The sequence below is a fragment of the Galleria mellonella genome, unplaced genomic scaffold (genome assembly GCF_026898425.1).
Source record: "Galleria mellonella isolate WM207_F2 unplaced genomic scaffold, CSIRO_AGI_GalMel_v1 utg33, whole genome shotgun sequence".
NCBI lineage: Eukaryota > Metazoa > Arthropoda > Insecta > Lepidoptera > Pyralidae > Galleria > Galleria mellonella.
In genome coordinates this window covers 12640737-12929094 of record NW_026442079.1, presented here as the reverse complement: position 1 = coordinate 12929094, position 288358 = coordinate 12640737, and the positions used below count along the sequence as shown (strand labels likewise).

Sequence of the window (288358 nt, the reverse complement as noted above, 5' to 3'; positions counted from 1 at the left end):
ACTAAACATTGGCCTGCTTTTTGACACTCAATGCTCTATCTACATGATCGAAGATTTATTGTTCTCCAGTCAGAGTGTCACTTCCACCTAGTTTATTCTTATATTCCATTTATTCTTGTGACTACGAATCACAAAATCTCCAATTAATCTCGTATTTTACAACAATTTATGACATTTTCTTTTTCAATAGCCCTTCCGTACAGGTTTCTGTATGTAATATCGCTCTATAAGGGCTATATTAGATGTAACATCAAATATATAATATATTCAAATCGAGCAATCAAAAAGATGTTTGCAGTTTTAAGTCAAATGTTTTATAGTGTGTTTATTTGAACTAATATAGATTAATTACCGGTCATTGGTAAACATTTAATAAAGGATGGATAGTTTAATTTTTCTATACTCTTAATAATCAGGCTAAAGTTTTTGGATAATTAGAATTTGTTTTGACATTTAGGTATGTACGTGTGTATTTACCTGTGGTATCAACCCCGTAATTTTTGACTCCAAAATATACATGATTGTATGATATTAGATCTTTTAACACCTACGAATAGCACAATTTGGCATTTGATTAGTAGAGATTATTTTCCGGTATAGAAGACAGGGCTTGGCTCTTTAAAAAGACGTCTTAACGTGTCTCTGCGCATTGCTGAAAGCTCTGATCGGTCTAGACAATTCTTCAAACCCCGTGCATGGTTCATCCAGCTTACCCACCTTTAATCCTCCTACCGTGTTGAGTAGGAGGATCTATCTATCGTTTTGCCTCCAATAGTTCCTTTAGAAGCCCATAATAACTTTATAAGCACACGATTATGAAATCGTGTCAATTGTAGACAAATTTAAATTCTCAATCAAAGTTCTCTTTTGAGAAACAATGCGGCTGTAGTTTATTTACTTTGTAAACTTAGTTTATATGTATTTGCAGTTAAATTAAATTATGTTCCAAGACTAAAAGAAAAATGTTAAGCACAGTATGTTACTTATATAGTGTGAAGTATCTGGCTAAAAATTTTATTGTTTTTATAATAAATTTGACATAATCGCATTAGCAAGTAATAATGCCGTTCTATAGGTATTTGCCCGGCTGTCATCATCACCCTAGTTCGGGCTCTGACACGTGACCACTTTCTGTCCCTTACTCGCGCTGACCTATCCCTCTCTGTGTCTTAAATATAAATCGTTCAAAAAAAGAACACACCACATTCGGTATTACACACACATTTGCAAATGTGTACAACAATATCCAACTTGTATGCATAAGGAATGAACGTAGATTCTCACGCTTGGTCTAAACTCCTCAAAATTTTATTGAATGATTAATTTTTAATTCTAATTCTCAGTATTTCAGTTCTACGTACCTGCACGTGTTCAGGTTGAGTTGATGAAATAAGAAAGATTGGTATATCATTAAATATATTACCTTTTGAGAACATGTATGTATACATAACAATACAATAATATTTCCATGAATTAATTAGTAACATTTAAGTTTGAACAAGTTACACTGAAACAACTATTATCAACTTTTATCTTTTTTGTTTTTATGTCTTTTTGTTTTTATGTGTTTTTATTTTCATGTGTTTTTATTTTTTGTGCTGTGATGGGTTTATGAGTTGTTATAACATCAATGATAATGAAATGAAATGTTTTATCCAAAAAGTAACATTCAATTACATGTTATTAATATTATTTTAAAGAAACATCTTTGTTTTTTCTTTATTTATTTAATATAAAAAACGTGTTTTAGTTTTAATAAAGAAATTTTGTTTTATATTCTACACATTTAGCATTGTAAACGGATATTTGGTTGGGAACTGAAGAAATTAAATATTTAAATTTTCTAATATATGGACACAGTTATGTATTGAAACATGTATTAAATCGTAAATATGCCATATAAATTATTATATACTTATCTAGTATTTAATTCGAACACTACGATCTTTTTTTTTTTAACTTTTTATTTTTAACCGGTATGAATAAATTTTGTAATGGGAATGGGAACATATAATTTCCATCTTAAGCATCGAAGGAGATTCTATAACACGGAAAACATTTGTAAACATTTTAGCATTAAAAATTTTTATGTTGGTGATTGATCATGAATCGTAAATCGTATTGTATCCATTTAACATTAGACGAACAATTGATTGAACATTTATTGTAATATCTGCTTATTTGTGTATTGACTAATTCATACTACGTATGATTAATAATACTGTTTAACAACAAAGAGATTTGACAGCTAGTAGAATGAACAGCTCTGTTCAATAATAACATTTAAGATCCCACAATTAGACCATATTAACTCTACGATGTTTAAAGATAGAATAAATATACGAGATATATTTTTGTAACGCCCCCCCCTCCCCTCCCATCCCTCCCCATCCCCAATAAGATTAATAGTACATATATACGTAAATGCATATGTACAAATTAATGACTTTCGACTGCGTGCCTCTAATGTAAATATATGTTTTTATGTATTCAGTGTTAGGTAAATATAGTCTGCCACGTATATATATATATATATATATATATATATATATATATATATATATATATATATATATATATATATATATATATATATTGCTATTATTAATATCTTAGTACTATTAATTCGTCTACTTTGATTGTTGTAAGCTTTGCTAAGGTACCGTGTGAAGGTACTGTTTGAAAGGCATCTACATTTGTTTACAATATGATAATAGAATTTTTGCTACATTTAATTGGATAAATTGATAATTTTGTTGCTGGTGTAGAATATACTTTGTTACAAGCGAATAGAAGCGATATTTTTTTGTTAACAGGACCGCAAGAGCAGTATATAAAAATATATATTGGATAATTCATTCCTCGGCAAATGAGACAGTGGATACTCTGGATCATTCCTTGGTGGATGGCGGTCCGGCGGTAGATGGATCGTGGAAGTGTGCGCGTACCTGCAATCACAGTTTATATATATATATATATATATATATATATATATATATATATATATATATATATATATATATATATATATATTCTTTATTGTACTTGTAAATTACATTGTTAATGTATTTATAAATATTTATTTGAATTTTAGTATGTTTGTTTAAAAACTACTGTACCAAATTGGATATGATTCAGAAAGGTCTGTTTTGTACTCAGCGGATCTACCATGAAATGAAATTCCGAAATTTCGGATTCGATTTCGTGTTTTTGTTTATACCAAAATCGGACCAATAAATGGAGTTTACATTTTTACATTTCGTTCGTCATATATCATATCATAAAAGTCTAAAGGAACAATATTTTAACATTTTTAATATTTCCAAACTGTGTAATATGTCATTTTAACATCAAATTTGTGTTTCGGTTGACTCCAAAATTTCGGAAATTTCATGGTAGGCCTTCTGATATATATCTTATAGGTCATGAAGATATGATTATCTACTTTTTAGCAACATCAGGAAGTAATGTAATAGGAATAAAATGCCCGACAAAAGCTGTTTCAATATATTTAAGTATATATAAGTAAATAACTCTACTCAAGATTTATTTGGGGGAAAGGGATTGTTAGTAATGGAGACAAAAAATCCCATTGCTAGTAATATACCCAACCAGGTCGACCTTCTCGTGGCTCCCCCTGGAAACTATCATGGTTAATTCCTGATGAATTCATCATGATGGGCTAACTGGCCTGTTTTCATTCTCATCGATCACCCTTCACTGGTGCTCCGCCAGCGTATCCCGTTAGCGCAGGCGGGGTTACCATTCCTTTTTCATCCAACAAAAAAGCTCAAAATTTATTTTTGTGTGTTTATAATTTGACTTGTTTTGTTGAGTCAGCAGTAATAGGCAGGGAAAAGGGATTTGGACTAGAATACAGATTTCTAAAGTGATAAATGAAAGATTTCTAAACAGTCACCAGAGTTCGGTGAAATTATTATATTTGACTGTATATTAATACTACAATTAAGGAGATTTATTATTTTGAAATAGCACAAAATATGTGTTGATAACAACTCTTCAAAAAGGAGGTAAAGAGGTTTCTTCAGGGTCGGCAACGCGCGCGTGATACCTCTGGTATTGCAGGTGTTCATAGGCTACGCTAACCGCTTACCATCAGATGGGCCGTATGCTTGTTTGCCACCTCAGTGGTAAAAAAAAAAATACTGTTATTGTATATTGTATAAAGAAAGTTAAAGTTGAGAACAAAGTATTTCACTTTTAAAATATTTTTTAATATAATTATAGTTTCTATGGTTGGTTGATAAAATAAAATTAAAGTTTGGGAGCCTATGAACTAGAGGTAGCGTAAAAGATGATGAAGTGTATTACCAGAGGGAAACTTTGTACAAAAGTTGATTGCTTGGGTACCTCTATTCCATTCGTGTTTCTACTGCGAAGCAGTTATTTGCATGGCTGTGTTTCGGTTTGAAGGGTGGGATATGGCGTGAATTTACTGGGTACAGAGGAATAACACCTGAGTCCTCAGGAATGGCAATGCATAGGCGACGGTTACCACTTTCCATCAGGTGGGTCGAAAAAAATTTAAATAACATGTATAAGTAAATTCGAGATCGTTAATAGAAAAAGAAAATTAGTATGGTACCAATATCATATTTAAATGCTATCGAAGAAATGAATGATAAAATCGATTCAGATTACGCAATCTAACTAACGCAATCTAAATCAGATAAAGCAAATTAACTACTTGGTCCATTTCTAACGGTTCCTGTTTTGAATTTGGGGGGTATTATGGGCGAAACCGTGTACTTTGTTATGTCCATGGCACTGCTCATGTCTATAGGCGACGGTTACCACTTTCCATCAGGTGGGCCATCAGCTTGTTTGCCATTCTAAGTTGTATAAAAAAAAAAATGTGTGGACTGCCCTACTTATAGACAGTTGAATATAATAAAAAGACAGACAACTAGAAGTGAATGGATAGGGAAAGAGGATGGTGGATGGCATTCAGGAAGATATCGAGCAGTAGCAACAGCTTTATGATGCTTAGATTGTAATGTTGTAATTTCCAAGATACACCCCATACGTTGCCATTTCTGAGAACTCTGACAACATTTCGGGCACCATTTACAATACCTAGAACGGGGACAACTTAAAAAAGTTCCTTCTTAAATCGACCCGACCGGGAATCGAACCCGGGATCTTATTTACGCAAACGTGCTTTCTATTGTACCATGGAAGTGAAGGAAGGTGAGGATTTACTTGTAAATGCGCTGCCAAGTCCATCACAATATGTACAAGAGCAGGATGCTCCAGAAGGTCATCGGGCAGCGGTGGAGCGGCACGTGTCAGATGCGTGCGCGCACGGAACGCTCGATGCATGCGCAGTGTCACCTCACAGAAGATGAATCTTAGGAGCAGCAGTCGAAGGAAGTCATCACCCATGAATGCGATGTACATTATATCTGTAATAGGATACAATGATAAAAAGCATTTGTTTAGAAAAAATCATATTTTAAATTCAACTGTAGTCTAAGAGTATTTAAGCTATTCTTAATATAATCCCACAGGTGAGAAGAGATTAGTATTTGCAAATAGCAAGCCTATTGCTAGCAATAGGGTATATTTTCATATTTACCACCATACGGTTTCCCCTGAAAACCATCGTGACTAATTAATAGTGAATACGTCACGTCGACCCAACTGACCTGATCTCTTCCTTACCTATCGTCTCCCAGTGATATTCCATTATAGTACTTAAAAAAAGTTATATTGAAGCTAGTTCTTTGGCTCTAACAGAGTAATGACTTAAATTTTCTCTTAAGGAGAGAACCCTTGTTCTTCTTTTGTTTCTCTAATTTTCGTCTAGTCTAAATTTCGTCATCATCATCATATCAGTTGTTAACTATCCACTGCTGAACGTAAGCCTCCCCCTAGGGGGTTTGCCAGTAGTAGCCACGCTTGGCAAGCGGTTTAGCAACCGTAGTTAGGCTTTGGAAATCTTTTAAGAGTGACATTGCTACCCATGCTTCGACTTTTATATTTCCCTAGTCGTCTCTTACGATTTCCACGGGTAAGGAAGGCGTGGCTCATTCTATTCCGGGACCACCCAAACTTATTAAGAGTCTTAAACTTACTAACAGACAAGTAAAAGTATTTTTAGTTAGTCAACCATATTTGTGTGAAGGTGTTTCTTTAGTTTTTTTTTTACAACACAGGGGGCAAACGAGCATGCGGCTCACCTGATGGTAAGTGACTACCGCCGCCCATGGTCACCCACAACACCTACGGCATTGCAGGTGTGCTGCCGGCCTTTTAGTTCCTTTAGTATTTGGCTTCTGGTTCTGTGCTACTTCTCTTGTTTTATGTCAATGTATGTATATATATGGTTTTTGTATTGAAAATTTTACCAGAGGGAGACTTTGTACAAAAGTCGTTTGCTTGGGTACCTCTGTCGCATTCATGTTTCTACCGTGAAATAGTTGTATTTACATGGCTGTGTTTCGGTTTAAAGGATGGGATATGGCGTGATTTTACAGGATACAGAGGAATAACACCTGAGTCCTCAGGAATGGCAACGCATGGGCGAAACAGTATACTCAGTTATGTCCATGGTACTGCTCATGTCTATAGGCGACGGTTACCACTTTCCATTAGGTGGGCCGTCAGCTTGTTTGCCATTCTAAGTTGTATAAAAAAATCTATTTTTACAGCTTTGGTAAGATACTTTTTTATTAGAACAGGATCTAATCATGATAATGCATATTGGTTTATGTTAATATAATTTAAAGGATCAGACCAGATCGATTGTACTTTGTACAAAAGCCGTTTGCTTCACCTCTGTCACACACGTGTTTCTACTGTGAAGCAGTTATGCTTGCATTGTCGTTTCGATATTCCAGTGAAATTACGTAGGCATAATAGTACGTTATAATTACAGTGTATTCTGTGATATCAATGGTTCTATTCACGTCTATAGGCGATTGTTGCATTCCATTAGGGCCCACCTAAGCTTGGTAAGGTCAGCTTGTTTGCTATTCTGTCTTAAGAAAGGCTTTTTGGATATAATTATTAGCCAACGTTCATTAATATATATAATTCAATAATTTTGTATTTAGGTTTATATATATAATGATTTATAATTTATGTAAATATTTATTTTATATTTTTTATATTTCTGTCTTGCACTACTACTGCCCACTCACTACTTCCTATGCCACTGTGTTAGGTTGACTGGAAGAAATCTCTTTTAGAGATAAGTTCGCCTTTGCTAACATTGTTATTAACTTATTGTTGTTACTGTTTGTTTTAGTGCAATAAAGAATATATATATAAGAATATATATATAGCATCAAATTAAGAAAAAATTCTAAATCAACTGTACGTAACTAAATATATGAGATAAAAAGTTAATACCTATTCGGCTCCTAGTTACTAGTTGCGATGCTTCAGCCATGAACGTGTCTATGTAGATCTGTGCACGATCCCAGTGCACCAGCGATAGGTTGTGGATGTCACAGCAGTAACTGAACGCTGTGAGTGGCGAGTGCAGGAACAGGGTGAACAAGCTGCCCTGTTGTCTGCGGTCTGTAATACATATTGAAATAAACCAAATAAAAAATATTAGCAAACATTTATCATATTACAGTTATTTGTGAGAAAGAGGTATTTGTGAGAATGGACCCATTGCTAACAATACACCCTATCAGGTCGACCTCCACGTGGTTCCCCCTGGAAAGCATCGTGAACAATTGTTGTTGAATTCGTCAAGATAGGCTAACAGACCTGCTTCATCCTCACCCTCACTGGTGCCCCGCCGGTGTATACCGATAGCGCGGGCGGGGTTACCATTCCGTTATCAACCATTAAAAAAAATGCATCGCCATTATAAAAAACGGTGAATTTTTTTTTTTTTTAAATAAAAACTAGCTGTATCCCGTAGCTCCGCTCGCGTGTATCAATATATAAAATATCCTATGTGCTCAATTAAAATATAACCTACTCATGTAACAATAATTTAAATACGTTAAATAGTTTATGCATGAGAGAGTAATAGACATCCATTTATCCATGTATCCATCTATCTTTTATGGGAATGGGCATTAAATATTATAATAAGATACCGAAGGATATTTAGGATATGCCTTTTAATAAGTTTAAAACTGTTATTAAAAAAGCACTTGTTGAACAAACTAAACGATTACTTGAATGACAAATGTGCATGGTGTTAGTCGATCATGCGCGGGCTTTTAACGACCATTTTATTTAAGACATAGTACATCTAAATAAATACACATAATGTTAACAGAGAGAAGTGTGGACTGAATGACGATGTAGTGACAAAAATCGAAAAAGGAATGTTGCGTTAGTTTAGTCATTTGGAGAGGATGGATGAAAGAAGAATTACGAAAGAGATTTATCGAGCAAGAATGAATGGAGATGTCGGTAGGGGCCGCCCTAGACGGACGTATGTTGACCAAATAGGCGACGTGCTGAAGAAGGGCCAATTTAAAAGTACCCGTAACCGGCGAGCGTGTATGAAAAGATCGATGAATGTGGAAGAAGCGAAAGAGGTTTGTTTGAATCGAAGCATCCCTCGCCCTCCCTTAGTCGGCTCTTACGACACCTATGAAAAAGGAAGGGGTGACCCATTCTATGCCGGGACCACACAACAAACGTGGGTAATAATAGTAAATAAATAGATTTATTTCATATATTGATATTATTTTTTTTCATCTCTTTAAACAACTAAGTTCTTTTTCTTTTAGACGAGAGGAGAATAAAAAGATAACGTCAGATCTCTATTAACACCCATCTCCTTCCTCTTACCTTTACCCATATACCTACACACTACAACTACTTTCGTAATGCAAAAACAAACAAAAAAAAAAAAACAAAAAATCCAGCTTTTATAGTTGCAGAAGAACATCACTACAGTATGCGAAAAAATTAAATTTCGAACCGGACCTCTCCCCCCATTCATAGTTACACGTAATTAACGGACGTCCACTGATATATTCCTTTTCAAGGCTAATACAATTTACTGGTACGCCGGCTCTGCCTTTGATAGCATTATCAACTTCCTATCAAGTCAGATTGAGGTCAAAGTCAATAAGTCACCTTCAGTCATAATAACACTTGTGCGATTTGGTCGTGACATTCAAATACGTGATGCCCTTTTGCAATTGCAGTCAAACTTCAGTAGCTAAAAGTTTTGTGAGAATGCGTCGTGGTGCACTACGGCACAAGGAGGGACGGCGGAGGCGGCTAGGGGAGAGAAACTAGTTGCGAGCGCCGCCAGTTACTAATAAGCTAGTTGATGTTTCCGCAACTTTATACCTTTGACTATAGCTCCTTTCATTTTCGGATTAAATATTTCTACGTTTATAGTTACAGTATTATGTTTGTTGAAGTAAATTTTAAACTATTACATTAATATGAAATTGTGTTATACTGGATTTTTTTGAGACAAAAATCGAAAAAGGAATGTTGCATTGGTTTGGTCATTTGGAAAGGATGGATGAAAGAAGAATTACGAAAGAGATTTATCGAGCAAGAATGAATGGATATGTCGGTAGGGGCCACCTTAAATGGACGTATGTTGACCAAATAGACGACGTGCTGAAGAAGGGCCAAATTAAAAGTACCCGTAACCGGCGTGCGTGTATGAAAAGATTGATAAATGTGGAAGAAGCGAAAGAGGTTTGTTTGAATCGAAGCATTTGGCGTTCCATTGTTTCTGCCTACCCTAATGGGAGACAGGCGTGACAGATATGTATGTATGTATGGATTTTTTTTTTACTGTCTTTAAAATTAAACTAATCTTTTATTGCTGTTTGGTCCCAGTATAGACGGGCTAGCCCTCGTTTCCCGTGGGTGTCGTAAGAGGCAACTAAAGGAATTTATTGTATTGTATTGTAAAATCTTTATTATACAGAATTTATATGGAATACATCAAAAGATTAAAACATACAATGGCGGACTTATCCCATAAAGGGATCTCTTACAGTCAACCTTTTAAGAAGCTGAAAGAAAACTGTAAAGTGTACAAGAGTAATAACCGTACAACTATTTTTTAATTTAATGTTCGAGAGATGAGTAGCAGTGCCCCTCTTAAAACGTCACCAAAGATTTATTGTAATTGCCAACCGTCTGCCAAGTGTGGCAACTACTGGCAAACCCTCGCTTATGGAGGAGACCTGTGTTCAGCAATATACAGTTAATGGTTTTTTTTTGATGGGTGAAAATGGTATGGTAGCCCCGCCTGCGCTAACGGTATACGCTGGCAGAGCACCAGTGAAGGGTGATAGATGAGAATGAAAACAGGCCAGTTAGCCCATCATGATGAATTCATCAGGAATTAACTATGATAGTTTCCAGGGAGAACCGCGTTGTGGTCGACCTGGTTGGGTATATTGCTAGCAATGGGATTCTCAGTCTCCATTACTAACAATCCCTTTCCCCCTACAGTTAATAGTTGGTATGACCATGAAGATGATTATTTCAGTGTTGTCTGGTCATAAAATGGACCGCCCTTTTTTTCTCATACCCAGCAACTAAGGGAATTTATTTGTCGAGGGATAAGCAGAAATACCCCTGTTAAAATATCACCAAAGCCTAAGCACGGTTGCCAACTTGCCTGCCAAGCGTGGCAACTACTGGCAAGACCCCTTTATGGGGGAAGCCTATGTTCAGCAGTGGATGACAGACAGACAGTTAATGACTGATGTGACAATGATGTAATTATCGCCGTGTAGTCTTGGCATAGAATGGACGGGCCCCTTTCATTCCTGTGGGTGTCGTAAGAGTCTTAAAGGAAGGCGAGGGATGGGCAGCAGCGTCCCTCTTAAAACATCTCTAAAGCCTAACTGCGGTTGTACACCCACCTGCAAAACGTGGCAACTACTAGCAAAACCGCCTAAGGGGAAGGCTTATGTTCAGCAGTGGACAGTTAAAGGCTGAGATGATGATGAAGATCTATCTATCTATGTTTAATCATCATAAGCTATCCAGAAGTATTGTATCGAAATCCTGTTGTCCTGTGCGAAAGCTTGCCTGCAAATTCCTTTTTAAAAAGAAAAGAGCATATTCCTTTTTTAAAAGGCCAGCAGTACACCTGTAATGCCGTTGGTGTGAGGGGAAAAGGATTGTTAGCAATGGAGTTTGACAGTCCCATTGCTAGCAATATCAGGTCGACCTCCAAGTGGTTCCCCTTGGAAACGATCGTGAACAATTCTTGTTGAATTCGTCACGATGGGCTAACTGACCTGCTTCACCTTCATCTATCATCCTTCACTGGTGCCTCGCCGGTGTATATCAATAGCGCGGGTGGGGTTACTATTTCCTTTATCACCATTATGGTGATCATGGGCGGCGGTAGTCACTTACCATCAGGTGAGACGCATGCTCGTTTGCCCCCTATGTTGTAAAAAAAATATTGGCCGTAACAAGAGGTCTGTTGAATGTGTGTAACTTGTAATATCGCTACAATCCGAGAAGCAGTCACCTGTCTACGTCGTAGACGTACATAAAGTAACTAAATATAAACAATTTTCCACAGCTTTGAATTCGAATTCAAGTAAGCCTATTGCCGGTATGGCGGCCGTCTCGACCGTACTATTTCAGTTCTTTTAATTTTTATTTCGTTACCTGTTAAGAAAAAAGTTGGTCAAGTGCGAGTCGGACTCGCGCAGCGATGGTTTCGTACATTTCCAAAGAACGAAAAAACGGAGCCCTTATAGGATCACTTCGTTGTCCGTTCGTCTGTCAAGACCCTATTTCTTAGGAACGCGTGAAGGTATCAGAATCAGGTAGTTGAAATTTATATCATATACTCAGGTTCGCAATCTCTTAAAACAGTGAAAAAATCAAGCTTCTAAATCGACACATTCAAAAGATACGGCACTTTTTGTTCCATTTATATAGCATATTTTGATATTCGCAAAGGGAATTAAAACCTATAGGGTACTTTCCGTTGATCTAGGATCAGGAAATTTGCAAGAAGCAATGTCATGTAGCACAAGTAAAGGGAAAAATCCGAAAACCGTAAATTCGTAGTTGTCACAAAAAAAGTATAAACTTGATTATTTTGCACGGAACCCTCTTTGTGCGAGTCCGACTCGACCGGATTTTTTTAAATGTTATTATTTAATTACATGCAGTCTAAGTGTTGTGGATAATTGGAATAAATTTTTATTCATTCATTCACTCATATCATCAGTGAGTCCATGAGATGGAACAAGAAATCAGACATCGCTATCTCATTCTATCACATGGATGTCCTAGCGATAACGAGTCTATCGCTAAATTCGTTTGCCATCCGTCTAGAGGGCTTCCGCAGGCGAGACACATTTCGTCCACCCCCCCCCCCGTGTTCCGTTGTGCTTACAACTTGAGTCCAACGTGAGATAATCCCTCATGAAAATTGTAATCCGGTCGTAGAAAACAAACCGCCAAAACTGCATGCAATAATGCACACGTGTTGCATTTACAGTACACGACTTAAATGGAGGGAAACTTCGGCGAACAGTTACGTCCAACTACAGATTATTGTTTGTGTTGGCACTTCTTAATGGAACATTAAATTACATTAATATTAAACACAATAATAGACATATATAAATGTCATTTATATTTTTACATAATTAATATTGAAGTATTTTAACAGAAGGAGACTTTGTACAAAAGTCGTTTGTTTGGAAATCTCTGTCCCATTCGTGTTTCTACCGTGAAGCAATTGTGTTTCGCTTTGAAGGGTGAGATATGGCAGTTAAATTTACAAGGTACAGAGGAATAACACGTGAGTCCTCAGGAATGGCAACGCATGGGGTATCATAGCTGAAACAATATACTCTGTTATGTCCATAGTACTGCTCATGTCTACAGGCGACGGTTACCACTTTCCATCAGGTGGGCCGTCAGCTTGTTTGCTGTTCTAAGTTGCATAAAAAAAAGAAATAAAACTATTATTTCCTGCTTTATATTTTATAATTTTGTATTGTAACAAAGGTAATGTTGTTTTTTCATTAACTTGTGATGGTTTTGTTTAATATGTGACTCTGTGCATTTATGGTTTATAGAAGTAAATAAATGTTTTTTTTTTTTTATGGAGGATTTAAAGGATGGTATACACTGGCGGGGCACCAGTGAGGGATAATAGATGAGGATGAAGCAGGTCAGTTAGCCCATCATGACAAGTTCACTAATGAATCAATCACGATGGTTTCCAGGGGAAACCGCGTGGAGGTCGACCTGATCAATGTAGGGTACATTGCTAGTAATAGGATTGCTAATCCCCATTACCAACAATCCCTTTTCCCCAGTAACTAAATGTTGTGTGCATGCGCATGTGCATACGTAATAAAAACGTCATAGTAAAGACACGGGAACAAAGTATAAATTCATTGTTTGTGCAGGGGTAAATGCACTTACTAAACTTAGACTATATAGATAGACTGTTTCCATACAATTACTTCCTTAAATACAGTTCAACTTTTTATTCCTGTTGCGTGTATAATGACTATAAGCATTATCATGTCAGCCTTTAACTGTCCACTGCTGAACCTACGCCTCCACCTCAGGAGGTTTTGCCAGTAGCTGCCACGCTTGCCAGGCGAATTGGCAACCGCAATTAGGCTTTAGAGATGTTTTAAGAGGGACGCTGCTGCCCATTCTTCGTCTTCTCTTAATCGGCTTTTACGACACCCCTAGGAAAGGAAGGAAGCACGGGGAAGGAAATGCTACCATAATGCACATTTACTACACAGTATATGGGCGAAATTATATTGTAAGGTTAAATAAAAAAAAAAAACAAATTTCGTAGAATACGGCCATCGTTTAAATTAATGGATGTATATTAATTTCCAACCAATACTAAGACGTGTATTTATATAAAAACAGAAGAAATAGTTACCAATTCAAACAAAGAAAAAACTTGGTCTGGGACATTTTTATTCTAATTACTTGCAACACCGAAAAAATGGCACGATTTGTTTTGATTAAAAAAAATAATGTCAAACCGAGTCAGCTAAATGTCAATTAAGTTGACACGTTTTTGACACTCGATGTTCTGTGTGAAAAGGAATGTTGCGTTGGTTTGGCCATTTGGAGAGGATGGATGAAAGAAGAATTACGAATGAGATTTATCGAGCAAGACTGAATGGAGATGTTGGTAGGGGCTGCCCTAGATGGACGTATGTCGACCAAATAGGCGACGTGCTGAAGAAGGGCCAAATTTAAAGTACCCGTAACCGGCGAGCGTGTATGAAAAGATTGATGAATGTGGAAGAAGCGAAAGAGGTTTGTTTCAATCGAAGCATTTGGCGTTCCATTGTTTCTGCCTATCCTAATGGGAGACAGACCTGACCGATATGTATGCATGTTCTGTGTTACCTAAGGTACTACATATGTGGTAAACAAGTGTATTATCCACCAGTCAATAACGCAATGCAAAGACGACTCCTGTGATGAATAGCTATACTCATATATGAACGACGCCCACTAACTGACGAGTTCAAGTGATGACGCAAACGAATATGTAAATACGAATCTAAATAACACTAATCGTTTTCCAACTAGGCCACTCACTTCACTAACTCACACTACACTTATCTTATGTAAATACGGAAATAGGGCAAGTATTCCCAGCAGAATATATATCGTCATATACACTGTAATTTCTAAATAATTCTGTTGTCCTAGTAGCCCTTCGTCGGGGGAAAGGGATTGTTAGTAATGGGGAGATTAGATCCCATTGCTGTCAATATACCCTATCAGGTCATCCTCCACACAGTTACCAGAGGGAGACTTTGTACAAAAGTCGATTGCTTGGGTACCTCTGTCCCATTCGTGTTTCAACCGTGAAGCAGTTGTGTTTGCATGGCTGTGTTTCGGTTTGAAGGGTGGGATATGGCGTGAATTTACTGGGTACAGAGGAATAACACCTGAGTCCTCAGGAATGGCAACGCATGGGGGTATCATGGGCGAAACAGTATACTCTGTTATGTCCATGGTACTGCTCATGTCTATAGGCGACGGTTACCACTTTCCATCAGGTGGGCCGTCAGCTTGTTTGCCATTCTAAGTTCTATAAAAAAAAAAAAAAAAAAAAAAAAAAAAAAAAAGTTTCCCTTGGAAACCATCGTGATTAATTTATTGTTGAATTCGTCACGATGGGCTAACTGACTTACTTTTTTATCTGCTGTGTTTCAGTTTGAAGGGTGCGATATGGCGTGAATTTACAGGGTACAGAGGACTAACACCTAAGTCCCCAGGAAAGGCAACACATGGGGGGTATCATGGGAGAAACAAACTCTGTTATGCTCATGGTACTGCTCATGTCTATAGATGACGGTTACCACTTCCCATCAGGTGGGCCGTCAGCTTGTTTGCCATTCTAAGTTGTATAAAAAAAAATCCTCACCTATCATCCCTCACTGGTGCCCCGTCAGTGTATACCGATAGCGTAGGCGGGGTTATCATTCCATTATCATTCATTAAAAAAAGTAGCCCTTCGTCACGCCCTCAGTGTTGCCAGATCGAATATTTTGTTCATAAAAATTTGTGTATAGTAGAATTTTCAACAGACTTCAAAACGTAGGAATTCTAAATTCGATTGTATTTTTTTGTGTTTACCTCATGACTACGTCCGTTATGAGCAGATTTGGAAACCCTTTTTCTTTATCTAAAACGATATTAGTCCCATAAACATTTTGTCAAAATTAAATAAGTAGTTTTGTTATTAAATTAAAATAACTGGTTTTACTAGAATTGAAGTCGATTTTTAATGAAACACAAACTTAAATTATATTGAATTATAATATAGTTTTAGTGGAGAATTAAAAAAATATATTGGCAACACTATTGGTATCAAAAAGCGGGGAGGGGACACCGAGTCACATCAGCGTATTAAACTCCAAAAAGAGAACACTCAGTCGTGAAATGTAGTTTATAATTTATAATTGTTTATGAAGATATCCGACGTTAATTAAACTTGACTGCCTTGGAAGGTGGGCAATATCCCTGCGGTATCGAGAGTCAATCCTTGAGTTCTCGTGTTAGCGACTTCAGGGTCCACAATTTTATTGCAAATGTGAAAACTATAGAAATATTTGTATTATATTATAAAGGATCCGAAATTGGGTGACGAAATTTCAGATTGAGGAGAAATAAATAAATAATATAAATAAATAAATTCTCTGTACAGAGCTCATGATGCGCAAATCAGGCTTGCCCTTAACGATTTACCAGAAGATCGTTATGTAGTTACGATCGAGCGAGGAAATAAAAAAAAATCCCAAGGGCGAGTAGTTAGAAGGGAATGGACGGCAAGGGACAATATTTTAAACAATAATACTATCACTTATTTAGTTGTAATCGATATATTGCCAGATATAATGATTGATTTTAATATTTGCAAGATTTTTGCCCTTCAAAGAATATAGTCGTGAATATATTTATTATGTACTGCGCGGAGCAAAACCATGCTTTTTTACAACCATGTTTTTTTGTGATATCCACACGTAAACATATTATTCTGCATTCTAAATATCAATATAATATGTCTTTGATATAGTGTAACATAATATATGTATAATTATTATATATATTAGAAATATATATAATTTCTTCATGTAGGTACATATGACCGACATAACACCTGAAGGCGTTTCAACCATGGGGCAAACAGAGATGGTTGGTGGCGGCACTTTCAAATTAAAGGTATTCTATATAAAACGTAAGAACTAATATAAAATGTATTTAACTAATTTATTAATATTTATAAATTAATAAATACAGATAAATTGATATAATTAGAAATAACTTTACATGAATATGTACAGCATTGTTTTTATACTTAAATACATAAAGTAGATGATGAAGAAGTTGTCAATAGTACAAGCAGTAGAAGAAAGAAGAGTACTAATGGAGAATAAGTAGAGAATTAGATTCAGCAAGAGTTGAGATAAAGGGTACGTAGGTTTTGTTATAAAGCTAATTTATTTGTGACAGTTTTAATATCATTGGGCAGAGCATATCTATCTATTGTGCATGGATAGATCGAGCCTCAGGCTCAGTTGTAAAGTCACTAAGTCACTTGAGGGTTAGGTAGAGAGAAGACACCAAAATCGAATGTCCTTACATACATATCTAGCTTCATCCATTTTAATAATCAGTCTTATAAACTCCAGTTCCAAAAATCTTGGACTCTTTCCTTACATACTAAGACGAATATTTCTTTAAAAAAATTACCAAAAGAACTTACCATGGAAGGGTGACGGCAACTCCAATGGAGACATCAGAATGACGAGGGGCTGCCCAAAATGCCTCGGGATGTGTTGGAAGACGTAAGAGTTGTCAGAATCGATGATGATGAAAAGCGGTCTCCTGGTGAAGGGGTACAGATCGCCTGGGTGGAGGCATTGAAGCTCCTTGTACTTCGACGACGGTGGGGTCTTCGAATCTTTGTTGCATTCTCTGTAGATGTCGTGTTTGGATGTGGTGATCAAACCACCAATATCGTAGCCGACTGTGGAATATAAATTATTGTTAAAATGCATCCTTTTTAACTTAACATATGAGGGTACAAATACCTGTAGATACAAGATTAAGTGTACAATCCTTGAACAAGATCAACCCATATTCTCTTCATCAACATTTCAGCCATTATCTGTCCACTGCCAGACATAGGACTCCCCCATAGACTGCCATAAGGAATGGTCTTGAGCCACCTGCATCCACCAACTCCCTGCAATGCATTTGAGGTCGTCACTCTATCTAGTGGGGGATCGTTCTACAATGCTCGTATGAGTTCGTCACTCAAGAACCTTTCTTCCCCATCGGTTGTTGGTTCTTCGAATTATGCGACCATAGCCACTTCATCTTGCTTATCCTTATATAAACCATATTATAGATAAAGCTAATTCATCGCTTGACCTCGGCTATCCCTTTAGCGTCTCTTATGAAGATTGCAAAATTTTAGTTTGGAGTAAAGTTATAGATTCTTTCATATTTCAATAATACGACATAAGTTAGGAGAGAAAGAGATTGTTAGTAATGGAGACTGAGAATTTCATTGCTAGCAATATACCCAACCAGGTCAACCTCCTCGCGGTTCCCCCTGGAAACTATCATGGTTAATTCCTGATGAATTCATCATGATGGACTAACTGGCCTCTTTTCATTCTCATCTGTCATCCTTCACTGGTGCTCCGCCAGCGTATCCTGTTAGTGCAGGCGGGGTTACCATACCATTTTCACCCATCAAAAAAAAAATACGGCATAAGTAGGAGTTGCTGTACTTACGTATGTAGTTAAATATCATCTTTTTTTATGCAATTTAGAATTTGAGCCTTCGCCTATAGACATGAACAGTACCATAGGCATAACAGAGTATACTGTGTCGTCCATGATGCGTTGCCATTACTGTAAATTAAAGTGTTATGCCTCTGTACCCGATAATTCACGTCATATCCCTTCAAACCGAAACACAGGCATGCAAACACAACTGCTTCACGGTAGAAACACGAATAGGACAGAGGTGGCCAAGCAAACGACTTTTGTACAGTCTCGTTCTGGTCTTAATATATCTATTTAAGTCGACCTCCTACAAATACATTCGAATGCAATGTATAAATTTATATTACATAAAATAATTGAGGACACAAAAAAAAACCGACTTCAAAATCAATTATTTTGATTTAAAAACTAAACCAATGAACCGACTTTGACAAAATTTTTACTGGACCAAACTGTAAGTATATCCTTTCAAATGATTTCAACTAATTTTTAGAAGAAACTGAAAATCGACAGAGTTATGTGATAACAAACATAAAAAAAAATAAAAAAGAAATAATACACTCCTCGCAAAAATTAAGGGAACATAAAAATTTTTGAAATTTTTGGGTGATTTTCAACAGGCTGTATTTCAGTGAAAAATAATCGTACAGGAAATTTAAAAAAAAGGGTTTTGAAGCTTGAAAACTCTAGTTTTCAGATTTTTTGGTGAAAAAATTTTTTGAGCTCCGGTTTCCATGCAATTCTTAAACAAAGCTGAAAATATTTTTTTTCAAAATTTTCTAGGTTTCGTTTTTCACTCTATGGGCATGGAAAAATTTTTTCGAGCTACTCCATTATATAGGTCTCTTAGCGTGTTTATTCAGCTTCAAAAATCGCTTTGGATGGCTCAATTACGACCATTTGTCTCCGAGATATCGAACTTTGAATGCAAAAGCATCCTTTTCCATTCAACTGCTAATATCTCTGGAACTACTGGTCGCACAGCAAGCGGGCGCCGAGTTTCTTTATCTGCATAAAATTTCCAATTAAGCACAGTCAAGAGTTAGTGAAGAAAAAATTTTTTTCCACCTCTAACATTGAATTGAAAAAAGTGGAAAAAAGTGGCTTTTCTCCTTTTTTGGTTACTTGGCTGTATCTTCGCTAATATGGGCGGGAAAGCTAAGGTTTGAGGAAAATTTTACAGTCTATTGTTCCTTAAAGAACCCCCTAAATCCCTGGAGCGATCGGTTCAACGGTTTTTCCCGGACCAATTGATTGAAATTTTGGAAAAAATAAGGGAACAAGGTTTTTGTCCCTTAAACTCACCCTAATCCATTAAAAAATCAATAATTTCATTTGTTTTTCACTTTTTACTCATTTTTTTGTTTTTTAAAAATTCATTATCAAAAAAAAATCGAAAAAAATCAAGAAAATTTTTAAGAAAAATTTTTTTTTGAAAAGTCGAAAAAAGTTTACAAAAAAATTTTTTTTTTCGTTTTTAAGAAAATCAATGTTTTTGACAAAAACTTTGATTGATGATCGATTTACCGCCGGCATTAGCGTTACCCAAAGCATACCACGTGGAGAAACACACACACACACACACTTTAGAAAATGAGTTTGGAGTCATTAAATACTGCGGAGCTGACGAACCACGGGGTCTCATTTCTTCTAAAAATTACTTACACAACACTAACACACACACTCTTCAGAAAATGAGTTTGGAGTCACGAAATACTGCGGAGCTGACGAACCACAGGGTCTCATTTTTTCTGAAGAATCCCATATCATAAACACGTGCGTAAGCACAAAAGAAGCGTAAATCCGACCGTGCAACCTCCACGTGGTATGCTTTGGGTAACGCTAATGCCGGCGGTAAATCGATCATCAATCAAAGTTTTTGTCAAAAACTTTGATTTCCTTAAAAACGAAAAAAAAATTTTTTGTAAACTTTTTTCGACTTTTGAAAAAAAAAATTTTCTTAAAAATTTTCTTGATTTTTTTCGATTTTTTTTTTGATAATGAATTTTTAAAAAACAAAAAATTGAGTAAAAAGTGAAAAACAAATGAAATTATTTATTTTTGAATGGATTAGGTTGAGTTTAAGGGACAAAAACCTTGTTCCCTTATTTTTTCCAAAATTTCAATCAATTGGTCCGGGAAAAACCGTTGAACCAATCGCTCCAGGGATTTAGGGGGTTCTTTAAGGAACAATAGACTGTAAAATTCTCCTCAAACCTTAGCTTTCCCGCCCATATTAGCGAAGATACAGCCAAGTAACCAAAAAAGGAGAAAAAGTCACTTTTTTCCACTTTTTTCAATTCAATGTTAGAGGTGGAAAAAAATTTTTTCTTCACTAACTCTTGACTGTGCTTAATTGGAAATTTTATGCAGATAAAGAAACTCGGCGCCCGCTTGCTGTGCGACCAGTAGTTCCAGAGATATTAGCAGTTGAATGGAAAAGGATGCTTTTGCATTCAAAGTTCGATATCTCGGAGACAAATGGTCGTAATTGAGCCATCCAAAGCGATTTTTGAAGCTGAATAAACACGCTAAGAGACCTATACAATGGAGTAGCTCGAAAAAATTTTTCCATGCCCATAGAGTGAAAAACGAAACCTAGAAAATTTAGAAAAAAATTATTTTCAGCTTTGTTTAAGAATTGCATGGAAACCGGAGCTCAAAAAATTTTTTCACCAAAAAATCTGAAAACTAGAGTTTTCAAGCTTCAAAACTCTTTTTTTAAATTTCCTGTACGATCATTTTTCACTGAAATGCAGCCTGTTGAAAATCACCCAAAAATTTCAAAAATTTTTATGTTCCCTTAATTTTTGCGAGGAGTGTAGAATGGAGAATCTGTTCCTTTTTGAAATCGGTTAAAATACATCGAATTTACAAATTTTTTAGTTGAAATATTAGCAATATTGAAAAATGGTCGTGTGCTCCTAGCACAGAGTAGGCCAGCCCTTCCTTTTCCGTGGATGTCGTAAGAGGTGACTAAGGAAAGGTGGGAGACGGGTAGCAGCGTCCCTCTTAAAACATCTCTAAAGCCTATCTGCGGCTGCCAATCCGCTTGCTAAGCGTGGCAACTACTGGCAAAATCACCCAAAGGAGAGGCTCATGTTTGACAGTGGACAGTTAAGGGTTGATATTTAAATGATTAATTTATATAATAATAAATTTATGTCTTGAGATACGAGTATGTAATGTAATATAATTCTCTAACATAGATATTACTATGTTATTTTTTTATTACTAATCTATATATTTATAATCTATGGTAAGTAATGTTGCCCTTTAGACTGTTACGTTGTATGCAGTATTCAAAATGTAATACAAAATACGTGACAAAATGTAAGCAAGTCGACGTATCACATAAACCAAGTACTTACAGCTGCGAGCTTCTTAGGTACATTTTTATGTTTTATATAGATTCTCAGATGCTTAAGTAATATTAGTTTTTAGTAGAGAGATAGCTAATAGATAGTATCTCTTCTCAAGCAATATCCATAATTACAAATTCAGTTTTATTTAAATAGGTTTATACAAAAGTTGTTTAAACTTTTTTGTATATTTGTATTATTTCTTGTGTCTATTACGTGATACCCTCACTAATTATTAATTAGTTTTTATGTTTTTTTTTATCGTTTTTATTTATAGGCTTTTATCCTAAAATATGGCAACGCCATCATAACCTAACTTTAATTAGTAATTAGTAATACTAGAGGGACGCATCGATACAAAAATACAGCAATTAAAGATTCAGCGAGTATATTTAAAAAATTTTTTTATATAAATTCTGTATAAATACTCCTTTTACATATATCTCTTATATCATACTCTTTTATGTGTAATGAAGAATTTATTAGTTTTTTTTTATAACAAAAATCACATCTCTTTTCTTTAGGAGCGGAGACGGCAAACCTCTGTCAGGAGCTTAGTCGGTCGGGGTTTACAGTCCGAGGAAATAACTGGCGTATTATACAGGCAGTATCCGAAAGTGTCGTTTCCTGCATCTTTCCTGGGAGTGAACAACCTTGGAATCTCAATGGCCTGTTGTTCCAGTGGCAATGAGGTATTGTTCCAGTCTGGTTGAGATAACACCATTCACTGACAAAACGGTTGAGATTACTTCGGTTGATGTAACCCCTCACATTTCAGTCACGTCGATCGAGATATTTACTCTTCTTCTCGGATTCTGCTTTCACAAGGACATCTCCATATTCCATTAACCCAACACTACGATATCAGGTTTGTCCGCAGGAACTGTCCTGTGCGTGATGATAGATCGATCTCAGTAGAGCTTGACGCTGTCACTTTCGAGGATTGGTTGTGGCTCGTACTTATAGTACAGCAACCTCTCATTCACGACCTCCACGTGATTCCCCCTGGAAACTATCGTGGCCAATTCTAGTTGGATTCGTCAGGATGGGCTAACTGACCTGCTTTCATCCTCATTAGTCATCTATGACTGGTGCCCCGCCAGTGTATACCGATAGCGCAGACTATACTATTATAGTCATTGTATTTGGTGTCTTAATAGTTGTTCGTTTGATAGTTTTTGCACTTCAGCTGCCCGCTAATAACATGCTTTCCAATTGTATTGGGTTGACTGGAAGAGATCTTTGTCAGATATAAGTCCATCCTTACTCAAAATATTTATAAATGTATTAACAACTTAAATATATATATTGGAGTGATACTGATGTTACGCGTACTAAGTACGAGATTGTTCTTCTGTCGTCATGTAATCATCACCGACCGCGTCTAATACTTACCTAATATGATCTAACATTATCTAATATAATATAGGTACATGCTTGACATTGCACTCGAAGGATCCTTGACGATATAACTGTTAATTCAGCATCTCCGTTTATTTAATACTCGATTTACATCAAGCGGAACGAGTGGCAGCAAATCCGTGTATACCGAAGTGAATTTTACAGTGCAGTAAAGAAAATATATTGGCTGTGTGCTCCCAGTATTGAATAGGCCACCCGTTCCTTTCCAGGAGGTGTGGTAAGAGGCGAACAAGGGAGAGCTAGAAATGGGCAGCAGCGTCTCTCTTAAAAGATCTCTAAACTCCAACTGCGGTTGCCAATCCGCCTGCCAAACGTGGCAACTACTGGCAAAACCCCCTAAAGGGATATGTTCAGCAGTGAATAGTTAAATGCTGGTATGATGATGATGATGATGAAAGAATATAGCACACACTGCATTTTAAAGATCATAATTTAAAAATTAGTATTCTTACTCCTGTCGCCAAATGAATAAATTTGGAAAAATGAATATTGCAACACAAAATTATAAAATTTTAAAAATAAAAGTTCGTTTCAAAACTATATTTTGGGTATTTCATGTTAGTCGTAAACTTCGAAATTATAAAAACTTATTTCTGTATGTATGTATAAATTGGGCTCGGCGAAAATTCAGGTGTTTTGCCAAAAACAATGTGCCAAAAGATATATCTTAAAGTAAATGCAGAATATGTAAAAATATAAGATTGTAAATAATCATAAGTGTCGAGTCATTTCTGATTCATTTGTAACATTTTATTATCTGTATGGTTATTATATTAAATAACAAAGCCTAACTGCGGTTGCCAACGTGCCTGCCAAGCGTGGCAACTACTGGCTGTTCTTTTGAGGGCAAAGCAATAAACTGAATTGTGACTATTTTATGTTACTATGGTCCACGTATGAAAGGAAAAATTGTTCGCTCTTCTATATAATAATATACTTTATTACTCAGACTACAATTTGGTCCATTTTGTTGGTAACAATTTTCTTACAAACTATATTAGTAAAAAAGAAAAGCAAATTAATTAAAGCAGTTCACTCAGATGTGACCCAGCCGACTAGATCAGCATCTGAATGAAATGCCCAATTATAGGCGAGTTATATTTATCGCCTATTACTTTTAGAATGCTGTTGGTGCTTGTCCTAACCCTGTGTAGCAATGATGCAGTCCTCTTTCTCCTTATAGCGTAGTAGTCATCTACGCGAGATTGAGCAAACATGCTGGAGGCGCTACAAAAGCGAGGTAGCCCCAACAGCACTCTAAAACTATTATTGTACTGGATTCGTAGGGCACTGAGTGAGGCCTGTGTGCAGTTGACCTACAGGCTGCTCGTGTAGGATGTTCTATGCATTTTGTTTTTTTTTTTGTATACGTATTCTTTTATTTCTTTTTATTGTGCATGTCTATGTGACTGTTGTTATTTGTGTACTGTAAGTGATGCAAATAAATTATCTATCTATTTATTGTACTTGTCAAAAAAAGATACAGCAATTAGTTTAACAAATTGTTAACAAGGATGGGCTTATCTTTCAAAGACATCGCTTCCAGCCAACTCAATGCAGTAGAAATAAAATTATTAATTGAGTATGAAAAGCTAGTTATATAATTTAATATTTATATTATTAGAGGTATCACATCTCCATATTTAAAACTAACAGAATTTTTTATCGTGCCTCACACCAATTTGTTTATAATTACTCCTCTCCATCCAAAGGTTGCCTGGAAGAGATCACTTTTAGCGATATTGTTTTCTCATTGTGATTATTTCTTGTAATTGTTTATATTTATAATAAGTTTACTATTGTAATCTTTTGGAGAGAACAATAAAGAGTATCTATCTATCTATCTAGTTACATTTTGTACATACGCAGGAGTCTTCAACAGTTTCTTATAAACAGCGTTCTTAATAATCTTAACACTAGATCAAATACAAACTTGCTGTTCCGAAGTACCGTTTAGAAAATGTTAATAAGTCTTTTATGGGAATGTACATTAAATGACATAGTAAGATACCAAAGGATGTTTCGGATGTACCTTTTAATGAGTTTAAAACTGTTATTAAAAACACTTATTGAACAAATCCCATTACAAACAAAAAGATTACTAAATAAATAAATAAATAACTGTTGTACGGGATTTAGAATTTTTTTTTATTCAATGTAGTTGAATTCAGAATTGAATTCATTCAATTAGTTATTCAATATTGAATTAACTTACCGTCCTCAGGATGTTTCGACGGCTGCACAATCTGGCCATCGGCCGAGATGTAGAGTAGCAGAGCACCGTTGGGTGGCAGGTCGTTGCATCCGCTCGCCAGGTACACAAGCACTTGGCTGGGAGATGGTTTGAACAGAAGGTACTTATGTGGGTTGTCACGCCTGGGCCCATTTTCTATGTTATATCCTATAACAACGATACAATTTTCAAATAGTAATTTATTTGAATCATGGAAGGAAGGATTATTGCTATTAAGAGAGCTTTTATACTGTAAAAGTAGGAACGAAATCGCTTCAGTTGGCTTATGGTGATTAAGCATTGTGATTTTCAATAGGGTGGGGGGTGGAGGTGGGGGGTAAAGGGCCTTATTAGAAACATTTAAAACCCGCTAGTTTGCTCTGAAAATCCCTAAGGAACGATAATGTTATGCTGACCCGGAGGTATAACACAGAAATGCAACGCTTGAGGGATATCATGGGAATTATAGAGTATTCTATAAAAGTTCATGATGCTGTTCATGTTTATAGGCTGTTATCACTTTCCACCAGGTGGGTTGTTGGCTTATTTACTATCAGCCGTCCTACGGGGGTTTGTCCACATGATTCAATGTATGAAGTATCCTGTTTGCTAAGTTGGGATATAACCTATAAACATACAAACATATAAATATCTAAACATCCAAACACCTTTATTAGCAGGATTATAAGTTTTATAAAAATATGGCATTAAAAGCACCCACTGGCAAAAAGCAGGTCAATTTGTAATTACTTGATCAACACGTGGTGAATTTAAAGATGTTTGTTTTAAGATCCATCAAACAATAAATTGGTATTGTACCGATCCTAGTAATGAGGTTACCAACAATCTCTCTCTCTCTCTTAATTTCATAAGAGTTCTGGTAATATTTATTTCGGCGAAAATTTATATCTTTCCACTTGCACCACTGCTGGGCATGGTCTCTACAAGAGGTTGATATTAACTTACAATAACCACATTGGCCAGGTCCTGGTACACGGTTTCGTTTACAGTTTTCCTTTTCTTACGTTTTGTACTATCGTGTTATCGTTTCTTGTAATTTCCAGTAATTGTTTTACTACACGCTGGAAGCTTTACCACATCAATATGTATATAATGTACTTTATTTATTTATAAAGTTCTAAAGGTACACAATACACGTAACTTTGTATTATGTTTCTTACAAAATATTATGTTAGAAAATATAAACTTTATTTAATAATAGATACGTTAAAAATTGCTTCTAGGACCAACAGCACTGTTACTAAGTTTACATATATTGAACAAAATGTGATTGGTCTCTTTTCATCAGACAAGCTTAATAATGATTGAAACAGTTGCAATATGTCTAGCTTTATTAAACAATTGAAATTTGCTTTAATTTAGACTATGTAATAGATAGTTTATATTGTTAACTAGCAATATCCCGCAGCTTCACCCGTGGCCATATCGTGATGTTGAATAGCCTATGAACCTTTCTCAAGAAGTGATCTTTCAAAAAAAGGATTTTTCAAATCCGTTCCAGAGACAAACCGACGAACAAACAGATTTTTCCAATATTATTATTAAGGATTATTTTTTCACAAAAATAAATACTGGATAAATCAATTCTCATACCATGTTACTATTCAATAATATAACTGTGATCACCACTTCATCAGTAACTTGCATTTATAAACTCATTATCGAAAAGTGCAGAAACATAAAATAACAAACTTTGTACAATTTGCATAGATGTTGCATATTCCATTCGACGTGAGAGTAACATTGAAATAAAAATCATACACTTTGCACACTATAATTTACTTTAATAAACTATATATTCGCTTTAGCTTATAATTTGTCGCAGTGCCAAATCAAATCGCTTTGCTCCAGTCACTGGAATACTGAGAAGCATTTCAAGTATTAATATTACAATGAGGAATTCAAGGGCACTATTTTATACATTATATACTCGAAGAACTCTTAAGATTTGCATTTGTGTAAAATCAACAAATTTTTTTTGGCAAGTTTTTCTTGGCAAGGGTGAATAAAATCTTTACCTTTACTGGTGGGTGCGCTAGGAGTTGATATAAACCTCTGACGGGGTGAATCGTCGTACATGTGCTGTATCTCGCCAGAAGGCTCCCTCTCCAGTGTTTGCAGCATCCGGAACATGTCCATTGTCAGTTCAGAGAATTTGACCTGCTGTGAGCTGCTTCCAATGATTAGTACCTCTTGAAGAGACAATGTCATTTGCGGTGATCGTTCCACAGGCGGTGTTGTTATTGAGCTAAGTCTGTAAAAAAAATAATAAAGAGTTGTTGCTATTAGTATGGGTCTCTCATTTTGTGTCATTGTAAGTGCTAACTTATAGTATATGAGAGATGAAGGGACAAGCAAGTTTGTTTGCGTAAACAAACTTTATAAACAACAAGGTGGTAGACACAATAACTGGATTATTTCAAGGTTTTGTAATAAATGAAAAGGGAATTACTAATAGTTGAAGTGATAAACTTGAGTATTAGGGTAAGATTTCTAATAATGATGAAACATCCATGTGAGGGCGAAACTGAACAAAATTTCATATAGGAACAAAAAGTTAGTGTGTACCTATAATAAAAGAATGTGTAATGAATAATTGCTATAGAAAAATACCTGTGCGATAGAATAACGGGATAATTATCAGGATGGATGACAGTAACGACAGGCTCCGCATGTATGAAAGCTTTAACCTCATCCACCACAACGGTCCATTCAATTTGATCATCCGGATCGTACGTATTCCCATACTCGATTATTTGTCTATCTAGCTCCTTGATCAATTCTCGCACTAGCTTAATCTTTTTCAGAAGCAGGCACACTACAATGAACCTGGCGTAATATCTTAGTTTCTTCACCATCAATTCACATTTGTCTTCCTTACAGGCCTTCGTGTAGTAGCACCTCCCTCTAATAGCGTAGTAAAACGAGAAAGCCTCATTGAGGTAAGCCGTTTCACTTGTTCTGAGACTGTAAAAAGAGAACTGTGATAATATCTGTTTTGGAAAAAAAATATTACCAGAGGGAGACTTTGTTCCAGTCTGCATTCCCACTTCTGTCATGACTGTGCTTGCTCAGGTGTTGAAGAGTGGAATATAACAGTACAATTTTAAAGTACGGAACATGCATTGTTACCGAAAGCATGTTTACCATTGTAAGTAATAAAAAAAATATTCAAATTATAATAATGCTTTATAATGGAGGAGAGCAAGCAAGTTGATAACCCATTTCTAGGCATCGTGAATATTATATTGTATATATTTTTTTATACTACTGAGGAGGCAAACAAGTATATGTCCCAACTATATAGTCCCTATGGTGGTAGAGGGTTACCATAACCTACGAACTTCTGCAATACCAGAAACATTAAGCGCGCATAGCCGACCCAAAGGAAACAATCGCTGGATTGGCTATAATACCGACCATATCTCGATCGGATCAAAGGCTTTCAGTCCACAAACGCTAGATATAAAGGTAGATTGTACTTTTTGGTCTTCTGTATAAAGTGCTGTTGGGTATGTATGCGGTCTATAATACTGAAGCCCTTTCGGAAATTAGCTTGTACAAGCAGCTTGAAGTCTGGAAGGCAGTTTAGAAGAAATATCGGTCTATAGTTCTTCAATAGAATTCTTGAAAAATAAGACTATTGCACTTCTGCTCCAAACTTCAGGCATAATACTATTATACATGACCAAATTAAATAGCATCTGAAAGACTACAACTATTAGATTTTCACCCGCTTTCAGAAGCTTTACTGTAATTTGCTATTCCCTTGATGTCTTGCCGTTTTTAAGCTGTTTAAGAGCCATTTTAATCTCGTGCAATCTGACGTCCGGGACATCATCTGCACAGTGTCAGGTGATTTTAGCTCTTTGGTCGTTAATCGTCTTGGTATGCGGTGTTAACGACGATGTTTACAGTTGACCATAGAATTTCTCAATCTCACTCAAAATCTCAGATGTGGCAGAAATTATTCGTATATCACGAGTGTTGGTAAAATCTAATTTTTTTATTACATTATTCTTACAATATCTGTTTACAACTGACTTCAAAAAGAAAGAGGCTTTTAATGCGGTTGTATTTTTTCATAACTTTGTCATTTATAAAACGATTTAGAAAATTCTCTAAATATTTTTTTGTCTACAACTTTAGGATTGGTTCCATAGAAATTTCATCAAAATCGGTTTAGTAGTTTGGTTTTCTAAATCTAAAATAATTTAATAAAGGTTTTGGCACGACTGCAATTGGTGTTTTATTTTTTGTAGGAAAAATTTACTTAGCATTTTAAAAGTCTTCACTTATTTTCTGAGCAAAGTAGCTACTCGACTTCGGATTGCTAGTCACTTCTATGAGGAGTAAAGTGATGTTTTTAAGAAATATTTAGTACTAACGTCAGCTAAAAACATCGATCTAAATAGTCTTAACACTAGATACAAATTAAAATTTGCTGTTCTGGAGTATCATTTAGAAAAAATTAATAGATCTTTAATGGATCTAATGGATATTTTGGATCTATCTTTTAATGAGTTTAAAATTGTTATTTAGACACCAATAAGAGGTTAAACTAGAGGGTTTTTTTTTAATTTACTGCTGTTAGTTCGATAATAGCCCAAATAAATAATTTTGTGATGCCAAATCTTATAAGATTATACTAAATCTTAAAGGTTTCATATGTATATAGTTTCCTTTTTAAAAGTAGTTCACAAAAGAGCTCGTAAATCTCAAGTTCAAGTTGTTATTCTAAAAGTTTGTTCGGGTTAATATAGAAAACATAATTATCTTGTAAATTAGTATCTCCGGAGGGAGACTTTGTAAAAAAGTTGCCTGCTCGAGTATCTTTGCCTCATTCGTGTTTTAGCCGGGAAATAGTTGTATTTGCATGGCTGTGTTTCGGTGGAATATGGCAATAAAATTACAGGGTATACAAGCATGACACCTTTGTCCTCAGGAATAGGATAATACATGAAATGGTATCATGGGCGATACAATATACTCTGTTATGTCCATAGTAGTGTTCACGTCTATTGACGACTTTCTATCAGGTGCAGCGTCAGCTAGTTTGTCATTCTAATATGCATAAAATAGTGTATTTATTTTAGGTATATTATGTACGTAAAACTTATTTAAAAAGAAATACTTACTAGAAATGATAATACAGTTGACCAATTTTAGATGCAATCTCGCCAATCTGCCATCTCTTTAGACCGTATTTGCTGTCAAGTATAGCTCGATGTTGCTGTTGGAATTTCCACAATTTTGTGTACACATCGAACGTCCGACCGAAGTATGAATGCCATTGCTTATGACCGTACTGCGGCAGCTCCCTACGAATTAAGAATTCTATCGAAATAAAATAATAGCATGTTTCAAGCTTCTAAAGAGGCAATGCTTGGAATGCCATTCGTCATTGTTATTTCATAAACCTGTATAATGAATATATCAGGGACAATTTTCCACCGCTGAACATAGTCTTTCTCTATTGGGAGGTTTTGCCAGTAGTTGCCGTACTTAGCAAGCGGGTTGGCAACAGTATACAGTATACAGTCATACTTTAATAATGGTCATGGGAAGAGTACCAGCCTCTAAATATCATCTCTAAATATCGTACTTTGCAATAATATTCACTTTTTTTTTTCAATAAAAAATTTATATCGAGTTGTAACAAAATACTCAATGAAGTTTCTTGAGTTATCGCTTTGGAGAAGAGATTGGTCAATTCTTAACAGGTTGTGAACTTGATGCGACAGTTGTTGCCAATTCTATAGATATAGGTGTGACTGCCTAATTTAGTGGCCTGAGAATATAGTGTTTTAACTCAAGATGTGTAGGCCACATTCGCAGTGGCCCCGGCATAGAATAGGCCACCCCTTCCCTTCCCGTGAGTGTCGTAAGAATCGACTAAGGGAGGGCGAGGTATGGGCAGCAGCGTCCCTCTTAAAACATCTCTAAAGATTAACTGCAATTGCCAACCCGCTAGGGGGAGACTTATGTTCACAGGTAGACGGCTAAAAGCTGATATGATGTTTAGTGATGATAGGCCACATTATGCAAGGCTGCTCATTATATAAGTACAAGAATAATCTAGCAGACTTGTTCACCCTGGAGATTGACGCAATCCCTTAAATGAAGAAAATAATAACATTGCGAATTGTATAATAACATTAAGAAGGACTGATATACCGTACAATTAAATAAATAAATAAGAAAATCAAGATACGTCTTCATTAATTCAGGACTAAAATTGTAATTTAAAATTTTGTATGGCACATAATGTTTGGGATAGGAGTAACAATTAATTATGTTCATTAAAAGACATTTACGAGGACTAGGACATTTTAAAAAATCCGATTATTCATAATCGTAATATTGTAAGATGGTGGTATATTATTATTGTTATACACATCTCTTCTCCTTTAAATTTGAAAGACAAGATGATACCATAGGACTGCATCTACTCCTCTTAACAGCCTTAACTATAATAAACGGATATTTGATATGGTAATATCATGTTATTAATTATATTGTTATACTTATTTTACATACGAACCTCAAACCGTTGAATAGTTGTTTAGACTTCTCCAGCAAATGGCAGAACTCGATGATGACTTTTCTTTCGTGGTCCTCCAAGGGATTCATTCTCCCCATAGGTTGGTGGCTGCAATTGTTCTTGCCCTTCTTCTGTCCACGTTTTTCCTCGTAATCTTTAACAATTTGTCTTGAAAATGATTGATTTTTATTCGAAGGATAAGTTCCGCTTGTTGAAGCCTGCTCTCTGTTCAAGCCATAAAGGTTTCTATCGGAAGGATAAGATTTTAAATCAAATGAAGGATCAGGTTCAAAGAGGTCATCAAAATCTGTTGCCTCCGGTTTATAACTTAGGTATAAGCTATCACAAGAAGATGAGCGTTTGTTATCACCATGTTTTGCTTTTACGCGATATGCTGAATCTGTAGGGGAGCGGCGTCCAGAGAATGCTTTCACTAACGGTCTTCCAAAACAGCCTTCCCAAACTTCGCTGTCCAAATACGAATCTCGAAATGCTACAGTTATGTAATCTTCGTATAGACCAGAATCTATGGGTATAGATGACGCCAGGGCATGTCTATGGGGCGACTGGCGTACAGCAGGTATCCCACGTGGTGTACTATTAGAACGTTCTCGTTTGATGGAAGGACTTGGTTTAAACGCAGCTACGCTCTTAAGCGATTCAAGAGAAAGTGAACGGTGTAGTCTATGTACTCCAGGATTATCAGAAATCCGTACCTTTTTAGCAGGTGAATAAAATTCCGGTGTTAATAGCCCACTGGTTGATATATGATCCAACGACTGCTCACTTATTGTATGGTATTGCACGTGCCAAGCACTAGTTGTCTTGAAGTTAGGGTCATCTCGGGTCGACGGCTGATCTGTTTTTCTATCGACCAATCTCCTTGGATCTTTTGGTTTTGAAGGTTTGATTTCCTCTTCAGAACGTGGAGTAGGTCGAGAGTTTACAGACGAAGATCGCCTCCGATTTGAGGAATCTATAGAGTCTACAGATGTTTGTGTAGATTGTGTAGGTATAGACGAGATTCCTACTCGTTGGTTATTTAATAACTGTTTTATTTCAGCAGAATGTCTTGTTACTGGAACTTCTGCCGATTCTGGTATTCGACGGTGTCGAAATGGCGTTGCCACTGTGAAAATTTTAAAAATATTGTAGATTAAACTGAGTGATTTTTGAGAGACACGATTTTATATAAAACAATAATAATTTTATTATCTAAAGCATATAAATACAATATAGGCGATATCAACACGTATTGAAATTGCTTATATTATAGTATACATAGAAATATATTTCTAAAAATATGTCACATTCAGATAGTTGCGGCATAATTGCTCTATATCTATATTATTTTAATGGATGAAAACGAAATAGTGACTGCGATACCGATAGCCCTGCGCTATCGGTATACAATGGCGAGGCATCAGTGAGAGATAATAGGTGAGGATGGATGTAGGTCAATTAGCTTATAGTGACGATTCCAACAGGATTAATCACGATGGTTTCCAGGGATAAAGACTTAGAATTCAGCCTGATAGATTATATTGCTAAAAATAAGGTTGTTATACCGCATTACTAACAATCATATTCTCCCTTCTATACCATGTATGTTAATTATTTAATATCGTTCCATTTACTCTATTGGATTGGATATACTAACTAGATTGGATATATTATAATATGTCCAGGAATACCTATCAATTTATTTATATAGTGATTTTTTATGTGGGTGATTTTCAGCAAGTACAATTTTTGTCTAATTTCGGTGAATATTTTTAGTTTCGGGTCATTAGAAAAGTTGATATCCCGAGGAATTATTTTATAAAATGATCCTCACTACACGTATATGTCGTCGACATTAGCTTTTCTGGGGACTCGAAGTTTAAAGCACGGTTGAAAATCCCACTGACGTTGGATAGGGATTGGACTTGCTGGAAATCACCTATGCGGTGAAAATGGAATTATGACCCCGTCTAATATACACTGACGGGGTATTAGTCAATGAGAATAAAGTCAGGTCAATTGGTAATCATCATAACGAATACACTAGTTTACAGGGAGGATCGCTAGCAACAGGGCCACTATTTTCCGGTACCAAGAATCTTGCTGCCCATAACATCGCCAGTTCACTAAGATAAAATTGTGGGCATAAGACTAAATATTAGAATAATACAATAAATACGACGAGACTTTGTACAAAAGTAGATTGCTTGAGTACCTCTGTCACATTCGTGTTTCAACCGTGAAGCAGTTGTGTTTGCATGGCTGTGTTTCGATTTGAAGGGTGGAATATGGTGTAAGTTTACTGGGTACAGAAGAATAACATCTGAGTCCTCAGGAATGACAACGCATGGTGAAATCATGGGCGAAACAGTATACTCTGTTATATCCATGCTACTACTCATGTCCATAGGCGACAGATATCACTTTCCATCAGGTGGGCCATCAGCTTGTTTGCCATTCTAAGTTGTACAAAAAAAAGAGTATTCGTGGAAGGAACGCGGGAATGGAAGACAAAGAATGGTGTAAGTAAATTCACACGGGAACGAGGACAATCTGTAAATTCACTCAAATATATTGTTTCCTAATTAAAGGACATGTACTCATTTATTCATTCTCACCCCACATTTCTAATTTCATATATTAACTTGTATTCTCTTACCTATACAAATCAAGATAAAATAGATGTCCTTGAGTTTGGAAGCCTGGTGATCTGTAAGACAGGTTATCCTAGAACCGACACCAGTCTCTCACAAAGATTGTTTTAAATTGTAACTTATATAACTGTAACTTATATAGCTGTAAATTTTATTACGTTGTGAGAGAAATAAATATTTATTTACATTTATATTTACCCCGAAGTTATATTAATTATTATTAATTAATTAATATAACTTCTACTTAATTATACTTCTATCAAGAAGTATAATTAATTAGAAGTATATATTCGAAGTTGCAAATATAAATGTAACAGTAATAGGTAGAAGTTATATTTTATTATGTCAACATGATACAGGAATGAATTTTTACTACACATATAAGCTGCCGTGTGGTCCCGGTATAAAATGGGCAACTCCTTTTATTCCCTTGGGTGACGTAAAAGGTGACTAAGTCAGGGCGAGGGATTTGCAGCAGCGTCCCTCTTAAAACATCGCTAAAGCCTAACTGGGGTTGCCAATCTGCTTGCTAAACGTGACAATTAGTGGCAAAACTTCCCAAGGGGAGGCTTATTTTCAGCAGTTCAGTTCAGTGGCTCCGGTATAGAATAGGTCACCCCTTCCTTTCTCGTGGGTGTCGTAAAAGGCGACTACGGAAAATCAACGATGGATGGACAGCACCGTCCCTTTTAAAACTTCAACAAAGTCTAATTGCAATTACCAACCCGCCTGGCAAGCATGGCAACTACTAGCAAAACTCCTCCTTATGGGAAAGGCTGTTATGATAATGATGGTATAAATTAATCAAATGCCACAAAAGTGATGTAGGTTAAGTGACACACTGTTGTTAACAGAGGGCGTTATTCCTATACGTGGAAAGAAAGAATTACATTTCATTCTTAGATTAATGATAATTCGAGTCAAAGGCTAGTAAATGATGTTTAATAAAATATATTTTAGAGTTCTATGTAATTGTTTAATTTTGTTTATTCAAACCACGTATTCAAAAACAATAAAAATTTTAAGACTACGAAGAAAATATGTGATTCAGTAAACTGCAAGAATTCATAATTTAATATTGCTCTCCTTAAAAAAAAAAAAAGCTATTTTTGTAACTGTGACAAGGCCGTTTGTGTGATAAAGTGACAAAATTTAAACTGGATCAACAAGGGAATTGCAAAGAGAATTTCATATAAATATAAATTATGTATTACCTAACACACACATGTAACGAGTACTTATACATGTATGTTAGCCGATAGTGTTGCCAATTTTGAATTAATTTCTCTGCAAAATAAGAAGCGACTTCACTTGTGAACGAAAACGAATTGAATAGAACACAAAAAAGAAAGAACTGTTTCCGAGATATCTTACATTGTAAAAATTGTGTGTTTACATACAGATTTAATTAAATAAAAAAAAATATATATCAACAAGAAATTTGTAAATCACAAAGAAAAATCTACATAATCGTATAATAAATTTGTTGTATTGTGAATTAAAACTACCAATAATTAACAAGTTTGTGATTTGGTCTTACAAAAACCAATCTTTGTGCAGTAGAAACTGTCGCATGACGTCAAACGTATTAAATTCCTGGCGATGGGATTCTATCAATTTGTATTGCACGTTCGTGGTACTTGGTGGACAACCCAATCTTCAAAGGCGAAGGTCAAGGCTCTGGTAAAGAAGCAGGAAGATGTATCACGCGCTCCGCCGCTCTCCCACGGGAGTATCCAACGATCCGACTTTATGAAAGTGCTGATTGAATTTTTCGGTTACACAATATCTTTTGTGTGATAGTTTACATAAAATCGGGTCACCGATATGTGATCAACGACCGAGTTGACACACAGGTAACTTCAATGGTTAAATAATTGAATCCGTATTGGTCCCATACGGAAGTGAACCCTGTCGACTGCAAATAAAACCGCTCAGGTGTGAGTTGAGCTCACACACATAGAGTTCCATACGTAAATATAAGACAAAATAACCATCATAGTATTTCTTATATGAAACAGGGACCAAATACATAGTTATTGTTATTGATACTGCAATTCTTCATACTTTATTTTGTTTTTACATAAAAACTGGAGCGCATAAGCAAGTTTGTTTTTGGAATGATTTTGTTAATTCATACAAGTTAGAAACTGCTTCTGTTTTTAGAAGTTTATTAAAGATATCAGTGTACCGGAGTTTTCTGCTTGCCACTTTTACAGCAGAGCTCTTTTAGTTCAATATTTGTTTCATCGTAATGTCGTGACATTAAAATTTTCAGACAAGATTTGTTGGAGAGTTCTAGTCAGAAGAATTTAAGGCCTCAACCTTTGAATTTAGATTTTGTTCATATTTTCCTGCACAATTGCTGATTCATCCTCATCATTCCAGCTGTCAACTGTCCACTATTCAACACAATGGCAAACAAGCTGACGGCCCACCTGATGGAAAGTGGTAACCGTCGCCTATAGACATGAGCAGTACCATGGACATAACAGAGTATATTGATTCGCCCATGATACCTCCCATGCGTTGCCATTCCTGAGGACTCAGGTGTTATTCCTCTGTACCCTGTAAATTCACGCCATATCCCACCCTTCAAACCGAAACACAGCCATGCAAACACAACTGCTTCATGGTTGAAACACGAATGGGACGGAGGTACCCAAGCAAACGACTTTTGTACAAAGTCTCCGTCTGGTAAATCGTAATCAAAAATAGTAATAAAGTATTCAAGCGAAATTGGAAAGATAGTATGATTTTAATCTTTTCTTGAAGGAATTGATTAGACCAACTATTCTGAACATCCATTGGAAATTTATTAAACGCCTAGGTCTAGAAGGAGGAGTCAACTATTAGAACTGGGAACGAAGATGAGTAGGAGAATTGGGATTATTAAGAGCATTGTAAAGGACAGCCAGGATATGTGTCTCATGAAGATGTCGGATTGGGAGCCACTTTAAACGAGCGCGGTATTCCGAGATATGATCATCTCTTCGTAAGCTGAAAATAAACTTTATTTCTAAATTTTGTAACAATTATTAAAATGTTCAGTCAATATTTTTTTGGGAAAGGGTAATCATAACCTTATTTAAGTTGGGGGGAAAGGGATTGTTAGTAATGGAGTCTGAGAAACCCATTGCTAGCAATATACCCAACCAGGTCGACCTCCTCGCGGTTCCCCCTGGAAACTATCATGGTTAATTCCTGATGAATTCATCATGATGGGCTAACTGGCCTGTTTTCATTCTCATCTATGACCCTTCACTGGTACTCCGCCAGCGGGATACGTTAGCGCAGGCGGGGTTACTATACCATTTTAACCCATCAAAAAAAACCTTATTTAAGTAATTTAGGAAAATATTTGTGCTTTTTGTTAACAATATTATAATAAAACAATGAAAACATGCATGCAGGGAGTCAGTGGAGTCATAGATTGGATCGCCCCTTCCATTCCCGTGGGTGTCGTAAAAGGCGACTATGGGAACTTAATGCTCGACCATCATCAAAAGCATAACTCCGGTTGCCAATCCACATGCTAAGCGTGGCAACTACTAACAAACCTCCCTCTTATAGAGAAGGTTAGCAGTGGACTGCTACCGCTGTTGATGAATATGATGGTTGAATCAAAGGAATGAGAGAGATAAAGATTGAGCTATTACTGTTACAATGTAACTAAATAGTTTTGTAGGACTTTCCCGTATTTTAAATAATAAACCGGAACATTTTCCATCAGATCTGATGGGATTCGAACCTATATGCCTCTGCTATACAAGTCTAATCTGTTATCAATTATATCGTGGAATAAATAATGAGTTAACGGAGCCTAATAATAATAAAAAAATGATTATGAAATTTAATGACAACAGATACAACTGTCGTACTCCCGTGTTGTAACTGAAAACACATTTTAAACCCTTGTAATCTATGGTAAATTTTTACATAGATACATACATATCTGTCACGCCTGTCTCCCATTAGGGTAGGCAGAAACAATGGAACGCCAAACGCTTCGATTCAAACAAACCTCTTTCGCTTCGTCCACATTCATCAATCTTTTCATACACGCTCGCCGGTTATATATATATATATATATATATATATATATATATATATATATATATATATATATATATATATATATATATATATATATATATATATATATATATATATATATATATATATATATATATATATATATATATATATAATGGCAAAAAGTCATACGGCCCACTTGATAGGAAGTAGTAACCGCCGCCTATATAAAACAGATTATACAATAAGGAAATAAGGAAAATATTTGAAACTATTTCCTATATACCTTGATATAACGTTAATAAATATATAAATATATTATTATTATATTATAAATATATAAATATATAATTATTATATTATATTATTTATTATATTATAAATATATAACGTTTTAAGATTTACAAAAATGAAAGAGATGAGGTTGAAATAAGGTTACTCAATAAGAGAGCACAAGTGTTGTTGCGAAAATGTTATGGTTTGTATATTCGAAAGATGGAGGATAACATAGCATCTAACCCTAAACAATTTTGGTCATTTGTACATTCAAAGCGAAGCAATGCATCGTCTTTGCCTTCTGAAATGAGATTAGATGACATATGTATGTCTTCGGGTAATGATATTTGTGATCTCTTTGCGTCATATTTTTCATCTGTTTTCTCATCATATGATTCTTCCACTCATATAAATAATTCCTTTAATCCAACAAACAATTCAGAATCACTATGTACGTTTCCTCAGAGCATCCTAAGCACTCTTACATTCACAGAAAGAGATGTTATGAATGTTATTAGAAAAATTAATAGCAACAAGGGCTGTGGTCCGGATGGTATTCCTCCACTTTTCATTAAAAAATGTGCCTTGAATCTGGTGAAGCCTCTTGCTGTTATATTTAATATCTCAATTAAAACAGGTAGGTATCCAAAACAGTGGAAGGTTGCAAACGTAATTCCAATCCTTAAAAAAGGCAATCCCTCTGATATAAAAAATTATCGTCCAATCTCAATTCTGTCTGCATTTTCTAAAGTTTTTGAATCTTTAATTTATCCTGCTTTAACACGTCATCTACAAGTAATAATTTCGTTTAATCAGCATGGTTTTTGTAATAAAAAATCAACAATAAGCAATTTAGTAACCTATATGAATGATATATGCAAAGAAATAGATTCTAAAAAGCAAGTAGATGCACTATATACCGATTTTAGTAAGGCATTTGATATGGTTAATCATGTTATTTTGGTACGTAAACTATCAATGTGTGGTGTGCATGGATTTTTACTTCGTTGGTTTGAGTCCTACTTAGACAGTAGAGAGTTGAGAGTCGTAGTCAAAGGTTTTACATCTCTTCCTTACAAATCCGTATCAGGAGTACCCCAAGGATCACATTTGGGTCCGATTTTGTTCCTGGTATTTGTAAATGACATCGTCGAGGTTATAAAATATAGTAAATTCTCCCTTTTCGCCGATGATCTTAAATTATATAAGTCCATATCAGTGTCAGAGGACTCTGATCTTTTACAACAAGACCTTCAATCGGTACAAGAGTGGTGTGATGCTAATAGGATGGTTCTAAATTTTTCTAAATGTTACCATATAAAATTTACTCGAAATGTTAATATAATACCCACAAAATATAAATTATTGAATGAGTGCATTGAGGAGGTGGCTAATGTAAGAGACTTGGGAGTGATACTGGATTCAAAACTATCACTTAATGGACATATTGATAATATAGTTAAGAAAGCCAATAAAATGCTCGGATTTCTTAAACGAACTTGTAAAGAATTTAGAGGTGTTAGGCCATTAAAAATACTCTATAACGCATACGTCCGAAGTACACTTGAATATGCTTCTCTGATATGGAATCCCCAATATCAATGTCATATCGATCGTATTGAGAGAGTGCATAGAAGTTTCACACGTTACTTGGCTTACAAAGATAAATTATGTCCAATAACTGCATCTTATACTGATCGTCTGGAATTCTTCGGGATGAAATCACTGAGTCAGCGTAGAAAGATTATAGATCTTATAATGTTGTTCAAGATTTTAAATGGCCTTATTTTGATACCTGACGTTGTTAAGGATATACGCTTGATAGTACCACGTAATTTCAATATTAGAACTGCTAAAATAGTTAACACATTTTCAACATACGCTTGTCGTACTAACTTAGGATCCAATTCTCCCCTCAACAGAATGTTATCATCGTATAATAAAGCCGTAAACGTTGACCATGATATCGACATCTTTGGTAATTCTTTAGTGCAGTATACTAGGCTTATTAATAATATGGATTGGTAGTTAGGTCTTTTCTAATTGTATAATTGTTAGTTAGTATACATTGACGCTTATCTGTGAGAGCTGTATACGCCTTTAATTGATATGTTCATATAGCCTTAAGCTTGGTAGTGAGGAGTAAGATTTTTTTTGTTCAAACTTAGATTTAAGCATTTTGTAATAGTAGTTTTTCTCTTTTAATTACTAATAATATTGTATATTATCTACTTAATTATTGTGAGCATATTGTTGGTGTGTCTTTTATAAATAAATAAATAAATAAATAAATAAATAAATATATACTCTTATATGGATATTAATATTATATTTTTGCATGTTTATTTATACTCTGAAATAAGGTACAATAAAGTCGAATTTACTAAGCGCAAATTTCGATTATAAGTTCTTAATTGAGTCAGTGGCTAAATAGGTTTGCAGCGTTGACAAAAACAATATCACATATGGAATTATTACAAGGTCGAATGCCGGAAGTGTTTTGATGTTAACAAATATAACTTTTAAACAGTTTAACAGTTTTAATGTAACTTGGGACACACTGATCTTGACCGTTTACACGTAAACAAAATTAACCAAGCTTGAAAACTATGTATAAACACACAAACAACACAGTAATGGTTACATTAATGTTCGCGAAATACGAACATATATGTCAAAACATATCGAATATTAAACAACAAATTGTAAACAGTAATATAGTTTTGTAATAAGATTAACACGTAACTGTGTTTTGGGAAAATAAATTATTATTATTAATATTATTAAGTTGAATTTTGAAATACGAATTTATTTTATTATAAACGAAAAAGGTTAAGAGGCCGTGTGGTCCCGGCATAGAATAAGCCACCACTGCCTTTCCTGTGTGTGTCTTTAGAGGCGACTAAGAGAAGGCGAGGGGGTGGGCAGCAGCGTCTCTCTTAAAACATCTGTAAAAGCCTAACTATGGTTGCCAGTGGGGAAACGGTTTGTTAGCAATGGAGTTTGATAGCCCCATTGCTAGCAATATGCCTTATTAGGTCGACCTTCACGTGGTTCCCTCTGGAAACCGTCGTGAACAATTCTCGTTGAATTCGTCACGATGGGCTAACTGGCCTACTTCACCCTCACCTATCATCCTTTACTGGTGCCCCGCCGGTGTATACCGATAGCGCGGGTGGGGTTACCATTCCATTATCATCCATTAAAAAAAAAAACTACGGTTGCCAAACCTCTGGCCAAGCGTGGCAACTATTGGCAAAACTCCCCAAGGGGAGGACTTATGTTTAGCAAGAGACTGTTAAAGGCTAATGACGATGATGATCCGTTATTTTTAAAAATTTCAACTTAACGTCATTACGCGCGGATCCGTGCAAAAACTAGCGAACATTATATTTTCGAACGAATAACTCTTTAATCGGCCAGTTACACAGCCCTCGGCAAAAAGTTTGTCCGGTAACCGGTAACAACGTTTAAACTATTATGTGAAACGTTGCGAGCTTAACAAACACCTGAAACTGACCACCTTTTATTTAAACAGAATATTGCACGTCACATCTAGGCGGGTAACAATTCAGAACTAAATCGCAATACTTGCATTCACTATATTTCAACATTGCATTCGAAAATTGTCGCGGTCACCGTTAGTTAATTAGCCATTTACAAAGTTGTGAGCGAACGTTTTAAAACAATAAAACAATACGGGCTCTACGTTGAATCGCGCGCGAAACATTCTTGGGGTTTTTATTGTTTGATTCTAACAATGTTCTGTTGCCGATTCGTGTGTACTTTTTTTTTTGAGACTACGTTAATCGACTTTGCATCGCCAATTTTCTCTGCTATCAATCGAGTTTACACTAATATTACGTTTGGATTAATTTTGTGGTGATTGAAAGTGGTCTTTTTCTTTGATGACCAAAAAACTGATTGTTGGGTGTCCAAATTAATATACAGGCTATATAGATTTTATTCTTATTAGATTAATTTCGAACTCAGTGGTGCCTGCGTTCGAAATTTAAAAAATATCTATGTGTGATATAAGGTTATTTCTTCGTTAATATTTTGTTATGATTAATTACGATGTTTATTTTTTTTAACACTATTACAAAAATAAGGCACAGATAATGAAATTATATATATTTTTTTAATATTCTGTGCTCTCTATAGTTGTACAATATAAAATCTCATTTTGTATTCTGATATAAGCTAATGTAAGAAATGAACTCTTATAAATTGAATTTGATTTGTGCCCCGTTGTCTGTTTCCAATAATACAACGTTCATCTTAGTTGCGAGGACCTTTGCAGTTATTGTACAGTACTCAACTGTGGTTTTAGATATTTAACTAGTACAGTTATACGAATTTTAAATTTAAACTCCTTCAGTTCTGCAAAAGGAAATAAACAAAATAATTCTAATCAACTAACTAATAAAAGGAATGATTAAAATCAGTTTAGAATCGGTGAAAATATTGCGTAATGAATAAATAAATCAATAATATACATAATAAATAAATTTTGGGTCCGTTTTGCTAATAGCTTACAAATCTGGGGGTGCCTTCTCTATAGGAGAGGCTTACAATTTCTTGTTGTTTTTAAACCCTTGTTTCTTCGGTAAAAATGTTCAATTTCTCCGGTGGAATACTTCTTTAAAATAATGATTAACGATTTTTATTTTATTTTATTTTATTTTAACACGCAAAATAAATAAATTACCAGAGGGAGACTTTGTACAAAAGTCGATTGCTTGGGTACCTCTGTCCCATTTGTGTTTCTACCGTGAAGCAGTTGTCTTTATATGGCTGTGTTTCGGTTTGAAGGGTGGGATATGGCGTGAATTTACTGGGTACAGAGGAATAACACCTGAGTCTTCAGGAATGGCAACGCATAGGGAGTATCATGGGCGAAACAGTACACTCTGTTATGTCCATGGTACTGCTCATGTCTATAGGCGACGGTTACCACTTTCCATCAGGTGGACCGTCAGCTTGTTTGCCATTCTAAGTTGTATAAAAAAAAATTAATTCCATTGTTTTAATTTACTTTTATTTGTACATTAATCTTTGCCAGAGACTTGTCTGTTAGCCGGATGTAGGTGAAACTATGTCCATCTCTTTTTTTTTTAATAAATTAAATTTTAATAATAAGTATGTTTATAGCCATTTTCACAAATACGGTTAAATACTCATTACAAAGTTTTTTTTTTTATGGGTGAAAATGGTATGGTAACCCCGCCTGCGCTAACGGGATACGCTGGCGGAGCACCAGTGAAGGGTGATCAGTGAGAATGAAAGCAGGCCAGTTAGCCCATCATGATGAATTCATCAGGAATTAACCATGATAATTTCCATGGGGAACCGCGAAGAGGACGACCTGGTTGGGTATATTGCTAGCAATGGGTTTCTCAGTGTCCATTACTAACAATCCCTTTCCCCCCCTCATTACAAGGATAGTGGAGCATGATACGTAAGGCTGTCTTTTAAGTTGTGTCGTTTGCCAACCTCCCGTGATTATTTAAAAACATTTTCATATTTTTGAATTTAGAATTCGAAAACAAAAGAATGTTTTCAGATTGGTCGAATTATTAAATACATTATGAAGTACCTATGCCTAGTAATAATAAGGGTAGGTAATATACAGAAATATCTATATTATTGTAGTTACAATATCTACACACCAGAGGGAGACTTTATACAAAAGTCGTTTGGTTCGGCACCTCTGTCCCATTCGTGTTCCCACCGTGAAGAAGTTGTATTTGCATGGCTGTGTTTTGGTTTGAAGGGTGAGATTAGGCAGTGAATTTACTGGGTACAGTGTAATAACACCTGAGTCCTCTGGAATGGCAACGCATGGGGGGGGGGGTATCATGGGCGATACAGTATACTCTGTTATGTCCATGGTACTGCTCATGTCTGTAGGGGACGGTTACCACTTTCCATCAGGCGGGCCGTCAGTTTGTTTGCCAATCTAAATTATTGTTTAGACATCTATTACTTACTGAAACCCTTCATATTAATTTTTCTTCAATATCCTCTATGTTTAGACACAGTCTAGTTGTTCAATCAATTTTATTACATTAATAGGAATTAGCGATGCGTGTATTTGCTAATACGAATACTAATTATTTTAATGTATCAGAAAATCATTTCATTACTATAATTGCATTAATTCACTATACTGCTTTTACTAATTGCTAAAATCATTTATTAGTATTCATGTACGAGTACGGTACGAACGTAGCCGAGTCGAGCCGATCGCTTGAATTAACCTATTTTTTGATAATGGTTAATAAGTGTGGTCAATTAAGTATATTTAGTAAAAATTAGCAAGAAAAAAAAAAGTAAGTAAATGATTTTAATTAAATACATATAAATTTACATTGTAAAGTACATTAATTACTATTTATATTTTTCAAAGATGTTTTAGTAATCATTCCTAAACAGTTGAATGAATAAATGAATGAAAACACTTTATTATTCCCTGGTTCAGATCGTTTCTTTTTACGGGGTAAGGACATAGTAGTTTTTCATTATTAATCGTCTACATTAAATTGCTAATTAGTAAAAATACTCGAATACAAATATTAATATATTACTAATTTAATAGCCGAATGGTCAAATTAGTAATTACTAATTATTCGAATAACGAAGTTATTCGATTTGGCGCACCATTAGAAATGATTATGGTACGGTGTCCCATCCGCGTCCCCGATGCAATCAATACGGTTGATAAAGCTGTCGTTTAATAGTCGAATGATCAAATTAGTAATTACTAATTATTCGAATAACGAAATCGTTCAGATTCACGCACCTCTAATTAGAATTATGATACGGTGTCCCATCCACGTTCACGATGCAATCAATACGATGGATAAAGCTGTCATTTAATAGTCGAATTATAAAATTAGTAGTTACTAATTATTAATCGAATAACGAAATCATTCGGATTCGCACACCTCTAGTAAGTATTATGAAACGGTGTCCCGTCCACGTCTACGATACAATCAATACGGTTGTGGCTTATAAATTTTTAGTTAAACGCATATCGTGGACGAAAGGCAGTAGTGGTGACTTGCGTGGTATCGACATGCCTTATTACGAGTATTATCATGTTAATAGCCCCTGTAACATGTTACATGTCATGACATGTTTCACTCGACGACTACGACGGTATAATAACCGTTCACCATCAACTGATGGCACCGTCTGGAGGAATGTTCATAAATATTGCTGTATGCGTCCCATGAATGACCACTAGTGCTCATTACTGCATTATAATTGTATGCATTTTTCTTGTGAAACTTTGAGGCAGTTTTTTTCTTAATGATGATAATTGCAGTTAGAAAAAAACCACTTTAAACTTGAAAATTATTTTTTTCTCTCTAATTTAGACCAATTTGTACGTATAATCTTGTATATAAAAAATCCAAAGCGGTTTACAACTAACGGAGTTATGAGGTAACCATACATAAAAAATACAATTATTTTTAGGGTTCCGTACCAAAAAGGTACAAAGGAAGGGTTCCTTCTATATGTATTCCTCTATATGTCTATAGTATGCTGCGACTTTGTTTGTTCGTTCGACCGTCTGTCACAGCGTTATATCTTAGCAAGTACTAACGGTATCAATTTGAAATTTGGAGTAGTTATATATATATACATATATTTATATAATAGTAAACTTGCACATATTGCAATGGAAACAAAGAAAATATCTTTTTTAGTGGTTCAAAAGGGATAGTCAAGATTTTAAAATGGAGGTAATAGTACAATTGGAATATTATATATAGAAGTAGTAAAGTTAATTTATTTTCTATGTACGGAACCGCCAGCGTGAGAGTTCAGCTGGCACCTGACCGAATTTTTTTAAGTCGGTTGAAAATAGAACGACGTCAGCTCCGGCTACACTGCCGGTTTTCACTAACGGTACACCAGTAAAGAACGATAGGCGATGATGAACTTAATTATCGGACTCGAGTTTCCATCACCTATGATGATGAATTCAAGTGGAATTTATTATATAACGGCTTTATACTATTACGACCTGGACATCGATGCTGAATGTCATAACAATTGTTGACGCATTCATGTAATCTCTTTTTACGTATGCACATATGCACATTTTTAATATTTGTAAAACAATTTTCGTAGAGAAATATATATATATATATATATATATATATATATATATATATATATATATATATATATATATATATGTGAGTGATTTCCAATATTAGTATATTGGAAATAGCCGCTCTTGGCGTATTCATTGGTTTCAAATGTCATAAAATAACGTTTTGTTTTATTATTTTTGTGTCAGTTTAATTAATATCTAATGCAATGTGTGTTTTATTTTATTTATTTATTTTTTAATCGAACAACTGTACACCTATATGTAATATATAGGTATACCTAAATATCAATGTAACATACTTGTAAATACAATCACATTACAATACACAAAGTAATATTAATTGTACTCACTTCTTTTTCTACGCTCTTCTCTTTTCTTCAATATTTTCTCAACACTAGATCAAAAAAAAAACAGTGTCAAAATGGCGGGAAACGTATTTGTTTAAATGAAAATGAGATGATAAAAAAAAAGAGAAAAGGGGGCAATAAAAAAAAGAAAAAGCACAAGCATATTCGATGCAATAAAAGCGGACACTAGACAGATGCAGAAGATGACAATTTTTTTTTTCCAAAAAACTGTCTGCTATTAAATAATGGTATGATTAAATTCATAATTCAAACAAATTATGGTAACATTAATCAGAATTTGTTAATACTATGAATTTTCACAATTAGATGGAAATAATATAACAATAGAATTACATAAAACTGACAATAATATAGAGTGTGAAAATTATTAAAAAATATATAATTTTGTTATTTTTTTTAATACATTTTTGATTAATTGATTGACACGCATTCTGTCTAACTTTGTTTATATGCTTATTAATTAATGGTATGATAGAATTCATAATACTAACAAATTATGGTAACATTCATCACAATTTGTAAATATTATGAATTTGCTGAATTAGATGGAAAGAATATAACAATAAATTTATATAAAACTGACATACTCGTATTAATATAATTTTGTATCGTATTAATATAAAAATATATAATTTTGTTATATTTTTGTTTAACCATCTTTCTGATTGAATTAATTGATTGACACGCATTCCATCTAACTTTAACTGTTTGTCTGCTATTAATTAATAGTATGATTAAATTCATAATACTAACAAATTCAGGTAACGTTCATCACAATTTGTAAATATTATGAAATTGCTTAATTAGATGGATAGAATATAACAACAGAGTTACATAAAATTTACATAGTAATAATAAGTAATAGATAAGGAAAATTAATATAAATAATTTATATATATAATTTTGTTTTATTTTTTTAAAAAATTCTGATTGAATTAATTGATTGACACGCATTCCATCTAACTTTAACTGTTTGTCTGCTATTAAATAATGGTATGAATATATTATTAATGTTATACAAACTCTGATAACGTTAATCAAAATTTGTTAATATTATAAAGTTGCTCGATTAGATGGAAAGAATATAACAATACCTAGCGTTAAATAAAGATGACATATGAATTAAAATAGAAAAATATTTAAAAATACCTATATATTTTAGTTATCTTTTTTTTTAATATCTTTTTGATTGAATTAATTGATTGACGCGCATTCCATCTAACTATGTATATAAATCCGAGCAGAAAAAGTTTTACGAGCATCGAAGATTGCTTACTTTTGCCGCTCGGATTACATGCAATGCTTTGAATGGGTTAACTTGAAGATATGACCAACCATTTAAGCATGATTGAATAATGAAAAATAAAATAAGCAGCAGGCAGGCAGTTTAAGCGCTATAAGGTTGGCATTACGTATACAAACATATTTATTAGTTTATATTTATAATATTAACAGGACTTTGTGAAAATATAAGGAAGCTGGATTTTTCCGAGACACTTCCATTTTGTTTTTCTAAACAAAGCACTAAAATTCTCTATTGATACGCGCGCTATTAAAAATTTAACTCAAATGTCGTGGCAATTAATTTTCAATAAATTTATATTTATATATATAAATTAAAAAAAATACATTCATCTTTGTATAATTTTTTTTTTCAGATAAATTTCACTCAATTACACTCGTAACACACATTCAAAAGTTTTTAATAATCTTACATTTTTAATATTAGTTAAATACAATTATTGTTACTTCATTATTAATATAATTATTACGTTTGAATAAAATTTATCTGTTTTTTTTTTATAATTAAAAAATAATTTATTTAATTAAAAGCAATAATATATATGAACAATAAAGTCAGTTTATAATTTAGGTTAATTAAATTAGATATTTTTATAAATGTAAATATATATGCATATATTTAATTACTGCTGTTAAAATGTTAAATAAGTATAAGTAACTTATTTATTAAATACAATGTTGTATAATGTAATAAAAACTATCAAATTTATACAGTATAAAGTTTACTTAATAAACTAAAAGCGTTGTGTTTTCGGAGAACTTGTAACTCGAAAACTTTTAAATAATAATACACAATTTTAGTAATAATAAAAATCAATATTATTTATTTATAATGCATTTAACTTTTAATTTAAAATACATAACAGAAATTAAAATACATAACAGAAATTAAAATACATAACAGAAATTAAAATACATAACAGAAATTAAAATACATAACAGAAATTAAAATACTTTACACAAAACTTGAAAGTTTTTATGGCTAACAAAGCGAAAAAGAGAGTTTTGAAACAAATTTTCCTAGGGACCGTAAAAATCTCTAATAAAAAGTAACACTACATTTTTAAAAGACACGTATACTTACTAGTTTTTTAACTGCATCGATTTCTTTTTATTTTTTAACAAAGTCTATAAACAAGGTGAACGGATTTTCCGGAAAATCAAGTAATTTTCTCGGAAATCCGTTTAGCGTGAACGCAACACGCGTAGCTCCGCGCAACTTTTCTATCGGCACTTAAACGGCGTGAGATTTTTTTTTAGAGTTTTGTTTAGAAACACTAGTGACTCATGGAAAAATACATACTTCCACTGTTTACGCAAAACTTGGTCTCAATTTTAACTTCATTCTGTAAATTAACAATTATTATAAACTAATAATAATTTTTAATAAGCAATTATAATTGAAAACTTTCAGCAACCGAAAAAACTTGATCGCACAAAGTGAACTAAACTTTATATTCACAATATTGTAATAGGTATAGAAGTAATGTCAGTTGATAAACTTTTCAATTAAATAACAATAAAATTTAAACTACAATGTGTGATGTGAAAACTGAAAACAAACGATTATATATGACACCGAATAAATAATTGAAACAATATTTACAGGCATTTGATACAATTAGGACAGGGGGGGTCGTTCTTTCTGGATTTAGGCTTCATTGCGAACTTCGGGTTCGCAATTGACGCTGGCCACAGTGTCTCCTTTGAGACGGGCACTTCTCACTGTAAGTGGGTGCCTCGATCTGTGCCGCGTGCTCGACTGTTTCGCAAGTTGGCGACAGGTAGCCGTGGCGAACGTTATCAGGACTCGGAGGTGTCGACCACTCATAGGGATGCGCAGCAGGCAAATGAGACCTTGAACGGTGCGCATCCAACAAACTGTTGCACCCACTCCTCCCCATAGTGCCTACTCGGCCGCTTCGCGTATACACTGTATACGAATATATTATATACCTTATCACGCCGAAGTATAGTATATTTTTACGTGACGACACTGAACTCGCAAATTACACGACGTACTAGTACAGCGGTTACACGCCGTCTTATCTTCCAATGGTAAGGAGTATCAATTTTTGTACAATACATACGTTTTCATTCATAGTTGTGTTTGTTATTGGTTTAGGCGGTTTCTTTATATGAGATAAAGAAAGATGTATTTACGAAAAACAAGTATTAGTTGTATTTTACTTATCTACATAATCCTACTTAATTTGGAAATATTAAGATGCCCAGGGATATTTATTTATTTAAATTATTATTAAAAGATTAAATGCACTTACAATTTTTATTGTTAATAATTTAAAATACCATTTGACAGTTTTCGTTTAAATTTCTCAATTTAATTATTATTCTAAATTTAAAATTATATCAAAGCTTAGATTATACATATAGAGTGTCTCCATACAAATGCTTCGAGAAAAACGGGGTCAACTTTTTTATAAAATTTTATAAAATTTGAAAAATAGTTATGAGTGATTCCTTTATAACGTCTATATTTGTTTTGTCTTATAAATTCAGCACCTTTTTTAATGCACAATAATCTTATTTTATTTATTAAATAATAAAATATAAATACGTTAAAATGAACTACGTGTGTAGTAAGTATATAAAAAAGTAATAAAAAAAACGAGTCAGCTAATTTGACAATTAGCTGATAAAAAGTTGACCCGTTTTTAAAGTTCGATGCTCTATCTATATAATCTAAGTATAAGAGTTATTTATATTAAATAAAAAAGTTCTGTTTGTTTCATGAAGACATCCAGAGTTTATTTATAGGAACGATATCGTCAATATGTATGAGGTATTTAGGCATACGCCTATATATGCAATGTACTTTCATTAAGAAGTCAAACGATCCCTTGAAAATTAATAATTAATAAGCCAATGACGCCGCGGTGACACGAACGCATGGCACGAAATACTATGAGTGTTGACGACTCTCGTGGTGCAGTGGTGGGCACGTTGCTTTACGTAAATAAGGTTCCAGGTTCAAATCCCGGTTGTAATAATTTTGTAAACATATTTTGCAGAATTGGGTCGGATGTTTTTATTTAAATTTAAATGTGTAATTTAATATTATAAAGATTAAAAATTATATATATATATATATATATATATATATATATATATATATGATGTAAAAAATCAGAGAACTTCTGTTAGCTTACTCGTGCGAAGCCGAGGCAGATGGCTAGGCCACCCCTTGAGGCAATTAAGGGAGGGCGAGGGATGGGCAACCGCGTCCCTCTTAAAACATCTCCAAAGTCTAACTGCGGTTGCCAATTCACTAGCCAAGCGTGGCAACTACTGGCAAAACCCCCAAGAGAGAGGCTTATATTTAGCAGTGGACAGTTAAATGCTGAATGATGATGATAGCTCTCTTACGATTATTCGTTACGATAAAATCGTACAATCTCGTGTCGTGTTAAGGAAAATATAAATACAATATAATAGTAATACAAGAATCCGAACACTCATGAGAAATTTGTAACTTTAGCTCACTGTATCGACTATATGATATGGAGTTAACAAAACTTCCACGAAAGTTTGTTTGTTTAACAGACTGTCTTAAGATGCGTCAATTCTTAGTGCTCATACCGAAGCTTACCGAAGTGTGGTACACACACACATCACAATTATCTGTCAGTTTTCAAGAGACAATAATTTTCTACATCTCCATGGGCGTACTCAGCTTCTGACTCATGAGGGGCAAGTCAGATTTATGGCAATTAAAGCGCTTGCTTACTGCGCTTTTTTTTTTTAAAGTTAACGCATAATAGTAAGGCACAGAATTTTTTAAGCAGCTGCTTTACCTTTCTCCTCCTGGGTACATCCATGAGCATTGACGGTTATATACAAAAGTGCTGTAAAAGCAAACTTAAATGTTAATCAAAGAATAAGCTACACAAAAATAACACCTCCATCTTTATGTAATTTTTGTTATGAATTTTCATGTTTTCGTTTACTATGTTTATACGCTATATATTAAGTTGCAATGTTTTAGTAAATACTAGGAACAAACTTAGCACGTTACAGCTTCCAAGCTCACAGGCGGTATTGAACCTTTAATTCTAAGACGAGATTTTGCCTCCCTTTGTGTGTTCTACCGCTTGTATAACAGTTTGTGTTCTGAGGCATTATTTAAAATAATGCCCACAGCTACCTTTTGTCATTACACCAATGGCCAACAACAAGAAATCCTTTCACAGCACGCTAGAACTAAAATGGTTGCGTACAGTGCGTTTTCAAAGAAGTTTTCCCCCGTAAAAGCTCAGGCTGTGGTATGAGCTCCCTGACGCGGATTTCTTTGGAGATTACAGTATGAGATTCTCAGAAAGGCGATTTTTTTTTTATATAACTTAAAATGGCAAACAAGCTGACGGCTCACCTGATGGATAGTGGTAACCGTCGCCTATAGACATGAGCGGTGCCATGGACATAACAGAGTGTTTCGCCCATGATATCCCCTATTCGTTGCCATTCCTGATGACTCAGATGTTATTCCTCTGTACCCTGTAAATTCACGCCATATCTCACCCTTTATACCGAAACACAGCCATGCAAACACAACTGCTTCACGGTAGAAACACGAATGGGACAGAGGTACACAAGCAATCGACTTTTGTACAAAGTCTCCCTCTGGTAAATGGATGTTTAGTTTTTGCGTGATGCCGAATCAAACATACACACAGACAGACAAACAAAACTTCTATAATATATTGTTTTGACGTCTACTGATCTTATTAGGACCCTTCATATTATTTTTTCGTATATATCTCCCTTGTAGTAGTTCTTAAATATCTCCTTGTAATCGCCGTGTGGTCCCGGCATAGAATGGGGCCACCCCTTCCTTTTCCGTGAATTTCGTAAACAACGACTAAGGGAGGGCGAGAGATGGGCAACAACGTTTGCCGACCCGTTTGGCAAACGTGGTAACTACTGACAAAACTCTCCTTATGGGGAAGATTTAAGATCAGCAGTGGACATTTGATTGGAATAAAAATGTATGTATCCATAATAAATAAATCGAATTGCATTAAATTTAATAATAAATAGTTGCCAAGTTGATTTCCGGACTCGTCCTTAATTGGGCTCACGAAATGCAGTCACGGCTGATTTTGGGCTTATGAATCGAATAACCACTCGTTTTATAAAATAAGATATCGCAGCGTCTCCGTGGTGAAAGGGAATGATACTGTGAGAACATTTTTCATTAATAAGTACATTTTACTCGGCAAAAACTTGTAATAGCTGTTCAATCGTGCTAAAATATACCTGTGAACGGCGAGCTGTCTTAGATGCATTATATCAAAAAGTACCTGCCCAAGCTTTGCACGGGAGCGCTAAACGCGGGGGAACAAATCTCTCCTTTACGGTACGATCATGCTTACAGTCTGTCAATTCAATATATTTTTTTTATTCAATAACTAATAAAGATATAATAACTAATGAAGAAAATGAAACAAGTTTTTCTTTTTTAAGTTACTTTTTTCACTTTTCCGAAAAAAAATTTCCTTACGTTTTCTTTCACACAAACCTTGTCTTCATAATTACAATAAAATTGAAACGAATCAGTTAAACAGTTGCAGTCGTTCTGATGTGATATGTTTGCTTACATACATTTGCAAACTGATTTTTATTGGGGGAGAGAATTGATGGGGGAGAAAGGGGTTGTTAGTAATCAGGACAACTAGTCCCATTACTAACAATATACCCTGACAAGTTGACCTCCACGTGCCCCCACCCCTCTGGAAACCATCATGCTGAATTCCAGCTCTATTCATCACGGTGGACTAATTGACTTGCCTTTTCATCATCGCCTATCATACTTCACTGGTGTCCCGCCAGCGTATACCGTTAACGCAGGCGGGGTTACCATTCCGTTATCATCTATTATATATATATATATATATATATATATATATATATATATATATATATATATATATATATATATATAGATTGTTAATTTACAATTAGAACGCAAAATTGATTAATGACAAGTGAAAGGTCGTTCTTTGTTACTAAATAACCTTTTCGGTTTATTTTTTCTGTTCATTTTTCATTTCTATCCGTATAGTTCAAGCGTTCAGCTCTATCACACAGTAGATAGCAGTGCAAAATGCATTTTTTTATCCTCCGTTTAGCCCTACTATTTGCAGTACGATTTTGAACAGAACTAAGTGAACAAAAAAGTTCAATTTTCAATATCTAGTTCTATTTTACTAGCAGAACAATGCGGATATAATACATTTTTGCTGCATTGAATATAAATGTTTAATGCTTTGTAAAGTAAATATGGTGTTTTCAGTTGTTATTACATTAATAAGGAACTATTGTTAGAGTGAAAGGTTTCAAAAGTTATCGAATTTGTACAGTGTTATATTATAATTAATAATAGAAGAATATGGTTTGAGAAAATGCAGTCGAATCGAGATTCTAATCGTTTCGGAAGTAATGATAAGAATAAACATTATTATTATTCCTTAGTCCTCAGGAATGATAACGCACGGGAGGGTATCATGGGCGTAACAGTATACTCTGTTATGTCCATGGTACTGCTCATGTCTATAGGCGACGGTTACCAGTTCCCATCAGAAGGGCCGTCAGCTTGTTTGCCATTCTAAGTTGCATAAAAAAAGTAACTTAAAACAACTGTCATTAAACAGTTATTTATTCGTCTATGATATACTCTTACCTTGTTAAGACTTTTATTATAGAAGATTAATATCCCATCACAGCTTCGGACAGTTTTTTTTTAAATATATCCTATTTCAGTATAGCCTATTTCACTTTCTAATATCTTTCCAAATATAAATGAAATTATTTTTAAAATCAGTTAAGTGTTTATTTTTTTTTTACTTTATCTATTACAAACAGAAAATCAAATGTTAGTGTAAATATTTAAACAGAAATATAAGAATAATTACTTATTAAGTAGACACTGTTCAATCAATCAACCAATCAATCAAAACATCTTTATTCATATACATCTGTTACAGACTCTTATGATACGTCATTTTATATTTAATTATAATAATTACTGTATAAAATAATATTAATTTAAAAATAAATTACAATAATTATAATTACAATACATTTCACATTAATACTATATTCATTTATTTTATTTATTTAAAAACAAATATTTTATTTGCTTACAAATTAATTTATTTCGATTATTAATCACAAACACTACTCGTTTTAATTAAAATCCAGCATCTAGACTCCAATTCAGATATGCAATATGTTTAAAGAAACAGGAAGCAAGACGTGGTATTGTAACCTTCACAAAAGATCCACTCACTTGTAAAGTTACACGAAAATTGAACTTATATATAAAGTTCTCGTAAGTTGCAGCATTTCATATTATTAAATGTAATATTAAGGAGTACTAAACGCACGTTTTATAAAGATTTTGCAATCTTTGCATCTTCTTCAATTGTACTTTTATATATATATATATATATATATATATATATATATATATATATATATATATATATATATATATATATATATATATATATATATATATACTATTAATTATTAGCATTAAACTATGTAAATAAATACAATCTATTTTACATATATTTTTATATATATAAATTAGATTGAATATATGTAAATACATTAATAAATAATAATAGACAAATATTCAAATAATTAAATATTTGTATGCGTTTAAACAAATAACATTTTTCATTTAAAATTATATATATATATATGTATATAAAGTGTTCAAAGTAAATAAATTTTAATGGATGATAATGGAATGGTAACCCCGTGCTATCGGTATACACCGGCGGGGCACCAGTGAAGGATGATAGGTGAGGATGAAGCAGATCAGTTAGCCCATCGTGACGAATTCAACAAGAACCACGTGGAGGCCGACCTAATAGAGCATATTGGGGAGAAAGGGATTGTTAGCAATGGAGTTTGACAGCCCTATTGCTAGCAATATCAAGTCGACCTCCACGTGGTTTCCCCTGGAAACCATCGTGAACAATTCTTGTTAAATTCGTCACGACGGGCTAACTGATCTACTTCATCCTCATCTATCATCTTTCACTGGTGCCCCGCCGGTGTATACCGATAGCGCGGGTAGGGTTATCATTCCATTATCACCCATAAAAAAGAAATATACAATCAATTAGAAGTAAGAAAATAGACTTCAATCTTTTAATTTTGGTAAAAACAAAGATGTTGATATAATCCAAGTAAAAATTACAAGTTGAAATACCTAATGCTCTTCATTAAATTTTATCAGGTGTCCGCCATTTTGAAAAATATGCACGACATGAGCGTAATTATGCATTCTAAATTTAAAAATGTTTATTACGGCCATGGCTTGATATGAATGCGTTGATAAAAAATTCTCGCACCGTTATATTTTGTACTCAATTTCCAAATTTGTAAATAATTAAAAATTTTAATTTATTGTGCTATCATAATCGTTTATATCCAAATGACGCAACCTATAATTTCCTGGATTCTCTATGTATATATATCTGTTATATATATAAAGCAAAACTCGTTAAAATGTATATTATTATATTGCTAGCAATGGAGTTACTGAGACCCCATTACTAACAATCCCTTCCCCTCATATTCGCACGGTTAAATAGATAGAAGATATAACATTATTTGTTTAAATAAAATACTGCCCATGTTATTACTGATAATATAGATTCCTGGGAGAGGGTAGAGGGGGAAAAGAGATTGTTAACAACAATACACCCTACCAGGTTAACCTCCACGCAGTTTCCATTGAAAACCGTTATGGTTAATTCTAGTGGAATTCGTCACGATGGGCTAACTGACCTGCTTTCATCATCACCTGTCATACCTTATCGATGCCCCGTCAGCGTATACCGATAGCATAAGCGGGGTTACTATTCCATTATCACCCATTAAAAAATATAGGTTCCAATAGGTATGTAAAAGGGATAATTTTTTTTTATTATATCTATTACTATAAAAAAAAAAAAACTTTATCTCTCTTGTTTATATTATTGTAGGTTGGAAATACAGTTATAAAATCTTCCCATTTAAAAAACAATAGGCTATTTGTAAAAAAAATCATTATTAAAATACATAATACATAGCTCGAACAATTCGTAGGAAAATCTATTGTAGTACCTCAATTGTTTTATTCGGTACCATGTCGGAATGAAAAGGTATTTACGTCCTATTTTACATATTAAAAACACTAATGTTGAAATGAGATAGAATTACAATCTGTCCTATCCTAGCTAGAGAGGGGCCGAATTAGGCACAGTACTTGAGTACACAGTATTCAGAACTCGAATATACGGTATTTGAGTACAGATATCGAATAGGTAATCGAATAATACTAATGTGTTTATCATAAGCTTTTTTATTAAAGTAAAATTAATAATCTGATAATAACGATCTAAAATAACAATATGACGATATTATTGGACATTTGTTATTTTCATAAAAGTAAACTCAGAAATTTATTGAAAAAATTATCGAGTCTGATGAAGTATTCGAAGACCTGTACAAGTACTCGAATATCAAGGAAGAGGGTGGTTCTAATGGAATCTAAAAGCCCCATTGCTAGCAATATATCCCTATCAAGTTACTACGTAGTTCAGCCTGGAAAACATCGTGATTATTTCTTGTTAAATTCGTCATAATGGGCCAACTGACCTGCTTTCATCCTAGCTTATCATCTCACTGGTGCCTCGCCGAGGGTGAAAGAAATGTTAATAATGATGACTAGTGTTCTTTCCTGGAAACCATCGAGGATAATGTCGATAGCGCAGGCGGGGTCACTAATTCATATTCATCCACTGGTGCTTCGCCAACGCGCAATCGAGTTACAATTCCGTTTTCATTCATAAAAAAAAAATCCGTATTCTATTCGTGTTTTAACCGTAAAGCAGTTGTGTTTGCATGGCTGTGTTTCGGTTTGAAAAAATAAAAGCGGAAATAAAAATTATTTTAAAATTTACAGATTTCATACAATTGTATTTTTTTTATTGGGTCATATAAATTTTTTATCGAAATAATAAAATAATTGTCTATATAATTTATAATTATGCCTTATAGTTTTATTCCATGTTACAGAAGTTAAATTATATTTAATTTTTAGAAATATAGGAAATACTCGTTTTTTTTAGCAAATAAGCTAATATACAATTAGGGCGGGAAAGGGGTTGTTAGCAATGGAGTTTGACAGCCCTATTGCTAGCAATATGCCCTATCAGGTCGACCTCCACGTCTATAGGCGGCGGTTACCACTTTCCATCAGGTGCACCGTCAGCTTGTTTGCCATTCTAAGTTGTATAAAAAAAAAGAATACTCGAAGACATGTCCGAGTATTCGGATTTGTAGGATTCAACTTTTTTTAACGACTATTAAAATAGTCGAATACGAGAAAGAGCCGACATGGCACATCACTAATCTTAGCGAGGCTTTATTATGTTTTCACAATATTTGATGATTTAAAAATAATACAATACTTACATAGGAGTACTTATAACATATAACTATATTAAATTTATAGGATTACCGCATGGGACAATAAACCTCAATGGTTGTTTACGAAACATTAACAAATATGTGTATTTATATTTGTTATTTCTACAAATAGGTAAGACCTGTTTGTTTTCATAAGAGCTTTAAATTAAAATAAATACGATATTGCCATTATGAAAAATATTAAATTTTCGTATATTGTTTAAAACCGTTTTGTGAATAGACCAAGGGCGTTTCACTGAAACGGAACATATCATTTGAATAGATACATTGTTACTTTAATGAAATCTGAAGGGTAAAATAGGCACCTGTACGTAGAATTATAGAATAAGGTTCTTCCCTTCATCATCATCATATCACAGGGAGATTTTGTACAAGAGGCGTTTACTTGGGCACCTCTGTCCTATTCGTGTTTCAAATGTTAAGCAGTTGTGTTTGCATAGCTGTGTTTCGGTTTGAAGGGTGGGATATGGCAGTGAATTTACAGGGTACAGAGGTATAACACCCGAGTCTTCAGGAATGGCAACACATGGGGGGGGGGAAGGTATCATGGGCGAAACAGTATACTCTGTTATGTCCATAGTACTGCTCATGTCTATAGGAGACGGTTACCACTTTCCATCAGGTGGGCCGTCAGCTTGTTTGCCATTCTAAGATGTATAAAAAATCAGCCTTTAACTGTCTACTGCTGAACATAAGCCTCCCCTTGGGAGCTTTACCATTAGTTGCCACGCTTAGCAAGCGGATTGGCAACCGCAGTGAGACTTTAGACATGTTTTAAGAGGGACGCTGCTGTCCATCCCTCTCCCTCCCTTAGTCGCCTCTTACGACACCCACGGAAATGGGGTGACTATGCCTTGACCACACGGCCTTATGGATTCTTATATCAATTACCTTACTAGTTTCCCGCGTTAAATTTTATATATATTAAGTTAGGATAACACCTACCTGTGGGGGGAAAGGGATTATTAGTAATCGAGACTGAGAATCCCATTGCTAGCAATATACCCAACCAGGTCCACCTCCTCGCGGTTCCCCCTGGAAACTATCATGGTTAATTCCTGATGAATTCATCATGATGGGCTAACTGGCCTGTTTTCATTCTCATCTATCACCCTTCACTGGTGCACCGCCAGTGTATCCCGTTGGCGCAGGCGGGGTTAACCAATCCATTTTCATTCAACAAAAAAAAAAACACCTACCTGTACACAATATATACTAGTAAACCTATGAAGTCGTTTGAGCATTAGTGAATAACAAACATCCAAACACATCTTTACAAATTTTCACATTTAATAATAGAATAGTCAGATTATAATGTTAATAAGTTTATAAGTTTTCATTCACGTAACTCAAAGATAACAAACTTCTGCTAACTCTGACATCTGCGGACTGGACGGAGTTTGTTTGCGTTTTTTAAATGGTAATAAAAATATTTTTAAAGTATTATTAAAGTTGATTACAAAAGTTTCACAGTCTGTACGCCGACAGTCAACACTAGGCAACGAGAAGTGTTCTTTTAATTGCCTTAAGATGTCCCCTTTACGAGTAAAACACGTATCGCTATAAGTGCGTTGACATAATAACGGTCGGTTATTGACGACTAATAAAGAAGGTCGTAGAATTTTAAAATAATAATAATAGCAGTCGATCTTTAATTGTTGCCAGTCGCACGCATATTAATGGTAGCAGAAAGGGGGGTAAGGATTGTTAGTAATGGGGAGGTTAGACCCCATCGCTATCATCGACCTTAACAGGTCTACCTCCACGCGATTTCACCTGGAAACCATCGTGACTAATTTATCGTTGAATTCGTCACAATGGGCTAACTGACCTGCCTTTTCATCCTCACCAATCATCCCTCACTGGTGCCCCGTGTGTACCAATAGCGCAGACGGGGTTACCATTCCATTATCATCCATAAAAAAAATGGTAGCAGAAATAACTTCTGCAAAATAACACCTAATTCAGTAAAACATTTTCCTTTGATGTTTTGATGGTGTCTTAAGAGGCGATTAAGGGAACTTAATGGCGGAGAAGTAGACAGCAGCGGCCCTTTTAAAATATCAACAAAGTCTAATTGCGGTTACCAACCCACTTGCCAAGCGTGGCAATTACTGGAAAAATCCCCCAATGAGGGGAGCCCTATCTTTAGCAGTGGCCAATTAATGACTGTTATGGTACATGAATAGTTAAATTACAAGGTACTAAGGTATGACACCACAGTCTTCAAAAGTTTAACACAAGAAGGGTACGAAGAGTTTCATGGTAATATCCATGGTGCTGTTTATGTCTATAGATGACTATTATCACTTTATATCATCGACATCCACAGTATATTTGTATATTTCAAGAATGTGCTATTCGAGTAACTTCTATGGGAAGACGTGAATCGTTAAGAGAGAAATTTAAAAGAAGCACTTATTCTCACCATAGCTTTACAATACATTTACGTAAATATTTCGTATATACGTAACAATCTTCAACTGTTTCCTAAGAACAGCGATCTCAATAATCATAACACTAGATACAGTACTAAGTATAATAAGTAGTTCAGTAGTACTAATGAATAAATAAATAAATAAATAATCAATCGCAAAGAAAAGATTTGTCATATCTCGTCTTAAAAGATAAATATGTATGCAATGTCACTAGAGACAGCTAATAAGACATTAGCCTTCATTATCCTTTTAAAATAACATCCTATTAACCTGCAGGTTAAAAGACACGAACAAAGAGAAGGAAATTAGAGCTCCACTGCCGTTGGCTAGTCTATTTATTATATTTATTGATACCGAACGGCTGTATCAGGAGCTTTCATGTTTTAACTTACTCAATTGTGGCAATTTCGTATTTATGTGTAAATTTTTTAAAAACAATTCAACTACTTGCAATGTTTTCGATTCAATATTTAAAAATTGTTTAGACAGTTCAAATTGTTTTACCGGAGGGAACTTTGTACAAATCGTTTGCTTGGTTACCTCTGTCCCATTCGTGTTTCAACCGTAAAACAGTTGTGTTTGCATGGCTGTGTTTCGGTTTGAAGGGTGGGATATGGCGTGAATTTACTGGGTACAGAGGAATAACACCTGAGTCCTCAAGAATGGCAACGCATGGGGTGTATCATGGGCGAAACAGTATATTCTGTTATGCCCATGGTACTGCTTATGTCTATAGGCGACGGTTACCACTTTCCATCAGGTGGGCCGTCAGCTTGTTTATCATTCTAAGTTGTATAAAAAAAACAGCTAAGTTATATATTGTGACATAATTAACATTCATATTAAAAATAATTATATAATTATTTTATTTTATATACTTTAGTGTTATGCAAATTGCATTAATCAATTTTAATTATGACATTATGTTAAATAACCTCCAAAAGGGGGGTAAAGAGATTTTTTCAAGGCGGCAACGCGCGCGTAATACCTCTGGTATTGCAAGTTTTCATAGGCTACGGTAACCACTTATCATCAGGTGAGCCGTGTGCTTATTTGCCACCTCAGTGGTATAAAAAAATTAACTTATTTTATTAGTAAAATTATTAATTGAAAGATGGTATACGCATTGCATTATTTGTCTCCAGGCCGTGGATTGCCTATTCAACCATGGGTCTTCACATTATGTGATCTTTGACCTTGCGGGAATATTAAGTGATACTCAAATTAATTATATAATACATGCCCATACAGTGTTATTATGAACACGGCCATGTCAAAAGAAAATCGAATAACAAAATAAGATGTATATACAGATCCTTTCATCAGGTTGGTCATGAAAAAAAAATTTAAAATAATAAAATAGGAAGCAACACTGGCAAATTACTTTTAATAGATGCCATAAAATAATCAAAGATTTTAGAAAATAACATAGCGTTCATTTGACCAAAAGATTTTGTAATTCCTTGTTCTTAGCATTCGACACAAAGCAGTGACATTCAATGACAATTAAGTAATTTTAAACATATTTTTCGTTCTATTGATCGAAGAAATAACATAATTATAAAAACCATATAACCATAATTAAAGCTTGTATACTTATCAAGTAAAATTTATTCGTTTTAGCAATATGTTTTATCTACCATCTAACAGTCGTCTAATCGGACTCACAATAATCAGAAGATTCTGCGATTACAGAAGGTGAGTGGATGGAGATTAGAAATATTTTGTAAGCTACTTCTTACTTTTCATATGGGAAAGGAAGGGGTAGCCCGTTCTATGCCGTGACCTTATCTAATTTATAATTTAATCTGTTTCAGTTCCCCCATGCAAATATACGGTAATATGATGAAAGTTCCATTACTCGCTTCAAAAACAGTGGCTGGTGAAATATTAAGACATAAGCATCAAGTCACATATAAGCCATACGTGAAACCTTACTACCGGGACCACGACTCGAAGAATATGACTCTAAAGAGGCCAATGTCTCCACATCTCACCATATACGCTCCCACAGTGCCAGCGATGACATCCATAACACAACGTATTACAGGTAAATATTATTTATTACTAATATAATAAAATTACGATTTATTTATACCACGAAGATGGCAAACAAGCATACAGCTCGCCTTATGGTAAACGGTTACATTAGCCTATAGACGCCTGTTACACTAGGGGTGTCACGTGCGCTTTGCCTACCCTAAAGAAACCTTAGTATACCTTTTTTGAAAAACCAAATTCTGTAGTTTTCAGGGAAAACTTTGGCAGATAGCTTATTCCACAGCCTGAGTGTACGCAGGAGAAATTTGTTTAGAAACCGCAGAGATCGTGACCATTTAAGTTCAAGCGTGTAAGGATGAATTCCCTGTCGATAGCGAGCGATACAATGATAAAAAGTGACTATAGGCATCATTTCAAACAGTTCCTCAGAATACAATCCCTTATACAAGCGGTAGAACACGCAGAGGGTGGTAAAGTCTCATCTTAGACTTACGATCTATACTACGTGTGAGCTTGGCATGGTTGACTTTTCTGATAACTCGTCTTTAAATGGAGCTAAGAGGACTAAGATAGTATCCAGGAGCTCCGGCCTACAGATGAGAGCAGTACCCCATAAGGGCCAGACTCGTGACTAGTACAATAGTAGTCTTTGTCTTGGAATGAAGTACGGTTTTGCTTTATTGAGCACCCCGAAATTTTTGGACCCTGTCTTCAAGATGACCCTGGAATCTATAGTGCTGGAGATGTCGACATCGATGATCCCTATACTTTTGAAGATGGTAATGGATGTGTTCTGAAATTGTGGAGTCACAGTAAATAGTTTTTTTTTTTTTTTTCTGGTAGATACTCCACCGTTTCCCATTCTAAGTATCGTAAATTTGGGTTTGGCATTCTCATTATTATTGCACATCATCTGCTCGCCATCGACAGGGCATCCACCTTGACACCTTAAAACCGAAATGGTTACGCACTGCACGATTTCAGAGGAGTTTCCTCTCGCGAACACTCAGGTTATGGAATGATTTTCCAACCGAGGTTTACCCTAGAGACTACAGTATGGGCTTCTTAAAAAATTAAGGCATATTAAGATTTTTTTATGGTCAGCAACGCGCGCCTACCATCCTTAATGCTACAGGCAGGGAGGAAAGGGATTGTTAGCAATGGAATTTGACAACCACATTGCTAGCAATATGCCCTATTAGGTCGACCTCCACGTGGTTCCCCCCGGAAACCATCGTGAACAATTTTTGTTGAATTCGTTACGATGGGCTAACTGACCTGCTTCATACTCACCTATCACTATCATCCTTCACTGGTGCCCCGCCGGTGTATACCGATAACACGGGCGGGGTTACCATTCCATTATCACCCATTAAAAAAATGTTACAGGCATCTACTTATAGACTACGGTAATCCCATTTACCATCAGTAGCACTGTATGCTTGTTTATCACTTAAATTGTATATAAAAAAATTTGGAATGGAGAAAAGAATAACTTACTTCACGCGTATTAATTAAAACTAACTGTAATATTAAACTATACGTATGATATTAAATTAGAAAACTATTATAGTTTAGAAACGTTATTATAATTCATAACAGAATTATAAGGAAACAACGCGGAAGCCGTAACCACTTCTAAATAATATTAGAATCACCATACTCAAATCACAATTGGTAAAGACATTGCGTAAAAAGCAAAACAGTGAATTTGAAAACCTCTATTTTTTTAAATTGGATAAAAAATGTATTACAATATTTTTTTATTATTATATTAAACTAAACAATTATGTTTCCCTTGACAGTTATGTTGTAATATACTCTTACTTGCTTGCCATTAATTGCTATGTTACAAAGATATGTTTGAAATCCATTAAGAAGGTTAAATATGTCAAAATGAGAGCTTCCAGTAGGGATTGCTCTGTTCAAAAATACAAAAAAAAACTACATTCCATTTTAAATGTACTTTTTTTTTCTCTTGGCAGCGGTAACAGCATTCTGAGGGCATTATGTAATAAATACGATAGCCCGATCCTCTCATTGTGGGTCAAAATTATTATAGGGGCCATAAAATGAATTTTGTATATTTTTTTTTCTACTAACATAGTTTAAGTCAATTGTTACTAACAAAAATGGATCTTTGTAATCTATAAAGTAAAGAAATATTAATATTATTATTAATATCATACAAGAGAAATTGGTGATAGACTTCTTACAGATTCTAATATTTGTTCTAAAGCAACGGTTGTATTTTTTGGCCGTTCTCAGCTAAAATTGCATTTCCAACTGGGCGGTTGATTAATAAAAAAATGTCGATTTAAAAATACTTATAATTAAGATAACTTGAATAAAAAATATTTTCATTTATTTAAATCGCTCTCAAAATAATTATATTATGAATATATATTACAGTATTTTTTTATTTAAAGTTTAATGTACAATAAAATTGTATGTACATTTGGCGGACTTGACATCGGACGGTGTTCTCTACCAGTCAACCATTGGGCAAACAAATATGTAAGTAGGCGGTTCATTATTGGATTGAGGAAATATAAAAAGTAATTCTTAATATGTTCATATAATATAAACTTATAATTAGACTAATATAAACATACAGATAGTATGTTAAATAAATAAATATATACATAAACATATCGCCTTTGCTAACATTGTTATTAACTTATTGTTGTTACTGTATGTTTTAGTGCAATAAAGAATATATATATATAATTTTAACAGACGGAAGTAACATTTTATACATCTTGATAAAAGTTAAAGTTAACCACAATTTTTCTGGTTAAATTAACTTGAGTACGATTTCCTTATTACGATTTCACTGTACTTTTGGGAGATTTAAAAATCATTTTTATGTAATCACGTTGCGCGTTCTGAATCAATTTAAACTTTTTGTTTTGCAATTGACGGATTTGCTCTCTATTTTGATATCATTTTAATTTTGCGTGATTGAAGTAGCCGTTTGTCTTAGCAGAGCAAATAGCAGCCTGTTTCGAAGTAAAATCTACATATAAATTAGGGTTGCCAACTTTTTTCACTAGAAATAAAGTATATTTAGGTCTGCGAAAAACATTAAATAATATTTTAGAAGAAGGAACTACTGTTCGTTCTTATATGTTTATTTAAATACATATTTTTTTAAACTTATTGCACAACTTATTAATTTAGTCTTTTTTTTAAACTTCGTATGTCTCAACACAATTATAATTAAAAATAAATGCTCATATTTTATTGAATTAATCTGCACTGAGCGCCCTCTGACTGAATAAAAAAAAATATTGTGTGAGCCTGTAACACTTATAGTAAGTATAGTGTAAAGCATTTTGATCCTTGATACAGTATTTTGAATACTTTATTTTTGTTCAACAGTAAAAAGTGTAATGTAGTGAAAAATAGTATAATACTATGTTTAACAGTACAGTTGGCAACCCTAATGTAAATGCATGATTCTAAGTTCTTAATTCAAATATTTACAATGTAGGTCATTTATGAAACTTAGTCTTGCATATAACACGAGGCTATCTAAATACTGCCTTATCTACGTAATATTGTGTTTATGATTAAAGTTTTTTTTTTACAAAGAAATATTTGTTTATTTATTGGTACATCTACAGCGTTACATATTTTCAATTTCATTTGATTATATCACTTAATACAAACATGTTAAGTTTTTATATAGGTTTTTTTAATGGGTGATAACGGAATGGTAACCCCGCCCGCGCTATCGGTATACACTGGCGGGGCACCAGTGAGGAATGATAGAATAATTGATGAGAGAAATCCAGTAGCTGCCACGCTTGACAGTCGAGTTGGCAACCTCAATCAGGCTTTGGTTATATTTTAAGACGGACGCTGCTTCCCATCCCTCAACCAAGTAAGTTCTTAAGTTCCCTCAGTCGCTTCTAACGATTTCCACGGAAAATAAAGGGGTGGTCCATTCTATGCCGGAACCGCACGGCAATAATAATCATAATCATGTGGAAATATAAATTCTCGTCTATTTCTAGGTACGATAACAACAGTCTACGCTCTTCTACTAGCTGGCGGGACTCTCTTCCTGTCGAACGGCATCGAATCATACGTGTCCGCCATTCAAAGCTTAGACCTGTCGAGACCTTCAATATTCGTCATTAAATTCATACTGGGCGCACCGTTTGCCTACCACTACTTCTGTGGCATCCGATACTGCGCTTGGAACGCTGGAAAATGGCTAGCCATGAAGGACGTGTACGCAACAGCGTATAAATCTGTCGTGTTGGCCGCCATTGTAGCATTATTTTTTGCTATCTTATAATAGTCAAAGAAATCATCTAATCTCGCCCAGTCATCATTCTAGAAAATCATCAATGGATTTAAATATTTTTTTTTTAATTCATTTAATTAAAATTATAATTTGTAATGCTTTATTCTTGTTTGGATTATGTGTAAGCAAATTTTACGTTTCTATTTTATCCTTTTTTAGTACTTTAAATCATATGTCTACATCTAGATAGAACGAGTGTCACAAAATGCCTTTAAATAGATTAAGCAATATTTTAAATACACTATCGAGACTTAAGGTGACGTGACTGCAAGTAAATAGTAACTACATACCTCATTTTGATTGTCGACGTGTATTAGCGTGGATTAAAATAAATCTTGCAATAAAATTCAGGTATGTAAGTACTATGTACACGAAATCGCGTCGCTTTAGTCCCGATAGTGTATATAAAATATGTGTCAACAACGCGAAAGTTCAAAATTAACTATATATATATATATATATATATATATATATATATATATATATATATATATATATATATATATATATATATATATATATATATATATATATATATATATATTCTTAATTTCTAATCATAAATAAATTATTTGTTCATTAAATATTTATTGTATATAAACAAAATAATAATTTATGTTTTAAACATTTTAAATATGGCTGTTTTTCTTAGAGCGGTTGGGACTAACTAGATGTTATTAATCTATATTTAGTACTTAAATTACTAGGATATAACATTATCTATAAAATCAGTCCCAGGGAAGAAAATGCCCTGGATATTACGTTTATAGTAGTACAAGGCCGTTTGTTATTACAAAAGATATTTCCAATTATTATAATAACGAGAATCTTAGCTGTCAATTACAAGCGCTGTCTTGGATGCATCGGACTACGTAATATCCCTGTGGAAGAATTTACCTGAAGCATTAGATAATTCATTAAATTTCCATTATTTATGTCGTGACTTCTTGATTGGTTCATTTGACAGAGCAGAATGGTTTTAAAATGCTCAAACGACTCAGCGGTTACGAAAAACTTTGAGGTTTTAGATTTTTTTTTTTTTATACCACTGAGATAGCAAACAAGCATACAGCCCACCTGATGGTAAGCGGTTACCGTAGCTTATGAACACCTGCAATACCAGAGGTATTACGCGCGCGTTGCCGACCCTGAAAGAACCTCTTTTGATAAACCCCATGCTGGAGTCTCTTGGGAAAACCTCGGCAGGGAGCTCATTCCATAACCTGAGTGTTCGTGGGAGGAAACATCTACAAAACACATTAATAATTTGTTAACCCTGTAACTAATATGCGATTTTTCGAAATTTATACACTTTATTACTTATTTAGTTGTTATGACAAATGTTTTTATTATATAAACATTTTTTTTTTTTATAACACGTACTTTTATTTCGTCAATACGGAAATGTCCAGCACACCGCTTCTTTTACAAATAGTGCGAAGATTTACGTAGCTACTGCAAATGACAATGTGTAAGGGAAACAAAAATGACAATTAAAGAGGTGAGACGAAAAACCAATTATAACTGTAAATGTACACATATTATTTTCTCTTTTATGTAACTTGACAAACAAGCTGACGGCCCACCTGATAGAAAGTGGTAACCGTCGCCTATAGACATGAACAGTACAATGGAATTAATTGAGTTTACCGTGTCGCCCCACATTGCCGTGGACTAAGATGTTTTGTCTCCGTGCCCTGTAATTTCACAGCCAAACAACTGCTTCACAGCAGGAACGCGAATGGAAAGTATCCAAGTAAAATTTTGTCCCCTCTGGTATATTAAGGTACGTCACTAATCAATTTTTTTTCAAACTTTTTATTGATTATTTTATAATCAAAGATAATTTGTAACTAAATTTTTAAATCGGCGGGAGATTTCATTTATTTTTTATCGATACAGTAATAATTTATCATAATTTTTGACTTTATTCTCATGCATTGTACAACTTTGTAACAGACCATATTACTAGCAAGAAACTATGCAATTGTGTAAGTTATAATTCACACAGGTGAAGATCGCGTATTATGTGTCACTCCACATTTATACATAATAATAAAGATCATTCCTTAATTTAGAAATTCTGCATCAAATTATCTTTACTTACAAAGTAATCAACAAAAACGACAAATCTCGATTCCAGCGCTGTCCTTGCCATTCCATGTTTAATTTTGTTTCGTGACCTTAATATTTAGTTGTTACATTGTCTGCCACATCACCTACATGCGTAGTGTGATATACTCAAGTATAGACTGGAGATGACAATGACAAAGGTGAGAGAGAAAAAAAAAAACAATTATAGTTAATAATGTGCTTTTTATGTAAATAGTTGCATGTGACAGCTTTGAGTTTTGCAAATAATTGTATAGTGCAATAAAAATAGATTCCAATAAGGAAATCTCTGTATCCCTGAGACTTGACACACATATTTATTAGGTTAAGGAGACTACATAAAAAAGACCACCTCCGAAAATTGGGTTGAGATGATATTTTTATGGGTTCCATACGACATATTCAAAACTACTCGACAAATATGAAGCGTTTAAGGAAAATGATACAGCTGAAGCCATTGTGTATATATTTTTCTGTTTTTCCGCATATTAGATGGAAAATTGACCAAGATAATTTCAAGAGTTTTGTGGACTTCGATTTACGCGTGAAATGACATTATTCGAAATCTCTAAAAAAGGGCACTAAAAGGGAAAGATTTATAACGATGTTGTAGAATATTTTGCAACATTGTTTATTTATTATAAAATTCACAGCTGTTAATCTATGACGCCATTGTGTTATTTTTAGTACTTATAAACAATTACGGATTTAGGATTTTTAATTTATTACTTATTTAGCAATCAAGTATTCACAATGTTCAATTTATGTGTGTGAGTGAGTGCGTGCGAGTGCACGAGCGCGCACTCGTTTATGTGTGTATGTGTGTGCTTTTGTGTGTGAGCGTTCTAAAGAGAAGGCTTGACGTAAAACTAGTTCTATATATATATATTTTTTAAACAACTTAGAATGGCAAACAAGCTGACGGCCCACCTGATGGAAAGTGGTAACCGTCGCCTATAGACATGAGCAGTACCATGGACACAACAGAGTATACAGTTTCGCCCATGATACCCTTCATGCGTTGCCATTCCTGAGGACTCGGGTGTTATTCCTCTGTACCCAGTAAATTCACGCTTTTTGACATTCGTGTAATACAGATATAAATATGTTAATTATATAACCAACATTATCATCATGTCAGCTTTTAATATGGGTTAACAGTAGTTGCCAGTCTTGGCAAGCAGATTGGCAATCGCAGTTAGGCTTTAGAAATGTTTTAAGAGGGACGTTGCTCTTACGACACTCACGGTAAAGGAAGGAGTGGCCATATAATTTTCCACTACGCATCGGCCATTTTGAAAGCCCCGTACATACACACACGTAATGTCTTACAGTTGTCTTTAACAGAAGCTGCCGGTAATGAAAACGCTGTCGGAGTTTTTCTCCCCCCCCCCCCCCTACCATTACATTTCAAACACAAGTCCTGACCTTCTGATACAGATTCGTATTGTACTTATCGGATTTGTTGTTGACATGTCAAGTTACACTATCGGACGAAGTACTATTTCAAGTAGGGATTTTTAGTGATGGGGTCAAATAGCCCCATTACTAGCAATATACCCTGTCAGGTCGACCTTCACGTGGTTTTAGTTCTCATTATTGTTAGCAATATGCCCTATCGGATTGATCTTCACGCGGTCGTCCCTGGAGACCATTACCATTGATTTCTATTGAATTTGGTGCGATGATATTGTATGGCATTAGCATAGACGGGTGCCCCATTCAATATGAATTTATAAAAAAAATGTATGAGTAATAAATATTCCCTTTCCAAAAATCTACATAATCACAGCTGCTGGATGGAATATGACCTTGAAGATACGGAAACGAAACTCAAAATTCACAAGTTCGTACAATTTGCATTGGTCAAGTTTTTTTTTATTTATTTAAGAACTTTTATACATTTTAAGCGTACAATAACCGGTGAAAATAAATGTATTTTTAAAGTTAAAAAAAATATCTTTTTTTTTCTCTTATTGTTACCTTGACATTGAACAATTGTTTAAGAGTTCTTTTAACAATTGTATTTTATAAGTTATTTTTTTTATCTTCTTTTATTTTATTTTCATTTTTTTCTTATTGTCGTGCACTTGTACTTTTCGTATTACCTTGACATTATATAACTTTTATAAGAATTCCTTAAATAGTTGTATTTTTTAAGTTAAAAAATATTTTTTTTTTTTATTATTCTAACCTTAACCACAGATAATATTTATAAATACTATCACCATATCAGCCTTTAATCGTTCACTGGTAAACACAAACCTCCCCCTTGGGGGGTTCTACCAGTAGTTGCCACGCTTAGCAAGCGGATTACCACACGCAGTCAGGCTTAAGAGATATTTAAGAGGGACGCTGCTGCCCATTCCTCGCCCTGCCTTAGTCGGTTCTTGCGACACCCATGGAAATGGAAGAGGTGACCTATTCTATGCCGGGACTACACGGTACTAACCACTAACTAGCGGGGGAAAGGGATTGTTAGTAATGGAGACTGAGAATCCCATTGCTAGCAATAATATCCAACCAGGTCGACCTCCTCGCGGTTCCCCCTGGAAACTATCATGGTTAATTCCTGATGAATTCATCATGATGGGCTAACTGGCCTGTTTTCATTCCCATCGATCACCCTTCACTGGTGCTCTGCCAGCGTATCCCGTTAGCGTAGGCCGGATTACCATACCATTTTCACCCATAAAAAAAAAACCACTAACTAGCAATAACTAGCCTTAATAAATAATGCTGTTATAAGAATTCTATATCGTTTCTATCCAGCTATTGCTATAATTTGCGGAGTGAATTATCATAAAATATACCTTTTTTTTTTTAAATCGAGTATACAGTACAACTTTTCACCAAATTTTATTCAAATATGTTCAGCCGTTAAAGGGTGATTGAGTGATGGGAGTGATAAACACTCAATCATCGAAATCTGTATTAATAATATTTTTTTTATGCAACTTAGAATAGCAAACAAGCTGATAACCCACCTAATGGAAAATGGTAACCGACAGAGTATACTGTTTCGCTCATAATACCCCCCATACTTTGCCATTCGTGAGGACTCAGGTGTTATTCCTCTGTACCCAGTAAATTCACGCCATATCCCACCCTTCAAACCAAAACGCAGCCATGCAAACACAACTATATCACGGTACAAACACGAATAGGACAGAGGTGCTCAAGCAAACGACTTTTGTACAAAATCTCCCTCCCTGATCAATATTTATGTATTTATTAAACTTTAATACACAGAGAAAGCGTAAAAGGCGGAGTTAACACCATATCGTCATAGTCGTAGAATACTGACGGATCTGACAAATATTACATATAAAGATCCGTCAGTATTCTACGACTATGACGATATGGCGTTATCTGTCAGTCTACCGTGGACAGGAATAACAGGAATTGAAGGTGAATAATTGAAGGTGCAACATAGTAAACAATATGCAATATACAATATATAATATCTATATATAGTAAATTCAATATCTATAATAATAATTAAACCGGCGTCCTCAATACATGTCGCATAATTAGAAAATTGAATCCTCAGGAATGGCAACGCACGGGCGGTATCATGAGCGAAATAGTATACTCTGTTATGTCCTTGGTACTGCTCATGTCTATAGGCGACGGTTACCACTTTCCATCAGGTGGGCCGTCAGCTTGTTTGCCATTCTAAGTTGTGTAAAAAAAAATTTTTTTTTGGTGATAAACATCATGAAATGAATGTCATCGTCCTCATATGTAATTTAGAGTTAACCATGCCTGGCTGGGGGGAAGGTATTGTTAATAATGCGGACTACCAGTCTAGTTTTAGTCTTACCAGGTAGACCTCCACGTGGTTCCATTTGGAAACCATTGTGGATAAAGCTTGAATTCATCACAATGCGTTAACTTATCTGCTTTCGTCTTCAGCTTAACGGGAATCAAAACCGAGAGCTCATTTATGCAAAACTCTTCTTTCTTTGTCTTTTATATGTATTATAATAGAATAGTAACCTCGCCCGCGTCAACGGTATGCGCTGGCGGAACACCAGTGAGGGATCATAGGTAAGAAAAAAAAGGTAGGTCAATTAGCTCATATGATGAATATATCTGGAAAATAGCACGATAGGCTCCAGACTGGATCACGGGGCGGTCTTTTTTTTAATGGATGATAATGGAATGGCAACCCCAGCCGCGCTATCGATATACACCAGCGGGGCACCAGTGAAGGATGATAGGTGAGGATGAAGTAGGTCAGTTAGCCCATCGTGACGAATTCAACAAGAATTGTTCACAATGGTTTCCAGGGGGAACCACGTGAACGTCGACCTAATAAGGCATATTGCTAGCAATGGGGCTGTCAAACTCCGTTGCTAACAGTTCCTTTCCCCTCTCACGGGGAGGTCAACCTGATGGAGGTATATTTTTTGCAATAGGACTGGCAGTCCGCATTACTAACAATCCCTTCCCCTCGATTCGATTATAATGTACGACAATCGAATCCGCGACCCTCGATAAGTGAGACGTCGTAATAAACCGCTACATCACCAAGGTCGTCGTGACATCAAAGCAAGTAATTTAGTAGTGACACGTGTAAGCTAAAGTTAGGTTTCATGTAAGTTAAAATACTATATCTAACTCTATGTTTGTGAAAGGAGTGCTAACTAGTGTTGTCTGTTCATCGTAGAGTATCGACTATTTAATCGATTCTATATTCCGATTAAACTCCCAAGTAATCAAACTAACTCGATTACCACGTCAAAATCGATTATTAATAAATAATCATATTTAATAATTTACCAAAGGAAGACTTTGTACAAAAGTCATTTGCTTGGCTACCTTTGTCTGATTGTATTGTAAAATCCTTATTGTACATAATTCATACTGAATACATTAAAATATTTAATATACAATGGCGGACTTATCCCATAAAGGGATCTTTTACAGTCAACCTTTGAGAAGCTGAAAGAAAATTGTAGTGTACAAGGGTAATAACCGTGCAGCTAAATATAATCTAAATAATAAAACTCATTTATGTTTTTTCCGTGAAGCAGTTGTGTTCACATGGCTGTGTTTCACCTTAAAGGGTAAGATATGGCAGTGAAAGTATAGGGTACAGAGGAATAACACCTGAGTTGTTAGGAATGGCAACACATGTGGGGTATCATGGACGACACAAAACACTCTGTTATATTCACGGTGCTGTTACGACGGTGGACCGTCTGTTCGTTTGCTATTCTAAGTTGCATAAAAAAGAAATAATTGATTGAAATACTATCAGTTAATCGATTTATTCAATAGTATCAATCAGAAATTTTAACAAGCAATTCCGATCGCGTGACCGGAATATGTTGACATGTCAAGATAAAATGTGGACTTTGTCCTATTCTGTCCTAAATACCATGACGATTGATTGAGACATCGTGCCAAAGATTTATATAATAGTATTCACAAAACTAACTGTCAATTCAATTAATATTATTTAATTTTATGTTAGAATTTTTAAAAATAATATGTAGCCTATTTTTATTGTTCATAATATAGCCTACTATAAGTAAAAGAATTTCTTAAAATCGGTTGAAGTGTTTCTGGTGAACAAAGAAACAAATCCTTTTATAATATTTTTATCCAGCTTAGAATAGTAAACAAGCTGATGGCCTTTCATTCTGATGACAATGATGATTCTGATTTCAAGCTGATGACTTTCCATCAATAGGATGGAAAGTGATAACCGTCGTCTATAGACATGAGCAGTACGATGGACATAACAGAGAATACTGTTTCGCCCATTATACCACTTACCGTTGCCATTCCTGAGAACTCAAGTGTTATTCGTCTGTACCCTGTAAATTCACAGCCATTTCTCACCCTTCAAACCAAAACACAGCCATATACAACTGGTTCACCATAGAAACACAAATAGGACAGAGGTGCTCAAGCAAACGACTTTTGTACAAAGTCTCCCTCTCATGCAATTTGAATCTAGCTGAGCTAATCTGAATATCTGTGCAATGGATAGACCTATCAATATTTAGATTAATTCGATTGAACACAATCGATTAAATTATCAATCGATTATTGGCAACACTAGTGAATTCATATTCTGAAATGTTTACTATTGCAGTTCTAGAATACTGCGACATAGGACGTATTAACATAGCCAATTAACGTTAACGAGATAACTTGCAGGAATAGTATTCACAGGATGCATTATTGATGTGAGGCTTCATAGTTCTTGTGCGTGAACGTATTGTACGACAAGTCTATTGTGAAATACGAGTAATTAGCGAGAAATCTTAATAGGATTACTAAAAAGGTTTAATTCGCGACTCACAGGATTATTAATTATGCCTTGTGGTCCCGGCATAGAATTGGCCACCGCTTCCTTTCCCGTGGGTGTCGTAAGAGGTGATTGAGGGAACTAAATGGTCGAGCGTCCAGTTCCCCTCTTAAAATATCACGAAAGCATAACTATGGCTGTCAATCCATTTGCAAAGTGTGGCGACTACGGGAAAAACCACCTAATACGAGGAGGGCTATGTTCAGCAGTGGATCTGGCATAGAATAGGCCACCCCTTCTTTTCTCGTGGGTGTCGTAAGAGCCGATTTAGAGTGGGCGAGGGATTGGCAGCAGAGTTCCTTTTAAAACATCTTCAAAGCCTAACTGCAGTTGCTAGCTACACATATCATCATCATAGGCCTTTCCCATGAACTGTCATAGGGAATGGTCCTGAGCCACCTGTATTCACTGACATCTCTGTAATGCATTTGAGGATATCACTCCAACTAGTGGAGGTAGTAGTACCCATATAAGTTATGGTGCCCCGCCAGTGTATACCGATAGTGCAGGCGGGGGTTATCATACCATTACCATCCATTAAAAAAAAAGAACTACACTGTGATGTAAATAACATCAAAAATGTATGTTAGAAATATTTTAAAAGTGAGTTTTCATTAACTACCTACCTGCTTGCATAATGTACACAGTAATAACTTCTTCTCATCGCATACTTTGCGCTATTTCGAAATAATATTTGAACTTAACTGTGGTATTATTTAAAAGCCAAAAATAAATTGCCATAAAAAAAATCCGCACACTTTTCTACGGAACCCCTAGATTACGCGGAATCCACTTTTGGAGTCTCTGCTCTATTGTATCTATATGCACATTTTATGAAGAGGAAAGTTTTGATTGTTTGATTAATTGTTTGTTTATTTGTTTGTTGGTATTAGATAAATTCCAAAACTACTTAACATATTTTAAAAATTCTTTTACATAAAGTAAGCTATCATCTTCACTCTTTTAGCCTTTAACAATCAACTGCTGAACATAAACCTCCCCCTTGGGGGAGTTTTGCAAGTAGTTTCCACATTTGGCAGGTGAATTGGCAACTGCAATCAGGCTTCTAGAGATGTTTAAGAGGGACGCTGCTGCCCATTCCTCGCCCTCCCTTAGTCGCCTCTTACGACAACTATGGGAAAAAAAGTGATGGCACATTCTATGCCGTGGCGCACACAACGACACACGTCTTTGTAAATATATATTTATTTCTCAGCTATGAATGTGATCAAGGAGAGCAACCAACGGGTAAACATACCAATCTTAACCTAAAAAGTTTTTAGTTAAAACTGAATTATAGTCACAACTAACAGGACCATTTTGGGGGGGAAAGGGATTGTTAGTAATGGAGACTGAGAATTTTATTGCTAACAATATATCCAACCAGGTCGACCTCCTCGCGGTTCTCCCTGGAAACTATCATGGTTAATTCCTGATGAATTCATCATGATGGGCTAACTGGCCTGTTTTCATTCTCATCTATCACCCTTCACTGGTGCTCCGCCAGCGTATCCCATTAGCGCAGGCGGGGTACCATACCATTTTCACCCATCAAAAAAAAAAACAGGATCATTTTTGTGCAGAGTTCAGAATTATAATGACTATCTGAGCGGGTATCGTCTTTGTAAATATGTATTGAATGTATTATTGAATACTAACCTAAAAACTGTACTAACCATGACTTAGACGCACAATGACCCAAATTAGAGGCTTAGCACAGAAAATAGAATCCAATTTACATTACATTACTTTACAACTTTAAAACTGAATCTTTGTAGACAAAGAATTATAGTCACGACTATCTAAATTATTTCACTGCAGAGTTCAGAATCGTAACGACAATTTGAACGTATGTTTTTTATATAGGTAAATATGTATTTAATTATCGAGACCAATATATGTAAAAATAATGTCAATAGGTACTTCAGTAACATATTTTTAATACTTTTAGACAAATTATATAATAATATAATTTCTCTAAATGTATTAAAAACTTGATTCCTACCGCAACAACTAGCTGAATGTGTGTACTCTGTATAATTATTTCATTTTAGACAACCTATAAAAGTAATAGTAAATAATTTATTTAATTATTTTATATGGAATTACTTTTTTTTTATTTATACGTACGTACATATATAAATAAAATAAAGTAAATGTATCTTACATCCATTTTTTCGCCCATAAACTGTATTATACCTTTTGGTAAACTATAAACGGGAATTAATGCATATATGCATTAAACTATGTAAATATATACAATCTATTTTACATATATTTTTATATATATAAATTAGATTAAATATATGTAAATAGATTAATAAATAATAATAGACAAATATTTAAAAAATGGAATATTTGTATGCGTTTAAACAAATAACGTTTCCAAGGGAAACATCATTTTTCATTTAAAATTTATGGAGAACTTTGTGCTCTACAGTTCCCTGTAATTATGCTGCCATTATATCACAACGTGTTTGTTATATCGCTTTATTGTCTAGCTTGTCTGATTTACAATCAGTTCTACATACTACATTCTGTTATTAATAACCTAAAAATTGTGTTCACAATTCGCCACAAGCCAAATGTTAGTCCGCAGACATTGGCGAGTATCGATTCGGTGTAATTTTTTACGTACGATCAATAAAAATGTAATGGCATACCTCGCGGCGTCTGGCAGTGTCCAGCGGCAGTGGTGGCACTTTATCTTATAATTCTTATCACTGATTAAGGCACTTTCTTGGCTTGGTTCTACGGTCACAAGAGAATTGTTAGGACGGCAGCGGCGCGCGGTCTTAAGGCGCCCGTGTTTGAGGTAGTGAGGGCTAATTGATTCACTGATTCACACATGAACTATAGAAAAAAAAAATCTACTAATCCCTGCACGGTATACAGTGGTTTGAGGTTTGCGCTTCATATATTCTGTATCGCGGATTGCGTTAACCAATGCACCAGTTGTTTGTTGACTTACTACGTAACTGTACAATGTGTTGGTAGCGATATAAAAAATTCTGTACTGTTATATATTTAGGATTGCCATTGTTAACTACATGTTTTGTTGCTGCTTAAACCAGTGAACTACAAAAGTATACCGCTTTTCATATTGATATTCGTGCACGGCGCATGCGCGAAGCGTGCGGACCTCGCCCCGGCTCGTAATATTCAATGAGTGACGTCACGTACACGCATTGGGGCGAAGGAATCCCCTTTAGCAGACATGCCCTGTCGGTAACCTACATGCACACTTTTACATACATTCAATTGGATTTACCGATTTGATATTGTTCACCTTTTGTAATACGGTCTCTGATCGCCCTGCACGTTGTTTACGCACACAATTTTGAGTTTTTCATACGTACGAACCCTTGTAATTTGGTGTGAAAGTAATATAGCGGCCCGGCCGGCATTACGCGCCGCTGCGCACTGGACCTCTGGTGGCAATGACTTGTAACTGTATGTAGCGAATTGAAGACTGTATTTTTCATACATTTTATATTTAGTAACATATTTTCCGCATCCTCAGGAGCTGTAATAGAGATTAACGTTTGCTATTTTTTGTGACAACATTTAATAGCATTAAGTATAATACTAGATATAGTATTGTTTAATGGATGATAATGGAATGGTAACCCCACCCGCGCTATCGGTATACACTGGCGGGGCACCAGTGAAGGATGATAGGTGAGGAGATGAAGCAGGTCAGTTAGCCCATCGTGACGAATTTAACAGGAATTGTTCACGATGGTTTCCAGTGGGAACCACGTGGAGGTCGACCTAATAAGGCATATTGCTAGCAATGTGGCTGTCGAACTCCATTACTAACAATCCCTTTCCCTCCAAAAGATATAGTATTAGACATATTAGGTACTAGATCTCCCTGCGACTTCGTTTGTACTGTAATAAATTTCTATAACAATTTTGGTTTCCTACTTTTTTTACACTGTCTATTGTCAAGTAAAACTAATGAGAATTACAATTTATTTTCATTGTTTTTCAATAAATTTAAATTTAAGTTTTTATTTTTTTATTTTATGATTATCCCACCCGTACGGAAAGCAATATCTCCTCAGAAGAACTGGCAAGAAACTCAGTTGTTCCTTTTTGTTATAACAAAAAGCTTTTTTTTTATATAATATCGTCTATAGACATGAGCAGTACCATGGGCATAATACAATATACTGTTTCGTCCATGATACCCTCCATCAGTTGCTATTCCTGAAAATTCAGGTGTTATTCCTTTGTAACCTGTAAATTCACTGCTATATCTCACCCTTGAAACCGAAATACAGCCATGCAAACACAACTGCTTCATGGTAGAAACACGAATAGGACAGAGGTGCCCAAGCAATCGACTTTTGCACAAAGTCTCCATCTGGTGAGTTAGTTCGGCTCTTTTTAATGCGATAACATGCGATTTTTAACATAAATACACATGATGACTTAATACAAAAGTCATATGCAGGAATACCTCTCAAATGTTTTACGATGTATTATTTGTGTTTATGCTGTAAAGCAGTTGTACTTGCACGGATGCATTTCGGTTTAAAGGTTGGGTTTTGGCAGTAAAACTGTAGAGTTAGAGTACAGAGATATAACATCTTAGTCCACAGGAATGCAGCGCATTTTATGTTTAATATATATATATATATATTATAATACATGGATGTACTTACGAAAACTTACCTGTGTAATATTTAATTTAGTACTAAATAGCAATTAGGGGTGAATTTTGAATTTTGACAACAACTTACCTCCTTACAATTATTAAATAATTCATATTCATAATAAAAAAAAAAAAGTTTGACAATCTCAAACAATTAACAGTGCTTAATATTTGAAAAATATTTTCATGATTTTATTATATAATATAATATATGTTTTAATCGGTGATTTTTCAACAAATCAACATATAATTGTGTTATTAAATATTATTTAGTATGACATTTGCTGCAAGAGTGAGTACTTGTTGATGTACGTCTTTTTTTTTAGGTCATTCATGTTTATTTATTTATCTATTTATTTATTTTTACAATCCTTAATCATTTTGGTACTCGATTGTCCTCGCCTGTATTTAGTACCCCTCCATATTCAATCACAAAACACAGACCTGAACCACCGTCATCTACTGATTCTTTCTTAATCATTTAACATATTGCCTACTATATATCTCTTGCATTGAAACTGCTCAATGATATTTTGAGCCAGTATCCGCAATCGGATGTATTTGCCTCCAACTTGCTGGAGTTTCGTCGAGTGACCACAGAGTGTTTGTGTTCACACGTTTTTTGTTTGTGTTAAATCTTTTTATATTATTTTTGTTATTAATATGTAATATTCCTTTTTTATATGTTATTGTACTCAAGCTTTCCTGGGTGAGCGTATTGGAAGACTGTAAGGCCCACCCAGTGGATGTAATAAATAAATAAATAAATATCAATCAATGCATATAATAAAATCATAACTGGTCGCTGTCTGTACATGGAAGATATATTAGAAAAACTACGAGTATTATAGGAACCCAAAACAATCATTTTTAGAATTTTTGTTTGTCAGTATGTTTATGCACGCTAATCTCAGAAACGGCTTAGCCGATTTGAATGCGTTTGCTTCACTTAACATTTAATGTTTATTTCAATTGGTTCATAAATAAGAAAGTTATCTCTCTCTTCGTCCTCTTCATTACTGAAGGTCGTGTCCTTGAAAGGTGTCTGTTGCCTCTCTTATGATGTTATTCCATTTTACACTGTCTTCAGCTTCTCGCAGGGCAGCTGCAATCGACAGTCCCGTAACGGCGGTTACTTAGTCCGACCATCGATTTGGCGATCGTCCGCGTGGTCTTTTTCCCTCTATCTTGCCTACAACCATTAGTTTGTCCAGATTGTCGGACGGTCGTCGAGCAATATGACCGAAGTATCCAAGAATCCTCCGGTAGAAAGTTATATCAATTAAAAAAATGCCCACCCATGCGAAGCCGGGGCGGATGGCTAGTATGATGATATAAATCTGTAAAATATTGTGCAATAATTTTATTACCTACTGCCTGTTCCCTACGGCTCCTTCAGCGTGCATTATATTCACGCGATATATAAAATATCCTATGAGTTAAAGTGAAATATAACTTAATCCTGTGCCGAATTCCATTCAAATCCGTTTAGCCATATAAACGTGATCGAGTGACAAATATTCAAACACATAATTCAAACAAATATACCAACATTTCGAATACATTTTGTCAAAAAAACCGCGCAGCAATAAATTCATTGACGATTTTACAGAAGAATTCACTGTTGAGTAAGTTTTATCATATTTTTCCTTATACATACTAATGCTAGTATTATAAACTAGCGATCCGACCCGGCTTCGCACGAATTGAAAGCATTTTCAAAACTCAATACATAAAAAAAAATGTTTCAGCCAATTCGACAGATCGGTTATTTTATAGCATTTCATATGTGATCCTTTAGATTTATATAACTTTTTTATTTATGAACCGATTGAAATAAAACAAACGTTAAATGTTACGTGGAGCAAGGCACAATGTATAAGTGGAAACCGCATTCAAATCGGTTAAGCACTTTCTGAGATTAGCATGCACAAACGTACAGACAGATAAAAGCCCTCCCTATAATAGTTTTTCTTATATATCTTCGATGTATAGGTAGCGACCAGTTTTTTTTTATACAACTTAGAATGGCAAACAAGCTGACGGCTCACCTGCTGGAAAGTAGTAACCGTCGCCTATAGACATAAGCAGTACCATGGACATAACAGAGTATACTGTTTCGCCCATGATACCCCCCATGCGTTGCCATTCCTGAGGACTCAGGTGTTATACCCTCTGTACCCTGTAAATTCACTGCCACATCCCACCCTACAAACCGAAACACAGTGAAGTTACACAGCATCTTATCATCTGAAAAAAAAACTTTATAAGGTACAAATACACACAAAAATCATTAGTTTTCGATATAACTTGGAATAACATAAAAGCTAATGACCTAACAACGATAACAATCGCCTATAGGCATTAATAGCACCACGGGCTTCACTGGATATACTGTGACGCCCGTTTGAGCACCGCTCGTGCATTGCGGCTTCTGAGAAATGTATTGTTGTATATGTTGCAGTCAAACCTCTTAACCAGTCAAAAGTATTATTGACTAGCAAAATCAGTCAAAAGAGCTTTTAACTGAACAGGTTGGTCAAAACTGGTTTTGACTGAAAATTATTGATTATTATTATTATTACTTTTAACTGACGCTCTTAATCAAAAGTACTGTTAACTACAATCTAAGGTATTTTTTTTGATGGGTGAAAATGGTATGGTAACTCCGCCTGCTAACGGGATACGCTGGCGGAGCACCAGTGAAGGGTGATTGATGAGAATGAAAACAGACCAGTTAGCCCATCGTGATGAATTCACCTAGAATTATATATATATATAGAATATATATATATATATATATATATATATATATATATATATATATATACTCTAATATGCTATTATGATTAATTTCAGAGATTTCTTAATGTTTCCGCGAGAATTTTTCAAGACAAAGTACGTAAAGCATGTAAGTAAACTCTTGACCGTGTGGTTCCGGCATAGAATGGGCCACCCCTTCCTTTTCGATGTGTATCGTAAGAGGCGACTAAGAGAATTCAAAGACCGAGAGATAGGTAGCAGAGTCCCTCTTAAAACAACTCCAAGGCCTAACTGCGGTTTCTTACCCGTCTGCTAAGCGTGACAACTGGCAATCTTCCCCCTCCCCCTACCCTCCCACCAATAGAGGAGGTTTATATCCAGCAGTGGACAATTAACAACTGACATGGTATGTAAGTGGATGTGTGGTCCCGGCATAGAACGGACCACCCCTTCCTATCCCGTGGGTGATTGATTGAGTGATCCCGATCCTTTTAGATACAAAAAGAATATTCCAAGTAAGAAACACAATAAAAATACAACTGAATTGAGAAACTCCTTCTTTTTGAAGTCGGCTAATATATATATATATTCTTTATATATAATTTTTCTTTATATATATAAATTCTATACAAAAACAATTATCGATAACTTTAATCCGGAGGGTTGTATCAATTGAAGAGAATGGAACTGTTGTGAATTAAGTATATAAAATTGTTAATTGTATTGTACTTACATACCATCATCATTATCATCAGCCTTATGCCCAGCAGTGGACAGTTAAATGCTGTATAACGATAACGAGGGGTGCCATGGATGTCACAGTGTATTCTGTACCGTCTATGGCGCGCTTTCCATCAGGTGGGACCCGTCAACCTGTTTGCCATTCTAAATAGACATCGCGAAAAACCTTCAGATACTCACCGTTGGAAGTCGTACGTGATAAATCACCACTGCCACGACGTGCTGATCATCGGGGCTGGTGGTGGGGGGCTCCGGGTGGCTGTTGGCTTGGCTGAGCAGCAGTTCTCCGTTGCCCTGGTCTCCAAAATCTTCCCCACCCGGTCCCATACCATCGCGGCGCAGGGTGGCTTAAATGCTGCTATAGGTACGTACTGAAAGGTCAGGCGCGAGTCGAACTCGCACGCCAAGGATTCCGTACATAAATATTTAAATGTGACGTACAAATGACCTTTATTGCATTTCCCATATGAAATGGACGTTTAATCATCATCATTATTGATTGATTCGTAAATTCTTATGGTGGACCATAATTGTGTTTAAAAATAGGATTGCAAAAACTACGTTTGCGAGATTTTGGAGGTATTTTGATAATTTCTCAAAAAATAGCACCTTTTTTGAAGCACTATTTTAGCACCTTGTTAGAAACGTTCTTTTATTGTTTCTGTAATATCACGTATTAAGTGCAAATAAGAATATATATATATATATATATATATATATATAAATATAAAATTCTCGTGTCACGGTGTTTGTTACCAAACTCCTCCGAAACGGCTTTACCGATTTTTATGAAATTTTGTGTGCATATTGGGTAGGTCTGAGAATCGGCCAACATCTATTTTTCATACCCATCAATGATAAGGGTGACCCTCCCCAAAATATTTTTTTTTTTTACAAACAAATTTTTCCATTTTTATTTTATTATGATTTAGCATTGAAAAATACATACAACTTTAAATTTTCATCGTTTTACGATCAACCCCTGTATTTTAATTGCGATTTTTATATTTCGCAATAAGTGGTAAAACAACGTTTACGGGGTCAGCTAGTTATATTATAAACTGTAATTATTTCATAATTTTCACTTGAGTATCTTTGGTATCTCCAAGTACAGAATGTTTTTTCTTTTAATTTTTTCAACCATAACTAAAAATTACACAACATAAAAATAAATAAAAATCTCTTCTGAAATGTTCAAATGAAGGCCTTTCTTAAAGAAAGGCCTTCATTTCTGAAGCATTATGTCATCGTGATTGTGGACCTAGTCTAGGCTCAGCAGAGAAGAGAGATTGTTAGTAATGGGGACGTTAATCCCCATTGCTGGCAATATACTTTATTAAGTCGACTGCCACGCTGTTCTCCCTGGAAACCATCGTGATTAATTCTTGTTGACTCCGTCATAATGGGCTAATTGTGGGGTTACTCTTGAAATAAGAGGGAAAATTTATACAAAAGTCGTTTGCTTAGCTACCTCTGTCCCATTCGTGTTTCTACCGTGAAGCAGTTGTGTGTACATGGCTGTGTTTCTGATTGAATGGTGAGATATGGCAGTGAATTTACAGGGTACAGAGGAATAACACCCGAGTCCTCGGGAATGGCAACGCATAGGAAGTATCATGGGCGAAACAGTATACTCTGTTATGTCCACGGTACTGCTCGTGTTTATAGGCGACGGTTACCACTTTCCATCAAGTGGGATGTCAGCTTGTTTGCCATTCCATGTTAAAATTGAGACATTGTGTACTCTCGAATTGCAATACTAGCGACATAATGGTTCCATATTGTTCTGATAGATGCATACTAATGTAACTTGTCAATGCAAACTATTGTAAACCGATCCTAATTATAATCTAATTACAAACTGTAGTTCCATTAATGCAGTATAGAATTGTCATTAGCAATTGATTGGATTGATAATAATTGACTGAATTCAAGAGTATACCTGTTGATCTGGTTTCGTCCTCGCCTATCACCACTCACTTGTGCCCCAAACGTATACTTTTTATTGGGTTTTTTTAATGGGTGATAATGGAATGGTAATCCCACCCGGGCCATCGGTATACACCGGCGGGGCACCAGTGAAGGATGGTAGGTGAGGTTTTTTTTTTGATGGGTGCAAATGGTATGGTAACCCCGCCTGCGCTAACGGGATACACTGGCGGAGCACCAGTGAAGGGTGGTCGCTGAGAATGAAAACAGGCCAGTTAGCTCATCACGATGAATTCATCAAGAATTAACTATGATAGTTTCCTAGGGGCTCCGCGAGAAGGTCGACCTGGCTGGGTATATTGCTAGCAATGGGATTCAGTCTCCATTACTAATAATCCTTTTCCCCCCTGGTAGGTGAAGTTGAAGCAGGTCAGTTAGCCCACCGTGACGAATTCATATAAATATTAAACATAGAATAAATAATTAAATAAAATAAAAGACGGATTATGATGGGCATTAATACACCATATATGATGCTTTTGATACAGCATTCATATAAAAAAAAAAACAATATACGCTCACGACTGCATTTCCATAATTGTATCCAATTTGTACAATATAACAAGTCCTTTGTTATTATGCAAGTAACAATAGTGAGATTAGAGTTTGCATAGAATTTAATTGGAACTATAGAGGACATCGGATGTAATAGACAACTATTTAACCACGAGATTCCATAAAGTTGTTTAGTTTTGTGTAATTAGCGTAAAATTAATTTAAGTTCACCTTCGCCATTGATTATGTTATCTATCGAGAATGTTGAATTAATTTATTGAAGGTAAAACAATAGAAATATGGTATACAAATTCTGAATGTATTTCAAATGCAAATGAAACTAAAAAGTTAAGTAGTTAATTCTATAAGTAAGAAAGATTATTTAGAAAAAGTTAATAGATCTTTTTTTTTTTTATACAACTTAGAATGGGAAACAAGCTGACGGTTCACCTGATAGAAAGTGGTAACCGTCGCCTATAGACATGAGCAGTACCATAGACATAACAGAGTATACTGTTTCGCCCATGATACCTTCCATGCGTTGCCATTCCTGAGAACTCAGGTGTTATTTCTCTGTACCCTGTAAATTCACACCATATCAAAGCCAAAATTTTAATTTGTATGTATTTTTCAATGCAAAATTAAAGTAAAATAAAAATAAAAAAAAATGTCAGAAAAATAAATTTTGGGGGTGGGTCACCCCTATTCATTGAGGGGTATGAAAAATAGATGTTGGCCGATTCTCGGTCCTATCCAATATGTACACACAATTTCATGAAAATCGGTAAAGCCGTTTCGGAAGAGTTTAGTGACAAACACCGCGACACGAGAATTTTATATATTAGATATATTTATATTATATGCTACATAGAAATAAAACAATACAACTTAGAAAAAATGTATACAATCTTTTTGTAAATGTCTAAAAGTATTAGTTAAACCTACAACGTCGTTATAAATTTTAAATAGACTTTGCACTGGGTTTCAAAAATCGATGGTGGTGTGCAAAGAACGGGGTCGCTCCCCATTAGAATTTGCGCCCCATAAAAAAATAAAAAAATACTTGAGAAATTATTGACGACCGGGGTGAAATGAAACTCGTTGCGACCCCTAGGATCCTGCCCTCCGGTGTTATTCAACCCTCGCGAACGGGCCTGTTCCACGCACCCCTTGCATCTCTTTTAGACGGACCTGTTTGTAAATTAAAAAGTATTTATGTTGCCACACGTCTGATGAAGAAAGGCAGCATGTTTAGAGTCTCATATTTTCTCATGGAATAAACATATGCATTTAGATAAAAAATAATTTGATACTTTATCAAGAGTACCCAATATTTAAAAACTTTAAATAAACACTCCAGAGGGATACTTTGTACAAAAGTCGTTTGATTGGGTACCTCTGTCTACCTTGTGTTTCGGTTTGAAGGGTGTGAATTTACAGGGTACAGAGGAATAACATCTGAGTCCTCAGGAATGGCAAAGCATGGGGGGTGTCATGGGCAAAACAGTATACTCTATTATGTCCATGGTACTGCTCATGTCTATAGGCGACGGTTACCACTTTCCATCAGGTGGTCCGTCAGCTTGTTTGACATTCTAAGTTGTATAAAAAAAAAACACGACTCTAAAATGCCCAGACCCCAAGATATATTAGAAAAGTTCATGTTTTATCAGATCACATCTGCTCTTACTGGTAACTTATCGAGGTAGATCTCAAATAATAGTGTAGTCAAGTACCTATTGCTATTTCATTTTTATCTATTAAAGAAATCCATATTTTTCGAATTATCCTAATGAATAGAAGGTATTCATAAAAACCAAAACGTTCTACGAGAACATACTATAAAGTATTTTATCACTATAAAATTAAAAAGTACCAGTTATAATAACTAACTAGTACTAGTTATAGTAACTAGTTATAAAAATAAGAACAAAAATAAATCTTTAACATTGATCAACAGGTAGCATGCATGAAGACAAATGGCAGTGGCACTTTTACGACACCGTGAAAGGTTCAGACTGGCTCGGAGATCAGGTAAGGTGTGGATTTGACAACGCAAAAAACACCGATAGCGAACTCAACAGTATTGATAAGGGACCAACAGGGAAGCGACATCTATCAAATGCAAAAGAAATACTAATATGAACACACATAAATGATACCGGGACAATCGTACACTTTTTCGGTTTTTTTTTTTTGTTGGCACTTTCTTCCACGCACAACCACTCTTTGGAATCAATTTCCAGCAGCAGTATTTCCGAACCGATACGACAACATGACCTTCAAGAAAAGAGTATATTCCTTTTTAAAAGGCCGACAGCACACCTGTAATGCCGCTGGTGTTGTGGGTGATCGTGGGTGGCGGTAGTCACTTACCATCAGGTGAGCCGCATGCTCGTTTGCCCCATGCGTTGTAAAAAAAAAATTCAATTTGGTTTACCTAAGAAAAAAGAATTACATAGAAGCAATATAAACAGTAAATCATATGGTTGCCTCTTTTCTTCTCATGCTAATATTATAGTTTTCGTCAAAACATAGTGTGAGTCAAGAGGAAGGTTTATACATATAGTTTAATATTATTTTGTGTTTATTTCTTGAAATAATGACATTGAAATAATTAACATGTCGTAAGTAATGAAGTCGACTGAGAGCATTCATCGAAGACGATGTCTATTCTGTTTGAGATATAACAAAACAATGTACGGTGAGATTGTTTATCTTTTATAGGTCTATAAAAAGTTTGCGATGGTATGTATATGCCTATCTTTCAAAGATAGCTTACTATATTCATTTAATCTATACTTGATGTAACAAACTGATGGGAAAAAATTATGCATATATAGATAGATAGATAGATAATTTATTTACATCACTTACAATAAAAAGAGATAAAAGAATACGTGTACAAAAAAAAAAAACAAAATGCACAAAAGAAGTAACAATTTTTCCCCTTCATGTGTGTGCCACAGTAACACAAAATGGTCACAACTCAGCTTACTGCTTTGCCTTCAAAAGAGCAAAACACTGATATTCTGTTGTGACTAAAAGCCAGCTGCGAAATTCCTTAATAAATATGGGGAAAATAAAAAGAAATATTGATAAAAAACATTGTCTATGTCCATTACGTTCACTATTATTTAGTATTTTATTCTAAATAAATAACTAATACCATTATAATAAGAAGGGTATATGCTCTTCTACTTATCGAAGCCTGAGCGAGTCGCCAGTTAATAATATTCCTATTTTAAATTAAATTAAAAAAAAAAAAATAGTTGAACGAGAGCAATTCCCTGGACACGTTAGATTAATAAAAAAAAAATTATTCATAACGCAGAATCGAGTATCTGCAACCTATTTTTTTTTTTTTTTTTTTTTTTATTTTTGTTCTGCAATAAACACGGTTTTGCTCTGCAAATAAAAAAATAGAGCTTCACTTGTCACAAAGGAAAAACGGAAGTAATAATCTACGGCAAATAGATCTATTAAAGTGTTTTCCAGTCGGCCATGATATCGCGGAAGATGAAAAGGAAATATATATATTTGGAAAACAGATACAGGTATTTGCAGTGAGATAAAAACCATAAAAACTTACCAGAGGGAGACTTTGTACAAAAGTCGATTGTTTGGGTACCTCTGTCCTATCCTAGTGTTTCAACCGTGAAGCAGTTGTGTTTGCATGGCTGTGTTTCGGTTTGAAGGGTGGGATATGGCGTGAATTTACTGGGTATAGAGGAAAAACACCTAAGTCCTCAGGAATGGCAACGCATGGGGGGGGGGGTATCATGGGCGAAACATTATACTTACTCTTTTATGTCCATGGTACTGCTCATGTTTATAGTTGACGGTTATCACTTTCCATCAAGTGGACCGTCAGCTTGTGTGCCATTCTAAATTGCATAAAAAAAAGATTAAATTTATTTTACAAAAATTCAATTAAAATATATTTTTGTTTATTTCATACAATAACCGTTTATTGCATACTAGCAAATAGCCTGCTACTGAAGTAGAAAAAGTACTACTTCTAGATGGCGCCTTAAGATGAAACATACACCAGATATTAAGTTACATCTTCAGGAATACAACTGTGAAAACCGCATCCATTTTGGTGCAGTAGTTTTGGCGTAATGCCGAAACAAACATACAGACGGAATGAAAATTTTTAAAAATTGTTTTGACAACTATTGGGCTTATTAAAACCCTTATTCATCATCATCATATCACTGTTCACTGCTGAACATAAGTCTCCCCTTTTGGGAGAAGGGGGGTTGCCAGCAATTGTCACGTTTGGCAGGCGGATTGGCAACCGCAGTTAGGTTTTGGAGAAGTTTTAAGAGGGACGCTGCTGCCCATCTCTCGCCCTCCTTTAGGCGCTTCTAACGACACCCACGTGAAAAAACGGGGTGGTCTATTCTATGCCGGGGGACCACATGGCCAGCAAATATTGTTTAGTTAGTGTATTATTTATTCTAGTGGGACGCCTAAACATCTACTGAACCCTTGTCTATTGCAAGTTTAACTTTATTGTAGTAAAATAAACTATAAAGCCACAACGATTACAATAACGTTATAACGTTTAAATTAACACGTTAAAAACTAGTTATGATTAACAGTGAAACGACAGTGTTACATTATCACAGCGCTTTATGTCCGTGACCTACATAAATAGTGCTGCGACCGTGACACCACTTTAATGGGAAATGATGCTGGATACAGGTGGTTTATATATAGCTATATTTATATATTTTAATTACAATATATATTAGCCCAATAATAAATATATAAAATATCAGTTATTCCATATTTAATGTCGAAATAAATCGCGATCGAAATTAATCTAGTTATTTGATCGGTATCCGTACGGTGATATCGAAATGGTTGATTACCTTTTTTCCATCATCGATGTTTAAAAAAACCCAATATATAGATATTGGACAGTTAAAGTCTGATATGATGAAACGATATTTAATCACTTAGGCAGATTTTTGTTAAACACTGTTTAGACAGAGTCTTAAATATTTTTTTTTTATGTAAAATCGATAGATTCCAAATTTGTGAGTTCTAATAAGACTACGTAGCAAATACGTTCCGACTGTCTGTCCGATGATGATAAACACCGTTAACAACGCTACGCTACGCTACCGCATAAAGTATTTCAGTCGTGGGCGTAGGTATATAGTTTTTATTTAAATACTTAATCAGATCACTTGGGTTGTCAATACGCACCATGATATTTCTTTTATTTCAAGTGTTAAAGCCAGGGTGTTCGCTTACCACCAGGCGAGCCGTATGCTTGACCGTCACCATATTTATAAAATAAACAAATATTCCTTCCCACAGGACTCGATACACTATTTGACTCGGGAAGCTCCGTCCGTAGCGTTTGAACTGGAGAACATGGGTATGCCGTTCTCGAGGACCCAAGATGGTAAGATCTACCAGCGATCGTTCGGCGGCGCGACCACTCACAACGGCACGAAATCGGCGGCTAAAAGGACTTGCTGTGTAGCTGACCGGTAAACTCGCCATTTATACTAATATTTATATATATAATAAAAACTGTATAAGTTACATAAAAAAAGAGGCTAAAACCGAGTCAAGAGGATGTTAGAAGTGAAATAGAACATATCTAGATTTTTTCCCCAAATTATTTGTTTCTCTGTCTGTTTGTTGACGGGCTAATCTACGAAACTGTTTGACCGATTGAAATGAAATTTTGCACGGTAGTACCTTACATCCCCGGTCAACATTTGTATACCCTTTCCCATAAAAAAATGCACTAATAAAAAAAAATTAGTTAACTGTATTTTAATCAGTGATGTAAATAAACGTAAATTTTATATGATAATGCATTTGCAATGCTAGCGCCATCTATTGAAATCAATGTAACTAATAAGGCTTAGACGAAGCGAGCTCGAAAATGCTTGCTTATGACACAGTTATTTTTTGTTGAAAGCAACGTAGTGCTGCCATCTCTCGGGTGGTGTGTATATAAATATAAGCGATAAAATGCCGCTTTTATTTTTAAAAGCATAACTCTTACTATACGTCGCCCCATCTCTCGGATCTCGTAAATTCCTTTTCACATTTTTGATTTTGTATTAATCGGGAATAAAGCACACAAAATAAAAAATAGACATTCTGGCATTTATTACTTAACAATGCAGATGTGATGTTTGTGTTTTCTATAAAAATAAAAATTAATGTATAAAAACACTATGCGGTCAATATTTAAGCGAATCGTTATTTTTGTTATACAAATGAATAGCGCCATCTACCATGTGGTTGTGGAAACACAACGTAAAACATTTCGCATCATCTATGCTATCTTATAATTTCGTTTTATAGCGGGAAAAATGTTTATGTCAAATATGACGGGGAAACGCGGGATTATTATTTTTTTCTTAATATTTTTTTTTTATATTGTTGTTGCTGTTATAATAATACAGTTATTGTAATGAAATGGACTAAACGTTAAAGCCATTTTGTTGGTCTACAAAAAATGGGAAAGCCTTATTATTTTATATTATAACTAGTTAACGCCCGCGACTTTGTCCGCAGGGTATATGTTATTCCTGTTTAGTATACCTACCTAAATATTGTCTGAGAATTTTAGACCAAAAATTAAATGCCATGACAACTCACTCTTTGAAAAAATCTGGATGAGTTCATTTATTTTCTACGTACAAACATTTGACCTCTACAGTTTTATTATATGTATAGAGGATTAAATATGCCTGAATATAAAATTTCGAAATCGGTCGCGTGTATAATTAATAAAAACGTTTTCATAATGGCATTAGAACAAATAACGAATGTTTTGAATAATATTATATATCTGATTGATACAATGAAGTACCCTTGAAAAGTCACAGCACTATCTGTTAATTGGAAACTGAGGGCCTACCATGAAATATTATCCGAAACTTCGGGACCGAACGAAACAAAAATGTTAAAATTATATAATAAAAACCGTTTTAAAATATTTAAAAAAGTTAAGAGTTATAGATCCATTTGCTGTGCCGATTTCGGTATGAACGTAAACACGAAAATTCTAAATTTGATTACATGGTAGACCCCTTGATTGTTTACAGTACGGGTCACTCGCTCCTGCATACTCTATACGGATATAGCACTAAGTACAAACAAGTGGAACACTTCATAGAATTCTTCGTGTTGGATCTTCTGGTGCAGGACGGCGAGGTGGTTGGTGCTGTTGCTATTGACATGGACGACAGCAGTCTGCACAGGTTTGTTTTAGCAATAAAAAGAAATAAAGTAGATAATAATAATACATTTATTTTCTGTGATTTTGAGTATAAAACATTAGATTTTATAAATTAAAAGTTTACCAGAAGAAGACTTTATACAGAAGTCGATTGGTTGGGTACCTTTGTCCCATTCGTGTTTCTACCGTGAAGCAGTTGTGTTTGCATGGCTGTGTTTCGATTTGAAGGGTGGGATATGGCGTGAATTTACTGGGTACAGAGGAATAACACCTGAGTCCTCAGGAATGGCAACGCATGGGGGGTATTATGGGCGAAACAGTATACTCTGTTATGTCCATGGTACTGCTCATGTCTATAGGCGACGGTTACCACTTTCCATCAGGTGGGCCGTCAGCTTGTTTGGCATTGTAAATTATATAAAAAAAAACCTTACAATATCTACTTTAAATCAAGTGTGCAAATATTGATAAAATAAAGGTGATATTAATTTTAATTTTAAATTTTTAAAAGCATTATAAAATATTTTTTTAAGAATAAACATTACGTACAATTCAGGGCTGTAGCTAGACCCAAGTTTAAGGTAGGGCAAAATAGCTTTTTGGTAATAATAATAATAATAATAATAATAATCTTTATTTCAAACAGTAGATTACATAATTGATTAACAACGGTCCCCATATGGGTCGAGCCTGTATCTGGGGAACCTATTAACTAATATGGATAAATATAATTTTAATATAAATATATATAATAATTTGTAATAGTTTGTGTGTGTAGTTGTGTGTGTCTGTGTGCGTGTGTGTGCGTGCGTGCGTGCGTGTGTGTGTGTGTGTGTGTGTGTGTGTGTGTGTGTGTGTGTGTGTGTGTGTGTGTGTGTGTGCGTGCGTGCGTGCGTGTGTGTGTGTGTGTTCGTGCGTGCGTGCGTGCGTGCGTGCGTGTGTGTGTGTGCTCGTGCGTGCTTGCGTGCGCGTGTGCGTGTACGTGTGCGTGTGTGTTGTGCGCTTGCATTTCAATAAATATTTTAGAAAACAGGTCTGGTCTGGTAACACAGAAACCATAATTAAATGACTTCGAAAGAGCGAATCATCTATCTAATTTTCTTAGGCCTTTCGTTTTAAGATAGGGCATTATCCCTAAAACATTGATTAAATTATGAAGGAATGAAAATCAATTATTTTATTTATTGTTAAATAATAACTAAATAACGAATTGTAGTGTCAATAGTAATATCTATTTCGTATGAGAAATACAGTAAATGTCGTATATATATATATATATATATATATATATATATATATATATATATATATATATTGGTTTCATTAATAAGTATGCCATGCTCCGCTCCCTAAGTTTTTTTTCTTTTTTATTTATACAGATTCCAGGCAAAGAACACAGTGATAGCCACAGGCGGTTATTCGAGAATGTATTTCTCTTGCACTGCAGCGCACACATCGACAGGCGACGGATGCGCAATGGCCACCCGGGCGGGCATCGCGCTGCAAGACATGGAGTTCATACAATTCCATCCAACTGGTTACTTATTACTACTTTATTATTATTTTTTAAATTTTTACAAAATTCACATCTCCCCTCTTAAGGAAAGGAGATGACAACTAACCCCCGGCAGAAGCACAGTCGGCCGGGGTTTAGGGCCCCAGGGAGAGAAACCGGCGTACAATGCGGGCAGAATCTAAGAGCACCGCTTTCTGCATCTTTCCCGGGAGTGAGCCGCCTCGGAATCGGACCGGTTGGGATAAGACCTTTCACCGACAAAACGATTGGAATAATTTCGGTGGACGCCACCCCCCACATTTCGTTCACCTCGTGAGCCAGGTCGAGATATTTTCTCTTTTTCTCGGTTTCAGCTTTTACGAGGTTCTCGTCATGCGGTATGGTGACTTCCACCAAAAACACACTCGAGAGTGCCCGATTCATCACCACGATACCAGATTTGTTCGCGAGAACTGTCTTGTCCGTAATGATGGATCGGTCCCAGTAGAGCCTGACGCTGTTACTTTCGAGGACCGGCATGGGCTCGTACTTATATTATTGTAGGGCAACCTCTCATTCGCGAAGCCATACTTCAGAGCTAGTTCTTGATGGAGTATTTTGGCTACCTGGTTGCGTCTGTGCAAGTACTCAGTGTTGACAAGAGCTGCCGTTAGCTGGCCACTGCTGAATATAAGCCTTCCCCATAAGGGGAGTTTTACCAGTAGTTGCCACGCTTGGCAGGCCAACCCAACTGCAGTTAGGCTTTCAGCGATGTTTTAAGAGAGACGCTGCTACACATCCCACGCCCTTCCTTAGTCGCCTCTTATGACATCCACGGGAAAGGAAGTGGTGGTCCATTCTGTGCCGGTCACACACGGTGATTTATTAAAAAAAATTCATTTATAAGCACATAATTTATAAGCGAAGCAAAAAATTTGTAAGTGGTTTTATATGCCTCTACGGTGAAAAGGCAACGAACTCAGCATTAAGCTACGGAGTAACCGTAGCGCTGACATCTTGCTGGTACCTTGTAAAAAGAATGAAAATTTACTTCGAAATTAATAATTTTCCCGTTGAAATGTTATATATAGTTCCTAACCTCTTATTTTTTTATGCAACTTACTGGTATTCTACGAGTCAAACAAGCTGACGGTCCATCTGTAAGTCGTAACCGTCGCCTGTAGACATGAGCAGTGCCATGGATATAACAGAGTATATTGTTTCGCCCATAATACCCTTCATACGTTGCCATTCTTGAGGACTTGGGTGTTATTCCTCTGTACCCTTATGTAATTTTGTGTAAAATTAAGTGTGAAGTATAGTTAGATACGAGTATATATTATAAATAACAGTATAGCCCTAAAGAACGTTGGTTAATTTTTTTACGTTAATTCCTTCACATTTATCTATTAAGGTCAATGTTCTTAACGTTTAGGTACCAATACGCATGCGTGGGCACTAAATCGTCGTTATAATAATTAAGCTATTAAATAAATATTAATATACAATTAAAATATTATCATCGGCTTCAGTTCGTATACTCAGCCACTAAGCTAATCACTGTTCTATTACATCATATTGATGAATAATCCACGAAATAACCCTTAATTTTTAGTATTTTATTTATCATCATATCAGTCTTTAACTGTCCACTGCGGAATGTAAGCCTCCCCATTGGGAGGTTCTGCCAGTCGTAGCCACGCTTGACAGGAGGATTGGCAACCGCAACCAGGCTTTAGAGATGATTCAAGAGAAGTTAGAAGAGAAACGCTGCTGCCCATCGCTTGTCCTCCCCTAGTGACCTCTTACGACACCCACGGGAAAAGAAGGGATGGCCTATTCTATACCGGGACCACCAGATATCGTAAGTCGAGGGATGGGCAGCAGCGTCCTTCTTAAAACATCACCAAAGACTAATTGCAATTGATGACCTTTCTGCTAAGCGTAGTCAATATTGGCACCCCCCCCCCCCGATGGGGGCGGCCTATTTTCAGCAGTGGACAGTTAATAGCTGATATGTGATGGTAATGATGATATTTTTTCTTCAATTATGATCACTTTTAAAAAATTACAAGTAAAAAAAAAACAAATTGTAAATGTTAACATTCTGCATGTGACTACTTGGAAATCTGTCTACAGGTATGTACGGATCTGGGTGCTTGATGTCAGAAGGCTGTCGAGGGGAAGGAGGATACTTGATTAACAGCGAAGGCGTTCGGTTCATGGAGAAATATGCACCGAAAGCCAAAGATCTGGCTAGTCGAGACGTCGTTTCCAGGTCTATAGCTACGGAAATTCGCCAAGGTGTGTAGGGAGCTTCTCGCGTGATGATGCAGTAGGACGTATTGAAATCCTCAAAGGTTTGGGAAAAGATATTGTAGGAAACAAATAACAATATAGAGTAGAAAGAGTTGACATAAATCCTTATATTAAGACCAGCGTGGTAATAGGAAGTTAAAGAGATTTTCTTTTGAAGATAGTGCTATGCCAAGATGTAAGGTATACTTTATAAGTTAAGGTAAGTTTATAAGTTGAAAGAGTAAGCAAGGGTGTCAAATAATGGACGGCGATCCCCTACAAACAAATATATGGTGAACCCATGACAATGATCATATCGAAAATTATGCTGGCAATAGATGGGTGCATGCTCCTCAGGACCGTTATTTGCTGCAGTTCGTAGAAAATCTATATGCAACATTGAATAATGGAATAATTAGAGTTAAAATGATGATGACTTTGACGTTCCTTTATTTACTGATGACAATTGTCAATAAATTGTACAGTACAGATTCGAGTGTTTTACGTCAGTTTGTTTGTCATATAATCATTAGTTGAAAATGTAAATTATTCTCATTCACAAGGATTCGAGTTCTTTTTGTAATAGACGAGAATGCACTTTTAACCCTGTCTGCGCTATCGTTATGCGCTGGTGGAGCACCTGTGAGTGATGACAGATAAGGATGAATGCAGGTCAGTTGGGCCATCGTGACAAATTCCACAAGAAATAACCAAGATGGTTTCAGAAGGGAACCACATGGACGTCAATCTGCTAGAGTATATTGCTAGCAATGGGGCAATTAGACTCCATTATTAACAATCTATTTGCTCCTAGGTCGAGGAGTTGGTCCGAAAAAAGACCATATGTATCTACAACTGCATCATTTGAAACCTGAAATCATCAGAGATAGATTACCTGGCATTGCGGAGACTGCGCACACGTTCACTGGCGTCGATGTGTTCACTCAGCCTGTGCCAATCATACCCACCGTTCACTACACTATGGGAGGGATACCTATCAATTACAAAGGCGAGGTACAGTGTTTTAATTCAGATTTTGTTTCAATTAAAACAAAAAGTTCCCGTGTCGTCCCATCATAGAATAGGCCACCTCTTCCTTTCCCATGGGTGTCATAAGCAGGGACTAAGGGAGGGCAAAGGATGGACTCTCTCTTAAAACATTTTTTTTTTCAAACAACTTAGAATGGCAGACCAGCTGATGGCCCACCTGATAGAAAGCGATAACCGTCGCCTATAGACATGAGCAGTATCATGGACATAACAGAATATATTATACGAACTCGGGTGTTATTACTGTACCTTGTAAATTCACGCCATATCCCACCCTTCAAGCCGAAATACAGCCATGCAAACACAACTGCTTTACGGTTGAAACACGAATGAGACAGAGGTACCCAAGCAAACGACTTTTGTACAAAGTCTCCCTCTGGTAAAATATCCACAGTTGAAGCTTACCATGAGGTGAGCCACATCTCCATGTGACTCACCTGATGGTAAGTAATTACCGCCGCCCATGATCACCCACAACACCAAAGGCATTGCAGGTTTGCTACCGACCTTTTAAAAAGGAATATGCTCGTTTCTTGAAGGTTATGAAGTTCTTGCGCAAAAGAGTAACAAATATCCACCCATTTGACAAACTTTCGCATAATTTTTCAATCGCCATGCTTTATTCTCATGTTTGACCTATATTCGTTTAATCAAGATGGTCTCTTTTTTACGAAATACAATCTTAAATTATGCAAGAGTCTTCCCTCTTTTGTATCGTCTTGATTAATTTTGTCGTTATCAGAATTGGTTTATTGTTGAAAGAAATTATATATTAAAGTTCTAAAAATATTTTTTGCAAACATGATCGCTCACCGGACGCTTGTTGTCCTATTCGCTACCATTGTTCATGGAGAGACTTTGATACGACTTGAAATGCCAAACAAATATCTGATGGAAAGTTATACGATACGCAGACTATTTGGGAACTTTGAAATGTCCAGGTGTTAGTCCACCAGAATGGCCGTGACTGCACGGTCAAGGGTCTGCACGCTGTCGGAGAGGCGGTGAGCAACTGTCACGGTGCCAATCGGCTCGGTGCCAACTCCATTCTGGATATTGTTGTTTTTGGCAGGGCTATAGCGAACAATATCAGCAAGTTGTTCAAGCCAGGGGAGAAACAGCCGATTTTGAAGGACGTGAGTTTATTGTTATTGTAACTACTTTACATACAAACGTAGTGCCTATCTCTATAGGTTCTGCCCGGCATTGTGGTAAGCAGAAATAGTAGAATACTAAAAGCTCCAATTCAAAAATACTTGTACCTTCTTCATCTCCTTCACAGTGATCAATCTATTGAGACATCCGCAAATTAAGAAATGACTTGACCCTTTTGTAAAATCTACAGTTTCTTTTTTTTAAATATCATTACAGCTATCCTATTAATATTTAGGGCATTTGATACTAAATCAAGCACAATTTTTATATTATACATTAATATTTAACGCCAGGTTGCACACAGTTTAAATTTTTCTCTAACTCTTAATCACATATCTTGCAAAAAGTCGAGGCAGTCTGTATAAAAAGAAATAATTCTTCCTATATCGGATCTCTGATGTAAGATGTGAGGAGCTTCATAGATTAATATATAATTCTCACTTCTTCAGGATATATGCGATGCATCATTAGATAATTTAGAAAAAATCCGCAATAGTAATGGATGCGCGCCAACTGCTGAGTTAAGAGAAGCGATGCGAAACACCATGCAAACTAAGTGCGGTGTCTTCAGAGAAGCCAAACTTTTAGAGGAAGGTTAGCTTAGTACTTATGTTATTTTAGAAAGCAATGTTATTATTCAAATATTGCTTCTATATGCTGCTCTCGTCTGTCACCAGGCGAAAAAGAAATCCAGCAATGGTTCAAAACCTTCGATCAGATTCGAGTCACAGATCGGCGTCTAAACTGGAACAGCGATCTTATTGAAACTCTAGAGTTGCAAAACATGCTGCAAATGGCAGTTCAGGTCGTCGCTGCAGCAAAGAATAGAACTGAGAGTAGAGGAGCGCATTTTAGAGACGACTTTCCTAAAAGAGAAGATGAAATGGACTATAGCAAACCCACAAAAGATCAGGTAACAATGATTTATTAACCAACTATGGTAATATTAGACTAGAATCCTTCTCATATTGGAAAGCATCCATAATCATCAATGGAATATAAGTTTTTAAGAAACCGAATACAAATAGCCAAGACTTCATCCTCACCTATCGTCTTTAACTGATGCCCCACTAGTGTTTAACATCAGCGCAGGTGGGGTTACCATTTCATTATCATCCATTAAAAAAATGGGTATAATACTGTCTGTTGCTGGCAACATTTCCAGCTAGCCTTTTTTTATATTATTGTTTTTTTTGGCCATTGCTTCTTTACATAGTCTACTATTACCTAGTTTCATTTTTATGAAGTTATAGTAAAATATAATATCGGCTATGTGGCCCCAGCATATAATAAGCCAGCACTTCCTTTCCCGTGGGTGTCGTAAGAGATGACTAAATGAAAGCGGAGGATGTGCAGCAGCGTCCCAATTAAAACATCTCCAAAGCCCAACTGCGGATGCCAATCCGCCTGGCAAGCGTAGCAACTACAAGCAAAACTCCCCAAAGGAGAGCTTATATTCAGCAGTGGACAGTAAAGGCTGATAATGATGATGAAAGTATAATATTATATTTATAAACGGCCGCTAGATCTGACAGGTTGTTTAAATTTCCTATACTGTTTTCAGACCAAAAAACCCTTAAATAAACACTGGAGGAAGCACTCTCTGACCACAGTGGATCTTTGTACCGGACAAGTTATAATCAATTACCGTCCGGTCATCGATGCAACTCTTGATGACGAGGTTCAGTCAATTCCACCAGCGCCCAGGGTCTATTGAATTCGTTTATTGCCACTGCACCACATTACCTACAGCTCTAGTTGCTTCTAATTGTATAAAATAAATTTTACTATACAAATTATGTTTATCTTTTCAAATTTGTTCTAATTTATTTAAAATATTCAATTCTTTTACAAAAATATTATTTTTAATAGTAATTGCTGTGAGCTCCTGTATTCTATAAATAGGCCACCCCTTCCGTTTCCATAGATGTTGTAAGTCGCGACTAAGGGAACATAATGGGAGGGATGGGCAGCAGCGCTCTTATTAGAAAGATCACCAAAACTGAACTGTGGTTACCAATTCGCCTGCCAAGCGTGGCAACTACTGGCAGAATTCCTCCTTTGGGGGAGATCTGTGTCCTGAAGTGGACTGTAGACAGCAAATGTAATTATGATATGATGATTCATTTTTTTGAAGATGATTGGATACATACTAGTATTTTTTTATACATACTAGATCTTTATTATTAATGATAGATGAATAATACTCAATGAAAAGGTTACCAAATTTTGTTGAAAATATCAAAAAAACACTCTCTAAATTAAAATAATAACAAATTTAATGGATATTCAATGAATTAATCGATTTTTTACTTGTACTACTATCAAACGACAGCAGACTGTTTTAGAGGCCCACCTTTAAAACAATATTTGGTAGTTAGCAGTAACGTAGTAAAATAGTTCAATAACAGTATTAGTAGCAAAGTCTTTATTCATTTGTTTACAACTTTCATTAATTTTCAATGAAATAGACTAATAGTTTTTGCCTCTCTGCCTACCTTGAACTTTTTTACGCTATATCATAACCTAGCGTAAAAATAATTTAAGAAACTTTATAAAACCTGAAGAGTAAATACTATTCAACATCCAAAACAATTGTGACCGTTTTTAATATAAGTAATAATATCATTATCATGGGGCGTATCATGGGCGAAACAGTATACTCTGTTATGTTCATGGTACTGCTCATGTCTATAGGCGATGGATACCACTTTCCATCAGATGGGCCGACAGCCTGTTTGCCATTCTAAGTTGTATAAAAAAAAATATTTTCAGACTATAATTCTGTCAGTTTTGTTAGTAGCAATTTCCTTACAAACTATGCTAGTAAAAAAACAAAGAACATTCAACTAAAGCAATTCACTCGGATGTGACCCAGTTGACTAAATCAGTATCAGAATAAAATGCCTAATTATAGACGAGCTGTATTTCTCGCCTATTACTTTCAGAATGCTGTTGATGCTTGTCCTAACCCTGTGCAGCAATGATGCAGATCTCTTTCTCCTTATAGCGTAGTAATCATATTGGCGAGATTGAGCAAACATGCTAGAGGCATAGCAAAAGCGAGGTAGCTCCAAGAGCACTTTAAAACTGTTATTATACTGGATTCGAAAGGCATTGGCCCACAGGCTGCTCGGGTTGTTTGGCAGTATGCTTTGAAGAGTGTGATTTTACTTCTTCACTACAACGAGCAAACCTGCGAGCCAACATGTTACATCTAACAGACAAAACCCTACGCACGTTTTCGACATCAGTTTGATCTGTAAGGTCATCAGTAACATAGTGCCCCAGATATTTAAATTTATGCACTCTTTTTATGTTTGCTCCGTATAACTGGATAACAGGCACATGCGTAGGATATTTGGCCTTGAATATTAAATACTCTGTCTTGTTTACATTATATTTTAGCCCATGAACTCGCTGAGTACATCACACACATATGCATAAAAAAATTAATATAAACTCATATTTGTACTATACCTATTAGCGTTCTATATTTTTATTGCCACGGAACCTTACATTAGATCTACCCTAACTAAAACATCCCTAATAACTTGTAAACTTATTTGGCTTACCACCCCAGGGAATATGTTTGATGGTTTTGACAGTAGACCACTTTACTTGACCCCATATGTGACTGTAGCGTTATGCAGTTGGAGATCTTTACTAAATGGTTTGTAGTCACGCGTGCTCGACCACACCTTAACAAGCCAGGTGTTTTGATGTATCAAATCAATGTATCGACTGCCTATTAATCTCGCTTCCCCAAAGTACTTACGGCCATGAAGATATATTCCCTAGAGGAGACTTAAAACAGAACGGCAATCAAGCTGTCAGCCTACATAATGGAAAGTAGTAACTAAAGCTTCAATGCCTATGATTCCTCTCCTTTACCATTCCTAAAGAATAAGATGTTAAACATCCATCAAAGCCTAACTGCTAGTAGCAAAGACCCTCTTATAGGGACTATGTTCAGCTGTAAATAGTTTATGTAAACAGTTAAAGTAAACTTGGATAGTTATCCAAGCTAAGCAAGCATGGATAGATAGATAGTCTTTACTGTTTCTTCCAAAAGATTACAATAGTAAACTTATTATAAGGAGTATCTAAAGGAGTATCTATCTAGATTCTTTTTATTATTTCCTCCAAAAGATTTGTAAACTTATTATAAATACAAACAATTACAAGAAAAGATTACACTGAGAAAACAATGGGCGACTTTATCGCTAAAAGCGATCTCTTCCGCACAACCTTTGAATAGAGAAGAGTAATTATAAACAGTTTGACCGGAGGCAAGAAGCTCTGTTAATTTTTTTTTAATAATATTATAGATAGATAGATACTCTTTACTGTTTCCTTCAAAAGATTACAATAGCAAACTTATTATAGATATGAACAATTACAAGAAATAATCACAATGAGAAAAAAATGGGCGACCTTATCGCTAAGAGCGATCTCTTCCAGGCAACCTTTGGATGGAGAGGAGTATTCTACACTTTTATTGCCGTATTCTACTCTTCCAGTCAAACCGAAACAACCATGATAGTAAAGGGAGACATTAATATTCATGTAAATTATTTTTGTACAAATTCTCTCTTTCTCCCGGTTCGTTTCGTGAGGGACTTTCCTTGTGATTTTTCCATTTTTCCTTTTAGTTTATTTTAACGGGTGATAATAGATAAGTAACCTCGATTCTGGGGGGAAAGGGATTGTTAATAATGGAGACTGAGAATCCCATTGCTAGCAATATACCCAACCAGGTCGACCTCCTCGCGGTTCTTCCTGGAAACTATCATGGTTAATTCCTAATGAATTCATCATGATGGGCTAACTTGCCTGTTTTTATTCTCATCTATCACCCTTCGCTGGTGCTCCGCCAGCATATCCCGTTAGCGCAGGTGGGGTTACCATACCATTTACACCCATAAAAAAACCCCGCTTCTGTGGTGAGAGCGATTTTTAGTAACACGGACCACCAGTCCCATTGCTAACAATATGTCCAATTTTCTTTTATACTGGATGATAATGGAATGGTAACTCCGCCTGCGCCAACGGTATACGCTGGCGGGGCATCAGTGAAAGGTGATAGGTGAGAATGAAAAGGCAGATCAGTTAGCCCATCGTGATGAATACGCCTGGAATTCAGCACGATGGTTTCCAGAGAGTATCACGTGGAGATCGACCTGAAAGGGTATATTGCTAGCAATGGGACTGGTAGTCCACATTACTAACAGTCTCTTCCACCCAATATATCCTATCAGGTCGACCTCCCCGTGGTCCTTCTGGCAACCATCGTGCTGAATTCTAGGTGTATTCATCACGATTAGCTAACTGACCTGCTCTTTCATTCTCACCTACAATCCCTCACTGGCCCCGCCAGCGTATACCGATAGCGCAGGCGGGTTTACTATTCCATTGTCATCTATTAAAAAAAAACCAGTAATTGTTTGTATGTATAACTTCGAATTCAGAATTTTCCACTTTTTTTTTTAATTATTAAAGGTATACACAACAGGTTACAATCAATAACATGACAGACATTACATAAAGATAATAGATTGAACTAGATTGAGACCCAGACAGGTGTACACGCAGCATGGTTAAAGCAGTTGGCAAACAATGTTAAATTATAAAGTTATATAAAGAAAGCGTATGAATTTTGTAAATAACAGTGAAGTACATGCAAATAATAAAAATACATAAATAAATATGGACATGTCAAAGAGACTTGATGGCTGATTGTAAAATGCTTTTGAAGGTGTTAAGACGTGAGTTGAATATATCAATTTGAGGACATTTAGCTGAAAATTCATTAAAAGTACGACACATACGGATAACACTTCGTTATTTCAAATGTGCAATTTATCCAATTATAATTGGGTGTAGTCGCAATCCCTTCCTCTCACAAACAATTATTTCGTAAATATAAATTTCTGAAAAATAAATTCTTAAATAGCAATCGTAGTACGACTGTGATTTGATTATTTATGCTAAAAAAATAAAAATAAGTGAAAAAAAACGATGAAATTACGGGGGTGGGATAAGGGGGTATGTAGATTAGGAAAGTGAAGGCATTGCGATAGGCGAATGAAACAGTGGGTAGGTAATTAGCAATGCTCAATGAATACAAGAGGGCGGGGCAAGCGATAAGCGACACGAGTTGGAAGTTCTTTTTTTTTTTTAGGGACAATAATGGTATGGTAACCCCGCCCGCGCTATCGGTTTACGTTGGCGGGGTACCAGTGAAAGATGATAGCTGATAAAAGCGATCGATCCATCGTGACGAATTTAAAACTAAATAGGATTGGTCGCCAAGATGAACCGCGTGGAGGCCGAACTGATGGTATATGGGATATGGGATTGCTGGTTACTGAGCTGGAAGTTATTGTGGATTAAAATACTTGCTTAAGATTATTTTAATATACTGGTTATCATATCAACCTTTAACTATCCACTGCTAAAAATAGATCTCCCACTTGGGGGGGGGGGGGTTGCTAGTAATTACCACGCTTGGCAGGTGGTTTTAGCAACCGCAGTTAAGCTTTAAAGATATTTTAAGAGAGACCTTGCTTCCCATCCCTCGCTTAGTCGCCTCTTACAACAGCCACGGGAAAGGAAGGGGTGGCCTATTTTGTACCGGTAATAAGCAGTAAGAGCTGATTGACATTTTTTTTTTATGTAACACAGTGAGCTACTTGTGATTAAAATGTATGATTATTATAGAAAATTACCGTGTGGTCCTAGTATAGAATGGGCCACCCCTTTCTTTCCCGTGAGTGTCGTGAGGTGAAGGGAAGGCGGGAGATGAGCAGCAGAGTCCCTCTTAAAACATCTCCAGAGCCTAACTGCGGTTGCATACATACCTATAGTCGTGATGAAATCTATATTGATGTTATAAAGAGAAAATCAAACAAATCTTGATTGTTTGTTTATGAAAAGTAAACTCAAAAATTACTCTTTTTTTTTATATAACTTAGAATGGCAAACAAAAGACAGCCCACCTGATGGAAAGTGGTAACCGTCGCCTATAGACGTGAGCAGTACCATGGACATAAAAGAGTATACTGTTTGCCCATGATACTCCTCATGCGTTGCCATTCCTGAGGACTCAGATGTTATTCCTCTGTACCCTGTAAATTCACGCCATATCCCACCCTTCAAACTGAAACATAGCCATGCAAACACAACTCAAACGATTTTAAAAAGTCTTGCGCCTATAGAGCATTACAATTTTTTTTTTATTTGGTGATCATGGAATGGTGACCCCGCTTGCGCTATCGGGTACGCTGGCGGGGCACCAGTGAGGGATGACAGGTGAGGATGAAAAGGCAGCTCAGTTAGTCCATCTAGACAAATTCCACTAGAATTGTCCACGACATATATTAATTAACCACGACAGTTTCCAGAAGGAAAGGTGCAGAGGTCGATCTGATAGAGTATATTGGTAGCAATGGGTCTATTGGACCCCATTACTAATAACTTTTTTCCCCCCAGAGCACTACATTATCAGCGGATAATATAGGGTAAAAATTATTTTCGAAAATTAAATCTACCCGTAGGAAGCCGGGCCATGTCACTAGTATTTAACATATTGGAAGTAATTGTGAATTGTGAGTTTGTTTGTTACCTTATAACTCTTTAACGGCTTGACCAGTCACTATGAAATTTAGTACACAAGTACTTCATGGGATGGAGGAGCGTACAGACTACTTTTTATTGCGGTCAATAACCATACATATTCCGGTAACGCAGACGAAGTCGCGGGTAAAAGCTAGTGCGTACAGGATAACTTAGAGATCATTGATATTGATTTTCAAAGAGTATTTTACGAGTAAATATAGGTCTTAACCAAAAAAAAATGCGTTCCCTTCGCATGCCAACTCGGTGCCACCACGCCGTGCTAGTATAGGATGATGATTTTTTAATCATTTTTCGACTCGTGTTTCTATGAACAAATATCCAGATTCACGGCTAAAATAATCACATAAAAGTTATGCCAACGATTACGACTTCACCCTGTCTGAAAACTAATTAAGCCATTATCACACAGAGACACCGCAAGTGCTCGCGACTCGGGTAAATGCTCTAAATATTGTCGCCACAGAAAAGAGAGAAAAAAAAAACAGCAACCACTATTTCCAGCGAATGTGGACAAAATCCGAGCCATCTGAGCCCTGATAATCCCGCGCAGGCGATCGCAAGCGCCGCCCCTGGGCGTGGCGGTTTCCGGAATCCACCCCCGCGGTGCTCTCGCCCTCTGTCTCGTACCGGACGAAGCACCTCGCTATTATACCGGTTTCCTGTCCGCGAACGCTCGCCTTGCTCCAATATATTGATATCGATTTGTTTATTTTTTTCCCGCGCAAACAAGACAAATAGGTCGGACGTGGCCCTTCCGAGTGTCGTGCCGTGCCGCAGAATGGACTGTGCCTTTACTTTTCGTGTCACCATGATGGGGATCGACTGAAGGTAAGCTTTTTAAGGTGCGCTCTTTTGTCCGAAGCGGAGTGTTATGGTGGGATGCGTTTTAACCCCATTACGGATGTATCCTCATAATTCCAAATAATATTTCTCTGTCGGCGTCATCAGTGAATTTTTCTAGTTTTACTGCTTGATTTGCTTGTTAATGTGGTTTTAATTAGACTATACTTTATTATGTGTACAACTTGAAGGGGCAAGTGAATGGCATGGCATCAGCCCAGGTGCCATCTTATTACCTATTTTGTGAAGCCGTAAAGAATATTTAGTTCTGTTTCATTCGGAACAATGATGAACTAGTTCATACAGTTTCACAGTTTGCATAATTTGTTGTCAATTCTAATGATTTACAATTTAATTGTCAGCAATGATGATGCATGGGAGTTACTATTATTGTAATATAGGTACAAAACAGTATGTTTAATTTAAAATTAAGTTTTGTTCTTACCTTTATTTGTACAATTTTTAACCTCGAACATTTTATAGTTTAACTTCTCAAAGGTTGACTGTAAGAGATCCCTCTACGGGATAAGTCCGACATTGTTTATTAAATCTTTTTAATATATCCAATTTTAAAGTGTATGCAATAAATATTTTACATTACAATACTGTGCTACTAATTCTAGATTACAAAACGTACCTAAGTTTTTGTGGTTGCATTGCCCGTCTGTCTATACGTAGTACATTAACTATTATACTACTAAACCAGTGATTCTCAACCACTGTGCCGCGGCACTTTTGTGTGCCGCCAAATTTTAAAAGTGTGCCGCCAAATTTTGCAAATATTTAAAATTTTTGTCATAAACTATTTATGCCGTGTGTTGTAGTAGGTAAATAATTTTTATCTTTTTCTTTGTGTGCCGCCAAATTTTGAAATAGTAAAATATGTACCGCAACAAAAAAAAGATTGAGAATCACTGTACTAAACTATGTTTATGGCACTGCTCATGAGTTGAACAACATAATTCCTTATTGCATTCTGCTATAGATTAAGAATAATACCTATTGCGTTCTATAATACATTTGTCGCTTCCTGACAAGTAGTTTGTCAATTTATCTGTGACTTTTAGAAGCACCATAAAATACGAGTTGTTATTTCAACCCATAACTTCTCATCCTATTTACATATGTGATTGTTTTTTCGCGAGAAATCCTGTTTGTAATCATTTATTATTTTCATCACCATTATTCATCGACTGTTCACAACTGAACAAAAACATCCTCGTTAAGGTGTTTTGCTGCTGGATGCCACGTTTTGTAGGCGGATTCGCAACCATAGTGCGGTTTTGGTGATGTTTCAAGAGAGACGCTGCTGCCCATTCCTCGCCTTCTTTAGTCGCATCTTACGAAACCCAAGAGAAAGGGAGTAGTGGCCTATTCTGTGCCAGGACCACCAGGCAAGATTATTATCTTAATGAATTAATAAAATAGTGAAATTTAAACGCTGAATTATGACTGATAGTATATGCCCAGAATCATTTGCTTGTACACTTAATCATCAATGTAAATAATAATGAACATAACTTAAAAAAATTCAGTCTCGACATATTAACATCGTTACTGTAACATTACAGTGAATATTTAAAATTGTACACAAAAGAAAGAAACGGCAATGAACTACAATTATGTGTGAAAACTAAAACTGGACCGAATTCTAGCAACTTTATTGTTCCGGTTTGCGTAGAGCACTTGGAGCGCCTACACAAATGACCCGCTTATTTACAACGCCCGACGGTGACAGTTAGATGTTCAGTTAGCCGATTCGGATACCGGTTTATGAAGCCGGACAAGTGTTTAGGATTATCAATACCTATTTTTTTTAATATATATATTCAATCCTATGGTAAGGATGCGTCGTTATTATAACGACTTACTGCTCGACCACAAATCCATCGACATATTCGGTACCAAATATTTACTCTAAAGGAAGAGCTTGTTTTCTATTTTGTAAAATATGATTGTAAATATGTTTTTTTTTAAATATAATTTTAGCTTTTATATATTTATATAACATTTTATGTATTTTCTTTATTTTATTTGTTTGCTTTATATGAATTACTCGAGCTGTGCACATACAAATTACATATTTGATTATAACCTAGCCGAATCACAAATGTAACTATTATTAAAGTTTTTACGATTGTGATCTGTTTTATGTGCCAATAAAATAAAAAAAAAGCTAACCTTAGATTTGCAATTAGTTACCCGATTTGAATACTGGTTTACGATCCCGGACAATTGTTAAAGATTGTCTCAGTGACCGTATTTTTTTTTTTAATGTCAAGTACGCAATTGTGAATTTCAAAATATACAGCTATCCGTGTTAATATCATCAGATGGCATATTTCTCAACGTTATTTGAACTTATATCTTCTTATCCTATTTATATAATATTTTTAATTCGTCAGAGATCCTGTTTGTAACCATGATTTTTATCATCGTCGTATCAGCCGTTAACTGTCCACTGCTGAACTCAAGTCTCCACCATTCGCTAGTAGTTGCCATGCTTTGCAGGCGGGTTAGCAACTGTAGTTTTTTTTTTGATGGGTATGGTAACCCCGCCTGCACTAACGGGATACCCTGGTGGAGCACCAGTGAAGGGTGACAGATGAGAATGAAAACAGGCCAGTTAGCCCGTCATGATGAATTCATCAGGAATTAACCGTGATAGTTTCCAGGGAGAACCGCGAGGAGGTCGACCTGGTTGAGTATATTGCTAGCAATGGGATTCTCAGTCTCCATTACTAACAATCCCTTTCCCACCTGGCAACCGTAGTTAGGCGTTGGTGATTTTTAAAGAGAGACGCTACCCATCTCTCGATCACTATATTCCTTTAGTCGCCTCTTACGACACCCGCTGGAAAGAAATGTCTAATGGGCTATCAAAGAAAAAAAATTAAGAAGCTACTATCCATTAGTGAGATTTTGTTGTACAAATGTCCAGTCATAAATTTGTATTCACGTTATTAAAATACAAACATCTTTAACTGTTTAGTTCATAACACCATAATACTGACTGCATTTGGCAACCGTCCTGTGTAGACACTAAGTGCTTGCAATCGCATGCGATCATAAAACCACGTACAGTAACATTTTTATTAATATTTTCCGTTTCCACGATAGTTACCAAACCGTGCTTTTGCCTGATAATGTGGTTACATCATACTAACGGTTAAAACCGTTTATAATGTTTAACTCTTACTCTCTCTTTTCATTTGAGAGTTTCCTCTTGTCGGTGCAACTAATGCATGCATCTTCTTCCAGCCAGCTCTATCCCAGGCCATATCCTTGATCTCCCTATACGACATGACACCTAGTGCTTCTTTTATCTGTGCCATGTAGTTATTCCTAAGTAATTATAAATGTAAAGTAAATAGTTAATATACATCACAAATATACACCAGATTTTAAGATTTACCAGAGGGAGACTTTGTACAAAAGTCGATTGCTTGGGTACCTCTGTTCCATTCGTGTTTCAACCGTGAAGCAGCTGTGTTTGCATGGCGGTGTTTCGGTTTGAAGGGTGAGATATAGCGTGAATTTACTAGGTATAGAGGAATAACACCTGAGTCCTCAGGAATGGCAACGTATGGGGGGTATCATGGGCGAAACAGTATACTCTGTTGTATCCATGGTACTGCTCATGTCTATAGACGACGGTTACCACTTTCCATCAGGTGGACTGTCAGCTTGTTTGCCATTGTAAGTTGTATATAAAAAAAAAGTTAGACCTAGTTAGGGAGTCTTTGTATATATATATATATATATATATATATATATATATATATATATATATATATATATATATATATATATATATATATATATATATATATATATATATATATTAGTAAGTATTGGCAAATTATATACCAATTTTAATGATTCTTTTTTAATGTAATTGTAGTGATAAAAGGTTTTCGATTCGCCTATATGTATTTTGTTATTTCTCCTTACAATTGATACGGTTTTCTCCTGTTGATCCCATATTGACTTTGTCACCGATGAAGTTCCTTTTATTATGAAGAAAAAGTCTTTCTTTATATAGCAATCTGTAGTTAACGTTGTTGGTAGTACTATTAATCACATTTAAATGTAATCTTATTATAATTATGAATGAATGAATGAGTATACTTTATTTGCATTATACAATATAGGGAATAAGCAAGGCAATTTACAAACACAACGATACAATTGTATAAGTACAGTAAGGCGGCCTTATTGCTGAGAGCAATCTTTTCAAGACAACCTTAAGGTAATGGACTAATGATTATATATTGTATTACTATTTGATAACTTTAATAAAATAAAAGATAAAAAAAGTTGCTTATAAAATTACCACCTTATAGGTCCCGTTATCTGCTCGTGCTCCTGAATGACATCATTTGTTTAATCAAATGACTATATCTTACTACATTACCATCATCGTCGTATCAGCCTTTAACTGTCCAATGCTGAACATAACCCGGGGGTTTTGCCAATAGTTGCCACGCTTGACAAACGGATTGGTGACTGTAGTTAAGCTTTAGAGATGTTTTAACCCTTCTTTGCATACTGGAAATTTCCATCATAACATTGAATGCCTAAAACTTATAAAAAAGACCAAGTTCACTTTAATTTGATCGTGTATGGATAACTTTTTAATGCCCATTGCCGAAAAAAAAAAACATAGCTGTCAAATTTATTGATTTAACTCTTTTTTCCTTTAATTTTACCATGAATTATATCACTTTGATTATATGACTTTGATTTCAACAATAAAAAAATCATGCAAAGAATTAAAGGTTAAGAAGGACCCTGCTGCCTGCATTGAGCTCCTTTAGTCGCCTCCTACGACACCCACGGGAAAGAACGGGTGGCGTATTCTATGCCGGGACCACACATTTATTCATTTACTAGCGGCCTGTCCCGGCGTCGCACGGTTGGACATTTTTAACACTTCCCTTCACTGCTCTGCTCCTATTGATCGTAGCGTGATGAAAAGTATACTGTAACCTGTCCAGGAGTATGAAGAATAATTGTACCAAGTTTCGTTAAAATCTGTCGAGTAGTTTTTGTTTCTATAACGAACATACAGACAGACAGACAGATAAAAATTTTACTGATTGCATTTTTAGCATCAGTATCGATCACTAATCACCCCCTGACAGTTATTTTGTAAATATATTTCATGTACAGAATTGACCTCTCTACAGATTTATTATAAGTATAGATTTAAAAATAAATTGTAAGTGAAATCAATTTCTTTTTGAAATCATTGTTTACCGAAAAATTTATGTCATAAAATTCTAAATTACCACATACTTTTATCGGAAGGAATCACCTTTCTCAATACATTTGCTGTAAAATATTATAAAGTACAGTACTCCACATAAAAAGATAACGCCGGCAGTTTTACTTAGAAACGCAAATGTATTCCAGGTAGCTTCAACATTACCATAGAGGCATAAATTCAGTCCAATGTACTTGTAGTCAGCGCTGTATGTTCTAAGTGCTTGAATAATATTCACATAAATCAGTTGTGAATTAATTATTGCATGCGAGTGTACTTACGTTGCATACGTGTGTATGTGTATGGTTTAGTAGGCTATGTTGTCAGTGTGTCAGGTGCTATGTCAGTTTGCATGGTAACTAACATGCAAGTTGAATAATGCCGATGTAACCACTGTCTGGCCGTTAGACAATTGGACAAAACATAACAGCCACCCGACTACACCGGGGGGAAAGGGATTGTTAGTAATGAAGACTGAGAATTCCATTGCTAGCAATATACCCGACCAGGTCGACCTCCTCGCGGTGCCCCCTGGAAACTATCATGGTTAATTCCTGATGAATTCATCATGATGGGCTAACTGGTCTGTTTTCATTCTCATCTATCCCGTTCCCCGTATCCCGTTAGCGCAGGCGGGGTTACCATACCATTTTCACCCATTAAAAAAAACTCGACTACACCGGTCCTCAAACCAGGATCTTCTTCTTTCTCCTGTCTGTTATCCCATTTTATTTGGAGCCTGTCCTAGTAATCGTTCTATACCGTACTGTTATGGATTGTCATTGATGGTCGACCACGGCGCCTTGGGGGGAAAGGGATTGTTGGCAATGGAGTTTGACAGCTCCATTGCTGGCAATATGCTCTATTAGGTCGACCTCCACGTGGTTCCCCATGGAAACCATCGTGAACAATTCTTGTTGAATTCGTCACGATGGGCTAACTGACCTGCTTCATTCTCACCTATCATCTTCACTAGTGCTCTGCCGGTGTATACAGATAGCGCGGGTGGAGTTACCATTCCATTATCACCCGTTAAAAAAATGACCATGGCGCCTTTTTCCTTTTTCTTCCATCTTCACCCTTTTGGTTTGAATATAAAAAAGTTTGTACAAATCGACGTTTGTCGTTCTTTCACACAAAAACTACTAAATGGATTTAAACAAAATTTGGTATACAGATAGATTATAATAATAAATAAATATATATCTATATATATATATATATATATATATATATATATATATATATATATATATCACGAAATATCTTAGACCCAATCGTTACTTAAAATCAGGTGAGATTGTAATCAAACGCGTTTAAATTTAAAATATCATATAAAATGCGTACAACCTGGAGTCATTGAAGTTGTCAGTTGGCTGCCGCGACTTCAACAACACGAAGGTCACACAGCACTTCACCTGGCATCCGAGACGGGCTCGGATTGTCCAGCGGATGATGCTTTGTGGCGTATATTAAGCTAATGCCGGCTTCCTGGCTGCGACCGACGACGCACGCCCACGCGTATCTCTGTACGTTTATTTTGCTTTACAACGCACGTGTTGATAATTTATAATATTGCTATTGTTATATATTTATTTTATCATATCTTCATATCAGTGTTTAACTATCCACTGCCTCTCTCTCTTGGGGGGTTTTGCCAGTAGTTGCCACGCTTGGAAGGTGGATTGGCAACCGCAGTCAGACTTTAGAGATGTTTTAAGAGGGACGCTGCTGCCCATCTCTCGGCCTCACTTAGTCGCCTCTTATGACACCCACGGGATAGGAAGAGGTGCCTTATTCTACACCGGGATCTCACAATTTTAAGAATAAATTGCTCTTTTTTATGTAATTACGTCACCTGTAGACATGAACAGCACCATAGACCGCATTGACATTTTATCACATTTTATGATCACCATGATGCTATTATTTTTTATAGGCGATAGCTATTTTTCTATTAACTCGTATGCGTGGATTACAGATGTAGCAAAATTAAAAATATTGACCAATTCTAGATTAGATGGCGTATCAAAATAAAACAGACCAAAGGTCCTTTGTACTGTAATTGTCTACATGAGTATGAATTGCCTACGATAACATGGCATGCCAGGCCGAAGGGATTGTAAGTAAAGCGGACAACCAGCCCTATTTCTAGTAATATACTTTGTCAGGTCGACCCCTGGAAACCATCGTGTAGAATTCCTGGTGTATTCATTACGATGGGCTAACTGCCCTGCCTGGGGGGCAGAAAGGATTCTTAGTAATGAGGATTAATAGCCCTATTGCTAGCAATATACGCTGTCATGTCGACCTCCTCGTGGTTCCCCGTGGAAATCATCGTGATTGATATATTGCTAGACTCGTCACGGTGGGCTAACTGACCTGCTTCATCCTCACCTATCATCCCTCACTGGTGCCTTGCTAGTGTAAACCGATAGTACAGGCGAGGTTACAATTCCATTATCATCCATTGAAAAAAAAAGAACTGTCGTGCCTTTTCATTCTCACCTCATCATCCTTCACTGGTGCCCCGCCAACGTATACCGTTAACGAAGGCGAGGTTACAATTCTATGGTCATCCATTATAAAAAAAAAAAAATAGTACAAATGAGATATATGTACATATATTATCGGGCAGTTTATTTGTTTTGTATTGCTGTTTATTCGAGATTAGACAAATTTCGTAACGTTGTTTATCTGTATGTAAATTATTTAATCACACTTCACTGATAATGTTCAGTATACATTTGATCCTTACACAAACATACAGTCACAAGATTTGGACAGTTATTTTTATTTATTATTACAGTGTTTTAACTACTAAATAAAACGCCTCTATACTACCTATATATCTTCTACAGAATGTGTAAGTATTGGATATATTTTAATTGTTTTTTAATGAATCATCATCATCGTCATCATATCAGCCTTTAACTGTCCACTCCTGAACATTAACCCCCTTGGGGGGTTTTGCCAGTAGTTGCCACATTTTATTTTTAATGGGTGAAAATGGAATGATAACCCCGCCCGCGCTATCGGTATACACCGACGAGGCACCAATGTAAGATAATAGGTGAGAATGAATGCAGGTCAGTTGGCCCACCATGATGAATTCGACAAGAATTAAACATGATGGTTTCCAGGTGGAACCGCGTGGAGGTCAACCTGATCAGGTGTAATGCTAGCAATGGGGCTGTTTAACCTCATTACTAACAATCCCTTTCCCCCTAGTTGCCACATTTGGTAGGCGAATTGGATATTTCAAGACGCTGTTGTTAATACCTTGCCCTCCCTTAGCCGCCTTACGACACCCATGGGATAGAAAGGGATGGCCGATTCTATGCTAGAACCATACGGAAATATATATTCAAATAAGATTAAACATTTAAATTGAACCAACAATGTGAATAATAACATAAAGGGATAGAGGAAAGAAAAACTTAAAAAAAAAAACCTGTCAATAACGTTTTTGTTATAAGCGAAACTCAATTTCCATGCTGTCAATGCAAACGAAAGTGCATTTGTGTGGAGTATACATCCACTCGCTCCCACCACTTGTCTAGTATTTGAAAACCGGTTGAAAACTAACATTATGTCAATAAACTGACATTTATTAATTATTAGGTTTTTTTTATAAATTTGGATCCTCCCACCATCCCTTTTTTTTAATGGGTGACGATGGAATGGTAACCCCGCCTGCGCTATCGGTATACGCTGGCAGAGTACCAGTGAGGGATGATAGGTGAGGATAAAGGCAGGTCAATCGGCAAATCGTGAAGAATTCGACAAGAATTGTTCACGATGCTTTCCAGGGGGAACCACGTGGAGGTCGACCTAGTAGGACATATCGCTAGCAATGGGTCTTTCAAACTCCATTGCCAACAATCCCTTTCCCCTAAGGCACCGTGGTCGACAATCAATGACAATTCATAACAGTATGTTATAGAACGACTACGAGGACAGGCTCCAAATAAAATGGGATAACAGACAGGAGAATGAAGAAGATCCTAGTTAAATAAACTCCCTTGCTAACAATCCCTTCCCCCCCCTACCGTCCCGTTGTGAAATTTACTCAGGTTATGGAATAAGCTCCCTGCCGATGTTTTCTAAGTGACTGCCGCATGAGGTTCTTCAAAAGGGGGGCAAAGAGGGGCACTGCAGGCGTTCATAGGCTACGGTAACCGCTTACCATCAGGTTGATCGTATACTTGTTTGCAACCTCAGTGGTATAAAAAAAAAAGAAACGGATTTAACTACGTGGTGGGACTCCACACGTCTGTCACCACACGGGAGAGTTAGATGTGTAATACAGTTTATTTGTTTTATACAAATAGCTACCTCATTTATACCCATTGACTGAGAAGATTGTAAGATTGTAAGTGACGGTAATTGACGGTCGAATTCCACACGACTGTCCAAAGAAACCATCGTGGTTAATTCTTGATAAATCCATAACAATAGGCCAACTGACCCCTATTATCTCTTACTGGTACCATAAACATTAGTTGCTGAATCCCTCTCTATATACATATAAAAGAGATTTTATGTTGTTTGTCTTTATATTATCATCATCATATCAGCTGTTAACTGGCCACTGCTGAACATAAACCTGCCCCATAAAGGGAGATTTGCTCAGTAGTTGTCACGCTTAGCAAACGGGTTGGCAACCGCAGTTAGGCTTTGGTGATGAGGGACAAGGAGTTTAAGACGAACACTGCTGCCCATATCCCTACTATTAAGTTCCCTTAGTCTTTTTTATGACACCCACAGGAAAGGAAGGGGTGGCCAATTTTATGTCGGAACAACACGGTGAAATTTTATTATATATTAAGGAGAAATTCTCTAGAAGGAAGGATCCCTCCTTCTAGAGAATTTTTTCTCATCTAATCATCATGCGTTGGGTGGAAAGAGATTGTCTGTAATAGTTAATAATGGCCTCATTGCTAGCTATATACCCTACCAGAGGGAGACTGTACAAAAGTCGATTGCTTGGGTACCTCTGTCCTATTCGTGTTTCTACCGTGAAGCAGTTGTGTTTGCATGGCTGTGTTTCGGTTTGAAGGATCGGATATGGCGTGAATTTACAGGGTACAGAGGAATAACACCTGAGTCCTCAGGAATGGCAACGCATGGGGGGTATCATGGGCGAAACAGTGTACTCTGTTATGTCCATGGTACTGCTCATGTCTATAAGCGACGGTTACCACTTTCCATCAGGTGGGCCATCAGCTTATTTGCCATTTTAAGTCGTATAAAAAAAACCAGATCGACCTCTGTCTGCTCTTATTTATCAGTTGCTCTTGGAAACCTGATTGTGACGAATTCAACAAAAAATAAACACGATGTTTAATTCTTGCTGAATTCGTCACAGTGAGCTAACTGAGCTAACTACATCCTCACTTATCATCACTCTCGTTCCCCACCAGTTTACGCCAATAGCGCAAACGGGGTGATCATTTCATTTTAATCCTTGAATTTGAATTTTGAAAATCAACGTACGCCGTATAATAATTTCGTCAACTATAGACACAATTAAAACTAAAACATCAGTTAAAAGACTACGTCCGTGGTCATATCGAGCAGTACAATAAATTGGTTATGCGGCATATTTCCCTTATACCGGATGTAGTCAATTTGAACGGTGCTCGCGACGCAGGCGTGCCGTCCGCAGTCGTTGGAAGGCCACAGTAAAATGATCACCGCGGATCCGTCAACGGAAACGAACAGCCATTACTGTGACTGTGCCATAAGAAAACATCGAACAATCGAATAATATTTATACCAATTGTGACGAACTAACGAACTAGATGTGGCCAAGTGACAATGTAGTGTTAATAGTGTAAGTGTGAGTCCATTTTCATAGTGTTAGTGGTATCACTGCAATGTGATACCACCAAAAACAGCCACCACGGAAACTGTTAAGAAAGATACAAAGCGACCGAGAAGGAGACGCATCTCCGATATGAGGTGAGAATATGTCAAGTATGAAAACAGATAGAGAATGTACCAAAGTCCATTAGTATTTCAACAGCTATGTCGTTGTATTAGCACGGCAAATTTTTTTTGATGGATGAAAATAGTATGGCAACCCCGCCTGCGCTAACGGGAGACACTGGCGGAGCACCAGTGAAGGGTGATAGATGAAAATGAAAACAGGTCAGTTAGCCCATCATGATGAATTCATCAGGAATTAACCATGATAGTTTCCAGGGAGAACCGCGAGGAGGTCGACCTGGTTGGGTATATTGCTAGCAATGGGATTCTCAGTCTCCATTACTAACATCCCTTTCCCCTCTTGCACGGCTATTTTGATTCGAAAGGTGGGATATGATAATGAAATTACGTGGTACGAAGATGAAAAATTTTAAATCTTCAGGAATATTAACGGTTAAGAGATTCGTGGGCATCATGGTGAATTCTTTGATATCCATGGTGCTCATATGTTTAGACGCCGTTGAATTTCCACTATTACTCATTTCTATGAGGTTAGTTTTCAGCTTTTTTGCCATTCTGAGTTTCAAAGGAAATACTTAGTTTCGAAGTTCCACAGCCAAATTTCATGCTTATGAACAATGCCAATATACATTCATATACCTAAGAAATTGGGTCCGTAGACAGAGAGTGATTCTTTACACCTCATAAACTCTAATATAGTATCCGATCAATCTAAATTATAAAATTTTGACAATATTTCTTTAAACATTTTTAATTCGTTTTGTTCCGTTTGGTTTCGGAGAACTGATCATGACAAGCATCGATATCACCCTAATTTAAAAACTACACTCTGGTCGATGGAGCTCTTGCCACTCAGTGCGATTTTCAAAGAATCACTTTTTTCTTACACACTTACTACTTACACTTTTTTTTTCTGCCTGATATAAGTAGAGTGAAAAAACAAATTTATAATAAGTATTCCATAATGTACCCAGTTTTATCCAAAGAAACTGCTTTCCGAACGGGCTTCAGTACCATAAACATACGCTACTGCAGATTATGCAAAAGATGGAAGAGTATAATGTGCCACTATGTTTAGCATCTGTGGATTATAAGAAACCCTTTGATTCAATCAAGATAAGAGCAGTATTACTGTCCCTCCAGCGATACCAGATTGACTATAGGTACATCGAAGTCTGAAGTGCAGGTAACAATATGGCTACGATGCCTATCTGAGTACAGAACCCGCGTAAAAAACCTATCCCAGAGCAGAAAGGTGTAAAACAGGTTGACACACAGCCACAGCTGTATTGAAATATGTTTTCAAACTCCTGACCTGGAAAATAAATGTATCAGCATTAATGGTGAATAAATCACTCACTTTTGATTTGCCCATGGTATAGTAATCATGGCGGACTTGAATACTCAAAGATCTTAACAGTGCTTCTCAACAGGTAGGTATTAAGATCATCATGGACAATACTAAAATTATGTCTAAAGTTCATGTCAAATCTGCGAGAAAGATGGTCCTGCACGGTTGGCCATATTCTTCAATTTCCTCAGCGAGCTATGCAGTTGCTCTGAGTTTCTATCCGAAATAAGAATATTGGCAGAAGAACTACAATGACTGCCGTAGCCCGAAGGATAAGCAAGCTGAAATGGCATATAGTCCCATAGCTCGAATAACTGATAACCAATGGGGAAAAAAGGTTCCTGAGTGACGACCCCGTAGGGGCAAACGCAGTGTAGGATGACCTCTCACTAGATGGACCGTTCCTTATGGCAGTCTATGGGGGAGGCCTATGACCAGTAGTGGACGGATAATGGCTGAAATGATGATGATGGCTCCGAGAACCGACAACCGATGGGGGGGACAGATTGTTAGTCAATTAAAATGATCAAGTAAATAACTTATATAAGTTTTTATGCTAACTTGAATTAATTTTATTAACAGTGAACCACCCCAGCTTCACACGGGGGGGGGGGGGATTAAGAATCCCATTGCTAGCAATATACCCAACCAGGTCGATCTCTACGCGGTCAATCCTGGAAACTATCGTGGTTAATTTTTGATGAATTCATCATGATGGGCTAACTGGCCTGTTTTCATTCTCATCGATCACCCTCCACTGGTGCCCCGCCAGCGTATCTCGTCAGCGCAGGCACGGTTACTAATCCATTTTCTACCAATGAAAAAAATACGATACAACCATCAAATTAGTATATATTTATAAAGTATGGCCATGTGGTCCTAGCATAGAATGGGCCGCCACATCCTTTCCCGTGGGTGTCGTAAGAAGCGACTAAGTGGTTAGGCTTTGATATCTTAAAACATAACCAAAGCCTAATTGCTGTTACTAACCTACCTGCCAAACGTGGTAACTGCTGGCAAAAACCTCCCGATAAGGGAGGCCTATATAGTTCAGCAGTGGACAGTTAATGATTATGATGATGATGACGATTATACCAAATGTTAAATCGTTGTTTATTAACCGCGAAAAAAGTTTAAATTATAACCGACTTCAAAAAAAGGAGACTATTCTCAAATCGCTAGTATTTCTTTTATAGCTGTCACCTTATAACTTAATTTTTGTATCAATCGATTTGTAAATCTCTTTAACTGAAAAGATACACTTTTAGACTTGTTTAATAAAAATTTAATGAAAATTAGTACAGTAATTTGGTTTTTACATTAACTGGTTTTACCATCATTGAAATCGGCGTTTTTTTTTATATGCAACATAATCTATTGTATTCCTTTTTATAAAAGAATATAATAATTAATTAAATTGTGTCCCATAAAAGAAAACTGACTTCGTTTATGGCAAAACCCGTTATTTAAAAACTAAATCACTGAATCGATTATGATATAGTTTCTATGGGTTCAATATGTAAGTAGACATTTTGAGATAAAAAAAAACAATAAAGAATTTTCCAAATCGGTTCACAACTAACGGAGTTATGAGGCATCATTTTAATTCACGCGAAAAGGGTTACTGGAGGAAATCTCTCATTAGAGATAAACTCGCCTTTGTACATTACATTTAAAATTAATTGTTCCAATCATTATGTTTGTGTACAATAAAGTATAAAGAATAACAAACATTAAGCATATGCAGATAATACAGATATTTCCTCGTTGAATATAAATTAAAAAAAATTTAAATTGTACATTATGCAACTGTATCTTTCTTGAATAAAAATATTATTAAAAAGAAAATATACAATCGACTTTTTTTAAATCGTTTGAAAAGAATACTTCGTTATCTAAATATCCCCTTATGGTTCTGGTTGGTTTTAATAGATAATAAATATTTTAAAATTCGAATCGAAAAACTTATTTTTTTAATTCGATTGAAAAGACTACTTAATTGTCTATATATCCTTTTATAGTTCTAAGTGGTTTTAATAAACAATAAATATTTTGAAATTCGAATTGAAAACCTCCTTCTTTTTTTAATTCGATTGAATTTTTTTTTAATTTTCTCCCGTCAACACTCGGGTTATGGAATGAGCTCCCTGCTTAAGTATTCCCAAAGGGTAAAGAGGTTACTTCAGGGTCGGCAACGCGCGCCACGTAATACCCCTGGTATTGTAGACATTCATAGGCTACGGTAACCGCTTATTATCAGATGGGCCGTATGCTTGTTTGCCACCTTATTGCTATAAGAAAAAAGAGTACTTAATTATTTAAGTATCCTTTTATAATTCTGACTGATTTTAATAGACAATAAATATTTTGAAATTCGAATTGAAAACCTTCTTTTTTTTTAAATTCGATTGAAAAAAATACTTAATTATCTATATATCCCTGGTAGTTCTGGGTGGTGTTAATAGACAATAAATATATTCTGTGTTCCTAGTGAGTGAACTAGTATATACCGGAAACTGTACTACGGTATAGGTATCTGTCTCAGTTGTACTGTATATAGGGCGGCGATAACGCGCGTGTATTGTGTCACACAGAACCAGAGTGCGGCGGCGGGCCTATAAAAATGAAGCAATAACAAATGTTATTGACAATAATTTATTTTGGTACACAGTGTTGAATCGATTAGTGATAGCGTCGGGACTCAGTTAACAAAATTATATAAGTGAGACTGGACATTTTTTTTTTTAATGTAACGCGAATCGAACTAGCAGAAAAAATCTAACGGCCCGCCTGGTAGAAAGTGGTCACTGTCACCTACAGACATAAGCAGTAACGTGGTTATGGCAAAATACCAAGTGACACCAATCGATTACGTTCCCATAGAACTGAGATGGTAATTAGCACGTGCACATTCTATAATGACCACGGTGCTGACTATAGGCGACGGTCACCACTCACCGTCAGCTTGTTCACCATAATGATTATCGTAAAACAATATACCAATGAAATGAAAATGACCCACCTTCGTTTTTCTGCAGGGTTGACTTCCGCGGACTGAAGTGTGCATCAGCACTCCGTAAAGTTGCGATGTATGAAAGTAGTTGTTCCTACGCCGGCGCTCTTGAATTGAAGCGAAGTGCCCTCAAGGAGGAACCGTGGCCTACGGCGGAATGGCCCCCCTACCGGTTACACCAATCCACCTTCGAGCAGCTCAAACAGAGTGTAGAAAAAGCAAAAGCAGCATTACAAGACAGATCGGGGCTTCTCGGGACAGCGACCGCCTTCGGTGACTTCTACGGTGGACAGTTGGGACAGGATGGTACAGGGACGGCGTTGGGATTTGGAAGGACGAGGACAGACGAGTCGATGCTAGGAACTATTGATAAGAATAAAACATTAGGTGAGTGATTCATAATTTTTATTTTATTTTTAAGTGCATTTAAAATATTTGGTCCTTAAATCGACACTAATATTAGAAAGAGGAAAGATTTGTATTTTTGTGTGTATGTGTATGTTTGTAATGAATACACTCAAAAACCACTGCCGATTGCAAAAATTCTTTCACCATTAGAAAGCTACATTTACCCTGAGTAACATAGCCTATATTTATTGCTAGAAAAGATTAGAAATCCTTACTAAAACTTTAGTAACGTAACTCAAGGTGTAAAAAATGCTATAAAATATCTTTCGTCGCGCGCGCTGCGGAAACTATTGGCAATAGAACAAAAGTATGTTCTACAATATTGAAGAAAATATCAATAACTACAAAAAACTTCGCGATACTATATACGACATATGTCCAACTAATATTGTTATGTCACAATATATATATATATATATATATATATATATATATATATATATATATATATATATATATATATATATTCAATTTGTCATAGCTTACATTTCCATCAAATATGATATACTAAATATTATCACATTTGTGCTCAATAATTTTTTTCACCGAGTAGAAACACTCTTGTAAGAGCCACTCTAACGAGGTTTCTTTTTTGATGGGTGAAAATGGTATGGTAACCCCGCCTGCGATAACGGGATACGGGGAACGGGATAGATGAGAATGAAAACAGACCAGTTAGCCCATCGTGATGAATTCATCAGGAATTAACCATGATAGTTACCAGGGAGAACCGCGAGGAGGTCGACCTGGTTGGATATATTGCTAACAATGGGATTCTCAATCTCCATTACTAACAATCCCTTTCCCCCCCTCCAACGAGGTTTGTTTATATTGATTAAAACCTAAATTCTTTAGGGATTGCATTATAATACAATTGAAAAGAAGAAGAACCAACAAAAGAAGGTATGAAGGTACTGGAGTCGTTTGTACTGATACCTCTGTCTACTAATCTAAAATAAAAACCACTATTTCGATTATTAAGCAAATTTAAACATTATGCTTATTAAATAAAGTGTCTTATTGATAAAATACGGTGCAGTCCAATTGTCAGGGGGAGAGGGATTGTTAGCAATGGAGTTTGACAGCCCCATTGCTAGCAATATGCCCTATTAGGTCGACCTCCACGTGGTTCCTCTGGAAACCATCGTGAACAATTCTTGTTGAATTCGTCACGATGGGCTAACTGACCTGCTTCATACTCACCTATCATTCTTCACTGGTGCCCCGCCGGTGTATACCGATAGCGCGGGTGGGGTTACCATTCCATTATCACCCGTTAAAAAAAAAATAATAATAATAGCATTGTACGCCGGTTTCTCTCGCTGGGGCCCTGAACCCCGGCCGACTGTGCTTCTGCCGGGGGTTAGTTGCCATCTCCTCTCCTTAAGAGGGGAGATGAGAATTATAGTAAAATTTAAAAAATAATAATAATAAAAAGTCCAATTGTCAATTCATTTTAATTTATTATATAAATAAAAAAGTTTAATATTAACACGATAAATATAAATATTGATAAGCAATTGATTAGACAGCAAGTTATAAGAAAGTTGTTGAATAAGTGCTTCCCTGTGGAAAGTCACTTAAATAACTGACTTGGCTTTACATAAGAACACGCACCGTTTTAATAGTGGAAAAACTGCGTAACGAGACTTGGCATTCTTTTACATTGAATTACAATTTTTAATCAGATAGGCTGTCAATTTGTTTGCCAGTGCCGTGAAAAAAAAATATTAAAAAATAAAATTGAGATTGGCAACATTATAACCTTCAAAAAAAGAACATTCCTTTTTAAAAGGATGGAAGCACACCTGCAATGCCGTTGGTGTTGTGGGTGATCATGAGCGGCGGTAGTCACTTACCATCAGATGAGCCGTACGCTCGTTGCCTGCTCGTAGTAAAAAATTTTTTTTTAATTACCATGTAATTAAATACATTTGCTTGTTACGTTACATTAAAATATTAATTTTAGGCCACACGTGGGCTAATATATAATAAATACATCTTCAAAATTAATAGACGCATATCAGCTTTCTATTACAGTATCTTCAAAATATGGAATATCAGGGGAATCCATTTGTAGCGTCGTAACATAAAATGATAGAGCGAGGCATCTTAAATTTTTACAGCAACTCGTTTTATACGCCACATTATAGAAGGTTCACTGTAACTTCAATGGCAGATATCTTCTCACATACACAGCCATTCAGAAAGAATAATATCGATTCTTCACTGTGAGAAAATGCCAAGGGAAAACAACCCTTAAAACGTACAACCAAAGTGTATATCTGCACAACGGGCCACTGAAGTTAAACCCTTTAAGATTAAGCTTTCTGGTGTAGGTATAAAGAGACGGAAAGCAAGGTGGGGAGCCAGCATCTTCATAGATAACAATCGGCATCAGGGAGCGTGACGGGGGCGTGCGGGATTTTCCCCCATTGTTGCTATGGCAACGCGCCCGCCCATAACCCGCCCCCGAGATGAGCGGATAGCCACCAAATACTATTCAGTTACGAAAACAAAATGATAATGTATGGGCAAGACACCTTCCAGGGTTAGCTTGAAAATTAGATATTACAGCAACATTAGCAAGCTCTTAGTAACTTCTAATATTCAAATTAGAATATGTCATTTTTTTTTATAGGAGTTAAAATGAAAACAAGCAAACGACCAACCTGATGTATAAGCGAACTTTACTATTTTCCATTAAGTTTTTTTTATACAACTTAGAATGGCAAACAACCTGACGGCCCACCTGATGGAAAGTGGTAACCGTCGCCTATAGACATGAGCAGTACCATGGACATAACAGAGTATACTGTTTCGCCCATGATACCCCCGATGCGTTGCCATTCCTGAGGACTCAGGTGTTATTCCTCTGTACCCTGTAAATTCACACCATATCCCATCCTTCAAACCGAAACACAGCCATGCAAACACTTGAACTTGCTTTACGGTTGAAATACGAATGGGACAGAGGTGCCCAAGCAAACGACTTTTGTACAAAGTTTCCTCTGGTTAAGTAAAACTTGAACATAGTATAATATATATATATATATATATATATAATACATTGTGAAAATATAAATACTTCTCATGTGTTACCAAATCCAAAGGTTTATATCTCCGTTACCATAAAAACTTGACACTTTTCCTATTATTAAAAAGTCTATAATTTCATTTATTCAACCACTTTAACTGTACGGTTTTTATCCTCGAACATTCTATAGTTTTCCTTCAGCTTCTCAATGGTTGACTGTAAAAAGATCTCTTATCTCTTTGTGGGATAAGTCCGCCATTGTACATTAAATGTGTCCTATTTAAATTATATACAATATTTTTTTACAATAACAACAATATATAATAAAAAAAACATATATGAGTAATATACATATAGGCATCAATTTCTATTCAAAAATATAACAAAAGAAGCATTAAAAATACTATCTGTATTATATATATATTTGAAAGCTGCTAAGGACATTTGTTACTCGATCACGTTTAAATTGCTGATCTTGTTTTAATGTAATTTTGTAAACAAAAATTAATAATTGTCGATTAATATCAAAGATCGCCGTGTGTGTCCCAGCAAAGAATAGGCCACCCCTTCCTTTCCCGTGGGTGTCTTAAGAGGTGACTATGGTAGGGCGAGTGATGGGCAGCAGCGTCCCTCTTAAAACATCTCTAAAAGCCTAACTGCGGTTGCCAACCCGCCTGTCAAGCGTGGCAATTACTGGCAAAACTCGTCTTATGGGGAAGACAATATATTATTATATATTAATTATTTCTATTATAAACTACGCAAGCAAAGCCGCAGTAACAATATTTATTATAGCAGATGTATTGTTCAATTTAAAAACCTATCTTCTCGGCCTCAACCTATTTCCCTTTAAACCTTTGTAGTTATTTCCAATCGAATTTATCATTACGGACCAACTGAGGTACGTTCATTCTCACCTATCATCTCACCAGGGCCGTAGTTGGACCCAAGTTTAAAGTAAGGCAAAAAAAATTTTTAATAGGGCAAAAGCCATAATTAAATAACTTTGAAAAAACGAATGTAATTGACTTATGACCTTTCATTTTAAGATAGGACATTGGGCCTTTCAAGGTAAGGCATTGCCCTCCAGCTACAGCCATGTCTCTTACTGGTACTCTGCCAGCATATACATGCAGAATAAACAGAATAACCATTCCATTTTCACCCATTAAAAGGAAACCTTCCAAACAAACCTTATAAAATTTCAGAGTCTCGAAATGAGGAGCTTTTGTGTACAAAGCGCACGAGAACTCAGATTACGTCGACAAAAGAGCGTCTCACGAGAAAGACAATAACATTTTTCACCATTAAAAAACGTCGACAATTCATAAAAAATGTAAATTGCGAGGCACGACCGCCATTGTGCCCGCTGGGGGCGCGGTGACTCGTCTCAGACCTTCCGCATTCAACTTTAATGAAATAGGCATATCTACTTCATTCGATAGTCCGTCGAGTTTCATTTCAGCTTTCAATAGGCAGTTTTAAAGGTCTTTTTTAGATCTGTATTTATCGGAAACTTTTATACAGGCGCAGTTTTATCTCTCAACAGTCATTTGAGTATATTTAACGATACTCCATTAGAACGTCAATTTGAAAGCAATAACTACCATTAAAAAGATGTTAAAATGCTCTTAATCCTATTTTATCTATTTGTTTTATGATAAATGAGCAATTAGTAGTTTTCCTTGCGCATAATGTTCTACAGTTACATTATTGTAACTATCATTATATATTTATTTTTAAATGGTTTTTATTTCAGTATATTTTAAATTGTATATGGCATTAAATATTTCAGTAGGTACAAATATAACTTTTTTAGCCATCATCCATCATATCAACCTTTAACTGTCCACTGCTGGACATAGCCGGGGAGGCGTATGTCCAGCAGATTGGGGGGGGGTCTTGCCAGTAGTTGCCACTCTTGGCAGGTGGCTTGACAATCGCAGTTAAGCTTTGGAGATGTTTTAAGAGAGACGCTGCTGCCCATCCCTCGCCTTCCCTTAGTCGCCTCTTACGACACCCACAGGAAAGGAAGGGGTCGCCTATTCTATCCCGGTACCAGACGGAATACCTTTTGCTACGGTAAAATTAATCTAACTACTTGGAGCTAATTCCACTAACTTAGGCGTTACGACGTAATAACAAATATTCAGAGATATTTTTGTATAAATTATATAAAATTAAAGCCGGAATCTTGTGTTTACATTATAACATTGTTAATTCTTACTTAAGAGCAAAATACTCGTAACAAAATTATTATAGGCGTGCATTTCTTTACGGAATCTCAGCGCCATCTACAATCCGAGACATTATTTGATAAATAGCCCGCCCGAGCCAAGAATACTAAACAGAAAACGGGCAAACAGGAGCGTATTTGCATAATATTCAAATAAGTGCAAAAATCCACGCGCCCACTGTCACGGGAGCCGAGTAATCTTAGTCATTAGAGAGAACATATTAAAATTTATAAGCGCCAGGGGACTGTAAAGAGTTGTTAACACGAAAATGATTATAGTACGCCCCTCGACGGCGGTTTGGACCGTTTACCCTGGCTATCGGTCTAAAATATCTACACAGTACAATTGTCGTCAATTACGACTCCATACTTTAGATGGTATCGTGATAAAATATATATCAATAAATCATGCTACAACTGGCCTGATACGCGTATATTGATTTTTTTAATGTTTATTGCATAAGCGAAAGGGTGGGGCGTTTGTTGTTTTACAATTTATATTCATTAGCGGCGAGCGAGCGCCGGGAGAGACTTCGGCTAGTTACGGATTTCGTGTCGGCGACCAGAATCGAACTCGATTCTCAAATATTATTGCAGGGGATTGATTTTTAAGCGCTTTAGGAAAGTTGAAAATTTTGTATTGAGCATTTTTTATTATGTATCATTACGCGTTATTTACTCAAATATAAACTGTTTATAATAACTTTTTTATAGTGTGTGTCCTATTGGATTTTTTTTTTTTTTTTTTTTTGTTGTTTTTTTATGGAATAAAATCTTAAAATTATTATTAAATAACTACGTTCAAATAAATGTATTTAGGTTCCGAATGCACTAGGCCTAAATGGCAAGGTAAATTAATTTAAAACCAAATATATGTACTTAAATATTTCTAGCGACCCGCCCCGGCTTCGCACGGGTGCACATTACATCACATCACATTAGAAACCTCTAAAATTATCAGTGTTTCTCTACTATATTATTACATGCATAATATGCATATTATACATATAAACCTTCCTCTTGAATCACTCTATCTATTAAAGAAACCCGCTTCAAAATTCGTTGCGTAGTTTTAAAGATTTAAGCATACATAGGGACAGACAGACAGCGACAGTGACTTTGTTTTATACTATGTAGTGAAATACATTTGTGATTTTATTTTTTACAATAAAATAATTACGAATACAATACATAAGTTTACAATAGTTCCATGTTACTTACATACTAATTAATTCCATTTAAAGTCTATTTTTACTTGTATATAATCTAATGCCTTGAACGAATTAACACAAGTATATTCAGCCCTGGGGGATACCTTAAAGTGTTGTCGATGAGTGATGACGCGATGGTATTAGTCGATGACATTAGTTCTCCCCGGGAAACGTGACTCATCACAACATCAACGGACACCCCGCTGGTAGTGTAGTGTTAGTTATTCGATGCATTATCTATTTACTGAATGATTTGTCCATTTATTGCTAGGTATGGTTTGAATAAAAAAATATATAACAACATTACAGACTCATTCCGAATTTGCATGCTTGCAAATTATACATACAAGCCTTCCGTATAAAATATCCAAATTACAGTGAAACCCGTATTAGAATTCGTTGTGTGGTTTATAAGAAGTGAGCCAAGAAACAGACAGACGCATACAGTAACATTTTTATACTATTTAAAAAAGATATATTCGTATCAAACCAAATATACTAAGTTATCTCTAAATTACAATATATAATTTATAGCAAACCAGACTTTGTTCTGTCGAATTTACAATTTATATATTTGTAGCAGAATCAATAGGCTTTGTTATATCGAATTTATAATTAATATAATCCTAGTAGACTCAATAGACTTTGTTCTATCGAAATTACAATTTATTTATTGGTAGCAGAATCAATAGGCTTTGTTCTATCGAATTTACAATTTATATATTTGTAGCAGAACCAGTAGATTTTATTCTATCGAATTCATAATTTATAAAATCCTAGTAGACTCAATAGAGTTTGTTCTGTCGAATTTACAATTTATATATTGGTAGCAGAATCAAAAGGCTTTGTTCTATCGAAATTAGTGTTATATGAATATATAAAATTAAACCCAATAAACTTTACATGATATTACAATTTATATACTACGAATAGTAACAGATCCAATAGACTTTCTACTGTCGAAATTATATTTGTATATTAACAGTTGACTCGACAAATTTTATCCTGTGTTGATTTCATTTCATAGAATAACAAAGTATTCTTATACCAATATATGTAAATAGAGATACTCATAAATCCAAAAATGTATTGTGCGGGGATCGAATCCGCAATCAGTGGAAAGTAATGCGGTAGAAGGTAAAAAGAGCAAAACCTAAATTAACATGTTACGATTATTTTATTAAACACTTTGTAAACTGCTCCCCTTTAAAATCAAACAAACAGACTTATTATCAACACTAGTAAGCCAATAAGCCAAACCAAGTACTCGACAATTCTCACAGGATCATCCCCATTCAACAGACCCTTCGCAAACAAACAATTATTGCACAATCAATGGCCACTCACGGGTAGATAAGTATAAATCAGCGTTCATAATGCAGCGAACGTCGAGTGACAACTTAGTTTCGTTGTCTGACAATAGATGGCGTTTTGCCACGCGAGCGCCAGTGATGCGCGCGCGCACCCCGTAAACATTGCGCGTTTGTTATGGCGCGCATTTCATGGGAACCGTGATCTAAACAATGTATGCTTAATTGTGTATGAGCACCAGTAATGATGATACTCCCCTCTCGCGCTGAGATTTATGCGTTTACCATGACCGTCCCAAAAGTGGCCCGACATATTTATTTTCTACGAATAAATTGCTACAAACATATTGCGCGGAGTGATACGCAATGATAAATTACATTTTTTAGCGTGGGAGAAACGTTTTTTTTTTTTATTTTATAGAATCTGTTTTCGGTCGATTTCAAAAAGAGACGATTTTAATTTGTTTGTATTTTTCCTGTGACCGATTTTAGTACATCTTTTTTTTCTATTTGAAATTGTAATTTTTATTTATAACCAAAATTGAAATAAAAAATATGGAGAACACAATACTTGATATATCTAACATTATCTTATTAAAATAAATATATATTTGTCCACCAGGCTCAGAGAAATTATCAGGAGGTCTCGGCAAGGGTTACTCCACGCCGACTCTGTCGGACACACTGCGCGCTACAAAATGTACAGGTAAGTGCATGGGAATGTATTGAAAATAAATAAAAAGATCATGCGACTTTACTTAAGATACGGAGCGCATTTTGAGAATTTAAAAAAATGTATTTAATTACAATATTATAAAAAATATTATTGCTAAACTAACTTAATAATGATAAAATTTATTTATTTATTTTTAACTATAACATTTAAGTCGATTGGTATACACGTATGCCTGTAATTACTAATAAACTGTCAATTTATCTCATATTGGGTTTGCTGGAGGAAATCTCTTTTAGAGATAAACTCGGTTTTTAATCGTTTTTCCTTTTTGTATACAATAAAATATTATAAAGAGGAATGATTTGTGTTTTTGTGTGTATGTTTGTAATGAATAAACTCAAAAACCACTTTGCAGATTCCAAAAATTCTTTCACCATTAGAAAGCTACATTTACCCTGAGTAACATAGGCTATATTTATTGCTAGAAAAGATTAGGGATCCTTACTAAAACTTTAGTAACGTAACTCAAGGTGTAAAAAATGCTATAAAATATCTTTCATCGCGTGCGTTGCGGTAACTTTTGGTGATAGAACAAAAGTATGTTCTACAATATTAAAGAAAATATCAATAACTATAAAAAACTTCGCGATACTATATGTCCAACTATTATCGTTAAGTCACAATAACCACTTTTTAAAATGTTGTAAAAATGTTTACCCGTGTGAAGCCGGGACGGGCCGCTAGTATACAATAAAGAAAGAAAGAAAATCACAAGTGGCATCATATTCATACGATCGGCTTTCAAATGCAGCGTTGCATTATGGATGCCCTTGTTAGCAGTTTACCAGGCGTTACGCCATGCTAACTTTTGACATAACCAAATTTTTCATTGTACGAAATCACAAAATAACTACCATGCCTAGAAACAGACACTCATTCGTCAAATTTAATACTGTCTGCAAATCTATTTTGTTTATTACAAACTATTTTTATATTTACAAATTTACAAAAGGAAAAGACATAATAATTGCGTGCTGCGCGGTTTTAGAGATGTTTCCTCCCACGAACACTCAGGTTGTGGAATGAGCTCCCTGCCGAGGTTTTCGACAATCGTAATTTTTTTAAATCTACTGCAGGATTCGGAAAGTTGTTGTCTGTTGATCGATTCTATAGTTTATAGACAATTGATTCTATCATATCGATATATCGGCATCATAACAGTTATTCGATTCTATTTTTAGAATTAATTAATTTTAGACACAACCAAGTTACTATTGAAACTGAAAAAAAAAAAAGATTGATACGTACATTTTTAGAAACCGCATTATTTCTAAACGGACAAAATAAACTTTTTGTCCGTTTAGTTCTAATAAAATCATACTGCAAATAGTAGAATTACATAGTAAAAAAAAGTCCGTTTTTTTTCTGTCTGTAGTGTGATAGAACTAAATCCTAGAACTTAACGGATATAATCACATCTTTTAATCAATTGTACATGATAATTTTATGCACTTATACATATGCATATATATTTATCTATTTACTTATTTACATATTTATTTATTTATTCATTTATTTATTTATTTACATATTTATTGACAATAGTGTTTAATGTATTTACATTATTTTCACTGGTACCTTTTCTGCACTGGATTACCCAAATTAAATTATTTTCTCTCTAACTACACTGGGTTCGCTGGAAGAGATCTCTTTCAGAGATAGGTCCTTCCTTGCTAACAAGTTGTTAAACTAATTGTCGAATATATTGTGTCGAATATACTGTTTAAGTGCAATAAAGAATATATATATATATATATATATATATATATATATATATATATATATATATATATATATATATATATATATATATATATATATAATCTGAGTTTATCGAGTCTTAAGTCTTAAAACACAAAAGTTAGTTATCAATATTAATACTTCTGTACTCTACCCTTATTTGGTATATCAACTTAAACATGTAATCGTCAAACAAACAGTCATTAGACCAAATAAATATATCAAAATGACTATTCGTGTCAAAATGGTAACAAAACAAACACATAACGCACTGATGTATATAATTAAAAGTAATAACACGATACGATCAGAGAATAGTGAAAAAAAAATCGTGGTAAACAAAACCGAGCACGCAGCCACGAGAAATTTGCCTATTAGTAACACTAAAAATGACAATCTGATATCATTATCATTCAGAGAGCGTGACTAATGTGGCACGGTGTACAATACAAGTACTATTCAAACGCGCCACCGACCGAGATGAGTTCAGCGAGGCCCTCTGAGAGAACGGCAACTTTTAATTGTCCCCATCCTTTGAGGTCCTTTGAGTTCACGCTTCGGCAACTCCACTTAGTCTTTGACATCGACAAGTTAAATGTAGTGAACTATTTTTTTGTTCATCAGCCCACAAAGACAGTAATGGTTTGGAAACTGTACAAACTCGTGAAAGGGAATTTTGACCCTTGATTACTTGTATTAATCGATATATATATAAATATATATATATAGTCGTATAAAATGGGCCACCAAAAGGAGGCCTTTTCCATCAATGTTTATAAGAGGTCACTAAATTTCATACCAGCAGTGTTCTTCTTAAAACATCACCAAAGGTTAACCGCGGTTGCCAATCGTGGCAACTACTGGCAAACCACCAAAGAGAGCATCTACATTCAGCAATAGATAGTTAACGTTTAATATAATAATATCTCTCGCTAGCATCAAAACCCTTGTGAAGTCTTACTATCTCTCTTTTTGATTATTTTCTCGTGTTTTCTCTTCATCTTCCACTTTCACGATTCATGATTGATGATGAATCATTTCTTACCAATCCAATGGTACTTGTAGTCAAATATTCTTTTTTCAAAATATATAATATTGTTTGCATATTATGATTTTTATTTACCTTAGGTTTTTTTTTTTTTTATACAACAAGGCAAACAAGCTGACGGCCAACCTGATGGAAAGTGGTAACCGCTGCCTATGGACATAAAAGAGTATACTGTTTCGCCCATAACCCGTGCGTTACAACTTTGTCCTGATTTCGACCTAAAAATACCATGCTTATTAGTTTCGCGTCCTGATTTATCGATTCTAAAGATGGCAACCCTATCCGTAACTAAAACCCTGCACGCGTCGCCATGTTACTGAAATAATTAAGAGCCCTCCAGATACCATTGTGACCGCTTTTGTCTGATACGAGCCCTATTCGAATATATTTATTACCAGCGATGTGATCCGACTGTCGCACGAGTAGACAGATTTTCGAAAATCAAAACGGATAATAAAAAATGTTTCAGCCAGTTCAAGTGATCGGTTATATTGTAGCATTTTATATGTGATTCGGCAACACGCGAAAATTACTGCACCAAATTGAATGCGGTTCTCACAGCTGTATTCGTGAAAGTGAAAATTAAAAAAAACCTGATGTATGTTTTGCTTTGATACACCATCTGGCAGTAATTATATATATAAATAATAACTACACAAATAAATTGAAACCATAAATTTTAAACTGAAAATCTTTTTTTTTTTATATTTTATTTTATAGACTATTGTACACACTAATTATTATAGTATTATATATAAAAATATGAAAGAGGTAATCAAGTGTACAAAGGCGAGCTTAACTCTAAAAGAGTTCTCTTCCAGCAACACCCAAAGTGGAAAGGAGCATCAATGTCAGCCGGTAGAGAGGTATACAATACTGTGATAATTTACAAACAAAAATATAATACATATTTTAAATTCGTATTTCTATTAATTACAAAATATAGCACTATTTTTTTTTTATGAGACGACAATGGAATTGTAACCCCGTCTGCGCTATCGGTATACACTGACGGGGCAACAATGAGGGATGGTGGATGAAGATGAAGCAGGCCAGTTGGCCAATCGTGACAAATTTATAAGAATTGATCGCGGCGGTTTCCAAGGGGTACCTCCAAGGGTTCCCTCTAGAAACCATCGTGAAGAATCGGTCAGGTCAGGTCAGGTCATCGTGACGAAAGCAGGTCAGGTGCTAACTGACCTGCGGGTCTACCATGAAATGTAATCCCGAAATTTCGGACTCAATTTCGTGTTTTTGTTTATACCAAAATCGGACCAATAAATAGAGTTTAACATTTCGTTCGTCATACTCGTACATCCTATCATAAAAGTCCAAAGGAACAATATTTTAACATTTTTAATATTTCCAAACGGCATGTATTATGTAATTTTAACATCAAATTTGTTTTTCGTTTGGCTCCGAATTTTCGGTTAACATTTCATGTTAGGCCCTCTGCTTTCATCGTCACCTATCATCTCTCACTGGTGCCCTGCCAGCGTACACTGATAGCACAGATGGGGTTACCATTCCATTATCGCCCATGAAAAAAAAACTCTGTGTCCTCGTTGCGAATTCACGATTTTTTTTTATTACATAAAATTTGCATTTTCCGATTGCAAATTTCGTATACATCGATATGGGTAATCTCTCATTACCCACGGCCCGTTGTTCCGGTCCCCCGGCAGTCTATTAGACAGTCAATCATCCTGCCATTCGGTTCCGGCCGCGTCCGTGTCGGTACGCGAACTAAACGGCTGGGTGGCCGGCCCGGAGCGTTGCTTAATTCGTCGCGAATTAGCGCCACCTAACGAGAGATACGCGTGAGAAAAAATATCGCTTCAATTAATGTTTTTTTTTTTTTAATATTAATTTTCAAAATAAAAAAAAAATAATTAGAAAGGAATGTTAAGTTCGCAGTTACTCAATTTTGTATAATTTTCTATTTTTCTAAATCCTAGACGCAAGATAATTTTGTCACTAATCACAATATGAATAAAGAGGGGGGGGGGGCGATTGTTAGTAATTCGGATTACTAGTCCCATTACTAGCAATATACCCTGTCAGGTCGGCCTCCACGTGGCCTGGAAACCATCGTGCTGAATTTGAAATATATTTATGACGATGGGCTAACTGACCTGCTCTTTCATTTTTATTTATCATCCCTCACTGATGCCCGTATACCGAGTGTATACCGATAGCGCAGGCAGGGTTACCATTCCATTATCATCCATTACCAGATTTACCAGAGGGAGACTTTGTACAAAAGTCGATTGCTTGGGTACCTCTGTCCCATTCGTGTTTCAACCGTGAAGCAGTTGTGATTGCATGGCTGTGTTTCAGTTTGAAGGGTGGGATATGGCGTGAATTTACAGGGTACAGAGGAATAACACCTGAGTCCTCAGGAATAGCAACGCATGGGGGGTATCATGGGCGAAACAGTATACTCTGTTATGTCCATGGTACTGCTCATGTCTATAGGCGACGGTTACCACTTTCCATTAGGTGGGCCGTCAGCTTGTTTGCCATTGTAAGTTGAATAAAAAAAAAATAAAAAAAAAAATTGTATAAAAAAACCAGAATTTATGTTTCTGCAAACCCCCGGGAACTATGTACTTACATAATACTTGTGGCTTGTAAAACTGTTAGATACTCCATGTTTTTATGTCCTGAATACATAAAACGATCAGGTTTTATGAAAGTTTACCATAAAAAGCTATTGGCACAACTGAAATATAATTTGTGTATTTTATTTTATCATATATATATATATATATATATACACACACACACTAGTTTTCCATCAGAAAAAAAAAATAATAAAAATCGGTTCAGTTGGTTACATAATAGCGTAACGAAGAATGGGAGAAAAGTAAAATAAATATAATGAAATAAAATGAGTTTATATGCGATAAACAACCTTAAAATTATTAATAAAAGTCACATAATACTATTATGGCATATATTTACTTGCTTTAAGCGATTAAACCACTTTCTTATTGATAGGAAATTTTATTTTTTGCAATCAAATGGAAATCAATTTTATTTATGTTCTGAAAATGGTAAGCGTCGTTCATATCATCCATGGTATTCCACATTTGATGCCTCTACTAAGGATTAAGGTCTACCCCCCTCGCCCTCCACCAAAATATATGTCGTAAATATTTGCCGTGTGCTCCCGGCATAGAATAGACCACCCCGTCCTGTCCCGTGGATGCTGTAAGAGATAACTAAGGGAGAGCGAGGGATGGATAGTAGCGTCCCTTTTAAAACATCGCCAAAGCCTAACTGTGATTGCCAATCCGGCTACCAAGCGTGTGAATGTCTGGCAAAACCTCCCAAGGGGAAAGCTTATGTTCAGCAGTGAACATTTAATGGCTGATCCTTCCTTAGTCGCATCTTACGACACCCACGGGAAAGGAAGGGGTGGCCTATTCCATTACCATTCCATTATCGTACATAAAAAATAGCCTTAAGCCGCAAGGAATGGATTATTAATATTACGGACTACCAGTCCCATTGCTAGCAATATACCCTGTCAAGTCGACCTCTACGTGCCCCCCCCTGGAAACCGTCGTATTGAATTCAAGGTGTATTCATCACGATGGCCTAACTGACCTGCCTTTTCATTCTCATCTATCATTCCTGACTGGTGCCCCACCAGCGTATACCGTTAGCGCAGGCGGGGTTTCCACTCCATTATTATTCATTAAAAAAATAGCCTTAAGGCGGCCCTGGATAACATGTTGTGTTTGCGACACATGTTTTTGTGAATACTACTGTCGCGACATCTATACAAGCAAAAGTCACGTTTTTACACACGGAGAAGAAATAAAATAGCCTCACTTGTTCGTTAACTTGCATTCTTTCAATTTCGAGCACAGATAACGTTCTAAACAGGGAGTCTACCATAAAATGAAATTCGAAATTTTCGGACTCAATTTCGTATTTTTGTTTATACCGAAATTGTCCAATAAATGGAATTTAACATTTCGTTCATCATAAATCCTACTATAAAAGTCCAAAGGAACGATATTTTAACATATTTTTTATATTTTTAAACGGTATGTATTATTTAATTTCAGCATCAAAGTTGCATTTCGTTAGATCCCGAAATTTCGGAAAACATTTCATGGTAGGCCCTCATAGATTTCGAACGATCCCCGAACAACATGCCCTCTCTCATTTTTAAACGGCTTGAAATGAAAGAAGATTCTCAATTGACCGTATTTTTTGTGTAAGACATTTTAAAACTACTCTACTATTTTTTGATGATTCTTTTTGCAATCGGCAGTCTTGACTCTCATGTTGATCTTACTTATAATAATATTATTTAGATAGATTTTAATTTTTTCATTTGAAACAAAATCTTTAATTATAAGCGTCTTCAAACCAACTCGCAGTTACACTATCGTTATACAAATTTTTACTATCAATATTTATATAAAGCATTTAATGCACTGCTATTACCATTACGAAGTAATCACTGACTCACTGATTACTAATGCTAATAAATTATAAGCGGTATCAATACAAACATTAAGATTACAAACTATTCGTGTGCCGTGATCCCTCTAATGCCACCCTTGGCAAACTTTATTGACCGAGACAGAGTTAACAAAATAAATGGCTCAAATTTCTACACCCGTAATGAATACATAGGAGGGTAGATGAATAAATCATTGTTGCATTTTGGACTGTACCAGCAAGGGTGGGGTTTGAGGTATAGGCGGCAGCGGTTAAAATACACAATATGGTGTTTATTAGTGTGTTACCTTTTAGGCTTTCTCGGTTCATGTTGTTTATTACAGTACTTCTTTAACAAATAAAAAAAAACTGATAACGTTTTTGTTCAATTCTATTGAAACATATTATAAGCTTTTTGTTTTCAATTGACTTCACGAAGAAGGAATATTTTGTTATGTATGTAGGTATGTTAGCTCATAACTCCTTTAATTCTAAACCTATTTAAAAATTAAGATAGATACCTATAGTAATTTTATCAAAATCGGTTCAGCAGTTTAGGTTTTCTCAAAATAACTGATTTAGTCAAAATTGTAGTCGATTTTTTTGATCTGTTAATTCCTGTCTTTGATAAAACTTAAAATACACCATTTAAACATTGTCCTGTTATAAAAATTAACGCTTTAGTTCTGATTTCTTTAGTAATTTAATCGATTAACGAGTAGTTTAGTAAAAAAATACACTACTCAACCGATACAGAATAAAGTTTTCATGTTCATATGAATTTTGACCGTTTACATTTATCATGTATTTAATTTTAATACAATACCACAAATATATGATTATTTAAGAACTCATTAATGTTATTATTTACAAACTATTTATATTACAAATAATAACATTTTATGATACAATTATAGCTACCAATGCCTATAAAATTATTTATCGCCCTCATTATTGAGTTTAAATAAACAAATAACAATTGTTATGGATTTGTTATCTTTCTATAAATAAAATGATATTCCTTTCAAATAAATATTTATATTTATATATCACTTAAATGTATAAGAAATAATAATGGTTCTCTAGATTGAGTGGAAGAAATCCCTCCAATAGAGAAATCCTTTTATGTACTTTGTCATACTTTCCCATTCGTAACCTATTTTTATTTTTTTCTAATATAATTGCGCAAAGGAAATACTTGATGTTATGTCGTATAAGGAGATCTTAGATATGAGCTGGCTGGAAGAAATTACCTAAAGTAGTTGCCTTGAAAAGAGAAAACTCTTAAATAAAAAAAAACTGTGCAATAAAGTTTACACATATGAACAAATTTTTAATACTATATGATGGTGAGTCCTCGCTGTTTTCGGTCACAGCGATCGCTTTGATTCCGCTATTAATAATTAATTGTCCGCATAGGGAACTATTAGATTATTTGTTGGTGGCGTTAATGTGCTTAAAAAAGCCAATCCTTTTAACTAAAGTTTTTGTAAATAGCAAGCATGAAAACACACCGTCGCTTTTGTAATTGTAATATTTTGCTGCTGGTGGTTAAGCTTTTATTTCGTCTCTATTTGCGTCAAGTTGAGAAAGACGTGAAATTTCAAAATTATTATTTTTTTATTTTTGTTAGAGCAGTGGTTCTAACAATTATCGTATATTGGACATCCGAAATAAACGAACGTTTAAACACGCTTATCATTGAGCGAGGGCGATAAGTGGACTTATCGCCCTCGCTCACTCTCGTAACTTGTACCATACGAAAGAAAAGCGGCACGCGTCGCTACACCGGATGTCGATGACGAGCGCGTGCGCCGACGATTCCAACGCTCAATGGATCATACGGAGGCGCACTTAAAACATTTTTATTGTAACCCGCCGGCTACCATTGTCAGCTCCCTTCTTTCAAGACACCCCCTCGTTATGCGAGATTTTGATGCATAATTAGAAATTTTGTATCTAATTTATGAATCGAAATTTCATAATCTGATATCAAAATATCAGTATGACTGGGCGTTTATATGTTTAGTATGTATGATCAATATTTAAAACATTTTTTATAATTCTTAAAACAGTAAATAAGTAGCCGACTACTTTTTTTTTTTTTTTTTTATGCCACTTAGAATGGCAAACAAGCTGACGGCCCACCTGATGGAAAGTGGTAACCGTTGCCTATAGACATGAGCAGTACTATGGACATAACAGAGTATACTGTTTCGCCCATGATACTCCCCATGCGTTGCCACTCCTGAGGACTCAGGTGTTACTCCTCTGTACCCAGTAAATTCACGCCATATCCCACCCTTCAAACCGAAACACAGTCATTACCTGGTACTTATTTACCTGGTGGAAAACGGTAACCATCGCCTATAGACATTACCATCATTATGGATATACAAAATGCACTGTACTGTCCATGCCATGATAATCCTCGTATGTTGGTATTCAGATATAAACTGTATTCTATATGCTGCCTTATTCTAAAATACAATTTTGATTTCTTAAAATAATTTGCATGTTTTAGTTATATAATATCAACTTTTTATTTTTATAAAAAAAAAATAATGACATTTAATAAGTCTAGTCCTTATTCTTTGGCAGACATCACTTATGTCATCTTTTTTAAAGATTTATTTTATTTTGTTAAAATTATTAAATTTATAATATTAATGCAAATAAATACACAAATATGGCTAACAAAGAATATTACGAACGCTGGTTAAAAATCAAAGAGCAAATGAAGACAACTCTATCTGAAGACGAGAGACTTAATGAGTTAGCGACATTGTTTGTCGGCATCAAACCGCAGGCAACTGCTGTCGAAATAGTTGCCAGAGTGTACAGTAAGTATTGTGAACTCTACAACAAACTCTGCGATTGTTACGACCAAATGGAGCAAGTTCAAAGACGACAATATATAAAGAAGATTATTGATGCTGTAACTTGCAGGCTGCTTGAGCTGAAACGCACTTTGGAAGAAGTCGAAGTTTTCGAATTCACTTATCCAGATAATGCCTTGCAACAATTGCTAATGGTGCCACAGGACATAAAAATCCTTTGCCCATTTTTCTATCCATTTGAAATACGGCAACAGGAAATGCAGTACATTATAGATCAAATATTTGCTGGTAATCGAATTGGTGATCCCACTCCAACCCCTTCTGAAATTAAATGTAAGGAAGAAGAGCGCTTGGAAGAAGAAAGAAGGAAACAAGAAGAGAAAGATGCTGAAATAAAAAGAATGATTGCCATGGGAGAAGACATATCACTCTCTGACACATCTGTTGTTCTTTCTCCCCAAGAATTAGAAGAAATAAGATTGAGAGAAGAATATGAAAAGCATATTAATAATATACAAAGGATGGAAAGATCAAGATTGGTGACAAGAAATAATGTACATAAACGTAACAAAGACATAAATTTATACTTAGAACTGGCTGGAATAAAAGCTCCACAAGTAAGGGAAGAATTAAGAATTAGAGCAGCTATGTTTATTCAAAAAGCATATAGACGTTTTATGGAAATTAAAAGAGAGAAAAACAAAGATATTCAACTCAGACAAAAACTTGGTATGATAATGCCTTCTTGGTCTCCACCATCTGCATATATTCAATTAGAAAAAGTTAAAGAACAACGAAGAAATTACAGGCGTAAGTATTATGAGAAATGGATGGAAGAGAATATTAAGGAAAATGCACGCGTTTTGAGATTACGTGAAGGTGATATAATGGAGGATATATCATCAGAAATTAGACAATGGTTTCAGGAATGGTATCATGAAGTAAGACTCTTTGACGAGTTTCCTTGGCCCGAAGAAGGGGGATCCATTTTAGTCGTAAAAGGTGAAACATTTACTATAGAAGAATACATTGATTGGCGAACAGCAGAAGAAAAAAGGTTGAAAGCTGAAGCTGAAGCGCCGAAGACTAAAGAACAAATAAAAGCAGAAAAAGTTGCTGCACGAGAAGAAAAAAAGCGACTAGCATTTGAGGAAAAGGAAAGAGAAAAAAAACGGTTACTAGACTACAAAAAAACAAGACTCAATCCCGATAACGATCCTGGTATATACATAAGTATTGGTAAAACTTTGGAACACCTACAAAGTGCGTGGTTGGACTATCAAAATCAATGGCAAAGTATTGACAATGCGGATCCTTCCAAGGATGCTGTAAAGGGTTATATTATGCAACTCGTAACAGAAAATGCTTATAAAGACGTACAACTACAACTTCGTCCTATAGTGGATGAAATGATGAAGTTAGAGTTGAATTTGTTGCGGAATTCTCTTAAAGCTGACTATCTAGCTGCAGGTATTGCCAAACCACCACAAAGTAAAAAAAGAAAGAAGCCCAAGAAAGTGAAACCACCGAGGCCAGACAAAATTAGCCCGGCATCAATGTTCCAACAACTAGTAGATGAAGGCATTGTAAAAAAATACCCTCGTACTACGCTTGATGATTATTGGGGAGATCGAAATTACGCTGCAGCTGATATGAGAGCTGTGCTCTGGACTCCCTCCTTCCCACTACCTTGTATTGGAGATGTGAGAGAACAAGTAAGAAACAGATGTCTCTTGACTCTCGGTTCCTCGTGTCCTAATGCGATAAGAACTCAACTGCTCGTAGGCCCTCAAGCTGCAGGTAAACGAACTCTAATACATGCTATAGCAACTGAAACAAATTCTATTCTTATAGATCTTTCACCGATGAATGTGTATAATAAATTCCCTGGACCGAAAAACTTAAAAACCATGTTTACATTTGTGAACAGAATAAGCAAACTAATGCAGCCCACTGTGATCATGGTGGACAATGCTGACAAATTATTCTATAAGAAAGTTCCAAAGGAGGAAAAAATATTCGATCCGACCAGATTACAAAAAGACTTTTATAAGGAAGTGATAAAACCTATTCAATCAAACGATAAAATATTAGTACTTGGAACAGCTACAGAGCCCTGGTTTGCCAAGAATCCCCTTATGTATAAATCGTTTCCTTCCCTTATTCTCATTCCGAGAACTGATTACGGAAGTCTATCACTGGTACTGACGAAGATTCTTATGAAATACCATGGAGTTGATCGTGATTTTAACGTTCATTCAGTGGCGCAAGCTCTGCGAGGTTACGATATAAATACAATAAGGAAAGCAATAGATAATTTGATGGATGGAAACCGAGTGGCACAGCTATATAATAAGCCATTAGATCCAATGGAAGTAGTTAACGCGGTCTTAGACTTTAAAGGTGCAAAGTTCACTGACGCGGAAGACTTTGAAATGTTCCAGCAGTGGTACAACGGTTATTCACCATGGGGCCAGAAATATATGGATTACTTGTTGATGTTAGAGTCGCAGTACTTATACAAGTTGAAGAATGACAAGAAGAAAAAATAATGATGTTATGATCATTACCACAGCGTTCTTGTTGGCCGTTTTATTTGGGTTATCTTTTACAGTACACTTACTGTAATGTTAAAATAAAAATATTGCAGTTTTTTTTCTTTGATTATTTATATTATATACCACTATATATATGTAAAATCCTCGTGTCAAAGTGTTCGTTGCCATACTTCTCCACTAAAGCTTAACCGATTCTGATGAAATTTTATTTGTATAGTCGATAGGTCTGAGACGAAGTTGTTTTCTATTTTTTCCTAGAAATGGCAAAACAATGTTTGTGAGGTCAGCTAGTATTATATATAAGCCGTGTGGTCCTGGCATAAAATAGGTCACGCTTTCTTTCCCATGGATGTCGTAAGAGGTGATTAAGGGAACGCGGGGGATGGGTAACAGCATCCCTCTTAAAACATCTCCAAAGTTTAACTGCGGTTGTCAATCCGTCTGCCAAGCTTGGCAACTACCGGTAAAACCCCTTTGGCCTATGTTTAGCAGTGGACAGTTAAAGACTGATATGATTTATATATTGCAATAATAAGTTTCAAGTAAACCAAATACTAGTATTAGAATTAAATTAATCAATCTCAAACGTACCAGTCTCTTAGAACACTCCTTGGATTAATGATTAGAATGATACCCTTTCACTCAATACATCATTAAAATGCTAAAAAAAAATTATCCGTTTGTATGTTCAAACTGTAGTCGAAACCAATATTGTATTCCTTTATTCAAAAAAAGAAGACAATTCTCAATTTAACTTTATCAAAAATTTTTTGATAAAGTTAAATTTATTTCACAAAAAATTAATTGCATTGTACGAAATATTTTTGGAAGCACAATACCAATTTTTATAATTCTTTTGTCAATCAATCGTATTTACTACCATGATACTCTTTTTCAGGTGATTTTCAGCAAATGAGATGTCTAATTTCTGTAAACTTTTTTGATTTTGTGTCTTCAGAAAATTTATAGTTACCAAAAGGCATTTTTATTAAAAAAAAATCTTCTATATTTCATCGAAGACGTCGGTTTCTCTGAGGGCTCTAAGTTGAAACCATAGTTGAAAGATCCAATAAAATTAGATAGGCGTCGCAATTGCTGAAAATGGACCTTTTAATTTAGTATGCTTGAAGTCGTTGTCGTAACATACAATATAAAAAAATAATCATATCAAAAACATTTAATTCCTTGCCAGTTAAAAAATTACTTAACACAAAAAGTAACAAAAATTATATAATAAACTAAAATATGCAATATTTTTTATTAAATTTTCTTGAAATAGCAGCACCGTCGTGATGCTTATAGAATATTCCTTAAAGGGGCTTGCTCGGAGGTGTGCTAAATTATAACTGCTACTACATTATGCCACCCTCGATTTTGACAATTCTATGAATTAGTGATAGAGGGCGCTAACAACGAAGCGTACTTTTGTTCAATCTACATTTTATAGATAGAGGGCGTTATTTGTAATTTATAAAATATTCCCTTGTTTAAGCATTGATTTAGTTTATCAGAATACAATATATATTTAACAATTTTGTTAAATATATTACTCAGATATGTATGCTTTGAACCTGTAACTAACTTTTCTCATGGTTTCACGCGTAAAAATTTGTTTTAATTTTTTTGGGAATTTAGATTATTTAGCAGTTGTACTACAGATATTTTTTTTAATGGGTGATAATGGAATGGTAACCCCACCCGCGCTATCGGTATACACCGGCGGGGCACCAGTGAAGGATGATAGGTGAGGATGAACCAGGTCAGTTGGCCCATTGTGACAAATTCAACAAGAATTGTTTAAGATGGTTTCCAGGGGGAACGACGTGGAGGTTGACCTAATAGGGCATATTGCTAGCAATGGGGCTATCAAACTCCATTGCTAACAATCCCTTTACCCCAATGTTAGATATTGTTATACTCTACCAGAAACATCAGTATAAATGTTTAGGAGGAGTGTCTCCTTCTGAGGTTCCTGGTAGATACTTGACAGTGGTCAAGCACTGTTGAAGTACCATAAATCTATAATTTTAAATAACTTCATAGTTGAAAAATACGTGAATAACTTTTCAAGAAATAATATACTGCTAACAGTCTAGCGTTGGGAAAAAAGGGATTGTTAGTAATGTAGACTAAGAGTCCCATTGCTAGCAATATACCTAACCAGGTCGACCTCCTCGCGGTTCCTCCTGGAAACTATCATGATTAATTCCAGATGAATTCATCATGATGGACTAACTGGCCTGTTTTCATCCTCATCGATCATCCTTCACTAGTGCTTCGCCAGCGTATCCCGTTAGCGCAGGTTACCATACCATTTTCTCCCATCAAAAAAAAAAAACCCGATTAAATTACTAAAGAAATCAAAACTAAAGCGTTAATTTTTATAACAGTATAATGTTTAAATGGTGTATTTTAAGTTTTATCAAAGACGGGAATTAACAGATCAAAAAAATCGACTACAACTTTGACTAAACCAGTTATTTTGAGAAAATCGAAAAAAATAAAAAAGGAGATTTCCAAATAGGTTTAGAATTAAAGAAGTTATGAGGTAACATACCATTCCATTTTCATCCAATAAAAAAAAATAGTCTAGCGTTACCATATATGGTATACCAACAGGCGCACTACGAGGTTTGTCCGGAAAGTACGTATAAAAGTTTTTTAAAAATTTTATTTTACAATTATTCAGGTAAATCAATTTTATCCCCTTCAAAGTACTCCCCCTGTGACATAATGCACTTGTGCCAACGCCGTTTCCACTGTGAGAAGGCTCCTTGAAAGTCCTCTGGTTGTAGGTTTCTCAGCTGCCCCGTCGTAGCTTTTTTTATCTCATTTATGTCCCCCAAATGCCGCCCCCGAAGTACCAATTTGGTTTTTGGGAACAAGAAGAAGTCACACGGGGCCAAATCCGGCGAATAGGGGGGGTGTTCGGTCACCGTAATGGAATTTTTACTCAAAAACTCACGGAACGATCTTGGCGCAAATTTTTTTCATTTGAAGTTCGTTTCTTAGAATTTCGTGGACCACGGTTTTGCCCAAATTAAGCTCTTCAGCCACCTGTCTGACCGTTAAACGACGGTCCCCATTAACACAAGTTCGAATTCTTTCCACGTTTTCGTCGGAATGTGAAGTGGAAGGACGTCCTGAACGTGGGTCATCTTGAACGCTTTCTCGGCCCTCTCTGAATCTTTTTAGCCACTTGTGGACGGTTGGTTCCTTCACAGCATCATCCCCATAAACTGTTCTGAGATCGGCAAAAATTTCACGGCCATTCTTGCCGAGTTTCGAGAGAAACTTGATTACGACGCGCTGCTCTTCAACGGAAGCGGGCTCCATGCCGACGGGGTTTCGTTAAGAGGTAACTTCACAGATGGCGTGACAAGCCAGTTCGCACCGCACAGCGGTCAGACCAGAACTGAAGCATTGTTAGGGACATAAGGAAGGGGTCCTGCGCTTACCTGGCCTCCCCACTCCTCTTTCTCGCATTCCAGAACACTTTTATACGAACTTTCCGGACAGACCTCGTACATGAAAGTATTTCATTACATAAAATATACATAATAATTAGTATATATCATTATGAGGTCGTGTGGTCTCGTCATAGAATGGACCACCCATTCCTTTCCAGTAGGTTTTTCTTTACAACACAGGGGGCAAACGAGCATAAGGCTCACCTGGTGGTAAGCGACTACCGCCGCCCATGGTCACCCACAACACTAAAGGCATTGCAGGTGTACTGCCGGCCTTTCAAAAAGGAATATGCTCTTTTCTTGAAGGTTATGTTGTCGTATCGATTCGGAGATACTGCTACTGGAAGTTGATTCCAAAGAGTGGTTGTGCGTGGGAGAAAGTGCCTTGAAAAACGCACGGTGTCACTTACCATCAGGTGAGCCGCATGCTCGTTTGCCCCCTGTGTTGTAAAAAAAAAACTACTCGACGGATTTTAACGAACCTTGGTACAATTATTCTTCATACTCCTGGGCAGGTTATAGTATACTTTTCATCACGCTACGATCAATAGGAGCAGAGCAGTGAAGGGAAATGTTGGGAAAACGGGAGAAGGTACTCTATTTTTAAACTTCCGTCGCGTGTGCAGCGTTAATGGCCACTTTTTAAAATGTAAAAATGTCCACGCGTGCGAAGCCGGGACGGGCCGCTAGTATGTTTAATAACAGAAGTAAGAGAAGTTTCAGCCAAATCGTATGATGACAAGTAACTGAAAAATTAATGATAAATTTTGAACACATACTGAGTCTCCCTAAGTAAGCGAATCCAGGTATCGTGTTAGTATGTTTATATGTACCTCTTTTACATTTTTAAATCACGTTTTTTTTTGTAATAAAATATGTAATAATACTGGCCTTATAGCGGCTGAATCTCCTTAAGTAAGCGAATCCAGGTATCGTGTTAGTACGTTACTGAGTCTCCCTAAGTAAGCGAATTCAGGTATCGTGTTATGTTTATATGTATCTTCTTAATTGATTTTCAAATCACGTTTTTTTTTGAAAAAAATATGTAATAATACTGGCCTTATAGCGGAGGCCTATGTTCAGTAGTGAACACTTAATGATGAGATACGATGATGATGATGATGATCACTTCTATTTCATTTTAAAGATCATTTCAGATCACTTTGTTGTTAAATTTCATTTCCCTGTAATAAATAAAAAACCTATAATAATTTCAATAGATGACTCTGCTAGTCCTTCTTAGAAATATCATCGGACAATGTTGAAAAACATATAAAAACTTTGTCGTTTTTATCGGAAATATAAATAACAAATAAGACTTCTACCTAATTTGATTTAAAAAAAAAAACTCTTTTTTTATATAAATTTGTGTGGCTGTTGTCGTATGTCCTAACATTGGCAAACTTGAAACTATTATATGAGAACATAGATATAACTTAGTCTAAGTGCCTATTTTTCCATTTAAAGTTATATAAAATTGTAAAAAAAAAGATATTTTCAATTAAACTTTACATTTATAACTGTAACAGAGATATAACCGTGAACCATCTTAGATATTGAACAGCAAACAGCACTGAGGAAGCCCCGCAATCCGTCACAACATCGTGCAATAACGCAAACCCGAAAGTAGATCGGCCATAGGTGGCCTGAACAATGGTCGGGTTCCTCCCGAAGCCACCGTTACCGGCTTCACCTCCGGACCCTGTCTCCGTTACTCGCCGCCATTTCCGTCGAGTGCCCGCCCGCGGGTGGAGGGGGCAGTTCCGACGTCTAACTACAATAGGCCCTTTATATCTTCCTACCGCGGTGGCGCTAATCTACTAACTGATAATATGATTAGTTCGCCGTTCCGCTTTTCATATGTAAAACGTTTTGAAATGCACACTGGCAAGGGTGAGAGGGGATTGTTAAAAATTAGCACTTGAATTATTTCACATGTGAAATTTCATATGAAATGTGAAATCATACGTTTATCTAGATGCGTCACTTCAAATTATAGCTGTTAATGAATTTGCAGATATTTTATTTATTTATTTAATTTATTTAACACAGTTTTTTGCACCAATATTAAAGGACTTGTTGAAGAATTTTCAATAAGTGTAGTGTAGTACAAAAGGCGGTTTTATTGCTGAGCAATCTCTTCCAGATAACCTTTGGGTAGACGGAATTAAAGAATAAAAAGGTAGGTGGCGCATTAAAAAAATCTAAACGTGTGTAAATAAGCACATTTATATAAATATGTTTATATATATATATATATATATATATATACAACATTAACACACATAATTTGGTAGGAAATAAGGAGGAATAAATATTATAATAATGAATAATTCTAAACTGATAACAATCGAATGGTAATCCAGCATACGGTATACCTATATATATGTCCTACCGGTATACACTGGCTCATCTATCACCACTCACTGGTGCCCACCAGTGAGTGGTGATAGATGAGGATGAAACCAGATCGTCAGTCCGACGGATTCAACAAGAATTAATCACGATAATTTTTAACGGAATCCGTGTAGAAGCGATCTGACATTTTGCTAGCATTTGATATTAATGTTACTAACAATTCCTTTCCCCCCAAAATGAGCAGATAGTAGCTGTGTTCAGATTTATTTGTGATCCATCAACTGCGTCTGGTCAGTAGTGAAATGAAATCGCAGCAGACAGCCGATTGAGCTCGAAAGACTTCACGTCACTATGTTTATGTCGATTCGTTAGCTTTTATCATAAAAATCATAATTCATATTTCACATTCAACATTTATTATTTAAAGAATGGAATAGAAAATATTTATTGTCAGAAAAACACATAATTATAACAGAAAATACAGAAATATTACATATACAAGAAGTGTCTCATATTAGGCCAAAGGATGATGCTGTGAGTGTCTCAGCGCAATGTGTACAGCTGCACAGCGCTGCTTCTCAGCTGCTTCTCAGCTCTCTTTTAACAAAATATAACAAAATACAAACGGGTACAACTGCCATTGACTGTTACAAGAATGTGTAACAGTCAATGGCATCTATGGTAATGGCATAATGGTCCCTTTATGTTATAGGTATTATTTATTTTTTTATTATAATTTCTTCATATTTATAACGCTATTAAATAGCTGCCAAAAATAAGTTCACATGATTATGATATTAGAGTCCAATCGTTGTGTAAACGTAAATAATTTCATTTCATTTATCAAATAGCAGCGATTGCGTCATTACATGGTTGCGTTAGAAAATCACACTTGTTATTTATCACATGTGATAAAGCTGTAATAACATACTATGATTGTACTAAATGATAATAAATTAAATGTAGCTATAATATCAAAGTCTATTAAAAAACTATTAAGATTTGAGGTAACTCTAATTTGGTACGGAGGCAGTTTTTGGTCTATATTATCTAGTCTAGTTATTAACTTCACAGGATTTACGACGTGTGTTCTTTTAAACCTGTTCAGTTTATCATACCATCATATCAGCCATTAATTAACCGTTGAACAAAGGCCTTTCCCATAAGGAGGGTTTTGCCAGTAATTGCCACGTTTGACAGGCGGATTGGCGACAACAGTTGGGTTTTGGTGATGTTTTTAGAGGGACGCTACTACCGATGACTCGACCATTAATTTCTCTTAGTCTCCTCTTACGAGAAAGAAATGAATTATATACATACATATCTGTTTACCAAAGTAACCGATATAGCCCGAAGGATCAAGCTAAAGTGACAATGGGTTGGTCACATAGCTCGAAGAACAGACAACTGATGGGGAGAAAGGTTCTTGAGTGGCAATCCTGTACGGGCAAACGCAGTGTAGTACGACCCTCCACTAGATGGGGAGATATACTGAAATGCATTGCAGGGAGTCAGTGGATGCAGGTGGTTCAGGATCGTTCCTTATGGCAGTCTATGGGAGAGGTCTGTGTCTAGTAGTGGATGGATAATAGCTAAAATGCTGATGGTATTTACCTAATAGTAATTACTCCAAGTTGGTAATAAGTTTTCAGAAATCAAATGTATATAGCTCTCTAGAGAAGTGCATTTGAACCGAAGTATTATTTGCACTGAGCCACTAGGAGTACGAGGTTTGTCCGGAAAGTACGTATAAAAGTTTTTTAAAAATTTTATTTTACAATTATTCAGGTAAATCAATTTTATCCCCTTCAAAGTACTCCCCCTGTGACATAATGCACTTGTGCCAACGCCGTTTCCACTGTGAGAAGGCTCCTTGAAAGTCCTCTGGTTGTAGGTTTCTCAGCTGCCCCGTCGTAGCTTTTTTTATCTCATTTATGTCCCCCAAATGCCGCCCCCGAAGTACCAATTTGGTTTTTGGGAACAAGAAGAAGTCACACGGGGCCAAATCCGGCGAATAGGGGGGGTGTTCGGTCACCGTAATGGAACTCTTCGTGATTTTTGATCCGGGGACAAAAGCTTGGGAACGATCTTGGCGCAAATTTTTTTCATTTGAAGTTCGTTTCTTAGAATTTCGTGGACCACGGTTTTGCCCAAATTAAGCTCTTCAGCCACCTGTCTGACCGTTAAACGACGGTCCCCATTAACACAAGTTCGAATTCTTTCCACGTTTTCGTCGGAATGTGAAGTGGAAGGACGTCCTGAACGTGGGTCATCTTGAACGCTTTCTCGGCCCTCTCTGAATCTTTTTAGCCACTTGTGGACGGTTGGTTCCTTCACAGCATCATCCCCATAAACTGTTCTGAGATCGGCAAAAATTTCACGGCCATTCTTGCCGAGTTTCGAGAGAAACTTGATTACGACGCGCTGCTCTTCAACGGAAGCGGGCTCCATGCCGACGGGGTTTCGTTAAGAGGTAACTTCACAGATGGCGTGACAAGCCAGTTCGCACCGCACGGCGGTCAGACCAGAACTGAAGCATTGTTAGGGACATAAGGAAGGGGTCCTGCGCTTACCTGGCCTCCCCACTCCTCTTTCTCGCATTCCAGAACACTTTTATACGAACTTTCCGGACAGACCTCGTATGTTCTCTATAGGACTTAAGTTCCGACCCCAGTAACTTATTATTAATTTGATTATTATTATTTATTTGGTTATTTATTATTTATTTGATTATGTATTACTTATTTGATTACTTGTTATGTATTTGATTATTTGTTATGTATTTGATTATTTGTTATTTATTTGATTATTTGTTATTTATTTGATTATTTTATTAATTTGCTCTTTGCCCTCTACTTTGTACAGGTGAATTTCATAAGTAGGAAAACCAATAAAATAGTTCACTTCTGTATGACATGAGAATGGTGGTCCCGGCATAGAATAGGCCACCCCTTCCTTTCCCGTAGGTATCATAAGAGGCGAGTAAGAGAGGGCGAGGGATGAGCAGTCTCCCTTTTAAAATATCTCCAAAGCCTAACTGCGGTTTCCTATCTGCCTGTCAATCGTGGCAACTACTAGCAAAACCCCCGAAAGGAAAGGCTTATGTACAGCAGTGGACAGTTAAAGGATTTTTGCCAGTAATTGCCACACTTGGCCGAGCGGATTGGCAACCGCAGTTACGCTTTCAAGATATTTTAAGAGAGACGCTTAACCCTCGCCCTCCCTTAGTCGACTCTTACGACACCCATGGAAAAGGAAGGGGTGGCCTATTCTTATAAATAATAAAAATAAATCTATCAGAATTATATGGGCCCCAAGCGGTATCCACTTTTAATAACAAGTCTCGAAATTCCATCCAAGTTTGTTTGTGTGAAAATATGTAAATACACGCATCTATATTATGCTTAGATCCTAAATTATTGTATTTCGATTTTGAGACGGTTATATTTTTTTTATTTGACGAATTTTAATATTTTTAAGACTTTAATATATATTTTCCAAACGGCTTTTATGTAAGACTCAAATAAAAATATTAAAATTTATTCTAAATTGATGATAATATGTCACAATTTACACACAAATAAAAATACAATAACTTCTTCTCTTCTCGTGGATGTTGTAAGAGATAACTGAAGAAATGGTCAAGTGATGGGCAGCAGCATCCTTCTTCAAGCATCATTAAAGCATAACCGTGATTGCCAATACGCCTGCCAAGCGTGACAACTAATGGCAAAGTCCCCCAATGGGCTCGGAACCATTTCATTGGCAATCTATGAGGCGGCCCATGATGTAATAGATTTAATATGAGAATAGTAGATTTAAGCCTTCTTTGCATAATTTTTTATTGGTGAAATAATTCATGTTCAAAATTAAAGCAAAAATGGTTAAACAAACAAATTTGACAGCTATGTTTTTTTTTTCTGCAATGATCATTAAAAAGGTATCCAGATACGATCAACATAAAGTGAATAGGTTATATTATAAAATTTTTGGGCATTCAATGTTATGGTGAAAATTTCCACCATTATGCAAAGAAGGGTTGATAGACTAATATAATGGAATTAACAGACGAATTACTGTTTTGAAGCGTTTAAAAATATGAACCAAAACGTCAATAAGCGGTAATTCAGCGATCACAAGCCGCGGCGCCGCTCACAATATTGTCCTGTGTTTTTTCCCGGTGCTTCGTCGCTATGTAAGACTTGCCTTTATATCATGAGCTGCAGCCTTCATATTTCCTGTTCTTTTGTAGAAAATTTTAAACTACTCCAGGTTCTATAGCAGTCATATCTAGTATAAAAATAGACGGAACCCTTTGTGCAAAAGTCGATTGCTTGGGTACCTCTATCCTATTCGTGTTTCTACCGTGAAGCAGTTGTGTTTGCATGGCTGAGAGCTGCAAGAGAGAAAGAGACTATACTCTAATTCGTCTCCTGGACAACCTCTGAACCAATCATCCTGCTAATACTAAACACCTTGATTATAAGTACAAAAACTCCTATGTACTCTTATCTGCACAAAACCGTAGCAAATTAGTAACTTACGCCTGCTACGCACGTAGCGTGTAGCGGCTACGCATAAAGCCTTCGCTACGCGTATAGTGGACTGTAACTGGTGATAATTTTTATCCAGTTGGTGATAAACTTGCACCATCAACTTGTAACGGTTTCGATTCTATCTTAGGATTGTTTATTTAGTTAAACTTTTTGTTGACTAAACAATATTGGTATATCTTTAATAAAATATATCATTATCGACCTTTGACCGTTCACTGCTGAACATAAGTCTCCCCCTTGGTGGGTCTTGTCAGTAGATGCCACGCTTGACAGTTAGGCTTTGGAGATGTTTTAAGAGGGATACTGCAGGCCATCCCTCGCCCTCCTTTAGTCACCTCTCACGACACCTACGGGAAAGGAAGGGGTGGCCTATTCTATACCGGGACAACACGGCCTATATATATCATATATAAAATGTTGTTGGATTAAAAAAATATATTTATTACTATCCAGAGGGAGACTTTGTACAAAAATCGATTGCTTAGGTACCTCAGTCCCATTCATGTTTCTACCGTGAAACAGTTGTGTTTGCATGGCTGTGTTTTGATTTGAAGGGTGGGATATAGCGTGAATTTACAGGATACAGAGGAATAACACCTCAAGAATGGCAATGCATGAGGGGTATCATGGGCGAAAAAGAATACTCTGTTATATCCATGATACTGCTCATGTCTATAGGCGACGGTTACCACTTTCCATCAGGTGGGTCGTCAGCTTGTTTGCCATTCTAAGTAGCATAAATAAAAAATAAAAAAAAGTTTTTGTGACTTATTTTCTAATAACCAATTTTTAAAAACAACATCAAGTTACGTACTTGTATCATCAACCCGATACTTAGTTGTGTCATCAACCCATTACGTCCTTGTGTCATCAACTCATACGTCCTTGTGTCATCAACTCATACGTCCTTGTGTCATCAACTCATACGTACTTGTATCATCAACCCTTTACGTACTTGTATTATCAACTTATCATAATTATGAGAATGTTAAAATTAGTGAAGTACCTACTAATTTTGTTACAATTACATAATAATTCAATAAAAAATAAATATAATCATTATATAAATAAATCACTGAAATTTCTATCTTTATATGAGAGTGATTTTATCTATTTCTTACGTCTTGGCGCTTTAACGGACAAACCAAATATTACGTATGACAAAAAAAATTGTAATTTAAACAAAAAACGTCATAAAGCTTAATTTCATCCCATTCAAATAACATGTCCCGGTTTTGCGACAAAACGACAGGCAAACACTAGTCTTTGTATGTAACAAAAATTGCCCTTACATACATAATAAGGGTTTAAAAAAATCACAATTTTTCCTGCTAACAAATAAACCGCCCACCATCCAAACTGTGTGTAGACAACACTCAGACGCCGGAGAGGCATTCGAGTTGCAATAACCGTCGTTATCGAATTATATCGTCGATTCCTGCTAATTCGGAGGTCGTCCCCCCCCTGCCCGCCACCCGGCCGTCACCCCACTCTCCCGTGCCCCTCCCCGCGACCCCGCCCCGCCCCCCAACTCTAAGCTCATTTCCTGTGTGCCGCCTGCTTGTATTAATTTTAAATTAACTATGGATAACCGTAGAGCTGTCGAATCCAGCGTAAAACAAACATACACCGTATATTAAACGATATATTAATATTTATTATATATATATACATATATATAATGTTTAGAATAATTCTATTGTAGGTACATATGACTTGTATTTTATAGCTATATCGTATAAGGAGAAATATATGAAAAAAACTTTTAGTATATTTTGTTTTATCAATGGCTGGTCTAAATATGATTGTAACTAGGCAAACATATAAGCATATAATTTGATTTTAACATAAACAAACATAAATATTAAATTACTCGTATATTTCATTTCACTTTAGTAATTTTTATTTATTTTTTTATTTATTACTGCAAATGAATATTTTTTTCCGTTTTTAATCATAACCAAAAATATAATTAAAAGGTTCATTCGTCTGGAAACACAGACAAAACAGATATTACTATTAGATACCACTTTTTCGTTACATTTATTTATACTTTTTTTTATGCAACTTAGAATGGCATACAAGCTGACGGCCCACCTGATGGAAAGTGGTAACCGTCGCCTATAGACATGAGCCGTACCATGGACATAACAGAGTATACTGTTTCGCCTATGATACCGCCCATGCGTTGCCATTCCTGAGGACACAGACGTTATTCCTCTGTACCCTGTAAATTCACACCATATCCCACCCTTCCAACCGAAACACAGCCATGCAAACACAACTGCTTTTAGGTTGAAACACGAATGGGACAGAGGTACCCAAGCAATCGACTTTTGTACAAAGTCTTCCTCTGGTAAAGTCCCTCGCCTGCGCTATTGTTATATACTGGCGGGGCACCAGTGAAGGTGAGATAGGTGAGGATGAAGCAGGTCAGTAAGCCCATCATGACAAACTCAACGATAAATTAGTCACGATAGTTTCCAGGGAAACCGCGTGGAGGACCACCTGATAGGTTATATTGTTACCATGGGGAGTTTAGTCCCCATTGATAACAATTCACTCCTTTTCCCCTCCAAAGAAACAATTAGTTTATTAGTTCCTTGAAAATTGATATAAATTTATTAAATTTTATTTAAATTTTTTTATGAATGGTTTTACTGATTACCACATTCATTTTGATATACATATTTTAGATATAATCGCGTATCTTGAAACAAGCCATGGCCTACTATACCATATCAGCCGTTAACTGTCCACTGCTGGACATAGACGTCCCTTATAAAGAGGATTTTTCCTGTGGTTTTTGCTTTTGGGCAACAACCGCAATTAGGCTTTGGTGATGTTTTAAAAAGGGACGCTGTTATCCATTCCTCGACCATACAATTCCCTTAATCGCCTCTTACGACACCCACGGGAAAGGAAGGAGTGGCCTATCTATGCCGGGACCACACGGTTAACAATAACGATGAAACAAATCATGCATAATATAATATCCAGACTTATTGCGGCGTGGTTGACTGGAATATGGTTGAACGCAACGATGTCTAACTCGTTCGTCATACTCGTGAACGAGTGCTTCTAGTAAGAACTAATCTGTTCAGGAATATTTTAATTGATAGTAACTTAATTTAATCGTGATATTCATTGTATCATGTATATCATATGTTTCTTAAATTTATTTCTGCCTCTTTCTATACGTTGAAAGCATAAAAAACTGTTATTCTACTAGTATTGTTTGACTGGTGATTTGTTAAATATTTCTCCTTTGGTCCGCATCTCCAAGTTTCATACGCGAATTTTGCCTTTAATACTCAGAACTTGATAGAGCGGTTGCCAGCCAAGAAATGCCCGTACCGGCAAAACGTGTTCATTACGAGTTAACAATGCATAACGGAAGGGAAATATTAATTTTTGCCCGGGAAGGCAATTATTTTTTGCTCATGACGGCAATAAATTTTTGCCCACTGCGGAAAAATAGTTTTAACATCCTTCCTGTAATACTATAGTAATTTTAACCATTTATTCCCCAATAACGTTTATAGAAGGTCATCGCTTTGCCATATTTTTCATGTTTTTAATTGCCCAGGAGAATAGATTATACTGTGTCATCTATTAGGATTTGCTTTTTTTTATACCACTGAGGTGGCAAACAAGCATACGGTCCACCTGATGGTAAGCGGTTACCGTAACCTATGAGCGCCTGCAATACCAGAGGTGTTACGCGCGCGTTGCCGGCCCTGAAGAAATCTCTTTACCCACTTTTAGAAGAACCCCATGCTGTAGTCTCTTGGGAAAACCTCGGCGGAAAATATCTATTAGTTTTCTAATTATTCGTAAAAAGGAAAAGTCTGCTTAGTTTAGAACTAAATAACATTATATTAAAATGTCCAGGTCATTCATACAAACTGAAATTATGGACAATTTGATAGGTCGGTTTACAGAAGAGAAACCAACGACATCGAAACATCCTAAGTGGTCAATAGAACTTCAATAGCTTGCATATTTAAACAACGTACTTGTTACCAGCCTTTTCCTGCGGCGTTGCTCGCTTCTAACTATGTAGTTCCCGTATATCATTCCCATTGGAACTCTTCATGAATCCGGTCTTATATTGTATTATATACTTAAATGACAATTACGTACCTAATACCTTCATAAAGTGTCAGCCAATTAAATATGTAATTCTTTAGATTGATATATCTTTTTTAGCCATTTCTGAGATTAACGTGCACAAACGTACAGACAAACAGACAAAAATTCTTAAAATGATTGTTTTGGGTTCTATTGCTATATATATATAAACCCCCCTTTTTCTTATATATCTTCCATGTACAGACAGCGACCAGTTACGATTTTATTATATGTATTGATTATGTAAATTATAGGCTTCAGTGACGCGCTCATCAAAATCATTCCCATTCGATGTTATAAAATGGAATAGAACACTTTCATCACCTTTCATCCCCAAGTTAGATTATCCGATTCCATAGAAATGAAACTAGTAAAAATAAAGGCTTTAATCCGAACTGGGTGGAGCGGCAACGTCGCGCCACCGGAAGTGTCGGAGCGGCAACGTCGCGCCCGCATCGATCATGGCTTCGCTGTGGCACGCACACACGCAGCCGCCCCGCTGGCGTAACACACACATTTAAACCCCTAGCGCCTAAGGTGTTACAGATTATTTAAATTAAGAACTCGTTTAAGGCGCCTTCTGAAGTTTAAGAACTTGTATGAGTTCAAAGGTTCATATGTATGAGTTTTTAATTAACTACGTCAGGAGTAAGCTACGAACTAACGCTACGAGCCTACGACATTCGTAGCATCCCGTAGCGGTTAATTATAGAGTTATTTCTTTGTTTGCATTTGGACCACGCTCGATCCCAAAAGTGTATTTTGAGATAATTGTATGTAAGAGGATCGTTAAAGATATCGTATTTAATTCTATTATTATTAAGGATAATATTAGTTAGTACTGTAAGAAGTTGGGATAGGTTTTTATTAATTAGTGTGTTGTGACTTAATTAGTTAATGTGTTTCTGTTTCTATTAATTATCTTTAATTAATTTATTTGTTTATTATTAATTTATTTTCCATGAATATATATTATGAATATAAATAAATTATTTTTATTAATTAATTAATTTATTGCCATTCAGTTAAACTCGACAAGTTTACAAGTAAATACTTAATATAGGTCTTATGAATTCGAATAGTTGGAACTATTAATAAAAAATGGCAATATACGGGTGAGGCCTATGTCCAGCAGTGGACAAATTATCGCTGAAATGATGATGATGATGATTAATAAAAATATAGATAGACATCATTATACCAGCTTTTAACTGTCCACTGCTGAACATAAGCCTAACCCTTAGGGGATTTTACCAGTAGTTGCCACACTTGGCAGGCAGATAAGTTACCGCAGTTAAGCTTTGGAGATGTTTTAAGAGGGACACTGCTGCTCATCCGTCGCCCACCTTTAGTCGCCTCTAACGATATCCATGGGGAAGGAAGGAGTGACCTATTCTATGCCGGGATCACACATCAATTTTTTTTATACAACTTAGAATGGCAAACAAGTTGACGGCCCACCTGATGGAAGTGGTAACCGTCGCCTATAGACATGAGCAATACCATGAACATATCAGAGTATACTGTTTCGTCCACGATACCCCCCATGCGTTGCCATTACTGAGGACTTAGGTGTTATTCCTCTGTACCCTGTAAATTCACAGCATATCCCACCCTTCAAACTAAAACACAGCCATGCAAACATAACTGCTTTACGGTTGAAACACGAATGGGATAGAGGTACCCAAGCAAATGACTTTTGTACAAAGTCTCCAATATATAGATATATAGATACATTTATTTGAAAATATATTGTTTTTATTGTGAAGTACAAATGTTTGCCTTATAGTCTAAATTATTACCAGAGGGAGACTTTGTACAAAAGTCGATTGCTTGGATACCTCTGTCCCATTCGTGTTTCAACCGTGAAGTAGTTGTGTTTGCATGGCTGTGTTTCGGTTTGAAGGATGGGATATGGCGTGAATTTACTGGGTACAGAGGAATAACACCTAAGTCCTCAGGGATGGCAACGCATGGGGGGTATCATGGGCGAAACAGTATACTCTGTTATGTCCACGGTACTGCTCATGTCTATAGGCGACGGTTACCACTTTCCATCAGGTGGGCCGTCAGCTTGTTTGCTATTCTAAATTGTATAAAAAAAAAAATCATTGTTGATAATAAAAATCCTACCAATTAGTAAACAGTTTTACGCCAGCAAAAGAAGCTATAGTGAAGCCTTTATCGATACATTTGACTATGCCGAGGTTTTCCCAAGAGACTACAGCATTAGGTTCTTCAATAGGGGAGTAAAGAGGTTTCTTCAGGGTCGGCAACGCGCACGTAATACCTCTGGTATTGCAGGCGTTCATAGGCTACGGTAACCGCTTACCATCAGGTGGGCCGTATGCTTGTTTGCTACCTCAGTGCTAGAAAAAAAATTAACATTTTTAAATAAATAAAAAAAAAATTTAAGTTAATATTATAGTATTTAATGAGGGTTGAGCGCCGTTGTCTGAGATACAGGTTTTATAACCTAGTTCAGACACAGATGTTTAAACTGTTCCAAATGTACAAATGAATTCGTACCTAATTTTACTGTAATTTCCAGTGCTGAGTTTGTTACAATCATGTTTATGCAATAAAGTTATTATTTTTTTTTTATTTATGTACATATGTATATATATAAAATTCTCGTGTCCCAATGTTAGTTGTCATACTTCTCCGAAACGTCTTAACCGATTTTGATAAAATGTTATATGTATACTCGATAGGTTTGAGAATAGGTTGTTATCTATTTTTTTATAATCCTAAGTAATAAGGGTGATTCACCAAAAAAAAAATTCTTTAGAAATATTTTATATGACAAAACTTAGCTAGTATTTAAACAATAGTTTACAATACACTTTACTTCTTAGAAATGGCAACACGTGAAGCGTACTGTGGGTATCACAGTATATACTGTGATCTCCGGTCTAGAAGCAACGCTTATTACTCTCTATCAAGTGCGCTGTGAACTTGTTGCCAATTCCATATTCCATTAAAAAAACATCCATTTTATTATTATATTTTGTGCCTATCTATTTATTTTATATCATATACAACAGTATATTCTTCCTCTCCTTTTATGTTTTGGGGTGAAAAAAAAACAGCATTTCCGCAGCATCTTCACACGATCCCATAGCCTCCCGCTGTTCTACAGACAATGGGGTCCACTATCCGCGGTACCCACTTGATAAACGATGCCCATAATGGTGTCAGCAGAACTTAGAATGTATAGATAGACTATCCCCATACAAATACGTCAAAATATGGTATTTTTTTTATCTATGTATATGTGAAGTGAGTTACCATAATTGAAAATTTACTACTCAGTATATGGGAGAAATTATATTTATTTATTTATTCTTTATAACACCATAATACTTTGTGCATGGGGCGAGCTTAATGCCATCAGGTAAAAACCGAAAGCGTTTGAACATAGTGATATGTGATATATCGATGTGATATAATTGAAGCGATGGAGTTTGACAGCCCCATTGCTAGCAATATGCCCTATTAGGTCGACCTCCACGTGCCCCCCCCCCCCCCCCCTGGAAACCATCGTGAATAATTCTTGTTGAATTCGTTACGATGGGCTAACTGACCTGCTTCATCCTCACCTATCATCCAACACTGGTGGCCCGCCGGTGTATACCGATAGCGCGGGTGGGGTTACAATTCCATTATCATCCATTAAAAAAATATATTTAGGGACTATCATGCTGAATTCCAGGCGTATTCATCATCAATTCATCACACACATTCACAATTTGCTCGTGTTTAAACTAAAAAATTTTAACAAAATCGATCCAGTAATTTCGCCATTATTGAAGTCGCTTTATTTATTACAAATATAAATTATTTTCTTAAATACATACAAACAATACATAAAAAAAGACTCAGACCAATAACTACAGACATACTTATGAACACAAACGATTTGATTGCACGGGTATCGAACCTGCGACCATTGAACGATTAGACCATCATTTTATAGGTATTAAAAAATAATTATTAGGTAGCCGCCCGTGACACCGCAACCGCGGGCGCCCTACATAAATCAGTCTAATCGGCGACCCGCCAAACGCCATACATAAAGGGCACGCAAAGGTCATTATCTTATTTCAAAATGTCATTATAATTGGTAATGTCATTATGTCACTAAAAATCCCAATTTTCTTCTTGCCATTGTAATACTCTGTGCATCTTCTACCGAATTTATCATGGGGAGTGCTCTGAAGAATTGTTCGGATTGATACCCGCTGCTGATTTTCACCATCGTAAACTAAAATTTCATCCCAACCATCTGGACGAGCGGCGGTCTTCCACCGTGCGTTTTTCAAGGCATTTTCTCCTACGCACAGCCACTCTTTGGAATCAACTTCCAGCAGCAGTACTTCCGAACCGATACGACAACATAAACTTCAAGAAAAGAGCATATTCCTTTTTAAAAGGTCGGCAGCACACCTGCAATGCCGTAGGTGTTGTGGGTGACCATGGGCGGCGGTAGTCACTTACCATCAGGTGAGAAGCATGCTCGTTTGCCCCCTGTGTTGTAAAAAAAAATACTCAATACCACTTTCAATCAGGTGGACCGTCGGCTTGTTTGTCATATTAAGTTGAAACAAAATTTAAAATGTTTATTTATTCATTTTACACTCTATCGCACTTTATTGTAAAAAAATTATAAATACAGTACATTTTAATGAGAAGTGATACAAAAGAGCGGTCTTATCGCTAAGCAATCTCTTCCAGACAACCTTCGGGTAGTGGACATCGAGAAAAAGACAAAGGGCAGGTGGTGGGCTGTTAAAATAAATAAAAAGTGGAACTGCGGAATACAACTAGTCGTATAATACAGATGTTAGGTTATTTATTTATTTAATAAGGTTCACATACAACTTTTACATTTTGCATGCCACTTAATCGATAACACAAAAAATAATTTTGCCTAATGTAAAAGTCTTTTACAGGCGAACACCACACGCACTATTATAATATTTAATAATTATTAACAATGACAATAACAATATCTGAATAATAAGTAGATCAAGAACTTATGTCTAAGATTTTCCTCAATAAGTTATGTCTGCTGTTGATGGGTCCAAAATTGATGTCAATTTGATCGCTGTGAGCATTCAGAATCCTACATAATCTGGGTACAGGCGAGTTGGCTCCTAACACTGTTCTTCTTAACGAAAAGGTTATGTAATTTTTTTATCAAAATTTAAAAACAAGATTCGATATGAAAATAACTGACATTTTCATAAACGACGCCACTTATGCAATTAGCTACACCTTTCCTATTTTTTTTTTTAATGAAATAGTAACCTCGCCTGCGCTAACTGTATACGCTGGCGGGATACGAGTGAGGGATGATAGGTGAGATGAAGGAGCAGGTCAGTTAGCCCATGGATGTGCTAATATACCGGCGCATCCCCCGAGTGGTAGGGTGAGCACGCCATCCACCCTATCTTGAGAGAGGAGACCTGCTCTTACCATCAGGGGGCGGGTCGCTGCCGTCGGAGATGTGGTGAGTGCGAAAGTACCCATGTGTCCGACATATGGCACCTCGAGGGTATATCGTCTGGTTTTTGGTGGGTACACCCCCACCTTACGGGGGGATTCCCACAGTACCCATTCACCTCCCACAAGGTGTATGGGTCTGCATAAAGCATTTTCCAGACGTTAAAAAAAAAAGGTCAGTTAGCCCATCGTGATGAATACACTTGGCATTTAACACGATGGTTTCCAGGAGAGACCACGGGGAGGTCGACCTGTTAAGGTATATTGTTAGCAATGAGAGGGCATGTCAGTTAACCCATCGTGAATAATACGTCAGGAATTCAGCACGATGGTTTCCAGGATGGACCACGTGGAGGTCGACCTGACTACTACCTGCTAACAATATACCCTATATTGCTGATAGTAATATAATATATAATAGTGTTATTTATAAATAGTAGCCTATGTCTTTCTCTATCTCATATAGTACGTATATACCAAATTTCACAGTAATTGGTTAAACCATTAACGCGCTATAACTTAACAAACGAACAAACAAGATAACTTTTATATTTATAATATTAAGACGGATATGAAGGATATATGTATATCACATCAATTATCTATGCTAAAAAGTTAAATTTAAAAAAATTTAAGTCATATGTTCAAACTAAAATTGTATACTAAGTTATAAAGAATCCTAGTAAATGACTCTATAGCTAAGAAATACCTTTACCAGAGGGAGACTTTGTACAAAAGTCGATTGCTTGTGATTGCTTGTCCCATTCGTGTTTCAACCGTGAAGCAGTTGTGTTTGCATGGCTGTGTTTCGGTTTGAAGGGTGGGATATGACGTGAATTTACTGGGTACAGAGGAATAACACCTGAGTCCTCAGGAATGGCAACGCATGGGGGGTATCATTGGCGAAACAGTATGTGTGTGTACTGTTATGTCCATGGTACTGCTCATGTCTATAGGCGACGGTTACCACTTTCCATCAGGTGGGCCGTCAGCTTATTTGCCGTTCTGAGTACTATAAAATAAAAATAGTACGGAATTTCCTATTTGCAGTGTAACTGTAATATCTAGTCTTTATATTTCAAAAGATGAAATGTATCCAAACACAGAGAAATCGTCCCAAAATTTATTTCGTTTCGTTGAATTTAACATACAGTTACGGTATACTGTACAATGTATGGACGGCATTATCAGAACCGTTTCCGCATTTACAAAATTGCCAGCAAACATTGTGTTCGTATTCAAAAGGCAATATGCCTAAATTCAGCCAATTATATGGACAATTATCAAGATAGGAAAAAAGCGACACAGCGGTGCAATTTATAAAAAAAAAAAAAATGGAAGCGGACACAATGGCAACGGCCGTCGACATTGTTCCCGTGCCTGAGGCGAATTAAAAAAAAATGAAAACAATACGGGCTAGCGGACGAGCGACGAGCGGCAAGCGGCCCGCGGGCGGCGCACCGTGCTCGCTTAATGAAAGCGCTTTCGACGTAAACCCGTACAAGACATTGGCGCAATATCGAAAAATCGAAGCTGACAATCGCCAAACCGTCGCACGACTAACAGTCTGTCGCGGCCCACAAAGCCCTCTGATTACGGCCGCCGAAGCACCGCGTCATTATCTATCTACCGCCCGCCCTGTTTATTTTTCTCAGATAAAGATTAGCTGGAGTGTTGCGCGATTGGCGGGGTGGCGTTTGGGGGTGAGCGGGGCGTCGTCGGGGCGTGTCGAGGGCGACTCCGCCCCCGGGGCGCCGTCGGCCTCGAAGTGTGTAGCGGGCGCCTGGGCCGCACGTACGAGCCATGTCGTGGACGAAGCCGTGACGCCATGCTAGATATCAAAAGCTCAGCCGACTACCTCAGTCGGTCGGGCACTTTTACCAATTTCTCTATGCTGTTTGCCGGTGAATATCTTTGTTTTTCGTGTGACGTGCCTTGTGAAGTGTTGTGCTCGGTGTATTGGCCGACGGCCCACTTATAGACGCCTGGCCACATATTTTATATATGTTCCCATAATTTTCTCTTATAGTTTATAAATAACGCTGTGTCGTAAGTACGCATGTGAAAGGAATTAGGAATAAATATGATGACATTGATTACTGAGAATACTAAACACTTATTTATTATTATTATATCAATCAACTGTCCACTGTTGGACATAGGCTTGCTTGAAAAGAGCTTTTCCCAATAGTTGCTACACTTGGCAAGCGAGCTAGTAATTGCAGTTAGGTTTTCGTGTTTTAAGAGGGACGCTGCTGCCCATCCCTCAACCGTTAACCCTTAGTCGTCTTTAACGACAGCCACGGGAATGGAAGGGGTGGTCCATTCTATGCCGGGACCAAACGGCGAATCTACATAATATACGATTGAAAATGTAAATTTATATATTACATAAATATTGTGTTAATTTTGCATGTACTATGTACCTATATAACTAACGGAATGTACCTTTTATTCTATCCGTATACCAAGTTTGATCCTTATGATGATTACTCTGATTGATCACAAGGTGATGGAGCTAATGATGATGGAATGGTAGGAATACCATTATCCCAATTATTATTTGGGGTCAATGTAATAAATTTTACTCTTCCATTTTTCTGAAATAATTAAAAAAAAAATAGAGATCTAAAGAAATCTATACTTATAATAAATCTGTAGAGAGGTCAATTCTGTACATGAAATATATTTCCAAAATAACTATCAGCGGGTGATTAGTGATCGATACTGATGACAAAAATGCAATCAGTAAAAATTTTACTGATTTTATTGATTTTGTCTCTCTGTCTATATATTCGTTATAGAAATAAAAACTAGTCGACGGATTTTAATGAAACTTGGTACAGTTCTTATTCATACTCCTGGGCAGGTTATAGTATACTTTTCATCGCGCTACGATCAATAGGGGCAGAGCAGTGAAGGGAAATGTTAAAAATGTCCACCCGTGCGACGACGGGACGGGCCGCTAGTTTTAAAATAAAACCTTTTCACTTTTGAGGACAAAAAAATGTTTGAAAATATAGTTTTAAAATTAGAAATATATTTCACTAACAGTACAATAAATATTTGTCCTTTTTTATAAATACAGTTTTTTTTAACTGAATTGTTCTACGCGGATGCGGATACTTAAACCAGTTATGGTGACACGAATCTGTGTCTTGCTAAACCAGAAGAAACTTTTTACGCTTTCTTTGTTAAAGTAATCGATTTTTAATTATAAAAACAAAGTATTACATACTGGAATAATAAGTTATTATGTATTTAATACTACGATATTATCTAATTTCTAAGTTCAATAATTATATATCGTATTTCTACTATATTACGCCTAAATCTTTGAAGTCACAGCGCCCTCTCACGAGACTCGTACATTTTATTCCAAAAAAAAAAAACAACTTTAATCGACTGCAAAATCAGTTATTGTGTTTAAAAAATCGAACTTCTGAATCGATTGTTGAAAATTTCTATTTTAAAAATATTACTTTCAAATGAAGAAAAAAAGTTTTTCAAATTTGTTTATACTCGTAAATAACGGAGTCCGGCGGTGACAAACATAAACAAATAAAACCGAATTGAACTCCCACATATCCCACTTTTTTGAAGTCGGTTAAAAATAATTATAAGCACGTCTGCCTATTCTTGAGGCGTTTTTTAAATTCCTATTAGAGTAGATTAAAATAACAAAAATTATAATAGGTATTTAGTTTTGTTTTATTTATTTTTACATTTTACATTTCTCTTTTAACCTTCTGTCTACTCAAAGGATGTTTAAAGGACGATATAGAAAAACAATGGACATTCTATTCTAGAAATTGTGTTGACTTGTTTCTCTATTTCCATGTATTTTTAATACTTAATTATTTTAAAAAGTAACTAATTAAAAACGTAATTAATTTAAAAAGTTACCAAATGTGTATCAACCGTGAAGCAGTTGTGTTTGCATGGCTGTGTTTCGGTTTGAAGGGTGGGATATGGCGTGAATTTACTGAGTACAGAGGAATAGCACCTGAGTCCTCAGGAATGGCAACGCATGGGAGGTATCATGGGCGAAACAATATACTCTGTTATGTCCATGGTACTACTCATGTCTATAGGCGACGGTTACCACTTTCCATCAGGTGGGCCGTCAGCTTGTTTGCCATTCTAAGTTGTATAAAAAAAATAGTTTATAATTAATTTTAAGTATATAATACCTAATAACATTGATGTTAAACTTGTTAAAGTCACTATTTACGTATTCTATTTGATTAATACATAACTAGCTACATATTTCTAAATAACAATGCCTCTGATGTTGCGGGTGTTCATTGGCAGAGGTATTCGTTTACCATCAGGTGAGCCGCTTGCTCGTTTACCCTGTGTTATAAAAAAAAAGTATAAAACAAGGCCGCTGTCCGCATCTATCCGTTTCACCCGCTTACTTCTAAACCACACGACGGATTTCATTTAGATACTTTTTTCAAAATGTCTGTATTTATTTAATATATTGTATTTTGTAATTAATGTGTATTTTCGAAATAATAACAATAGTTTGTACGATTTTTACATTAATAATTAATTATTAATGTAAAAATGACATTTTAATCATAATAATTGTAAACTATGGGTATATACCTGAAAATAAAAGATTTATTATTATTATATTATTATTTACAATTAAACTTTGGTATAAATAGATAAAATCAATCATCATCGTCATTATATCAGCCTTTAACTGTCCACTGCTGAACATAAGCCTCCCCTTAGGGAGTTTTGCTAGTAGTTACTACGCTTGGCAGGCGGATTGGCAACCGCAATCAGGCTTTAAAGGTGTTTTAAGAGGGACTAAGCTGCTGCCCATCCCTCGCTCTCTCTTAGGCGGCTCTTACGACACCCACGGGAAAGGAAGAGATGGCCTATTCTATGCCGGGACCACACAGCAAGATAAAATAATTATTTTAGTAATACGCGCAAACCAGGGGCGGACCGCTAATAGAAATTTTTATATCACAGATAGATAGAATGTTTTTTTTTATTATTCCTTAAACTTTTTTATAGTGTAGTTTCAAACAGAAAAACAATACAAACTTTTGAAACTAAGTCTAAAAACTTAGAGTGTAGGTATGCATTTGCGACATCTATTTAATCCACATCTATGGTGAAAACCCACCCCATTACATCTTGATATACTTATACCGTTCACATTTTCCCCAACACTGTTAAATTGCCGTAATGTTACAGAAGAGACACCTGTGAAAGGGTATTATGTGCTTTGCGGGGATGTAGCCCCTCGACATGACACCTTCAGAATTTCTTTTAACAGCCCTGCTTTTGGCGTATAGTAGTACGTTTTTGTGAAGTGACGTGTACATTTTTGCGAAATAATACATTTTTGTGAAATGTTAAAAATGTGGGATTAACTACTATGTCAAATAGAAAAGATTTTTTTTTTATGTAATAGAGAAAATACATCGATTTTAGATGAAAGTACCTAATTATTTTTTAAATTTTTCCTGTACTTGTTTTTCTTTTTGATTTTGATCAAAAAAAGTCGTTTAGTATGTTAATTTTTATTTTCTAAAATCGAAAATAAAATACGCGCATATCATCTATATAAAAAAATTTATTTCTATTCTTTAGTAAACGTTCCATGTGAAAATTGTCGTACTATTATTTTTTTTTAATATATATGTATATAAATTAAGAGAAAAAAAAAACATTAAATTGGCAACTAATCAATATTAACATCACATTCGCTTTCATATATAACTGGTAGATTTTTTATTTTGTACGTTTTTTTTTTTCAAGTTTTAAAATCCTTATTGACGTCATCTATAGAACGGATAGAAGATTGTGTATAGTTATAATTATACTTTATAAAATAAATTATTATGTCCTTTATCGCATTTGTCTACAAAACATAACTAGATTTATTGTGACAAAGAATTGCATAGTTGCAACAAAGTAAATTTCTTGTTCATTTTTTTAGTTTTTAACACTTTGTAGATACAATATACGGAATACGTTGTTCTTTTTTTTTATTTTATTCATATAGCTTTTTACAAATTTATAATCCGTACACTTATACATTAATTGAAAGTTATATAAAACAAATTCGGTTAGATCAAATAAATAAATTTTTTTTAATGTATAATAATTTCAATTGGATGGAGTGACGAACTGAAACGCATTGCTAGCTTTTAAATTTTTTGATTAAGTAATATTTTTGCGTATAATTATAAAATATTAAAGTGTAATTATATATGTGTGTGTATATATACATACATAAATACATACATACAACAGATTTACTTTTTATTTTATAAAACTAAAATGTATATAGGAGATACTATCAACACTAGTACACTTTATTATTTAACTCTTCATTTATATATTAACAACAGTACTTAGTACCCCTAACAATTGTAGAATTAATATAAAGTTACATTCTCCTTAATTAAAAACAGCCGCGATGATCCCATATTAATTATTTCATAAAAGCTATTACGTTTATTATAAAAGAAAATAATGTTTTCTTCAAACTCTAGTTTTGCGAGCATGAATTATAATAAAAAAAAAACTCTATGTGTCACTTTTAATATATCATTGTACAAAAATTTTGGTTCAAATCTGTTCAGCTGTTGAAAAGTGATTTAGTAACAAACATCTAAACATACTTTCACATTTATAATTTTTTTTTTTTATACGACTTAGAATGGCAAACAAGCTGACGGCTCACCAGATGGAAAGTGGTAACCGTCGCCTATAGACATGAGCAGTACCATGGACATAACAGTACACACACATACTGTTTCACCCATAATACCCCCCATGCGTTGCCATTCCTGAGGACTCAGGTGTTATTCCTCTGTACCCTGTAAATTCACGCCATATCCCACCCTTCAAACCGAAACACAACCATGCAAACACAACTGCTTCACGGTAGAAACACGAATGGGACAGAGGTACCCAAGCATTCGACTTTTGTACAATTATACCCTATAATATTGTGCCTACATGCAATATTGCATAATGATTATTTATAATTTCTAAAAGCGAACTTTGCACCGTTCCCTAATTTATAAGTGACCTAACTTAATCAACGTAACTTGAATGTTTTATCTTATACTCACTCGCAATACAACCTCTGTGCTAGGCAGTCTATTCAATATGCAAGTTTACATTTTATATCTTGAATTATTCACAAACCACATTGAGTCTTCTTAACAATATCAGCCAAAATATGTTTATAATAAACACAAATCGTATGACTGTCTATTTTTACTTTTAAATAACATTCAATCCACATGAAAAACTTTTGCTGGAGGAAATCTCTTATTAGAGATAAACTCGCCTTTAAAATCATTACATTAAAATATTAATTGTTCTTAACATTATGTTTCTTATTTTTCTTACTTAAGAAAAATACAGAAAATAAGAAACATTGATATTAGGAAGAAAACCAAAATAACAGCTGCTCTTCAGTATGGTATGAAACAGACGTGGAGATGGGCAAGTCATATAGTGATCATATGGCGAGGTCCAGCAGGAAAAAGAAATGTTGGAAGGCAAAGAAGGAGACGGGCAGATGACATAATAAAGACAGCAGGAAAAAACTGGACAAATATTGCTATAGATAAGGAGAAGTGGAAAAAGATGGAGGAGGCTTTTACCCTTGGGGACCACTGAAGTGGATAAAACGCTATAATAATAATAATAATAAAAACATTATGTTTGTGTACAATAAAAAATAAAGAATACGATCCACTTTCGACACTCGATATAATGCTGTCAAATACAATGGATACTTGAAATACAGAAAAGAATAGAAATAACCTTGATTCAAATAGACTTGTTTACAAACCCTTTTAAAACGTCAATTTTCTATAATTGTATTCTTGGATTCAAGATGTTGTTATCTGCTTAGAAGAACTCACAAGAAACTAAACAGTTACTCTATTCGAATTGTTATGTAGGAGGTAATTTTACATTTGAATGGATACTGTGAGTATGATAGCGAGCAGGCTGGACTGTGTGTACGTCAATCGCTGCTGCGCAATTTCCAATGGAATTGTGCAGCGGTGATTATCTGTATACTGCTTAATATATTGTATGTGTGTATGTGTATGTTAATTTACTAACATTAGTTTTTAAGAATATTGTTACTAATAAATATTTAATAGACCAAAAAGTCTGAAATATTATTATTATTATTAACATATCTACGATTAGTCATCTTGAATGTTATGGCGTTGTGATATTATATGTGATCTAAATTACTTAACAATATGCTATTTCATCAAACAAAATGTTATTTTATGGAAGTCCATGTGACTGGTTAGTTGGTTAGAATTATTTTGTTTAATTCCGCTAACATTACTATGCTTGCGGCTGTTACTACTCGAAAAGTTCTTTGCAAATCTTTCTTTTGAAAATTTCCACCATTATGGTGGAAATTTTCATCATAACATTGAATGCTCAAAAATTATATAAAAAAACAAGTTCACTTTAAGTTGATCGTGTCTGGATACCTTTTTAATGTCCATTGCAGAAAAAAAAAACATAGCCGTCAAATTTATTTTTTAACCATTTTTCCTTTAATTTTAAACATGAATTATATCACCTTGATTTATTTCACCAATAAAAAAATCATGCAAAGAAGGATTAACTCAAAGATCGACTTGATTCGATCGTTCGCAGTTTGAATGCCGAACGGCGATCTGTTAATTTACCTAAAGGTGCCTCGTTTGTAGATGAAACACGTGTCACAAAACGTGCGTAGGTTGAATGGCGGTTGGGGATTGATAGCTAATATAATAGGTTATAGAACTTCTGCTAATAATAATAGCAGTCAATATTCGAATGTTGACAGCTATGTTGACACTAATATTAGCAGAATTGAACAAAATACTTCTGTAGTTAATTTTAAACATATTTTTAAATCTATTCAAATTCAAATGATCTTTATTCAAATAGACTGGTTTACAAGCACTTTTAAATTGTATTTTTTTTTAATCTACACCAAGGTTCAGTATGTTATTATCTGTTAAGATGAGCTAGCAAGAAACTCAACAGTTACTCTTTTAAATCTCTGTTAACTGTCGGGACTTGAAACGATGAAAAAAATTATTTATCGTATTTAATATGCATTTTTAGAACATTAGATAGTAATTTTGACATATTTCCAAATAATATGGAACGTTTACTACGTACCATTACAATAAGAACCAGAAAAAAAGTTACAAAAACTTTTTTATTTTGAGGGATTACAATGTTAAAATACCTTTTTTGAACAAAATCGTAAAAGTGGATTACGGTTAAATATATTTATGTATTTACAAACATAATATAATATAAATCTATATTATCTAGATACTATATTGGATATGGGTCTCTCAGACCACACGTGTCAATCCATTTCTTCTAATTGAAATTTCAAAAATTACAAATGTAAACTGGACTCTTTTTAGAGGTTTTTTTTTTGATCGGTGAAAATGGTATGGTAACCCCGCCTGCGCTAACGGAATATGCTGGCGGAGCACCAGTGAGGGGTGACAGATGAGAATAAAGACAGGACAGTTAGCCCATCATGATGAATTCATTAGGAATTAACCATGACAGTTTCCAGGGAGAACAGCGAGGAGGTCGACCTGGTTGGGTATATTGTTAGCAATAGGATTCTCAGTTTCCATTACTAAAAATCCCTTTCCCCCCTCTTTTTAGAGGTAAAACCTCTAATTGATGTTTCAAAGATCAAAGAAAAAGTGCTAGTAAATTAAAAAAAAAATCCTTATATAGGTATTTAAAAAAATTACTAAATTACATTTCACATATTATCTTTAAAGATTTTTATGCTCAAGGAAATCCTAATGAGTATATATTTAATCCTATAAACATATAATGTTTTTCTATATAGTATATATTTAGTTGTGTCTTTTATTGAATTGTGTACAAAATATTCTGACGTCGTTATTATTTTTTATTCGTTACAAAAATTCCTAATTAACCTTAATTATTAAAGGTTTCAAAAGTTACTTTCATTCTATATGCATATGCAAGCATTGCCGTGTAGTCCCGGCATAGAATAGGCTACCTCTTCCTTTTCCGTGGACGTCGTAAGAGGCGACTAAGGGAGAGCGAAAGTTAGGCAGCAGCGTCCCTCTTAAAACATCTCTAAAAACCTAACTGTCGTTGTTTCCTGTATTCAACAGGCAAGCTGCCTGCCAAACGTGGCAACTACTAGTAAACCTCCCCTTATAGAGGGGCCCTATAATTATATAATCCTCTTTCAAACTTATAATTTTATTAAATATAACTTTTCTTTTTTATTGAAGATTGTAGTACGTTTAATATATATACATAACAGAATATACTGTTTTAGCTATAATACCCCCCATGTCTTGCCATTCCTGAAGACTTAGGTGTTATAACTCTGTACCCTGTAAATTTAAATTTAATATATCAGATAGTAGTAAATTATATTTAATTAGTAGTAAATTCAATTATATTAATATATTGTGCCTCCCACCAAATTATTTATAATTAATGCTCTCCATCCAAAGGTTGCCTGAAAGAGATCAGACAGATCTACTATCAGATATATTAAATTTGAATTTACAGGGTACAGAGGAATAACACCTGAGTCCTCAGGAATAGCAACGCTATTCATCTCTATAGGCGACGGTTACCAATTTCCATCAGGTGTGTCGACAGATGGTAGCCATTCTATGTTACTTAGTTAGTAGTAAATTATATTTAATTAATAGTAAATTAAATTATATTAATATATTGTGTCTCCCACCAAAGTGTTTATAATTACTGCTCTCCATCCAAAGGTTGTCTGAAAGAGATCGCTCTTAGAGATAAGGTCGCCTATTGTTTTCTCATTGTGATTATTTCTTGTAATTGTTTATATCTATAATAGGTTTACTATTGTAATCTTTTGGGGGAAACAATATAGAGTATCTATCTATCTATCTGATTCTAAAGAGTTGGCGTTCTTAGGAAATTTTTGAGTCGCGTAATGACAATACAGCGTTGACACTTCTGAACCCTACTTCTCTTTTTTTAGTGTAAACTTAATGAATTATCCTCCTTTCAGATGCATCCTACAAAAGTTCTTGGTCTTCACACGCTACGTCACAAAGTTCACAAGGTATGTACAATAAATTAACTCTTTCTGTGATAAACAGGTTGAAAACCAAATTTTCATCATCATATCATCATCAATATCTAAGTCAAAATTGTTATAAATCTATTTTTAACATCATATTAGCCATTAACTGTCCACTGCTGAACAGCCTTGCCCATAAGGGAAGTTTTGCTAATAGTTGCCACGCTTGGCAGACGAGTTGGTAACAACAGCTAGTCTTTGGTGATGTTTCAGCAAGAAGGCTACTGCCTATCCCTCGACTATTCCCCTAGCCTCCTCTTACGACAGTCAAGGGAATGGAAGGGATGGCCTATTCTATGCCGAGACCACACGGCTGATTTTTTATGTAGTTTAATTTAATTTTGAGTCTAATATTATCAATTAACAGTTTATCACCGAAGACCACACCTAGTAGAGTCTATTCTATGACGCTTCATAATATTACAAGATCTGGATAAGATCAAAAGATAAATTTAAAGAAGTGACACCTTAGAATCTACACCAATACTTCTAAGCACCGCCACCCGTATTGGATCTAAGCTAATACATGTGAATTTATGGTTTCGTGTTTACACTCACGCTACCGCATACCTGACACGGACAGTGCCAAACGACAGAATCACATAGCTTTTTACGCGTTAAAATCAAAACAATGGCTCCCTAAAATGGCACACGCGAGCGCAAGCGTGAAGCGAGGCGAGCGAGCGGCGCGCCACGCGCCGCTCCCAGCAACAATGCAACCTTAATTCTTTGATTGACACTTACAATATTTCGGTAAGTGATGCAATATTTTGATGATTATCGCGAGGGGGCGCATTTTATCGGCACGTTTCGCTCCTCGTCCCATTGTCGTACGGGATAGATGGTTATTTGTAACTTTTGCGATGTTAGCAAAGCTGTTACATTATAATCACTTATTGTGAACGCGAGTTTGTTGTGGATTTCTATTTTATTGGAGGCTTAAAATTTATGAAATATTGTCTAAGTCTAGCTCTTACTATGTATACGTGACCAGAATATGTTTATTGACCAAGGTAAATAGTGGCCTATCTCCTGTTTTTACGTCTTTCCAAGTATTTTTTCATTTTTTTCTCATCAATCTTCTTTAGATGCTAACCAGTTTGGAAATAAAAAAAATTCAGAATTAGTTCAGCTTTTACGTACCATAAATCTATTGAGACTAGAATTATTTCAGAATCGGAATAAATCCAATCGATTATTAAAAATGTTACCAAAATTGCTTCATAATTGGCGAGAATAATGTAACAAACTATTTAAGATATTGAGAATATCCTTCTCATATTAGTTTCTTTTAAAAAATCGTACTTTTTTGAATTAGTTGAAAATATAGACTTTTTTTTATATTTTACGAAGAAATGTTTTGAAATTTTGTACATTAAAACACAAGCACGGCATTCCACTATCAAGTTAATATTTAAATTATATATATATATATATATATATATATATATATATATATATATATATATATATATATATATATATATATATATATATATATATATATATATTTCTTAAATAAGTCCCAAGAATATAGACATTGTTCAATAAAAAGATTAACACCAAGCAATTAACATTATTCCCTCACTTTAAAAGATGATGTAGCCGAGTTCATCAATTGGCCTTTGTATTATGACCGATGACAGTATGAATTATAAAAAGTCATGTCTCGCCCCCTTGCAGTCGTCGCGTCGGTCCATGACGACTTAATGCCCCTAGCAGTTCGCTCGCTGCTCCCCCCAACACGATTATTATGACGCGTATTCATAAAACTAGTCGATATATTTCGCATGCGTAGGGGAGTGTATATCTAATGATATTCATAAGGAACTTTTCACACTAGTATATCATCATTTTTTTTCATTTAATTGTATATATTCAACTTTTTTTTATATACAACTTAGAATGGCAAACAAGCTGACGGTCCACCTGATGGAAAGTGGTAACCGTCGCCTATAGACATGAGCAGTACCAAGGACATAACAGAGTATACTGTTTCGCCCATGATACCCCCCATGCGTTGCCATTCCTGAGGACTCAGATGTTATTCCTCTGTACCCAGTAAATTCACGCCATATCCCACCCGAAAACCGAAACACAATCATGCAAACACAACTGCTTCACGGTTGAAACACGAATGGGGCAGAGGTACCCAAGCAATCGACTTTTGTACAAAGTCTCCCTCAACAATAAACTCCTTTAAAGTTACATTGATAAGTTTGCCTTCAGATAATAAGGGTGCCTTTTTTAATATAATTGTTACATATATTTTATAATTAAAATAAAATATGTTTAAACATTTATTATCTCATTCCCTCACTCACTCACGTTTTTAATTATTTACACACACTCATGCTGTGGGCCTATCTCCATTATTTAGTGCCAAGACTTATTTTGATACATCATTCTGGTAAAACCAGAGGATCATTTTACTTCATCAACATCAGCCTTTAAATGTCCACTGAACGTAAGTCTCCCCCTTGGGGGGTTTTGCCAGTAGTTGCCTCGCTTGCCAGGTAGATTGGCAGCCGCAGTCAGGCTTTAGATATGTTTAAGATGGACGCTGCTGCCCATCCCCCGTCCTCCCTTAATCGCCGCTTACGACACCCACGGGAAAGAAAGGTATAGCCTATTCTATGCCGGGTCCACACAGTCATTTTAGTTGTTGCATCATGAACATTCGAACCTTCTTTCACACAATCCATCCACTTTCCTTGTCTATCCATCTTCTTTGAGTATTTCTATTCTCTTCTTAACTGTCCATTTTCAAATTTCTCTTTCTCCCCCTACCAAGTACTAAGTGAATTTGAAATCACTAGCGTCCTTTTAAATTATTAACATTCCTTGCCTCGTTTACTTTCATAACTTTTTGCTTAATAATAATTCTTGAATGATAAAACTTGAATAAAAATTTTTTTTAATACCACTGAGGTGGCAAAGAAATGGTGGTACCCACCTGATGGTAAGCGGTTACCGTAGCCTATGAACGCCTGCAACACCAGAGGTATTACGCGCGCGTTGCCGACCCTGAAGAAACCTCTTTATATTTATATTTGTTAACATTATTTCATTGCTATATTTTTTTTTTATTCTTACCCGACAAATTTTTTTAGAAGTATTAAATATCTTATAATAATTACTTATAATTATGTCAAAATGACTTGTATATATATATTTTTTTATACAACTTAGAATGGCAAACAAGCTGATGGCCCACCTGATAGAAAGTGGTAACCGTCGCCTATAGACATGAACAATACCATGGACATAACAGAGTATACTGTTACGCCCATGATACCCCCCATGCGTTGCCATCCCTGAGGACTCAGGTGTTATCCCTCTGTACCTGTAAATTCACGCAATTTTAAAAAATAATTTTTATTTTTGTATTTTGTTTAATTTTAAGCTGTAATTTTGAACTATCTGTATATCTATATATGTTTTTGTATGCTGTATAGGCTAAATATGTTAAACATAATTGTATTGCTAAGATCTGCATTTATTTATACTTATGTTTCACAAACAAATAAACTTGAATCTTAAGCAGAAATTTACTAAAATTTTAAATTATTTCTCATATAGTTAACTACTTAGATATGTAATAAGCAGACTGTGTTACAACCGTGTGTACAAGACATATATACTGGATTTTTTTTAGTGGATGATAATGAAATGGTAACCTCACCTGCGCTAACGGCTACGCTGGCAGGGCACCAGTGATGGATGATAGGTGAGAATGAAAACGTAGGTCAGTTAGCCCATCGTGATGGATACACCTGGCATTCAGCATGTTGATTTCCAGGTGGCACCACGGGGAAGTCGACCTGATAGGGTATATTGCTAGCAATGAGACTGGTAGTCCCCATTACTAACAATCTCTTACCCCCCCCCCCCATACATACTGGATTAAACATTGATTAACCGAGATAAATGTAGAAGTTCTTTTCACAGTTACTTTTTACCCTAGTCCGTTAACATATCCGGGTATGGCTATTTTGAAATCATGGTCAAATGAAATGAAATGAAATGAATTTATTTTGTCAATTACTATATAGCGATCAAAGCAACTTTTAAGTTTTATAAATTTCATAATTTAATGAAATTTAGTAAAATGTTTTTATTTAAAGATAGAATTAAAAGTGATCCAGTAAATTGTAAATCCATTTCCTTTACTCCTGCATGGAACATTCTATTTGCAGTAGATTACATAAAAAAAATATGATTTAAAAGTACTTATAAATAAGGCTATTTGAATAAAGATGCTTTAAATTTGAATTTATTCTGGTCAGACAATATATATTGGTATAAAATCTTTATTGTACATAGTATACATTGGACATATTGAAAGATTGCATATATGTTTTTATATACAGCTTCCATCCTGCTGAATAAGTATATAACAAAAACTACTATTTTATATGTCGATGTATCTCTCTATCGTTGAAATGTCGAGTCAATCAAGAGTTAATAAACACCGACATATTTATAATGTAACCAATAAATTTATGGTATAAAAATAGAAATATTCAATCGTTCGTTATATGTCTATCGAGAGGGGAATACCATAACACGGTTACCCTCCGTGACGTACCCCAGAAATGCCCCAATACAAATGAACTTTAAATAACTGCCGCGTCTGTAAACTAAACGGTGTTCATTAACAGAGATTTGTAGGCGGCGTTGGCGATAATATGATTTGTAGTTCTCATTTGTGGCATCAATTTTTATTATGAATTTACTTTTGTGAAGGTCATTGGCCCTGCCGTATTGGTTTACGCTGACGGAATGCCAGTGAAGGATAATATGTGAGAATGAAGGCAGATCAATTGGCCCATCGTGGCGAATTCGCCTGAAGTTAACAACCACTGTTTCCAGTATTGATCGCGTGAAAGTTGACTGAACAGAATTTATTCCCAGCAATGGGGACCAGAGTCCCCATTTCGAATAATCGATTTTTTCCCATCTGCTACCGTTGATTCCAACACAGTTTTTTGTATACCACTACAATGATAAACAAATGTACCATCCATCTGATTGTAAAATATTGAAAAAGTTTTTCTTTGAGAAGCAAAAAATTGCTTATTGTTATTATTATTCATTATTTAATTATTGGATGTGTATCTATTCATATCGTAATTGTTATTAGTACTATATAGTTATTTTGTAGTTTATAATTATTTATATTCATATTGTAAAATTAATTATTGTCTGTGTGCATTTTTTTTTAATTTTACCTCCAACTAGCTTTTTGGCTGCTACTTTATACTTAAGCATATTAGAAGTTAGAAATTTATTGAAATAAACTTATTCTGAATAGCTTACCTACCTGTGTTAATAAAACAAAGACCAGTTTTTAGTTTAAACTTTTAGGAATACAACTGCATTTACATTACCAGAGGGAGACTTAGGCGACGGTTACCACTTTCTATCAGGTGGGCCGTCCGCTTGTTTGCCATTCTAAGTTGTATAAAAAAAATCAACCAATAAAAGTTTGGCATTGCACTCTATTAACAAAAGTAAATAACATCGCCCATATGTACGTACACTAGGTAAAAAGAATTCATTATAAAGCCAGACAGTGGACAAAAAATAGAAAATAACCCAAAAATAGGAGCGGTTTTAAAAATAAACCTTGCTTAAACCGGAGCTCGGGCTGTAGAGAAAGTTAACGGCGGCTGCGAAAATTAGCTAAAAGTGGCTTTTGTCACGATCGTCCGCACTCGTCGCACTCAATATATTTTCGAACAGGAAAGAGCGAGACGGGTGACAAAGGAAAAAGCGCTTCAGGCGTCAGGAGGGAAACCATAAGCACCCTATTGTTTTGAGTTCTCTGAAGCGAAAAGGAGATAGATATAGCTACATAAAGAGATAGACAGAGAGGATTGTAATTTAAAATGAAAATCAGAATGTTTTTGTACACTCAGATACCTACTGGGGTGGTTAAAATGATTTATATACGAAGCTAAGCAACACAAAAATTCAATAGGGAAGCTAATTCATCTAATATGAGAAAACTGTAGATATATTTTAATACTAGCCGTTTCCTGCGGCGTTTGCCGCTTCTAACTATGTAGTTCCCGTACATTATTCAATTGGAACTCTTCATGAATCCGGTCTTATACTGTATTTTATATTTAAATGATAATTACATACCTAATACCTTTATAAAGCTTCAGCCAATTCGACTGATCGGTTATTTTATAGCATTTTTATGTGATTTTTTAGATTGATATAACTTTTTAATTTATGAATTGATTGAAATAAAACAAACACCGAAAGTTAAATAAAGTAAACCGCAATGCAATAGTGAAACCACGTTCAAATCGGTTAAACCGTTTCTGAGATTAGCGTGCACAAACGTTCAGATAAATAGACAAAAGTTCTAAAAATCAGTTGTTTGGTTCTATTGCATTAATAAAGCCCCCCTATAATAATTCTTCGTGTATATTTTCCACGTACAGACAGCAACCAGTTATTTTATTATATGTATTGATAATATATATCTTTCCCTTTAAGCTTCTCCTGCAGGTTACTCTGTTTGAATCATAGATTACTATTTGCTCAAATATTGTAGTTGTTTAATACAGTAATATTTTATGTATTTATATATGTATGTATTTATTGTATGTATATATTTATTTATTTATTATATTATGTGTATGTTTATATTATGTGAATTTATCAAGTATTGCCTTATTTTTTCTTTATTAAAAAATGCACCGCCTACGTATTTCTCAATTTGCCCAATGGTTGACCGGTAGAGAACACCGTCCGGTGTTAAGTCCGCCAAATGTACATAGAAATTTACTGTGCATTAAATTTTAAATAAATAGATAAATAATACTATAGAATGGAAATAACTAAACTATTATAAAAATATAATATTTGATTTCTTATTTATACTGGATAAACTAAAAAAAATCCTGAATCCATTTTAATATTTGTTCTACCAAAAGAAACCTACGTTATCAGCTGAAAAACAAGCAAATCCTGGGCAGACCGCTAGTAATTACACTAGTATAAATAAATATAGTCTAGGAACACAAACTAAGCCACGAATAGATTTTCACAAATAGTGACTTAATAGATTAAAGCCACTGCACATGAAGCAACAAAAACAAGAATAAACGAAAATAATAAAAGAAATGAAAAAAAAATAATAATAAATGAAATACAAAGTAAAAATTAAATATAAATAGTTTTTTTTATACAACTTAGAATGGCAAACAAACTGACGGCCCACCTGATGGAAAGTGGTAACCGACACCTACAGACATGAACAGTACCATGGACATAACAAAGTATACTGTTCCGTCCATGACACCCCCATGCATTGCCATTCCTGAGGACTCAGGTGTTATTCCTCTGTACTCTGTAAATTCACTGTCATATCCCACCCTTCAAGTCGAAACACAGCCATGCAAACACAACTGCTTCACGCTAGAAACAAGAATGGAACAGAGGTGCCAAGCAAACGACTTTTATACAAAGTCGCCCTCTGGTTAACTTGATATTCAAACAATCTGTGAATCAAAAAATTGCTCGCTTAGTTTGTCTCTCACTGATTTTATATTTTTTGAAAATAACTCTTATTTCAAGATATGTCTACATTTTACTAAGAATGTAACACAATACCACGCTACCACGTAATGTGGTGTTTTTCGAATGACATAGTCGGGGATGAAATATTAGAGTACGTGGCCATCGATCAAATGAAATCTGATCCAAGTCTCCACGTATCCTGTGAAAGCGTGCACTATAAATACAAAAGAGCATTACTAAGACATTATCCGATAAATCGTACAAGTTTTGAGTTAAAATTTAATTCGATCGTTCGTTACGTAACTATGAAATACTTGAGATGAAATTTAAAATTGAATTTTATTTATCCCTTTCAGACCTGAACGATACGGGCGTGAGTTGTAACTTTAAAAAATTCTAAAACCGCGCGCAATTCATTTTTACGCACGAAGCTGAAATAACATGATAGTGAGATTCTAAACCAGCCAATAAGAAATCGTTTTAGCTGTTAGGTGGTGCAGTAGTCTCGTGCGTGCCGGCAAGATGGCTTGGCTCCAAAACACGAAAATATATTTAATCTGAAAGAAAAAAGTCTTGGGTCTGAAAGGGTTATTGAATGATGGATGCTACATGGATTAGTATTTTTTATTCATCAACATATCATACCTTTAACTGTCCACTGCTGAACATAAGCCTCTCCCTTGGGGTTTGCCAGTAGTTACCACGCTTGGCATGCGGATTACCAACCGCAGTTTAGCTTTAGGAATGCTTTAAAAGGGACGCTTCTGCCCGTCTCTCGCCCTCCCTTAGTCGCCTCTCACGACACCTACAAGAAAGGAAAGGGTAGCCTTTTCTGTGCCGGGACCACATAGCCACTATTCAAGTAAAAATTTACTTATACTACAACGAACGAACGAGCGCCTACCGACTTGCAAAATAATACTATCAGAAACAACATCGACAATTCTGAACATATTTTTATAATTTTATTTTTAACCCGAACATATTAGAGCATATTCCTTTTTGAAAAGCCAGCAGCACACCTGCAATGCCGTTGGTGTTGTGGGTGATCGTGGGCAGCGGTAGTCACTTACCATCAGGTGAGCTGGTTTGCCCCCTGTGTTGTAAAAAAAAAATTTTATTAATACTAGCTTTTAATCGCGACTTAGTCCGCGTGACCGGCATATATTCAAAGACCAAGATAAGAAATAGCTCTTCTCTACTCTATGTATATCAAATTTCTTAGCGATCGGTTCAGCCGTTAAGGTGTTAAAAGGAACAAACAGACTTACTTTCACGTTTTTACTTGTTTTAATACCCTCGCGTTGAACTTATAATAATTTTATTACTATTGAAATATATTTTTGTGGAAATTACTAGAATACGTTTGCTTGCTACATGCTACATGCATGGATGTAGCAAGCGAATAATTACAATTTGATTTATTTTCAATTTGGTTCGATTTTCTTTATGTTTGTTACCTCACGACTCTGTCGTCCTGTATATTCGAGTTATGCTAAGTAGAAATTGATTGTTTGTTTAAAGCAGATCACCGCAGGCGTTTCGCACTGCAAGCAATAATCTGACGTCCCTATTACAACACTCTTCTGTTCGCAATAGTGTTGTTAACAACTGATTATTATCGATTAATCGATTGTGATCCCATAAAGTTTTACATAATCGATTACAATCTCTTATTTACAAACTAAACTAAACCTATTGTAAATCTATTTCAATTATTAAATCTTTCAAACTAAGAAACGATAAAGCATTCAATTTGCTAAAATAGATTTATTAAATTTTCAGTATTTTTATACGATTTAAAATAGCAAAGAAGCTGACGGCCCACCTGATAGAAAGTAGTAACCATCGCCTATAGACACGAGCAGTGTCCATGGACATAACAAAGCATACTGTTTCTCCCATGATGGGAGGGTCCCGCATGCGTTGCCATTCCTGAGGACTCGGGTATTATTCCTCGGTACCCTGTAAATTCACTGCCATATCCCACCCTTCAACCCGAAAAACAGCAATGGGACAAAGGTGCCCTAGCAAACGACTTTTGTACAAAGTCTCCCTCTGGTAAGGGTAATTTATTTAGCAATACTATGGAATAAATACATATTTATTTTTAAATCATCAATAATGATTGGCGCCTAATAGTATCCATTACGTAGATCGCTAATCCAATTCAATTGTAAATAACTGATTATGTTATAATATCGATTATAATCGATTATTTGTCTTAACAATCGATGGTTTTACTATCGATTATTAAACAACACTAGTACGTAACCTCGCACCGACGCCCCGCAAACAGTTTTGGCGTTAGAATCCTTTGATCAGGGGTAATGAGATATCTAATTTGTGGTTCTGACGGCCTCTCGAGCTTTAATTTAAACTTTTGAGGGGTACCCTCCGTCTGTTAGACAGCCGATTATTATTACCCTTTGTGATGTACGGACATTCGAATGATATCTATTTTACAGGCGTATTTATAGGGGGCCGAGTGGGTCGTGCCCAACCCAATCATTTTTAATGCCCACCTCAAGAAGCGGAGACTTCAGCTATAGGCAAAAATATGTCTCATGAGAGCACATATATGCCCTTTTTTTTTATGCAATGGTATTTTAAATATCATATTAGTTTATAATAACTAAAGATAGTGTTCCGCAAAAGAAACCGACTTTGATTGTAAAAAATAAACAGTTTTTTATAGAATTTCTACGAAACCAATCTGTGAGTTTCAAATTTATTTTCATTTCAGATAAAAAAATTCCCAAATCGATTTAGAACTGAAGGAGTTAGGACATAACAAATATAAAACTTACAACCGTACGGAAAACCTCTTTCTTTTTGAAGACGGTTGAAAGAGAAGCATTTGATGCTTTTTCCAAAATCTTGAATCTTATAAATTAGGCGTGAAGAAGCGTGCCTCTTAGAACATACACCAGAGGGAGACTTTGTACAAAAGTCGATTGCTTAGGTAACTCTATCCCATTCGTGTTTCAACCGTGAAGTAGTTGTGTTTGCATGGCTGTGTTTCGGTTTGAAGGGTGGGATATGGCGTGAATTTACAAGGTACAGAGGAATAACACCTGAGTTCTCATGAATGGCAACGCATGGGGGTATCATGGGCGAAACAGTATACTCTGTTATGTCCATGGTACTGCTCATATCTATAGGCGACGGTTACCATTTTCTATCAGGTGGGCCGTTAGCTTGTTTGCCATTCTAAGTTATGTAAAAAATAAATCACCAAAACCTAACAGCGCATGCCAATCTGAGTGCCAAACGTGGCGACTATTGGCAAAACTTCCCTTTTGGGATACTATGATCATCAGTGGATAGTAGACGACTAATATGATGATAAAGATGATGGTAATGACATAAAGAAAGGCATTAGCACTGTTCACTGCAATCCTGAGAACAAAATCGAACAGACAGTTTGTGAATTATGTATTCAAAGTCATAAAGGACAAAGCTGTTATTATTCTTCACATAAATATTATGAAGTAGCATCACCTCCCTCGATAGAAAACAATCACTATCACCCTAGAAAAAAAATCAAAGGACCGAAAGACATGGAATCAAAAATACACCCAAAATCAAAAGAGTTTCCACAATGTTGCTCCAACGCTAACAATGCGTGAAATCTGATTGCAGCATCAAAGAGCATCTAATCCTCTATACGAAAGCAATTGAAAATATATTGAATGTCAATTGTAGTAAGGTGCAAATTCAAATGGCATAGACAGGGACGCAGCCCGAGGCACTGTTAGCCCCCTGAAGGAATAATGGCCAATATTGTCAACGAATAGAACGTGATGCTTCTGATGAAGTGATTGTAGTTTAATTATAAAACGATTTCGCTGAGACACTAAGCTCATTAATAATAATAATATTTTTTTTGCTCAAATTTGTGATACAAATGCCCTTAAATAATAATAGGGCTACACATTTCGCCTTATCTAAATGCATGCAAATTTTGTCTCAGCACGTGTTAGTGGCTTACCTTTTTTAAAGCAAAAATTTATCAATTACACATGTCCAAATGATTATTCTAAACACGTATATAATTGTTTTATTTAATTAGTTAATTGTAAGTGTCGACATTTAAAGATAGTAGATATTAGAGTTATAAAACATGGCTTTTAATAAGCACGATGCATTGGACAACGGTGCTTCAAATACCTCGTGTCTGCAATGTCGTTTCTAGGGACTCATATGTTTGATATTTATATCGTAGTTATTTTTTTTTTTATATACAACTTAGAATGGCAAACAAGCTGACGGCCCACCTGATGGAAAGTGGTAACTGTCGCCTATAGACATGAGCAGTACCATGGACATAACAGAGTATACTGTTTCGCCCATGGTACCTCCCATGCGTTGCCATTCCTGAAGATTCAGGTGTTATTCCTCTGTACCCTGTAAATTCACGCCATATCCCACCCTTCAAACCGAAACACAGCCATGCAAACACATCTTCTTCACGGTTGAAACACGAATGGGACAGAGGTACTCAAGCAATCGACTTTTGTACAAAGTCTTCCTCTGGGTCGTTAGATATTTCTTTTTGTAAAAACAATCTACGATCATTAATGACGCTCTTGTATTTTCTAATCATACACTTAATAAACCTTTTTGAGAGGAAAGGGATTGTCAGTAATCAGGTCGACCTCCACGCGGTCCACCCTGGAAACCATAGTGGTTAGTTTTTGTTAAATTGGTCACTATGGGCCAACTGACCTGCTTTCATCCTCAACTATCATCCCCCACAGGTGTCCCGCCAGCGTATACCAATAGCGCAGGCGGGGTTGCCATTCCATCTTCATCCATTAAAAAAATGATCCTTTTTAAAAACTTCAGTAAACGGAAAAATATTAATATTCAATGTCCTAACAGCGGAATTATTTTTATTTAAAAAAAGAAAGATGGTACATTGATTTCCGAGGTTAAGAATGGTATCAATTGGTAACCAATGCCAAGCCAACTTGCAAGCAGATACAAGTGAAATTGTGTCTGAGAAAAAAAAAACAATGCCCGTCATTTTTTAATCAAGTACCCCCAATGTTCAACCAAAACTCGTTGGAAAAGTAAAACCGGCCTTTAAACGTGTGCGTTTAAGTCGGAATTCGAATGAACAATTACTGTTTCGACGTAGAATAATAGCATTATTGGTGTGATTGAGTGGAGATTGGAAAAATCGGTAATTTGCCATTTCTTTGTCCTTAACCATTCGATATTGACGGCTGATTGTTTTATACAATCTTTTCTAAAGCACAATAAGAGAAAATTGTATTATTGTACCATATTTCACTTAATACAAATGAAGTTCAACAAATTGATGGGAGATTGGTAAACGTTTGTTTCGAAAAAAATATCTTTTTTTTGAACATTTTACCCTATTCTGCACTTGGCTGTTTCAAAAAACATAGATATACCTACCAGGACAGTAATAAGACGAATCGATGGATTAAAAATTATGCAATTTTTTCTATAATTTGAACGGGGCAATGGAATTCTTTAGAACACTTGATTCCAATTTCTTAATTGTTATTATTTCTATTGCTGGAATCCAAATTTTACATTTCTATCCTTCTATCCTTATATCATACCTTAATTTATATCTTTAACATTTAGTGCCAAAGTGCTACAATGTTGTAATACGATTTATCAAAATTTGAGCCTTTTCGATATTTTAAAATTTTATTTCTTTAAAAAATAGAAAATAAAAATCATTTGTAGCAGTTATTTTAATTAAATAATACTGTCCTTAAATCTTCTATCTATGGGACATTACTATATCTGTTTTATATACCTACCATAGACACTTTAGTTTATGCTATGTTTTACTATTTTCAAATCAGACTTCTTATTTACATGAACCCTCAACAATTTTTCATTCGACTCCAAAACTTTCGAAAGTTCTCAATTCGGTTGAATTTTTTTTGTTTGTTTACCTTATAAGTCCGTCATTTGCAAGCCGATTTGGATAATTATTTTTTTATCTTAAAGAATATACTCACATACACATATACCAGAGGGAGACTTTTTACAAAAGTCATTTCCTTAGGCACCTCTGTCCCATTCGTGTTTCTAGCGTGAAGCAGTTGTGTTTGCATGGCTGTGTCTCAGTTTGGAGGGTGGGATATTGCGTGAATTTCCAGGATACAGAGGAATAATATCCGAGTCCTCAGGAATGGCAACGCATGGGGGGGGGGGAGTATCATAGGCAAAACAGTATACTCTGTTATACTGCTCATGTGTAAAGACAACGGTTACCAATTTCCATCAGGTGGGCCGTCAGCTTGTTTGCCATTCTAAGTTGCATAAAAAGATTTTTTTTGTGTCATACAACATACAATCGTAATTATGTAACGTCTAATTCTTATTCTTTTCTTGTTACAGGCTATGGCACCAATTCGTTATCGGCCATGTCGAAATCGACACTCGATGCGCACACGCATCTCCGTCAACCAGGTCAGTAAATAATTATACACATCGTAGTGGTGTGTCAATTAATATCAATCTCTATTCATTATCATTTCATGTAACCATCTTATTACTTTGCATACCGAGCCCTAAAACAAAGACCACATATCGTCATAGTCGTAGAATACTGACGGATATGTGGAGAACTGTAAAAAAAAAAACTTAGCAACCTAAAAATTATTTATTTAATTATTTAACTCTTTATTGTATTTTTTGTAAGTAAATGATTAAAAATTGATACTTATCTGTCTACTAATCTTAACATATAAAAATCTCGTGTCAAAATGTTTGTTCACGCGAAATCTTGAAACCATATATATATATATATATATATATATATATATATATATATATATATATATATATATATATATATATATTATATACCGTACGAGAAGTCTGAAAGTAGAGTCATCCTGACAGTTCAGATTCAGTGACAGATCAGTCACAATGATGGCTAACTAATTCGTCATACTCGTGAACGGATGTTGCTTGTTGAGACTGGTCTGCTCATGTTTACTTGTTTACGAGTTTTTTACATTTAATAATACACAAACATATATTAATGCTGATTACAGTCACAGTACCAATACTATATATTTATGTTAGTTATCTTGTACTTAATTTGAAAAGAGTAACTGTTGTGTTTCTCGCGGATTCATCTCAGCAGCCAGCAATATTCCAAACCCAGCAGTAGAATCATAAAAAACTGACGATAAAAACAACTTGTAATTCAATCTATTTAAATTAATATTATATCTATTCTAATAAATAAATAAATGAAATAATGATTTCATAGTTTCCTTAAAACGCGCCATTTAAAAAAAACCGATCGGGCGTTTTTACCGAAACGTTCTAGGCAGCCGTCCTATCTAGATTCTATTGATCAGTGTTGAACAACAAAAAAAAAGAAACACCTCGTGCAAGTCGAGAGACTTCTCGATTGTACCTAATGAACTATAAATTTTATTCGACCATTACGCGAGCAAGGGACGGTAACCAAACAGTCGTGCCGTGCCGCTTCTGTTTGTTGTCCACGGTCAGTTACCCATGGCACATAAGGCATGTTTGTGTCTCGACTCCATTGTATTCAAACATATTCTTCTCGCTCCCCCACGGATCGCTCCCATTCGGGAATTGCAAATGTTGACAATTTCACTGACCATTTTAATATATTACAGCAACATTGAAATATATAAATGGCCACAACAGAATATCGGTGGGGGGATAGGGATTGTTAGCAATGGAGTTTGACAACCCCATTGCTAGCAATATTCCCTATTAGGTCGACCCCGACGTGGTTCCCCCTGGAAACCATCGTGAACAATTCTTGTTGAATTCATCACGATGGGCTGACTGACCTGCTTCATACTCACCTATCATCCTTCACTGGTGCTCTGCCGGTGTATACCGATAGCGCGGGTGGGGATACCATTCCATTATCACCGATTAAAAAAAAACATTAATTAACAATATAATAATTTAAACTTATAATCTATATAACTAAACTAATTTTAAATATAAATCAAAATATAAATATTCTACTAAACTAGGTGTATGTCTTGCGGAAGTCCAAGTCACTGGTTATTTAATTACATTTATTTTGTTTAATTCCGCTACCATTAATAAGTGTGTGACTGCCAACACTACACCGAGAGGTCATTTTTTAAATTATCTATTATTGTAACCCATATTTATGGCAATTCGTCATAAACACCTCATTTGCATACATTTATAAAAGACCATGTTGATGTAATTTTTTCTACGTTTTTTATCATTTTAGCTTATTAAGCGTATTGTTGCAGCGGACATCAAAATTGAATGAAATTGTTTAATCAACTGCGTCAATTTTAATTAGTCGATTAACCCATACTAAAATTATAAGGGACTCTAACATATGTATGGTAATTTTACCTAATTAAGCTAGTCAAATACAGTCCGATGCGTAGTTCGAACCTCCTCAATTCTGAATTTAAAAAATTCATAGGTTTGAATTTGATTCGAATCTAAGATTAAGAATAATAACTGTCTTTCACTTAGATTATAAAGTATATTATACCTTATACTAAGTCTATGGTCTTTCTCGCAGTAATTAATCTGAGTAAATCTCAGATTAATTACTGCGAGAAAGATATTTTTTTCTGCAGTTCCATAGATTAAGAATAGAACCGTTCTCTTTCCACGACGAACGCTCCCTAACTGAGCATTCACCGTGCAATAGTACACTTACTCCATAGATTGAGGATAATAATTCTCTATTCTGTCTTATACCTATATTGAATTTGTATATAATAATACTTACCATTTTTCTAAATCGATATTGCTTACATATATAACACACAGGTAGGTAGAACTATGAAAATATTATAAGAAAACTTGACCAAAAGTTATACATTTTTCTAAAGATATTTCGGGATAAGGTTTTGATATTTGTCACTCAATCATACTTCGACTGGACGAATTTAATTGAAATTTAGTTGACCTAAAAACACAAGTTACTTTAGTACACAAAAATATATATATATTATATATTTTTTTTATCTTAATTTACACAGGAAAATTTACAAGTAAACAGATTCGTGTAAACATTTTTAACTTTCCAGTATTGTAATTAATGGTCGAGGGATGGACAGCAGCGTACCTCTTAAAACTTCGAAAGCCTAACTACGGTTGCCAACCCGCTTGCCAAGCATGACAACTACTAGCAAAACTCCTCTTAAGGGAAAAACAGCGTTAGCAGTGGACAGTTAATGCCTGATATAGAAAAATATTAAATTAATTTATAAAAGCCTATGTTCAGCCGTGGACTTGGTACCTTCACGCTTTCCTAAGTAAAAAGTTCTTGACAGGATGGACAGACAGAGAGATAACAAAGCTATCCTATATGGGTTCCGTTTCTTCCTGTGGAGGTATGGAATCCTAAAAATAACAATAATGTAAATTCGTATGATTGAATTATTGCGTTTCACCTTAAGAAATACCAGAAAATAGATTTAGAAATAACGACATTTACCAAGTTGGGGGTGGCGAGGAAATAAGGAAGTGAGTTCTTCCTATAAACTTCGAGCTGCGCGATAACCTAATAGAAATTGTGTTACGCTTTTTTTCTTTGCATTATTTATTTGTTTTCCATCTATTCCATACTGACTGTTTTTTCCTGGATTTGCTTTGTACAAATTTTGGACAGACTTTGTACAAAAGTCGATTGCTTGTGTACCTCTGTCCCATTCGTGTTTCAACCGTGAAGCAGTTGTGTTTACATGACTGTGTTTCGGTTTGAAGGATGAGATATGGCGTGAATTTACAGGGTACAGAGGAATAATACCCGAGTCCTCAGGAATGGCAACACATGGGGGACATATCATGGTCGAAACAGTATACTCTGTTATGTCCATGGTACTGCTCATGTCTATAGGCGACGGTTACCACTTTCCATCAGGTGGGCCGTTACCTTGCTTGCCATTCTAAGTTGTATAAAAAATTTTTTTTCTTAAAGCCAAGACCTCGTTTACTAGTTCCTAAGACTTCTGCAGATAGCGTATTACAATATAGCTAATACAATGGATATATGTATGTGGATTTATTTCATATCTTTTTATATATCTACTCAAGGCGCCCTCTAGGTTATCTTCAACATCAAAGGCGCTCTTCACTACTCTCCGGAGTAATAATAATTATATTTTTTTTTTAGTATGTTTGTTCCATCGTGGAACAGGCTAAGGTCGGAGACCATACTGCCTAGTCTTCAATATGATAATTTGTCTGGAATAATAATGTTTATTTATTTTATCTCACAACTTTTTTGAATACAATGAAACACTTAAAATAATACCATAGATACATCAAAGTTGTAGAGAACTGGTAGTAGTGGGCAGCTTACATGCTGACAGTTTTACTCGCCCTATGTAGCTCGATGCAAGTGACAAGAATTTTGTATGTTACGCGATAGCTTTGCATAATAAAAAAAATACAATATGTCACATCTTAAACCTCCTTTTAATCCTTAACAGATGGAAAACGTTTATTATTATTCTATTATTATTTACGTAATTAAAACTGTTTTTTATTTGTATACAGTGATTTTTCGTTTTTAGAACTCAAACTGAAAATCTATTTTTTAATCGACTACTAAAAGAAAAAGGCTCTGAGTTCGGTTGTATTTTTTTTTAATGTATAACTACGTCACATATAAATCGATTTAGCTTATAGATTAGTGCGTAAGAAATTTTATCAAAATGGATTATTATTATAATTGAAAGATGGGCTTTTTTAGACAGAGAAACCTATAACACTGCGACCTTTCCATGATCTTTCACCCATTTTTATAGTTCGCTGCTAATTCCGTTTAGTAGTTTAGTTTTGAAATTAAAATAATTGGTTTATTACACAATTGAAGTCGATGTTTTTGTTGGAAATAATCTTTATTTATTATTTTTAATTGGGATGGCAACACACGACACGTGATGTTTATTGCTAATAGTTATTGATATCTTCATTGACCTGGTAACCTTTTGGACCCCAACGGTACTTTGTATTTGCCGCGATGTGCTTCAAATAAATTTGGCTGGATCTTTTCCGATCCAGTAACGAAGAGTTTTTCATTAACTACAGAACTCAAGTTAAGTGACCCCTACTTCTCTAAATACGTGACCGGTTTACGAGAACGTTTGCTATAGCATAATGAATCAATTTGTATAAGTGTATATTGTTCCTTATAACAGTCTATAGGGAGGCCTAGGTTTAGCAATGGACAGGTAACAGCAAATATAATGATGATGATGTACTAAGTTAGGATACCAAACTGTGTACTAAATTTCATTCAAGTAATTTAGTAGTTTAGCATGAAAAAGTAACAAACATTCATCTATCCATCAACACAAACTTTTGCCTTTATTATATTTATAGAATTATTATTACAAAACTTTATTATGAAGTCTATGCAACCAGTTCATTGTAATGTGCAAATATTTTACTATAAATTATCTAAGTACTCTATGATACCTATCGATATTAATATTATAAAAATAGGCGTATTATAAATGGTTGCACAGAACTATAAATATTTACTTTAATCTGTCAATATAAGAGCTGTGCCGACTCTTAAATGAAATAGTGATTATTTTATCTATGACTATTATTGTACATTTTCATGCCATAGATTTAGAATAGTACCTGCGACGGATGCGGTTTAAAACAGTTCTATTAGTTTTGTTAAAAAGATTTTGAATTTGGAATTAAAACGTTATTTTTTTTTGTAATCACAAAATTTTCGTTTTGTCACGCAAATTTATAACCTTCTCCTTTTTAATTGTTAATTTGAATGGAAATACTGATCGATATTAGATTCTAAGCATTCGATATCCCAGCATTTCGTACCGTTGTACTTACTTCGAAGCTTTTAATAAAGAACACATGAGTGCGGCGTCACTGCGACACGCCGCCACGTCTCTATTTCATTAGAAAATATTAGCACAGTTCAACGGTCCATGTTGACCCTCGTGACTGGCGCGTGTCGGCTGACATGCGACCGCGAGGGACAAGGTTCGAATTACACCAGCATAGGGATAGTTTTGATTTGTGATTTTTAGGCTCCGATGCGGTTAAAGTGCTCGTGAAACTGGGTTGTATTCCTGAGGGAGCAATTGGGATCTTTCAATGAAAATACTTATGCATTACTCTAAATAGCTGTTTCGTAAGTACGTTTTTTTTTTTATCTGTGTGTAAAATAAAAAGGATGATGATAAATAATATGAAGATTAAATTTTGTTTTTATTTATTTATTCATTTTCTATGTTTCGGTTGAAGGGTGGGATATGGCAGTGAATTTACCAGTTACAGGGGTACTTAGGGGTTTTACCAATAGTTGTCACGCTTGACTGGCGGTTTGGTAACTGCAGTTAGGCTTTGAAAGACGTTTTAAGAGAGACGCTGTGGCCCATCTCTTGCCCTCCCTTAGTCGCCACTTTCGACACCCACGGGAAAGGAAGGGGTGGCCTATTCTATGCCGAAGCCACCCAGTAACCACATATCTCTGAACCGAAGAAGAAAGAACCGGTCAAGTGCAAGTTGAGCTCAAACGCCAAGAATTCCATATATAAAGTTTTAAATATGAGATAAAATGACCTTTATTGCATTTCTTCACCACTACACACAGGACCATACGGCCATATATGAACAATAAAGATATAATATATATAGATATTGAGACATCCATGATACTCTTCATGTCACTACTGAGAAATATATGTCAATGTAAATAAATATGAAATCTATTTTTAATATAGATCCCCCTTGTTTACAGCGGCGGGACCTTAGGCAACAACAAAAATGATTTCAAACAAACAAATTATGATGACCTCGCGGTCAATTACATGATCGAACCATCGCACTCGAGGCAGACGCCTCCGAATACGTACTTGTATACTCCGTTACACAAAATGCGTGACCCATAATGTCAATGATGTCGAAACATGCAATGTCATGTAATTTAACTAATATCTAGACCACATTGAAAGAAAGAAAGAAAAATATTTATTTGGCACATATCAATAACAATTACAATTAAAATATAAACAATTATAAACTTAAAAGTAAAGGAAATACAAAAATATACTTATGCCTAATAAGAAATTATGCGACCACAATAGTCGCCACTCAACTAAGTGTTTAGGCATTCATACGTAACGCCTAAACGCTAATTTTCTGTGAAACCATTGAGAGTGTTAGATGGCGCTACTGAGTAGACATATTGCTATATGAATATAGGTGCATATAACTATTTATTAATGTAACAATAACAATTATGCTATATTTTTATGTCTTTGTGCGGCTTCATCTCTATACTAAAGAAAAAAATAACCGATCGAGTGCAAGTTTGATATCATATTTACGTACAGTTTTCATAGCGTATGGTATATCATGTTTTCTCTCTTAATAAAATAAAATAAAAAATACTACAATACTACATTATTATGTATTAAACTATGTTGTTTCATTTGAGATTTCAAGAAGTATGTTATTCATAATTGGCACAGGGTTTCGTCAGTAAACAGTAGATCTTGGATGGATGATGGCCACCTCTGGTATACACACCTATATCACCTGGTATATATTTATATCTGAGCTTTATTATTTTCCATCAGACAACCTATCATCTTGTTTGCCACATCCTGTAATTAATAAAAAAAAATTGTTGTCCGCATTGATATCTTTAAAGGGAATTCCGCAGGATACAGTTAATTTATATGTCATTTTGTTGCAAGAACTCTGTTTACCGAATAACAAATATGGAATGTCCAATACTTGCACTGTATTTATCAATATTGAATAAACCATCAAATTCTCATATAGTGAAATATAAAATGAGAAGAATAATGACAGTGTTTCGATTTGAAGGGTGGGATATGGCGTGAATTTACAGGGTGCAGAGGAATAACACCTGAGTCTTCAGGATTGGCAACGCATGAGGGGTGTTATGGGCGAAACAGTATACTCTGTTATGTGCATGGTACTGCTCATGACTAGAGGCGACGGTTACCACTTTCTATCCGTAAGGCCGTCAGCTTGTTTGCCATTCTAAGTTAAATAACAAAAACAAACAAAAGAAAAATGCAATCGAATTGAGAACCTCCTTTTTGAAGACGGTTGAAAAACAAAAATCCTAAAATCACCAACGACTCAATTGACTCGGCCTTTGTAAAGGCCTTTCAATAAAACAATGTTGTGATAAACGTTGTTTGCCCAACGTTTGATCAGAGTCACCCGGAACCGCACAAACAATGTAGTGCAAACAGGGGGTAAGTGAAAAACTAAAGAAATGTAAGGGAAGCACGCGTGACACGCACGTATCGAGACAATAAACGTTTAAGTGAAATATATTTTGGCCGGTGACCCAGTAGTTGTTTGTGATGGTCAAATATTTAGAAAGAAGTAAATTCCACTATCCTACTAATAAATGTAAAAATTCCTAAAGATCTTTGTACAGTGTTACCCGATCACGCTTATCGTCGATAATGAAGTGCGGCAACATTACAGTTAACTGTCAATTTAAAAATATCTATTTTTCAATTTTGTTAATTTAATAAATGCTCTGTTGGTAAGCTAAAAGGTTAATCACGCAATAATATTCTTATTAAGCTGTCGATGTCATTCGTATTTTAATGTATGTTAAAGAATTCCGAAGCAAAATATGAAGTGCAAAGTTTCCTTTGTGGATTTATATGTAACATTTTTTACTAATTGATTTGAATGACATACACTGGTGGGTTTTATCCTAACTGAACACATAAATAGGATACTTTATATCATCATCATCATCATATCAGCTTTTAACTGTCCTTGGCACACTGCATGCTTGGAAGGTTGGCGAGTAGGCAACCGCAAATAGGCTTTAGATATGTTTTAAAAGGGACATTGCTGCCCATCCATCACTTTTCCTTAGTCGCCTCTTACGACTTCCAGGGAAAGAAAGGGATGGCCAATTCTATGCTGGGACCACACGGCCAACAGTTTATGCTAAGGACACTTTACATGCATGTGGACAATGACGGCTAATAAATAATGTCTTAATTTTTATTCATTTTAAGTAAGGATTATCAATCACACGTAAAATATTCCTTCTGTTTCATTCGTAAATACTGACAGACGTTGTTTTTTTTTTATATTCATACTAATATTGTAAAGATAAAAGATTTGATTATTATTATATTATTGTTCCTTTGTAATAGATATACTCAACGAATTTTAAAATTTCTTTCAACTATAGAAAGCTACATTATCAACAAATACCAGAGGCTACATATTATTTTCGAAAATTTTTAATACCTGTGCGAAGCTGGGCCGGATTATTAATTAACGATAAATAGAAGATAATAGTGTACCATGATGCCTTTGTGCTTACATAGCTATGTTTCAGTTAGAACGGTGAAATATGGTACTATTACAGGCTACAGAGACACCACTTCAATTGTCAGACATGAACACCAAAAAATATTCTGTCCTATTCATACCCATATGCGACCCTTAAACGACTGTTACCATTTTCCATCAGGTGAGACGTTAGACTATCGCTATTCTATCATAAAGGTGAGGTTTTTCAAAAAGGGTATATTAAGATTTCTTCAGGGTCAACAAAGCGTACGTGATTCCTTACCTTCAGACGGGCTATATGCCACCTTCGTAGTATAAAAAAATAATAAAAAGAAGTAGCATTTATTTTCAATAACTCCTTTATCAATCGCACAAGGCAATTACCAGCCAATAATCATGTGTCTTAACAAATGCTAACGTCAAAACATATCTGCGGGGCGAACATTATTGAATCCGAGATTGGGGCACGCCGACTAGGGCACGAATCGCAATCAAATAGCTAATGCCGGGGGTCAGGAAAATTGCACTAACGAGCCACTAGGGGCCGCTGGTAATGCACTGAAATCGATTAATTAAGCTTTTATTATTATTTTATGGCCATTCTCCGCATTGCTTTATTGTTCACCAGTCACATATTTTCTGAGATTTGTGAGTTACGTCTATTTGTTCGCGGAGGTCTTATAGTTCTCGATTGTAAAGCAAACACAAATTGAGAAATAGAGAAGGTCTGTCTATGTAATTTGTACTAAGCCAAAATGGATATTTGTATAGGACAATTAAATTTTATTATGATTCATATATTGTGATTGATAAGAGAGCAAATTGGGAAATTGTCAAGTTCCTTTAGTTGGTAAATATAATAAAAAAAAATCACACAGTACTTACAAACTATACTTTTAGTTATCTTTTGATTGGCAATGAGGAAGAAACAGCACTGAATTTATGGCTGTAGCCCACTCATACATAAACGATATATTTTCTTTGGAAAATACACTTTATATCCTGAAAGGCAAAGACATCGCTACAAAAAAACATCTTAAAATTCCTATCACTGATAGGAATTAGCGGTGAACTTTAAAAAAAGGGCGAACACATAAGATCATGGAAAGGTCGCGGTGTCACAGGCTTTTTTGCCTGAGAAAAGGGTTAATTACTAAAATATTATTCATATTCTATTGAAGATCTATCTCTTCGATCTTTAGACCGAAAATCAAGTGAGTATTTCACTTGATTTTAAAGTTAACGTACTTTCCATAACAAAAAACATACCCAAGAATGCTACATGAAATTCTATAGCTACTTTTAAGCATGATCAGGCCTGCAAGACACATTTATTACATCAATTACGACTTAATGGCTAAAATGATCAGCATTATCGATCAGTCGACAACTACCGTGTCATAATTGGAATACAAATTCGCTCTTTGACGCCGCGACCTCACGTCGGGAGGCAGTGATTTGGCCTTTTGTGCGTCACGCATTAACTCCTTCAGTCCAGAACTTCTCACCCCATGCTGTACACCGGCGCGAACAAAACAACACCCTATCGAAACGTATTAAATCACAGTTTCGCATGACCGCCACCACTTCACGCTCGACCAACGATTTTAGGTTTACAGCTGACGTAATAAGAACGCTTTCGATAAAAACATTCTTTAGAAAACTTCAATCGTGTAACAAGCTAAATTGTGCTCTGTTTCAAATAGCGAAGGTGTAATATCCTTTTCGCGTGCATTCTCCTGTTTGGCTCGGCGAGATTAGTGCTGGTAATGGGTATGTAATTACTATAGAAAAGGCTAACATGGTAAGGTTCATTTAGTGAGCGGCAATCAGTCGTTAAGTCCGAAGGGGTTTCGGTTCGAGTGCCGCTTTGGGCATTAGCTCACGCTGATTCACTTAACCACAAACATGATAGGGATTTTATTGCGGCTGTATATCGCCTCCTTATTACTTCACTACAAAGGGTGGAATGAGGCTCGTAAAGTATCATATTATCTCGTACTGAATCGACAATAAAAATATCATGAATAATTCCATTTTATAAACCTACGAATAGATTAATAAAGTCTAGACAGTCTACAAACGCTTTGTCCAAAAACAGACCAATATTTTTTTACTTATGTCAGTTTCACTCGTGTTTTAAATTCGGGCCTATCCGAATAGTTTCGAACTCATTAGGAGCTCTTATTCATGAGCTCGGTTAACGGCTGTGTCGCGAGCAGCACTGCGCGACCAGCGTGCTGTTTATCGGTGTACATGTAAAGCCGACATAATTAATTACTTAACACACATACACATATACAATTAACTAATTAATTGTGTGTGTGTGTGTGAGCGTGTGCGTGTGTGTGCGTCTCTCTCTCTCTCTCTCTCTGTGTGTGTGTGTGTGTGTGTGTGTGTGTGTGTCTGTGTGTGTGTGAGCGTGTGCGTGTGTGTGCGTCTTTCTCTCTCTCTCTCTCTCTCTCTCTCTCTCTCTCTCTGTGTGTGTGTGTGTGTGTGTGTGTGTGTGTGTGTGTGTGTGTGTGTTTATTCAATAATTAAAATTGATTTCAACTAAAAAACTGACTTCAACTACTGTTCCGATTTTGTTAAAATTTCTATAAACCTAACTATTAGTATATCCTTTTAGATAAAAATAAAGAGTTTTCCAAGCTGATTTAAAAGCGACGGAGTAATAAACATAATTAAAAAAAATACAACCAAATTAACCCTTCTTTGCATACTGGTGGAAAATTTCATCATAACATGGAATGCCTAAAATTTATATAAAAGAACAAGTTCACTTTAATTTGATCGTGTCTGGGTAATTTTTTAATGCCCATTGCAGAAAAAAAACAGTTGTCAAATTTATTGTTTTAACCATTTTTCCTTTAAACATGAATTATATCACTTTGATTATATGACTTTGATTACACCAATAAAAAAAAATCATGCAAAGAAGGTTTGAGAACTTCCTTCATTATTTTTCATTCATTCATTCATACAAGTCTATTGATAAAAAACACCAAACCATTTCCCAAAAACATCTGACGCTTGCCCCACCTAAGTTCACCCGTCACTCAATACCCACCTTTAAACGTGCTGTCAGAGCAACTATGCCACTGCAAACATGGATTCCATCAAGCTGTCAAGAAAATGTTCCACTACGACCCTACAGTGGTACAATTTTCATATAGCCGCCATGTTTACCGATGGCCCGTGATGTTTAAATAGTTCTGGGGTCGGTACACTATGTTCGGGGGCTCCTCTGTCCACACAAAAGGAATCGCTCGCTATGAATGTTCAATAATTCACTTTTTCTTTCCAAAATTCAATATTCAAGGTTATTTATTTGTAATATATGCGTATAAATACATGCAGATTTTTTAAATGGGTGATAATGGAATGGTAACCCCGCCTGCGCTATCTAGATACGCTGGCGAGGCACTAGTGAGAAATGACAGGTGAGAATGAAAACTCAGGCCAGTTAGCTCATCGTGACGAATTCAATTAGAATTAATCACGACGGTTTCCAAAGGGAACCGTGTGGAGGTCGACCTGATAGGGTGTATTGCTAACAATGGGTCAATTAGATCCCATTACTAACAATCCCTTTCCCCCCTACATGCGGATGTTAACAATACAATCTCGTTCGCCATGTTTAGCCTGTACGATATACAAAAATATGTATGTATGTACACAAATAGTTCAAATTATACATACAAGTCAATTTCATACAATTTAACATCGTCATATTTATTATCAGCTATACTTATAATAAATCTGTAGAGAGGTCAATTCTGTACATGAAATATATTTCCAAAATAACTATCAGGCGGTGTTAGTGATCGATACTGATGCCAAAAATGCAATCAGGAAAATTTTTGTCTGTCTGTATGTTCGTTATAGAAACAAAAACTACTCGACGGATTTTAACGAAACTTGGTACAAGTATTCTTCATACTCCTGGACAGGTTATAGTATACTTTTCATCACGCTACGATCAATAGGAGCAGAGTAGTGAAGGGAAATGTTAAAAATGTCCACCCGTGCGACGCAGGGACAGGCCGCTAGTCCAATCTTATTGTAAATAAAGTCACATTTAATCATTTTATTTCATTCGGTATCTTATATATATTTTGTGTATAAACATACATAGAATATAACATAAAACTGAAAAATAATAAATAAGTACATTCCACTCCTATTTTAATTGCCAGTTTCCAAAAACGGATGTTTGTTATTTACTCTTAAAATTTTGCATACAGAAGGAAATACCTGTTAGATTACTTACCCTGATCGATCAATTGCATCCTGGGGATCTACCATGAAACGTAATTCCAAATTTTCAACCTCCGTGTTTTTGTTCATACCGAAGTCGGCCAAGTAAATGGAACTTAATGTTTTGTTCGTCCAATATCCTAACATAAACTTGTAGAGGAAAAATATTTTAACATTTTGAAACAAATTGTATTATTTAATTTTAAGATCAAATTTGTGTTTCGTTCGACCCCGAAATTTCGGAAAACATTTCACGGTAGACCCTCTGTGTATCTATAATAAGTTTACTATTGTAATCTTAGGAAGGAAACAATAAAGAGTATCTATCTATCTGTCTATACTAGCAGATTGATTCTAAAGAAATTTTATCGTAATAGTTTTTTTTTATACAACTTAGAATGGCAAATAAGCTGACGGCCCACCTGATGGAAAGTGGTAACCGTCGCCTATAGACATGAGCAGTACCATGGAAATAACGGAGTTTTAAGAGTTTTGTTTCAAATCAAAATACTGAATTTGTCATGACTCAAGTCAATTTTCTTTTCTGTGAAGCGCGATCTTAACGCTAGCCGTGTGCTAGAACAACATCCACTGAGCTATATAATTCGTAACAGAAGCAATTCAGCCGCCCGTCCCACCAATTTGATCACAAATCGAAATGTAATCACTTTTGACAATTCTATTTGGACGCTCGTCGAACGTAACGTAACTTCATTCCCGTTTCAATCGAACGCGACATTCTGAGAAACATCGCCGTTAAGGGTTTATTATAGGGGGAGGGATTGTTAGTACTGGGTACGTTTGGCCCCATCGCTGTAAGGTCGGTTCGCTCGTCCTGCAAACCGTTAATTAGCCACGACATGCCAAATCTGACTTGGTCCTCGCCTATTTCAATAGTAGAAGTCGAAACTGAACCAGTACTCCGCCTTGCACCCTCGCGTTTCCTCCACACAAGAGTACCGTCATTTATCATAATAATCTCGATTATAACGCGCGCCCCTCGTTGGCCATTTGAACACCCTCGATTTAACTGTTATTGTGAATTTTTTTTTTATTCGAAACGTGTCCTTTGTTATCGGCAAATCGGTACGCAGTATGAGTTGTGATATTTTGTTTCATCTATCATTCATTTATTTATTCATTAGTACATGTATGTGTACATGGCAGACTTAATGCTAAAAACATTCTCTCCTAGTCAACCGTAGGATTACTCGAACCAGATTACTCGAATGCGATACTAGTAGTTGTTGATATACATACATACTAAAATTACATATATAAACTAATGTAAATATATATATATATATTTACATTAGTTTAGTTTAGCCTTTAACTGTCCACTGCCGAACATAAGACTCCCCCTTGAAGGATATATCCAGTAGTTGCCACGCTTGGCAGGTGGATTGGTAACCGCAGTCAGGCTTTAGAGATGTTTTAAGAGAGACGCTGATGTCCATCCCTTACCCTACCTTAGCTCGTACTACACCCATGGGAAAGGCAAAAGTGGCCTATTCTATGCCGGGACCACACCCCCACTATATATTACAATAATATATATTTATTTAGATATTTTAACTAAGTATTATTAACTTTTTTTTTTTCAGCTTCTCCAAGGTCGACTGTATGAGATCCTTATATGGGATAAGTCTGTGATTGTATATTAAATATTTTTTTTATGTGTCCAATGTAAATTATGTACATACATATATAAAATAAAGATATATGTACATAATTTACATTTACAAAGATATATATAAAATAAAGATTTTAAAACAACAATAATCTTTAGAACAAAGTATGGCAACATTGCTATTATGTGGAAATTAAAAAAAAAAAACAAAATCATTTTTCACTGTTTCCATTTAATTATTTGAAAAAATACTCTGATAGGGAACTGAAGTGTTAATCATGGAATGTTACATATGAATGTACCACTAAAAACAGCACCTACCACATATTCTGCTTAGAAATTTTACAAATATTTTATTGACATAGAAATAAAAATTGTCAACAACAGTTTAATAAATATCATTCATTTCATTTCAGCCGTTAACTGTCCACTGCTGAACATAAATTTTGTTAGTTGATAGTAGCCCATAGTTGCCACTCTTGGCAGGTAAGCTGGCAACCACAGTTCAGCTTTTAGAGATTATTTAGAGAGAGTGTGCTGCCTATTCCTCTACTATTAAGTTCCTTTAAGGGTGGCCTATTTTACGCTGGGACCACACAGCCAAAAAAGTATATTATTGTATTATCTACATTTCAGTTTGCTATCAAGGCACAATCAATCAATGAAATTTATTTTTGAAATTTGGCAAATTCAAGAATTTCTTAGTTGCCATAATTTGTCAAGCTAAAGTTATGAACACTCTCAGCTCATTCAAGACTTTCTTCTATTGATAATGTTAACTTCAAGACTATTTAATTCTTTCAATTAAAAAAAAAAGTAGCAAAATCATTTCACAAACACATAAAAAAAAATTTCAAATATAATTTTCCTATTATTAAGTGGAATGAAAATGAAAATGACATGAACAATGGGCATTGTTCACATCCATTAGATATATGTTTAATAAAAAAAAATACCACAGTTAAAATGCAGTAAATTTTTTTTTTTTTTATTCATTATTGTACAGACCTATTATACATAAAAATATGACAGGTGTAGTCAAATATACAATGGTAAGCTTAACTCTAAAAGAGTTCTCTTCCAGCAAACCCAAATTTATTATAAAGTCAACAATTATTTTATTATTGTACAAATTATAAATTATCTAGTACAATTTATATTTAGAACTAATATAAATTAGTAAGAATTGTGACAATGCAACTGGTAACAGAACTCCCAGTATTTGCTCTTGTATTAGAAATTGTTTAGTAAAACATTTCTGAAACTAAAACACATCTGAATGTTATCCAAAAAGTATTATGGCTACTACTATACTAAACTATACTAAAATATGCCTTAAAAGGTATACATGAAATTGTCCTTTACAATATGTGTTGCACCAAAATATTCAAAATTTGTTATATTTATCTGATCCCATATATTAATGAGCACAATGGATCTGGCAGTAGCACCAATTGTGGCAACATTACTCCTCCACTAGCACAAAATAATATTGGCAAATGGTCGCCTATTTCCCAATTGTTACGGATTTGTTGACACAATAATCAACTTTCGGATCGAAGTGGAATGCTCGTTCCAGGATGACTGGAGTATTGCGTCTGCGGAATCGTTAGATACCATGGTCTCATGCTAGCCCTTTGATGTACACGAACTCATTCAATTCTCTTCATTTTCAGTCGCTCTAGAAAGCATATCAATACGACTTATTATTTTCTGCTTCTGGCTGCTCATCAATATGGTTACCACGTGACGAAGCTCGTAGCACGTTTAATTAATTGACTTCAACGACTTAAGAATGATAGTCTTCTCTTTGGCATTGCAGTTTGTGCATTAACTACTAAACTAATACACTAAACTTTTTCACTCATATTTAGTGTTAACTAAAAAAAATGGCTACTTTAATTTATATGATTGCTACGAATGGTGGTAAGAGGTAGGTGATTTTGCCAATGTCACGATCGGAGAAACTCAAGGATACATCACTCAAAATGTTTAAATAAAGCATATTTAACTAAGGATAAAGAGACCGCACTTCATACAAGCCACGTAAAGCGACTTAGTCAGGAATGTCTCACCAATTAATACAAAATGTCATCCTTTTCTCGATATGTTAACAAACCTGATGTTTTAAATGGAAATGAATAGACCTATAATGATACGAGTACTATATATAGTTAGATGATTTTTCGAAACGCGAATCATGTGATAAAAGAAATATATAACTTTCATTTTAAATTGCACGTTTCGTTTTATATTAAAATGAATACTTTTTTTACAAAGGATAATATTTTTCAATTTATTATTTTATACAATATTATCTTGATCTCAATTTCATAATATTATTGATAGTGAACACAAGTTTTCAACAGTTTCAATAATATCTGGCCGATTTTTAGAGGCACTACCTCATAATAGAGTCAATATTAATTACAAATAGTTGTAATTCCCGTTATATTTTTGTTAATTAAGTTGACACTTTTGCGATATCAGCATTTAATTAAACGTTGGCATGATAGTTCCTGACCAAATCTATACATTTAATTAAACTAGTAAAGGAGTTACATATGATTGACAAAGTCACAAAAGAGAAAAATAACATATTCGTATGTTGTCAAATATTTATAGTGCGTTCAGAAATTTATTTCATAACTAAGAAAGATATATCAAGATACAAAAAAAATGTCTGTCTTGGTAATAAATAATAAATGTTTATATATATACAGATCGAAATATTATATAAAGTTTTTATAAAAATAAATATTTTACCAAAATCGATTCCCTGTCTACCGCATTCCTTACTTTAAATTTGCATCTTTTAAATAACTACTAACGTCAAATCTTGATGTAAGTATATTGATTTAGCGAATTTTGGTTTTGAAAAATTTATATAAATCTAAAGTATGTTCAAAAGGTGAAAAAATATGATGAAATTGTGAGGTAGGTATATAGTAAAAACAATAATTTTATTTTCTCATACAAACAGTTCGTACCCGTCAGATAAGGTACGTTCAAAAATTTATAATGCGACTAAACTTATAAAAAGTAATTAAGAAATAAATTTATTCAATTTTTTATTTTATTTGTGTATATATAAAATAAAGTCAAGAAGGTGAAATAATGATTTTATTATGATGCATATCATAAATTACCTACTATTTTTTATGCAACCTAGAATGACAAACAAGCTGATGGCCCATCTGATGGAAAGTGGTAACCTTTACCTATAAACATGAACAGTACCATGGACATAACAGAGATTTCAAATAACTGTTTCGCCAATGAGACTCCCCATGCGTTACCATTCCCGAGAACTAAGGTCGCTTTTTTAATGGATAGTAATGAAATGGTAATACCGCTTTGACAAACGGTATATGCTAGCGGGGCACCAGTGAGAGATGATAGACGAGGATGAAAGCAGATCAGTTAGCCCATCGTGAAGAATTCCACGAGAAGTAACCACGGAGGTTTCCAGGGGGAACCACGTGGAGATCGACCTGATAGTGTGTATTGTTAGTAATGGGGCTGTTAGATCCCATTATAAACAATCCCTTCCCCCCTGCCCCCTATGTTAAATACCTACACATAAGATAATCCAGTATTCTTACATTCAAATATCACAGATATTAATTACGCAACAGATAATAAATTGTAACTAGGGCTAAATGAATGGTAGGTATATTAATCTTTCATCCCACATTTATTTGCCTCAAGAGCCGCAGAGCGCGGTGGTGACCAGAATACTTTTGTGAATTATACAATTCGACACAACACCCTGCTTTATAGTCCAAGAGCTAACTCGAGTGTCATTAACAGTTATAATAACTACTTTATTACATTATAACAAAGGCGCGAACGTCGTTAGGGGGCGCTTTTGTTTCAATTTGAATGTGCTGAGAAATTATTACTACGATTTGCATAGCCAGCCCGTGTGTAATGTGTAAAATTATTATGCGGAGTTTTTATTAGAGTTTTGTAGCAGGAAAGTATGGGTTACAGCACGCACTCTACGGATTGACTGTAATTACTATATCATTGCAAAATGATAATTTGATTCGACCGTACTGTACTGTACTGTACTGTACTGTAGATTTATTTTGTTTTTTATAAAGAGAAAATAATAATAATAAGAGTGGATAGGCATTACTTGGGTTTGTGTTAACAGCTAATATCCTGTCGTCAGTTAAGGTCAGTTGAGACTGTGGTCAAATGCGCTTAAATATAGTAATAATTAGATTGTGTCCCACAAAAAAAAATACTTTAAATGCGACGAAACCAGTTATTTTTTGGTTTAAAAATTAAATTACTGAGCCGATTTTGATAAATTTATATGAAATCAATCTTTGAGTAATTCGATTTAGAATTGACAGTAAAATATAAAAATACAACTGTAAAGTAACTCCTACTTCTTTATAAAATCAATTGAAAAAAATGACTACCAAAATAAAGTTCCCCATTCATCTGAATTTGTTTCTGTGACAATGTTAAGTCGCGAAATTTTTACATTTATTTTGTGATTGATGGGGTTTGATTCGATATTAATTGTGCAGCGATTGAAGCTGCTGGTGACAAGCAAAAATTGCTTATTGCGAAGCAAAGTCTCTGTATTCGTTGTTCTAAATTCAAATATTTATTCCTTTTACTAAATTCAATTGTATGTTCCTCGTTCTGAATTCAAATATCTATTCCGTCTACTAAATTCAAAGATCTGTTTCTCGTTCTAAATTCAAACAGTGGATGTTCATAACTGAAGTCGCATTTTCACGGCACAAAATGTTTAGCAATATGTACTTGAAGGGTGCAGACAAAGAACAGTGAATGTCCTAATAAATCGATGGCAACAAAAATGTAATTTAAAGTTTAGAAGTTTCATCATTGAGATCAAAGCGTAAAAAAACAGAACTTTTACTTGATGCTAAAATATTTTTTAGTTACAATCAAACTTTTAATTTTTGAAATAATGTAAAACAAGGTAGATAAAAGTAGAATGAAACAATAATTGTGACAGTCTGCCCTTCGCTTGACTTTTTCATCCAACTAATATTATAAATATGAAAGTTTGTAACACTGACTGTATGTTTTAGATATTTGTTATTCAATCACACTTAAACGACTGAATTGATTTGAATTAAATTTGGCCCGATAATTTTGTTTTTTTTTTACAACACAGGGGGCAAACGAGCATGCGGCTCACCTGATGGTAAGTGAGTACCTCCGCCCATGGTCACCCACAACACCTACGGCATTGCAGGTGTGCTGCCGGCCTTTCAAAAAGGAATATGCTCTTTTCTTGAAGGTTATGTTGTCGTATCGGTTCGGAAAAACTGCTGCTGGAAGTTGATTCCAAAGAGTGGTTGTGCGTGGGAGAAAGTGCCTTGAAAAGTGCACAGTGGAGGACCGCCACTCGTCCAGATGGTTGGGATGAAATTTTAGATTATATACTGATTGTAAAATGAATGTACCTAGTTTAAATACGTATTAAAGGAACGAATCCCAATTAACAGCTGACATTAGATGTGCTAACTGACTTGCCTTTTCATCTTCACCGATCATTCCTCACTAGTACCCCGCCAGTGTATACCGATAGCAAAGGCAGGGTTACTTAGACATTTTCACCCATTAAAAAAGAAAAAATTGACAATTACCTGACAAAAAGATGACGCGTTTTTGAGGCTCGATGCTCTATCTATATAATTTAAGTTGTTAACATGATATAACGTTATGTCTACGAGTATACAATTTACCATAGATCACGGTTTTATTTAATAAACAAAAAATTGGAATACCTAATAGGTATGTAGCGGAAATATTTATTGCTTGAATGTGATTTTTTTTTATACAACTTAGATTGCCAACAAGTTTACGGCCCACCTGATGGAAAGTGGTAACCGTCGCCTATACACATGAGCAGTACCGTGGACATAACAGAGTATACTGTTTCGTTCATGATACCCCCCATACGTTACCATTCCTGAGGACTCAGGTGTTATTCCTCCGTACCCAGTAAATTCACTCCATATCCCACCCTTCAAACCGAAACACAGCCATGCAAACACAACTGCTTTACCGTTAAAACACGAATGGGACAGAGGTACCCAAGCAATCGACTTTTGTACAAAGTCTTCCTCTAGATTACCTGGCTACCCCATTTCTAATGGTATCTTTCATTTGTTGATTTAGATTAAAATATTGAATAGTCACACACAATCAGTTAAATTCATTTATATATATTTATTATTATTTTATTAAAAAATTCTCGCGACTGGCTTTTAGCTTTTAGCCACAAGAGAATATCAGTGTTTTGCTCTTTTGAGGGCAAAGCGATGAACTGAATTGTGACCATTTTGTGTTACTTTGGCGCACTCACGAGAAATTGAATAAACTCTTTTATGTACTTTCTTTTATTTCTTATATATATATATATATATATATATATATATATATATATATATATATATATATATATATATATATATATATATATATATATATATATATATATATATATATATATATATATATATATATATATATATATATCATATTGATTTACATGAACTATTCACACGTGTGCCCCATAGACAAACTGCCGCTGACAGCCACAAGTAGGTATACGTATCTATGCTAATGCAGATTGCAGTCCCCTTGTGCTCATTAGGGCTATTTGTAATGCAATCTATGCACAGTATCGAAGTTTTTCGTCGGTGTGTTGTTGGTGCGTTGCCATGGCGACGCTATCTTTACAGTTTGATTGTCTTGTTATCTAGCGAGTCGAGACTGAAATGTGGCTGTTAATCTCGATCCGTGAGACAAAGGAATCTAACTTAACCTTTGTGTCGTGTTTGTTATTTGATTTGAAAGTTGTTTACTTCATTCAAATTTGTTATTCGAATTTCCATACTTAATGAATCAAATGAGTTCTTACGCATTAAACAAAGTGCAGAATTTATAAGGCAAAATAAATATAACTATTTATCACGCAAAATTGTATGAAAAGATCGTATTATTTTCAGTAATATAATAATTAACAATAATAAAATCGGTTCATAAATAAAAAAGTTATATCAGTCTAAAGAATCACATATAGAATGCTATAAAATAATCGATCAGCTGATTTGGTTGTAACTTTTTTATTATCTGTATTGACTTTTCAAAACCCTGTCTGCTCGTGCTTTTGTTGAATTTAACATGTTAAATTCTGATATTGGAACATTCTATTTTGACAGTCGATTTCATTTATTTATTAATCGTAACCTCTTTACAGTTTTACACTGAGTAAATAGACTAAGTAAATTAAATAAATTAATTTATATTTTCCCTTTTTTCAGATCCATATCAAATGTTTGGACCTACAAGCAGCCGTTTAGCAAATTCAGGTAAAAATATAAATACATAAGACAATATTAACAACATGTATATAATTGAATGAATAATTACTATATATTATTTTATATACACAGTTATTATTATAATCGTAAAATGACGTTAATATGATTTTTTTTTAATGATTTATTAAAAAAAATAATATTTATTTACACTCAATGACACATATATTTTTTAATTTTAGGTAAATAGTATTTCAGAGATTTAGTTTAAATTAAAAAAGGACTTAATAAAACTACAGTTAAACTCTAGTTTGATTCCTATATAAAATGTATATAAATAATTTGCAATTGTACTGCATAATAGCGACGTCAATAGCAACTAAATTGTTAGAGGATCAAAACAAAGAGGTTAAATTCCATCATTTTCAAAAAGAAGTATCACTATCGGTTTAGAAACGACAACGATTGTCGCTTAAGAGTAGATAAGAGTGGATAGCTCCTTCTGGGTCTCTTAAATGGGAGATTTTGAACATGTGTAAAGACTTCTTTGGACTTTTCTACTGTGGTTTCAACATTGAGTCCCCAGAAAATCTGATGTCCCCAAAATAAAGAAGCTTCATTAATGTAATAAATTTATTGCTAAACTAGATGACTGTACATGGGAAATATTTAAGACAAATGAATATGATTTTTTTTATACAACTTAGAATGGCAACGAGAGAATTAGAATGGCTGACGGCCCACCTGATGCAAAGTGGTAACCGTCGCCTATAGACATGAACAGTACCATGGACATAACAGAGTATACTGTTTCGCCCATACCCCCCATGCGTTACCATTCCTGAGGACTCAGATGTTATTCCTCTGTACCCTGTAAATTCACGCCATATCCCACCCTTCAAACCGAAACACAGCCATGCAAACACAACTGCTTCACGGTAGAAACACGAATGGGACGGAGGTATCCAAGCAATCGACTTTCGTACAAAGTCTCCCTCCGTATGACCGTAATAAAACCGATAGATGCCAAAACTTTATTTTTTAGAATATTTTCCTGTCTGCCAGTCTGTCTGTATGTTTGTTTCGGCATTACGCAAAAACTACAGTTAAATTGCTGGCAATGGTTAACTTTAAACTTTCGCGTTGTTTACACATATTTTAAATCCACAATCGGGACTTAACGCTATGTAAAAGCATTTACAGGTAAATAGTACTTACATACCTGCTTCTTTATTGCCGACGTTTCGACGTGGATTGCACCACGTCGTGATCACGACGGGATCACGTGCAGATCCTGTTGTCGCATTAAGCACCGATAGAGTATTTAAAATATGGATTATTATTATTATTATTTCAGCCTTCCCCATAAGGGGAATTTTGAATATGCTAACAATGGGGCTGTTAGAACTCATTACTAACCCTCCCCCCTCCCCACTGTTGATGTAATTAAAATAGATTTAACAGAGACTGAATAATTAGTCTCTAAGGAACGGCGCAATGAACTTTTTCCCACAATCTCGAGCTTGTAAGAGTGGTGAGGGGTGGTGAGAGACGGCCGTTGATAAAATGGGGCGAGCAAGTATATTTTCACGCGATACACCGTAGAGTGTGATAGAGATCAAGAAATTCTAATTATCTTGCTATCACGATTGGACGGTAAATTCCTTTCACCTACTATTATCTTTGTAGTTTGAATTGTCGTTTGACCACCAGGCCCTCTAGACTAGTGCCAAGCGAATTCGTCGATGGAATTGACGACGCTAGCGAGTCCGTGAGACAGAATGAGATAGCAACACCGGATGTCTCATTCCAACTCAGGAATTAGGTAGCGATGTCGACTCCATCGACAAATTCGCTTGCTACTTGTCTAGAGAGCCAGGTTTATTTCACCATCTATAAAATTCGAGATGTCTTCATATCATTTTATTATAACTAGTGGTCGAAATTCGACCATAACATAACATATATTGTAATAAATGTATTTATTATGGTTATGTTTGACATTCAGTAAGACTGTAGACAAATAATATTAACAGACAAACAATATTAATCTATTCTCAATTTGACCATAGACTTTAGCAATAAACAAATGGGTATATATGCGTGTGTGCGTCAAATACATGATAGTGTGTATAATGATTTTTTTTTTTATTGATTTAATGTATTTTATATATAATTTTAAAAACAATATTAGCATTCTGTACTCCTTTTCTATATAAACTATAAGTGTGCCAAATTTCATCCTCCGTCAGCGTAATTTTCGTAAAAAGGGGTACAAAGTTTTTGCTTCACATATTAATGTATAGATTAATTATTTATAGTTAATTTAATCCTGGCAAGACATAAAATCCGAGCAAAATGGTTTTTAATGAACAGACACAGGAATGATGACCTTAAATGATTGATGATGCAGGAAATTGATGGTAGTAGAGTATGTTCAGTGACTTTTCCGTAAGGCATTCTTCAAGTGAGAAATTCGTATGACTATTTATGTATATATGTTTACTAAGAAAATATACGGTTGTGCCATAAAAGTGTTAAATAATTTAAAATTTTTCTTTGTTTTTTTTTTACACAAATTATAAAAGACAATACAGACTTTACTGTCGAAAATAATAAAAGTTTTGAAGCCGTATAATATCCGTTTAATAAATATTGTTTTTTGTACATGGATATTTTACGTTTGGTTTGGTATATTTGTGGTCCTTGCATAGAATAGGCCACCCCTTCCTTTCCCGTGGATGTCTTAGGAGACAACTGAAAGAGAAAGAAATTTCCTCTGGAACCGCAAACAAAAATGAAAATAATAAAACATTTCAATAGCTAAAATAGGTTTATGAGGGGGGAAGGGATTGTTAGTAATGCGTACTACCAGTCCCATTGCTAGCAATACACCCTGACAGGACGATCTCTACGTGGTTCCCCCTAGAAACCTTAATGCTGAATTCCAGATTTATTCATCATGATAGACTAACTGACCTGCCTTTCCATTCTCCCCTATCATCCCTCACTGATGCCCCGCCAGCGTATACCGTTAGTGCAGGCGAGGTCACCATTCCATTACCGTCCATTAAAAAGAAAAATAGATTTATGAGAGATTTGACGTTATTATAAATATTTTCGAAATCATCGAATGAAATTATTTTGAAATTATAAAAATTTAGATAGATAGATAGATACTCTTTATTGTTTCCCCCAAAATATTACAATAGTGAACTTATTATAGATATAAACAATTACAAGAAATAATCACATTAAATTGTTTTCCGTCTATTAATACATCATACAGGGGGAAAGGGATTGTTAGTAATGGGGTCTAACTGACTCAATGCTAGCAATACACCCTATCAGGTCGACCTCCACGCGGTTTCCCCAGGAAACCAACGTGGTTAATTGTAATGGAATTCGTCACGATTGGCTAACTGACCTGTTTTCATCGTCACCTATCATCCCTCACTGGTACCCTGCCAACGTATACCGATAGCGCAGGCGGGGTTACCATTCCATTATCACCCATTGAAAAAAAAACAATACATTATACATCTCATTTATTGCATACACAGCAGATCTAAAAATCCATACAACTTTATAAGGGTTGTCAATCTCACAGTTAAAATTACTTCAATAAAATTCATTGCACGCAACACTGATAAGTGAGCATAGATAAGTCCCTATATTCTTGTGGGAACACCGGCTATGTCACGAACTTGTGTATTACGTATTTAATCTGTCTGTGATCAGCCCTTACGAAAGTCAAAATGTTAATAGGCCGGCTACGCGGCTGTACGTCGAACGGGCGCACGGCGCACACTTATCACGGGCTGGATTTATGTAAATTGCTGACTTTACATCGATATTAAATACGTATCTGTTTTATGGCGTTCGAACGTGTTACAAATAGCATGGTGCTTCATTTATTTGTAGCTTGTATTGTGTAGACTTCAAAAAGTAAATGCGTATTTTGTACGGTTTCTTATTGGTGTCAAACACGAATTTTTTAGCTATTGGTACGTTTTTAAAGAAATAAAACAAAACATTTACACATACATAACTATACTGCTGTACTGTATAATATATATAACTATACTGCTGGCATATTTTGCCGTGTTGTCCCGGCATATACTAGGCCACCCCTTCCTTTCCCACGGATGTCGTAAAAACCGTCTAAGAAAGAGCGAGGTATAAGCAGTAGCGTTCCTTTTAAAACCTTTCCAAAACTTAACTGCGGTTGCCAATCCGCCTACCAAGCATGGCAACTACTGGCAAAACTCCTCCAAGGAGGACGCTTATGTTCAGCAGTGGACAGTTAATGGCTTATAAATGGATATATAACTAGCAAACCGCTCTGTCTTCGTTCGAGTTTTTTTTTTTAATAAAATACGGCACACGTTACGTTACACGCTGTTAACGTAGCTTTCTATAGGTATTTTTTAATCGATTTAACACAAAGAAAATTAATTTTGTCTTTCTAATCTTAGATATAAATTCTCATCTCTGGCGTTACTGTATCCATATGTCTGTGTGTGTGTGCTGTCCGTCCACTGCTGTACCTATTCTGTACATAAGTACAGAGGGGGGGGGGGGGTTGTTAATAATGCGGACTACCAGTCTCATTGTTAGCAATACGCCCAAAAAGGTCGACCTCCGCGTGGTCCCCCCAAGAAACCATCGTGCTGAATTTCAAGTGAATTCATCACGATGGGCTAATTGACCTGCTTTTTCATTCTCACCTATCATCTCTCACTAGTGCCCCGCCAGTGTATACCGATAGCGCAGGCGGGGTTACCATTTCATTATCAATCATAAAAAAAAATTACATAAGTACAGCAGTAGACGTTTGTGGGGGATGCCTATGCCTCCCTCACAGGCTGAAACTGGCTGAGATTACCATAAAGAACGGTCGAGCCACTTGCATCCACTGACTCCCTGCAATGCATTAGATACAAATACATAATAGATTTTGCTAAACAAAAAATCTACCATTTAAAAAATTACTGACTTAGGTTCCTTTGCTTATTTTTAGCCATAGCTATTTTTGAGTTGTAAAATGAATAAATACTATACACGCCGCACCATACCTTGTCAGCCGTTTACTAGTGACTATAGTCATCCCCCAATCCCAATAGTTTTGCCGGTAGTTGCCACGTTCGGTAGGCGGATTAGCAACTGCAGTTAAGCTTTAAGGCGTTTTAAGAGAAACGCTGCTGCCATCCCTCAACTATTTGATTCCCTTAGTTTTTTTAATTCTTACGACATCCACGGGTAAAGAAGAGATGGGGCATTCTATGCCGGGACCACAAGACGGTAAATAGACACTTAATTACCCATAATTAACGCTAAAATTCGATTCTTAACTACGATAAGTCACACTTAGTTCACCGTTACATTCACACGAATACAAAAGCAAGAGGGGAGAAAAGATAATGGCCACAGATTAAAAATAATCACAATAAAATGCGGTGGGGTGTATTGAAAATAAAAAGGCATCGATGTTAATTGCGGACATTAAATAAAGCTTTACATTTAACCCCAACTTACACCTTTCACTTTAATGTGATATTAAGCACTAATTGCATTCACGGAGCTGATAGTCTAAATCAGTGTTTTTCAAAGTGCGGGTCGCGACCCCTTGATGGGTCCCCGAGCCTCTACAAGGGGGTCGCGGAAGGTAGCGAAGCAGTGAAAAATCAACAGTTCCGTAAATACATCAATCAATCAATAATACATAATGAAGTATTTATAACAGACATCGATTACATGTCTGTTTTAGATACTACTGTTATGTATTATTTATTTTATTTTATCGACACCTAACTGTGAATATAAATACAACTGTACGGATTTCATAATTGTACTATAATAAAATTCATACATATTCGAAACCGTGGAGTGTAGGGGGTCGCAAGATATTTTTACATACTATGGGGATCGTAAGATATTTTTATATAATAAGGGGGTCGCGTCATGAAAAAGATCGAAAAACACTCTTCTAAACACCAGCTGTACGGACGAAGCAAACTTTTGTGATCCCTTACTAGTTCTCCTGGTGCCTTCACTAGTACTTCCGATATCTCCGCAAGTACTATGGGCAGGAGCGCCACAGTACCAGCTCCTTCCGTTAGACCGCATTCAAAGTCGGGCGGCTCGAATTATCGATAGTCAACGCCTTACTGACCGACTTGGCCCACTGAAACTGCGCAGAGATGTTTCATCTCTGTGCATCTTCTACCGAATTTGTAACGGGAAGTGTGCTGAGGAATTGTTCGGATTGATACCTGCTGCTGATTTTCACCACTGTACAACCCGCCACAAACTAAAGTTTTATCCCAACCATCTCGATGAGTAGCGGTCTTCAACCGTGCGTTTTTCAAGGCACTTTCATCCACGCACAACCACTCTTTGGAATCAACTTCCAGCAGCAGTATTTCCGAACCGATACGACATCATAACCTTCAAGAAAAGAGCATATTCCTTTTTAAAAGGCCGGCAGCACACCTGTAATACTTCTGGTATTGTAGGTGATCATTGGCGGCGGTAGCCACTTACCATCAGGCGAGTCGCATACTCGTTTGGTCGCGTGTTATAAAAAAAAACTCCATTAAATAAATACACCATCAATAAACTGGTCATTTTGCGAGGAAAGGGATTGTTACTAATGGAGACTGAGAATCCCATTGCAATATACCCAAGGTCGACCTCCTTGCGATTCTCCCTGGAAACTATCATGGTTAATTCCTGATGAATTCATCACGATGGGCTAACTGGCCTGTTTTCATTCTCATCTATCACCCTTCACTGGTGCTCCGCCAGCGTATCCCGTTAGCGCAGGCGGGGTTACCATACTATTTTTACCCATCAAAAAAAAATTGGTCATTTTCAAGTGCTATAATAAAAAAATAGGTAAGTAATGTAAATGCCACCGCAAACATTGTCGGTAAACTATTAAGCGACGATTAAAATTTCGTGTGAAATTCACGGGACATGTATTTTTTAATCGAATGTTTGATTTAACAAATTGCCAATTCCGTTAAAATATTTGCCAACAGTTTTAACCGAATAAATAAGTAAACCTTTGTTTCAATTTTCCATGATCATTATATCAGCATTTAACTGTCCACTGCTGAACGTAAGCCTCCTTAGGGGATTTTTCCAGTAGTTGCCATGTTTGGCAGGCGGATTGGCAACCGCAGTTAGGCTTTAGATATGTTTTAAGAAAGACGCTGCTGCCCATCCGTCGCCCTCCTTTAATCGCCTCTTACGACACCTACGGGAAAGGAAGGGGTGGCCTATTCTATCCCGGGACCACACTATTTCTAAATGTTTCAATTTTTACTAAGAGGAAATAGATTATTTATATTCACTCATAGACTGCAAATAACGTCAACTGTTATTTACAGTTCTTTTTTATGCAAATTATGGCAAACAAGCTGACGGCCCATCTGTACCAGGGACATAACAGAGTATACTGTGTCGCCCATGATACCCTTCATGCGTCGCCATTCTTGAGTAAGATATTATGCCTCTGTACCTTGTAATTTCATTTCTATATCCCATCTATCAGATTTTATCAGATTATTATCTATTATCAGAATGAAATATATATGTAAATATGTAAACATGCTTCACAGCAGAAACACGAATGGGACAGAGGTAACCAAGCAGACGACTTTGGTACAAACTCTCACTCAAGTATGTTTTTAGCTTTTTTGCTATTTCTACTTATAGCCAATATTTTTCATATATATTTTAATTCTTCTGGCATTTAGTTCTGCTAATACTCAAATACTCTTAGGTACCTGCTAGCTGGTATGGTTTTTTAATAGGTGAGAATAGAGTTGTAACTCTGTCTGTGCTATGGGTATACTCTGGCCGGGCTATAATTCTATGTGGGAATAAATGCAGCTTAGTTGGCTCACCATGATTTCAATAAGAATTAACCGTCATGGTTTCCCGGGGGAACCGCGGGGAGGTCGACCTGAAAAAGTATACTACTAGCAATGCGGCTATTAGACCTCATTACTAATAATCCCTTTCCTCCCGCTCAGACGGGGTTACCGTACCATTGTTATCCATTAAAAAAAAACCCAAAACATCTAGTCCCATGTAAATTCGTTTAATAAATTGACCCGACCGGTAATCGAACCCAGAACCTCATTTGCTCAAAGCGACATTCCCACCACTGCACCACGGAGATTAATAATACTACCTTTAAATCAGAGCGTGTAATTTAGCACCAATAAATTTACTTTTTGACACAGGCGTGGGCGCCGCTCGCTGCAATATCAACGCAAGACAATTATTGCCACGTGGCAACCCTAGGCTCTAATTATTAAGAACGGTTCACACGGGTGCGCCACGTCACGAATTACCTGCCATTTGACTTACGCAAGGGCGGTTTTTATTAGTAATTTAAACATTATACGCAGTCGTATGACGTCAGATAGTCTATTAAATTGTATATAATTCAATAATTATTTTAACAATTGTTTGATTCACATTTTAGTTTCTAAATAATTTAATTTCACCAAAGGGAGACTTTGTACAAAAGTCGTTTGCTTGGATACCTCTGTCCCATTCGTGTTTCAACCGTGAAGCAGTTGTGTTTGCATGGCTGTGTTTCAGTTTAAAGGGTGGGTAATGGCAGTGAATTTACTGGGTACAGAGGAATAACACCTGAGTCCTCAGGAATGGCAACGCATTGGGGGTATCATGAGCGAAACAGTATACTTTGTTATGTCAATGCTACTACTCATGTCTATAGGTGACGGTTACCACTTTCCATCAGGTGGGCCGTCAGCTTGGTTGCCATTCTAAGTTGTATAAGAAAAAGAATTATAATTCTTCTGTTCCAGAAGAATTATAATTTGATTGGCAGTTAATTTTCATTTAATTTCAACTTCATATGGAATGTAGGCGTAACATCATACGATACCTATACGCTCCCATAAATTTATTATTATAATTTACGGTATTATTATTTTATATTGGTTATTGTTTTAAATATATACTAATAATTAGATTTTTTAATCTATTTAAAAAAAGAACATATTTAAATGTTTTTATTTTTAGATATTTGAAATTGTAACTTTTTGTTCTGGTTGGTTAATTATCTGTCTTGTCAGTAAATAGATAATTAATTAGAATCAAAATAGTAATCCTTATTAAATGTATAAAAGTGAAAGTAAAACATAAATACATTTTAAAGTGTATTTTTAAATTAATATATACATAATATAATATTGAAACTTGGTACTATCAATACTTAGGTAATTTGGCATTCAACGTTATGTTTAGAGTATAAAATATGTATGGATTACGAGAATGAAATCATGAACACAGGATTACATATAGTCGTCATCAAAAAAATGCTAACATATGATCTATAATATCTATTAATTTGATATTTTCATGATTATTGACCTTCATTTGTAATGTACATACGTAAATTTTCTATATTGAAAAATTTCATAAGTCACGAAGGATCTTTGCCTCCCCTATTAGACTAGTCGACATGATAAAAATTATAGCCCCAACATCTAATGCCTCGAGGCACAATATTTTGCCGATCAGAGCATTAATTGTGAGTCATAAAACCGATGAGGCATACGCTACACAATGGATCTGGCGAAGCGAGATGCTCCACGCGAACGCTGCGACGTGAACACGGCGGCTCTTCGTATAAATCACGGAATGTAACGCTCGTGTGATCGTACCCTTACTGTCAAGAGAGTAGGGTCAGCAATAATAATAAGTTTTCTTCCTATTGTTTATAAATATCAGACTGATTTTTTTTTATGGTTGAAAATGGTATGGTAACCCCACCTGCGCTAACGGGATACGCTGGTGGAACACCAGTGAAGGGTGATAGATGAAAATGAAAACAAGCCAGTTAGCCCATCATGATGAATTCATCAGGAATTAACCATGATAGTTTCCAGGGAGAACCACGAGGAGGTCGAACTGGTTGGGTATATTGCTAGCAATGGGATTCTCAATTTCCATTACTAACAATCCCTTTCCCCCCATCAAAATGATGTTAAAGTCGTTTGTTCGAATCTAGTCGACGACAAAATTTGTCAATTTCAATTTACGAATCTTCAGTGATGGATAATACCGATAAACACAATTGTTTGTTCATAATATAAAACTCAAAATTACACTAGAAATTCAAATAAACTACACTAAAAATTTATCTGGTAGTCCCGGCATAAAATAGGCCAACTGTTCCTTTCCTGTGGATGTCGTTGAGAGACGGGACGTTGTTTTCAGACAGAAAAACCTGTGACACTGCGATCTTTCCACGATATTCTGTGCTCGCCCTTTTTTTAAAGTTCGCTGCTAATTCCTATCAAAGATAGAAGTTTTAAGATGTTTTTTTGTAGCGATGTTTTTTCTCCTCAGGTTTTTCTCATAAGGTGTGTTTTCCAAAGGAGATATATCGTTTATGTATAAATGTGCTACAGTCATAAATTAAGTGCACCGACGTTTCTTCCTCATTGTGACAAAATTTGTGAACACTTTTTGGGCATAAGCCTAGTTGGGCCGTACGCTTTTTTAGTTTGAAGAGGTAACTAAGAGAACTTAATGGTCGAGGAATGGACAATAGCGTGTCTGTTAAAACATCACTAAAACCTAACTGCGGTTGCCAATCCGCCAATACAATTCTCGCAAATAAACAAATTTAATCTAAAAAAAAATTATCACAGGTGTTTTAAATTACTTTTTAGTTTAATTATTTTTTAGTATCACAGTGAACTGTGATAATATATAATAATTTCACTCAGCAATAATAAATTAAATTTGGCTATAACTTTTATTACTTTGGGCATTTTTTTTTGCCACCAGTATATAGGGTCGTTCCACACGATTGCGTTCGGTGCGATCGTGCGAAATCTTAACATAGCCGCCCAATATTGTAACATGTCGGCTTAGAAAACATTACACCCCCAAAATGTAGTGTAACTACGCTCATGGGTTTTTCTTTTTAGAAACGTTAGTTGGGAAGTTTATTTCTTTATATACAACCTGCGTACGGGGCATGCATTCCGATGGAAGCGTTTATAACTTACACAGATAATTCAACTTTGTTTTTTGCCTGTTTTTCTTAGCTCAAACTGCATTTCCAGTGAGCGATAGTGTCATAAAAAAACTATTCAAAATTTGCTTTTTAAGAGGGACGCTGCTTCTCATCCCAGCCGTCCCTTAGTTGCTTCTCATGATATTCACGCAAGTGAAAGGGGTGGCCCATTCTACGCCGGGACCACACGGACACTACTATCATTATATTGTATTTGTGATACCGCTAAGATACTCATTCTCATTTTCTCACGCTTTTTATTTCTCTTTCTTTTATTAGTAATTCTAAGATTATAAAATATTGTCAATGTCAATCTTGCGCACGCCTTCCCTCCACGGTTTCGAATGTGTATGAATTTTATTATAGTACAATTATGAAACCCGTACAGCTGTATTTATATTCACAGTTAGGTGTCGATAAAATAAAATAAATAATACATAATAGTAGTATCTAAAACAGTCATGTAATCGATATCTGTTACAGACACTTCATTATGTATTATTGATTGATTTATGTATTTACGGAACTGTTGATTTTTCTCTGCTTTGCGACCTTCCGCGACCCCCTTGTAGAGGCTCGGGGACCCCCCTAGGGGTCGGGACCCACACTTTGTAAAACACTGTACAACACTGTACAACACTAGACAACTGATCTCTCTCTTTTCATTTAAAAGTTTCCTCTTATCGATTTTTTTTTACGACTTAGAATGGCAAACAAGCTGACGGCCCACCTGATGGAAAGTGGTAACCGTCGCCTATAGACATGAGCAGTACCATGGACATAACAGTACACACACATACTGTTTCGTCCATAATACCCCCCATGTGTTGCCATTCCTGAGGACTCAGGTGTTATTCCTCTGTACCCTGTAAATTCACGCCATATCCCACCCTTCAAATCGAAACGCAACCATGCAAACACAACTGCTTCACGGTTGAAACACGAATGGGACAGAGATACACAAGCAATCGACTTTTGTACAAAGTCTCCCTCTGGTAATGCAATTAATTCATGCATCTTCTTCCAGCCAGCTCTATTCCAGGCCATATCTTTGACCTCACTATACATGACACCTAGTAACAACTGATACACAACTTAATTTTTTTTATAGTAGATACTTTTTCCACAGTATGGTAGATAACTATGCAGTCTTTATTTACAAAGAAATACTCATACATTGATCATACAATACAAGCACAATGTAAGAAACAGTTCTGTAGACTGTAATAGCATTGCAGTCACGTCTACTGTATGGAAGTTGGCTTTCTCTTGGAAATATTTTCTCTTTGAAAACCGATTCCCATATCGTAGATGTGTATTAGAAAGTTACACCATATTTCCAATAAATTTCAAAGTGAAGAGTCGCAATTCGATTGTTTTTTTTTTCTGTTCGTTACTACAAAACTCGGCCAGTTGTAAACCGATTTGAAAAGTTTTTTTTTTTATCTGAAAATGAAATGAAAAGAAATGTTATTAAAATCAATTAACCACTTCAACTGTGTCATGCAAAATGGTGGAAAATCCACATCTGTGACGTTCCGTGAGCTGACTTTACACAGACTAGGTATTTTTAGCGTATTTTTGGCTTAAAAAACCTGATTTTTCCGAAATCTAATTGGAATTATACAAAATTCAGATTAGATTTATTTTCCCACTAGGTTCCTTATGTAATTTTTTACACTACACTCGACTTGAATTGCATTGCAACTGTTCTATGAGAAATAAAATGGGGTCACCTATAAATTACCTTTTATTTTTCAATTATTAAAAAACTAAGACCTTGCTGGATGTAAAATTATATATTTTTTGTACAATATTATATACTTGATAAAATAAAAATAAAATGGCTTATGTTCCAATACATATTTTTTTTATACAGCACTTGTTTATAAACATGGACCAAAAAGGTCCTTTTTCAATTGACACTTAAGTGGGTCTCCTATTTCATTATTTTACGTACATTCTTTGTGGTGGTTTGTTTACAATAATTTAAGCTTATCGCCAAGCTAGTTTAAACAAAACAATATACATGACATTATTATCTATATGTCCGCTAAGCGGACGCGACATAGAAGCGCATTTTTTGAGTTGAGAGGTACTTACCTTACTATACCAGAGGGAGACTTTGTACAAAAGTCGATTGCTTGGGTACCTCTGTCCCATTCGTGTTTCAACCGTGAAGCAGTTGTGTTTGCATGGCTGTGTTTCGGTTTGAAGGGTGGGATATGGCGTGAATTTACTGGATACAGAGGAATATCACCTGAGTCCTCAGGCATGGCAACGCATGGGGGATATCATGGGCGAAACAGTATACTCTGTTATGTCTATGGTACTGCTCATGTCTATAGGCGACGGTTACCACTTTCCATTTACACAAATAATAAATAAAATTAAGTCTACGAAAATGAACAATATGACCACAATTGTGTTATTTTTTGGTAATAGTATTCAATTAAATAGGCAGGATGTAATTAAAGGAATTGAATATTTATTACAATTAAATGTGTATAAGATTGTATTGTGCGCTTTTCCTTACACAAATAGACATCTTCATAAAAAAATTAACAGTAAGGTACATTACCTGAATAACTTATTACATACATTGACATGTCGTCATAGTGACATTTTGACATTTTTTGATACTAATAGTTTTATTAGTGATTTTTATTTGACAAAAGATACAATGTATCTTTCTAAATCATCTAAAAATAAAATAGCCACTTTAGTGGCTTATAATATTGACTACATGAACAGTTTACATGGTAAACTTAAACATAAAAATGCTGACATAACAGATAATTCTATTAATATTTGTGACATAAGTACTATGACTGCAGATTTAAACTGCTCACAAAGACAAAGGGAAAGCAATCAGAATTAATAATTGTTCATCAGAACATACAAAGTTTTCCCGGCAGCGAGTTAATTATACAATTATTTTTAGAAAAGTATAATATTGATATTGTCTGTTTCACAGAACATTGGCTTAAAGAAAGCAATATGATGTTCAATTTAAATAATTATAACGTTGTCAGCTGCTTCAATAGAAAGTCAGTTAACAGAGGCGGGTCTATGATAATTGCAAGAAATAATATTAAAGTAAAGGAACGTGCTGACATTGTTAGACTTTCTATTGAGTGTTGTATAGAATTATCTTGTATAGAACTAGAAAATTATATCCTTATATGTGTGTACAGGCCTCCTAATAGTGATTACAATGTTTTTGAAGGGGTGATGGAGGATATTTTAAAAAAAGTATTTAATAGTATTAAAAAAATTATTGTATGTGGAGATTTTAACGTTGATATTCTTTGTAACACACCCACATGTACAAAAATTATTAGTTTATTTCAGTCATTTGATTTATGTCATGTCTTTCATGAGCCCACTCGTGTAACTGCCACGTCTGCTACTTGTCTTGACAATGTTTTTTGTAACTGCGAGTATACAGAAAAATTCATAATAAATAAACTTCCTTCAGATCACTGTGGTCAAGTTGTTAAGTTTAGCAGTCAAATCAATAAAGTGAACAATAATAAAAAATCAAAAAGACAAGTAAATGTTTACAATATTAATAAATACAAAAGCGCGATTAAAAATAAATTGGATTTGCTGTTACAATCTAGTAATAATCCTGATTATCTTTACACCAAGCTAATTAATATTTTATCCGGAGAATATGAACAATTTTTCAAGAAAAAAGAAGTTCATGTTAAATCTAAATTCACGGAATGGGCAACAGTAGGAATACTTAAAAGTAGAAATATTTTGTTTGATTTATACGATCAAAAAAAATATCGATTTGATGACAAATTCACCACTTATGTAAAAAATTATTCTAAAATTTTTAAAAAAGTTTGTATTATGGCTAAGTCTAATTATTTTAATAAACAAATTAAGCAGTCTTCTGACAAAATTAAAACCATCTGGAGCATTATAAATAAAGAAACTGGAAGATCTAAAATAGCCTGTAATCAATTTACATTAAATTATGATAATAAATTAATAACAACAACAAAAGATGTAGTTAATATTTTTGAAGATTTTTTTGCTAATATTCCGATTGATATTACATCTTCTCTGGACTCATCTCAATCTCGAGCAAAAAAATTACTAGAGACTAATATCGGTTGTTGTTCTTTAAGATTTAAATTTTCACATGTTAGCCCCTTTCATATCATAAAAATATTCAAACAGCTAAATTTAAAAAATACGGAAGACCTTTGGGGCATGTCTGTAAAAGTAGTTAGTTCTTTCATAGATATTGTTGCTCCATATCTAGCCACTATTTTTAATAAATGTATTGATAATGGCGTTTTTCCACATTTAATGAAATTTAGCAAATTAATCCCACTATTTAAATCAGGAGATAAATTTGAGCCAGGGAACTATAGACCTATATCTATTTTGCCAGTTCTAAGTAAGGTGTTTGAAAAGATAATGTTAAATCAAATGTTACATCACTTCAGGGTTAACGGACTGCTTCACAGTCAGCAATATGGTTTCACCGCCGGCAAGTCTACCACTGACGCAGGTGTTGCGCTAATGACACATATTTTCGAATCTTGGGAGAGGTCACAGGATGCACTCGGAGTTTTTTGTGACCTATCAAAGGCATTTGATTGTGTGGATCATAAAACGCTTTTGTACAAGCTCGAACATTATGGTATAAGAGATAATGATCTAAAATTAATGAGAACTTATTTAGAGGATAGGGTTCAAACTGTAGATATTGACGGTGTAAAATCTAAGGGAGCTAATATTAAGATGGGCGTTCCACAAGGGTCAATCTTAGGCCCCTTTCTCTTTTTAATCTACATAAATGACCTTCCCTTTATGGTAGAGAAAATTGCAGATATAGTGCTGTTTGCGGATGATACTTCGTTAGTGTTTAAAATTGGACGTCAAAGTAATCAATTAGACGATGTAAATTGTGCTATGTCTGCAATATTAAATTGGTTTACATGTAATAACCTATTATTAAATTCCAGCAAAACAAAGTGTATAAAATTTACACTTCCTAATGTAAGACTAATAAATACACAGTTATTGCTTAATGACGAAATAGTAAATTTTGTTAATGATACAGTTTTTTTAGGTATAACAGTGGACTCGAAATTACAATGGGGGCCCCATATTTCAAAATTGGCCAGTAGACTCAGTTCTGCTGCATATGCAATTAGAAGAATTAGGCAATTAACAGACGTGGCGACGGCTAAACTTGTATATTTTAGTTATTTCCATAGCATAATGTCTTATGGCATACTGCTGTGGGGTAAAGCAGCCGATATAAATACTATATTTGTTTTACAAAAGAGAGCCATACGTTCTATTTATGGTATGAGTTCAAGAGAGTCATTACGTCAGTGCTTTAAAGACTCAAATATCCTCACAGTTACTTCACAATACATTTATGAAAATATTATGTATACACGGAAGAACTTAGCGAGTTTTAAAAAACTCAAAGACTGTACAAGTAGAAACTTACGCAATATAAATAAGCTTATTTTACCTAAATGCCGTCTGCACAAAATCAGTAATTCATTCTATGGTAATTGCATAAGATTTTATAATAAACTGCCGGAATCTGCATTAAATCTGACAGAGAGGCAATTCAAATCTTATATTAAACAATTTTTATGTAAGAAAGCCTATTACAGGATAGACGAATTCATAGATGACAACATATCAAGTAAATAATTAGTTTATTAGCATACAACGTTATAATTTTATTTTCTCATTGCTTTCTTGATTTAATTGATTAATTTTAGAAATATGAAAGCGTAGCGGTTTTTTGTATTAATTGCCGCATGCATTCTTATGTAAAATGTGAATACTATAATTATCAGATGGCAATTGTGAGTAGCTTTGACGTGGTCTAGTGTTTTGAGCAGTCATGCTCACTAAAATGTCCAGACTTGTGGCGGCGTGGTGGGCCGGGTCATTGGGCTCCCTAAAATATGGTCGAGCGCAGTGATGGCTGGCTCATCCGTCATACTCGTGAACGGGTGCTGCTTGTAGGGACTGGTCTGCTCTAATCACTATGACTGATTTCCTCTTATTAATTGTTTAACCAGTTGGTTATGTATTCAATTTTTTTTTTTTTTGAGTATTTAATTGAATTAGTGCTAATTGGTGGTTTGTATTCACACAATTAAACTTAAAAATGTAAAATAATAATAAACTTATTTAAAAGAGCATCACGCAAGTTTCTTGCTCGTTCTTCTTGTGATGAGACAGCTTTCCGAACGAGCGGTAAATTAAAAAAAATGTAATGACTTTTCAAAAGTGCTTCAATGTAAGTTTATTTGAATAAATGATTTCTATTCTATTCTATTCTATTCTATTCCATTAGGTGGGCCGTCAGCTTGTTTGCCATTCTAAGTTGTATAAAAAAAAAAAGGTTATTCACTTGTTCAGTTATGAAATCAAAATAACCGATCAGTTTTTTGTTTTTATTTTTTGCCCTTGGAATTTATTATTTACAGCATTAGTAATACCATTTAAAAGCATCAATGTGATCACCTCTAATCCAAGCGCGCATACCTAACCCCAAACCTATCATTAGGGGGTCGTAAAACCGAAGTTCTTTTACCACGAACCACCGCAATTTTAATACTCTAGGTGCCCTAACATTTCTTTGAGTACATTAAATTACGTTGAATTAACACGCTATTTTACCCGTCTGCTAAAAAAAGGATAATGTTTTTCAGATATGTATGTTTGTAGGAGTATAAAGACAGAATATTTATTTATTTATTATTTATAACCTAAATGGTCGCGTACAACGCCCCTCCATGCGTTGCCATTCCTGAGGATTCAGGTGTTACTCCTCTGTACCCTGTAAGTTCACTGCCATTCACACCCTTCAAACCGAAATACAGCCATGTTAACACAACTGCTTCACGGTTGAAACACGAATGGGACAGAGGTGCCCGAGCAAAACACTTTTGTACAAAATCTCTCTCTGGTCTATATTTATAATATATCCAATTATTAATACGTATAACCTTACCAATATTATTTTTATAAATGACTCGAAACGGAGGTTTTGAATCCATCATTTTTTTAACGCGACGTTTTTATTCTAAACCTACTTTTAATTTTTTTTTACAAAAATGCATTTTACATTCGATGGAGTTGACAGCCATATAATCAATTGAGTTTTTTATAAATAAATTCACCATATCATATCTGTCATTACCTATCCATTGCTGAATATATTGGGCCTTCTATCTGGCCTTCCCCTATTGGGGGTTTTGCCAATAATTGCCACGGTTGTCAGACGGGTTACGAACCCCATTTAGGCTTTCGGTGGGGGAGGGGCGGTGCTGCCCATCCCTCTGTCATTAAATTCGGTTCTTACGACACGAGAAAGGAATGGCATTGACTTTTTATATCTTAATTCGAATCCTCTAACTACATACTACTACTCATTGTCCACACTTTAAAAGCACATTCTACCATTTCATTAAATTCAATGTTATTTTTATATTTTTTATTTTTGTGCGTATTCGACTTTTCTATTATGAAACCGAAGTGAAAATGAAACCAAAGGGAGACTGTACAAAAGTCGTTTGCGTTGGCACCTTTGTCCCATTCGTGTTCCTACCATGAAACAGTTGTGTTTGCATGGCTATGTTTCGGTTTGAAGGGTGTAATATGGCAGTGAATTTACAGGCAACGCATGGAGGGTATCATGGACGAAACAGTATATTCTGTTATGTCCATAGTACTGCTCATGTCTATAGGCGACGGTTACCACTTTCCATCAGGTGGGCCGTCAGCCTGTTTGCCATTCTAAGTTGTATAAAGAAAAGAAAATATCGATCTAAAATTAATTTTACAATTACACTGATTTTAAGCACAATTAATTTATTGTAAAAAAATATGCATCCAATTGAGATTTTTTATTAGGAGCGAGCAAAGGCACTGTTGCCTTTACAATTAATTGATTAGTGTTGGGTTGCCAACAATTTTCCTTTTTATTTTTAGAATAGATGACAACACTTCTTTGTAAAATACACGAAGCCTGCCGTGATATAAATGCGCTCAAATCATGGAAAGAATAATTAGGCTGTTATGTCATACGACTCGGTAGCTCGCTAATTTTCCACGTTTCTGGCAAATGGAAGGGAGAGACGTTTAGGGTGACTGTAAAGGCCTTGTAGGCTGAGTAAATGAGTAAATAGATTAACTTTATAGGTGTCTTAAAACTTTGCTAACAGATTTTGATGGAAATATCAACGCTAAGAATCTCGATGCAAAGATTTCATTGCCATCCAAATAGGGAATAGTATGATCTAAAATTCCCGTGTTGTCCGTCTAAAATCCTTTCCTTTCTCGTGGTTATTGTAAGAAGCGACTAAGGGAGGGCGAGGACTAAAGAGTTATTTTCGAAAAATATAAAATCAGCGAGACAAACTGAGTAAGCATTTTTTTAATTCACAAACTGTTTGAATATGTATTGTATTGAAGAGAAGGTCATATGTTAATCAAGTTAACCAGAGGGAGACTTTGTACAAAAGTCGTTTGCTTGGGTACCTCTGTCCCATTCGTGTTTCTAGCGTGAAGCAGATGTGTTTACATGGCTGTGTTTCGGTTTGAAGGGTGGGATATGGCGTGAATTTACAGAGTACAGAGGAATAACATCTGAGTCCTCAGGAATGGCAACGCATGGGGGGTATCATGGGCGAAACAGTATACTCTGTTATGTCCATTGTACTGCTCATGTCTATAGGCGACGGTTACCACTTTGCATCAGGTGGATCGTCAGTTTGTTTGCCATTCTAAGTTGTATAAAAAAAATCTCTAAAGCCTAACTGCGGTTGCCAATCCGCCTGCCAAGCATGGCCACTACTGGCAAAACTTCCCAAGATGGAGGCTTACGTTCAGCAGTAGACAGTTAAAGATGGATACGATGATGATGATTAAATTTGTAAATTCTATTTGAAAAAGATAAAAAAAATTGAGCAATGTAAGTTGCTTTTAATCTCTTTAAAGGTCTCTCGAATTAAGATACAAAACATTGGCAAATTTTTCACCGCATCGAAACAAAATTTGATTTGACTACGAATCGATCTTCTTCTGCTTTAGGAACCAATTAAAGCCTTTGTATGGGCATAGATAAAGAAATAATATATATTTTGGTTTTTCTAAAGTACAAACCTCTCTACATAATACTTAAACTTGCCCATTTATAGATTACACTGACAAAGTCAAACATCATTCTTATAAATATTAAAATCTAATCAATCCACAAAAAATAATCTCCAAATTGCAGGATCAGGCCAGATCCAGCTGTGGCAGTTTCTACTCGAGCTCCTGAGTGATTCGAGTAACGCGGGCTGCATCACTTGGGAGGGAACTAACGGAGAGTTCAAGCTGACTGACCCTGATGAAGTGGCACGTCGGTGGGGAGAGAGGAAGTCCAAGCCAAACATGAACTACGACAAGCTAAGCCGGGCTCTGAGGTAACACGACTATCAATGACAGCGATGCGATTTGTCGGGTACCCGTTTATTTGTCTATGCGTTGCGACTATGCGTTGCGACTTTTTTTTTCTTATACGTATTCAAATTTCGAACATCGCAGGTGTAGGCACATTAAGTAAGAATGTGTCTATGCCTGCAAATATATTACATTTATGTGTGTTAAGTAATTGTTGCGAATTTTTTGTGCAGATATTACTACGACAAAAACATAATGACGAAAGTACACGGGAAAAGATATGCGTACAAGTTCGATTTCCAAGGGCTAGCAGCTGCGACGCAGCCGGCGGCCAGTGATCCAGCATACAAGTATCAGAGCGATCTGTTCATGAGCTCGTACCATCACTCCGCTAAATTGTCGTCTTTCATGGCCCCACACGCGGCGATGCCCACGTCCACAGGTAAAAAATATTCAGCGTACTAAAGCTGTTGTGCTCCTGCGAAAATAAATGTATAGATAGATAATTAAGCTGTGCCACAATTATTTACAGTAGAATTTCGATTATCCGAATCAAAAAACCAGGGATATACCGTATAATCGAAAATCCGGATAATCGATTTCTAATGCAAATCAAACAATCAGTATATATATATTTATTATTATGTAAAAGGTTTAACATACATTAATTAGACAATACGATTTAAAAAATACGAGCTACAAAGGTAATGGACTAAATAATAACTATTTTGATACATTATATCATTTTTAAATCGATAATAAAAGCCGTGATGAATAAGTCCGGATAATCGAAAATTCGGATAATCGATGTTCGGATAATTGAAATTCTACTGTATATACAATAAAACCTATCTATTAACATACTATGTAATGTCACTATAATATAACTGAAGTTACAATAACGATCATATTAAAAAAAAAAAATAATAGGTACGTGCCTATAATATTTTAAATTATTTCGTAGTTCCATAAAAAAACAAATCTGATAATAATCAGAACGTGTAACTAAAAAATAATTATAAAATATGAAATAAAAATACATGGGCAATTAAACATTCGATTTGCATTTAAAAACATATCGCCCTAAGTAGCTAAACGAGTGTTAATATGCACCCTTCAAACGCAGTGTATAGTTTACTGTGCTCTACAGTATAATCTGCATTTCTCAGTACTAATGCGTACACTTGCTTGCACAAATATTGGCACGCTACTCGAAACGGGTTGTAGCTGGCACCCGAGCAGACACACACTTGACTTAATGGAATAAACTGCGTTTTATTTTCTTTACTATGTTTTATTTTTATCACAAAATAAATTAAAATTAAAATAAAATAAAACTAACCAATAAATAATTTTGGCACAGCTATGATTAATACATGTGTCAAAGTAAATAAGTATTCAAGCGAATGTGTCGAAATAAAAATGTAGTTATAATTAATATTTCTAATTTAAGAAAAGAGATATTTATTTGTCATGTGACAAATGTTAATTTTGTTATTTTTTACATACATTTGTTAATAAAACAATTGTCATTGTTATTTTACACATTGAGGTGTTAAAAATATCAATATCTTTAATAATAAATATTAAATATTGTATATAATAAGTCCAAAACAAAATTCTTAATTAATTAAATGTTACATTTAGCTACTTGTGACTTCCAGTCACAATTGTGTAAAATTATATTAAATTTAATGTTACTCGTAATATCCCATATCATTCTAATACACAGAGCCAAACCATATTTTAACACCTCAATGAGCCAAAAACATCTCAGCATCTGAGGAAATGTATTGTTGCAGCTTCAATATTCCCATCTGCTTCGTGGGGTAACTGGGGAGGAGGAGGCAGCAACCTATACTCCCCCACTCGATGGCGCCCCCCCACGTGACATCACATCTGGGCTCCTATCCACACTACGCATGACCGGCCATTTGAACCGACGGCATGCCCACGACGACTTTTATTACCTAAAAACACCTATTAACAAATAATTTCATTGTTTATATTTATTATTAAATGACATTGTAATTTTTATTTTGCATTTCAAATTATATTTACTTTTAATTTTAAAAATATTTAATCTTTGTAATCATTATAAATCCGCCTCTATTTATGTCGTAATTTATCATCTGTGATCATTTAATGAGGTGACATAATAGTTTTATTAATACTTTTTTTTAATACAAATGTATGAGTACATCATTCCGAAAGTCTTTCACGCATTATAAATTTATTTTACTTATTTATAATCAATCAGCTTGGACATATAATTACAGATGCGCATAAATTATTTAAATATTTCAAACGTAAACACTTACTACGGCTGTAAAATTATTGCTGGCCAGTAATATCTTTGTTTTTTTTTTTTAACATAAACAATACAAATAACAATAACAATACAATCTTTGTAATATGTGTGAAAGACTTGTATAGTTATAAAACGTAATTATGTTTTATTTGTGTTAATATTTAATAAACTAGTTTGTTATTGTTTAATAGTGTTGCCAACAATTATATAATTTAATTTGATGATAGATACGAAAAAAAACGCGATGTGAACTGCAAGACTAGTCTTTTATCAAAGAATGTTGTAAATAATAGATACTCATTAAATAAGTAGAATTATTTATTTAGGATATCAAAATAATGAAATTTTATTGGTCGTATTAATTAAATGTAAAATATAAAGGAGACTTACAACTCGTGTGTTTGTAGTTTTTGCAATAACTATTCCAATATTTAGAAAATAATATTCATATTTAGTTGGAGCCCATTTTTTTATTTCTCTTTTTTTATTAGACACAAACATATTATTAAACTGTTCAAGTATTAAGAACTATAATTTTGTTGCCATATAAAAAAACAAATAAATTAGTTTCATAATTAATAATAAAATCGATGTTTTAAAAGTAATATCTGTAAGGCTTTTGTACAGTTTTCGAATATTATCTACTATATTATAGTGCTTTAAGTTGGAGTTACAATTTTAACATAATTTTATAGTCATCTTATTCTTAGTATCCATCTTCTACCAACATTCAAATTTCCTCTTGCATATTAAATCATATAGCCAAAACTATAAGTATTTTAATCCATTATAAGAGAAAGGAAAATTTATTTTTTTAAGCAATTAAAATATTGAAATAGTTGCTGCGATGTCTAAGATAATCGTTCCTGAATAAAAAAAAAAACACACGTTCGCCACCTGAAACTAAATGAATGGTGATATTGTACTCAGTATTAATAATCTGTAAAATAACTTTTAACTAATATAAGTTGTAGTTAAATAATTGCAGCATTGTCAAAAATGTAAATCTCGAAATTGAAGAATATATTACGCTCAAGTAAGGAACATGTGCCATTTTTAACGGTTTCAATTCGTACTAGCAACCTGATCCAGTTTCGCACGGTTTTTCAAAATAAAATACAATCAATGGTAATATATCTTTCTATAGATAAAAAAAAATGTTTTAAAATTTGTTAAGTATTTTCGTGATCATCCATTGCAAACAATCAAACAAAAATCAAATCTTTCCTCTTTATAATATTAGTTTAGATTGTATAATTTATCGTTCGCTTAAAATTTTATACAGTTTGATGGTTATACCTATGTTCAACAGTGGACTGATAATGGCTAATGATGATACCAGAATGAGTGGTAATAATAATAACATGACTTCATCCTGAAAGGGCTAGTCAAAGGTGTTTATGAATCGTATAAGTCGTATAATCGTACATTTCATGTTTTAGAAATCGATATGCAATTTACAAAAACTCATAGGTGTTACATTTTGTATGTGTATACTCAGTCCATACATTCCATGACTCGTTACTTTTACAGCATATGGCAATGGCAGGAAATAAATGACACAGGGTGTAGGCAAAACTATCAGCATCCATTTATAACAGGAATGTTCTAGCAGTCCAAAAGATTAAAAAACTTAGTGTTTCACATTTTTTCAACTGGACAATTGACGTATCTGATATTATTTTCCTGTATCGTGAGTGGGAGGGGGGGCTTAAAAAGGTGCATTATGTACTCTCAAACATGTCTTTGCGCATAGTTCAAAGTACCGCTCGTATTTTGAATTGACATCAAATCTCTGATTGGATATCTGGGATTGACACCGGACAAGTCTGAAGTGCTCACCTCAGATTTGTCTGGTGTCCACCCGGCCCCACTAAAATACGTCTATTAGCTGAATTTGCCATGTTAATATGTCGGGCTCAACATTTTAAATGTTTTGATCCGTGCTTCTCTCTGAAAATGTCCATTTCACTGCTAGCATACTTCTAAGGATTCCAACAATTTCTATATCATTCTGTATACATAAATCAAATATGTAAATAGCAAAATCAAAGAACAGTATTAATTGAAGCAATTCCTTTAGATATTAGATAAATATTACTAGAAAGTGTTTTTTTTTTTTATACACACCGAATTGTTTATTCAAAATAATATATAATATTAATTTCGATAATAACTTATACTTAGTAAAGCCTGTTACAATGCGGAAAACATAATTTCAAAAAATCTACAGTGCCACAAATATAAATTATTGACTCGTAACTGATGGATTACAATTTAAAATATGCATTTGATAAATTACATTTAATTCACAATATTTATCTCTAAAGAAAAATAGCCTAGACTCTAATTTAAACTTGCTAGGTACTTACGGTATATATTATCCACGATAACATGGCACTCCCCAGCAAAATCCAAAGAATTAATAATATATGAGTAAAGATATTTACAAGGTTTCAACCAAGGAATTTAATACACTACTCCGGCAGGATCACTACTGAAGACGTTTCTCATATACACTATCATCATGTCTTTATATGGTTACACAGAATAAAGTAAAAAAAAAAGTCGGAGAGAAGTGCCGTGTTAACGTTGACAATCTAATACACGGAACGTCGTATCTGCAGCCATTTTAATTTACATAAAATTACTCTCTGTTCCTTTTTAATTTGAAGGTATAATATTTCAATTGTTATTTTTGTAACTACTACTAAATGTTATAACAAGTAAACTGAATGAAAAAGAGAATGTATCTTTCCAAGCCACACGTATGACCTTAAACGACCAGAAGTAGGGATTTCTTCCTTCGACAATTGTATACACAAACTCTTACAACATAATTTATTTTCTACTATGAATTCTTTATTAAAAATGTATATAAAATTAGATTATTTTAAAAAGTGCAATCGTACTAGTGATTTATGAATAGTTAGTAGTTTTAAAATATTAAACGGTAATATATTGTGTATTATTTAATTTAGTTATAAATACGTTTTATTTATAACTTTTATTTATTTATATTTCCGTGCATCATTCCGTTTCAATACAAAGTTATTGTTTAGGCAACCAATAAAATAAATTTAATAATCCCTTTACATAAATACCGTTGCCAATTTATAATTCCTTGAAATGTACTACGTTTCCAATCAACTACACATTCACAATTCATATTTTAAATGTCATTTTGAATTTTATGACGAATTTGTATACAATTTTATATAACAAAAGAATTAATTCGGCATTTTAAAAACATACTTGCGTAAATAAAATATTCTCAAGCTAAAATTATAACTATTTTTATAAATTCAAATTTATCGCCGTCGTATTTCAACGCGTCAATAAATGGCACTAGTGAGACGATTCCTTTCTTAATTTCGTAAACAAAATAAAAAAGCATTTTTTATTACCAATACAAAAATAAAAATTATAATTCAATTATTGTTTTGATAAATCTATATAATATATAATCTATATGTTACGTACAATTTAAGGTTTTGTTCAATAATATTACATAGATTATTTGAATTACAGATAAAAAAAATAATGTTATTCCTTCTTATAAATAAGTTTGAAAAATACGACCAAGTTCCTATTTAAAATTCGAATATTCGAATATCATTTACAACTTCACGTTAATTTTTTTATTGTTTGTAACTTTTTGGGTTCCTAGTCATTATTAACCCAGTTTTTATCGATCCACTGTGGACTATTTTCATTTACACAGAATTAAAACTATATATAGTACAAACTATTATGGGAAACACTGACAGTCAAATTGCTCATATTTCTTTGAGCAAGAACAATAACTATTATACATTAGACTTCTTTATCTTTTACCGAAGCACGACACGTTAACATTTTATCGTTACGATGTAAAAGAACAAAATATACACATAATAGTAAAGCATAAAGCATACTACAGGCGTCACAGTGTATTCTGTGACTAATTTTATGCGACAGTCTAACAGGTGAGCCATTGACTCGTTTATATTAGGAGAAGTTGAGACAATTTTAAATTTCCATGCATATCTACAATATCGTCGCGAAAAATTTAATGTATTTCCATACAATTGCATACATTTTACTCTGTCTACTATTATTTTGTACCGTTACAGTAATATTTCATGATACGGTGCCATAAGTTAAAAAAAAATATCATTGTATTTTATTAATTAAATGAGGAAAAAATAAAGCAATCGTCTCACTGGAGATGTTACCAATTGCAAATTAAATACATTTAGTTTTTGATTTAAAACGAAAATATGCTATGTCTACTAGTAGAAATCTAGAATAATTTAATGAAATAAGTTTTACCTACAGTTACCTACATATTGTGATTTTTTAGCCACAAAAATAAAAGTCAATAGAATTAATAATTGTTTACTCAACTACTAATTTAATAATTTATTTACAGTGTTTTGTTTTGTTTGGTTTCTATTTTTTAATTTAATGCATGTGTCAATATAATGAAATCATTTAGTCGTAGAATACCATTGTATAGATGTTATTGTATTTGGAAATGAATAAAACATATGAAATGTCGTTTATTTATTTTACCCATTTAAAATGTAGTTGTAGTGTAGTGGAAACCGTTTAGATGACATGTTAGCACAATAGAACAAAAATTGATTTTTAAAATATGTCAAGTTTTCGGACTTGACCTATAAATTTTGCACTCTACCGTGCATGCCATTAGATAAACATAAAATCAACATTAATAAAAAAAAAGTATAAATTAGTTATTATATGAAAATTTGAATTTAACAAACAACTTCAATATGAGGTTATCGGTTCGGTTGCATTTTTGCGTGCATAGCATGCGACACCTTCGCCAATTCTAAACCGATACAGATGGTTATTTTTTATCATTTGCCCCTTGTTAGTCCCACACAAATGTTGTTTCGATAGAAGTCGATTTGTTATACAATAACAAAAATTTACCTCCCATACTAATGCCTCCATCTAACCTTCAGCTGCCCTTGATAAAGCGATTGTTAGTAATGGAGACTGAGAATCCCATTACTAGCAATATACCGAACCAGGTCGACCTCCTCGCGGTTCCCCCTGGAAACTATCATGGTTAATTCCTAATGAATTCATCATGATAGGCTAATTGGCCTGTTTTCATTCTCATCTATCACCCTTCACTGGTGCTCCGCCAGCGTATCCTGTTAGCGCAGGCGGGGTTACTATACCATTGAAAAAAAAACGCCAACACCGTTGCTCAACCCCAGTCTGCATGAGGATTTCCCCACGTAAAAAAAAAGTGGTGTTACTATTCCATTATGCCATATTTGGCTCCAGCAGCCAAATTAGTATAGGAGAATTCCAAAATTTTGTAGTTTTTTTTTAACTTACATGGAGGCTTCGGGAATTTTTTTAATAATCACTGATCATACAACACACTGTCATAAAATATTTAAATGACGTAAAACTGAGCTGAACATAAACCTCCCCCTTGCAAATTTTGTCAGTAGTTGTCACGCTTGGCATATGGATTGGCAACCTCGCCATCCCGTAGTCACCTTTTACTACACCCACGGGAAATGATGATGAAGGTAGGAGAAAGGAACGGGTGACCTATTCTACGTCGGGACCACACGACCATACTTCTCTATTCACAGTTATCTTTCATACGGTTTATCAACTATTAGCAATAATAGCATAAATAAAACAATATCCATTTTATTAATGATTGGTTCTAAAATACCGTATATAGAAGTACTAATGGAAATAAGACTACTAGTGCCATCTATTGTCAGTAGTAAAAATAGTACAAGTAAATTTAATGGAATCTTGCTTCACTGTAAGACGTAGATAGAAACTTATATAATACTTTAGCAACTTCTCAATAGATGGCAGTATAAAGTAATTTTTAAACGTCATACTAGATGGCAGTAATACAATTTTTAAAACGTTTACCTTATTAAACAAAATCACAATTAAATTATTAATATGATAGCACTATTATTTGACTAAGACGTTAGTAATTTAGTTATAATAGATGACAGAAATTCTCTCTAAAACATTTTACGAACAACCGAAAGCATTCAATCATTTGTTTTTTTTGATAAACACAAATCTTGAATTAAGTAAACTTTACAATCAAGTAAATTTTACTTGATTCAAGAATTTTTTCTTAATGCCAAACAATTATATTCTTCAAAATTATTTTCTTGGGTCAAGATTGTTTTCTTGTAACATCATAAAAAAAATCTTGACCCAAGCAAATAATTTTGCCTCTCATTTTTTATTATAAAATAAAATAAAAAAAAAACAAAGGGTTTAATACTAAGGGGGATCGTATTATGAAAAATATTGAACAATATTGCTGTAGTCTATGAACACAGACCTGCAGGTACATGAATCAGGTAATTTCTATATATATATATTCTATATATATATATATATATATATATATATATATATATATATGAGACACCAGCATTTCCCATTTCTAGATGCCATTTTATAGATAATATTATATCGTAATAATTTAAGTACTAAATATAGATTAATAACATCTAGTTAGTCCCAACCGCTTTAAGAAAAACAGCCTTTTATAGTTACTTTAATCTCGTAATTTGTGATTTTTAAGACATAAACTGTTATAGAATTATTTTTAAATAAAATTCTAATTATATATATATATATATATATATATATATATATATATATATATATATATATATATATACCTAAGAGTGACCCTATATATATATATATATATATATAGGGTCACTCTTAGGATTGAGATGTTTTGCACTCTTGAATTACGACACTGGCAACTAAATAATTATGTTGGTATCCTTTTTACTTATTTCACTTTTAGTGCCTTCATATGCAACCTTCTAGAGTCACCGCTACTGACAGTACAATGTGTCATTTGTACAGATATTTGTAGGGCAGTAATAATCCGCAGTTTAAAAGTGTTCTATACTTCCAATATGTTAGGATTGCGATCACTAGCTGCCGGGGCATTTCGCACCGGGCGAGTCCTCTCCAAAGTGCAGACCCCATTATCAATCCAAAAGTTTGGACATGGCCACCATGGACCCCCACAGCCGTTCGACAACATGCCGTTTAAGGTTACCAATCGGTTAGTTTTGGGTTTAAGCCACTCCCAAAAGCGGGATTCCCGTATTTTTTGATGCGGGCAAAAAGCTATTTTTTTAAATCAGTAAGATACAAATAGGTTTGTAAGGTGTTTATGCAGGCGTTCATTGGCTACAGTAACGATTTACCATCAGGTGAGCCGTATGCTTCAGTGGTATAAAAAAAAATATGAAACATCTCATGAATTTACTATTAAAGCCACTTCTTTTTTAAAGAACAATATGGATATAGTTAAATTAAAATATTTAATTTTTTTTCGTTGTTTAGAGCTATTTTAAATAAACTATTGAGACTTAGCGCAATGAAAAATGTTTGCAGGTAAATAGTAGTTACATACCTGCTTCTTTATTGCCGAAGTTTCGACGTGGATTGCACCACGTCGTGATCACGTGCAGATCCTATCGTCGCATTAAGCACCGATAGAGTATTTAAAATATGAATTATTATTATTATTTCAGCCGTTGACTGTCCACTGCTGGACATAAGCCTTCCCCATATGAGGAGTTTTGCCCATAGTTGTCACGCTTGGCAGGATGGAGGGAGGGACGCTGCTGCCCATCCCTCGTAATCCCATAGTTGCCTCATATGACACCCACGAGAAAAAAAGGGGTAGCCCATTCTATGGCGGGACACACACGACCATTTATGGATGTACTTATTTAAATGCAGTATATAGCAATTTTCATTGGAATCGACGTTAAAAAATTATACAAATTTTCCGTTCACCAGGTACTTCGCCAGTATATTCTTCGCCATCTTCTTCGGCATCGGACTGTGGACACCGTATTTTATAGTCTGGTACTCTATGGCAAAGAAAACTTTGTAGTTTGAAGTAATAAACTTATTATTTTAACCATATAAGTTGTTTGCATATTGTAATATGTATTGTGTATTTGTATATTTTAACAGATGGTGGTAACTCTATTCGGAAGGGGGGGGGGGGATGTTAAGATATTGCTAACAATAAAGTATAATATCCCTATTACAGTGAACGCTCTACGAGGTTTGTCCGGAAAGTACGTATAAAAGTTTTTTAAAAATTTTATTTTACAATTATTCAGGTAAATCAATTTTATCCCCTTCAAAGTACTCCCCCTGTGACATAATGCACTTGTGCCAACGCCGTTTCCACTGTGAGAAGGCTCCTTGAAAGTCCTCTGGTTGTAGGTTTCTCAGCTGCCCCGTCGTAGCTTTTTTTATCTCATTTATGTCCCCCAAATGCCGCCCCCGAAGTACCAATTTGGTTTTTGGGAACAAGAAGAAGTCACACGGGGCCAAATCCGGCGGATAGGGGGGGTGTTCGGTCACCGTAATGGAATTTTTACTCAAAAACTCACGGACAACAAGAGAGGTGTGGGCAGGGGCATTGTCGTGGTGAAGAATCCAACGCCCCTCTCGCGCCAATTCTGGACGAACTCGTGCCACACGAGCTTTGAGGCGTCTGAGCACATCGACGTAGAATTTTCCATCAACTGTCTGGCCTGGAGGGACGAATTCTTGATGGACAATCCCCCGAACATCGAAAAAAACAATCAACATTGTCTTGACATTTGAGCGGGATTTTCTTGATTTTTTTGTTCGTGGTTCCCCGGATGTCTTCCACTCTTTGCTTTCACGGCCATTCTTGCCGAGTTTCGATAGAAACTTGATTACGACGCGCTGCTCTTCAACGGAAGCGGGCTCCATGCCGACGGGGTTTCGTTAAGAGGTAACTTCACAGATGGCGTGACAAGCCAGTTCGCACCGCACGGCGGTCAGACCAGAACTGAAGCATTGTTAGGTACATAAGGAAGGGGTCCTGCGCTTACCTGGCCTCCCCACTCCTCTTTCTCGCATTCCAGAACACTTTTATACGAACTTTCCGGACAGACCTCGTATATAAGCAACTCAGGTTATGGAATGAGCTCCCTGCCGAGGTTTTCCCAAGAGACTACAGCATGGGGTTCTTCAAAAGAGGGGTAAAGAGGTTTTTTCAGGGTCGGCAACGCGCGCGTAATACCTCTGGTATTGCAGGTGTTCATAAGCTACGATAACTACTTACCAGCAGGTGGGCCCTAGGCTTGTTTGCCAACTCAGTGGTATAAAAAAAATTATTGGGAAAAGCTGTTTATAGGGGAAAAAAGGAGTATAAAAATACTTACCGTCTGGAAAATATTTTTACTTCTTTCTTTTACTAAGCTGAGTAAAATAAATAAAATAAAAAGAATGTTGCTTATATAGAGCGTTCACTGTACTACCAATATTAATACTATCAATACTATCAGGTCGACCTCCACACGGTTCCCCCTGGAAACTATCATGGTTAATTCTTATCGAATTTGCCATGATGGGCCAACGGACCTGCATTCACCCTCACCTATCATACTTCACTGGTGCCCCGCCAGCGTACACCGATAGCGCAATCCAAGTTTCTATACAAAAAACCTATCTAGTACATAAATATATAAAATTTCCATCAAAATGTCACAAAACAAAAGCAATATCAGAGTTTCATGGCAATTGAACTCAACAGTAATTACATGTAATGTTAAAAAAAAATGTGTACCATAAGATACCATATGCCTTTTTTATTTGAAAATTTTTTTTATTATTATATACATATGCAATCAGGTCATCTATACAGATGTTGCCTCTATACCAGTCTTTCTCAAAGTGGGCGATAACGCAACGTAACTAAAAAAATAACGGTAAGAGACCCAGAAAAAAATGGGTGCGTTGTGTAGAGGCTCGTTTAGAATTAATGTTTAATCTTCGCTAATATGGCTTACAATAATTAATTTAATTTAAAGTAATAGTGGTTTTTAAGTAGGTGAATAAAATGGGGGTCGCTAAAAAATAATTTATTCTCAAAGTGGGCAGTAGACAAAAGAAGTTCAGGAACCCCTGCTTTATACTATCAAATAAAACATGAAAATATATTTCTATGATATTTAATACAACTGGAATATTACTACAGAGTTAGATAACTAAGGCCAGGATGGTGGTTCGCCCTCCTTTACCTTGCCACCGTACAGATAGGACTTATCCCTGAAGCTTGTCATCCTGAGGGTCTCCTGCTCATCTAGGAATCTCCCAATGGCGTAACCGGTTAATGGGATAAGTCCCCAAACATATCTCGTCGTGATGCCGAAAATTGCCATCTTAATTCAACTTCTGCTGCGCCTTCCACTTCCTGGTGTGGTTCCAATCGAACCAAATGCAACTTACAGTCAAAATTGGAAAGGACAAACTCACCAGGTTCCGACGGAGGAACCTGCCAATCGCCATATAACTGAAATAAAAAAATTACAACATTTTATTTATACAATACTAGCTGTTTCCTGCTGTGTTACCTGCGTGCTTCAGTATACAAAGTGTCTTAGTCAAAATATAACCTATCTGTCTACCAAATTTCATTCAAATCCGTTCAGACGTTTAAGCATGGAAATGTAACAAACATCCAAATATATTTAGGAACTTTTATATTTATTATATTAGTATTGTAAATGTGAAATTAGTACCTTTAGTATTTTAATGAGAAACACATTTTTTTAAGACATGAAAATAGAATGGTAAACACACTATCAGTATGTGTTGGATGGGTGCCAATGATGAAGAAGTCAATTTAGGTGGCCCATCATGACAATTTTACAATGGATCAACTGTGATGGTTTTCAGAGAGCATATGGAAATCAACCTGAAAAGCAGGGGGAAAGGGATTGTTAGTAATGGAGACTGAGAATCCCATTGCTAGCAATATACCCCACCAGGTCGACCTCCTTGCGGTACCCCTGGAAACTATCATGGTTAATTCCTGATGAATTCATCATGATGGGCTAACTGGCCTGTTTTCATTCTCATCTATCACCCTTCACCCTGGTGCTCCACCAGCGTATCCCGTTAGCGCAGGCAGGGTTACCATACCATTTTCACCCATAAAAAAAAACCTAAAAAGCATGTTGCTAGAGACAGGGTCATTAAACCCCATAGACAGATCCCGATTCGCTGAGAGATATAGTTTCAGATGCTATGGAATTGAAATTTTTTGTAAGAACTCCTAAATGTAGAGTTACTCATCTACAAAATATTTAAATATTTTATCTATCTATACTAATATTATGAAAATAAGAGGATTCACTGTTTGTTTGTAATGAATCGAAGCATGTGGCATTCCATTGTTTCTGCCTACCCTAATGGGAGACAGGCGTGACAGATATGTATGTATGTATGTACGAATAGATTTAAAAATAACTCAAGAAAGATTTGATTGTTCATTTGTAATGGATAAATTTACATTTATCCATTCTATTATCCAAAGCTACTCGAGCAATTTTCAAAATGTTTACACCTATAGAAAGCTATATTATCAACAAGTAACATATGCTATATATTATTTTTAAAAATTTTATCTACACATGTGACTAACTTCACAAGTTGCTAATTAAATAACATATTGATTAATAAAATGGGGTACAAAATGTAGATTTAATTGTATACAAAATATGATATATCTACAAGAACAGAAATCATCATTTTTATAATATAAATTTGATTACAAGTATTTTTCATATACACAATCATAGAGCATATTAAGGTTTCTAAATGGTTGCCACCACACACATGACAACCTGGTGTTACAGGCGTCCATAAGCTACGATAACTTTGTTAACCATCTGACTGGCTGTATGCTTGTTTATCACCATAGTAGTATAAAAAAATTACAATTGTATCAATTAATTTGAAATATTGTTACTAAACAAACATATAGAATGATTTAAATATAAAATTCAATCAAAGCTAATTTAATTAAATAAATTGCTCATACATTTTTTATAGTTTACTAGGTATATCCTACAGCTTCACCCATGTGAATAGGTATATAAAATATTCTATGACTAAGTTAAGATATAACCTACACATATACTGAATTCCATTCAAATCCGTTTATTAGCTTTGGATGAAAGAGTTATAAACATATACCCATCCATCTTTACAAACTTACACATTTATTATTTTAATAGGACAGGTAATATCTATAGTTTTATAAGTAAGCTAATATCTATCGGAGGAAGAAATTATTAGCAATGTGGAATACTAGTCCCATTGCAAGCAATATACTCAGGCAGGTCAACCTCCAAATGGTCCCCCTTAAGAACCATGATGCTGAATTCCATGTGTATTCATCACGATGGGATAACTGACCTTTCTTTTCATTCTCACATATTATACCTCACTGGTGCTCGTAGCATAGCGTATACCGTTAACATAGGCGGGGATACCATTCCACTGTCATGCCTTAATATCTATCCTCGACAGATACATAGATTGTAATACATTTACGTCCTATATACATTTATAATTGTCAGTAAATAAAGTAATTAATACTTATTATTATATTCAGAGACTGCAAGGAACAATAGACAAGATGTAGGTGCTACTACTTACAGGTTGTATTAATTATATAACACATTAAATGTATTAAAAATAAAGTAAAATATGTACAAAACGAATATAAATGGTAAATTATAATAATTAAAAGTATCTCATAGTGAAAAATGAAAGTAAAATACACGAAATTCTCCTATTGGAGAATTTATTAATTGCTTTTCAATGGCGAAAATCGCAAGCAGTCTCTTCGTGAATATCTATTGACACAAAACACATAGAGTTTTTAAACATAAGATCGATTAAAATATAAACTTTAATATATTTAAGGACTACAACAAAATAATAATTTTTAATTTAATTTGAATAAAATAAAAATACTAACCTAAATCCTGAATGACGACTTTGGAAAATTTAATACCTATACACAAAAAATAAAGTGGTATTGTAATGGTGGCAACATAAACTATACGTCAGTCAAGATGTCAGTCTAAAGTTTAGACGTCAGTCTAAGAGACAGTCAATTCTTCAATTTAACAATTGTCTATACCTCCGTAGACGGTCAATAGTATCAAAATATATTACTATTTTAGCTATTCGAAGAGAATTAAGTTCGGGAACCGTTCACCCGAGTATTACTACTATTATAGTTTGAGCAATATTTGTACTTTCGAGGTACTTGTAGTTGTAAAAATAAGGAGACAAAGTTCCAGCACAGTTCTTTAGTGTCTTAAGGTTTATTTAAAATGTCTCACACATTTTAAATAAACTTAAACTAACACTTCAAGCAAGTGGTGATTCTCTAAAAGAGCAGTTGTAAAAAAATTTTACAATATTTACTGTAGACTCGGAATATTTTACATGAAGCAAGTGAAATAACATATCTTAAATAAAATCGTAGCATTATACACTAGAGGAAAAAATTAAGGGATCAAAAAAATGCCAAATTTTTGAGATTTTTCCCTTAAAAATGGTCATATTGTAATTTTAAAATTAGGACTTTAAAGTTCAAAGTTTATAGTTTTGAGATCTTATGATGAAAAAAATTTTAAGCAACGGGTTCTGCTCAATCCTAATAAATACCGAAACAAAACTTTTTTCAAAATTTTTTTGGTTCTTTTTTTACATACAAACTTGGAAACAAAATCCAACTTAATCACTATATATATCGAATAGCTTGTTCGTATTTTATAGCTTTAATTTATTTTTTTGCAAAGTTTGATACGACCACTTCTCGCTGAGATATCGAACTTTGAATGGAAAAGGATCTTTTTGTCTTTAACCATCAATATCTCAGCAACCGCTGATTATACAAGGAAATTAGGAGGGTTTTGAAATTTTAATAAATTTCCGATAAAAATCAATTATGGTTATTTAAAAAAAAAATTTTTATTCTTTACATTAATTTGAAAAATGAAGAAAAAAAGGGCTTTTGGTGGCTTTTGGGATAATCAGGCGCTAAGAGCGAAATACCGAGAAAACCAGTAATATTGAGTGTGCCTTTTACAGTTCAATATGCTCACAAAAACCCCACAAAGTTTCAATTTAATCCATCGAGCCGTTTTTTTTTTTGTTTTATTTGATCGAATTTTGGAAAAAATTAAAGGATTACGATTTTGACTTTAAATGATCATAACCTTTAACAAAATGCAATTTTTTTTTTCAGATTTCTATGTATTTTTATTGACAAAAATGTTTAAATTTATATATCTTTTATTTTTTATTTAAAAAAAAATTTAAAAATTTTGTATTTTTATTAATGACTCCAAAAATTTAAAAGAACAATATTTACCATTTTTAACGCGATTTTGTTATTGCATTTCATAATTTTCCTGGTTTTTAAACTTCAACTGATTTAAAATATTAATTAAATTTAAAATAAAGTTGATATACCCAATCGAATTTCAAACTCGATTTACATTCTTTCTAGAAATTGCTTATCGTTAATTTTCTTGAGTTTTTTTTTTTCAAAATTACTCCTTCTGCTTTACAAAAATAATTCATAAATTTGCAAACATCAAAAATTCATTTTGATTTCCAATCATGGTTAGACACCATTTATTAGAATCGGAGGTTGCTCGTTTGATCACTCTGCTTGAAAAAGGTTACAGTCAACGTGATGTTGCCATCCGGATGTATCCAAATTTATAGAACTGTTTTTCTTCACACACACGCACACACACACACACACAGACACACACACACACACACACACGTATACACGCACGCACGCACACACGCACACATACATACACAAGAAGCGTAAATCCGACTGGGCAACTTCCACGTGGTACGCTTTGGGTAATCCTGATGCCGGCTGTAGTTTTTTTTTTATTTTTGCCAGAGGTAGACTTTGTACAAAAGTCGTTTGCTTGGGTACCTCTGTCCCATTCGTGTTTCAACCGTAAAGCAGTTGTGTTTACATGGCTGTGTTTCGGTTTGAAGGGTAGAATATGGCGTGAAATTACAGGGTACAGAGGAATAACACCGCAGGAATGGCAACGCATGGGGGGTATCATGGGTGAAACAATATACTCTGTTATGTCCATGGTACTACTTATGTCTATAGACGACGGTTACCACTTTCCATCAGCTTGTCACGTTCCGTCAGCTTGTTTGGCATTCTAAGTTGTATAAAAAAAGTCATTATAAAAGATCCCAAATTTGAAAAAAATACAAAAAAAAATTTCAAAATAAAAGATATTTTTCAAAATTTTTTTTCTATAAATTAAACATTTTTGTCAATAAAAATTTAAAAAAAAAAACTGAAAAGACATTTTTTTTTGCATTTTGTTAAAGATTATGATCATTAAAAGTAATCCTTTAACTTTTTCAAAAATTCGATCGAATAAAACAAAGAAACGGCTCGATGGATTGAATCGAAACTTTGTGGGGTTTTTGTGGGCATATTGAACTGTAAAAGGCACACTCAATACTACTGGCTTTCTCGGTATTTCCATCTTAGCGCCTGATTACCCCAAAAGCCACCAAAAGCCCTTTTTTCTTGATTTTTCAAATTAATGTAACGAATAAAAAAAATTTTTTTAAAAGTCATAACTGATTTCTATCGGAAATTTATTCAATATTTCAAAACCCGGCAACAGCGGTTGCTGAGATATTGATGGTTAAAGACAAAAAGACCCTTTTCCATTCCAAAGTTCGATATCTCAGCGAAAAGTGGTCATATCAAACTTTGCAAAAAATCAAATTAAAGCTGAATGAACAAGCTATCCGATCTATATAGTGATTAAGTTGGAATTTTTTTTTCCGAGTTCTTAGACCAAAAAACAAGAACCGAAAAAATTTTGAAAAAATTATGTCTTGCATTCATTAGAATTGAGCGGAACACGTTACTTAAAAATTTTTTTCATCATAAGATCTCAAAACTAGAAACTTTGAGCTTTAAAATCCTTTTTTCAATTACAATACGAGTATTTTTAAGGAAAATACAGCTACTTGAAAAACCGAAATAATTTGGCATTTTTTTTATTCTTTAATTTTTTCCTCTAGTGTACTCTAATCTATGTCGCTTCATACAGACTGCTGCAAAATAGTGCTATATAAAATCATAAATATTTGCTGCGTTCTAATATATTTGTGAGTTAACGACTGTGCTCGGTTAATACTGAGGTAATCACAACGTATGATTAACTAGGCTATAATGGCAAGCGAATAGAATTATTTTTCATATCGGACATTTAATTTTTCTAATATAATAAATTGTTGTCTATATGTTTATTCCGAAATCATACAATAAGTACTGTACAGTAATACAGTTTTTTTCATTGATTTCACTAATTTTGAGACCACTCGTACGACGTAGCGGCTAAAAAGTTAATAGTAAATAAGGGTCTAGCAATAGCAAATTGTAGAGAGTGTGATATGATAGTTCTGTGCAAGACGCTCCTTTTTACATGTCCCTATAGTTTTTTTTTTATTATTTTTATACACATAATCATTTTTTTTCATTAGACCAAATTTTTTTTTATTAGTACCTATATAACTTGTAGTACAAGACACAGTTTTAGTTCTTTTTATACTAAAAAAATAATTTCTTTTAATAATAATAAATTAAAAGTAGTAATAATTTACATGCCTAATTTGCTGATAATCTTCAATTTATACGTTTGTTTTGTATTATGGTTATTTAAAAGTAATTAGCGAGCGATTGACTAAACAGTATTTGAGAGGGAAGGGATTGTTAGTAAAGTGAACTGTCAGATCCATTGCGATGGAACTGAAAATATATCCTGTCAGGACGTCCTCCACGTGGTCCTCCCTAAAACCATCGTGATAGATAGATAGATAGATAATTTATTTACATTACTTACAGCACACAAATTACAATACAAACATACACATAATACACAGTAAAAGAGATAAAAGAATTCGTGCTGAATTCCAGATGTTCTCATCACGATAAACTAACAGACGTACTTTTTCATTTTCACCAATCATCCCTCACTGGTGTTCCGCCAGCGTATACCGTTGACACAAGCGAAGTTATTATTCCATTATCATCCATTAGAATAAAACTACTAAAGTGGCGCTTCTTCAGAGCGATTTAGGAACTATTATTACTATTATAAATGCAATCACACAATTAATCGAATTTTAAATGAAAATTAATTTAATTTAAAATTAAATTAAATTTAAATTAAAGAAATTAGCGCAAAAGGAATGTTGTGTTGGTTTGGTCATTTAGAAAGGATGGATAAAAGAAGAATTACGAAAGAGTTTATCGAGCAAGAATGAATGAAGATGTTGTTAGGGGTCGCTCTAAATGGACGTATGTTGACGAAATAGGCGACGTGCTGAAGAAGGGCCAAATTAAAAGTACCCGTAACCGGCGAGCGTGTATGAAAAGATTGATGAATGTGAAAGTAGCGAAAGAGGTTTGTTTGAATCAAAGCATTTGGCGTTTCATTGTTTCTGCCTACCGTAATGGGATACAGGCGTGCCAGATATGTATATACTCGTATATGTAGTTCGATTTAGGATCCGATAAGCTGTGAGTATTTTCTATAAATTTTAAACTTTCATGTTGAAAGTTTATTAATTCTATTTAGGTAAGATCTTATTATATTACAAATTGTATGAAACCTCTGTATAGTTTTAAACTATTTGTAAAATTATATGTATTAGGTTCATTATGTTTATAAACAACTTGCAACACTAATGTTTTTTTTTTCTTTGGATTTTGATATTATTGTGTTGGCTAACTTGTTTGCTAAAAAGAGGCCCAACGGGCGGAGCAGGAGAAAGAGTATGTATGAAGTGAATGAGCGAGTGCCTTCGTCATCGTGAACAGATTTTACAAATTGCAGTGTGGGGTGCTAGAATTATGTTGAATTTAATGAAGTGAACAATATTATTGGTGATGTTGGCCTTAGGCTTATTGTTATTTCGTAAAAAAACTGTAAAAGAACACACATTTACTGTAGTAATCCGTCAAAAATCGAGAAAGCTTCAAACGTGTTTGAAGCTTTCGTTTTCGCATTAATGGAACTATGAACCTGGACCCTTTAACGTTTAGCTTATCGCAAATCAATTGTCTCGTTGTAAATTTAAATAAGAAAAACTTCAAACAAACAAGTCAGGAGTTGTCCCAGGTGAGTAATATTACTTTTCCATAGCTTGTCTTTGTTTTCTGTTGTCGCCATATTGTAAAGTACGTAGAGCACGTACATTTGATAACGGTAGCATTGCTGTAAAATAGATTGTTGTATGTATTAATGTAAATGTAATGCAATACATTGCACACAGTTTGTTGCAAAGTGCCACATTATTACGTATTATGAGAATTGCGTCTCGTTCGTCACGCGGCGTCGTCACTGCTTGTCCGTTCTGTAATCCATTTTTTACTAATGCCGTTACTGCTAAAAACCGTTGATCTCATAGTATGTTTCTATGTGAATATTGGATATAGGTAGAGTTTGATGCGTGACGTCATAACGACCTCTTTTTTACAAAAAATATTGTAGGTAGGTATGCTTTTTGCTGTTGTTCTAATGACAGATTCTCCTATAACCTTATAACAAATGCTACAATGCTGTCTCTATAGTAACAATATAATAAAAATAATCTATACTTCCTGTATTAGATTTATGTAACATTGTATCAGTGGAACAAACTGCTTCACTAATGAATAAAATGCTCCTAACCAATTGATTGTTATATACTTTGGTTAAGGTAGAATTGTTTAGCATGTGTAAAGTACAACTGGAAATATTTGTTATAGCTACAATATATACTTTTAAACCAGCACAGTTCAAATTTTGGCACAAAAATCACATGAAAAAACATCAATAACTGCCAAAATTTATTTTTGCATCTTAAAAGTGTTAAAATCATCATGATTACAAGGTGAGCACAAGTGTATAAAAAGTATCCATCTCAAGTGAGCTCTATTTAATTGAATAGATTTCAAACTTTATCATATTTGGGTTGTTTTTAATAAATTTTTCAATAAAAAAAAAACTGGCCACTTTAAATTCTGATTGAGACTGTTTTTGTGAATGTCTTGTAATATTTTTATTAATTATCAACTAATTTCTTTTACTGGTTAATTAGTGTCAGGTTGATTAAAACCAGTATTTTGTGATTCACAAGCAAGTCATACAGTTTGGTAACCTCAATTGTATTACAAGATTATTTAGCTTAGTTTTAGTGTGAGATTTCTTTTAAAATTGTTTTGAAGAATTTGTTGAATGTCTGAATTACAAATACACTTATGTGATGTAAATTTGCTTTCAAATATAGTTCTGGGCCCTTTTAATTTTATTTAGGTTAGTAACACTCATAGAACCCCCAATTATAAACACCAGGTTCATATTTATCTAAGGTTTGTGCTATATATGAGTAGCTTATTGTCATTTGATAATTTTTTTTTATACCACTGAGGTGGCAAACAAGCTTACATACAATATCTGCCAATTAGCTATTGCATTTTTCGATATTTGAGGCATATCTTGTCTTGCTTTGTTGTTTATTCCATGTCGGTTGATAGTCCAAATGCATACTAAAATAAAGTCCAAAATGTTATTAAAAACTATCTGGTTGTTTAAGCATTATTGGTTAACAAACATTATATACATAAGGAAAATCTATATTTTTTTTATCAGACCAGGTTGAACTGTGCATAAAGCTATAATGCTCAGATGTTAACAAAGACATCTTTTTTTTATTTCAGAATAACACATTATTTGAGAATAATACCTGTTATGTGTGTTAAAAAAATTAATGGTTATACACTATTAAAAAAATTAAAAAAGTAAAATTTAAAAATAAATTTGAATTAAAAATCTGACAACAAATAAAAAATGTTAATTATATATTACCGCCATATGCCATTCTATCTCATTTTTAAACTTTATTTTCGACCCTATAAAGGGATCAATGTCAGAGAACATATTGTTATAGGTAATCTAACAAATAAAGAATTCTTTCTATAATTGGTAGTATGGTGTGGTACATGTAATAATGGTGTATGTCTAGTACGACGCATGGGAGCAACCAGAGACAAAAGTTCAACTAATTCTGCACAGTCCAATCGACCATGAGTCACGTCAAATGGAAGACTCATATCTAGCACTTTACGTCGCTCTTCCAGTGTTAGGAGGCCGTAAGCTGGACATATAGCATCATATTGGGCCCCCTGATCAGATTTTTTACATTATCATGAGATGATGTATAAATTTTTTTAGATAGATTAGAGAAAGGTCGACAAGTTCTCAGTATAAAACGAGTTGATGAACTAAAAAAATTTGGGAACCACTGACACATTTGAAAAACATGTTTTTGTGTTATTCTTATTTCATATACTTACTTTATCTATTTGTAAGGAGGCATAGATAAAATTAAACAAGGCCTATATACAGAAGTGACTTTGTAAAGATAATATATTTATTATAACATATATTTATTGTATATTGATTATGTAATATTCTATTTTGTCAACCTTAATATTTTACCTTTAGACACAACTAAGATAGATTTTGTACAAAAGTTTTATATTTGTGTACCTTTGTCCCACTCGTATTATGCCATTTAACATCTGTAAGCATAGATGTTAAGACAGCATAGCGACTAAAAGATGAAATATAGCAGTGAAATTACAAAGTACTGAGGCACAATATCCTAGTCCTCTGCAATGTTGTTTACACATCTAAAAGTGACTGTTACCACTCCCCATCAGTACTCAAGAAATCATACCATAAGCACAATGTTCTGGAATGTGTCATTTGTTAATATGAATGTGTAGGGATGACTACACAGCATTGCAGTGTTTAATTGAAGATGAGTATGTATGTGTATTGTACAGTTATTTTTTTGATGGGTGAAAATGGTATGGTAGCGGATATGCTGGCGGAGCACCAGTGAAGGGTGATAGATGAGAATGAAAACAGGCCAGTTAGCCCATCATGATGAATTCATCAGGAATTAACCATGATAGTTACCAGGGAGAACCGCGAGGAGGTTAACCTGGTTGGGTATATTGCTAGCAATAGGATTCTCAGTCTCCATTACTAATAATCCCTTTCCCCCCGTATTATACAGTTGGATTGGTGCACATTCTTTTTCTTGCAGAGTATTTAATCATTAATCCTTTTAAAGCTTATGTTATTTTTTAACTATATCTTAACTATTTATATGTACTAGCTTTTACCAGTGACTTTGTCTGCATTACCGAGATATGTTTATCGACCGTAGTCTATATCCTTCTTCATCGCAATATAGTATGTGTATTCTAAATTTCATGGTGTTTAGTGAAGCCATTAAGATTGTATAAGGTAGCAAATATATATATATATATATATATATATATATATATATATATATATATATATATATATATATATAGACATATTTGTTGTATATTTATTCTTTTATTTGCTTTACACTATCAATATGTAAATCTTGTATTACATATGTGTAAGCTGAAATACACCATATCCATTACACCACAGATATGGGATAAAATAGATAATGTAACTGTATAACCTTAGCATGCCATTTTGTACCCTAAATTAGGAGCAATAAAGTCTATTTAATTGCAGATAGCTAGCATTATTGTATTAATAAACATGTGTGTGATTTGTATCCTATAAAATGCAAAGCGATTGCAATTTTTGATTAAATTTTATTATTAATTATTTTTATAAATTAATTATAGATAATTAAGGTTTTCCATGTGTTGATGAAGTAAGAATATAGTGAATAACCACTTTTTTACATCTGAGGATGTCCTAAGATGAGATTAAGGGAACAAAGCATGTAACAGTAGTGCAAAAGAATTAAATCTTAAAACTATAGCTCTCAAGTGCCCTGGAAAGTGATAAACAAGTTATTATTCACATATTAAATATATTTTTATTTATAACACAAATTTGATAAGAAAATGTGTTTTTATCAGTGAAAATGAAATGGTGACCCCGCCTGCGCTATCTGTGTATGTTGGCATGGTACAAGTGAGGGATGATAAGTGAGTATGTAGGGAGCCAGTTGGCCCATTGTGACGAATTCAACAGTAATTAACCACGGTGGTTTCTAGGGGAAACGTGTTCAAGTCGACCTGATAGGGTATATTGCTAGCAATGGGGCTGTTCTACCCTATTACTAACAACCCCTTTTTTTTCTAATGTTTAATAGTGGTTACTGATACTTGGTACCTGATAGAAGGAAATAGGGATAGATACATACGGCCCACCACCATCACAGCTGTTAATATATATATAGACATAATGCTAAATGCATAGCATTAATGCGCGCGCTGCCATTCCTATAAAAACCTCTATAGAATCTTAATTCATTGCAATTCAATCATGACGAATTTAATAAGAATAGACTACGATGGTTTCTAAAGGAAGTTGCTGGAGATGTATCTAAATAATATATTACTAACAATGCGGACTGTTAACTATGGAGTCTTGTGGATTATCAATAATGGTACTAGCAATCCCTTTCCCCCCATAATAAATAGGTTGTAATGATGATGATATTAGCAACAGTCGACTAATATCTCTGACTATCCTCTAAAAGGATTATAGTCGTTAGTATATTTGTTTTACTTTAAAATATGGATTAGTAATACTTATTAGCTTTTAGTTAACAGCTTTTCGAATATTAAGATATAATTGCATGATTTGGGAGATAAGTTGATATCATTGTTCCTAAAGATATTCTGCCTAGCGAAATAAATATTTTTTTTTATTGGCTATTGTATATGCTACATTGAACATTCTGCTAAGTCATTAAACATGTGTATTCACCACGATTGCTATGCTATTGTATATAGTTTGAAAATTTAAATACCTCATATCCATTTAATGCTAATATTTGCTGCAACAATCATTGCCAAAAACATGTTTATCTTATGTTTTCCATGACACCTTTCTTAGAATGTAAACATCTACTTCGACATGTGTATACTCTGCTCATTTTATCATAATGCAGTGACAGGTCACTAAAAAACCTTAGAAACAGAACACTTAATTATTATTAGTGATTGTTTTGACATATAATGAAACTAAATGCCTATTTTTTTATATTATTATATGTTTTGTAAGAGACAGGAATTAACGCGATCATTTAAGTATATATATATATATATATATATTTTTTTTTTAATTCATATGATCGTAAAGAATAAAGGTAATGCTTATTACTTTAACTTCGAATCCAAGTTTACATAGTATAGTTTATTTTATAGTAAAAACTATATGTTTGTTTATTACAACGTACTAGTATAATGTACATACAAATATGTTTACAAATTTTGAACAATCGGCTCTATGAATAAATAACTTGTCAATAAAAACAAGTTCTAGTTACTAACTAAAATAAACATGAGCCACGTTATTTGAGTATATTACATAAGTGCTGACAGTAAACATTGCAATTGCCTGATTGCAAGTAATTAATATAATATAATAGAACATTTATATAATGTAATTCGCCACAGTTCAGAACAATGTTCGGTTTTCTACCTCTCATTAGTGTGCTCTAGTGTTTGTTAAAGTAATTAAGTGGCCATTTTTGTTTAATATGTTGCTGTAAAGGTGTTTCCTGTGACGTCATTAGGTAATTAAAGAAAATTTTATTACAGTGAACGCTCTATAATAAACAACCTCTCTATAAGCAACGTTCTTTATATTTTATTTATTTTACTCAGCTTAGTTAGTAAAAGAAATAAGTAAAAATATTTTCCAGACGGTAAAGTATTTTTATACTTCTCTTTTTCCTATAAGCGACTTTTTTCAATAAGTTTTTTTTATTGAAATTGGTTCAAATGAGTTCAAATGCTTATATATATATATATATATATATATATATATATATATATATATATATATATATATAATTAGAATATATATTAATTAGAATAAATTAAAAGCATGGTATGATATTGTATGGTTCTATCATCGTGGTATGAGAGCAATGTGTATGAATTATGGTTTTCCGCGATATTGCCCACTTGAATCGGTATAGAAAGTGTCCCATGCCATAACCTACTGTGTCTCGAATTTCTATCATTTCGTTCAGTAGGTATCGCGTGATAGAAACTATCAATTACTTGGATATTTCCATTCTTACAAGTTTCGTTTGTGTACCTGAAGGTCTAACTTGAAATCTGGTTTATGTTTTTTACCTTTACACGTTGCCTAGAAGTGATGACCTACTTTTGAAAGCACGTGGCACGTGTACGAGTTTGCGGACAAAATGTAGTCTAAAATAAATTATGATTGTACTCAAATAAACAATACTATAAATTCGATATAAAGAAATTTTTATATCTTTTTTTTCTTTTTATGCTACTTAGAATGGCAAACAAGCTGACCGTCTACCTGATGAAAAGTGGTAACCGTCGCCTTTAGGCATGAACAGTACCATGGACATAACAGACTATACTGTTTCGCCCATAATACCCCCTATGTGTTGTTATTTTTGAGGACTAAGGTACTATGCCTCTTACCCTTAAAACCGAAACACAGCCATGTAGTCCCAACTGTTTTAAGGTAGAAACACGAAAATATCTAAATCTTGTTTGAAAATGTCCTTTAAGTCGAAGTGTGATAAAGATGGTTTCTTTAGACATTAATAGTAGTAGACATTGTCTGATGCCGGAACAAACATACAGACAGGTAGAAAAAAATTCTTAAAATTATTGTTATGGCCTCTAATTAGTCTTATTAAGACCCCTAATACTGTTTTTTAAATATCTCCCATATATCGTTTAATTACAATTTTATTATATTGCATGTGTTTTTTACAATTAATTAAAAATTTTTAACTTAAAATCTGATGTATGTTGTACCCTTAGATTACATAGATAGTGTTTCCATAGAAATGCTCCGAAAAAGACGGGTCTACTTTTTTATACAATTGTGTGTGATAAATAGTTATGAATGACTCCTTTATTACTTCTATATTTATTTTGTTATATAATTTCTGCATTTTTTAAACGCGTAAACACTCATTTTATTTACTAAATATTAAGTTAAGATACATTTTATACGTAAATATTCAGAACACTGATAAAAAAAATCGAGTCAGCTAATTTGACAATTAGCTGACAAAAAAAGTTGACCCGTTATTGAGGCTTGAGGCTCTATTTATATAATCTAAGATTTTATTTTGAAAATTCATGTAGAAATGTGATCAAACCTTTGGGAACAGAACTGTGAAAACCGCATCCAATTTAGTGCAGCAGTTTATGTGTGATACCGGAACAAATATAGAGACAGACAGAGACGAAATTTGTAAAGTTTATTGTGTTTGTATTAAATCCCTTATATATTTTTTTCTTAAATACCTCCCATGCACAGACATAGTCTAGTTACGTTTTTATTACGTTAGTGGAATAATGTTTATATATTTTTCTCTCATGTTTTAAACAGAATGTTGGCACTGGCCCAGGCTCTCTGTTAGGAAAGTATCTATATCGTATGGCACTGCAATGACATTCAACCATTTATTTAGATAATAAAAAGATTGTGTCTCACAAAAAAAACACACACACACACACACTTCAATAATTTTGATTTAAAAACTAAACTACTGAACTGTTTGTGATAAAATTTCTATGAGCCCAATCTGTAAGGCCTTAAAAGCCTATAGGTTTATCTACCTTTCAGATAAACAATAATTTCTCAAATCGGTTTACAACTGATGGAGTACAACACATAGAGAATATAAAATAGTGATGACACAGTATACTTACTCCATCACCACGGATATTGTGCACGCACGCGTATTGTTACGTACATGAGACGTGTTAATCAGTAAATATCGCAATGTCTATTGAAAAGTAATTATGATATTGTTATCGTAGTTAATGATAAATATAATAGTATTTAAATACATGTTTACGGTTGAGACATTAGGACGCTATGAGGTAATAAACAAGCAAACTCACGTACACGTCGATAATGTTTGTAGGAATTGTTTTATAAGCGTTTGATAGATTCAAGATGACATTAGAAGAGCATGTTCTGTCCTCATAAATTTATTGTGTATTTTACATATGTGGGTGTAATGTGTATTTGTTATTCTATACAAATGTTAGTGTACTTTGAATGTAAGTGTATTTCAACATTATAAATTAGTGTATAATTAAGTAACCATAATTACTTGATGATTTCTGAATTACCACAACCACTTACTTTGTTTCTATTTTTTATACATACACCACCCTTAGGTAATTAATTCTCTTTTTCTTTTCACTTTGTGTTTGCTGGACGAGAACTATTACAAAGTTAAGCTCGCCTGTTGTACGACTTTGTTAAAAAAATATATACAACTATGTAATTTTTCTGTGCAATAAATAAAAAACAATATTGACATTGTTTTTACCAAATTTTTTAAGTAACCGTGTCATTTCTAAATTGCCTACTTTGATAAAAGTTATTATTAGCAAAGCCCATCTAGAATGATAGTATTTATTCAAATAATTTAAGTACTTATAAGTATTCTGTGACATCCATCAGCCGCTAGTTATTTTCCTTATTTTTTCTATTGGTTGTTATTTTTAAGGAAAAAATATACCAGAGGGAGACTTTGTACAAAAGTCGATTGCTTGGATACCTCTGCCCCATTCGTGTTTCAACCGTGAAGCAGTTGTGTTTGCATGGCTGTGTTTCGGTTTGAAAGGTGGTATATGGCGTGAATTTACTGGGTACAGAGGAATAACACCTGAGTCCTCAGGAATGGCAACGCATGGGGTGTATCATGGGCGAAACAGTATACTCTGTTATGTCCATGGTTACTGCTCATGTCTATAGGCGACGGTTACCACTTTCTATCAGGTGGGCTATCAGCTTGTTTGCCATTCTAAGTTTTATAAAAAAAATGTGTATTAAGTGTGTCATGGTGTATATTGATTCCTTTTTAATAGTAAATACATGTCACACATGCGTTTAAAAATGTACAGCGCATATTTTATGAGGTTATACGATAACCGAACACGTGGTTTGGCACGGTATAAAGATCATTTTGAAGTGTGGAATGTGCCAGTGAAACTATTGTTGACGGAGACAATGTCTTGGTCGCCAGGATTGACAACATAATATAAGTGGCATGGTACCCATGACTATTCATTATGATGCTGTTCATGTTTGTATGCGACGATTACGCCTTTCTTGCAAGTAGGTCAACTTATTTATCATTCCATGTGTATTTATTTATTTAAAACTTTATTGATTACTCATATGACACGGTATAAAAGTCACACCTAATACTAAATTGCATTCATTGTATGTATATACTAGCGGCTCGCTCGGCTTCGCACGGGTGGTCATTTTTACATTTCAAAAAGTGGCCATTAAGGCTTGCACACGCAACGGAAGCTTAAAATTGGAGTAACTTCTCCCGTTCTTCCAACATTTCCCTTCACTGTTCTGCTCCTATTAATCGTAGCGTGATGAAAAGTATACTATATAATCTGTCCAGGAGTATGAAGAATAATTGTACCAAGTTTCGTTAAAAACCGTCGAGTAGTTTTTCTTTCTATAACGAACATACAGACAGACAGACAAAAGTTTTACTGATTGCATTTTTGGCATCAGTATCGATCACTAATCACCCCCTGATAGTTATTTTGAAAATATGTTTCATGTACAGAATTGACCTCTCTACAGATTTATTATAAGTATAGATTACAGTATATTGAAACTCGCAATATTGACCAATTGATAAAATTTACATGTAAATAAATTTATCTGTGGTGTGGAACGGGTTATACTGTTTGTCACATTCAATTTGATATGGATATTTCGGGGTAATCGCGTATCTCGAAACAAGACATGCTCTCTGTAATGTCCAGACTCGTGGCGGCGTGGCGTGCCGGGTCATTGGACTCTATAATACGGTTGAACACAACGATGTCTGGCTCATCCGTCAAACTCGTGTACGGGTGCTCCTAGTAGCCATTTCTTTTTCACTCGATTTCAAAAAGAAGAAGGTTGTCAATTCGGGTGTACTTTTTTTTCTTTTTTTTTTTACCTCAAACGCCGTCACTTTTAAACCGATTTGGAACTTTTTAAACCGTTTAATTTTTAGATAAAAAAAATTGCTTTTAAAATAATTAAAGTTAGTTTTTTTTTTTTTTTTGTGGGACATCTTTAATTATTGTCTCTACGTACATATACATACACATACATATTTCTCGATGTGGATATTGTAAAAAAGACTAAAAAAACAATTCAATACAAACTTATAGTCTGTTGCGCTGTATCCTCAAAACCTAGTGCTGTTAGAGAAATATCAAGGGTGCATTTGAAATAAGTGATCTGTATTTATTAAACAACAGGAATATAATAAATTTAAAATATAATAAATATAATAAATTTCCATGCAACAAAAATAAAGTGTATTTTTTTCCTTGTGTTTATTATTTGAGTACATATAGTTGTCTTTGGTACAGAATTGTATATATATATATATATATATATATATATATATATATATATATATATATATAAATTTAAAATAAAATAAACTGTTTTTAATTCTGGACTAGTAAAATAATACATTTATAAATTTACGTTTATTATAAATTTTCGTTACTTTACTGGTATTCATGTTTACGTGTATATATGTATATGTATTTTTGTTTGTTCGGTCATTGGAGGAAACCGTGTGAAGGTCGACGTGATAGGGTATATGGCTGGTAATGCTATACGGATTTCATAATTGTACTATAATAAAATTCATACACATTTGAAACCGTGGACAGTAGGGGGTCGCAAGATATTTTTACATAATAAGGGGTCGCGTCATGAAAAAGATTAAAAAACACTGTGCTAAATTATACTTTAGGTAACGTAATAGCACCAATATTAAGGTCATTGGTAAGATGGTCACTAAAGAAATTTAAACAAGAAATACTTGATGACGTTGGAATTGAGACTTGTGTGGTTTTTGTTAATTATATTGTAATTAAATATAATTTGGAGTAACATTCCTAAATTGGTGGGTATATTTTTTTTTTTAATCTTTATAAATGTGGAGTGACAAATAATGTGCAAATTATAATCCAGAAATAAATATTGCAACTGTCCCAGTATTTCTTGCTAGTATGTGTTTTTACAAAGTGGTACAATACAAGGTAATAAAGACTAATTATATACTAAATGATTACTGTATCGGTAAAAAGTAAATGAAATCGCTTGCCAATGTAAAATTTTTGCCCCAAATTAGCAATTACAAAATGATCAACAAAAACCACAAGTCTCGATTATAGCGACATCTAGGATTTCGTGTCTAAGTTTGTTTAGTGACCGACCCATCTTAAAGTTGCGTTTACGGTTTATTATTACTATTGAGTAATTCTAAGTCAATTACTCAACTCAATTGTTAGGCAGAAAGTTCTGGACACCTGCCACCTCTGTGATCTATTGTGTTGGCCGTTTTTAAAGTTCGCTGGTAATTCTTGTCAGTGATAGTGATAGTGGATTTTAAGATGTTCTTAGTAGCGATGCTGTTTTATCTCTTCAGCATGTAGTAGGTATATTGTTCAAAGGAGATGTATCTTTTGTGCTGATTGGGCTGCAGCCACAAATTATGTACTAAGGCGTTTCTTCCTTGTCATAACAGAGTCTGCAAACGGTTTTTGAGCACAAGCCTGTGTTATTTAATTTACAGTGTCCATTGAGAGCCCTTGTTAATACACAAATGTTGTATTTACTTAAAAAAGTTAATTTCTTTGAGTGGTTTTCTGAAAATAATCTTGTTAGGGTTTTTGAATGGTTTAATCCCGACAGTACAAGCCTGCTGTTATTTGCTACTTTTGAACTTTCTAGTTTGAGATGTCAGATATATACGTATATAATTGTCTATAATACGTGATATGGGTGTGCTAAATAAAAGTAACCGTAATGAAATTTACATATGTACATAACATACATACATGTACCAATTTCAATGCAACTTAGCATAGCTTTATCGCTGAAAATGGAATGGTAACCTCGCCTGTACTATCGGTATACACTGACGAGACATCAGTGAGTGATGACAGGTGGGGATGAAAGCAGGTCAGTTAGCCCACCGTGACAAATTTAAAACTTAACCACTATGATTTTTAGGGGGAACTGCGTGGTCGACCTGATCTGATTTGATTGGCAGAAATGGGGTTAGTAGACCTCATTGCTAACAATCCCTTTCCCCCTAATTTAGAATGGGGTTCAAGTATACGATCGTCTTTATAAAAAATGGTAGCAATGGTCCCATGAACACAGATTGTGTGAGGTGAGGTAATTTTGTATTTTAATTATATGTATTAAAATTTATGGTACCTTATGCATTGCCTTTTTTGAGGACGAGGTGATATACTTCCATACTGTGTAATTTTACTTTACATTTCATTCCCTTTTTTATTTATTCCGTTTTAATTTCTTCAACAGCTTGTCAGCATCTATGGACTGGAAGCAGAAAATCAACTCCTAAGGTGCTTGCTGACTGAGGCAGCTAAGGCATCTTGGGACAGTGACCGGCCAAGTTCAAGCCCCAGTAACAATATATACGCATCTCTACTGTCGCAGCACCTAGGCTCGCTACTCAATCATCCGGCCAAATCAACAGTAATTTGTCGTGCAGTAGATCAACCTAATCGGACTTTGCAAAGGGTAAGTGACTAAATAGTTTAGTGTTTAGAGTGTAGTGTAGCAACTTACGTAAAAATTTGTATTAGGTTCTTTTTGGTTGCCCATTATTCGAATGTGACGCCAGTGGTGTTGTCTGTATGTCCTATTTTTATTATTATTATTATTTTTTTTATATTTACGTCAACGAAATCATCACATTCATCTTTTCCAGTTCATTATTTTTATTTTAACAATGCATTTTAATAATTTGGTATGTACTATTATTTGAAATAAAGTCTATATGTACTTTTATGTATTATATGTAAAATAATACTAACAAGAAATATCATTAATATACTAAATAGTTATAATAATATAAATATTTAAGATTGGTGTAAGATTTTTGTAAAATATTTTGTTAACTGCAGCTGGCCTGGAGGCCATGGATTTTCATAAACACACGGACATAACAGACATCATACAGATGTAGGTACTAATAGTTTTTTTTTAAATAAATGTTTATATACATAATTATAATGATTAGGAATCAAAGATTGTTTGGAATCTCGAATGTAATGGGCAATACGTAGAAGTACCTTCGTGTCGCTTTGCAAGCAATTTTCTTTTTAGTAGTTTACTATATAGACCTTTCGCGCTATTATTTTCAGATTTTAAAACCCACTAATACATTACTGAATCGGTTGTCAAGATTACTAAGATTAACCACTGCTGAAGATGTTGCCTTTTCTTTAATTTTGAGAAAGTCCTCCTCGAAACCAGAAATCGTATCATTGGCAAAGCAACATCTGAAAAAGAGATTTCTTGATCTCGTGCAGTGCTACTTGGACGCAGGTGAGACAAGTAATCAGTAGATGATAGTATTGTAGATCGAGAATGATTAAGTAACTTTTGCGTTTAATTATTGCAGAACGTGGACATCAAGCGGAACGAGCAGGTCTTCAGGAATGCAGCCCTGAAGTACTACAAACCTTACTAACAAGTTTAGCTCATCAGGCACTAGCGACTGTGACGAAAGACTTATTCCTATTACGGTTACGAGTAGACTTTCGACGCGAAGTAGTGCCAATCGTTTTAGCGCCACTTCTGTACCCTGACGACACAAAGACACCGCTAGAGGAAATGACAACAACTGATGATATGACAGCAGCAATGATGGACAACTCATTAGCAGAGGTCATCAGGGATATCGGTTACTCATTCACTTCTTCTGTAGAAGAATGCAAGAACAACATGCTAAACTTTGGTGCAAGAGAGCCGACAGCTATGGACGTTGCCAGGATGATATCCGTGATGATCAGATACCATACTACGGTCCAAGATGGTCCCCAGATACAAACGCCAGGCAACTTTTGGATGAGCCATGAAGCGAAGAAGGATGGTTTGTGTCATGGCCACGGAGAGTCATGGAATGCTGAAGTTTTTGTTCAAACTCTCAAAGAACTCGCCTCTAATTTGAATTGGAAGGAAGTAATATTGCAACTTGATCACCCAGAATTTTTAGTGCCTGATAGACAGGCCCTAAGTTTATTGTTCACTATTCTTCGTCTTGGACTTCAGAGCGCAGGATATCCCTCTAATATATTCCCTGTGGATTACCTCTGTCGACGATGGACTAATTTAGAAGGACAAATGAGCCTAATCAGCATTATCATCAAACATCCGGACATATTCTGTTTTGCTGATCATCCATTCCATCCAGTTCAAATTGATCTCCTCAAGTCTCCTCCAGAAACTGACAATAAAGAAATAGCTACATGGCGCTGCTTGTATTTGGTTGAACTTCTTCTTCACACCTCTGAACGTGGGTACTATATGCAAGTTCTTGAACTGTTCAAGTTCCCACTACAACATTGTCCCGACATATTGCTACTTGCATTATTACAGATACCGCCACCAGTTACTCCATTTAGACAAGAATTGTTGACAATGCTTATACCAATCTTCTTAGGCAATCATCCTAATTCAGGAACTATTTTACATCATGCCTGGCATACGCAAAATCCAAACATAAAACCTATTATCATGCATGCTATGGCGGATTGGTATATACGTGGTGAGAGTGATCAATCTAAATTATCTAGAATATTGGATGTAGCACAAGATCTTAAAGCACTGTCATTATTGCTGAATGTGCAATCATTTCCTTTTGTTATCGATCTAGCCTGTTTAGCGTCGCGGAGAGAGTACCTTAAACTTGACAAATGGTTAACGGACAAGATTAGAGACCATGGTGAGATATTCGTATCGGCTATGGTGAAATTTTTACAGCGAAGATGCCCTCAAGTTCTCGGTAAACCGGACGAACAATTACCGAAAGCCGCTCAACTTCCTAATGAGACAGTAAGCACGATGTTAACTTGTTTGCAGTTGTGCATTCCAAATGTGCAACCCGAATTACAAGAAGCTATATACAATGTTGTCACAAACTGTCAACCGATGTTAATCAGCAAAAGACAAAGCATTGCTGGTATTGCTCGTCCACATACCAGATTAATAGAAACGCCTTTCAACCCAGCTGGATTAGGTGGGCAGTTATTTACTCCGCATGTTGAATCTATCACCAGTCTAACTACAAATGTTGCTAACATGAATTTGGGAGCTCCGGCCAACACTACATTTGCTATGCCAGGAACTCTCGGACCATTAGTAACCACGCCAGGATCACCATCTCGTTTGATGGGAGCGGGTCCAAATAGTCCTTTTGCGATGATGCCTTTGCAACACAATTCGAATGTTGCCAATATGGGCGCGCTGGCTAGAATGGCCCCAGCACCCGCTATGGATAAACCGCGTATTCCGGATCCAATACATTTCCCGGAAATAATGCATAATGTTACAAAGGAGATAGAGGATGAGGCTAATGGATATTTTCAAAGGATATATAATCACCCACCACATCCAACTCTGTCTATAGATGAGGTATTGGAGATGTTAAAAAAATTTCAGGACTCTCCAAACAAAAGAGAACGTGAAGTATTTTCCTGTATGCTGCGTAACCTCTTTGAAGAATACAAATTTTTCCCTCAGTATCCAGACAAAGAGTTGCATATTACTGCCCAATTATTTGGAGGTATAATCGAAAAGGGGCTTGTTCCAAGTTACGTTTCGTTAGGTTTAGCTTTGCGTTTCGTACTTGACGCCCTGAGAAAACCGGAGGGCTCTAAAATGTATTACTTTGGTATTGCTGCTCTAGACCGATTTAAGTCGCGTCTTAAAGATTATCATAAATATTGTGAGCATGTCAGAGCTATACCACATTTTAGTGAATTCCCCCCACATCTTATTGAATATATTGAATATGGCCTACAAAGTCAAGAACCACCAACTAAGCCTCAAGGACCGGTGTTACCAACTAGTTCTGCAGTATTGAATCAAACTGCTGTCGTAACTGTTTCGGCGCCCTACAGGTATGTTTTAGTTTGTATATTAAGTTTTAAATAAAATAATTAGAACATTCATAATGGTACTAATGATAATATCATATTTTGAATCTCCGTCATATTTAACTTAATAATTTAGTAATAATAATTATGTTTTTTTAGGGCCGTTGTATGTGCACATTCGTCGATTTCAGCGATATCGAAAGTAACGAATTGTGCTGCTGGGGGCCTGGGGAGCCGACCATCTATAGCAAATGCAACCAATATCGACACCCTATTAACTGCAACCGACAGAGAGGAGAAAATAAATTCTCCACCAGAGGCTATACAAGACAAAACGGCCTTCATTTTCAATAACCTCAGTCAACTCAACCTCCAAACTAAATGTGAAGAACTCAAGGAAATAATCACTGAAGAATACTATCCGTGGCTGTCTCAATATCTGGTCATGAAGCGCGCGTCCATCGAATTAAATTTCCACGCGCTGTATTCCAATTTTCTTGACGTTCTTAAAATTCGAGATATCAACAAAATGGTCACTAAGGAAACGTATCGTAACATCAGGGTGCTTTTACGGTCAGATAAAGGTATTGCAAATTTTTCTGATCGTACGCTACTTAAAAATCTTGGTCACTGGCTTGGAATGCTGACTTTAGCTCGCAACCAACCCATTTTACATATAGATCTGGATCTTAAAGCTTTATTGTTAGAAGCATATCACAAGGGCCAACAAGAATTGCTTTATGTGGTACCATTCGTGGCGAAAGTGTTGGAGTCTTGCGCAAAAAGCGTCGTATTCAAGCCGCCCAATCCTTGGACGATGGCGCTAATGAACGTTCTTGCCGAACTTCATCAAGAGCAAGATTTAAAATTGAACTTGAAATTTGAAATAGAAGTTCTATGTAAAAACCTCAGCTTAGATATTTCAGATCTGAAACCGTCCTTATACTTGAAAGATCCTGATAAACTTCGCTTGATAGAGTTTCAGTTGTCGCAACCTAAGCCAAATAAAGAAACATCGAACGCCTTGGTTCCCCAGACTGTGTTGGCTGCACCGCAAATGCAAATGATGGCACAACCGCCAATGTTGCCAGCAGACGAGCTCTCGGCGACCGCCGCGACGCCCACCAGTGGCCTCGTTGCTGCCGACCCCAGCATGATGGGTGTATTAGGATTACCAGAGCCTAGATTTAGCTATCTAGACGTCAACGTGTCCTCGACTTCAGCCTTTGGTCAAAAAATATGCTTCAACCCACACATTATTCTGTTCCAAAACTACCCACATTTGAAACAATATGTCAAGCCTGCAATTGAGAGGTCGATTCAAGAATGGATTCACCCTGTAGTGGACAGATCGATTAAATACGCACTGACCACTTGCGAACAAATAATCAGAAAGGATTTTGCACTAGACCCTGATGAGGTTAGAATGCGTACCTGCGCGCATCATATGATGAGAAATTTGACCGCTGGCATGGCTATGATTACCTGTCGGGAACAAATCATTAGCACCATTAGCACTAATTTAAAGAACGCGTTTGTCACGGCGCTAATGCCTTCAACGCCTCAACAGGTATGTTTGTAATTACGACCTTTGTAACATGCCAAAGTGGTCAGGAGATATCTTTGTTCCACGCGTCATTGTTCGATCGTCAAAGGTTTCTCTTGAAACACACGTAGGCGTTTGTCTTTCCTTGAAACTCGCATTTTAATAAATAACAAATACATTTCAGGAAATCATCGAAAGCGCAGCAGCGGTTTTAGCAACAGAGAATATGGAACTCGCATGCGCGTTTATCCAGAAGACAGCAGTCGAAAAAGCTCTACCCGAACTCGACAAAAGATTATTGAACGATTACGAGATTAGAAAGATAGCTAGGCAGGAGGGGAGACGGTATTACGATCCCGTCGTTCTAACCTACCAAACCGAGAGAATCGCAGAACGGGTCCGTTTACGGGTGAGCGGACCGACAGACATGCAAATTGCTGTATATGAAGAATTTGCATGTAACATACCAGGCTTCATGCCTGTCCGAGACGCTGGCATGTTTATTCCCAAGCCGTCAGCACAAGAGCAATTGCCCCAGTTGACTTTCAGTCAAGTTATAAACCCAAGTCAAGTTTATGGCGCTGATGAGATGACAGGTCTGATCAGTGCCGCCGAAATGTTTTTGGGTAGCTCCGTTGGTGTGGCGTCCCTAACCGTGCAAGCTGGAAATATGCACTCATTGTTGGAATGTCTATTCATGGCGAGAAGGAACCGCGACATTGTATCTGGCTGTACTCTATTACAAAAGGTAAATATAATGGGGTCAATTTTCAAGTCATCATCATCATCATATCAGGCCTCTACTATCCACTGCTGAACCATCCATTCAAAAGGGAGTTTCACCAATAGTTACCATGCGGATTGTGATTTTCTAAGTGGGTCACTTATGTCCATCCTTCGAACATTACGTTCTTTTCAGTATTATATAGATAGATAAATAATTTATTTACATGACTGACAGCACACAAACAGCAAAAGACACAAATGCAAAGGAAAAAAGATAAAGATACATGTACAAAAAATTAAAAAAAAAAAAAACAAAATCAGAATGCATAAAATTAGTAACATTTTTTTTTTCTTCATGCGTGTGTCACAGTAGTACAAAATGGCCACAACTCAGCTTTTTGCTTCACCCTAAAAAGAGCAAAACACTGATATTCTGTTGTGGCCAAAGGTGAGCTGCGAGATACCACTGAAAAAAAAAAATAATAAAAAAAAAGAAATATATACAATTAACCTTTCTAGCTTCATTGTATATAATACTGTTTGTACATTCTTTAATATTTTTTCAGGCTGTGGAAGGTTTACTTGACGGTCACGTCGTCCAGCCAGGCGCGAACAGCGACCAAGTGGAAATAATGACACGCTACCGTGATATCCACCTTCGCGTCCTGAAGCTCTTAGAAGATGGCCGAGTTTATGGCCACGTATGGACTACCAAGCAGATAACCTGTTGCCTTACAGAGTGCAGGGAAGACCTCAGATACAACATAGAAGCTGTTGACTGCCTTATCAGGAATCATTTAATCAATTTACACCAGGTATATTTATATTAGTTAATGTACAACTGCTTGAAATAATAATAAGTATCTCTTGAACATAACACTCTGTACCAACTAGTCCCAAATTAAGCAGATAGCTGACAGACATACATAGGAAATGCATAGATAAATACCAATAAATATGATCATAAATCCAAATGTTTGTATTATACAGGAATTGAATCTACAACCATCAGGATTCATGAAATATTTATAATTTTAGTTAGATATTTAAGTGAGTTTTTTTTTTTTTAACTCAATCATGCTTAAATGGCTAAACGAATTTGTATGAAATATAGTTCACGGTATAGTGTACCGACTCACGCGAACCAAACTCCAGGCACATCTATTTGATAGTAAATTTTCCTCTCCACAGTACGACATTGCTCTCGCGCATATGATGGACAACGGTAACAATTACATGGCTGTGGCGTTTGCTATGCAACTAGTGCAGTTGTACCTTGTCGACGATAGAAACAATATGTATGTCAACGAGTCAGACCTGTACCACACGACCGACATGCTTGTACGCATCATGACACACTCGAGGCAACCGCCGCCCGAAGGGCTCGGCACGCTGATCGAAATGCTGAGGGTTAACCAGGATCCTAGTGCTTATTTGGGCGAGAGGTCCCCTCTTGGGCCGACGGCGCACATCCATTCGGGTATCATGTCAGTGCGTGTAAGTATGGCCTTCTATATTGTATTAATAATCATTACTCATAAGTAATTTTTTGATGAACTTGAAGGAATGTGGCAACAATCGCCTGTACACCTGTGAACACTAGTATGACATCACGGAATGCACTGTAATACATTTGGTACCATTAATGTGTTGCCATTCCTAATTATTATGATATTTTGTCTCTGTAACCTCTAATTTAACTGCCATGTCATGTCCTACTCTTCAAACCGAATCTCAATCATGTAAACACAGCTGTTTCGCTACAAAAAACATGAGTGTACTCTTAAAGGTACTCTTGAAGACGATTTTTGTATTAGTTGATATTATTTTTGTGTTCCCTTTAAGATTATAATCGGTTATGGAGTATTTTGAGGCATTTATGGATTGTTGCTATTATGGTGAACATATCGTCATAATCGTAAAATACTGACAGATCTGACAAATAATATATATATATATATAATATATATATATATATATATATATATATATATATATATCGTCCATATTGTACTTCGTCCGTATTGTAATATATATATATTACCATCAGTATCGTACGACTATGACCATATGGTACAATAGAGAACAATGTCATAACTTACAAATGTGAGGCGCAATTTAATAAATTTATTATTTACAGGCTCGCGATTTTGACGACCCACCCGGTTTACAAGAGAAAACCGAGAATCTTCTACGCGAATGGAGAACGAACTTACTCAACCCATTGACAGAACTTGAGATCGCGCAGAATTTCAATTTATACGCTCATCGGATGAATATGAACGGCATATTGAAATCGGACGATATGATCACGCGATTCTTCAGGATTGCCACACAGATGTGCATCGAGAATGTGTACCAGCAGCTGAACGAGGAGAGGCTCAATCCACCACAGACGCCGTCCAAGAAGGACAAATATTACGGAATGTGCGATTCCTTCATCAAACTCGTTTCACTACTCATCAAGAACACTGCAGATAATGGCAACCCTACACCCAAACTGAACCTCTTGAATAAAGTGAGTTGTCCATTTAAATTTCTCTCGCATAAACGAAAAACTATTGCATGTAAATTGCTAATGTTCTCTATTTCAGACTGTAGTGAGAACAATTTTTTTTTATTATTTGAAAATGGTAACCCCATCTGCGCTATTGGAATATGCTGGCAGGAAACCAGTGAGAGTTAATAGGTGTGGATGAAAGCAGGTGAGTTGGCCTATCGTGACGAAAACTAGGTGGAGATCGATTAGATATTGCTAGCAAAGCGGCTACTAAGATATGATTAGGGAACAGAGCATTAAAATCCTACAACACAATTGCCAACTTGGTTATCTTTTTTTTTTGGTGGTGGTGAAGGTGGTGATTCAACCTTACAATATTGTATTTAATTGTATACAACTTTCAGATCCTTGGCATTATCGCTGGGTGGCTCCTTATGGACCACGAGGAACAAGGCACCAACTTCCAACAACTACCTTACCATCGACTTCTTCTAATCCTGTTTCTCGACATGAATATGGCGGAGCCTGTTTTAGAATCCATGAATTATCAGGTAACAACGTCCTTTTTCATACACCTTACTAGTTGTACATACATACAATTAAATTCTTATTAAAAATTACGATTTTGATGATAAATAAATATTCACTAACTTCTAAAGCAAAAGAAGTAAGTGCAAATTTGTAAATTTATGTACAACTTGTTCTATTATTGGTGTTTTAGTTAGCTATCAGAAAATTGGCAGATAATTTGTTTGTTGCCACACTTTGATGATTATAGTATATTTTTATGACCAGGATAATTATGTATAGGTTCTAACTGCATTCTGTCACACTCTCCGCATAATTCGGCCCAGCAACGCGTCCGGATTCTGTTACGCCTGGCTTGAACTGGTTGCGCATCGTGCTTTTATCAACAGGGTGTTGGCCGTCACACCTCAACAAAAGGTATGTATAAACTGGCCTAATCATAAGCATTAGCATTTTAAAGAAGAAAATTATTTTACACCCGATGACCAATGCAGCACTACGCTGGGGATTCACTCTTAAACTGCATGTTATATGTAACACGCGAGAGAAATAGCACGAACCATTGTAAAAGAGAAATTGTAAAATTCGTACTCTAGTTGCATGTCAAATACATGAAAATACGGAAAAACGATAGTATCCTTCTTTTAGCGTTTGAATTTAAATACTGTTCACTATTACTTCAGTTTATAATTATGTTTTTTGTTGTGCAGGGTTGGGGAATGTACTCCACGCTGCTGATCGACCTGTTCAAATACTTGGATCCATTCCTCCGGAACACGGAATTGGCTGCGCCAGTCATGATGCTGTACAAAGGCACCCTCAAAGTGCTGCTCGTTTTACTGCACGATTTCCCCGAGTTTCTCTGTGATTACCACTATGGATTCTGCGACGAAATACCACCCAACTGCATACAAATGAGGAACCTCATCCTCTCTGCTTTCCCGAGGAATATGCGTCTCCCGGATCCCTTCACACCGAACCTCAAGGTGGACCTCCTTGCTGAAATCACACTGCCGCCGCGTGCTGTGATCAACTATGCCACAATACTGCCATCGTCGCAGTTCAAGAAGGATTTAGACGCGTACCTCAAAGCTCGTGCGCCAGTCACTTTCCTGTCGGAACTGCGCAGCCATATGCAGGTAATTATAACAATTGTTTTATACTTAACAAAGTTGTCTGTAATTTTACCCCTCTATCTGAGTCATAAGTTCTCAATCTGAGGGATCACGCCCCCTTTTAGGGCAGTAGAAGATCTGGAGAAAATTGATGAGGGATAAATGATTAGAAATATAGCAATTTTTAATTCATGACAGGTGGCAAATTAAGATGAGGGAGGGGGCAATACAATAAAACATTGGAAAAGTGTGCGGTGGGCAAATAGTGTCGATACGGTCATGTTGCCGGCAGCGGCTGTTTGGGCTAATAGGGGATTCTATTGTATTGATTACTTGATATGGTGCCTTTGTACCAGGATTCGCCGATATATATCAACGGATATATATCAATTGATTTTTTCCTGTCTTCTGATCTAAAAATTTTGGAGATTAATATTTACTCTGGCAACACGTAGCGAAAAACTTCAATTCAAAATAATTTAGATTGTTTCCCAAAATGGCAATCTCCTAAAAATAATAATTATAAAAATTCGTGCTTGTTTTTTTTTTTATTATTTTGTTACTTTTTTTAAAGGTTTTTATTTATTTATTTTTTAATAAATGAAGTAATAATTTGATACTTATTTTATTTTACAAATTCCTTTCACATTTTTAAGCGTGTAATCCCCTTACAGAATGAAGTTCGCTTCTTTTTCTTAGCGGGGATATATATCTGATATATATATAAATCTGATTTTTTCGAAATCTGCTTTGTACTCATTAAATTTAGCACCTTACACATCGGTAATAGAAACGCATTAGGGACACAGTAGACGTGCAATGGGTACATAGTTTAGTTAAATAATAATATTTATTTTTAAATTGAAGATGGATAGAACGGTGACCCGTCTACGTTATCAGTTTGAACTTGCGGGCTAACAATGAAATATGGACGTGGTCAGTTTTTTCGTAATGTATGAAACGGAATGTGTAGAACTAGTTGGGTATTTAAATACATGATCGCATCTTAAAGCGACTCTATTACGATACAATTCTTATTGCAGACGGTTAGTAAGGTATTATTTTAAACCATGGAGCTGTTAATCTACCATCGGAACGCCGTTGTGTTTATTGTGCTCTGTAACACTAATATCTAAAAGTTTACCATAATAAAGTTTGTATATCACATTAAAGTGGATGGTGCTTTATTGCATACAGTGGAAAAAAATTTATCAAAACTTGTAAACAGTTAAAAATAAAACATTTAAAGTGTGTCTTGATAGTAATCGTGTGTCCTTCATGAATAACAACCAAGGTGAATGATTCATCGCTCGGTTTCTGTCCACTGCTCGTCTGGCGGCTCATTACTTTATTACATTACTACTTAGTTGGTCACAGCTTTCGAATCAAGATTTTTGTTATATATTTATATCATCGTTACAAGAAGTAAATCGTCAAATCTTGGATGTCCAGAAAACTAATGCTGAGATAGAAAGATCTATATGTTCTTCATCGGAAAACTATGAAGAAGTCAAGTTAAAAATTTAACATTTGGAACTTACATCCCAGTCATATGAGCAACGTATCAGACAACTGGAAGTCCAAAATGAAGAACTATTGCGAAAATCTAGCTTAAACATCCTAGAAGAAATACGAAATGTACCTATTGTTACTGAGGAAACTCAGGATATTTTGGGTGGGGGTCAATATAGATTCTACAGCCATTTTTTACATTCGTCGTATATCTAACTTGGGCAAAGCCGGCATCACACCTATTCTGGTTACCCTTAATTCTATTATTTTAAAAAATCGAATAATAAAGACTGTTCGTGCCTTCAACTCACAAAATAAAGAAAAAATTAACACTTCCTTTCTATTGCTGAATGATAAGCAGCAAATTATATACGTCTATGAACATCTTCCACCAAAAACTAGGAGACTACACTTACTGGGCGGAGAATTGGTGAGGGCAGGAAAGTTTAAGTGCTGCCGAGTTCACAACGGTAAAGTACTGCTTCGTAAGGAAGAAGGTTTAACCCTAAATTTGATACCGGGGTTATAAATCACATTGGGTGCCTACAATCGGTTTTATTTTAATATTTGGCTGTTTACATGTTACCAAATGTTTTTTCAAAATAAATATATTTAATAAAATCGTTGTTTTTTTTTACTATATTTCCCCATTAGTAAACACAGTAAAGAGTACACTTATATGTTTTTTAATTTGATTTAAATATATTGTTATTTTAATACATTATTTTTCTTGCTCTTCCTCTGATGAATTTGATACTGCTTCTAGTCATGACTATTCATTATCTGATAGTGACCCTCTTGAAAATAAATTGCTTATTCCTTTTACTGACCATTCCAAATTCCTTTCCCTAGTGCATATTAATGCTGAGAGTATTATAGCTCATTACCCTGATATTCTCACATCCTTCAGCGCTGGCATAGTTGATTGTATACTTGTATCCGAAACATGGTTGAAACCCTCTCTACCATCTGTCAGTTGGGCCATTCCGGAATACAAACTCTTGCAACGATCGGATTCTTACAGGCGGAGATGGAGTAGGGATCTATCTTCGCAATCGCATTACTGCGGATGTGGTTTGTGCATCTCAGCCAGGATATATTGGTTCTCTCGATTACTTGTTTCTTTCTTTGAAGATTCACCATAAAAAAATCCTACTTGGTGTTTTGTATTGTCCTTCCAACAAGACTGATTACTTTGGCACCTTAGAGCATATACTGGAAAAATTTTTGACTAAGTATGATCATGTCATTCTTATGGGAGATATAAATACTTGTCTGTTGAGGAATGACAACAGAGCAAGTAAACTTAAGACTTTAACTACTGCGCTAAATCTTCAAATACTGACATTGCCAAATCCGACATATTATTTCCCTAATAGTTAACCTTCCCTTATTGTTTCTCATCCTAATATGGCTATTTCTCAGGGGCAAATGTGTTCTCCTTTTTCTCACCAGGATCTATTATATCTTTCATATAGGGTACGCCCTCCTAAGACTAAGGGCAAAGTTCGTCTGCTTCGTGATTTTCGGCATATGGATCTGGGTCGTTTGAGAGAGGACGTAAGGCACATTGATTGGTCGAGTTTGCTCTCTGCTGATAGCGTTGACGTAATGGTGGATATCCTAAATCTGGAATTACTAAAACTGTACGATACTCATGCTCCAATTCGTCCCGTTCGTATTAGGCATGAACCAGCTCCCTGGCTATCCCCAGTAATTAGAAAAACTATGGCTAAGCGTGATAGAGCAAAGGCCCGGTATAAGCGCGACAGGTCTCAGATTAATTTCGAGGCTTATAAGAAACTACGTAACACATGCAACAGAATGTGTAGGGATGCCAAACGCCACTATATCCATTTTACCATTCAAAACCTCTCCCAACCGCAAGTTTGGAAATTTCTTTTATTTTTATGCATAGGCAAATCCTCTATTCAATCTCTTAATAACTTGGACCTTAATGGTTTATATACTCACTTCTCTACTCTTCCCTCTTTAAGTAATTCTGCTAAGGCCAACTCTCTTTCATATCTTTTTGATACCGAAGTGCCTGATTGCCCTTCATTTACTTTCCGTATGGTGTCCACAGATGCTGTCAGAAAAATTATCTGTTTCATATCTACCAAAGCCATTGGCAGTGACAAGCCTTGATATGGTTCTACCGGTGTTGGATGAGATATTGCCCGTAATCACACGCAATATAAATTACAGATACAGTGGAAAAAGGCCTTTATTATTCCACTTCCCAAAACTCCGAATCCGACCAGCTTCTTCTAATTCCGTCCCATATCCATTCTTCCCATTCTCTCTATGGTCCTAGAATCGGTAGTTCACAATCAATTACATCAATGCAAAGGTGCTCTAAAAATAGATTTTACTCCAATATATTCCACTAATGATCCAAATACAGCAGCTTCATATTTAATTAAACAAATCCAATTAGCCTTATTTAATAATACTAAGCTAAGTATCTCTTCTCGTAGACGAAATGTTATTCAACCTTGGATTACTCCTGGTATGTTAAAATGCATGCGCAATAGAGATCGCCTACATATGAAACTAAGAAAAACGCCTGATAATGCTATATTACGAGTCGCTTATAAAAGGTATCGTAATTTTTGTAACACTATAATAAAAAATGCTAAAATAACATATGAAAAATAAGAGCTTCGGAAGGCTGGAAACAACATCAAGCAAGTATGGAATGTTGTGAAGAATATCGTCAATATCAATAAAATCAATTCTATAGCAACTGACCTACTTTACTCTCAAAACAATCCTCAAGACAGCATAGATAATGTTAACCAATTCTTTGCTAACACTGGAAAGAAATTAGCAGAAACATCTTGCACTTCAAGTAAAGCAAATAGAAATAGATATGAATCGGCTACCCTAAATTCCTTTGTACTGGTTGAAACTGATGAACTCGAGGTGGCTCGACTCATTGACTCTCTTCGCAATAACTGTGCAACTGGATGGGATGGCATTTCTGTAGGACTACTAAAAAAATATAAAGATATTATCATTTCATTGTTTACTCATATTTGCAACCTCAGTTTAAAATCCGGTATTTTTCCCGACGTTTTAAAAAAAGCTATTTATCATCCAATATATAAAACGGAAAATACTTACTTCCATGTCCAAAATTTTAGAACGTATTATAAATTCTAGATTGACAAGTTATCTTGTGTCTAAGAATATCTTATTTCCGAACCAATTTGGTTTCAGAAAATATGTTTCTTCCAGTGATGCCATTCATGAATTGGTTGATCATGTGGTTGCAGGTCTTGACGATAATAAAAAATGTTTAGCAATATACCTTGATTTGGCTAAAGCATTTGATACCGTTTCAATACCTTTATTAGTTGATAATCTCAAAATAATTGGTATACGAGATGCGCAACTATCCTTGTTTAGATTCTACCTTATGGGTCGTTCTCAATGTGTAAAAATTGGCATTCTTACTAGTTCCTACCAATCTGTTACTAATGGAGTTCCTCAGGGGAGCATACTGGGTCCAAGCTTATTTTTTATTTACATTAATAATTTGTGTGACCTAAAACTCGAATATGGTAGATTTTTATCTTATGTAGATAATACTGTATTAGTGTTTACATCTAGTAACTGGTCCGGTGCCTTTGAGATAGCTCAGAAAGGATTTAACTGTGTTTGTAGGTGGCTTACTGATAATTTGTTGACCTTAATAAAACTAAATTCATGACTTTTACAATACGGAATTCTACTCAACCACCACCAAATAAATATAAAATTGTTGCCAACGAGGGGTATGACGGGTCTTCTTCGGTTCCCAGGGTATTCTACTTGGATAGCACGAGTTCAATTAAATATCTTGGTATAACTTTAGATCAAAATCTATCTTTTAAACCGTATATTGAAATCCTTTCTATTAGATTACGTAAACTTATCTATATATTTTAACAATTGCGTCTTTCTGCTGATACACACATAATCCGGTTGGTTTATTTTACATTAAGTCAATCCATTTTGAACTATGGCATCTCTATTTGGGGTGGTGCTACCAAATCACACTTCATAAAAATTTTACGCGCACAGAGCTGTACTTAAAGTCTGTTGTTTTAAACCACTATTATGTCCCACAGAAGAATTGTATAAAATCTCAATTGGTCTTACTGTTAGACAATTATTTATTCTATCAGTAGTTTTGAAGCAACACAAACTGACTAATTTCGATCCTTTTATGATAAAGCGTAATCATCTTGTAATTAAAAGTACTGTTTGTAAGAAATCTTCCAGTCAAAGATTTTTCTCTTATCTTGCCCCCTTTCTGTAAAATAAATTGCATAATCTAATTTCTATATATGCTCTAACTTATTCCAAGTGTAAAACATCAGTTAAAAATTTGCTTCAAAAACAAAATTATGATAAAACAGAAGATCTTTTAAATCTAAGATATATACGCACACACACACACACACAATCACACATGCGCACATACATCATACATACATTGACACACACAAGGAACGAACTCATATATAGTCACACGTTCAGATACAAATACACATACATAACATGCATTCTATAACATAAATGCTTTCTCACTGTACTGGGTTGACTGGAAGAGATCTCTGTCAGAGATAAGTCCACCCTTGCTCACAACATGTATAAATAGATTATTTTATATGTATCTTACAAGTGCAATAAAGAATATATATATGTAACTCGTGTCACACATTTTTTGCCTATATTTTAATGCATTCTTATTAACCCTAGCATATATAATTTGTTTTTATTTTAAAGGTTTATCGAAAGCTATTTCTCTTGTATATGCACTGTATCAGAATTTTCTTTTTTATGTACTCACCATCACCTTTTTTTGTGATAGTTTTCATGTGTATAATTTGTTCTGTTCGAGATAAGGGTCCTAGTGACTTGTAATACAGGTTTATTACCTAGTACAGGCACCAGCTCCCACAAATGATGTTGTTAAAACGTTTTGCAAGTTATACATATAATTAAGTCCTTAATTGTTTGTGGTGAGAAATAATAATAAATAAAATAAATCCTCTATTTGTCCATTACTAGCCAACCTTTCTGTCCTCCAAATATATAAGTAGCTCTGGTCCACCATTACTAAAAATGTATAATAATTGATTTAGGTGTTGAATGAGCCCGGCCGAAGGTACAACAGTCAGTTGATGAATGCAGTCGTGCTGTATGTGGGCACTCAAGCCATAGCACACATCCGTTCCAAGGGGCAGACACCGAACATGTCAACGATCGCACACTCGTCACACATGGACATCTTCCAGAACTTCACCGTCGATTTCGACTATGAGGGAAGGTAAGTTGATTGTTAATATGAGAGGACGGAATGAATAATGTATTGATCAATTTAATACATAGGTCACGCATACGGTTAACACCCATACAATTTAATACTAATCTAATACACAAAAAAAAAATATATATATATATATATATTAATGCATGACAATGAAATGGTAACCCCACCCGCGCTATTGGTATACGCCGGCGGGGCACCAGTGAAGGATGATAGGTGAGGATGAAGCAGGCCAGATAGCCCATCGTGACGAATTCAATATGAATTGTTCACGATGGTTTCCAGGGGAAACCACGTGGAGGTCGACCTTATAAGGCATATTTGTTAGCAATGGGGCTGTTAAACTTCATTGCTAACAATCCCTTCCCCCCTCACAAATATATTGTGGCGTCTGTAAATAAACATTGTACATATTCATCTCATAACCACTTATCAACATCATTACTTTCTTTTCCATCAAGTAGGTTAAATAAATTGTACATAGATATTTTACCTCTTTCTTTCCTCGCACTCCTTTAGTCCCCTCTTACTACACCCAGGGGAAAGGAAGGGGAGCCCCATTCTATTCGAGGGCCACATGGCAAAGCAATACCTTTGTTAGTACTTAATTGTAATTTATACAAAATAACAGTATGCCTATAAAGAGAAATGTTTATTCCAGATATCTGTTCTTGAACGCAATAGCGAACCAGCTCCGTTACCCCAACAGTCATACGCACTATTTTTCTTGCTGCCTCCTCTATTTGTTTGCGGAAGCGAATTCGGAGGCTGTCCAAGAGCAAATCACGCGGATGCTGCTTGAGAGGCTGATCGTGAATCGGCCCCACCCGTGGGGTCTGCTGATCACGTTCATCGAGCTGATCAAGAACCCCATCTACAAGTTTTGGTCTCACGAGTTTGTACACTGTGCGCCGGAGATTAAGAAGTGAGTTTTTTGAATTAATATTTTTTGCTGCAAGAAGCCTGGGTTTTTCCAAAAGTGTTTATATACTTGTATGTATATCTTAACTGTAACATGGAATTTAAACTATTATCAATAAGTTCTTATAGATGATGTTTTTGGATTCGTATTGTGATAAAATAAATTTAATTTAGTTGATATTGTACAAGTATGATTACTGTCTAGTTACAATGGCTTCTAATGACTTATGGTTTTGAGTTTTCAAAAAGGTTAATGTCTCCATAAAGCATTTAATATAATATGTTTTCTTCTATATTTCGTAGACATTGGCTTCTCTGGGAACTCCAAGTAGGAACTAATAGTTGAAAGGTTTCATCGAATTTGGACAGGAGTCACACTTGTTGAAGATCATCCATCTGGAGTAAATATTCGATTTTAGAATATTTTAAAAATAAATTATATTATCTAATTATTTTCTGTGAAGTATGACTTTTTTAGTGTATTACAGAAATTTGGTCTTCCAATTAGACTTTTATCTTGTTAAAATTTCAATTTTCTTTCCCTAATGAGATATTATTCAGATATGACACATGGAAAATAGATACTCGAGAAGAAGAACATTATTATTCATACCTTTAAAATATGGGATATGGAAGTGAAATTACAGGGTACAGGGCCGCAGTACCAAGAGTCCTTAGGAATAACAATGCACGGTGGGTGCTGTGGGTGTCATAAAGTGAATTCCAAGTCGCATAAATATATATATAAATTGTGCGTGAAGAGTAGCGCCCTCTGGTGTCAATGTAAACAGTGGAGTTTCCTTTGCAGGCTTTTCGAGTCTGTCGCAAGGTCGTGCATCGTCGACAAGTCAGGAGCTGGCGGGGGGGAACGCGAAATAGCCGAGTAGCGCCGCGCCAATTGGGAGTCAGTCCGGCATAAGCATATTTTCAAAAGCTTTGTCGAGAAAGGTAAGTTTCTAGTTGTAATGAAACATTAAAAACTTCCCAGTAGATAGAGTATACTTGCAGACAAATTGAAGTAGATTCTGTGGTCTTATTTGTCTAAAATCAAAACATCAATGTGATATCATAGCCAAATCTTTATTCTAAAGATCAATATAATGCCCACGGCCACTTTCTACCATCGTACAGCTCCATCGTTCGCCATCCACAGGGAGTTCAGCCCCATAACCTAGAGCCTAGATGGTCGCTTGCAACGCGATTTCAGAAACGTTTTCTTCCAAGAACGCTCAGGTTATGGAACAAGCTCCTTGTCAAGGTTTTTCCAAGAGACTACAATATGGGGTTCTTCAAAAGGGAGTTAGAGGTTCCAGTATTTGCCACACTTGGCAAGCAGGTTGACAACCGCAGACGACCTTTGGTGACGTTTTACGAGAGATGCTGCTACGCATCTCTCAATCATTGAGTTCCCTTAGTCCCCCCTAAGATACCTTCGAGAAATGAAGGGGGGACCATTCTATGCGGGGAGCGCACATACTTTGTATAATTACTTTAACCACACAATATTACTATTTGTGATTCGTCATTAATATGTTATGTTTTCCACAGGCTTCCAATCTGAGGTGCAACAAGGTGAAGCTCCTCAGCCATCTACTTCATCCCAACCACCCAAACACGCCCTACAATGGAATAAACTGTTCAAAAAGTAATAGTGCTGTGCTGTGAAATAATTCGGTGAAAGCAAATACCAATAATTTTAACAATATTGACGGTGTAGGCGTGGCGTAATTAGGCCGGGCGGACCGTGGCGGGGCGCCAGACTGCAAATTAGCAATACTGAAAAGTAGTTTTATATTAATCACGCCCGCGAGCCGTCGCGTCGCCAATGCGCCTGTTACGCTACGGCCACTATTTGGCTTGTTAGAAATAAATTGTACTAATATGTTTTAAACCGATCATTTTCTGCATGTATGATTTTTGTTTTTTAATTATTATTATTTGAAGAAAAAATAAAATAAAATAAATTAAAACTGACATAATTTTGTGATTATAAAAATTTTACTCCTATTTATTTATTTATACGGCGTTCAACTGCCGTGAAAATTTAAAGCACATTGTACAGTTTCATTCTAGAGCAAAACATGTTTTACATATTCAATTGAATAATTTATGTTGTCTCATTATGTGTTGTGATGTCTGAATTTTTAATATTCACAATTGATTTTAAACAGCGTATCCTATAATTAATGATAATGAATGAATAATTTAAATTATATATTGTACAGAATTTTTAATTCTTAAAATTATCCATTAATTATATTAAGACATTAATTGCATGTTTTATTCTTTATGACAAATGATAAACTACCATCGGCTGTAATTCGTATTGATAGGTTGAAAGAAATGTAGTAGTTAGTAGCGAGTCCACACAGCGCGCGCACCGGCCACGGACAATTTACAATATTCAAACGATCTTGACGTGTCAGTGAAATGGTGAGACACGCCACGAGTCTTATGTTTGAAAAACCTTACCTCCATATTCCGTTACGTTCCCATACCTGTAAACAGTGCCACTATGCTGTGCTGTATTTTATTAATTAACAAATTTGTAACTGACGTGTCTTTGATTTATTGTATTAGTGGAATTACGGTAGAAATGGCTTTCAAGAAGTACAAAATACGGAGTGAAAATTGTATACTGGGTGGCCGAGCGATAGACGTAACCAACGGTACGCTAGCATTCAAAAGCTGCATATGAATGCCAACGTTTCCTTGAACAAGTCTGTCCCGTTGACAATATCGTCGAACCATGTGATCAGTAATCGGTCGATACATAGCGACATTGCATACGTGGTGAGGATTGGCAACACTTGTCAACGCTACCTTGCCATTCTTAGTACTTCTTTAGTGTCCGACTTACCGTGTACGAATCTTAATCAGATTAATGAAGCTAATTAGATTAAATAATAATTATAACTATAAAATAATTAATTAATTAATATGTAGAATTAAATTATAATAAATGATTAGCAATTGATAATGGTAACGAATTATAAAACTTTGTATGGCATGCCCTTGTAAAGTTTTAAAAGTGGATTTTCAAATGTAATCTAGGCATATAGAATTAATGTTTACGCTACAAATTTGTCATTAAGCTAATGTATAATAATCCATTTTTTAAAATTGTGTTTTAATAAAATATTTTTTCATCAATGTTTGGTGTTTTCTTTCTCCTTTATGAACAGGTGATGATGATGATGATGAAATAATACACTGAGGTACTTTTTTTAATTTTATTCTTCCTATATCAAATTGTATCGCTTTTCTTAAAATAAAAAAAAAAAAAACTGCAGATTTATATAAAACATTTACTTTACACATTGCCTTAAATTACATGTTTTTTTTTAATTATTTTGCAAATAGTAATATATTATTTCTAATCAGTGCAAGGGCTATTTTTCCATGAGTCATAATGAAGTGGTGGATCCGCCAACGCTAGAAATATACACTCAGGTTATGGAATGACCTCCCTGCCGAGGTTTTCAAAGAGCCTACAGCATGGGGTTCTTCAAAAGGGGGGTAAAGAAGTTTCTTCAGGGTCGGCAACGCGCGCGTAATACCTCTGGTATTGCAGGTATTCATAGGCTACGGTAACCGCTTACCATCAGGTGGGCCGTATGCTTGTTTGCCACCTCAGTGGTATAAAAAAAACTACGTTGGCAGGGCATCGGTAAGGATGATAGGTGAGAATGAAAAGGCACAAGTCTATTACACTATCGTGAGGAATTTATCTGGAATTGACCACGATAGTTACTAAGGGATGACCATCAAGAGATCGAGAGAGAGAAAGAGACCTAACAGGGTATATTGCTAACAATGGGATTCCTAGTCCTATTTTTTTACAATCCTGGAACATATTCATTGACAGGGATAACAGTAGCATGGTCTCCATTCGATATATATTAGTATATTCCTTTTTAAAAGGCCGGCAGCACACCTGCAATGCCGCTGGTGTTGTGGGTGATCATAGGCGCATAGACTACCGCAGTCACTTACCATCAGGTGAGCCGCATGCTCGTTTGCCCCGTGTTGTAAAAAAAAATATAGTTCATTTATGGGTCATTCTAAAACTTACTTTCGATGGCCAGTATGAATAATACTTTTTTATATATTAATTTCATAATTAACCTATTAATTCATCATCATATCAGACTTTAACTCTCCACTGCTGAACATAAACCTTCCCCTTAGGGAGTTTTTTTTTTGATGGGTGAAAATGGTATGGTAGCCCCGCCTGCGCTAACGGGATACGCTGGCGG

The 288358-nt window shown here is 35.1% G+C and overlaps 7 protein-coding genes across 8 annotated transcripts; 5 read left to right on the top strand and 2 right to left on the bottom strand.

Moving 5' to 3' along the window:
* Positions 1-2617: 2617 nt before the first annotated feature.
* Positions 2618-79458, bottom strand: LOC113520482 (protein SCAI). Its single transcript, XM_026905816.3, has 10 exons — positions 78982-79458; positions 31841-32969; positions 30435-30617; positions 27910-28263; positions 27315-27550; positions 25258-25443; positions 17225-17488; positions 7378-7548; positions 5224-5426; positions 2618-2948 (listed from the first exon to the last, which is right to left on the bottom strand). Exons 2-10 carry the CDS (start codon positions 31936-31938, stop codon positions 2892-2894), a joined length of 1752 nt encoding a protein of 583 aa, XP_026761617.1. The 5' UTR covers positions 31939-32969; positions 78982-79458; the 3' UTR covers positions 2618-2891.
* On the top strand, positions 62920-68303 carry LOC113520488 (succinate dehydrogenase cytochrome b560 subunit, mitochondrial-like). The gene is made up of 4 exons (XM_026905827.3): positions 62920-63069; positions 63183-63257; positions 63377-63609; positions 67583-68303. The coding sequence occupies exons 1-4, from the start codon at positions 63059-63061 to the stop codon at positions 67867-67869; spliced, it is 606 nt and encodes a 201-aa protein (XP_026761628.2). The 5' UTR covers positions 62920-63058; the 3' UTR covers positions 67870-68303.
* A 1665-nt stretch (positions 79459-81123) lies between the features above and the next one.
* Positions 81124-101949, top strand: LOC113520494 (succinate dehydrogenase [ubiquinone] flavoprotein subunit, mitochondrial-like). The gene is made up of 13 exons (XM_031911481.1): positions 81124-81273; positions 83841-83892; positions 84658-84849; positions 88930-89003; positions 92307-92482; positions 94061-94216; positions 95574-95731; positions 97829-97993; positions 98802-99001; positions 99979-100173; positions 100642-100786; positions 100870-101105; positions 101757-101949. The coding sequence occupies exons 1-13, from the start codon at positions 81256-81258 to the stop codon at positions 101907-101909; spliced, it is 1920 nt and encodes a 639-aa protein (XP_031767341.1). The 5' UTR covers positions 81124-81255; the 3' UTR covers positions 101910-101949.
* Positions 101950-123805: 21856 nt separating this feature from the next.
* LOC113520502 (DNA-binding protein D-ETS-3) lies at positions 123806-240506 on the top strand. The gene is made up of 9 exons (XM_031911523.2): positions 123806-124141; positions 124287-124648; positions 133086-133169; positions 176956-177009; positions 190963-191034; positions 213130-213177; positions 233487-233676; positions 233887-234095; positions 235456-240506. Exons 1-9 carry the CDS (start codon positions 124089-124091, stop codon positions 235542-235544), a joined length of 1161 nt encoding a protein of 386 aa, XP_031767383.2. The 5' UTR covers positions 123806-124088; the 3' UTR covers positions 235545-240506.
* LOC113520731 (IQ and AAA domain-containing protein 1-like) lies at positions 143060-145886 on the top strand. The gene has a single exon (XM_026906142.3). It carries the CDS (start codon positions 143141-143143, stop codon positions 145841-145843), a length of 2703 nt encoding a protein of 900 aa, XP_026761943.1. The 5' UTR covers positions 143060-143140; the 3' UTR covers positions 145844-145886.
* Positions 240507-245994: 5488 nt separating the features above from the next.
* Positions 245995-248927, bottom strand: LOC113520842 (uncharacterized). The gene is made up of 2 exons (XM_026906267.2): positions 248830-248927; positions 245995-246351 (listed from the first exon to the last, which is right to left on the bottom strand). The coding sequence occupies exon 2, from the start codon at positions 246218-246220 to the stop codon at positions 246047-246049; it is 174 nt and encodes a 57-aa protein (XP_026762068.1). The 5' UTR covers positions 246221-246351; positions 248830-248927; the 3' UTR covers positions 245995-246046.
* A 4756-nt stretch (positions 248928-253683) lies between these two features.
* Positions 253684-287252, top strand: LOC113519406 (CCR4-NOT transcription complex subunit 1). 2 transcript variants are annotated; one of them, XM_026904502.3, is made up of 16 exons: positions 253684-254056; positions 266345-266566; positions 267193-267376; positions 267453-269952; positions 270088-271498; positions 271659-272222; positions 272767-273015; positions 273392-273697; positions 274341-274718; positions 275105-275251; positions 275511-275645; positions 275939-276367; positions 282994-283178; positions 283840-284103; positions 284908-285047; positions 285648-287252. In XM_026904502.3, the coding sequence occupies exons 1-15, from the start codon at positions 253955-253957 to the stop codon at positions 284984-284986; spliced, it is 7155 nt and encodes a 2384-aa protein (XP_026760303.2). In that variant the 5' UTR covers positions 253684-253954; the 3' UTR covers positions 284987-285047; positions 285648-287252. The 2 variants fall into 2 exon arrangements, with proteins under 2 accessions (XP_026760303.2, XP_052752418.1); XM_052896458.1 differs by lacking the exons at positions 253684-254056; positions 267193-267376 and adding an exon at positions 261929-262023.
* Positions 287253-288358: the final 1106 nt, after the last annotated feature.

Coding starts and splice junctions, on each gene's coding strand:
- LOC113520482 (XM_026905816.3), bottom strand. CDS start 31,938: ATGGGGAGAATGAATCCCTTGGAGGACCACGAAAGAAAAGTCATCATC. Junction 28,264..30,434: donor CAACTGTATTATCATTTCTA/GTAAGTATTTCT, acceptor CTCTTTTTACAG/TCTCAGAACAAGTGAAACGG. Junction 17,489..25,257: donor GTCGAAACATCCTGAGGACG/GTAAGTTAATTC, acceptor TATATTCCACAG/TCGGCTACGATATTGGTGGT.
- LOC113520488 (XM_026905827.3), top strand. Junction 63,258..63,376: donor AGATTCTGCGATTACAGAAG/GTGAGTGGATGG, acceptor AATCTGTTTCAG/TTCCCCCATGCAAATATACG. Junction 63,610..67,582: donor CATAACACAACGTATTACAG/GTAAATATTATT, acceptor GTCTATTTCTAG/GTACGATAACAACAGTCTAC.
- LOC113520494 (XM_031911481.1), top strand. Junction 84,850..88,929: donor TGGCTTAAATGCTGCTATAG/GTACGTACTGAA, acceptor ATTGATCAACAG/GTAGCATGCATGAAGACAAA. Junction 97,994..98,801: donor AGCTACGGAAATTCGCCAAG/GTGTGTAGGGAG, acceptor ATTTGCTCCTAG/GTCGAGGAGTTGGTCCGAAA.
- LOC113520502 (XM_031911523.2), top strand. CDS start 124,089: ATGGCAAAATACCAAGTGACACCAATCGATTACGTTCCCATAGAACTG. Junction 124,649..133,085: donor TGATAAGAATAAAACATTAG/GTGAGTGATTCA, acceptor TTTGTCCACCAG/GCTCAGAGAAATTATCAGGA. Junction 133,170..176,955: donor GCGCGCTACAAAATGTACAG/GTAAGTGCATGG, acceptor TCCTCCTTTCAG/ATGCATCCTACAAAAGTTCT.
- LOC113520731 (XM_026906142.3), top strand. CDS start 143,141: ATGGCTAACAAAGAATATTACGAACGCTGGTTAAAAATCAAAGAGCAA.
- LOC113520842 (XM_026906267.2), bottom strand. CDS start 246,220: ATGGCAATTTTCGGCATCACGACGAGATATGTTTGGGGACTTATCCCA.
- LOC113519406 (XM_026904502.3), top strand. CDS start 253,955: ATGAACCTGGACCCTTTAACGTTTAGCTTATCGCAAATCAATTGTCTC. Junction 272,223..272,766: donor GCTGTACTCTATTACAAAAG/GTAAATATAATG, acceptor ATATTTTTTCAG/GCTGTGGAAGGTTTACTTGA. Junction 273,698..274,340: donor CGGGTATCATGTCAGTGCGT/GTAAGTATGGCC, acceptor TATTATTTACAG/GCTCGCGATTTTGACGACCC.